Here is a 288,358-nt window from a genome sequence, read left to right on the forward strand (position 1 = left end):
GTGTCACTCATATTACTATATTCCTAGGTATGATGCCCCTCCAGCCATCTCCTCCCATCTATAGATATAGCAGTGTCACTATTACTACTATATTCCTAGGTATGATGCCCCTCCAGCCATCTCCTCCCATCTATAGATATAGCAGGGTCACTCATATTACTATATACCTAGGTATGATGCCCCTCCAGCCATCTATAGATATAGCAGTGTCACTATTACTACTATATTCCTAGGTATGATGCCCCTTCAGCCATCTCCTCCCATCTATAGATATAGCAGTGCCACTATTACTACTATATTTCTAGGTATGATTCCCCTCCAGCCATCTCCTCCCATCTATAGATATAGCAGTGCCACTATTACTACTATATTCCTAGGTATGATGCCCCTTCAGCCATCTCCCATCTATAGATATAGCAGTGCCACTATTACTACTATATTCCTATGTTTGATGCCCCTCCAGCCATCTCCTCCCATCTACAGATATAGCAGGGTCACTCATATTACTATATTCCTAGGTATGATGCCCCTCCAGCCATCTCCTCCCATCTATTGATATAGCAGTGTCACTCATATTACTATATACCTAGGTATGATGCCCCTCCAGCCATCTCCTCCCATCTATATATATATAGCAGTGTCACTCATATTACTATATTCCTAGGTATGATGCCCCTTCAGCCATCTCCTCCCATCTATAGATATAGCAGGGTCACTCATATTACTATATTCCTAGGTATGATGCCCCTCCAGCCATCTCCTCCCATCTATTGATATAGCAGTGTCACTCATATTACTATATACCTGCATAAGATGCTCCTCCAGCCATCTCTTCCATCTACAGATATAATGGCACCACTCATATGTCTATATTAATAGATAAGATGCCCCTTCACCCATCTCTTCAATCTACGTGTGGCAGTACTGTTTAATATGTCTATATTAATAGATAAGATTCCCCTTCACCCATCTTTTCCATCTATAGATTTAGTGGCACTGTTCATATTTCTATATTCATGGATAAGAAGCAGTTACCCACAGCTGTAGGAATACGTAGGTGATAGAGGACTCAGCAAGGCTGCATGATAGCGCTCTGCCCATTTATTGTTGACAAAATAAAACACAATAACAGAGAGCACTAAACCATTTCCTGATATCTGACAATAAGACAAAAAAAGGACCTGTAATAAACAAGTACTGGCTTCTTACATCAGAAATAACATACTGTACAGGATTAATACACTGAGAATAGGCACTGGAGCCCCTCCAAAGTCAGAGTCTATGCTGGGGGCTTCCCCTAACAGTGGAGGAGGCTAGGAATGTATGTTACATGCACAATAGTTACAGATTCATACATGAGTGATACCATGGAAGAACTACATTATAGACTGACTGAGGAATAGGTATATTGCAGCTGGCCTCTATGCTCTTTTGTGTATATGTTGGCCATGTACTACAGCCTTTATATTGTTCTGGACTTGGTAGTTTAATAAAAATAATAATTATAATAATAAGTTAAATTGTCACAGAAAGTCATTCCTGGAACAAAGACCTGACAAACACAGATGTTCTGAGACTTAAAATAAATCTATAAATGTGTGTGAAATACATATGAAAACAGACTGCAAATTGCATAAAAACAATGGAATGAGCAGAGAGGATTTGCTGCTGTAACATGAGAAACTGTAGTGTGTGCCCTGCAAGCTGGCACTTTATCTAGCTGGGGGAGAAGGTGCAGATCTATAGAACCATAGGAAAGGAAAAGAGACAGCTTTGTTATTGCATACATGGGAGATTACAAACTTAAATGTGTATAATATGTAGTCAGCTCAGCTTTGCTCACCTGTGTTATTATCTAGTAACAAGCTCGCAGATAGAAGTGCTTCCAAAAACACTTATACTGTAGGACATATTCAACTTCATGCCAGTCTCACTACCTCTATGAAATAAGTGCCTTGCGTCTATTGGGTGATATAACAAACTCCATATGACTGACTGTGGAAGTTCTTGCACTGAGATCCTGGCAGAGAAGAACCACATAAAGCAACTAACAGAGAAAACTGAAGGTATTATACTGAGTGGTCCCTGTAACTTCTGACACAAGTTTACATTTTGCAAGATTATGAAAACATGGAATGTCACGAGAGCCTGAGATAGAGTCCATGGTTCTGTAAAACAAAAGGCCATTGTCTCTAGTTTGTTCTGGCCACTGTATTACACAGACCGTTCCCCCACAATAAAATGCAGTGTCACTCTCCTTGTTGCAAAATCCAAAACATGTCATTTACATTAAAGTGTAACCCCCTATTCTTATTTACTAAACTACTCCTCATTTGACTCTATGATAAAAGACAAATTTTCTTCTTCTGAACGGAGCAAACTAACAATAGGACTTTGGCAACTACTGTCAAAAAACGGATTGCCCACTGCCAGACAGAGGGCCCAGGCAACTACTGTCACTAAACGGATTGCCCACTGCCAGACAGAGGGCCCAGGCAACTACGGTCACTAAACGGATTGCCCACTGCCAGACAGAGGGCCCAGGCAATCACAGACCAGGTAGGTAACCTGTGACAAGACTGTACATATAAAGATCCCGATTTGGAAATTTCAAAAATAAATTATCACCAGCAAAAATAAAAATAAAAGGGACGACGTATCATCGCCTCATAGACAGAGATGTAGGGGTATCACATCAAGTCACAATATTATCCAACTCCCAAACCTACCGAAATATAAAGGAAAAACTTCACTGTGAAGTATGTATAGGTAGGAATGGGATGGCTCTGTTAGGTTCTCAGTTCAGCTATAGCTAAAATACATATATATATAAAACAATAAAAGAAATGTTGCAGACAGCCTGGTAATATCACTGCTTAAGACCAAAAGCCATGTAATGTCTGTGCACAGTGGTTCATGGAGATAGATGTCCAATTAAATACAAATTGAAAACATTACTTTTATTATACCTTCGTATACACCAGCAGCTTACTAACTTACTTTCCATAGCTGTGGAGGATTTAAAATACAGGACACTGACAGTATCCTGATGAGTGTTTTCTGTCTGTCTCTAAGGGAAGGGAAAGTATTTTCTATTAAGGTAAATATACTGTTACAGTTAGCTGTAACTTTTGAAAGTAAGTAGCTAGGTATGTACTTGGATTTACTTTTCTGTACATGGAAGTATAATAAAAGCAATGCAAACAAGTAACCGTAAACATACAGTGTGAGCAGGCTATTACTTAACTAGCTACTACCCCATACATTGCAGACAAGAGCAAAGCTGTGCATGTCCTGACTGCACAGTATGAAATCTCCATGGTGCACATCCTTACCTGTAAAGGTAGCATCTGGCTAAGCCTGGTGCTCATCCTCACCACTAGGGACAGCATATAAGCATATATTTGTGCTTGGTGCACATCCCCACCTTTAGGGGTGGCATCTTGCAAACCCTAAAGCCAAGCTTGGTGCTCTTCCTCGGAGGCAACATATCTCTGCACTTGGTGCAAATCCTCACCAGTAGGGGCAGTATCTTGCTAAGCGTAAAGTAAATCATTACCTGTAGGGGTAGAATCTCCCTAAGCCTGGTACTCATCCTCACCAGTAGAGGCAGCACAATTTTGAGCTTGGTACACATTTTCACCAATATGGGCAGCATCTTGCTAAGCCTGGTGCTCATCCTTGCCATTAAGGCAGCATCTCTCTGCACTTCGTGCACATCCTTACCAATAGGGGCAGCATATTCCTGGTGCACATTCTCACCAGAGGTGTTGGTATCTCACTGCGCCTGGTGCACAACCTCACCATTAGGACCGGTACATCTCTCTTCCTGGTGCACATCCTCACCATTAGTGGTGGTATCTCTCTGTGCCAGGTGCACATCGTTATCATTTGGGGCACAGTCCCTCTGCTCCTGGTGCACATACTCACCAGTAGGGGCAGCATTTGTATATGTCTGGTGCACATCCTAGCCAGACAACGCTGTCCAATTAACATCATTATCATTCCCTTTAAATTTAAATAATGTGTACACCTGCTTTGTTTGCCTTCCTAGAAAAACCATTAAACAGAATTTTTCTAATCAAACACTTGGCTTTCTTACAACTTTCTGGAGAAATCTAAAAAATTTGGCACATTTCCTATTTTCTTTCCCTCCCTTTTAACATCCTAAAACATCACCAATGTCCAAGGCACTTACAAGGCACTTTTTTGCAACAAATATCGCCTACAGCAGCCAGTATTGGTTCAGCAAAGAAAATTACAAATATATTTACAAATTTGACATGAAATATTAAAAAAATATATAAATAGTAAAAGAAAAAAATAGTTCTATAATACTGTAACAATAAGGCACTTTTTCTTTTGTAAAGTATCCCGGGTTTCTTCATTTCCTTTAAAATGTGGAATGGAGGGAGTAGTGAAGATGATCTGCAAAGTCTTAAAACTCTACTGCCCCAAGGAGCATTACACAGCAAAGCCCAATATGACTTCTGAAAGTGGAAGTACTAGATCCGTCGCCAGGCATTCCGGAGAGCTGCATCTGCGCGTCTATAGGGCTGGTTTCGGAGGTCTGTAAAAAGGAAAGTAATCAGAGGTAAGATTAAGTATATCCATGGGTTACAAGAAAGCACTTTGGCAGAAGCAAGCAGAGGCAGTTAGTAATTGGAAAGTCAACACTACAGAGTAGTAGGAAGTCTAGGAGCATGGGGATAAATACACTGTGAACTCATCATGTGACTGCACATCATTCTACTCCTCAATAGTAAAGAAAGGACCTTTTCGACTTCTACACAGAGGTGTCTATGCTGTGTATGAGCGTTGAGGCTTTCTTGTAATACTTTGTACAAAGCTAACAAATCAGTGTTAAAATACATTGTTTAATGTAAGCTTTTCAAGCTGCAGGTATTACTTTCTTGACAAAAGCCCCAAAACAGATACAGTGCCTTAATGTAGGTTACAGGTCCACTTTAGGGTCTGTCAGCCACAGTACAAAACAAAATCCAATGTAGATGGGGCATCTGTTGCTTGGTAAATGGAGATCTTATGGTGTTACTAAACTATACCTGCAATGAGTGGCTTTGGCTGGCTAGGTGTTGTTGACCCGTAACAGGAATCGCTCCGTGTAAGATGCAGGAAGCAAAGGCTTGTTACAAGAGTCAGGCCTATCTTATTGCAGAAGCAGCACAGCCTGCATTAGGCAAGTTACTGAGGGCAGCTGTTTTTGGCAGTTTCTTACCCTTTGCTAGAGAAAGGAAACTAAGGATGAATCTTCCTTGTAACTAATCTGAGAGATAAAATGAAAAATTGATGTATATAATCATCAACAAACCATAACGTTCAAGAACAGCCTGCACCCTGGCCTGACCATGAAGAATGAAGGACACCATAATTACAGTTTCCACCAAAGTTACCATCACAGGGCTTGTCAGCTAAATCAGAGAATGGCAATGCGTCATCATAACGCTCTAGCTTAGAGAGTGGCCATGTGTCATCATAACGCTCTAGCTCAGAGAGTGGCCACACGTCATCATAAAGCTCTAGCTCAGAGAGTTGCCTCGCATCATAATAAAGCTCTAGCTCAGACAGTGGCAATGCACATTCACATCGCTCTAACTAGTGGCCACATTTCATCACTCCGCTCTAGATCAGAGTGGCCACGTGTCGTCACACTGCTCTAGGTTAGAGTGTTGCACCACGTCATCACACCACTCTAGATCAGAGAGTGGCCACATGTCATCACTCCACTCTTGCTCAGAGTGGTCACATGTCATTACATAGCTCTAGCTAATAGAGTTGCCAAGTATCACCACACCGCTCTAGCTCAGAGTAGACACGTTTCTTCACACTACTCTAGTTCATAGAGTGGCCATGCGTCGTCACACTGCTCTAGCTCAGAGAATGACCATGCGTCGTCACACTGCTCTAGCTCAGAGAATGGCCATGCATTGTCACACTGCTCTAGCTCAGAGAATGGCCATCATCACCACACTGCTCTAGCTCAGAGAATGGCCATGCGTCGTCACACTGCTCTAGCTCAGAGAATGGCCATGTGTCCTCACACTGCTCTAGCTCAGATAATGGCCATGTGTCGTCACACTGCTCTAGCTCAGAGAATGGCCATGCGTCGTCACACTGCTCTAAGAGAATGGCCATGCGTCATCACACTGCTCTAGCTCAGAGAATGGCCATGCATTGTCACACTGCTCTAGCTCAGAGAATGGCCATGAGTCGTCACACTGCTCTAGCTCAGAGAATGGCCATGCGTCGTCACACTGCTCTAAGAGAATGGCCATGCGTCATCATACTGCTCTAGCTCAGAGAATGGCCATGCATTGTCACACTGCTCTAGCTCAGAGAATGGCCATGAGTCGTCACACTGCTCTAGCTCAGAGAATGGCCATGCGTCATCACACTGCTCTATGAGAATGGCCAAGCGTCATCACACTGCTCTAGCTCAGAGAATGGCCATGAGTCGTCACACTGCTCTAGCTCAGAGAATGGCCATGCGTCGTCACACTGCTCTAAGAGAATGGCCATGCGTCATCACACTGCTCTATGAGAATGGCCAAGCGTCATCATACTGCTCTAGCTCAGAGAATGGCCATGAGTCGTCACACTGCTCTAGCTCAGAGAATGGCCATGCGTCGTCACACTGCTCTAAGAGAATGGCCATGCGTCATCATACTGCTCTAGCTCAGAGAATGGCCATGCATTGTCACACTGCTCTAGCTCAGAGAATGGCCATGAGTCGTCACACTGCTCTAGCTCAGAGAATGGCCATGCGTCATCACACTGCTCTATGAGAATGGCCAAGCGTCATCATACTGCTCTAGCTCAGAGAATGGCAATGCATTGTCACACTGCTCTAGCTCAGAGAATGGCCATGCATTGTCACACTGCTCTAGCTCAGAGAATGGCCATGTGTCATCACAACGCTCTCTCCAGCTGTCACCAGATAAACAGAAAAGGTGTAATATCTTATGGAAGCAAATTATACAGGGGAGATGGCTTCAGAGAATGACCAGTAACTAATACCACAGCACCCACCACTGAACGTCCCAAATCAATGCAACAAGATTATTTTTAATCATAATATTCATTTTTTGCTTTTCCCATTGCATCCAATGTAAGGTGGTTTGGGACACAGACCATAATTTTCTTATTTAATAACTTGAGTATTTTTAGGAAGTTCTTAGGTCTTGTAAGGTCATAAACTTACTATTAAATGACACTGAAACAATCATCTCCCCTGTGCTTGTCTGTAAAATAATACACACACATACATTTATAAAATGCCATATTCATTAAATATGACATATACATTAAAAAGCTAAATGCAGGTGAATGTATCTTCTTAGGTGAAGGCATTCAGGTACGATAGAGGGACATGCAGTCAGGTGCATTGCAGGCTATTAGCAAGTGACTATGAAGTTAAAGTGGGAGGTCTGGGCATGCATTCCAGCGTTCTCCATGAATAAGTCCATGGCTGAACATGGATGATAACACTGCATGCATGAGGAGAATGGAGGTACCTTTACATACTTTTTTAAAAGGCATTAGGCTTAACAATTTGAATCCTCAAAGAGGGATGTATCACAGAAGAACCGAGAGCCTCTCTTGGCTGTTCTGGCTGTGAAGGGGACACTCTTCAGAACTGCAGCCATCAATGTGAGTTGGGGAAACAGAGAGATACATACATGGTCAAATAAGGCAACTTATAAATGTCTCGAGGCAGGGAGATTAAGAAACCCCCAGTACAGAGGACTCCACACATGGGAGCAGAATGATGGACAACTCCTTTGGTTGGCAGAGACTGCTGTAACAAAATGTAAAGAAACTCACCTGTGATTATGTCCTCAATGGTTCCATCCTTTCCTTCATACACCGGTCGGTGGTCCTTGGCCTGCCGCCGCCGCAACTCCGCTATCAAATCTTGTTGCTGTCGCTTATTTTTCTGCATTGGGGACTAAGGAAATTATTGTACATGAAAACATGAGCAGAATATTTAGTATCTTATAAACAAAATACTTTTCTGACTAATAAAACAGTATTGTTTATTGCTTTGTACAGACTACATAAACGTTGAAATCAGTTATTTCCTATGGACATACAGTAATACAATGATATCCCTAGTAACCCAATAACAGGCAGATTTTACATCTTTGCTGCTTCTACCTAAGTGACCCAGACAGTGTGAGGGGAAAAATAAAATAAAATAGATGGGGAGGAATGGAAACATCAACAGGAAATTATCTTCAAAATGATCTGCAGAAAAACGGGATATACTGTATAATATAAGTGATAGATTAGGACAGAGAAAGAAGAAAAAGGAAGATACCAGACTTGGGACAGACGTTACTAGAAGGAAAGCCACTGAATTTGGGTATTTCCCTCAGGAGTAGGATAGCAATTTGTAAGGATTCAAGAATAGCCAGGTGACCTAATAGAACATGCGATCATAGGACCTCATTCAGTATGGATCGTAATTACTACCGCAGCTGCAAATCCATATGGAAGGCAGCTACTAAAATATGCTAAGCTTACCAAAGCTCAGCCGGCATAAAGACGCCCACTGCTGCTTCCTTATATACGTCCAATCTTGCTCTACGGCATAAACATTGGTACCATCGATGCACAGCAGCCACACAAGCAGCATTTACACCAGGTCTGACCAGCCGCAGACACTGCTCTCCTCGCACGCAGAGGGCTCTCTAGCTGCGTATGCAGTAGCTCATTTTCGCACGCCCGGGAAACGGCATTCAAACGGACAGGCACGCCTGTGTTTCTCTGACCACTCCCCCGTCACCACCCCCAAATGCTGATATCCTGTCACTCACTCTGTGATAGGGTCCTCTGTGCGTCCGTCATTGCAGTGCGATCGCTGCACACGCACAGTGCAACTTATAAGCATACGTGACAGCAAACAATCTCTCAATGTGCGTCCGAAGTTGCACTTACATTCGGTACTGAATCAGGCCCATAGTGCATTCCACCATAATGAGACAAGCTTACAATGTGCTTAAATAGTTATTTAGCCAATGGAGGAAATACCTTTGGATCCATCTTCTTTGCCTCTTGAGCTAACAACTTCTCTCTTAAAACCTCCTCCTGCTTCTTCTTCATCTCATTCTGCTGTTCAGCCTCCTATTCAGAGAGCGAGCACGTTGTAGGTAAGTCATGTGACATCACAACAAGGGTGCCCACCCCATATTACGCTAGTCTGGCTCTGAATATACAAAGCGCTGTGGTCTACAAAGCCCAAATGAACTATGAATATACTGTAGAAAGGAATGTGGTTAAAATACAGACGGAGGGGATTCTAGCGGTCAGAATGCCGGTGCTGGAATCCAGACACCAGTCAGAATCCCGGCGTCAGCATTCCGACCGCCAGAGCCCCGAAGGTAAGTAGTGGGGTTAGGGGTAGGGTAAGCGTTAGGCACTAGGGGAAGGGTTAGGGTTAGGCACTAAAGGGGGAGGGTTAGGTTTAGGGTGCGGGCAGGGGAAGGTTAGGTTTACGGACTAGGGGGGTTTTAGAGTAAAGCACCGGGGAGGGAGGGTTAGGGGAGGGGGAGGGTTAGAATACAGACAACAAAGTGTTGGTATTCTAACCCCGTTGGGATGCCAGCTTTGGGATTCTGACGGGTGGGATCCCGAATGCTGGCATCCCGTACCCATCCTTTGTAGATACTGTGAAGACATCTAATATGAAATAACTGACAGCGTATAAAGACATTTTGCATATATGCTGATAAAGGAAATGCTGGTTTGTCATATCTCAGCCGTTTGCTCTATGACGTTCGCGAACAATGAAAGCATATAGCACAGATAACATCACTATGCGCTCTGCCATGTATTCATGCACACTGCTACTGTAATACAGAATACATATTACAAATGGAGCAAAGTCTACTTTGAAATCCATTCAAACAGGGTTGTTTGTCACAGTAATGATTAAGCTGCAAACCTGGATCATCACACCAAGGTACCACCATGTGTCCTGATACAGTACATTCTGGCATGGGACTGCTGTCCTATAGTCTCTTCCATTGTAGTGTTTGTATACCCAGAAACATTCCTGCTTTTTATAAATCCTCTATTTAGTCTGAACTGTCTACACTGCTTATTCATTCCATTTGTTATATTTGTATAGACTGGAAAGCACATAGCACCTTGTGTACAGCTCAGGAAGAGTAACCTGGTCACCACTCACTCCTCTAACTACTTAGTGTTTCCAGCTTCTGTGGGGCAGAAATAGCATTAGTGCAGCGTATACTGTTATGTTCCTACTTGTGCATAAGGATCGGCTTATTCTCACTGCTGTCCCACTTACTGCATAGGCTGCAAATGATGCAGTTACAAGTGACCACACCCTAACAAAGAACCTTTTCCTGCTGGAACAATCGCAGGAAAGAGCCGTCTTCTGGGCTCGAGGACACAGATTAAACACACAGGTGCGTCTCAAGCGTTCAGCACGACAGTCCAGGACACAGGGTTCATTACTATACCTTGTATGATTTGATGAAACGGGCAAATACTGGAAAGAAGACAGAGGGCGGCGTTGTCTTTGGATTTTCTCCAAAGTAGTGCACCACAGCTGCGTATGCTTCCTGCGGAGTAGAGAGAGGAGATTTGGAGATACTGCTCCCTTCTAAGAGCTGACAGAACTTCCTGCATTCATAGTGAGGGGAAGGGTGGAGGGGAGGAATCACAGTGGGACGCGTCGCTATAAATATCCAGACAGAACATTCAAATAAAGCAGGAAAAAACAGCTGATAGAGGCAAACAATACATTCAATAGAAAAGGGATTTTGTCAGAAGTGAAGAAGGCAAAAGAAATGACACTTGGCCACACGTAGCTGGACTATGGCTACTCTGGCTGAAGCATTCTCAGTTGTAGCACTGGAATAAGGTTAATGCGTAGTGTCAGACTCATATAGGAAGACTGGTCTGAGTGACAAGGTTTTTTATCTTATAAAATGTATAATGTGATCAATTACTTAACCCGCACCCCATTAGGAGGTACCAAGGTGAGCATGTCCAGTATGATAACTGCAATACTGAGGCACCCATTGCCTACTCAGCGCTTCACCTCCACCTGCAAGTGACTCTCATATGCCAAGCTTTATTTCTGCCAACTGTCCTCTCTTTTATAGTGCTGATGCCATGACGTGAGGAGGTAAAGCAGAGTACAGACTACTACAATTATTGGGCTGATCACCAGATAGTTGTATAGGTGTGTATGCAGGAGTGTTAGCGATAAACGGCTTCAAACACTCCTGCAATGAGCTGCTTAAAACTGAAATGCCCGACTTCCTGATCCCCTAGAAGTACACACTGCTCTCAGTGCATACGGGATCCACACTGATCAGACAATTGCTCTCATCTGCACAGTCTGTACCAGGCCTAATGCAGTACAGAAGAGGCTGACAGATGTCCAGTTTTGCTATGAGCATGCACTGTGTCCACCAACTTCCATGCGCTCTCCTAGTTAAATGGTTGGTGGCAAATAACTTAGACATAATCCCTTTTTTGTTAATTTTATTTAACACTGTCAAATACAAAGATTATCACAGAGCGTTAGTAGATATCTTACACCGGCATCATATTCAGGTGGCAGTCCTATAGTATTAGTGACTTGGGCCCAAATGTACTAATATTATTATTACCAGCCTGCGATTTGCAGGAGTCGACAAGATTCCGGTGAGATAGTCCCTAGATTTGAAACAGCAATTAGTTTAATGGCAAAACCAACCTTGTTTCGCTTTTAAACTAATTGCCACTTTGAATCTAGTGACTATCTCGCCTAAATTGGTCTGGCTGCCGCAAATCATAGGTTAGTTCATTTGGCCCTTAAGGGTCTATTTACTAAGCAGTGTTAGGTGAAGTGAAAAGTGAAGAGTGATAAGGAGCCAGCCAATCAGCTCCCAACTGTCAGTTTTCAAACACAGCCTTTGAGATGGCAGTTAGGAGCTGATTGGCTGGCACCTTATCACTTTTCACTCTTCACTTCTCCTAACACTGCTTAGTAAATAGACCCCTTAGTGTTAAACAATACAAACATAAGTATATATTTATTTATTGTAGCAAATATCACACAAAGCTGGCCTACATGCCATAACAACACACATTGTACAGTACCTAGTTTTGTCTAAGCACTTCCAATTTACTGTATTTATCAATTGCTTCCATGTATTATTTATGCAATGGGTAACATTTAGTAATGACCAATCCTATTTTACAATAATGCTGTTACTAGGAACGTAAGAGCCCAGCTAACACCTGTCAATCACTAGTCAGTAACCCACAGGGTCAAGAGGAAAAGACCAAAAAGTATTTGTCACCAAAGTAACAGTTTTCGATTTATTAAAAAGTACAAGGTGCACAATTTGCTCCTATCCTTCATAACCAACATCTGGAGCCAATCCTCCGCTTATTATGTGATGTGCTTACCTCTGCGGTCCTCGCATCCTTCTGAAGATGGTCTAGTTTCCCTTCATTTGTGCTCACAAAGTTCCTCAGGACGCTGTTGTCATGGTGACTGCTCTCCTTCCGAATCAAATCCATCCCCTTCCCCAACTCCTTTACATCCAACAGGACAATTTCTAGAGATACTGCCGGCAGAAACATTGTCTGGTCAGGTCACATACAGCCCACAGGGGTATGGGGGCCTCAGTACATGATCCCAGGATTACAGTTTCCAATGTTATATAAGGCAGCAGCTCTTCACACCGTGATAAGAGGGACATGTGATGTGAGTGCTTGTTGTATAGCACATCTGGCATACATTACTCTCATGCAGAAAAGTAAATCATTACATTAATAAAACAGAACAGCGATATTTCACATGACAGTGCCTTCCTTGCCTACAGTGCCATCTTTGTCATTCACCCAAAATGCCAAGTTATGTCAAGAAAAGAGAAAAGGCAGTATTTCCATTTGCAGTACTAGTGGGTTAATGTAATCCGAGCTAAGTAATATTAAATAGTAAAGCACAACCTTTAGTTACAAGATTAAAATTCCCCTACATTATATAAAAACATTTAAAAATAATGTTATCAAGTTTTACTTGTTTTACTAACATTTACCTCATCAACTGGTGCAGATGTGAGATTACAGTCCATTCATGACAGACACCTGGGACAGCCAATCAGAGCACAGTAAGGAAGGTAGGCATGCTGACAACAGTGAGGTGACCATCATCCAAAGAGTCGTCCAGCTGGGAAGCGGAGAAACCTAGTGGCGTGGACGTGGCCGTTTCGTGTCTTTTGTATATTTTTAGGGAGTTATTTTTATTTCAACTAGAGGACACGATTTTGTTGAATATATATCAATATATGATGTAGGGGAGTGTGGGGGCAGAGGGAGCTTCTACTTAGATACACCCAGGGTCAGACTGATGTTCTCACCTGCTGCTGCTTTCTCCACAAAGTGTAGCTCGTTGTAGAAAGTGGCCACCTCAGGATACTTTTCCTTGGCAATCAATGCAATGTAGTTTAACAGTGTCAGCTTCCTGTCAGTTGACTTAGTGTCTTGGAGCTAGATAAAGACAGTTTATTATTAAAAAGGATAAATATTTCTCCCAGCAATGGACGCTCTGGTTGTACTGTAGGTGATGACATGCAACTGGACAAAAAGGTCACCTTCACCTTCTCTGGCGGTGACGGTGCACTTACCAAGTCCAAGCTCTGCAGTTTGAACCCGTACACAGACCCTCTTTTGCTGCTATTCATGTAATTGCCTAAGGCGAGGATAATCTGAAAGAAAGGAAATACAGAATATCAGTTTGTATAACATTTGGTACATGTCAATGTATACAAGTAGTTTTCTCCCCTCTACTACTCACCTCCAGCATTTGCTTCAGCTTCGGAGAGGACTTGACTGAGGCAGAGGCTGCAATGACTGCATTCAGTTGCTGGGAAGAAACCATTGAGAATCTGTTACTCTAATTTCATTTACGATTTATTACAGCTAAAATACAGCTTGTTCCTATAAGGTACCTACGATCGGGATGCCGGCTGATGAAATCCCGGCGCCGGAATCCGAACTGCGGACAGAAGACCGGCGCCGGAATCCCGACGTTGTGTGGAAACGCTGACGCCGGGATCCTGACATCTGGTATCCCGATAGTAAGTACAGCGGCACCCTTAGCTGTTAGCCACAGGAAGATTGGAGGGGGGGGGGTTAGGTTTAGGCAGCCTGGGAGGGGAGGGGAGGGGGGGGTTAGGCTGCGGGAGAGGGGAGGTTAGGCTGCGGGAAGGGGGGGGGGTTAGGTTTAGGCACTAAGGTGGAGGGTTAGGTTTAGGCACTAACCGCAAGAGTTAAGGTGTGGGGTAGGGAGGGTAGGGTAGGGAAAACGAGGGTTAGGGTTACATGGTGACAGGATAGCATACTAATACCCTTCACGCTGCCAAAATAACCAGGGTTATTGCTGGGTCGCGGCTCGGTGTGAAAGCGTCCCTGAAAAAATATCCAGGTTGAGTGACCTGGGAATCCAAGCTGGGTAGCGATCAGGGTTGGACACGGGAACGAACCAGTTCATGGTGCAGTGTGAACAGCACGACCCGGGTCATGCTTAAAATTAGCTGATTGGCGGCTGTGGAGCAGTCACCATCCACTTTTTATGACCTCACAAGTTTAGCAGGGCAGATCCAGGTTCAGTGTGAATGGGACCTATCCAGGAATAACCCATGTCAAAGATGCAGTGTAAACTGCGTTCAAAATCCTGGGTCGGTTCTGGGATTTTGGTGTGAAAGGTGTATTACTTATCCCGTCGGGATCCTCAGCATCGGGATGCCGCTGTTGGTATTTTGACAGCCGGCTGTTGGTGTTTTGACAGCTAAAGGGATATGATGAGGTAATGAAATAAAAAAGCATAATGGCTGATTTGGTTTGGTCCATTAATTGTTAAGATGTATATCAAAAGATGTGCTTAAAGGTCCAGTGGTCAGAAGCACAAAAGTATACTGTTTGGAAGGGTTGGGGTAAGGGAGGGCGACAGTGACAATATTACCAGTCACTATGTTGACCTCAATATACTGGCGCCAGGATCCCGACACAACTGATTTGCTACTTAGAGCATTTCACCTGCTTACCGCCACATTTATAGGTATAATACCTGCACAGGTGAAATTCTCTAAGTAGCATTTCAGTGGTGTCAGAATCCAGGGGCCAGCATACTGAGGGCAACATTGTCAATGTAGTCCTGATGACAGCAACCCTTGTGGAAGAGATGTTAGAGAGTTAATACCGGCGTTAGCAGCTGCAGGTTCTCACTGAAGTTGCCCATAAACGTCATAATGGACATCCTCTGGGAAAGACGTTCCACTTTACTGAAGAGCATCATAAAACGGTCTTCATCCGAGAGGTCTTCAAGAGGCTTTCGCTCCTTCTCATACTGTCTCAGCAACTTAACTTCTGCATCTGTAGGAAGGAAACGCACAAGGCACTCCACAAAATCCACCGGCAATGTCCGCAAGTCAAAACTGTAGAGAGAGAGTCAAGTGTTTTATGGTTCACAAGAGAAAACATGCTTTTCAGACAATATGAAAGATGTTTTCAGCAACCATTATAATAATTATTACTATAAATTACTATTATATATATATTAATCAGATATAGCAACCAAATGAATAAATAAAACAAGTATTTATATGCTATGGCTGACATCATAAGCTCTAGATTCGCCAGGCTGCTCTCTGTCTCAGGAAAAAGGCAACTTAAAATGGGGACCTTACATTTGAATGGCTTTACAGATCTCCTCTGTGGTCCTCCCGGCTTTTCTTAGAGTGATGGCTAGGTTCTTGGCTCGATTTGCCTCTAGAAGAGTAACTTTGCTGATAGACTTTTGGGAAGATTTACTCTTGGAGCAGGTCAGGTCAATGGCAGTTCCCTGTGCTTTGGTTTTAAACAGGTCTTCAAATTTATCCATCTCCAGATCCTACAGCGGACATGATAGATAACAAACAGGTCTTAAAAATATCAGCATACTTTCTAATCTACAAGCTATGTCTTCCAGAACTTTTGTCACAAAATTTTAGAATGAAAATGTTAGGAATAGAATAGGCTACATTTAATCAGGGAAATTACTTTACACAATTTACAAATGCTACTTCCATTTAGTCCTTGGGGAAAGGTTACCGCAGACCAGGGACAACACACTATTCCAAAGTCTCATAGACGATGAAAGCAGAAAGAGATCATACAATGCCTCCAAGATTGGGTGATCTAGTCTGTGGCAAGTCAACTGTTTTCCGGCAATAAAATGTGGTTGCAACTGCAAGACTGCAGTAACAGCATGACCCCTTGTTACCTGCAATATCCGCTCATCATCTAGATCGCTGAACACCGTGCCACTAATCTGGTTGGGCTTTAACGGCGTCCAATTAAACACGGGCAAGCGGAACTTTGTTTTTATCGGTTTCTTGATCCGGATTGCTGAAAACGGAGACAAATGGTACAGACAGAAGTTGAAGACTGTAGGGATCAGTAAGGCCTGTATAGCTCACTCACTGTACTGCCCACTCATCATAGCATGATGCTTACCGGATAACCCACTGGTGAGGATGACAGAAGGATAAGAGAATGGAAAAGGAGGTGGGGGAGGACATTTGTCTGTTGGAAGGAAACAAATGCTATTAATATACATTGAATAGGTACAGAGATTTATATTACATAAAAATCAACATGTTAAAATAGGAGTGAAAACCAAGTTGTGTTACTTTCTATAAATAACGTACATATACACTTGTCTGCAGACGTATGGCGCATACACACGGTCAGATTTCCCTGGTCGATTTGAACAATAACGATATATCGTCATCGTACAATTCGACCAGTTTCTGGCACCTTCAAACGACCAAACTATGGTCGATTCGCGGGCACGGATGGTCGATATCGACCATCGCCTGTGCATGCAGGCCAACCTGGTCGATATCGTTGATTGCGTGTTGTTATAGTCGATTGGGGGTTGGTGCATGTTGCTGGATGTTCGATATTGAACATCCAGCACATGCAGGACGATCAGACGATATCCGATCGTTGTTTGACAGGCCGTACACACGGGACGATCAAACGACGCCGTCTAGGATAACACTGATCCGCTGATAGCACATAAATAACTTGATGTTAATTTTGATTACGTTGCTTTCTCTTTTTGCTGATTGAGCAGTGGGCTTCTACTTCCTAAAATGTAATTACATACAGCTAAAACGGTTTTATTCCCACTTTTCTAAGATGTTACTTACTTTATAAATGAGGTGTCAGTTATGGTAACATTTACAGTTGTTATGCTGGAAGCAATTAAATGTCATGGACACATTTACCTTTCCAGTAAGTAGGATTCAAATGTACTTTTTATAACTTGTTTAATATACTACCCTTACTTGGCATGGGTGGAGGGGGTGGCGGTGGTGGTGGTGGAGGAGGGGGAGGGGGTGCTGCAGGTGCAGGAGCTGGAGCAGGTGGAGGCGGGGGTGGTGGGAAGTCTGCGACCAAGGAAATGTCTCCACAGGGGACCCCAACAGATGGCAGCGCAGTCCCAGCAGGCCCCAGCTTCTGCTGCTGGAAGGCATTGGCTTGCTCAAGCTGGCGGAGGTGCTGGAATGCTTCCTCCTTCTCTTTAATGATTTTCCTTAGTGTGTTCACCTGGTGACTTGTGTTCTCATACGTCTCCTGAAGACACAGAGAGAACAAAGCATTACCCTGGCATTCAACATGAAGAGTTCACCTAACCGCAAGTTCTGCTGCCTATGTTAAACAATATAAATATAATACACAATATAACAGTACAAACTACTGGCACAATGAGTTTTCCTACCATCTAAGGAGACTCAGACGCTCCAAGGGACGGCCCACTGAGGGAACTGCCTTAGTTTAAAAGTAGATTTGTAAATTAAATGGGATCTATCACAGGGGTAATCCCAAGATGTGCATGGGTGTGATTCCAACCTTACAGATAATCACATTAGATTAGATTTGTTACATAACCTATAGAGCGTAGCATTGCTATATGCAGAGTGTACATGTAATATACAAATGACAACTCAAGTATCGTGCCCTTTGGGAGAGTCCAACAAAACAGCTTTTGCTGAAAAAGGGAATTTTCGACTTCTGTACTCTACTGTAATTTAATGGCATAACAATAACACATATAAATTACACAAACAAACGTGGATAAACTGTAATGCTGCCCATCCACTAGGCAATTTTGACAGGCGATTGCACGATAACGTCGTTATCATGCAATCGCTTGCAAATCGTCCGCAAATCGGGTACTTTAAAGTCGGGTACTTTAAAGTCGGAAGCGACCAGCGATGCGTGTGTCCGCTGGACGTTTCCGACATCTATTATCGGGCAAACATGCTAGTCAACCTGACGATAACGTTAGGTTCAGCATGTTGCTAGATGATTGATGAGCTGAACGAGCTATCACAGACATAGAAAAGACAGCACGATTACAATGTCGTAATCGTGCTGTCGTTTCTATGGTCTGCTAGTGGATGGGCAGCTTAACTCCCTGGAAACCTATGTGACTGTTCTGTGAGGTAAGAGTCTCCCCAAGGCCAATAATCTAAATGTGACAGTATAGTGGTAACAGCACATAGCCAGGAATATGTATATGACTGTGTGAAAGCACACAGCAAGGAATCTATGTGTGACTGTATAGTGATATCATGTGTGACAGCACACAGCAAGGAATCTCTGTGTGACTATATAGTGATATCATGTGTGACAGCACACAACAAGGAATCTCTGTGTGACTGTATAGTGAGTGATATCATGTGTGACAGCACACAGCAAGGAATCTCTGTGTGACTGTATAGTGATATCAGGTCTGACAGCACACAGCAAGGAATCTCTGTGTGACTGTATAGTGATATCATGTGTGACAGCACACAGCAAGGAATCTCTGTGTTACTGTATAGTGATATCATGTGTGACAGCACACAGCAAGGAATCTCTGTGTGACTGTATAGTGAGTGATATCATGTGTGACAACACACAGCAAGGAATCTCTGTGTGACTGTATAGTGATATCATGTGTGACAGCACACAGCAAGGAATCTCTGTGTGACTGTATAGTGAGTGATATCATGTGTGACAACACACAGCAAGGAATCTCTGTGTGACTGTATAGTGATATCATGTGTGACAACAGCACACAGCAAGGAATCTCTGTGTTACTGTATACAGTGATATCATGTGTGACAGCACACAGCAAGGAATCTCTGAGTTACTGTATAGCGATATCATGTGTGACAGCACACAGCAAGGAATCTCTCTGTGACTGTATAGTGATATCATGTGTGACAGCACACAGCAAGGAATCTCTGTGTGACTGTATAGTGATATCATGTGTGACAACAGCACACAGCAAGGAATCTCTGTGTTACTGTATACAGTGATATCATGTGTGACAGCACACAGCAAGGAATCTCTGTGTTACTGTATAGTGATATCATGTGTGACAGCACACAGCAAGGAATCTCTCTGTGACTGTATAGTGATATCATGTGTGACAGCACACAGCAAGGAATCTCTCTGTGACTGTATAGTGATATCATGTGTGACAGCACACAGCAAGGAATCTCTGTGTGACTGTATAGTGATATCATGTGTGACAGCACACAGCAAGGAACCTCTGTGTTACTGTATAGTGATATTATGTGTGACAGCACACAGCAAGGAATCTCTGTGTTACTGTATAGTGATATCATGTGTGACAACACACAGCAAGGAATCTCTGTGTGACTGTATAGTGATATCATGTGTGACAGTACACAGCAAGGAATCTCTGTGTTACTGTATAGTGATATCATGTGTGACAGCACACAGCAAGGAATCTCTGTGACTGTATAGTGATATCATGTGTGACAGCACACAGCAAGGAATCTCTGTGTGACTGTATAGTGAGTGATATCATGTGTGACAGCACACAGCAAGGAATCTCTGTGTGACTGTATAGTGATATCATGTGTGACAACAGCACACAGCAAGGAATCTCTGTGTTACTGTATACAGTGATATCATGTGTGACAGCACACAGCAAGGAATCTCTGTGTTACTGTATAGCGATATCATGTGTGACAGCACACAGCAAGGAATCTCTCTGTGACTGTATAGTGATATCATGTGTGACAGCACACAGCAAGGAATCTCTGTGTGACTGTATAGTGAGTGATATCATGTGTGACAGCACACAGCAAGGAATCTCTGTGTTACTGTATAGTGATATCATGTGTGACAGCACACAGCAAGGAATCTCTGTGTTACTGTATAGTAATATCATGTGTGACAACACACAGCAAGGAATCTCTGTGTGACTGTATAGTGATATCATGTGTGACAGTACACAGCAAGGAATCTCTGTGTTACTGTATAGTGATATCATGTGTGACAGCACACAGCAAGGAATCTCTGTGACTGTATAGTGATATCATGTGTGACAGCACACAGCAAGGAATCTCTGTGTGACTGTATAGTGAGTGATATCATGTGTGACAGCACACAGCAAGGAATCTCTGTGTGACTGTATAGTGATATCATGTGTGACAACAGCACACAGCAAGGAATCTCTGTGTGACTGTATACAGTGATATCATGTGTGACAGCACACAGCAAGGAATCTCTGTGTTACTGTATAGCGATATCATGTGTGACAGCACACAGCAAGGAATCTCTCTGTGACAGTATAGTGATATCATGTGTGACAGCACACAGCAAGGAATCTCTGTGTGACTGTATAGTGAGTGATATCATGTGTGACAGCACACAGCAAAGAACCTCTGTGTTACTGTATAGTGATATCATGTGTGACAGCACACAGCAAGGAATCTCTGTGTTACTGTATAGTGATATCATGTGTGACAACACACAGCAAGGAATCTCTGTGTGACTGTATAGTGATATCATGTGTGACAGCACACAGCAAGGAATCTCTGTGTGACTGTATACTGATATCATGTGTGACAGCACACAGCAAGGAATCTCTGTGTGACTGTATAGTGATATCAGGTGTGACAGCACACAGCAAGGAATCTCTGTGTGACTGTATAGTGATATCATGTGTGACAGTACACAGCAAGGAATCTCTGTGTTACTGTATAGTGATATCATGTGTGACAGCACACAGCAAGGAATCTCTGTGACTGTATAGTGATATCATGTGTGACAGCACACAGCAAGGAATCTCTGTGTGACTGTATAGTGAGTGATATCATGTGTGACAGCACACAGCAAGGAATCTCTGTGTTACTGTATAGTGATATCATGTGTGACAGCACACAGCAAGGAATCTCTGTGTGACTGCATAGTGATATCATGTGTGACAGCACACAGCAAGGAATCTCTGTTACTGTATAGTGATATCATGTGTGACAACAGCACAAAGCAAGGAATCTGTGTGTGACTGTATAGTGATATCATGTGTGACAACAGCACAAAGCAAGGAATCTGTGTGTGACTGTATAGTGATATCATGTGTGACAGCACACAGCAAGGAATCTCTGTGACTGTATAGTGATATCATGTGTGACAGCACACAGCAAGGAATCTCTGTGTTACTGTATAGTGATATCATGTGTGACAGCACACAGCAAGGAATCTCTGTGTGACTGTATTGTGATTTCAGGTGTGACAGCACACAGCAAGGAATCTCTGTGTGACTGTATAGTGATATCATGTGTGACGGCACACAGCAAGGAATCTCTGTGTTACTGTATAGTGATATCATGTGTGACAGCACACAGCAAGGAATCTCTGTGTTACTGTATAGTGAACCTTCTCCTAGCTGGCCTCCCAGTCTCTCACCTCTCTCCACTACAATCTGTTCTTAATGCTGCTGCTCGGCTCATCTTCCCCTCCAGACGTTCTACATCTGCCTCCCCTCTCCTTCAAGCCCTACACTGGCTCCCCTTCCCCTTCAGATGCCAATTCAAGGTTCTTACATTCGCCTACAAAGCCCTCACCAAATCCTCTCCCGCATACATTTCTGACCTTCTCTCCCTTCACACTCCCGCCCGCCCACTTCGCTCAACTAATGCATGCCGCCTCTCTTGCCAACTGATTACTTCCTCCCACTCCCGCATCCGAGATTTTGCCCATGCTGCTCCCTACCTTTGGAATGCTCTCCCTCTCCCCATCAGACTCTCCACCTCTCTACAAATCTTCAAACGGGCTCTCAAGACCCACTACTTCATCAAGGCCTTCCAGCACTCATCCTAACCCACCTCATGCTCTTTCCTTCCTTTCTTCCCCTTCTGTGTCACGCTGTATGTCAGCCCCTCCCCTTAGAATGTAAGCTCTCATGAGCAGGGACCTCTTCCCTCATGTGCTTCTTTTTACATTTTCTTCTACTCTCTACTCCCCATAGGGCACCTAACACGGGACTGCCAACTCCTGGCAGCTTATTGTGAGTGCTTCAATCGCTATTGCAGCAATGTATATAAGTCGTGTCCTTGTCCTGCACTGTAATGTACTGTAAGTTACTTGTTTCTTGTTCACCTATTAGTTCTATGTACTATGTAAGGCGCTGCGGAACACTTGTGGCACCATATAAATAAAGGATAATAATAATAATAATAATAGTGATATCATGTGTGACAGCACACAGCAAGGAATCTCTGTGTGACTGTATAGTGAGTGATATCATGTGTGACAGCACACAGCAAGGAATCTCTGTGTTACTGTATAGTGATATCATGTGTGACAGCACATAGCAAGGAATCTCTGTGTGACTGTATAGTGATATCATGTGTGACAACAGCACAAAGCAAGGAATCTGTGTGTGACTGTATAGTGATATCATGTGTGACAGCACAAAGCAAGGAATCTGTGTGTGACTGTATAGTGATATCATGTGTGACAGCACACAGCAAGTAATCTCTGTGTTACTGTATAGTGATATCATGTGTGGCAGCACACAGCAAGGAATCTCTGTGTTACTGTATAGTGATATCATGTGTGACAACAGCACAAAGCAAGGAATCTGTGTGTGACTGTATAGTGATATCATGTGTGACAACACACAGCAAGTAATCTCTGTGTTACTGTATAGTGATATCATGTGTGACAGCACACAGCAAGGAATCTCTGTGTGACTGTATAGTGATATCATGTGTGACAACAGCACAAAGCAAGGAATCTGTGTGTGACTGTATAGTGATATCATGTGTGACAGCACACAGCAAGTAATCTCTGTGTTACTGTATAGTGATATCATGTGTGACAGCACACAGCAAGGAATCTCTGTGTTACTGTATAGTGATATCATGTGTGACAACAGCACAAAGCAAGGAATCTGTGTGTGACTGTATAGTGATATCATGTGTGACAGCACACAGCAAGGAATCTCTGTGTTACTGTATAGTGATATCATGTGTGACAACACACAGCAAGGAATCTCTGTGTGACTGTATAGTGATATCAGGTCTGACAGCACACAGCAAGGAATCTCTGTGTGACTGCATAGTGATATCAGGTCTGACAGCACACATCACTATACAGTCAACCAGATATTCCTTGCTGTGTGCTGTCACACATGATATCACTATACAGTCACACACACATTCCTTGCTTTGTGCTGTTGTCACACATGATATCACTATACAGTAACACAGAGATTCCTTGCTGTGTGCTGTCACACATGATATCACTATATAGCTAACCACAGCAGTGATGTACGCTACTCACCAGCGGCAATGTACGCTAACCACAGCAGTGATGTACGCTAACCACCGCAGTGAGGTACGCTAACCACAGCAGTGAGGTACGCTAACCACTGTGGTGATGTACGCTAACAACCAGCGGCGATGTACGCTAACAACCAGCGGCGATGTACGCTAACCACAGTGGCGATGTATACGCTAACCACAGCAGTGATGTACGCTAACCACAGCAGCGATGTACGCCAACCACCAGCGGCGATGTACGCTAACCACCAGCGGCGATGTATGCTAACCACAGTGGCGATGTATACGCTAACCACAGCGGTGATGTACGCTAACCACCGCGGTGATGTACGCTAACCACCGCGGTGATGTACGCTAACCACCGCGGTGATGTACGCTAACCACCGCGGTGATGTACGCTAACCACCGCAGTGATGTACGCCAACCACCAGCGGTGATGTACACTAACCACCAGCGGTGATGTACGCTAACCACAGCAGCGATGTACGCTAACCACAGCAGTGATGTACGCTAACCACCAGCGGTGATGTACGTTAATCACAGCAGTGATGTACGCTAACCACAGCGGCGATGTACGCTAATAATTCTCTATGTATCTCACCCTAATGATCTCCAGCTCCTTTTCTCGCTGTAATAGAGTTTTCTCCAGTTCTGCCACCCGCATCATGTTCTCATTCTCCAAATCTAGCAGCTTTTCAGTCATCTGGAGGAAAATCATAACTTCAATAATTAGGTCCTTATGCAGCGCAAAATGACAAAACCTACTGAAAGTTTTATCACTAGTCATTCTAAACACTCATATCACTAATCAGAACTGAAAGCAAGCCAGAGATTCATTTTCCCTTATACATTAAAAAATTCCCTTGGAAACTACCAAATATTGCAATGGGGAAGTTTTAACACAACCACAGTGAAACTGAAGAGGAGTGGTAGTCTTCATTTATTATAATTTATTATTTCTATACAAAGTTCTTGTAGTAAAAGTGTAAACACGGACTGTGTGCAATATAAAGAACATAAGCAGAGTACATTCCAACAAAATGAAGATAATGCACTGCTACAAAACGATTACCCTCTGTGTTTATTGTCCTCATAGAAACACCATACAAAGCACTATTACATGAAAATGCTGCTAAAGTATTAAAACCAGAATTGTCCACTTTGTGGGACCCCACTCCCGGAGATCCTGAAGGAGGAGGTTCCAGGGACAACTGCAGTGGGCATGGTGCTGTAAATAGCACCATCACCGAGTCGGACGCAGCACCATTCACAGCTGCAAATAGTGAGTATTAGCAAACGGCACATGCACAGAAGCGAATGCACAGAAGCGAATTTAAGGTTTGAGTACTGTATCTGCAGGTGATTCTGAGATGGTCGGATCTTGGTCCGGATTTCGCTTTGTCTGAAATGGGCGTTTCCGTGCGAGAACTGGGGGACGAGTGTCATGTCTGCGAAGTTACATTTCCGTGCACATACTGCGAAAGGAAGTCTGTTTTTGATGACTCTCTAACACAGGGAAGGTGGATCTGGTGATAATTATGCACTTTCTTGAACCCGTACGGAACTTCGCATTAGCATAAGGTAATAAAACTGGCTTCTGCGGCATCATGCAATTACAGCCACTTTGCCTCTGATTCAGAATCAGCTTCATAGCATTTGAGAGGCTGATCAACAAATACCTGCATTACATAGTTCAAAAGATCTATATTTAAAAGATTAATACCTATATAGTAGTATATTATGTGAGGTATTCAGTTAGCTTGTGCAATGTGGGACGATCTCCAACCGGCAAATACAGTGGAACCGCCTTCACCTCCTAAGATTGCAAACAGAAATTAGAGTAAAGACACTGCGGAAGCCTAGTTATGGATCACTGACCGCTTCTGGGCCCAATAGCTTTTGGGGCTCAACCCGACGGAACCTCACGGCTAATTGAATTCCCGCTATAGCTGGTTAGGTGCCTATCATTCACAGACACTACCAGTGGCATATCTGGGGGGAGGGGGGGTGGGTCGAGCGGGGTACGTGCCCTGGGCGCTGACGGACCCGGCGGTGCAGGGGGAGCACCGCTGTCTGCCGTCCAGGGCAGTACGGTCCGCGGTTCTACAGATGGACTCTCATTGGTTTCTGCACCCAGGGCCAGCGCTGGGCTGGAGCTCACTAATGAGCTCCGCCTTCCGTATCCCGCAGTGGGTGAAGAGAGAGACGTCATGACGTCTCTCCCATAGTGCCGAGCGGGACCGGGGGAGCAGACGGTGGCGGGTGCAGGAGCAGGGATTTGGCTAAGAATAATTATATTAATACAAACAAAAAATGTACAAACCCTATGGCGCTGCACTCCATGCTGCAGAGGTTAATTATAAGTCACCACCTGCTAAAAACAGAGCTTGCATCAGGGAGTGTCCCCACATTCCGTTAAGGACCACAGGTCGAGGTTTCTGAAGATAAAGATACCTTCATGTGCCAATACATCGCCCTTACAAGTAAGCATACATGTAAGAAACTCCACACAAGACTTATCCTCATTCACATCTGGGTGATTCTTACGGCAGTTGGGACCATACTAAGCCGGAAGATGATCTTCATAGATCACCATATTCTCCTCATATTCACATCCCCGGGTGGCTACATCATACAGTGACATTATAACACCATGGGTCTTACTCAATTAGCAGCGAAAATGGGCGTTTTTTCCGCCATTGGTGTAAACGGACGTTTTTTGCCAAAAACACAGCAAAATTTGCGCCAGAAAACAGGCGAAAAAAAAAAAACTGGAAAACAGTTCTCTCCATCCCAGACTAGGAGAAAAATAATGCAAAATCCCTATTTTTGGCTAAAAATGTGGGGATTTCTGTCTGGAAATTACTGTTCCACGTAAATTGGGGGTATGTTAAAAATGGGTGCAAGTATATTTTCGTGTCGCAAAAAGCAATTTTAAAAAAACACCTGCTGCTACCGCATGCGATGTTTAAAACACTTGGCGCACCCATACCACCCCCCAAAAAATCAGACCCAATACGTTAAAACCATTTTCAACAATTTTTTTTTTTCCACCCAAAATTTGCGCGGCCGTTTTTCGCAACTTACAAAAAAATTTACCTGTAATTTATCATTAGGGGGGGTGCTCAAATGGTTCTGAAACAAATCACAAAATTTTTAACCAAAAATAGGGATTTTGCATTTTTTTTCTCCAGGTCTTGTATGGAGAAAACATGCCTGTTGCAGTTTTTCACCAGTTTTTTTGGCGAAAATGTCACAAATTTTTTTGTCGAAAAACGTCCGTTTTCACCAATGGCGAAAAAAACGTCAGTTTTTTACGGCCCTATATTGTGTTTCCCATTTATTTTTTTATACCGGAGAATTACCATATACCGGAGGACGTGGGACAATTCCTTTGATGGACTTATTGTTGACTTGTTGGAACAATCCAGAGTGCAAGAATAATTATGTGTAAGGGGCACTACTACTGAAGGCACTGCATAAGTGGCATTACTGGGGGCACTACTATTGGGGGCACTACATAATGTGCACTGCAAAAGGGCTCTGCATAATGGGCACTACTACCGGGGGCACTGCATAATGTGCACTACAACAGGGGATACTGCATAAGGGGCACTACTACAGTGGTCATTGCATGAGGGGCACTACTAATGGGGGCATTGCATAAGAGGCACTACTACTGGGGGAATTAAGGTGCATATGGAATGGAAAGGAATGTTCCCAGAGTGATGAGAAACGGTGGTGTCATGTTAAAACGCCTCCATTTTTCAGAGGCCACGCCCCTTGAGGCATGTGACCACTCCCACTTTTTGGCATAGTTGGGAGGGGGGGCTCCGTTTTTCATCTTGCCCTGGGCTCCAAAGACCCTAGTTACGACACTGGACACTAGAATCTGATGTCAACATCTATAATACTGATGCCATATTGAGGGTTAGGTTAGAAAAATTGAGCAATCTCAAAATGGTTTTCAGTTGTTTATTAAAATTACATTTTGTGAACATCAGATGCTCTGAAACTAAATTATATTAAGAGCAGTTGTTTTTTTTTCTGAGACCACAAATGTTGATAATCAAAATTTAAATAATGAAACAAACAATATAAGTTACAAGCTATCTTCACCCAAAAGTGAAAATTGAGTTTTAGTAATTAGGGGCCTTACAATAAAGTACAAGAATTCAGTGGACAGATGATTCACACGTGAATAAGAAATTCACGGGGAATGTTTGACAACTGGAATGAAGGTTTGGGTTTGGTGGCATTGGCCTTTTGTAGTCATCTTCATTGGATTTTCAAAGACTAATGTTGTTACATATTCCCTTACAAGGATTAAGCAGAAACATATGACCCCCCTCCCAGGAGACCATAATTAAATGTTGTTGTATAAAGTGAAGTACACTGCCTCTCACATCTAATTTCACAGTCTGTCACTAACCAGATGCTGACAGGACAGTGGAGACAACTTTACTGAACCCCCACAAAACATCCATGATTATCCTGCACATACATTCTACAACAGACTGTAAAATAGATAGATACTGATCAATGCAGCTACTATACATGAAAGATTGTGGATCTGAGAACTAACTCACATGCAACCCGCATATGCTCAGAGAATGGTTGATATGTTGATAATTAAGCTGAGGAATAAATGTGACCATTACCCAAACATATAACAACAAGCTGGGAGCCAAACCAGATGTATCCAGTCACCTGCACCTTCCTATGCCAGTAGATAAATTAGAGTGCTTACTATTCATATACAGTAGCTGATGCTTTACACACTTTAGCAAGCCACGAGTATGTGTCCATAAATGTACTGCTTACTATACATCAATTCATTCATTTAACAGAGCAGCCATTAATGTAGAAAGCACAGAGAGGACTTGCTCCTTCATGTAGATGGCCCTCAGTACACTTTGGAGTCTATGTACTAAGCATTTGAGAGAGATAAAGTGGATAGAGATAAAGTACAAACCAATCAGCTCTTATCGGTCATTTTTCAAACAGAGCCTGTAAAGTGACAGGAGCTGATAGGTTGGAACTTTATCTCTCTCCAAGGCTTAGTACATAAACCCGTTTGACTCTTATATTGGATAAAATACATTATTATGGCAACGTCTCTGGATCAGTTGTACATGCAGACAAATCAGTTGGGATGATGCTAGGCCCAGGTCACTCGGTCCCCCCGCTGGAGTGGCTCGGTTTCCATACAACGGGCTGCTTCTTCTCTGATGTATTTTGGGAAGGACTCTCACTAAGCAACCCTGCTGATCTTTACAGACTTAATATATCCCGAGCGATAAGAAACATTACTGATAAGTTCAAAGATTGCGATCATCTTACCCTTTCTTATCTTGGAGCGGCTAATTTGATTTAGATGGTTACGTTCCCTAGACTACTGTATTTGCTACAGGCTTTGCCTCTTCTCCTTACTAAAAGAGACATTAAATTGATTACTGAACAAATTCGTACATTTATTTGGCATGGTGGGAGACCTTGTATTAGCCTTTTAAAATTATGTCAACACAGATAAAATGGGGCCATTAATTTTCCCAATATAGAGCGATATAGTTAAGCCGCCCAATTACGTTATTGAATAGACTGACTTCATGGGCAGGATTTCTATGCCAACAACTCACTGGAATCCTGATTTTTAGATAATCTCAATATTTCTTTCTTTCTACACTTACACAACAAGACATTAATCGAAACATTAACCCTCTTCTTTGGTTGACTAAACAAATTTGGCAAATCCTTCGACAACGTTTCAGTCTTAGGGGTCTATTCACTAATGCTGGGTACACACTGGCAGGTATATTGGTTGATCAATTGATCGGCCAATATATCGGGTGCCCGTCGGCCAGTGTGTACCAGCAATGTGTCTGTGAACGTCGTTCACAGACATATCACGTCGGCTGTGCTGCACAGCAGATGCCCAATATATCTGCAGATATATTGGGGCATCGTGCTGTGTGTACGGACGGTCAGCCGCCTGCCCGTACACTTGCAGCGGCAGCCACGGGGGGTGTAGCACGACACGCCCCCAGCCAGCAGGACCTACCCCCATCCAACACACAGATGATGGTTGTTCAGTGTGTACGAACAATCATCATCTGCAGATATATCTGTTTAGTGCGTACCCAGCTTAAGCCTTGGAGAGAGAACATGGAGAAAGAAAGGCCTCAGCCAATCAGCTCCTAACTGTCAGTTTACAGGCTGTGTTTGAAAAATTACAGGAGCTGATTGGCTGGGACTTCTCTTTCTCCGTTTTATCTCTCTCCAAGGCTTAGTGAATATACCCCTTAATGCCCACCTTTCGCTCCATCTTTTCTTTCTCCACAATTTAGAATTCCAGGATGGCATGGCTTCCTACCCTTTCACTATCTGGCAGGTCTTGGGAAGGGGGGGTAATTAGCTTTTTGTATCATCTTGTTAATAGAAAAAGGACCCTTTTGCTTACTGAAGCAGTGTATATCATTTGAAACTCTCCGCACCTTCCCTGCGCCATTTTTACAGGCCCAGCACTATGTTTCCACGGTAATTTGAGCAGTTACGGCAACAAAATGGGATAAACTTTTAATATGAGGGCCATGTCTAAAAAGGCTCTTATTAATCATATCTTCTTAAAGGGACCTTGTTGACCATGAGGTTTCCCGGACTGGAATGTGGCAATGGCTTACCCATACCCTTCTCGCTCTTTAGCCATGATATACTACATTACCTTACTATTTCCTGCAAGTCTGTCATCTAGTATGTATTAGGAGCTTTACTTAATGTGATCCACAGGGCCTACTTCTCTCCTCACAGACAATTTCTTTTTTTTTTTTAATAAATATTTTTATTGTTATTATACAGTTTAGACAGAGATTACATTTCTCAATATAACTTGTAATTATAACATTTCTATGACATAGTAATATAGAAAGAATTGAAATATATGTCCTACAATACAAACAGAATTTCCACCTAATAGTCAGCATCTTAGAATAATAGTATATATAACAAAGCATGAACCATATATTGATTGTGTTATGCAAAAAACACTCCCGCATCTCATAACAAGCTAGAAACACTATAGTTTACCCTCAGAATGGTGGATGGCCATTTTCCAGTATCTCTGTATTATACCATGTGGTCAAAATTACCACTTTACGTATATTTTCTCTGGTAGATGGGGAGAAATTGTTGATATAGGGGAGCCATATCTCAAAAAAATTTTTTGCACTATTTTCGATATCAAGTGAGCTTTCTACCCAGTCCATCTGATAAAGATACATTAATCTTGGTAACATAAGCTTTAAGGGAATACAATTAGAATCGATCCATTGTGACAGGATATTTTTTTAGCTGTTCCGGCAACTCTAGCTAATAGTAAGCGTTTTCCCCTTGATATTTTCGGTTGAGTTGCGGTAGAATAGTGGTTCCATAGCGCCCAAGCCATCGATATCTCAAAAGGGATATTTAATATATTATTTATATAAGACTGTACTTCTCTCCAAAATACCTGAACAATCTCACAGGACCACAAACAGTGCACTATGTCAGCATTAGGTGTTGAACATTTAAAACAGTTAGAATTATCTGATGTTCCTGTTAAATGTCTACGTTTTGGTGTATAATACGCTCTGTGCAATATTTTGTAATGCATCTCAGCATATGAAGAAGAAACTAATTGTTTGTTTAATGTAGTACAGGACGTAATAACATATTGAAGCGTCAAATCTGGAAACGTATCTTTCCATTTGGCCAGACCTGTATTAACTTTAGCAAGGTCCAACCGCCTTCGTACATAATCATAAAGCATTGATGTAGACCATGTTTTTCCCCTCTCACTCCTCACCACAGCATCTAAAACATTAACTTTATCCAATTGACCAAGCTGCGACAATGTTTTTAGAATATAACTTCTTACTTGGAAATATGCAAACACTGGAAAATTAATATTGGGATAACGCTCTTTAAGTGTAGATAAAGACAATACTGTAGAGCAGTCTTCATCTAAAAATTGATAGACCAAACTATGTCCTTGTAGATTCCAGTCCCTAAAAACTTTTGCAGATATATCATCTTGTAAATTAATACCAGTGAAAACTGGTTTAAACAAAGATCCCGTGTGTGAGAGATTAAGTCGTTTCCTTAATAGTCGCCAAGTGGAGCAAGGGGTATTCAAAAGAGGGTTACGTTTAATATCTGAAGTAATATGTAAGGGCAGAGTATGTAATAAACTGACCAAATTACACTCAAGGCTAAAAGCTTGGTCCAATTCCTTATACGCAAAATGACTGCTATTCCCTATCCAGTCTAGAACATATCTATAATTGGCTGCTATAGCATAATCTTGTGCACAGGGCAGATTCACCCCTCCAAGTGATAGTGGCTGTTGTAACTTTAATAAAGAAATTCTGGGGTGTTTGCCAGCCCAAATAAATTTAGCTAAAACTCCATTAATTATTTTAACATCATTTTTTGTTAGAAGAAAAGGAAGCATCTGGAGTGGATATAATAATCTGGGTAAGGAGCACAGACAATTTCTTAATAGCTTGGCTTCTTATCATAGATGTTCCAAATGTCACAGAGATGATCTGTATCACACCTTGTGGGAATGCCCAGTGATTAGGGGGTTTTGATTACAAGTGAAGTGTGACGCAGAGGGATCCCTGATTAATTACGTCCGTTCACTCTGCAGTGGGCGATTATGTGGGTTTCTGTCTAGGTCTCATCGCATCACTATAGGCAATAAAAAAAATAATAATAAAAAAAAAAACTTTCTGGGCACTTCGCTCTGCAACTAAAAAAACAAAACTATACTTCAGAACTGGATCCATCCAGGGCCTCGCGCATTTTCCCCATATAAAGAGAATCTCAATCACATCTTTAGGTTGGATTGGGTGGAGACCATGTTTGATAAGGAGAAGCGAGTAGGCTCCTTTTTTGATGTTTGGGAGAGACGCTGTCTCTTGCTTTGCAGAAAAGGATTCAGTGTAGGTTGTGTCTATCTGGTTGGTATGAGTTAAGGGTACTGGACGGAGACTCCCCTATTGATTTATGAGCTATATGGTGGTGCTGACTTCATTTCCTTTTACATTACCCCTTTCTTTTCCATACTGGTCATTATTTATTGTTTGTAACATTTAAAAATTAGCCTTGGCTAATTGTTTTACTGTTAACCACTGTGGTATTTTCCATATATAACCTGTATTTTGTGATTGTTGATTGCTATGTTACGTTTCAAAAATAAAAACATTAAAAAAAAAAAAAAGTAAAATGTGAAGACATGCAGCCATCCGACATAGGAGGACTGCATGTACTTACATGGGACAGATGTTCTTCCAGCTCCTCTACTTTCTCCAGTGCAACATTCTTAGTCTCAGCATCTTCCAGCAAGCCACCAACATCAAACACATTGTCCAGATAGGCCTGAATCTGCACCAGCAGCTTCTCACTCTCTGTGTGTTTAGACTTCTATAAAGAAAACCACAACATCAGAGCGGGAGAGATCGGCTATGAAGCTGAGAGCAGACTGCTGGGCTCTCCTCTTGCTAGGAGCCAGGAAAATTAACATTTCTAGTCCTTACCTCCAGGAAGTCTTCGAGGCCTAGTTTGGTGAACTCGTACTGTAGATGGACGCGGAAGTTCATGTCTTCCACAGAATGTACAACAATGTTAATGAATTGCATACATGCGACCTGTGGGGACAAGAGTCTATTTACTACCAGGACAGAACAGGCCATCAGAAAGAAAACTGGAAACCTCAATAAGAGACAACACTTACCATGAAATCAATGTTACTGTCCTCATTCCGGAAATATTCCATCAGCTTCTCAAAGCGATGCTTCTCCTTGCAGACCTGAAATAGCCCAGACAGCAATAGTATAACCAATAAGTGGTTATGTAGGAAGACATTTAGAGTTAAAGATAAATTAATAGATAAAAACTGACTTAAGAATTGGACATAGCACCAAAATATATCAGTAAATAGACTAGCAACATTTAAAATACAATTGTTATTATGATCCCTGGATCATAACACCTTCATCCATAAAAGAAGTCATGTTTCAGAAAATTGCTACATAACACCTTCATCCACTCACCTCTTCAATTAATAGGATAGTCTGTAGCAATACAGCGTACCAGTTTGACAATCATACGGAACTGCCCAGAGCAGCTTCTGTGTGCTCGCCCTAATAATGAGCCCCATTTCTCGGATATCAGGTTAATCTTGCATCATCTTACCTCTTTGAAGTTGTCAAATGCCGACAGAATGATTTCATGTCCTCCTCGGACCAGGCAGACAGCAGCCAGTAATTCCAGGACCAAAGCTTTAGTTCTATGTAATAAATAGTGTGCTTTACTTAAAAAAAATATGGATTTATAGAATTGTGCTAAATAACCATTGCATAAAACACAGAGGTGTACGCAATGGCACAGAATATCTCAGTGCAGGCTATAAAGACAGTGGCAAACGCAGGATTTCTAGAGGGGGGTTTTCCAAATGTTTGATTTTAGAGTAAGTGTGGCCAGTCCATGAAGAGAGTAGAATTAGCACTTAACCAGCTGTAATATGCGTCATACAAAGTATATTGTGTGTCATAATTCCAGCATGTACAGGACCAGCAATCACAGTATGCCATTAAATGCAGCAGTAGAGCCATCCTGCCTGAGCTGAATGGTTTTATTTTAGATGTGGGCACCATCCCAGAGTATTAGAACAAGTCCAGGAGTCTGGGAGCAGCAGAATAACCTAGCACTGCCCTGGACATATATATACATATTGGGCTCTATAGCAGCACATCCCTTAGTAACAGTGAATGTTTTCCTGATCTCCTAGTTGATGCACAGGTTATTTATTACTGGATGATACATGTTAAAAGATCCACAGGTGGTGCTAATTATTTCATTTGTGATACTGAGAAGTACATGCAGCACTAGTTAAATTCTATTATACTACTATTTCTATTGTGGTCATGGTGTGGGCTGGGGAGGGGGGTTTCCAGGCAGACGGAACCCCCCCCCTGCGTTTGCCTATGAAAGACAAGGGAGCAGCATAGGGCAAGCCTCCTAAGCATGGATGATCCAGCTGAAGCCTCCCAAAAAGAATCAATGGTACAGTACCTTTACTATTTCCTTACTAAGCATTCTATTTAGTACTGCTATGTAGCATGATGGGAACAGGATGTACTGACAGTATACAAAGTGTGGGACAGGTTACCTTGGATTCTTGTTGTTTAAGCTAAGAGCGATTTCATTGACTGCGTGAGGATGGGACATTACTAGATTGAAGCCATACTAGGAAAAAAAACAAAAACAAAATAAGTTATAAATCAGACTATATATTATTTAACAGTTTATTAGCATGCAGTAATATGCAAAGTTTAAAGCTATGATTGAGAGGTTCTTAAAGGGAACACTAAACCTGAACATAAATTCTTACACAACCTCTGTTAACTGGTGTCGTGATTGCTAGACTAATGTCAACCATACAACTAGACCTGAGCCAAATGTATCCTGCTCACACATTGTCACAGCGTAGCCGAACCCGGGTGTCACTTACCGGGTCCAGCGCGGCGTGGGACAGCGGGTCGGTAGATCCTGGACGCCCGCAGTCAACTGCTTTCTCCGCTCTCTTTCTTCAAACAGGCGGCCGTGGCTCCCATAGAGTTGCGCGGGAAATGGGGAAATCTGATTGGCACTATACCCACCTTGACCTATATAAGGTAGTTCCTGGGAGCACTTCAGTGCCAGAGTATAGGCTCCATTACCTTACTCCAGCGTTCCTGTGCATATCCTGTTACTTGTTCCTGATCTTGGCTTTGTTTGTGACTCTGATTTCGGCTGACCCCTGGTGCTGCATTTGATATCTGGTTCAGACCTTTCCTTTCCTCTGTGACCTGCATACGTTTGCTTCCTGGTACCGTCTTGTCCGATTGGTTCTGACCCGGCCTGTCGACTACGTTGACAGTCTTCTCCGCTCCATCCAGAGTTCGCCAGCACCTGTATAGGGGAACCTATTCTGAGGGCTGCGACCTGTGTGTCGAGGGCAGCCAAGTCCATACCTTATTGCAAGGGTCCCTGGTGAATACCGCCGGCACATTAGACTCCGTGCCTCAGAAATAGGTCACACCAATCCACAAATATGGGTTGCGTCCACTATCCACCCGAGAGTTAGTGACAGACTACTCTGGCCTAAAAAAGAAAATGGATGCTGCTGGTAATCCCTCGCCACGTGACTTATTGGAGAATTTGCTCGGTCGAGTGGAAAAGCAAGAACAAGATCAGGCACAATTCATGCAGTGCCTGCAGACGTTAATGCAACAGATTGGCAGTCAGCAATCTCCTCATGTACAGCCAGCGTCACCATCTACGATGTCTGTTCCAGCGGCTGGGGCATCCGCACCATTGCGAATTCCAAATCCCTCCAAACATGACAGAGAACCCAAAAGTTGTTGGGGTTTCCTGAATCAGTGCTCAATCCAATTTGAGAGCCAAGCGGCAAATTTTTACTCAGAAAGAACCAAAGTGGCCTACGTTATTTCCTTGCTGTCTGGAAAGGCTCTTGTCTGGGCTTCTCCACTATGGGAAAGGAATGATCCTGTGGTTAATGACCGCTCTAAATGTTTAAAGGTTTCAGAAAAGTTTTCGACGAGCCTGGCAGGGTATCGTCTGCTTCATCAGCTATCCTGCAATTAAAACAAGGAAGCCAGACTGCAGGTCAATACGCAGTGCAATGCCAAACCCTTGCCTCTGAATTGGGATGGAACAATGAAGGTAAGAGCAATTTCATTGACTGCGTGCGGCCTTTATGCAAGGACTTTCCGAGCAAATGAAAGACGTCTTAGCATCCAGAGAGTTGCCCACATCCTTGGACGATTTAATCTCCTTATGCATCCACATAGACCGGCGCCACAGAGAGAGAACTCGGGAGCGGGAACAATCTCGGCGCTTCAGCTTCAAGCTTGCACCTCATTTTACTGCCCCGGTAGAGTCTTCTGAGGAACCTATGCAGATTGGGAAATCACGTTTCCCAGCTGCGGAGAAAGAAAGAGATTCAAAAGTAAACTCTGCCTGTACTGCGGTGATCCAGATCATCTTCTCATTCATTGTCTTACATGTCCGGGAAACGACAAAGGCCTAACTGATCGAGGGGTGGTCGGCTTAGGTGCGCACCAGCACACCCCAACCGAGAAAGTTTTACCACAGTTTGCGATCAATGTGATCCTGCGGTTAGAAAAACCCATCAAAACACTTAAGGCCTTTCTGGATTCAGGAGCAGATGGTAATTTTATCACTATAAAAAGGTCCAGGAGTTCCGAATCCGTAGTGTGCCTTTACAGATCCCACTCTGTGTCATTGGGGTAGATGGGAATAAACTTCCTATGGCCACTATCAGTTCCAGGACTCCAGAGATTACCATGCAAGTTGGCGCTCTTCATAAAGAGTTAATTTCTTTCTACATAATTCCAATTATCCTGGGTCTTCCATGGTTACGCAAGCATGCTCCTACGTTAGACTAGAATAAGCCCCAAATTTTGTCATGGGGATCTCAGTGTTATCAGAGATGTTTACTAGTAATCAGACCGCCACATCGGGTCATCCAGAGTACGAACATTATCCCAGATGATTCTCTACCCACTCCATACCAGTCCTTCAAGGACGTATTTAGTAAAAATGCAGCAGAGACACTTCCTGCTCATCAGGAGTGGATTTCACCATAGAGATGTCTCTCCGTGGAAGAGTGTTTCCCCTGTCACTTCCTGAGACCCAGGCCATAAATGACTATATCAAGGAGAATCTCGAACGCAGGTTTATCCAAGAATCCAAATCACCTGCTTGTGTCTGTCTTTTCTTTGTCAAGAAGAAAGATGGAGGCTTGGGACATTACATTGATTACCGGGGTTTGAACGCCATTACTATCAAAGATCGGTATCCCCTACCACTAATATCTGAGCTCTTCGAATGAATAAAAGGTGCAAAAATCTTTACTAAATTAGATCTTCGTGGGGTATACAATCGGATTAGAATCCAAGTAGGGGATGAGTGGAAAACTGCATTTAACACTCGAGATGGGCACTACGAGTACTTGGTCAAGCCTTTTGGTTTAAGCGCACCTGCAGTTTTTCAGAAGTTCATGAATCAAATCTTTCGAGATCTGTTGTACCAGTATGCAGTATATCTTGATGACATCCTGATATTCTCCAAAGATTTGAAAGTCATTGCAAGCACGTCTGTGAAGTTTTATCGAAAATTCGCACTCATCAGCTCTAATGTATTTATATATAATTAGTAATTTGGAGTTGTGCACCTGTGATCTGTTTGTTTCTGTGCCTACAATAAAAGTCTCACACAGGTAGCACCTCCCATTATATATATATTCAGAGTGTGCAGTCCAGGAATCTTTCCTATATACTCCATTTAATGTGCTTTATTGCACACCTGAGGGAAAGGAAACGCCTTCAGTCTGGACTAGCATCCCTCCCTTATTGTATTAAAAGCATGGAGTGTGGTAATATATATGCACATTAGTATTAGGCACAATTCTAGGTAAGTCCTACAAGTTATATACTGTAGTGCAACTTTGGTTCATTTTTGGGGCATGGGTCCCCCTGGATTGCTTTGGTTGATCTGTTTCAGGGCACCGCATTATAACGCATTTTTCTTTTATTACACATTTTAACCCTTCACAGTTTATTATACATGTACTTCACCTTTTTATTTTCATTTCTTTATATGCAGCAGTGGCTGCTCTTAACTATCTCTTTTACACTTCACTTTTCCTATTATGGCTGTGCCCTGGGGCGGCTCATCTGGGATAGTTTGGGGGTGTCCTGCACTCTGGATTTAAACCCTAGTATGTTAGGGACCTACCCGACAGAGGTTACCTGGATATGGTGGATAGGCCCATAACCTTGGCTATTATTATGCTAAAAACCTCTATTAATTGCAAAATTGTATTGCAAATGTATTTATATATAATTAGTAATTTGGAGTTGTGCACCTGTGATCTGTTTGTTTCATCAGCTCTACTGCAAGTTAGAGAAATGCTCCTTTGACCAAACAGAGTTGAAGTTTTTGGGGTATATAATTTCGGGTTCGAGTCTCCAGATGGACCCTGAGAATATTTCCGCCATCGTCAGCTTGCCTCGTCCGACAGGACTAAATTCGATACGTTTTTTTTTGGTTTCTGCAATTTCTATCGGCAATTTATCAGAAACTATTCATCCATTGCAGCCCCTATCACTGCACTCACCAAGAAAGGCCAGGATACCAGAGTTTAGCAACAGGACGCAGAGGAAGCATTCGTCAAATTAAAGCAGTGTTTCATTTCAGCTCCCATTCTGAGACATCCCAATTGTGATCAACCTTTTTTCCTAGAGTTGGACGCATCTACAGTTGGTGTTGGGGCGATCTTGTCCCAGAAGGATGAAGAGGGTACATGGTACTCTTGCAGTTTCTTTACCTGTAAATTCTCAGCACCGGAGAAGAACTATGCAGTCGGGGATAAGGAGTTGCTAGCCATTAAACTGGCTTTGCAAGAGTGGAGATATCTGCTGGAGGGGGCAAAATTTTTGGTCACGGTTTTTACAGATCACAAGAATCTCACTTATCTCAAAACTGATCATTGCCTGAATTATCGTCAGTCTAGATGGTTGCTGTTTTTCGATCGTTTTAAACTGATTATTACCCATCATCCAGGTTGTAAAAACGTGAAAGCTGACTCTGTCTCGAGCATTTAGTTCCGCCGAGCAGAATGAAGTACGGGAGGACAAGCCAATTCTGAATCCTGCGTGTTTTTTTAAACAATAATTTTTAATGAATTTTCATTTTTGTTTTTGTAAAGACATAGAAAATAAAAAGGGAGGATACAGAAAAAAGAGAAAGGGGGAAAATATAATAAGGGGGAAAAACAGGCAATTGTCAATCAAAATATCACATATAACTAAAAATCAAAACAAAAAACAAAATCAGTGGATGACCTACACAAACAGTAAAAAACACTCCAGAACTCCCATTATACAGACCAAAATATAGAACACATCCAAACTTTGATATATCAATGTGTGGTTATTGAAAGACATGAATCCGTCATTATAAATTCCTGCCAGCTGAACCACTTAATCATTGGTGAGTTAGCAGAAGAAGAGTAAGAGCAATTTAAAGTTTCCATCCGGCAACTATAATTTATTTTGGACTTTATCAAAGATAGGGGGGAGGTTTATCATGCTTCCAGAACTGGGCAATAGCTGCCTTGGTAGCAATAAGTACGTGGCTAATAAAATATCTATGGTGGGTAGGAACATCATCCTGAAATAAATGTAAAAGAGCAGTAGAGGGGGTCAGAGATAGCCGCATACCCGTGACCTTCAGGATCAAATCTTCCACCTCCAAACAAAGGGGCGTATAATAGGGCAATTCCAGAAAATGTGGAATATCTCGCCTATTTGGCCACATGCACGCCAACACAAATTAGATTGAGCAGGCCAAATTTTGTGTAACCTATCGAGGGTCAAATAAATGCGGTAGAGCAATTTCACATACATTTAAATATACATCTAGACATTTTAAATACAGAAAAGAAAAGGGTAGCCCATTCATGTGAGTCCAGAAATATATTTAGGTGATATTCCCATTTAATAATGGCCGGAATCTTGTCCGGCTCTTCCGCTGTGAGTAGAAGAGAGTACCAAAAAGATATACCTCCTTTGCGTGAAATTGAAGATATGCGTGAAAATACATGGGGAGGAATCATTTTCGACGAGCCTGCTAAATGCGGAAAGGACTGTATCCAATGTCTGACTTGAAGAAATTTGTAGAAATCTTTACAGGGAATGGAAAAGCTAACCTGTAACTGGGCGAAGGAAAGAAGGTTATTATTCAAAAAGAAGTCTCGGAGAGTACGGATACCATTGAGGTACCAGGAAAGCAGGTTTAAATTTGTGATTAAAAATGATAAACCATGAATAGAGAGGTGGAGAGAAGGCAGGCTAAATTGTAGAAGGAGAGACAGGCTATCCCACGCTTTGAGAGAAGCTATTGTTGCCCTGGACATAGATTTGAAAGAGACTCTAAAATTGGTTGGAATCCAGAGTAAATCACAAAGGGGGAATTTGCCTAAAATATCACTCTCTAACCTGACCCAGGGTTTAGCGTTAAGAACGTTCGACCAATCACTAAGCTGATCAACCAAGCATGCCGTTTGATAGAGTGCTAGATTGGGGTAAATCCTGCGTATTTTGTTGCAGTTACTAAGATCAAGATCACCAGGGAAAACATTTGTAGCACCTGAGCGCAAACCAAATTACTTCAGTGGACTTCTCTGGTCATGCAGGAGTGGGGAAAAATGCTGGAGTTAATCCTCAGGAAGTAATGGTGGCAGTCTGTACGTCGCAATGTTAAAGACTTTGTGGCAGCCTGTATCACCTGTGCTCAACAGAAGGTGTCTCCTCAACTTCCCTTGGGTTCTTTATGTCCATTTTCAGTACCTGATCGTCCTTGGTCTCATATTTCCATGGACTTCATAACGGATCTACCTTCCTGCCAGGGTTTCAATACAATCTGGACAGTGGTGGACAGGTTCTCCAACGTTGCTCACTTTGTCCCATTGAAAGGGTTACTGTCGGCTCCGAAATTGGCTGACACATTTAAAAAGGAAATCTTCAAGCTACATGGATTTCCCAAAGACATTGTTTCAGACTGTGGGGCACAATTAACTTCTAGGTTCTGGAGATCCTTATGCAAGTGCATTGATATCAACCTAAGTTTTTCTTCTGCATACCACCCTCTGGGTAATGGTCAAATGGAGCGTGTAAATCAAGATCTAGAGAAATTCATTCGGATGTATGTCTCAGCCAAACAAGACGATAAGGTTTCTTTGTTGCCATGGGCTGAATTTGCTCACAATAATTTGTACCATGAGGCATCGGGGCACTCTTTGTTCTTCATTCAGTATGGGTTGCATCCTGTGATACCAGAGTTGCCAGCTCTTCAGTTAGTATCCCTTCCAGCTGTTGGTGGCACTGTGAGTTATTTCCTCTAGAATTGGAGAGAGGAGAGTCTCTGCCAAGTATAAATGGGTGGCAGACAAAAAGAGAAGGAAGGGTCCTGTATTGAACCCTGGTGATAAAGTCTGGTTGTCTACTAAACACTTGTGAAAGTTCCCACAATGTAGTTTGCTCCCAGATTCATTGGTCCTTTCCAGATTCTTCAGGTAATCAATCCGGTGGCTGTCCGTTTAAAACTTCCTGGTCAGATTCCCGATGTATTTCATATCTCTCTTCTCAAACCTCTGGTGCTCAATCAATATTCGAGACAATGTGATCCTCCCTCTGCGATTCCAGTGGATCACGAAGAGGAGTACAAAGTCGAACAGATTTTGGACTCCAGAATGTCCTGAGGTGCAGTTCAATTCCTGGTGGATTGGAAAGGATATGGTCCATAAGAATGTTGTTGGGTTAAGGCCTTGGATATTCATGCACCTCAACTCCTTCAAAAAGTTTAATCAAAAGTTCCCTGGCAAGCCATTTGTGGGGTGTTCGGTGCCCACCCCCAGAAGGGGGGATAATGTCACAGCGCAGTCGACGCTGGGATCCAGCCCGGTGTGGGACAGCGGGCGGAGAGATCCTGGACGCCCGCTGTCAGCTGCTCTCTCCCCTCTTCTCCTGCTGAAAGGCGGCCTCGGCTCCCATAGGGGTGCGCAAGCCGCTCTGTTTAAGATTTAAATAGAAAGGCGCAGGAAATTAAGGAATCTGATTGGCGCTATACTCACCTTGACCTATATAAGGAGCACTTCAGTGCCAGAGTATAGGCTCCATTACCTTACTCCAACGTTCTTGTGCATATCCTGTTACACGTTCCTGACCTTGGCTTTATTAGTGACTCTGATTTCGTCTTACCCCTGGTACTGCGTTTAATATCTGGTTCTGACCGTGGCTTTCCTCTGTGACCCGCATATGTCTGCTACCTGGTACCGTCTTGTCCGTTTGGTTCTGACCCGGCCTGTTGACTACATTGAAAGTCTTCTCCGCTCCATCCAGAGTTCACCAGCACATGTATTGGGGAACCTATTCTGAGGGCAGCGACCAGTGTGTCGGAGGCAGCCAAGTCCATACCATCTTGCGAGTGTCCCTTGTGAATACCGCCGGCACATTAGACTCCGCGCCTCAGAAATGGTCACACCAATCCCCAAATATGTGTTGCATTCACTATCCACCCGAGAGTTAGTGACACACATTACTCATACTACTGTAGAGATCAGCAATACATTTTATGATGTCCCTTTACCTGATAGTTCATGATGGCCCGGAGGCACATGATGCACACGTGTACGTCATCCTTCTGGCTGACCAATCGGGAGTTCTTCAAAGCCTTCTTTCCCGGTAATGTATTGTAGCTGCTATTAGGAGACATTAAGTTTAAAAGGTTAACGGAACTTTCTGGCTTTAGCACTAAGCTATTTAAATATCATTTCTTCTTCACAGATTCAAAACAACTGTACTAAACACAAAGTTTTGACTGGGAATAGACATAGCCTTCATTTAACAAGACCATATTTTAAATTTTTCAAGTACATCATTTTATTATGATGTTGGCATTAACACCCAATAAATGAAAAGGGTCATACAAGTGCCAGGATTATTTACCAATGCTCAGCAATTGCAAACTGTTTTTGGGGTTTTTTGGCCGGGTTTAATTCATCTACATATTAGCTTGATAATGATAGAACCCAAGCAGGTGTTATCTAATTATTTTTCACATAGATTAATCCTCCAACTTACTATTAATGTTGAATTAAACAGAATTGTATAGGAAGACCAAAATTGTCCAAGATACATTTAGAGTCCTAACGTAAACTTTTGAGGTATACAAATGCACCATAGCTAAAGCATCATTGAAATTATATGGCCCCCTTAGATTTGTAGGTGTTACTGACCCTGTAATATAATACCTTTTACATGGAGAGAACAGATGTGAGAAAAAAAAAAATGGCATGGCATCATGGCGAGCTGGATGCAGGGAGAACTGGCAAGGCGCTGGCACACAAATACATACCGGAGCACAGACTGGCGGGCAGAGCGAGCGAGGCCGTTGGTGAAAGGGGCAGGGAGGGCGTTGGGATTCTGCAGATCCTCGATGGATCTGCTCCAGGATTTGGACTTTTCAACCAAGCCTTCCTCCCCGTTTTCCATGCCCTCAAAATCAAACCTACATCAAAAAGGGATACAGAAGAAGCTTGAGCGGCCAAGGGACAGAGAGAGAGGACTGGGTAAAGCAAAGCCATGAGCAGCAGAGATGGTATTCAGCATGACAATGTGCAAGAACTGAAGCAGCCGGGACCAAAAAACACAGACAACTGCAAAGTCAGCTCCACATGGCAGACAGCGCGGGGTGGAAACTGTGATTTGGAACACATGCTGCTACTTCAGCACCAGGACACAGGAATTTACAGTGGATAAGAATCAGTGTTCAATGTGCAGAGATTTTCCTACTCAGTACAAAACCCAAAACTTGTGGTATTTAAGTCCTATGGTGGTTCTCCCATGTATATTTCAGCAAAACAACTTCACAGGCTGTACTTACATAACCGCACACTGTGCAAATGAGAGATACTCGACCAAAACATCCAGGCCCTTGTTGTCATTGTTTAAAAACTCCCGCACCCACCTGTAAAAGAAAACATGAGACTATAATATGAAAGGGAACCTCACATTGGTGAATTAATAACATTCCCTTTACTGTACAATTATTTTTGTCAATTCTGTAGCAGCTGACCAACCCTCCCTCATAACTGGAAGAAACCATACCTAGGCAACAAGACTATGTATTGGACTAAATACACTGTACGGACAGCAGAGAATAGCCAGAAGAATCATACAATGAGAGAACCTGTGCGCAAAACTAATAGCATATCATTGCTAACCATTTATTGATCACTATTCTCTAACACTAGGGGCTACAATGTCTTTTTTGAAGCAGTTGTGTCCACAGTGGTTTCAGATGCTGGATTTAAAAGGTGCAATAATATATAATATTACTGTCCTTTAAATTCAGTGGGCAAAACCACAAAGACACGGTGGCTTTGAAAAGAGTCATATAATAAATTTAGCCTTTGGCCTCTTTGTTAAATTACGAAACCTATTCATAAAAGGTAATTGTAATAGTACAACACGAATCCGGAACTGGGAAGGGAATGGTTCTCTCATGAAAAAAATAACAGACAAACCCATATGTCAACATGCTTTCACCTATCATTGAGAATGTGTTATTTCTATACACTATTATGTTAGCCCAGCACCAATTTACAAAATGACTAGCTTATTTAATAAAAAAAAAAACAAATAAAACATAAAAGTCAGATTTGATGCCATGCAACGCCAAGATTTGAAAGGTAGGTTTTATTGTAAATTCATTTAATGCAAACCTTACAGTCAAAATCTAAGGTTCCTACGTCACCTAACAGTTTAGATGTCAGACTCTCTATGAAATGATCGTATATATAAAATATATATCAGCGAAATGAAATCAGCTCTGAAAAGATGAGCAGTATCCCAAGGTCTCCATTCAGCGTGTAACTGCCTGTACAGTGTTGCTCTGTGCTCTGCCTTGTCATATAAGATCAGAACCCTGGCTATGCATGTAAGGAAAATAAACAATTGTGAGCACTTCTCCCCTCATAGACTGTTTGGTCTGAGAAGTAATATGTAGCAGCTTCAGTCAGAGGGTTAGTCAGCAGTTCAATAACAGACTGAAAGCAAAACACAATAATGATGTCAATATGCTTACCCTGATCTATGCAATGTATTCTCTTTCACTCTGCTTACGTTCATATATGGAGTGTAAAATGTGATTAAGTAACAACAATTACACTGGTGTCACACAAAAATGAAGCTTAATTAAATGAAATTTAGGAGTAAAAAAACCCCAACACCATTATTAGTATGTGTAGGGTAACAAGAGAATAATTAGCTTTGGGATAACGCCTCCATATTATGTGATGTCACCTTCTACCCATCACCAGCCAACTGCAGAGAGGTGCTATGTGGGCTGAATGCACACGTAACTCAGCCGATGAGATGACACATGGAGATGACTGATCACTAGCTTTTCTAATGACATACAGGGAATAGATTTGTTATCATACTGAATATTGAGTAACCACAAGCCCCCACATAAACACACATTACAAACTACAACTACTCTTCCTTCATGACTTAGGGGGGGAATTCAATTAGCCACAGTACTTTACCACGGCTAATTGATCCCATGGGCGCTATTCGATTAGCCCCGAAGCCGGCAGTCATCGAGAATTTTTTTACACCTGCCCGAGGCAGATAATCAGCCCCATTATGGTGTTCACAGCCGCGAAAGCACACAAGGTCCGTGACCTTTTCACCAATTTGATGTGTTTTCGTTCAATCAGAGATCATTTTTGGCAGGAAAAAAATGGGCTGTAATTAAATTGTGCATATAAAAATAAAATAGCGAAAAAGTCCCATGTCTCGCATGCGAAAAATTATCGGGGCTAATTGAATTCCCCGTTACTGACAGTACTAGATTAGTCACAGTTTGATGGCGAGTCCCTGACAATGTTATAATACTATGAGAACAAGTTTAGTTATGGTCCATGGGTATGTTGCATTACGTATATTATTATTAATAGAGGTTGAAGGCTTCAATAAAGGGCTTTAGACCCAATGAGATTATCCATTGAACTTGTTTTATATATATATATATATATATATATATATATAAAGAATAGAAAAAAGGGGAATTGGCAGCTACTCAAAGAGGGGTTCCAGTCAATAGACAGTAATTAGATAGACAATATCTAGCGAGACAACAGATGTTACTGGCAATAGGTCGACAGGTACAAAGGGTCGACAGAGTCAAAATGTTGACACAAAAATGGTCGACACGTTTTTGTTGACACCACAACACCCCCCTCCCCCTAAGACTAACCTTCACCCCTTAGTGCCTAACCTTAACACTCCCCATAGTGTCTAACCCAGTAACTCTAACCCTCCCCCTAACCCCAATAACCCTCCCCCTAACCCCAATACTTGCCGTTGGGATGCCGGCGGTCAGGAGACCAGTGTCAGGATTCTGACAGCTGTCAGGATTCCGGCGCTATCATTCTAAGCTCTGGAATACAGTCTGTTGGGATTCTAACTACATCCAGTTTTGATTGGCCACTTTTGCAGGAGCCTAAATGTAAAGGAGGGGGAAAGATTTGAGAGGATGAAGGCAGTGCTCTGCATTGCCTCAAAGTAAGTAGGCCGGATGGTCCAGGTGCTGTTATTACATCTATTTAGACATTCAAGTATGATGCAGGCTGTGTGCTCAATGGGTCTGACAGATTCTGTTGCTAACCACTCAGAGGATGCTGCTCTATCAGGCCTTACGTTGGTTGCCTGTAGATTATTGTACATTGTTGTGTGACTGGATCATACACCCCACTAAGCTCTTAGATCATTTACAAACTCTTATTATCCTATAGATTGTAACCTTAAAAGCAGGGCCCTGTCTTGTTTTATTATTGTGCTTTTTCCCAAGTGTAAAGCCATGCAGATTATGCAGTCACAATATAAATAAATGTTGATAAAGAATATATTGCACACCCACACATAATTATTGTTAAAGCTTTGACTTTGTGTTAGTGACTGAGTGGAGTACTGATGCTGTGACCCTTTTTCTCAGTGGATGCCAAGTAAAATAAGACAATAACTAGAAACTCCCGGCCCTCGCCTCTGAATAAAATTGTATATAAAATGATACTTATGTGATAAATGAAATGTGAATTGTTAGCAATGTGATAACATTGCAAAAGTACATCTAAGGCTCACTGTTACTCTGGACCTGGTAAAGCTCTCGGCTCAATCAGACTGGTGTATTGTACATAAATATTTTGTTATCGGTGAGAAACGTCAGCTTTATTAGGATGTAGGCCTTATTTCACACTGCCCTGGAAGCTGGGGTACATACAGGCTCTGGCACAGCTGCACAGGCTGTTACTATTGCTGCGGACTGACTTTTTCCTCTCCCAGGTCAGCAGCCCGCCTATTTCCTGTCTACAGTCCCCTCCACCACCTCCTGCTCATTTCCTGTCTGACTAAATGCTCTATTTCTGGGGATTCTTTCAGCTGACGTATGCAGAGATCTAAGCCCACCTAAATTGTGCCAAAAAGTAGTCTTTTTTTAAGTAGTTTTTGCTTCAGCTAACGGCCAGGTTACATTACTGTAGCTTGAAGTACGGTCACTTTTAATCTGCAAAGGCTGAGGTTAAAACGTGCTTCATAAAACAAGTATTCCAAGCAGCTCTTAAACAACTATTTATTGCCCATTAAGTCTCATTCTTCAATTGCTGTGAATATTGTACAAAAAGAAAAATGGAAAAGCCCCACTAAAAGTAATACAGTAGTAACAGCGAGTAGCCAGGCTTTAGATCACAAATCATACAATGCATGAACAAGTGCAGGCACTGGGAAACAGCAACTGGCACAGAGCCCTTAGGAAGAATAGACAGGAGGACAGGAACAATGCAACTTCCTGCAAATCAGGTTTCCTTCCCAGTCACCACCTATCAGGCCACTCCATAGAAGGTTAGGTCTAGAATTGGATGCTGCAAAGGACCTCTGATGTCACACCCACGTGACCCGTGACCAAAGGGGGAGGGGCAATGATCAGAATGGGCCGGCAAAAGTGGCCCCTCGCGGGCTCGACTCGCTCCAGGATAAGCGGCTCGCCACAAAAATAGATTCCCCCTCTATGCCCACGTGGATGATAACACTGGAGAGATCCGGCATTCTGCAGCGGTCACGTGGTTGCAACGTCAGAGAGGTCCCTTCTCCAACTAGGATCTAGCAGCAACCCTCCATAGAATGTACTGCCCACAAAAACACTTCTGCTCTGCTCCAATCACAGTGCAACAGCATTCCCCAATTACTGTATATGGCCACTAACTCAGCCAATGAGCATATGCTATAACCATGCCTACACTATTTATGTAAAATGTTACTTTGTTTCTGTAAAACATTTAACTTTCTTGCCTTGTTAACCCTGTTTTGTATCCTTAATATGTATAGCGCTATGGAAATTTTTGGCACCTTATAAATAAATGCTAACAATATTCATTATTCAGGTACAGAATAGGGCAGGTTAGCACTAGGGGGTAAATCGTGTCTAGCCGTAATTGCAATCCTGTGCGAGTTTCTTCCGATTTTGCAACACAGAAATTGACTAAAGGCAAACACGAGTGCAACCATCCCGGACAGAAATAGATGGCCATACACACCGATAGCAGTTAATAGACCATCGAACCAACACACAAGTACTTTCCATATACAGGAATACAACTGATTTACTAAGAATCATGTTTAAAAACAAGATAGAACACGGAGCAAAATAGAAGAAATTAATAGAAGTGCCTGTGAGCTGCGTATTCTGCCGAAGCACTGCACAGTACCAGCACCAGAAAGTACCAGCACCAGACCTCTGAGCCTATAATCAGCAGCAGAACTCTGAGGATTCTTTCAGTTGACGTATGCCCACCTAAATTGTGCCAAAGCCGGAGCAAAATCGAGGGAAAACCGACGTGGAATTCCCCCAATTTTCCTAAAACCAGCACCGGGCTGAACCAGCTGGGGTGATAATTACATAGTAGAGGGATACAGTGTGGGGTCCCCCTGTCAAAGCATTATCCAGACGCAAACTGGTCAGCTCAGGGCTGCAATCCTCAAAGTGGGGACCCAAAAATTAATATGGGGTCCGCCTCTTCCAAGGATCAACCACTCCACTTTAGCCATGTACCTGCATTGTAGGCATTATTGGTAGTACCAGAACAAGCTCAGAGGTCTGGTTATGTTTTTTTGGGGGGATGGGAGGGGGGGGTAACCCATGCCATTTTTCTTCCCCTGATTTTTAAATGCATCTTTAACCTGTAACACCCAAAAGCACTGCACAGATCACACGGATTGGTGCCTTGCTCAGTGTAGTCTACTTAGAAGGGGCAAATGCGACTGAACTCGCACATGATACAGCGCGATCAGTATCACCATCAGTTCAAAATAGACAGGCAAAATCTGTGTGTTTGAGCATGTAAAACACACGCAAGTGAACAGGGCCGGTTCTAGACCTTATGGAGCGCAGGGCGAAAGTTCCCAGTTGCGCCCCCATCCCCCCCCCCAAAAAAAGACCCCAAACCTTTTTTTAGATGGCGTTCCTCTGTGCGTGCGCTTCCGGAACGCCCCCAATTCATCACACTGTGGGGCATGCCCAGCACTTACTAGGAGCTGGGCTTCCCCCAAGCTCTCACCTCGTGGCGAATAATTACCATGTACAGTAATGCGCCTTACACAGTATGTCTTACACAGTAATGCCCTTTATAACACATTATGCCACACGCAGTAATGCACTGTATAACTCATTATGCCACACGCAGTAATGCCCTTTATAACACATTATGCCACATGCAGTATTGCCCTTTATAACACATTATGCCACACGCAGTAATGCCCTTTATAACACATTACGCCACACACAGTAATGGCCTTTATAACACTTTATGCAACATGCAGTAACGCCCTTTATAGCACATTATGCCACACGCAGTAATGCCCTGTATAATACATTATGCCATACGCAGTAATGCCCTGTATAATACATTGTGCAACACACAGTTTTCCCTTTATAATACATTATCCCCAATTGAAGTTATGCTACACAGTAGTCCCTTATTCTTGTTATGACACACAGTGGTGTCCCTTTTACACAATGCCCAAATTAGTGCCCCTTAAACACAAGGCCCACAGTAGTAGTGCCCCTAATATAATGCCCACAGTAGTAGTACCCCTTATACAATGTCCACAGCAGTGGTGCCCCTTACACAATGGCCGCCCAAGTGGTGCCCCCCATGCAGTGCCCTCATTATTAGTGCCAGCAGTGGTAATGCCCACAGTGTTAATGCCCCCAGTAGTAGTGCCCCCATTGGTAATGTCCCCTATAGTAGTGCCCCCATTGGTAATGCCCCCAATAGTAATGCCCCCTATTAGTAGTTCCCACAGTAGTAATGCCTCTATAACAGTGCCCAGTTGTAATGCCCACATTAGTAGTGCCCAAAGTAGTAATGCCCCCTATAGTAGTGCCCACAGTTGTAGTGCCCCCTATAGTAGTGCCTCCAGTAGTAATGCCCACTATAGTAATGCCTCCAGTAGTAATGCCCCCATTAGTAGTGTCCACTGTAGTAGTGCCTCCAGTAGTAATGCCACCTATATTAATGCCCCCATTAGAAGTGTCCATTGTAGTAATACCCCCTATTGTAGTGCCTCAAGTAGTAATGCCCCCTATATTAATGCCCCCATTAGTAGTGTCCACTGTTTTAATGCCCCCAGTAGTAATGTCCCCTATAGAAATGCCCCCTATAGCCATGCCCCCAGTGCTGGTGCTTCTGAAAAAAAAATACATTTAAAAAACAAACAACACTTACCTGAAGCCCCACTCCTGTGTCCGCTGCTGTCTGGTCCGACCGCGGCTCCACCACGGATCTATGGGAGGTACGTCATGACGTCCCTCCCATAGTGCTCTCTGCGGGAGCCGGAGCTCAGGTGTGAGCTCCGGCTTTCGACTGCCGCTGCAGGGAGGGAGCCAGGTGCCCGCTGATAACAAATATCAGTGGGCGCCCGGCAAATGAAGCCTCCCTGCGGTGGCTAGCGGGGGGAAGACCGTCGCTTTTTTTCTTTTTTGCAAGGATTTTTTTTTTTTCTCCTCAGTGACTCAGTGGCGCCCTCTAGGGGCCGGAGCTCCGGGCGATGGCCCTGTTAGCCCGCCCCTAGAACCGCCACTGCAAGTGAATTATGACCAGCTTGTATTTTTTTTATCACAACCAAACACGACTCTTAAGCCGGGTACAGACTAAACGACATTTCAAAACAAATTTGCCTGTAACGACCATTCGTTAAATCTTCAAGTCGTCCAGTGTGTACGCACTATGTCACTGACGATGCGCGCTCCCGCTTGTCGTCAGTGACCTCATCCGTTGGACCTACATGTTGACGGTAGGGATGTGCAGGCTCGGATAGGTTCGAGTTTGCACGTGGAGTTCGGATTTTTCCCTCCAAAAAAACGGAACTCAGAACGAGGCAAAACGTCATCTTACATGGACGAACATCATCATTCCTGGACAAAAGACCAGGAATGATGATGTTCGTCCATGTAAGATGACGTTTTGCCTCGTTCTGAGTTCCGTTTTTTTGGAGGGAAAAATCCGAACTCCACGTGCAAACTCGAACCTATCCGAGCCTGCACATCCCTAGTTGACGGGTGATATCGTCAGCGGAGGCCATGCTGCTGAATGCAGCTTGGCCCCAGCCGTCTTTCCATTGTTGCTGGCATCAGCAAGTGTGTATGAACTTGCCGATGCCAGCACCCTGCCGGGTCTCTTCGCTAGCAAGGTCGGCACACACTAGACCTCGTCTAGTGTGAACCCTAGTGACGTGTGGCGAGGTCAATGGCTGTGGAGGCACACATGGAGATGGGTGAGTGTTGGGAGCCTGTCTCACCCCCTACTTAGTAACTCCCCTCACTACACTAAGCTTCAGTGTCCATTGATTCTCCTACCTGCATTACTGGGTCTTCTCCTGCTGCTGAGCTCCGATCTCTAAATACTGCAGTGCACTTCCTGGTCACAAGACACATCCAAGGTGTCCACCAGTGCTCAAGGTACACCCCCATACTCAGAGGCATGTCTCTATTAGCTCTCTTTCTGTGCAGCTTACTGCCCATGGTGTGGCCCAGTCCCCAGCTCTGCAAGCAGTGTCTGACTTACATACCTTTGCAGCTTTATACAGGACAACACGCTGGGATATCCCATAGACGCGGCGGCCTCAAACATACATCAAACGGGTGAGCTCACTCCCATCCTATACAGATACTTTATTTTCTTTTTTCAATCTATGCCGGCATAAAGCAAGAATCCTCCAACTGCCATTTGGTACTATCATACTGCCATTAAGGACAGTTGCTCTGAATTATCTACCAAACTAGATAATATTTATCCAATCAGTTCTGTCTATGGGCCTGATTCAGAGCCGAACGCTCTGACCAGAGCGCTCACTCTGAATCAGTGCCCTCCTCCATGAAAATGGAGCGGCCTCCTGGCCGCTCGCATAGCTGTGGGTGACCACCCACAGCATATGCGAGCGTCCATGATGATGGTTGCGATGGTCTTGACCATCGGGCTTGCGACGGAGTCCCTGCGGTAGGGTCTCGCTGCCGCAAGCCCTGGAGTGATTTTGGCTCTATCAGAGCCAAAATCACTCCCACTGACATCACTAGTGATGTCAGTGGGGCCGGCTTCAGACGGTAGGCGTTCCCATGGGAACGCCTCCGTCTGGCAGGCACGCCCACCAAAGGGGGAGTGCTGTCAATCAACATCGACAGCACACCCCCTTTGGTGCGAGACCTGGAGCGATGGAGAGCCCATCGTGCGCATGCGCAGTGGGGGAACATCGACCCGCTTGCGAGCGTCCTGCGCTCGCGAGCGGGTCTGAATGACCCCCTATATTCAGTTCAAATCAACTGATTTTACATTCAATTTCTACTTTTTATTCACCACAACGAATACTTTATTTTTAATAATTACATTTTTTTTCCATATTTCATTGTATTATATTGGACTGTATATTATTTGTGTGTAAAATTACTTTTGCATTTATTAAAGAGATTTTCATTGCCCATATTATTTTATACATACTGTGATTTATATCATAAATTACATTTTCTAGTAGTTATTGACAAGCGCAGCCGATCATTCTTTTTTGTATACATTTGTTGAAGTATTTGCACAGCCTTCATATTTTGGCAGCAGCTTTTCTTTAACATCAAGTCCTTAGGGGAGCGCTAATACTCATCAGTCTCTCCTTTTTCCAAGGAGTGTCTGATATACAGAAGTGAGGCTGAGCTGTTGCTGCCTCAACTCTCGTCTCCCTGCAGTCCCAGGGAGCTCCACAAAGCTGGTGAGTGTTAACTATAAAAATTATTACAATAAACAAAGAAGATGTTTATAAGTTATAAATATCTTATTTGTATTATTCTAATCGTTTATATATCAAATCTCAGGAGTATGACAGGGGAGGCTTTGCCTCTCCTGCCTACACGTCCCTGGTGTACCCGGCATTAGTAAATTTACCCCATGGCCATTATGTACTTATCCAGTCATTAAGCTAGTCTGTAGAGACATCTCCCGAGAACAAAACTGCTTGATGTGTGCTAGGTGGACTAGCTAGTCACAATGGTGCAATACAAGTGTGCGTCACTAATGAGTGTCAAAATTTTTATATTTCCATTCTCCTGTAATCTCAGCAGCACCAGCTGTTTGATAAAAGGGATTCTAACCTTATATTTTTTAATTTACCATTGGCATTTATCTAAATGTAAACATTAAGTGATGATTGTATAAAAATAATATTATTATACAACTTTATCTAGTTTCTATGATGGTGCTGTCACCTTTAGCCCATAATCACTATTTTCTATGGTGCCAATTATATTGAAGTGTGATACTAGACTAGTTTGGGGATGCGGCAAGGGGTATGAGTGGCATCATTGGCTGTAGTGTATGACTCCACTGGAGAGTGACCGAAAATATAAGCAGACAACAGGCAGAAACTGGCACCTGACGGCCTACATTGTGGCAAAACAAACTTCCAGCATATACACCCCCCTGTACTAGGCACAATTAGACACAGAAAAATTGTGTGGTTAGTGTCCCTTTAAACCACAGTGAGACATGATTGTTGAGAACGCTGCACAATGACATGTTGAGAGAACATGCATTTCATCTACATCCAGTTACTGGGTGATAAACAGGAAGAAAAAAAAACTTTTCAGGCCAAGTTCTCACAACTAATTAAAGGGAGCTGGCCTGGGTACTTACCCTATGTGATTTGTCCGTAGCGATATTTCCAGTTCACGCAGTACTTTTGTAGACTCTTGGACTCGTCTTCTGAATTTCTAAAATGTATTATACAAAAATATCCTTTTAAAAACTGGTTTTAGTAGGTTGGGAGAGAGGACCCACTGCAGTTCTAATTGAGTGTTTGGGAATAACAATTTTGTGTAATTCTTGGTTCCATATTTATCTATCTAAATAGCTAAAGTTAGAGGACTTTTACAATCTTGCACAAAATGACTGTTTAATTCTCCTCTAACTTACCTAATAAAGCTGCACAGATTTTATTCCCTAGACATAGCAGCAATAACAACTGTTTAGGTGGGTAGTTTACATTACAACATGCTGTACCTGTATGCCAGTGTTCTATGTACCAGGTCATTCACAAACTACTACTGGTTCTCACAAGCTGCTGGTTCAACAATATTCCTTCTGTCAGAATGTGCTCTTTATGTCAACATTCAGAATGTCAACACCAGAATACTGACATAGGGGTATATTTACTAAAGTGCAGGTTTTTAGAAGTGTAGATGTTGCCCATAGCAACCAATCAGATTCTACATAACATTTATCTATCACCTTCTAGAAGATAATGGCTAGAATCGGATGGTTGCTATGGGCAACATCTCCACTTCGAAAAACCCACACTTTAGTAAATATACCCCATAGTCTGAATGTCGACATGGTGAAAATGTCTTCAGTGAATTTCGATGTTCCCAATGTCAACATGGACATAATGTGGACATGGTTAGTATGTTGACATTGTGAATGTTGACAGTCACAATGTTGACAGCACAGGTTTAGGGGTGTCTAGTTTTAGGGTTTAGTTGCGGTTAGGATTCTAACACTAGAAAATCTCTGTGTGGACATGCACAATGTTGAAATTATAACCACGTCGACATTCTGAATGTTGATATTCAGACCATGTCGACATTGTGGTGTCGACACAACATACCATACCCCTTCCATCATCACTTTATAAAATCATTAGAGCTTCATAGAAATGTCATTGCAAACCTAAGATTACCGCTGTTTGTCACAGCATCGTTCTCGCCATATAGATGGCGAGAGCGATGCGGTCCCTATGGATGGCAATGGGGACACGGCACTGCCCTTCCAGCTTCAGTGAAGCCTTGCATATGGACTCCGGCATATGCGCATTACACAGGAGCCCGTCACTGGCAGCATTAGGCTGCCAGCAGCCGAGTGGAGGACCTCACCAAAGAGGAGGACTTCGCTGGACCTTGCCAGAGGGGGTAAGTATTGATAAATACTAGTGGCATTTTCATTTGTATCACAGTGATACCAAACGAAAAATGACACTGGTATTTGTGTATAAATGGGGCCCTAAGGGCCTCATTTATCAACAAGTTTTATCATTCACAATGAGTGATAAAACTCGGTGCATGATAAATGGTGCTCCAGCCAATCAGCTCCCAACTGTCATCTATTTGAAAAATGACAGTTGGGAGCTGATATTATTCAAACAGATGACAGTTGGAAGCTGATTGGCTGGAGCACCATTTACCATACACAACGAGTTTTATCACTTGTTGTGAATGATAAAACTTGTTAATAAATGAGGCTTTTATGTAACAAACACTGAACACACATACATACCTACATACAAGCTGCTAGATACAAAAGGGCTATGGTTAACATTCAAAGTACTGTATTATACATAATAGCAGGAACTTCAGAGGAAGGCATTTTCCTCTACACACACCCTACCACGATAACATACTGTCTGACAGGAAATCATAGCTCACAGTGGGGAAGAGAACACCACAACAGGTATCCTAATTATGGTCATGGTATGGGGACAATAATGGACAGCTAGGTACGGCTACTCACACATATGTGGATTACCAAATTGGGCAAGATAAAGTCACCTGGCACTTGGACTAAAACAATAGTCAGATCAAATACAGGGTTAATGGTGCCTCCTTGTGGGGACAGATGGCAGTACATACAGGCTAGCAGCCTTCATTTTCTAACCAAATCAATATGGCCGATACAGATTAGTTGTACTTTTTTGTTTTATCCAGAGGTCATTTTCCATTAGCGAAGCCTTCATTCTCAAAGATCTGTAACTACTCCACCTAGTGGTGGATACAAACAGTGACAGAGGTAGATGAAACTTCGCAAAAGGTTTTGTAAACCAGTGAATCACATGAAAGCAAAAAAAAAAAAAAAAAAGGGTAAAACAGAATAATAATATTTCAACAATCACGAATTAGTATTACATGAAGAAATTTCTCACCTTTCGTGTAACACCCGGGTCTAAGAAGGATTGAAGTTTCTGGATGTAGGTATGTGGTGGATTTTTCACTTGAAACCGTTCCTAATTGTAATTAAAACATAAAATGATTACAATGGAAAAGGAAATGCTACAAAAGTGAAGAAGCGCACTGCTAAGAAATGTAGTGTGTATATGACATATGTATATGTACCAAGTGTAAATTATCTTAGAGGTCCCACAATAGTTTAGGAACCATATAAAAGACACCCAGTCACAGGTCATAAAATCCAAAGGTGACTTTTACATTCCCTATTCTTTACAACAGACAGATAAATTAATGTTTGCAATAGTGAGGACAATACTAAATACCAATTATAGATTTATCTGCAAAAGTTTTATATTAAAACCCCTATGTATTATAATGGAAATAATGTATTGCCTATTATAAAAATATTCTAGGTCACAAGGTGCCGGCAGAGTGCTGTTATAGGGTACTGAACTTAGAGGACACCTCAAATAATTACAATTATATTACAGTAGCGCCTATTATTCCTGATAACACCCAAGTTCTCATTTGAAACAAAGTTCTCATACCCACTGGTGTTTTTAACAGTAGTAGCAGCATGTAAATGGTAGGTGAATAGAGCCCCATAACCACAAGTAGTTACAGCAGGGAGCATCAGGGCTGTCAAGAGGAGACTGCAGCAGCAGCAGTCTCCGCTCTCTCACTGCCCGATGTGCCGCTGCACTGCTATACAGGTGCAGCCAGTGTAGTGCGCAGAGCAGTGGGGGCGATTTAGAAGTAGTAACCAAGGCAGGAAATCAGTTTCCTCTATTAATACACTTAAAAAGAGAACATAATGTATTTGCACCAGTTAAGTGGTGTAAAATACGTAAATTCACTCTGTGCATGCCCTGGACATAGGCCTCACGCAAACATGCCCATACTGATTTGTGTAAATCTGACACAGGTACCCGCTTGCGTCAGGTAGGATGGGGAGGGAAGGGGCAGAGTACAGTAAGGGTAAGTTTGTGTATTGGCTAACAGATGCAGAATGGCTCAGGGATGCATTAAGGTCTGTCCAAAACTAAAGGTCTGGTGCAAATACAGGATGATGATGGTTGCCATGACCAATCACAAACCGCAATCTCTTGATTAAAGTTCACCCTAAACAAAACTCTAGCTCAGTTAAGGAGAAGGTTAGTAATAGTTTTTTGGGTAGATGATAACGTTACTTTATAGTGTTATCTTAGTTTGTATGACTAGGTTGATGTATGGGAAAAATGACTTAATGTTGCTGCCAACACAGTGGGGGAGTATTTATGACAACAGGTGGTATGGACCACAGTACCCAATCAAATTAAAAATTAAGTATAGTGTCAAAATAATGTCCTTTGTGATGGAAACGGCAGGAGTTTCAGCTGCAGCCAGTTTGTGATCAAACATCATGCTGTTTCTGATAAGCGAGGTGCTTGTGCCGATTGCCAAACCATTTGCTACAATACAATACTGTATATTACCATATTCTGATTCCTATAGTCAGTGCATTAGGAAGAGCCCAAAGTTTTGGGGCTGCATCTCAGAGTCTCCTTTACATATCATCATTTCTAGGCTTCGTGTTTAACCTTAAAAATAAACAGAATTAGACCTCAGCCATACCTGATCACAGATGAGATCCCATTTTTTCTCGTTGTCGTACTGGCGCAGGAGTCGTGCCTTGTCTGGGGGGAGGTTCATGGAACTCTGGAAGAAGAATAAATGGGACTTAATGTTACAATAAATAATACAACAAGCTACACTGACTATTTCAGCGCAGAAAATAATAGACATGTCCTTATTGCAAAACACAATAAATTCTAAGTCTAATAATATCTGTACGTTATTGCTCAATGATTATCCAATTATTTTCTATCGATGGTCTAGATTACATGGCCACATATGAGTGTATAAGTAAAGCAGTAACCAGAAATGTGGAACAAACTAAACTATAGTAGTGCTTAGAGGAACTTTTTCCTGTCCACCACTCACACAGGCCATATTGTCATCAGTTTGCCTGGTAATGGCCTTTTCCATTCTGTCTTGTGCTCTGTGTGCCAATTAGTCTGTCCTGTGGGCTTTTGTGGAACATTTACCACAAGATGATTCCTGATATGTGATATGCTAGCTGTCATGGAATAATCTGTATTACAGTCATCTCTCCTACAGGAGTTCAAAAAATAATGACTCCTTTCATAAAGTGTGTTGTTTTGTTATTAATGCTTTGCGCTACCACTGGGAAAGACATTATATTACTTGTTTTAATTGCAGATCCTCCTGGATTTCTTTCTATTGTACATACATTTGTTGCTGCTTTAGAATCCCTGGCTTATAGCAACATTACTTATATGTAGTTCTGTGATAAAGGAGCATGTGATAATCACAAGAAGTTCACACAAAACTATGAATGTATTGTATGTATGCTGCAAATCCCAGGACACACGGACTCGCTGGATTAGAAATCTGCTTCCTGGCAAGCAAAATGGAACACCCAGCTCATCCCCAACTCACACGCCCCAAGCTCTGCTCAACATTTGGAAAGCAGCGGTTTTGTTTGTGCCTCGCCTCAGTTAAGAGACATTATTAGTGTTGTAGAGGGGGTTGCCTGACTGGAGCTGCTGCTAGTTATCAGGTTAATCAGCCCAGCCTCTGAATGGGACAAGAGAGGTTCCCACACTGAAATGTCCCACAGTGTGAATAGGGATGCTGCTGCTGGACATCTTATCAGCAAAACGTACTACACAGCAATTTCAGTCTAGATCAGGGCTGTCCAACTGGCCCTCTAAGGATTTTTGTGGCCTTCTATAACCCTGACAATTCCCAGAAACTACTATATGATGTTTCTAATAGTAATGGTTAATAGCCTTTAAGTACAGAGTGGTAAAATATCTGCAGTTCTTTTCATGTAAGTATCTGGACACACAGATCTAGATCAATCAGCGACACAGGCAACACTTATTAACCCCTTCTAGTCACTAACTAAAGATTGCCAACCCTGACAACTCAATTTAGCCACAAATCAAATGGGTGCTATCTGGGTGCTCAGGTCAATCGTCCATATCACCTCTGACTCCACTGCAAACTGTTTGTATGGTTGAAAGATGAGCATATGCAGGCCAAAGGCAGTCATCTTCCCCCAATGCTCAATTATAAACCTCTCAATTTCAAGAAGATCATAGGAGCGCGGCTATGTTCTGTTCATACACAGGGGAGATGTACTAAGACTTGGATAGTGATAAAGTGGAGATAGATATAATACCAACCAATCAGCTCCTGTCATTTTACAGGCTGTGGGGGTCTATGTACTAAGCCTTTGAGAGAGATAAAGTGGACGGAGAGAAAGTAACAACCAATCAGCTCCTGTTACTTTACAGGCTGTTTGAAAATAACAGTCAGGAGCTCATGGGTAGGTACTTTATCTCTGTCCACTTTATATCTCTCCTGGGCTTAATACATAGACCCCTGTGTTTACAAAATGGCAGTTAGGAGCGGATTGGTTAGTATCTAATAGCAAAGCTTAGTACATCTACCCCACACGCTGCAATACTGTGCCAATTGTCTGATAGCTGCGATACTGCAGCAAGTATCCTTGCTCTTTCTACACATATAAACAGGAGATGAACCAAATTCAGACTCCAGTGCTAGATCTCTGCAAATGGACATAGGGCCTGTTTTAGCATGGATCGCTATTGCAATCGCGGCTGCGTAATCACACGCAGTTCTGATGTGAAAATATGCTAATGTTTGCAACCGCTCAGCCAGCATAGAGACGCCCACTACCGCTTTCTCACATCCATAATGAACGTCGCAGTCCTTCTTATACATCGGGAACATCGAGTAACAGCGCCCCCTCACGCACAATTACAACAGACCTGACCTACCGCAGAAATTGCTAACCCCGTCGCACGCAGTGAGTACTCAAGCTGTGTATGCCGTTGCAGTGGCTAATTTATGCACGCCCATGCAACAGCATTCAAACATAACCATCACCCAATGCTGACGTTCCGTCATTCACGTCTTTCCATGAATGCGCGTGAGCGCAGTGCAATCAAAATGCTGTCGTTGCACACGAGCACCGAGTTGCATAAACATGCGCAGTACGCACCATCGGTCGATCTGCGTATGTGGTTGCAATTGTGATCCGTAATGAATCAGGCCCATAATCCAATTGGTTTTGTGAGAGCAGACTGTTTAGGCTAGAGTTCAGATTTTCTTACACAGTTTAAGGACATACATATAAATGAGAACTGCTGATGCAGATATGTAGAACAGATACATAATAATAAAAGAAATAGAAAAATCACAGTGTCATATTTAAGGGGATATCTGTGTACACCACCGAAAACAGCCAACCCAATAACGTAGGAATAATGAATTTCCCAAGCACACCTTATTCCTACCCAACGCCGGTGTGCTGTTACCCAGGAGCATCATTATGTGCATGCTGCTGCACCGCTGAGGTTACGCCACATTCTGCTCAGTAGAGATCAGTATTTATGAGACTAGGGGGGTCCAAGTCGCATCAGAGCCACATTTGGCAGGTCGCAAGCCAGCTCCGCTGGCCCCCTCATTATTACACATCTCAATATCTGGAGACCAGCGAGAGTCTATGCCGGAGGTATCAGGGCATAGAATCTCATAGGAGCGTCATCTGGCAGGCCGCAAGCCAGCTCAGTTTGTCCCTTTAATACACCACAGTGGTTGGATACCGGCGGTGAGTGACTGCATTGGAGCACAAGGCCGGTCGCAAGCCGGCTCTATCAATCAATTTACTTACATATTTATTAGCAAAGACTGCTTTCTGGCTGTTTTCTTACATTGCTCTGGACTGAGCTATACCAGTATGTGTAGCATATCATGTATGAACTTGCTCTGCTCATGCGCAGAAAATGGATGTACACATATGTAGACTTCAGTGATTCTGGCGTGTACATGTGCTTGGAGAGGAGGGACAAGGGATGTAAAGAGCTATGCCCAGGACATTGCTGACAGGTTCATGCCGTTGCTGACAGGTGTTTGCTTCATTGGTCAGGCATGTACTGTATAAAGTTTTCTTGCACGTGCAGAAGCAGTGTCACTTTGTTTGTGCTGCTGGGTACGAAGGTCACGGGCGCCCATTACTTATCTATCGCATGTTGCGACCAAATGCACAGAGATTAGACGCGTAAAGCGGCTCAACCCGTGCAAACTACTGGGTGCGCTGCCAAAATGGCAGTTTGGGCTCCCGACAGCCCGACTTTGGCCAGATTACTGCTCGCCGCCTCAAGAGGGTGCGAGCAAAAATAAGGGGCTCCCGCTGCCCTCGAGCCCAGCAGCACAAACATTTTTAGATAGGCGCTGCTGCTGCTGGAATCCCCCAATGTGGTTTAACAAAACTTCTTGTTTTCGCCCATACATGCATACACAAGATTCTAGAGCTAGTTAGGCTGTTTTAGGCTTTTTAAATGTATATTGATGTCTAATATCAAATGTATAGTTTGCAATTCAAAACAAATGGTTAAAAACATGGGTGCAAATGTATGCCAGGTGTAAACTGGGTGCATATTCTGCCGCTGAAGTTGAGGTGAGTACAGCTAAGCATATGGTCGGTGATATGCTATTTGTGTATGTGTGTTACTTATTAGGCCCACATCATTTAACAATTCCTACTGTTATTTTCAACCATTAATCATCAGGCCAGACAGACAATCGGAGGTCTGGAAACCAATATGATAACATTGGCTAAATAACACACTGTGCAGTGTGTAGCAGCGAGGGAGAATCGGAGGGTGGGAGTAAGAGGTAACGGTTATCAGAGAGGAGAGGGTTAGATCAGAGGAAGACCAAGTGCTTTTCTGTAGATAAACGGTTTACAGGCATGAAATATGATATTTTCATCATTTTCCACTCTCCTGAATGTGATGACAGAAACAAAGCTACAGTACTCACACCATTTAAAATAGAGGACAGTCATCTGATAGGGCACAGTAGTAACAGATTGTATAGAATTTCCAGTAAAATAGTCTGCTCGTGCACTGGGCATCTATCTATACATATAATCCATTGTCTGACTGTTTGAACGTGTATACAGGGGTTGATAAAGCCCTGGTCGCAGTCCCGATACGGTAACTATCGCCTGACGTTTTCAGGGCTGCGCATCCGACAGAGCAGCGGTGTGCATGTTCCGCGATGCTGCTGGTTCTGGTCACAATGTGGGGAAGCTACAGCCTGATTGACAGGTGGTGGCCGTTTGGCGATGGGTTTCAGAAAAAGGATGCGTGCTGCAGCAAGGGACTGCGTCACTGGCCTCGGCAGCTGAACATTCGGAGCAACTTTAGTTGCGCAGATGTACAAAGGTTCGGCTGATGGTAGAGTTGGTGAGCTGATGCTGTGTCTTTGGATGCAGGCTAGCGGATGTGAGTAGCTGGCAGTGGGTGTCTTTTTACAATAGATGTCTCCTGCCGTATTAACGTAACTTTGCAGATCCACTGCCGCCGTAGACGCAGCACCAATCACTCCTGTGTCCATCTCTGAATCAGGCCCACAAGTATGGTGGAAAATTAGTGTACTTGTTAAATATATGGGCACCACTTTCTTCATCCATTCGACCAATCCAAAGAGTATTTGGTGTAATTTGCGCACAAGCGGGCAGCTCAGGATAACTGAAAAGACAGGCTGGAGTAGTAACCCACACTACATGGGATGCCTTCAGTAATGTTTCATTTCCTGGCCCCCTGTAACCAGCTACAGAGATGCTAGTTCTGGTACCATGCATTGCAGAATCACCAGGACAGCAGCATTGCTCAAGTGCCTCCTAAATGTGGTGTCCGTATTATATATGCCAAGTTTACTAGCGGTTTGCAAAACTGCACTAAAATCCTATAAACATACAGAAAAAAAGAACAATCAATATAAAATGTATTTTCTTCATCTTGGAGAACATTGGCACAAATGTTATGCTCTTCATTTTTTCTTGTTTGTTTCAGTTTCCTTCCTTTGTGCAGAGCAGAACTACTCCCAACAGTGAAAACTCTGAAAGCCAATTTACAGCATCCCAGAAACATGGTTACAATGTCTGGCTCTGTTCCCCTGGCTGTCAAAAGTAGCTATTTACTTACAACAGACTGCTGATGTCTGTCTGGACAGTCAATCCTCGTCGGTATACAAAACTATACTACACAATAGATAGATCGATAGATGCTGATGGCGGAAAGACATATATATACTTAAATCTTACGCTGCAAAACTCTACAATGTGGGAAAAACAGATGATAAGAATACCATAACATTTTACATTTATCATGCTGCTCACCTGAACTAGTGACAGCAGTCATCTCAAGAAAACATAATATTCTATTCAGGAAAATGTATAGTATAAACACTCCGGCTGAGTGATGTTTTTCTGTAACAAGTCCCTAGGGGGCAGCAGGGGACATCAGGTTATGAACACTGGAAGGCATTAGCTCAGTATTCTAGTGTATATTGTGCTTTTAGCATTGGAGAAGAATTACTGGTAACTTTTATGTGCAGCAAAGGGTTATGAGATTATTGCACATATTTTCATATTTAGGGCACATTCTTTTTAACTGTGTAATACACAACTCTTTAACAAGCACCTTTACTGTGGGTAACTCACTCTTGCATGATATAGCTATGGTATATCCCCCTGATGGCACCAGGATTGGGGGCAGAGGTTTATGAAGGGGGAGGTGATATGGCTGCACTTACGTACACTCTTGCAAAACTGGAGCACATCTGTGTAAGCTCCCTGCAGGGCAAAGCACTCTCTCCCCAGCTCTAGCACATATACACACACATCCCTGCTGCTTGTCTCAAATTCCAGATTTCCAAACCCACCTTTAGATTCCCGCCCCCTTCAACCTCAGCCCTGAAAAGTGCCCCTCTTGCAGTAGCAAGCCTATGGACAATGAGTTATTTTCAGACAGCCCTCTAACAGGAGCCAGCTGGCTCATCACTGAGGGTGCAATGTTTTCTGGAATCACAAGCCCCTCTGTGCAGGTTTGGCTGCTGGTTCTTCCCTTCTCCTGATATTTTTGTGCCCCCCACACCCCCACACACGCTTGCAGCTCAGACTCTGTGAAAACTGCCAAGTGAATACGTTTAGTGGACAATGAAGATGTGCTACACTGTGCCACCAATTACTGGCATCATAGACAACTGAAGGAAATAAATGTTCTGCTTTATTTGTATGGATAGCTGGTTACTATTACAAACTGCTATCAAAAAGGCACATTGATCATATTTATTTATTACCAGTTCTTTATATAGCGCACACATATTCCCCAGCACTTTACAGAGAGAATATTTTGCCATTCACATCAGACCCTGTCCCAGTGGAGCTTACAATCTATATTCCCTACCACATGTAAACGCACACACATACACATACACGCTAGAGTTACTTTTTGCTGGGAGCCAATTAACCTACCAGTATATTTTGGATTGTGGGACGAAACCAAAGCACCCGGAAGAAACCCACACAGCACAGGGAGAATATACAAACTCCACACAGTTAGGGCCGAAGTGGGAATTGAACCCACGACCTCAGTGCTGTGATTAATGCACACATAATAGAACAACAAAAGTGTAAATATCAAATGGTTAAAAGTCCTAAATCCTGGAAACAAAATTGTCTTTTCCTCATTATTTAGGGCTTCTGTCTATTTATTAGTCCACTTCCTGGCCTATAGACGGTGGTAGCCAGGGTATCCTGGCATGGTCGACATTTACCATGTCGGCATTAATAATGACAACACTACAATGTCAACAGGTTTAACATGTCTACATGTTAGGGTTAAGCGCTGCCGAGTTAGGCTGCAAAGGTAAGGGGGTGTTAGGGTTAGGCAGTAGAGGGGAGGGGGGTATAGGGGTAGGGATTAGTGCAGGTATACTTAGCGGAATGCCAGGGCATCAGATCACTCCGTCGGACCTGATGACAACATGAATGGACCCAGAAGATGACACTGGAGACGCCACAGCTGCCGGGACCAGGCAAGTAACCGCTGTACCACCAGGGATCTTAGGTGGACATTCTATCATATCGACATGTCATCCATGAAGACATGATGGGGCCATTCAATAGTTTACACTAATAGGGTACCTTGCAGAGCAATTCAATGATTGCTTTGTTCAGGCGGGAATGCCGCGGGTGGACACATTTATGCTCGCACCCTCCTGAGATGGCGAGCAGATATGTGCAATAGGCTCTGGTTTGGGGCGCCCAAGTTGCAGTTTGGACGAGCTAACCAGGACGTTAGACAAGTTTAGCCATTTTACATGGCTTAACCCAGTCTATTTGGGCATAGCATGTGCAAAAAAGGCACAGATGCCCTGAAACAATTGAAGATTGCCCCGCGATCTCCCATAATTCTAGATAGGAGATTGGGGGCCCCATTTACAAACGAAGTATAACCCCTTTAGCACTCGCTAAAGGGGTTATACCTTCTTGCTGTATTTAGTAAATAGCGGTAATCTTAGATTACCGCTGTTTGTACAGCATCGCTCTCGCCATCTAAAAGATGGCGAGAGCGATGCGGGCCCCATTGCAGGCAATGGAGACCCGGCGGTGCCTTTCCGGCTTCAACGAAGCCTTCCAGGCACTGCCGGGTCTCTGTCATGCACAGACGGACCGTTGCGCATGCGCATGACCCTGGAGCCCCGTCGCTGGCAGCGTTAGGCTGCCAGCAGCCAAGAAGAGGACCTCGTCGAGGACGAGGATTCCGCTGGACTTCGCGTGACCTCGCCGGAGGGGTAAGTATTACTAAATACCAGTGGAATTTTCGTTTGTATCACTGTGATACTAAATGAAAATTGCCGCTGGTATTTCACTTCGCTTGTAAATGGGGCCCCTAGTGAGATAAAACAGTTGAATCACACCCGGTGAATGGTGACATGCTGCATGTTGACATTTCAACCATGTGGAAATTCTCATGTCTACCTAATGCTTGTCGAAATGAGAACTGCTGGCCCATAATACCAAACCCGGTAGCATTGCACCAGGAGACACCTGCAATACTTCCCAGTGCAAGGCACAGGGAGGCCCATTTATCATGGACAGTAGTGGTCCTCCAATTGCTAACAACATCTTAGAACTTTGTAAGCCAAAAGGTGACCACAGAAAAAATGCTGCCCTTTGCGATTGCTCCGGGCAGAGGGACTTCCGGGTTTAACACCCTTTGGCATCCTTCTGCGCATGCCTCCATAGGCTTCTATTGGGTAACGCCACCTGAATGTGGTAAAACCCCCGAAAAAGGCATCTGTCCATCGGCTGTGCAGCACAGCCAATGCAATATCGCCTGTACACACTGGCCGACCGCCAGCAGATATATTGGCCGATCAATTGATCTGTGTCACCAGACTGTGACTGTCACCAGGAAGCTGAGCATACGGTAGCTCAGGTGGATCATTGAGTTTGTTTTTATGATAAATAGCACAAATTAAGATTTTCTCTTTTCAAAGGGGGAAAAAAAAGAAAAAACAGTTTTAAATATATATCCTCCAGTATATCCTCCAGGAGTGTTTAGTTATTTTGAGCTTAAATTGTAAAAAAATATTTTGGATTAAGCTGCAACATATTTTAGATTGTATTTTTTATTAAAACTGATATGCAGCTTTACTTATGGCTGAATTAATTAATACTGGTTCAGACAACAATATAACTCCATCTATTGTGTTATCCATCCCCATGCTCAAAAATCATGTTGCAGATTGTTGTGAAGGACTTGAACGCTTGGGCTAGTTATAGGAGAAAGGTGTCACGCTGGGAGGCGGTTTTCTGGAAGCTGAGGCCTGAGGCTGCGGGAGGAAACGGAGGCGAGGGGCCTGAATGTACGACCTCCGCATCCACGGGTCTTGGTCGTTGGCGAGACCTAGTCAATGGTGCGGAATCTAACCCACGAGATGGTGTTCGCCAGTGACCACACCAATCGGGATATGGGCTTAAGCTGCACCTCGTAAACAGGTCGCGGTCCTTTGACTAGGTGACCAAAGCCCGCGGGAAAAAGGAGAGACGAACACTTGTGGCCCAAAGGGTCTGTGCCAGTAAGGGGCACGTAGGGACACTGTACTTGAGGTACAAGGAAGTGTGCACTGCGGACACACTCTACCGGGTTGCCGGTTAGAAAGAGTGCACCACGGTGCAATACTGTAACACGTAGGTAGGGACCACAGTGTCCAGTAACGAGGTGGGTAGTGGTACTGGAGCCAGCCAGAGATTATGACGCTGGAGAGGTGGGTACGTATAACTACACTCAGGCTGTGATGGTAAAGCACTGGTGAAATGAATAGTATACTGCACACAGGCGGCGGTGTTAACGCACTGGTGGAATGGAGGTATACTGCACACAGGCGAGGTGGTAACGCACTGATGAGATGAATGATATAGCTGCACACAGGCTGAGGTGGTAAAGCACTGATGAGATGAATGATATAGCTGTACACAGGCTGAGATGGTAAAGCACTGATGAGATGAATGATATAGCTGCTCACAGGCTGAGATGGTAAAGCACTGGTGAGATGAATGAAATAGCTGCTCACAGGCTGAGATGGTAAAGCACTGGTGAGATGAATGATATAGCTGCACACAGGCTGAGATGGTAAAGCACTGGTGAGATGAATGATATAGCTGCACACAGGCTGAGGTGGTAAAGCACTGATGAGATGAATGATATAGCTGCACACAGGCTGAGATGGTAAAGCACTGATGAGATGAATGATATAGCTGCACACAGGCTGAGATGGTAACGCACTGATGAGATGAATGATATAGCTGCACACAGGCTGAGATGGTAAAGCACTGATGAGATGAATGATATAGCTGCACACAGGCTGAGGTGGTAAAGTACTGATGAGATGAATGATATAGCTGCACACAGGCTGAGGTGGTAAAGCACTGATGAGATGAATGATATAGCTGCACACAGGCTGAGATGGTAAAGCACTGGTGAGATGAATGATATAGCTGCACACAGGCTGAGATGGTAAAGCACTGATGAGATGAATTAAATAGCTGCTCACAGGCTGAGATGGTAAAGCACTGATGAGATGAATTAAATAGCTGCTCATAGGCTGAGATGGTAAAGCACTGATGAGATGAATTAAATAGCTGCACACAGGCTGAGATGGTAACGCACTGATGAGATGAATGATATAGCTGCACACAGGCTGAGATGGTAAAGCACTGATGAGATGAATGATATAGCTGCACACAGGCTGAGGTGGTAAAGCACTGATGAGATGAATGATATAGCTGCACACAGGCGAGGTGGTAACGCACTGATGAGATGAATGATATAGCTGTACACAGGCTGAGGTGGTAAAGCACTGATGAGATGAATGATATAGTTGCACACAGGCTGAGATGGTAAAGCACTGATGAGATGAATTAAATAGCTGCTCACAGGCTGAGATGGTAAAGCACTGATGAGATGAATTAAATAGCTGCTCATAGGCTGAGATGGTAAAGCACTGATGAGATGAATTAAATAGCTGCACACAGGCTGAGATGGTAAAGCACTGATGAGATGAATTAAATAGCTGCTCACAGGCTGAGATGGTAAAGCACTGATGAGATGAATTAAATAGCTGCTCACAGGCTGAGATGGTAAAGCACTGATGAGATGAATTAAATAGCTGCACACAGGCTGAGATGGTAAAGCACTGATGAGATGAATTAAATAGCTGCACACAGGCTGAGATGGTAAAGCACTGGTGAGATGAATGATATAGCTGCACACAGGCTGAGATGGTAAAGCACTGGTGAGATGAATGATATAGCTGCTCACAGGCTGAGATGGTAAAGCACTGATGAGATGAATGAAATAGCTGCACACAGGCTGAGATGGTAAAGCACTGGTAAGATGAATGATATAGCTGCACACAGGCTGAGATGGTAACGCACTGATGAGATGAATGATATAGCTGCACACAGGCTGAGATGGTAAAGCACTGATGAGATGAATGATATAGCTGCACACAGGCTGAGATGGTAAAGCACTGATGAGATGAATGATATAGCTGCACACAGGCTTAGATGGTAAAGCACTGATGAGATGAATGGTATAGCTGCTCACAGGCTGAGATGGTAAAGCACTGGTGAGATGAATGATATAGCTGCACACAGGCTTAGATGGTAAAGCACTGGTGAGATGAATGATATAGCTGCACACAGGCTGAGATGGTAACGCACTGATGAGATGAATGATATAGCTGCACACAGGCTGAGATGGTAAAGCACTGATGAGATGAATGATATAGCTGCACACAGGCTGAGATGGTAAAGCACTGGTGAGATGAATGATATAGCTGCACACAGGCTGAGATGGTAAAGCACTGGTGAGATGAATGATATAGCTGCACACAGGCTGAGATGGTAACGCACTGATGAGATGAATGATATAGCTGCACACAGGCTGAGATGGTAAAGCACTGATGAGATGAATGATATAGCTGCACACAGGCTGAGATGGTAAAGCACTGATGAGATGAATGATATAGCTGCACACAGGCTTAGATGGTAAAGCACTGATGAGATGAATGGTATAGCTGCTCACAGGCTGAGATGGTAAAGCACTGGTGAGATGGATGATATAGCTGCACACAGGAATAGATCACTGGAAGCAAGGGAACCTGGAACGAGAGACCACTAGTAACACTAGCAGCGACAATGGTTGTTCAGGCAACTACCTGATACACAGGAGCCGGATATGCTGATCGGCCAGACTGTCAGGGAAGGAAGGATAGTCAGAGAAGGAAGTGTCATGGCGGCGCCCATGACAGGACCTCCGATTCCCGCACACCAGGCCGCCCGAGACACCAGCATCAGGGAGAATGCTCAGCACCTCCCACGTCGTCGCACCAGCCGCCCGACTCCCCGGGAAGTCAGAGGAAGCCGGCGGGACGGTAAGGGACGGCCGATCCCCGGCTGAACTCTGACAAAAGGGTTGTGCTAAATGTTTTGCTTTTCTTTTTAGCCGATTTAACAAAATGTATAGAAAATGGAGACCTGCTGAAACCACTATAGAGGATAAGAAATGCAAAATATAATTACTTCACATCAACCAAACAGTACTGCAAATGCATCTTAACCCGATTCTGCCTGAAAAGGTCACTGGTAATTTGATCTAGCCAATGAAATTGTAGATTTGTTCCTTGTGCAATAACAATTACCATTATGTGTAGCACTAAATGCATTACAACTTTACAGACACACTGAGAGATAGTAGTTAGCTTTACTACTCTACGCTGCCTCTTAGTGGATCCTACTGTGAAGAGATCTGTATCCTGGCTGTTGTGGTCAGGAGATGCTGGTCACCGATGAGAAGTCATCCGATCCCCAACTAATTATTCATTGCCCTACAATATAGGGAGCTAAGAGAACCATGTATTATTTTAGTATTAGCATTGCTACAGAAAGGGTCGGCACTGTAGTGTTGAATGGTTCTGAATGTCGACAATGTTGTGCATAATGTTGACATGCAACATGTCGATATTGAAAAAATGTTGATACTATGCATCTGTACATTATGAATATAGCAGCATTAGTGTTAGACTCTGGATAGGGTCCGATAGTATTGTGAACATTTATACAGTCGACATGCATAATGTTAGAACAATATTGACATTCTCGTGTCTACATGCTAATTGTGGACATTCGGATTGTCTAAAGCTGGGTACACACTGAGACGATGTCCAAATCGTAACATATCGTGCAGTGTGTACCCAGCTTAACTCGTACACTACACCCCAAGAAGCATTAACTGTTCACACTGTTTCCCCAAACATTTAAACATATAACTTTCAATATAGGAATGAACTCTTCCGTAACCGTCCAAAACCAAACAACCAGGCGCTAAACCTCCTAGATAGAGCTGTTCAACTACTTCTAATGCTTAATTAGCAACGCCCTACTGACAGCATGCCTCCACATATGGGGGAATACTGGATATCCCCCCAAAATCAGAAAGCCATACAAGTATATAGAAGAGATGTAAGGCGATAGTCAGTAATGGGGTGTCTTTTATTTAAACAACAGGTATTAATATCGAAATAGAATTAAATGTCACATTCAGAAATATACAGAAACCTAAAAAATCAACATGTACCACATATATAAATGCTGCATAGATATGTAGCTAAAATATAGCATCATTTAGTTCTACTCAGTAGAGATTGACATTTAAAATACATAACAAATAGTTAAAATATTTGCAACATCATAATGTTCAAGTGTAATTCCATTTGAAGAAGTTTTTTATAGTTTATATCCTTTTTTGTTGAAAAAAGTGCATACAGCATTATTTTGATACATTTGTAACAGTGTCCTCAAAAAATAATCTATAATTGATAGGTTGCTTTTGGACAGCTGTCCCAATAAGAGGATATATAAATTATTCCAGTTAGGAGATGATTAGGCTGTGGATTTTGTTAGGCGTGGGTTGCAGGGAGAGTATTTAAACATCATGCATAGATATCATATTGACGTCTCAAAAGACTATCCCCGATGGTGACTTTTTTTTTCTTTTAAATTAAAAATCTCCAGTAAGTCACCATTAAAGATTATTCCTTGAATATGAGGGAATCACTTGGAGTTCTATAAGACCATGGACAACCTTATGATGTCCAGAGCTACTAAATTTAGAGAGTTTAGCACAATTTGGAGTCCTTGACTTCTGTTTAAAGAATCCTCCTGCTACCTCAATAATGTTCATAGTGGTCATTAATCTACTTGGCAACCTAATTACTTCCCCTAATTCCTTCTCTGGTGGCTCCCTTTTTCCCCTCCCTTCCCTCTTTTCTGCTCTAAGGGGGAATTCAATTAGCAGCCCTAATTTACAGTGGGCTAATTGATCCCCCTAGGCTATTCAGTTAGCCCCACAGGCTGCACTTAAAACATAACAGGAGTTAAAAAGAGTCTCGGGTGAAAAGGGGTGGGAATTTAATAGCACCAGGCGTTAAAGCTCGAGGCTACCACCCTTTTCCACCCCCGTTAAATTAATGGGGCTAATTGAATTCGGCCCTTAGTTTCTTTGTTGCTTTATTCTTTGTCCTTATTTAATGCTATAATTACTAATATTCCTGATAATTGGTGCCTAAGCTGTGTTCTATTTTGTTCTCAGAATTCTGATTAATCTTTTTTTCTATACTTTATTGATATTGATGGTGCCTTGTTTTATGTGGGTGTTTGGCACCCTATGTCAATGACTTTGTAGATCTCAATAATTACTTTTATTGCAAAAAAGAATATGAAGGTCAATGGGGGAATCCAATTAGCCACGAGCGGTGAAAAACAGGGATTTTTTGCCGATTTTATCCCCATTTTTCTCCAGTGGTTTTTTCTCTCCCTCTCCCTATTATTTCGGACAAAATAATAGGACATTTATCCCGAAAACACATATGTCCGTGAGATTATCAGGGATCCTATGTGTTTTCGACCATTTGAGGGGTGAAAAAAAACTGCACTTTTCGCAAACAATGCTCGGGGCTAATTGGATACCCCAAGGTATGACAATATGCTACCAGCCTCCACAGATGTGAATGCTCTTAAAAGCACGCTTGTTCGTCAAAGTCTGCAAGTCTCCCACCTACTTCCACTTCCTCCTCTCCTCTACATTGTAATTCTCTGAGCAGGGCTTCCTCTTCTGTCCCCTCGTCTGTTCCCACCATGATAGCATGCCTCCTGCATGTCCTGTAAGACTTGTTTGTTACATAGAGTAATAGGTATGGTATGTATTATGTGTAGTATTATGTTTAATGTCTTGCTATTCTATAACAATATTTTGCCAGTTAGTCCTCTACATTTTTGCCATTTCTTCACTGTACGGCCCTGTGGAATGTTGTGGCGCCATCTTTACAAACAGTCTTATTAGTAATAAATTATTTTGTGTATCTGCAGAAGTGCTCCGGACACCAAGCGGTTACTGAAGAAATGTAAGGCGCTAGTCAGTAATGGGGTATCTGTTATTTAAACAACAGCTATTAATATAGTTAAAAATAATTTTAAAGCAAGGTAGTTTATTCAAAAAAGCCAGGTGTATTACAAGTAGTAATAGGTAATAATAGATTTGATGGCTTTATTGGTGTAATTATATAAATCAAGTTGAATATACATACTTGACATTGTATTAGTCAGTCAACAATGTTAGTTGAAGATAGTTTGACAATGCCTCAGTGGTTTTTAAAGTGTCATCAGGAGACACAACATATTCTTCCAGTTGGAGTTACAGGGTCGACTTTGCATAAGACATATATATCAGAGGTATCCATAGTACATCAGGCTTCCTTGGATAGAAGAATGATGGTGAAGGAAGGTCACTTTTAATTTGTCTTCACCTTCATTCTTGTCCATCACACAAGCAAGCCATCATTTCTTGTTATACACAACAGATATATTGCCATTTATTTGTGTCAACTGGAGTTTGTGTAGAGATATTGTAACGAATACTGTAGATGATGTTGTACAGGTAGAGTTTCCCATATCCAAATATTCCGAAATACGGAATAATTTTGGCATGACTGAGTTAATGAAACCTTTGATTTTTGATGGTTCAATGTACACAAAATTTTGTCTAAGGCACAAATTATTAAAAATATTGCATACATTTGCCTACAGGCTGTGTGTATAAGGTGTATATGAAACAAATACATTTCAGTTCTGTACACAAACTTTGCTTGAGCCACATAATTATTACAAATATTGTATAAAATTACCTGCAGGCTGTGTGTATAAGGTGTATATAACACATACATGCATTCTGTGTGTATATCGGGGTCCCATTCCCAAGATATTTCATGATGATATGCAAATATTCCAAAATATGGAATATTCCGTTATCCAAAATACGCCTGGTCCCAAGCATTTTGGATATGGGAGACTCAACCGTAGCATTAGAAAAGGTTTTCACAGATATTTTTGATGTACTTGAATCAACAGGTATAAAAGCATGATACTGTTGTGTTCCCTGAATAGTTACTGACTGGCTGAAACGCTCATTCAAAAATGTTTCAGACTCAAAATAGTCTTCTTGCGCTGTGAACGTCAAATTAATTCCAGATATATTTCCTACTGCCCATTCATAAAGTTGGAGAGGTGTGAGGATTTGGTTCTCATATGGATGTGGTAGGCTGGCTCTAGGCTGCCAGACTCTTGACTGAGCCGCCAACTGTATCACAGGGGCCTTTCCCATGCGCTGTGGCCGAATAATGCCACTCGGCCTCAACATCGAAGTCTAGTTTGTGAAGTTTTCCTTGCACAGCTTGCACAGGCATGCTACAAACTGTCCTGCAATACTGAGCATGATTCCTGACCATTGATTCATGAGAACAATGATTCATGAGCATGATTCATAAACAATGCATTAACATTATTGAAGATCATTATTTATTTCTTGCAAGCATTATTCATTGTTTATAGTTAATAAAGTCATATAGGAACTTTTATAATTAGGCCTACAATATTTGAATTTTTGTAAATTCTTTTAATTACTTTTTGGCAATCTCTACATGTGAGAATATATAATATCTATATTATATATTCTCACATGTAGATATTGACAGAAAGTAATTAAGAGAATTTCAATTTAATTCAAATATTGAGTGTTGGGCTAATTTTAGTTGTTCCATCATATAATTGGTTTAAAAGTATGCCCTGATTTTTTCAAACGTAGTGCCCACTCCTATTTAAAATTATTTTTAACTATGAACCCATTATCCTCCCTCTTTAAAATTTTGAAAAACATTTAACATTAGTATATACTATTTCCAGAAATGTTTTGAACTTTTTTGACGACGCACTTTAAGATAATCATGATCAAAAATTTCAGTTTGACTTTGGAAAAAGTTTTTCCTCACAAAGCCTATTGTGTTGTATGTCATAGGAAAGGGCATACAAAATTAACACAGTAAAATGACACCACTCCCACCTCTAGCTTAATTAGGAGAGCTGCGTTGGCTTGAAAATATGCTGGTTGTGCGTTTTTGACAGATTTTTGAAAACTTTACATATTTTGGAAACGGCATGAGATATGTAAATAAAAGTTTGTATTTTTCTTAGACTACATATATATTCTCCATATACCAAATTTGAACGAAATCTGAGCTGGTGAGGTAAAATTTAACAAAAAGTGTGTTTATTTGACACAGAATGGCCCATGTGTAAAAAAATCCCCATTTAAAGTGTAGCAACACTACCTTTTAGAGGTGTAACAATACTTTTAATAACTATTAAACAGCAATAAACACTACTTTATCCATGAAGGACACATATACCTGTTGAATTCCTGTGACCTACATGTAAAAAGCTTGACCATGAATGAATGTCTGGTGGCCAGGTAGCAGCAGTACGATTGGTTGGTAGGTTACCCCAAGACAGATCTGTAAAACCACCTTTCCCACAGAGTGGCTTGGTAAGCTCATCTCGTCACAGAGCTATTATTTAAAAAAAAAGTTTTGCTAGGATAGGTGGTTAGGTCCACTCTCCCAGAGAAACTCAGTTTTATTATTGACCCTTATTAATAAAGCATTAACATATAAAATTGCTTTATAAATCAATATTCACATCAGTCTTTGCCCCAGGGGAACTTACAGTCTGAATTCTCACATTTACCTATCGGTATGTTTTTCCCTGTTGGAGGAAACCAAGCAAACAGGAATTACCAACATAAACACGGGTAACACATGCAAACTCCAAACAGAAAGTGCCCTGGTCGCAATAGAAGCCATGTCCATGTGCATTTTACAGGTTTATGCTTTTGTCCAGGTCTTTATTGCCTGTATTTTTGGTGTTCAAAAGCTTAGATAATATCAAAACACAAATGAAAAGCATGAGTTCCCTGCATGGGTCAGAATTTGTACTCAACTAATAAAGGAATATTCCTAAAGTGATTTTTATACAGTGCATGTGGTTACCCACACTTCTTTTATTAAAGCCATTAAAGCATTCTTATGGGTATAAAGCAAAATCTCAGCCAGCTGCATGATAAGCAGTATGAGTAAAAAAAAAATCTCTGTAGAAAAAAATAATAAAGTTTGAACAATCAGATGGGTTAAAATATTGCAATCCTCCAGAAACACATCCTTCCGCCTCTATTCTCTTACACATGTGCAAAGTAATTATTATTCTCAAGTCCTCTGAGGCTCATGAATACAATGGAGCCATTTCCCTTTGCTGGTTTGTATACAGATGCGTATGTCAATGATTAAACAAAAACCACTGGAATGTTCAAATTCTAATTATATTTTTAAATAGTTTTTTTGTTTGCTTTTTTTTTTACTAACATACAGTACACATATTTACATACATACACAAACATCTGGCATAGACTGCACATGTAACATTACTGGCCATCATTTTTGTCATCAATGGCTGCAAACCTTCCCTGGCCAGATCCTAGGGCTCCGGGATTTGACTCCGCAACAGTATTCTGTCCACCTACGGACACCATAGGACTGCTTTACTATCCTTTCCTTGTTTACCAGTAACTGACTAGCATTAAACAGACAGCCGCTAATTGCTGATCGCTTCAGTAAAAATTTAGCAGCTAAATGCAATGTTAATAATGAATCGTTATAATTGTATTTCTTAAAATGGCCATATACAACTAGTTGACTGGTTGGAATGAAAATCTGGTAATGTGTGGGAGGAAATAATCAGCCATTTCCTCCCAAACACCAGAAAATGGGCAAAAACTGTAGTTCGGATTTAACCAACTTGTTAAATTAATTTTGTTCTTATACAGTAAAGGATTTTCATTCCAACCAGCTAACTAGTTGGATTGTTGACAGAAAGATGGCCAATATTTGTGCAGTCAGCGGCACACCTAGCTAAACTGTATTCCCCCCTATATGTTTCATCCTTCCTCCACCAGTCAGCAGGAAAATAGACATTTTGTCCATAAAAATATACATTATATATATACATACACACACATATATTTTTTATTATATATATATATATATATATATATATATATATATATATATATATATATAATTTCAATGGTTACAAATATTCCCTCGGCTCCTGAAAAGCTACTGGTGCCTAAATCAGGATAACCAGCTTCTGAAATCATTACAACACAAGGTCTTGGGAGAATGTCCCACCTAGGGGGTAACATATGTAGTGCCTTGCCTGGTACTTTTGTCAGTAGGATAAATAATCCTTGGAATTTATGATCCAAAATGGCTGAATTAACACTGTATTATGTTCATTGTTTTCTTCAACCTCTGTATTAAGTTCATGATTTCTGAAAATCACCTTGAGTCTTTGTGAAGAAAACTGCTATGTTAATGTATTTATAAATGTATTTATTAAGGGCCTGATTCAGAGCCGTTCGCTATTTGTGGTCGCTCGTTTAAAAACAAGGGGTGGCTATTCAAATGATCCGTACGCACATTGCAGTCTGTTCACACCTCTAAGTCTGAACGAGCGAGCAAAACATACGCTCGTTTATTTGTTAAAAACGCCCCCTGGCCGCTCGCATCCTACGTCATGTCCGCTATTTATTAGATTAATCGAGTACATCGACCAGCGTATGAACTGCTCGCTATTCTTGTGGTTGGTGTTTGCTACCACAAATTTGCGAGCAGTTCTGGCTATAAAATAACCCAGTGACGTGGTCAATGACGCTGCTGTTTTAAATATGCACACCCATAAAACGCCCGTTTTGACCTTTAAGCACGCCTGCGTTCGGATCTCCACTCCCCATTTTCAAACACCTTCTCCTGTTACCACCCACATACGCCTCATTCTGTCACTCAAAATAGCAGGCCCTCGCTATATTGCGTACCAACGATTTTCGGCCGCACTGACTGGTTCGCGCATGCGTACTAAAAACCGTACGCATGCGCAGATGTGCAAACATCGCTCGGAACGAGCGTACTGCCGCTAACGAGCGGCTCTGAATGAGGGCCTAAGTTTCTTATATAGTGCAGCATATTCCGTTGCACTTTACAAATGGAAACAACATTAATAGAACACTGGGTAGTAGCAGACAGACAAAGGCAAGAGGGCCCTGCTCGCAAGCTTACAATCCATAGGGAAATAGGCGTTGATACACAAGGATAGGTGATACATATTGCAAACTGGTCCAGCAAGATTGCAGAGGTTATTGGCGAGCTGTATGATCCAGTCACACAGGAAACGGCCTAGGGTTAGGAGGATGTGAAATTAGAAGAAAGTGAAAAAGTGATGTGTATACTATAAGAACGGAGTTAGATAGGGAAGTTACGAAGGTGACGTAGGTGGTTCTGGAATCTGATAAGCTTGTCTGAAGAGGTGTGTTTTCATGGAACGCTTGAAGACTAGCGTAAAGTCTTATTGTGCGTAGTAAGGCATTCCACAGGGTGGGTGCAGCCCGAAAAAAAAAGTCCTGTAACCGTGCATGGGAACAAGCAATGCGCGGGGATGAGAGACGCAGATCTTATGCAGAGTGAAGATGTCGGGTTAGAAGATATTTTGAGATAAGTGAAGAGATGTATGTTGGTGTGGTTTGGTTGAAAGATTAATGTGTGAGTGTAAGTGTTTTATATTGAATACGGTAGAATACTGGTAACCAATGGAGGGACTGACAGAGTGGTTCAGTAGACATTGGAAGGTTGGTGAGGAAGATCAACATCGCAGCTGCATTCAAAATGGATTGTAGTGGCAATAGTCTGTTTTTGGGAATACCAGTAAGGAGACTATTGCAATAGTCAATGCGGGAAATAGTGAGTGCATGGATTAGAGTTTTTGCAGTGTCTTGTGTAAGAGAAGGTCAAATTTTGGATATGTTTTTAGATGTATGTAACATGATTTTGAGACAGATTGAATGTGGGGAACAAAGGACAGTTCAGAGTCAAGGATGACACCTAGGCAGCAAGCATGTGGGGTGGGGTTGATTGTCAAGTTGTCAACAGTGATAGATAGATATATCAGGTTGGTAACTACTATTGGCCGGTGAAAATATAATTAATTCTGTATTGGATATATTAAGTTTGAGGAGGCGAGATGACATCCAAGATGAAATGGCAGAAAGACATTCAGTGACACGGACCAGCACAGATGGTGACAAATAAAACTATTATTATTAAATTAGGACTGTTGGGAGGTTATGTATCAAATATACCATCTACCAAACAACACAGTAAAGAAAACAGTCAAAGCCCTCACAAAAAAAAAAAAAAAAGTCATACAGATGAGTATTTCCTAACCCCGAAGGTCACAGTTGCATCAGTGTGTCAGTAAAAATAATTTGTTTAAAATGGACTTTTACTAAATTTATTGTAGGTTCCTCATAATCTCCCACAGCTGATGTCACAACTATCAGTTATCTGGGTTCACTTAGATAATTGTGAATTGTTTAAGTTCAGTCTGTGTGTGAAATACATTCTGGTACAAGAGTGTGTCCTGTAGATTGGCATGGAAACATTTGGCATTTAGAAGTATTAACCAGGCTTCTAAAAGTTGATAATTTTACCCACTTCTACCATGAAATTGACCCAGCAAAGGATCATCATAGACCTGGGAAGTGATAACCATAAAATTGGAACACAAAAACCACCCAAAACAAACTAGAAAGTGTAAGCACAGGAGTAGAGACGCTCGGGAAAATGAGCCAATCATTAACATACAACAAATTATTGAATGGAGTAATCATCTTATGTATACATTCTTCTTTCTAATGTATATTTTGTCTAGAGTTGTTTCCGTTCACAGGAAGTGAAAGGACTGTTGCAGTATTGGACAAATAACAGTGTGTTACTTTACAGTTTCCAATAAAGTATATTAACTTCTCTTATTGAAATTTATCCAGTAAAGCTGCCATCTCACTGTCACAAGCCACCGCACTGCGAATACTGTGCAAAGTGAACGCCGGATGAGCGTTCGCTGAAACTCCGCCTACCTCCTGTCCATCACTCGGGGACCCATCCGGATTGGCTCCGGTGTCTATATCCTTCTGGTGTGAACGCTGCTCCGATGCCAGTGATAGCGTTTCGCGTGTTTCCGGTTCTGGCATTGTCTCCTGTTATCCAGTTGAGTACCTTGTCCTCCTGCCTGTCCTGTATACCTGCCGTTTTTGTTATCTGGGCAGCACCGTTCGCACTTCAGCGTCAGCTGCTTGTGTCAACCCGGCGGCAAGGCCGCACTCCAGCATCCAAAGTATGCAAGTCAGCATACTCACGCCCGTGTCAACCCAATGGCACAGTCCGCACTCCAGCATCAGCCACTTGGATCAACCCAGCAGCACAGGTTGCACTTCAGCGTCCTCAGTACACAAGCCGCGTACCACCAGCAGTCTTCAGCTACAGCAGCCAGCCAAACACTTTCAATGCTGCTACACGGCCCAAAGGTCGCATCTCGTCTTAAGGCCCACAGGCCACAGCCAGCCAAGGTACCTCCAATCCTCAAGGCTGCTACACGGCCCAAAGGCCGCATCTCATCCTACGGCCCACGGGTCCATCGAGCAAGTCATCTCAGCTCTCAGAGCTGCTCCACGGCCACATCTCGCCAGCACCATATCAGCCCTCAAGGCTGTTGCGGGACAATTACCCTAAAGAGTCACACCTGTGGCATAACACTCACCCAGCTCTTCACTATTCACTTTCCAAATATCCCACCATCAATAATCTTATACAAATGAGGACTTATTCATGGAAAACTTTTGCCTAGCACAAAATGTATTATTACAGTGATTTTCACCTAGTCTACGTACCGACACACAGCACTCAAATGTAAGTATAGCAAGGGGATTTGGGAAAGAAATAAGCACTGGAGGAATAGTGAAAAAAAAAAACTTCTATGCGCACCTCATGAGAAAAAGAAATATGAAATTTAAAATAAAAACAAATTACAGAATAGGATATCAAAACACATTTACATGTCATAGATAAGCAAAGCAGAAGTTAAGGATAAAAAGTTATAAGCTCAGACAATTGCAACTTTCCTCACCTCAGATTTTAGGAATACTTACCTACTTCTCCCCTTTGGGAGATGCAAATCACATCACCATGCAGAGTGGGCAGGGGGACACAGTGTCGCAGTTAGCTGAGTATTGCATTATCACACCCACCTATTTCACTAGGAAGAGGGCAGGAAGTAAGAACATGACCTGCTCTCATTAAATTCTGGAGTCGCTCGGTTGTTCCGGGAAGGTAGGCAAATATGATTTAAAGGATATGTAACATAATAAACTCACCAGCAAATTCAGCAGGACCTCTCCTGTCTCTAATGGTTCTTAATATGAGATCCCTCTGGCTATTTTCGAACTATTGGAGGGGTTATCAAAACCTTTGGATGGATCTTCTAATCCGGTGAGGCTCGTATGGGAAGATCTTTAGTAACTACACTTACAGTTTGAAGAAAGCCTGAGAGGATCTCATTCGTGGGATAGCACAATATTGTGCTATTATTACTTACTGGATGAGAGAAGGGCAGCTTATGTGAGAGATTAGTACTAAACTTATCTCCCCTAAAATTTAGCTAGAATGGAATTCTCCCTTATGTCTCAGTAGTAAGTGAACCCAGCCTGGACAATCCCTTCCCTCCCATTATGCCTACCCCCATTCCTGGTCCTCTTCTGCCCCAACGCTATGGTGCACATGTGCATGTCAGACCTAGTGTGTGCGGCCAGCACAGTGGGAGCTGCGGTGCGCACTGTACACATTAGCTGTGACGTGCATATGTACCACAGCTAAAATAAGGTCATCATGCAAATGTTTGCATGATTACCTAATTTCGATCAGGGTCTAATTTTATAATGATAGATTCATTATTAGGGCCAAATGTAATAGCCAGGGATTTACGGGAGCCTGAGCAATTCCAGCAAGATAGTCACTACATTTAAATCGGTAAAACCAAGTTGGGCAGCACAGATGGTGTAATGGTTAGCATTACTGCCTCATAGCACTTAGGTCTTGGGTTCAATTCCCACCACCACCCTTACTGTATTGAGTTTGTATACTCTCCTCATATTTGCGTGTGTTTCAATTTTGAAGTTTTGAAATATACTTGTGACGAACGTACTGTAGGCCATTGTTATGTTGTGAGCAGGCGCAAACGCTTTATATGTGTAACTATATAATGGCCTGCAATCTATATGGCAATGTAAATGCTTTGTAAAGATTTGTGACTTGAAACATATGAACAATATCACAGCACGTATAAAGTGGCAGGCTGTCCTTTGCTAAGTACATCTGACATTTATCAGCATTTTTCATACATTGATGACAGATGAGACTCATCCCATTTGTAAGGAAATAATTCATCACACTTTTCTAACAAGGTTACAGGGAAAGATTATCCTTTAAATTCCTTTGGGGCAATTCAATTGATATTTTAGGAGCGCTAATTAATTAGTTAATTAATGAGCGCCCAATGTAGCAGATAAATTGCTTATCGCGCTCAATTAAATCGTGTTTCTGCTCATCAGCGCCGGAGGGTGGGAGAAGAAATGCCTGCACCTATCCGCATTGCTCTACAGAAAAGTAGATTGGTTCAAAACACAGAAGAAATCCAGCACCAATCTTCCACAATAAACTCACTCAACTGATTGATGGTGATAGAAAACTTTGAGGTATCGTTCTAGAATATCCCATAAATGCTCGATTGGGGTTAGAGCTGATGACTGAGAAGGCCACAACATACATGTAACATCAGTGTCATGTTTATTAAACCACTGAGCGACCACACATGCTCTGCAGATGGTGGCTTTCGGATCCTGGATGACATCGTTTCAGGATATCCCATAAATGCTTGCTCTAGTCGAGATCTGGTGACTGAAAAGGCCATAACATATGGGTAATAGCAATGCCACCCTGGAAGATACCCATCCCATCAGGAATAAAAGTGCTACAACATGCTGTACAATTAGCATGGACTTTCCTTCTAAGGGAACGATTGCACTGAAACTATATCAGGGAAAGAAGTACCATATTACAGAATCACCAGAAACCTCCACTGTTGAAAACAAGCCCTAAAGGCTGCAAAATTCTGCAGGTTGGCACCACAAGTGCTTACATGCAAAAAGTTGCCACTGAAGCCTAAAAAGTAGAGATTCTCCAGGCAAGCAGTTTATCTGCTCATGTGCAGTCTTTTAACAGTTTACCACACTTTAATGTCATGACCTGTAAGATCTGCAAACATCTGACCAGTGTTGGGGAGCAGCTACATTTTCCGGGGTCCATTGCCAAATTGCTAGTTAAATATAAACTACTGACAAAATATTACAAACATGGTCTTCCAACTAGCAGAGGCCATGGGATATGCTGATATTCTAACTTCGGCTCTTCCAAACCTCTCTAGCAGCTGAGGGTGAAAACCAAAGGCAGGAGGCAGGTAGTAGAATCACAAACTGTAAGGTAATATAGCAGCTTTAAAGCTAGCAAACAAAGGTCCAGATTCAGAGATGGACGGTAATGCATACGCAACTGCATACTCTCACGGATCGCAGCTGCTAAAATAAGCTAATGCTTTCCAAAATACAACTGGAGCATAGGGACGCCCACTGCTGCCTTGTCATATCTGTACAACGTGCATCAGCGTAAACATCAGTCACATCAAGGAATAGCATGCAGCCATGCTTCATCTGCGACAGGTCTGACCAGCCTCAGACTCTGCAGCTCTCCTGACATGCAGTAAGCTCTCATGCTGCTAAAGAGATCGCAATGCCTAATTTATGCACAACTATGAAACGGCGTTTAAACCGTCAGACTCGCCTGCGTTTTTCTAACCATTCCCCGTTACCATCTCCAAACGCTGACTACCTGTCACTCACTTTGCGAGTGTTTACTCTGTGCATGCATAATCGCAATGCAATGGCTGCGCGTGTGCAGTATAGCGTTCGCGCATGCACATTAGCAAGCACTCGCTCGATCTGCGCAAAAATCGCCATTGCGTCTGTATCTGCATCAGGCTGAAAATGTTTTGAGGATTAAATAAATGCGAAAATGTATATATTAGCACTTCATAAAAATACAAGGTTTTCGATCACTAAATTTTACACCTTAAACAACTTAAAACATTTTAAATAATCTAATGCCTTAAATAGCAGTTTATAATTCAGGTAAAACGGCACATATATCATCAGCTGGCATTTCTGTGACAGTAGTAGAATATATGTTAGAAGTTCCGCAATTGAAAGGATCTCATCTTAAGTACAACTGGTGACTAGAGATAGATGCACATTGCTAGTCTGTGATTGGACAGTTTTCAGACCGTTAAAGGACATTGCTGTAGGATCAGAATGCATGTCAAAATATGACAGGACGCGAGACCCTTACAAAATCTGTACATAACCTTATTCCCCTACCTCCCCTCACACAGCACATACCTGGAATGTTTGTGTATACATTGCTGAATTACAGGAATACTCTCATATACCACAAAATGTGTCAGAAACTGGAAGTTGCTGTTAGAAGGTGTCAAAATTTCATAATTAATAGTCCAAATGTAACTCACTTCCATATATAAACGGGATCAGTATGAAATACCCGACGCCGGAAGACCGGCAGCAGTGACTATCCTGACAGCTCCAAAAGGTAAGTATTTACTAACACTACTCCCCCCCTAACCCTCTTTAGGGTTGCCTAACCCTAACCTCCCTCCCTAGTGCCTAACCCTAACCCCCTCTAAGGGCCTGAATCTAACCCCCCCTTCCCCACAGCATAAACCTAAGTCTCCCAGGGGGGGTGCCTAACCTCTAACCAACCCCCCGGGGGTGCCTAACCCTAACCCCGCTTTCCCTTAGCCTAACCCTAAGTCCCCCCGGGAGTCCTAAAAGCTAACCCGCGCCCCCGGGGCTGTCCTTGTCCGGCTTAACTTCGTTCGGTATGCCGGGTGTCAGGGCTCCCGATGTAGGTCTAATGGTAGGCGTCGGGATTTCGACTCCATTCATTAGTGCCTTGCCGGGATTTGACAGTCGGGAAGCCGGCGGTCGGCATTTCGACCATCGGCTTCCTGACTGCATCCCATATAAACTCTACAGGAGGAATACAATTATTTTCTTGCGCCCATAAGTATTGTGCAATCAACAGGTGATATTTAATGGTTTTGCCAATGGGCGCGAGTGCCACAGGTGCCCATTACTTATCACGTATTTAGTGCTCAAACACACAGGGTTTACACGCACAACAGCTAAACCTATGCAAAGTAATGAGCGCCTAAAAGCCTGACTTTTTGCAGATTTCTGCTTGCCACTTCAGGAGGGTGTGAGCAGAAACAATGAACGCCTGCGGCACTCGCTTCCATTAGCTTAAACAATTGAATACTGTAGCTCCCATTCACTTTAGACGGGAGATCAGGCGCCCAAAAACAATTCAATTCCCAGCTACAAAAGATTTTCCTTTGCTAACAAAATTACCATAAATACGGGTGGTGGAAGAAGAAGAAGAAGAAGAAGAAGAAGAAGAAGAGAAAAAAACCTGTGTAATACAATATAAATAATTTCATTACAAAGCAGCTAGACATACTTCTGAAGTAGTTGTGGGTGTAATTCCAAGATAAAATACGTTAAGAACTTTTTCCAATGGACACTTTTGTCCTTTCTTATCCAGACCATGAATGAAAAGCAGGAATTTTGGAATATCCAGTGTTTACAACCGTCAGCTACCACCAACTGCGAGCTCTCTTGCTAAAGATTGGACGGTCTTCTTCCCTTATGAGTTGGTAATATAACCAACTGCTAACTGGAAATTACCCAGATATACCTCACTTCTCTATAGCACCTATTATCTTTTGAAGTTTCCATTTGCGGCTGGCCCGCCCTATATTATTATTGGTACCAACTTTTTATATGTTCATTATGCATAATGTTTGTAATTGTGTTACCATTGTTATTTCCATAGTAAATATTATATATTTTTTAATGTACTTTTATCAAGCGGGATGTAGTCTGGAAGCAGACTGTCTAAATGCCGACTGCCGGCTTCCAGACTCTCTAATCCCGGCGTGGTACTAATGACAGGCGTCGAAAACTCGACACATGTCATTAACCATACGCCGGAAGACTGGTGCCTGGCATACCGAACGAAGGCCAAGCCGGGTGCGGACAGCTGTGGGGGGTGGAGCGTTAGGTTTAGGGCTCCCAGGGGGACTTAGGGTTAGGCACCCCCCGGGAGGGTTAGGTTTAGGCTAGGTGAAGGGGAGGTTAGGGTTAGGCACCCCCCCGGGGGACTTAAGTTTAGACAGCGGGGAAGGGGGGGTTAGGTTTAGGCACTTAGAGGGGGGATTAAGGTTAGGCACTTAGAGGGGGGTGAGGTTAGGGTTAGGCACCCCTAAGGGAGGGTTAAGGGTTAGAATTAGGTTAGCGATACCTTAGGCACGATCGGGATCTTCACCCTTGCCGGGCTACCTACTACACCCTATCAAGTTATATGCAAATTTTTAGGTGTATATATCAGAACATTAGCAGATAGCAGAACATTGCCCAGAGCATCACACTGCCTTCGCCAGCTTGCCTTCTTCCCAGTACCATCTCTTCCCCAGGTAGACTACGCACCCGGCCGTCCACATGATGTAAAACAAAACATGATTCATCAAACAGAGCAGCCTCCTTCCATTGCTCCATGGTCCAATACAAACGCTCACGTGCCCATTGTAGGCATTTTCAGCACTGGTCAGGGGTCATCATGGGCACTCTGACTGGTCTGTGACTACACAGCAAGCTGCGATGCAGTGTGGTCTGACACCTTTCTATTAAAGCCAGCATTAACTTTTTCAGCAATTTGTGCTACAGTAGCTCTTCTGCGGGATAGAACCAGACATGCTAGGCTTTGCTACCCATGCGCATCAATGAGCCTTGGATGCCCATGACCCGGTCACCGCTTAGCTGGTTGTCCCTTCCTCGAACCACTTTTATACCTACATGCACACATTTCCAAAATTATTATATATTCTATATGAGTTTCTCTATGATATCCGTAATAATATACATGAGAGGATGACTGATGTAAATTATATGTGCAGGATAGCTCTATAGTGACCACTTTTTGGGCTCTATTTACTACAATCCGCATATTGAATGCGGACTGTAGTGTGATATTACCGAGTGAATTCGCATTGCGAATTCAGGCAATATCACAGGGATTTACTACAAATCCCTTGCAGGGACAGAGCTTGCGATAAAGCTCTGTCCCCGCGAATCCCATCCGCACTCTAGTCGCGTTATTTTCGGAAAAAATACCGCGACTAAGAGCCCGCGCATGCGCCGACCCACCGTCGTTGCTACCCCCACTGACGCTAAGCCCCGCCCCCGCGATCGCAGACCCCCGCAACCCCCCTTCCCCCCGTGCGACCCCCCCTCCCTTCATTACACTTACCTGCATCCTCCTGGCCTCCGGTGATCTTCTCCGGGCTTCCCGATCAGGTGATCTCCCATACTGCACTGGGGCCCGATCACCTGATGACCGGGCAGCAGTGCACTGTGGGAGACCAGCTGACCGGAGAGGAGCCATCACCGGAGGCCCGATCACCGGTCCCTGGATTCAGGTAAGTAAAAAAAAAAAAAAAAGTTTCATTTTTTTTTTTCTTTTTTTTTACAGTAATCAGCTTGCGGTCTGTTTAGACCACATAGCTAATTACTGGTACCGGCTCCCGACTCTGCTCTCCCCGTTAGAGCAGGCCAGGAGTCCAGTAACCGGGGGAGACCCTGGATAACGCCACCTCCAGGTGGCGTTATTATCACAGGGCTTCCCCTGGTATTTTTTTACAATTTATTTTTAGTAACTATGGTCGGATCACATTTCCCATTACAATTATGGGAAATGCGATTTGCTTTACTAAAAATAAGTGATACTAGGGGTTGGAGTAGAATTTTACTAATTCTACTCCAATTGCCCTGTAATAACTACAGGTGATACTAAAATAATGTGAAAAGGGTGTGAAAACACCCTTTTTCACTTTATTTTAGTAAAAATAATGTTAATAAATAGAGCCCTTTGTGAGATGTTTGTGGAGTAGAAAACAAAATTATATAACCCTCTACTGTAGAGTGAAATAACAATAATATTCTTTGTGGATCTCAAAGACCTGTATCACAACTGATAGGACCATTGAACACCCAAGTAACACCCATAACAGTTTACACAAAGCAATAAGTATGTAACCTATATAACATTAGATGTTGCATGAACTTGAAAGATGTTCTACAAATTTCTCCCTCTGCAATTACTTCTGCCCTGTACACTGTACAGATATAAATTATGAAGATGATAACATGTTATAGAACGGTTCACAAATGCCCGGCTTATTACGCTAGTAGAGTACATTAATCACAACAGAGAACTTAAACAAAGATCAGGCAAGTATGCAGAAATATTTCAACAGCTATAGTTAAACAACCAAGTGAACCCTGGCATGATGAATAGGCCTATAAAACTATATTTAAGTTGTATATTAAAGACAACTAAAATAAACAATGCAATGGCCTATAGGTGGGTTCTATGTTCCTGACGTTTATGTGACCCACTCAGTCCTTTCGCAGTTCCTAGTGTTCGGGAAGTTGCAGACAACTCATGCCATGTCCAACACTAGTAATGAGTATGAGACAAATTATACACTTGTTCATAGATAAAAGACTTACTGCAGCCACACCCAAGTATCCCATGACCATTAAAAACTTTACCAAAGACTGCTCTGGTTTGGTTTTGTTTTTTCCACCTATTCAAAAGAAAAGAGGATAAACTTTCCTCCGTCAGTCACTCTTTGCCAGCAATGACGCCTCTCAAATCAGAGAAGCAGAGAACAGCCTACAGCAGAGGAAACAGGAAATCCATTATATTGTGACCTACAATTATTAGGCAGCATATGACTTTCCCAGATCTATGGACTATAGTGTAAAATAAATAGCTACTGTTGGATAAGGGAAGACAACAAAAATATATTTACATATATATCTAAACTGACTAAAGCGCATACACACTGGACGATGTGTCCAGTGTGCAAAATCGGCAGCGGCGGGCCCGACATCGGTAAGTGCATACACACTCGCCGATGCCGGCAACGACGAATGACGGCGAGGGGGGGTGGGCCATGCGGTATCGCTAAAGATATCCCCAGTTTGAGCTGCATGTTCAGACGACTGGGGATATCCTTAACGACCCTCGGGAGCGCGCATCGTCCATCGTTTACTGCATACACACTGAACGATATATCGTTCAACGATATTGTTATCATTCACAGTTGTATCGTCCAATGTGTATGCAGCTTAAGGGCCTGATTCAGCGTTGTACTCAAACTTCCGATGTTTGAAGAGGATCTGTACCTCGCACATGCAGATCTCCTTTTGCAGGCTCACTCACGGTGCCTGGAAAGGGAGGTGGAGCGGGCGACAGCATCAAGTAGCATTCCAAAAAACGGGGTCGTGACGGCCCCATTTTCTGGGCATGCTGATGCCAGTGGAGCGTCCTTGTGGACAGCTTTTAAATATGATTTAGTCCAACTAAAAACAATTTCAGCAACGGAAACAGACTTAAGCAGCTTTAACAGCATCATACTCATCTGTGACCCACAGTGAGACAGATGAGTGTATAGCTGGGTACACACTTAAAAGACAGAGTGGCCAACAGAGTGGCCGATTGGTAACTGTGTATAACTTACCTAAGTGGCCACTCAACATGTCTGGCCAGACAGCACTTGTGGCCAGTCATTTAAAATTTGCCCACCCACTTGTGATGTCAGTGTCGGTGGGTCCCTGCAACCAGTGTCAGGGAGATCAGCAGGTCGTCCATACACACATGCACCGATATATCTGCATTATACTGTATATCGTCATTGGCTGTGCTGTGCTGCAGGGCCAACATCGTTCACAGACATGTCAGGTGTACACAACCGCAGATCCGCTACCAATATATTGTCCGATCGAACAATATATCTATTAGTGTGCACCTAGTATTAGATGGTGCGAAAGCTGCTTAAGTGTGTGCTATATGTGCTGTATTGCTTGGTCTGTTAATTATTTTTGCATGAATATTAGGTGTGTGGGTTGCTGAATTTGTGTTTGGCTGGTCGATTTATGGATTTTTATTTACCAATCACATCACTGTTCCTATAACTCTGCAACAGTTGAATGCATTGTATAAGTTTGGTGCATCATACTTGGAGTTCCAATATTTTTCAAATCTCAGGGCACCCAAATTTCTTAAGGTTTGCTCAGGATCTTCCAATATGAGGTAAAAGCAGTTATGGGACCGTTTAATTTGTTGTCTGAATTATGGAAAAGGAACACAAAGTTAGAGAATGTGGTTTGCACCCATAGATTTATTCACATGTATAACACGATTTGCCCATGACTAGAATAATAAGTATTATCATCCTGCCAGGATTTCCTCTTTGTGAACATTCCTGGTTTAAAAATAAATTGCATGCAAAAATATTTTTTGTATTAACCAGACAATCTTTGGGTTGTTAGATTTATTTTTAGTTACATCTATATATTGGGGGCGATTCAATAGCGTTTGGGGTGCCAAAACATAATGGGCGCCAATCGAAGCAATTCAACCGTTCCTCCGTTACCGCGTGGGCATGCCCAGAAGCACCATGAAAAGTGCTAAACCCGGCTAAAGTACTGCTTTGGGCGCCCAAAGTGCCGACTTATCGCACATTTCTGCTCGCCACATCGGGAAGCTGCGAGCAGAAATGTGTGTAGCTGCAGCTATTCATTCCTGAACAGAGCAACAATTGAACTGGGCATCCCAAAAGAAATAGCCACGGTAAAAACAAATGTAATCGCCCCTTGTATGAAATATCTGAAACTCCGGTCAAACAGTTCACTAGGCATGAAGTGTCCAAATCATTCTAGTAATCGGATTCGACAATCAATACCAATACTATTTGTAACTAAAGGCTTGATTTAGAGCTAGATGCAAATCATGTAGTGACTGTGATTTTGTACGCAACGGACTTATAGGATAATGACTTAGCTGAACCCTTGTGCACTTCCTCCGGCATCTCGCATCCGCCGCTGATGGACAAAAGCAGAAACATCGGTTGCACATGGATCTTCTGAGTAAGCCTATGCTGTCTCATACAGAGAAGCCTGGGCCTCTCCAGTTGCAAACAAATTTGCAGAGGCTTACCACAGCATGCCCTGAAACCGGACCCGACACGCATGCGTTTTTCTAACCACCCCGTTACCTCCTCCAAACGCTGATTACCTTTCACTCACTTTACAAATAATCCCTCAGTGCGACCACCATCGATAATGCATCGCCGAGCATGCGCAGAGGCAAATCACTCCAACATGGACATTGCGCCCATCTCTGAATCAGGACCTAATTTCCTGTTATCTTTTAATTCAAATGGCAGTTCATTGCCTCTTTACACTACAAGAACCCATTTTTGAATATCCTCCTATATTATTTTTGCACTGGTACGTAAGCAGAGAATGGAGGACCTAAAACAAGGCTGTATAATAAGAAATCCCCTACTTTCCTCATCCTAATAATTTACAGTGTATCAACAATGGCTCGTTAGCTATTATAGTGCAGAAAACTGAATTCAACTACAAACTAAAGTACAGAGCAGTAAACTGAATGGAGATTGTGCTTATCTGACATTCAGCTCATAGACATGCAGTCAGCCGGGCCTGACATCACTTAAAGAGTGGGAGCAACGGCACAGAAACAATGAGAATCTTACAGGCCTCACTCTAATCCTCAAACTGCATCACTGCGTAGAGTAGGTCTAATGTCCTGTGATTCAGACTGTACACTTTAAAACATGAACTTGATCTAAACAATAGCTCAGGGACAGGATGCATCCCGCCACCCTTCACATGCATGCCGGCGTTAGCAATGCTGGTATGCATGACGAACATCGCAAAGGACAGCTCTCCTGGTAACCCCTGACCCAGAAGCCCCTCTGGCGTCCATCTGCACATGCGCAGATGGACGCACACGCCGTGGGTGGTGCTGGGAGGGATCCGATTGGATGATGTTACCCACCACAACCAATCCCCGGAGAGCATCTCCGGGGATTGGTGCGTATGAGAAATGCGGTCAAACCCGCATTTTCGGGGTTTGACCGCATTTTTTGCTTTGCTGCATCCCGCCCCAGGGGGCCTATTTATCATTGTATATTTGAGGCTATAGCCCCGAAAGCACCCGTTTGAGGGTTAACTGCAAATATTACGTTTTCCTCAGATGTATGAAGGAGGGTCCGCAGCAGGCATCTTCAATACCTGATGCGATCCCTCCATTCCTGCTGGCAGCCGCATCCCCCATAAAAGTTTCTGCAATGCTGCCAAGTTTACCAACATATGGATCCGGATATCGGCCCCCACAGCTAACGCCATCAGCCGCTGTAGCCTATGGGCAACACTTCACATAATTAGCCAGGAGAGGGTTCCTCCAGAATCCTCCCTGCAAATGGTGGGCGTGCATGTGCAGTCAGCGCGACTGTGCATGCGCTTTAGCCCTGGCAGATCTCCGGGCACATCACAAGGATGGGCTCCTTTCCGGATCCCCTGTCCAGAGTCGGCTCCAGGGGTAGCCGTGCCCTGTGCAGGATGGGTATTATACGCCCTCTAGCGCCCTCATGGCACGCCTCCCATGTAACATCAGCATCCTTTCAGCTACTCCGGGATCCGGCACCGCCGCACAGCTCTGGCGGTGGGGGTGCCCAACATCCTGACCACCCGTGGGTCACTTCGGCCCACGGGTGGAACAGCGGGTCAGTGCCCGAAAAGTGGGACTGTCCCGCTGAAGTCGGGATGTTGGGAGGGGTGCGCCCTCTGTGGGGTGGCGCCCCTGTTCGACCGCACTGGTCAAACATGCCTCGAGCCGGCCCTGCCCCTGTCCCTGCATGTGCCGTATGTTATATTCCGGAGATAGGATCGGATCTTGCAATGCAATCACGGGTGGTAATGTCTTGCCCAGATCGCATTGCAATTGCGATCATTAATAAATGGGACCATTACTCTCTTACAGCTTATCACTCACAACAAAGTGGTACTATTTCCAGAACTGTGTATGGCTCTGTGTGGGGGAATCCTCAAACCTCAGGGGGTAAGGTGATAATGCTGTTTTATACACACACCACCTTTTTATATATAGAAAAATCACATTGGTCTATATTACAATAATGACATTATAATAAAGCTTCACATGACATTAATTAAGGCAGATATAAAGCGTCGTCATCATCATTACAACACAGAAGCTGGTTAAATATATGCATAAACACTCCAAATGGAAATTTTAGTATATTTTAATAATGGTACTGCAAATGCCGTAGTCCATGCGACTAGCATGGCATATTGAGGCTAGATGTATCAGGATAAAGCTGTATCAAAGGGGCCCCATTTATTAAGGATCGCATTTTGCAATGCGATCAGGGTATGCAGTACCGCCCATGATCGCATTGCAAAATGCGATCATACCGGCCGAATGTATGACCCGGCACATGCAGGGAAACGGGCTCCGAAAAGAGCCCGTCCCTGCGATGTGGCCGGAGCGCATTCCGGGCTGCTGCGCATGCGCAGTCCCGCGGACTGCACATGAGCGGCGCCCATTGCCGGCGGAGGGATCTGGAATACGGGTAAGTGCCCATAGGACACAGCGGCTAACGCTATCTTCAGATGGCGTTAGCTGCTGGGGTCAATATTGTATATTGTATATTGATACATTTGGCAGCATCGCATCCCCCATAGAAACCTATGGGGGAGGCGGCTGCCGGCTGCAATGGAGGGAGCGCAGCAGGTATCGGAGATACCTGCTGCGGTCCCTCCTTCATACATTCGGGGGATACTTAGTATTTGAGGTAAACCCCCGAAAACGTGTTTTCGGGGAATTTACCTCAAATGCAGTTTTATAAATGGGCCCCTGAAACACTAAATAGAAAACAAAGAGAAGGTGATTATCTTATAAGTGTGGTTTTTTTGGATCAAGGACACTGAGAAAACACATTAACCATTATCTATAGATTGTAAGCTTGCAAGCAGGGCCCTCTTACCTCTATGTCTGTCTGTTATTACCCTGTTTTGTTCTATCAATGTTTCCAATTGTAAAGCGCAACGGAATATGCTGCGCTATATAAGAAACTGTTAATAAATAAATAAAATAAATAAATAATCAAAGCAGTTTAAAAAAACATTTCATTTTGAGCATGACTAGTGCAAGGTAGAGCAAATAAATAGATAAAAAGAATATATAAGTGGCCAGTGTGCCAAGTGCTTATCTTATTTGGTCATTTTTTAGGCAAGTTCATGTGAGACAAGAATATGGAGCTCCCAACGCGTTACGTCTGATCCATAGACTTCTTCAAGGGAAATGCCACTTATATATATATATATTCGTTTTATCTATTTATTTGCTTTACCTTGCACTAGTCATGCTCAAAATGAAATAGCTTTTTAAACTGCATTGATCATTGTGCTTGTGATTTGATATTGTATATCCTTCATTTATTATTTTTTATTTTTCTTAAAATCTACATTTATTCATTCAAATGTTGTAATCTAAATACATTTTGTACCTTTTTATATAAATGACACCTCTTTCCCTGGTATATACCTAGTAACGAGTTATTATATATTTATTATAATAGACCATATGAGAGTTATTGCTTAATTGGTTTAGCATCTATACACTAGTTCACTTTATATATGTCATTTTGCACAGACGCGCTGACACTTTATATATATATTATTCAATTGTTGAAATTTTAGTCTATTTATTTATCACTTAATTGGATAACAGTCTCAATATTACCACATAATGGGGTTATGTGAAAAATATTCACATCTTTGGTTTGATCATTAACTAGACAGATACCAAATAACATTTAAGCACTGAAGGTGCTGCACATCAAGTTCACTGTCAAATATAATATATATATATATATATATATATATATATATATATATATATATATATATACACACACACATACACACACACATATATATATATATATATATACATATACACACTCATATATATGTATATATACACACACACACACACATATATATACATACACACACTATGAAAGAGCTACTTACATACAAACAATATCAGTGTAAACATTTCAGTAGCTTATCAGAACGAAAGAGATTTCAGATAAGTTGTAATAGTAGAGAAATACATTATTTTCTGTTTAGTGCCTAACCCTAACACCCCCCCTCCCAGTGGTGCCTAACCCTAACCCTCCCCCCCTAGGGGTGCCTAGCCCTGGTATACAATCGGGAAACCGGCTGCCTTAATACCGACAGCCGGCTTCCCGACTATCATATCCCGGCGAGGGTGAAATGCCGGCCGTCTAGATGTAGACGCCTGACATTTCCCCAACGCCAGGAGACCGGCGCCCAGCATCCCGATCGAAGGGATGCCGGGCACCGCGAGCGGACAGCCGCGGGGGGAGGGGTAGGGTTAGATTTAGGGCACTCGGGGGGGACTTAGGGTTAGGCACCCCCCTGGGAGGGTTAGGGTTAGGCTAGGGGGAGGGAGGGTTAGGCACCCCTTGGGGGGGACTTAGGTTTAGGCAGCGGGGAAGGGGGGGGATTAGGGTTAGGCACCCCTAAGGAGGGTTAGTTTATACTTACCTTAGCGATGATCGGGACTTCCAGCGCTGTCGGGCTTCCGCTGCCGGGAACTCTGCTTTTGTCGGCCAGGCGCCTCCGGGAATCATACCGATTCCCTAGCCCTAACCCTCCCCCCTCCAAAACCTAACCCTGCTGCCTAAACCTAACACTCTCTCTCCGCCCCCGCCCCGCCCCCCACAGCTAATGCTAAGGGCGGCCTGGACTTACCTCGTTCGGGCTGCCGTCCTTCTGGCATCGGCATTAAGATAGGTGTTGGTATTTTGACCCCTTTCTTAAGTCCTGTGTCAGACTTTCGGTGTCAGGATTCAGACTGGGGGACGGATCTGATAACTACATCCTGAATATAGACCTAGCCTAATCATCTCATTACTTTGATGTAAACTACAATTTAATTTCCATTTAGTATTATATTGTTTAGGAAAGGACAAAGTCAGATCCAATAACAACCATGAAATGCACCCTGGCAATCTGCACATGGTGTATACCGGGGCCTGACAAATACCGCCAGAAATTTTAGTCCATGCGACTGGACTCTACAGTGTCAGAGTCTTCCCACAGACATTTGATAAATGATAAAGACTATCACATTCTTATCTAATCAGCATAATTAAAGCCGCACAGCCTCACTATTGAGTACTAGTTTTGGTTGAGAATCAGTCGGTGATGAAAGGAAGAGCTGTTAAAACTCCATGCTACATGACAATCACATGTAGTAATAGTTACATAGAAACACAGAATTTGTCGGCAGATAAGAACCACTTGGCCCATCTAGTCTGCCCCTTTTCTTGTATCCTTTAGGCAACTTCAACCCTATGTGCTCCTTACGTCTCTCTTAAGGATATTCTTATGCCTATCCCAAGCGTGTTTAAATTGTTCCACCGTTTTAGCTTCAACCACATCTGATGGGAGGCTATTCCACTTATCCACTACCCTTTCTGTGAAGTAATTTTTCCTCAAATTTCCCCTGAGCCTACCTCCCTCCAGTCTCAGTGCATGTCCTCGTGTTCTTGTACATCTCTTCCTTTGAAGAATGCTTCCCTCCTGTACCTTGTTAAAACCCTTTATGTATTTGAAAGTTTCTATCATGTCCCCCCTTTACCTTCTCTGTTCCAAACTATACATATTAAGATCTTTTAGCCTTTCTGGGTAAGTTCTGTGATGTAGGCCATGCACCATTTTAGTTGCCCTTCCTTGTACAGTCTCTTATGTATTTATATCCTTCTGGAGATATGGCCTCCAGAACTGAACACAGTATTCTAGATTTATTAATTACCAGTTATTTATATAGCGCACACATATTCCGCAGCACTTTTACAGAGAATATTTGGCCATTCACATCAGTCCCTGCCCCAGAGGAGCTTACAATCTATGGGCCTGATTCAGAGCCGCTCGTTCACTCCGAGCGATGTTCGCACAACTGCATGCGCCAGTCAGTGCGATCGGAAATTGAGCGCTCGCCAAATAGCGAGTGCCTGCTAATTTGAGTGACAGGATGAGGCGTTTGTGGGTGGTAACAGGGGAAGGTGCTTGAAAACGGGGAGTGGAGATCCGAACGCAGGCATGTCAAACGGTCAAAACGGGCGTTTTAAGGGTGTGCATAATTAACAAAACAGCGTCATCGACCACGTCACTTATTTGTCTCTTAGCCTGAACTGTTCGCATGATTGCGGTAGGAAAATACAAGCACTGCGAGCAGTTCAGATGCCTTTCGATGTACTCGATTAATCAAATAAATAGCGGAGATGACGTACGATGCGAGCGGCCAGGGGGCGTCTTTGCAAAATAGCGAGCGCATGTTTTGTTCGCTCGCTCAGACATAGAGGCGTCAACAGACCGCAACGAGCGAGCGCTCAATTTAAATAGCCGGCCCCTTTTTCTGACCGAGCGAGTGCAAATAGCGTCCGGCTCTGAATCAGGCCCTATGTTCCTTATAACATGCTCACACACATACACACTAGGGTTAATTTGTGTTGGGAGCCAATTAACCTACCAGTATATTTTTGGAGTGTGGGAGGAAACCGGAGTACCCGGAGGAAACCCACGCAAGCACAGGGAGAATATACAAACTCCACACGAGACCGTACCAATGATCTATACAGGGGCATCATCACTTCTTTGTTCGTGCTACTGATTCCTCTCCCTATGCAACCAAGCATCTGACTTGCCTTCCTCATTGCTTTGGTGCATTGCTTGCCTGCCTTTAATTCATTTGAAATGGTGACTCCTAAATCCCTTTCCTCCTCTGTATTTTCCAGTATAGTGTCCTTAATACTATATTTAGCCTTTAGGTTACTGAGGCCCAAGTTCATGATTTTGCATTTTTTTACATTAAACTGTAGTTGCCATGTTCTTGCCCATTCCTCTATTCTACCTAGATCCTCAGTCATTTGTTTTACCCCTCCTGGTGTGTCTACCCTGTTGCATACTTCTGTGTCATCTGCAAAAAGGCATACTTTCCCTTTAATATTATTTGCAATATCACCAACATAGATATTAAAAAGCACTGGCCCAAGTACAGATCCCTGGGGTACTCCACTGGTAACCTTTCCCTCCTGTGAATACACTCCATTTACTACAACTCTCTGTTTCCTATCCTGCAACCAAGATCTTATCCATTCAACAGTCATAGAATCCAATCCCAAGCTTTCCAGTTAGTTTATCATTCTGCAATGCGGGACAGTGTCAAAAGCCTTACTAAAGTCTAGATAAGCTACATCTATGACCCCCCCTTTATCTATTACTTTTGTCACCCAGTCAATAATGTCAATAAGATTTGTTTGGCATGATCTCCCCTGAGTAAATCCATGCTGTTTGGGATCCTGTAAATTGTTGGATTTGAGATATTCCACCACTCTTTCTTTTAATAGTGTTTCCATTATTTTTCCCACTACTAATGTAAGGCTCACTGGTCTGTAGTTACTGGCTTCTTCTTTGCTTCCACTTTTGTACAGTGGTATTACATCTGCTCTTTTCCAGTCCTCTGGAATCACTCCTGATACTAGCGACTGGTTGAATAATTCTGTTAATGGTGTTACCAGGACCCCTTTAAGCTCTTCTTGTATCCTTGGATGTATCCCATCTGGCCCCATTGATTTATCCACTTTCAGTTTTGAGAGTTCTGTTAGGACCTTCTCCTCTGTAAATGCAATTTCATGTACTTCATTTGTATGAATGCCCCTGCAACTTAACTGTGGCCCCTTCCCCTCTTTTTCTGTAGTGAATACTGGAAAAAAACAATATTTAGATGATCTGCTAATTCTTTGTCTTCCTCGATCATGCACTTACTCTCTGTCTTAAGTCTTATTATTCCTCCATTTGACTTCCTCCTTTCACTTACAGTCAGGTGAATAAATATTGGGACATTGACAGAATTTTCATATTTTAAAAAGTGGGAGGCACATATAGAAACCGTTGTAATTCCTACACCGTTCACCTGATTTGGATGTAATTACCCTCAAATTAAATCTGAAAGTCTGCAGTTAAAGCACATCTTGTTTGTTTCATTTCAAAGCCATTGTGGTGGTGAATAGAGGCCAAAATATGAAGATTCTGTCAATGTTCCAATATTTATGCACCTGACTGTATATACTTAACAAAAAGTTTTGCTCCCTTTATCCTACTGACTGGGCCATTTTCTCCTCAACTTCTGCCTTTGCACTCCTAATCACCTTCTTAGCCTCCTTCCTTCTAGCAAGATACACCTGTTTGTCGTTATTATTTTGGGTCTGCTTATATATCCTAAAAGCCATCTTTTTTAATTTCACACTAGTTGATACCTGATTTGTAAACTACACTGGCTTCTTTTTCGTGGTGCTTTTCCTAACCCTTTTAATATAAAGATCTGTAGCCTTTAGTATTGCATTTTTTATTTTTTCCCACCTCTCCTGCACCCCTTCCAAGTTCCTCCAATCTGCCACTGACACAGTAACACATTTCTCCATCTCTGCAAAGTCAGCCTTCCTAAAATCTAACACTTTTGTTTGTGTATGGCATGAAATGGACCCTGTCTTTCAACTAAACCATACGGCTTGGTGATCACTGGATCCTAGGTTTTCACCCATATTTACATCCGATATTCTGTCACAATTTGTGAGTATCAAATCCAGAATAGCATTTTTGCGAGTGGGCTCCCTCACTAATTGTTTAAGAGACGCTCCCTGAAGGGAATTTAGAAAGTTGTCACTTCTAGAGGAACTTGCAGCAGACACCTCCCAGTTTACATCAGGTAAATTAAGTTAGTTGAATGAGGACCTAATGGGATTGGATGGGGAAATTTGAGCACTGCTGACAAACGGCTAAATCAGCACTGGATAGTGGGTACTGGATGCTCCCACTCTCCCTTCTCATACTAACAGCTACGGTCATCATAGCTATTCAATATAATTCAGCTGTGATGGATAGAAGAGGAATCTAGACCACCACACTCAATTGAGCTTTGAACTCCAATACAGCTGGTGAATAATTGATCTTCCATTTGGATTGATTTAATTGTCTTTCCCCTATATTATTAATAACTGGAGGCACTATGGTGTGGCATACCATTACAGTGTGGCATATTATCATTTTAGGGTCCAACTGTGTATAGGGGGGCTATTGTGTGACATAGTATGAATTTGGGGGCTTATTATGCGCCATACTATGAATTTGTGGTCAGGGACAGGCATGTAGCAGAGTTTGATGGGTACTGAGGAGGCATGTGTGGTGCTCTGATAGTTTGAGGACATCTAATATGCATTGAAGAGGCATGTGTGGTGATCTATACAAGTTTTCATATAAATTTGGTCAGAAACAATGGTCCTAAACTTTTAACCTGGCTCCTAGATTTTACAAAAATAGTTTGCCCTTAGTGTATTATGGACCAGCTGATCTCCATAAGGAAAAATATTCCCTATAATAAGGTGCACTCTAGAAGCATTTCAATGCCACAGAACGCACTTCAGATCGCTGTAACACGTGTGCAGACAACATTCCCATTTGTAACAACCCTTACAAGCACTATACAAGTTTAGGGTCCTTTAAGATCTACTGTAATACCATTTGAAACATGACACCCTTTGCAAAAAAATAATAATTTCCACAATAAAAAAAACAAACAAAAAAACAACTTAATTTTAAAGTTAGGTTTCCCATTAATAAGTATGTGGGTTACTTATACTTATTACAGCCACTAACAAAATGAAGAAAGAAAGTACTTTGGGAAGCAGATTTCTGCAGCACAAACAGAAGTCACATACAGCCTAGACTAATCTTCAGTCCCCAGTTACCACACCACTAAAACATATACCAACAATAGAATAAAAACAAGCCTACAGCAACGCATTTAGATGCCTTGTTCATACAACTTACTGAGCCCATGTTTCATGGTGTCTTTCACCCACCATGACAATGGATAACAGGTGCAAGAAAACATACACAAGTGGAAACACAAGCATTTTCATTAGTATTTAACACATTACTGGTTTGTGTCTAATACGTAATGCTGTTGTATACGCCTGTTTCCTGTTAGATCTCCTCAAAAACAGATAGTTTCAATGTTCCCTTAATTGTAAACAAAATATTATTTTCGTCCATGTTCAAATTTTCATTGCTGCAAAAATTGTCAATTAACATAATGATCAAAACATCTGTAGCATTTTCACTGTGATTCTCACTGTGCAAGGTTTCACTTGGAAAGTGAGTGAGAGACATGTTACAGACACAAAATTGTAAACAGTAGTGTGTAATAGTGCACACTTTCTAGCACAGGTAACATCACAACTACATATAAAGCTTCATACACCATGTGTGTAAAGCTTTGGGCTATAAATATGGTATTAAACAATGCCTGGCAAACTGTAAACATAAACATATACACGGATGAGCACCACGAGAAATTGCAATACACAAACCCACACACTACGCTGTACTTTGTTATCTGGAAGTAAGGAGCCAGAGAGACCATGATTGTATCTATGCACTTCACCCACAAAAGCAAACATGAGACAAAAAATAAAATAGTCACCTGTCAGAACAAGACAATGGCGCCGAAGCAGATTTGAACAAACGTCAGTCATGAGGTTCGATAATCACACTGTGCATACACCGGAGCCGAGCGTCCACAACTATGGACGATTCAGAGCCGCAAGCAGATTAGTCGCATTTCTACTTGTGACTGAAGTAGCTGGGAGGTAAAGGGGCAGATTGAACGTAGGCAAAGTTAGTAAGGGAGTATCGGCAGAACTGTGGGCTATGCAGAGTTATGCTTATGCATACTGTGACAGGGCATTATACAAAGGAAAAGATCATCCATTTATAATAATTCAACTATCGCTCAAATGTTAACTGGATATATGAACTGTTTTTTTAAAATGTGAGGTAATTGAGGCCAGGTAATCTGAATGACCGTTTGTTATGTTCTTTTGATATATCGTCAATATTCAGCCCACACAGATCAATAGCAGTTTTAATTATACTCAGGAGGCCTACGGTGGCCTGTTTTAGTATCATTATTATGTATATAAACTATAGTATCCTGTGAGCAGGATAAATCAATTACCTGGGCAGGACATTGTTATACACAGCATTTCATCCATGTCTGCATATAGATGACTAGAGGATGCTTACCTTGCTCCCAACACCGCAAGATGTATTTAAAATAGCCAACTAATCAAGAGGTGTGACTGTTCATAGGCAGAGATCAAAAACCTTACCATATATTTCTGTTTTTGACATAAAATATGTTTCTATAAGAGCTAGGAGTTCCTAAAATGATAGAAAAATACCTGAATTCTGCACACTGGACTGGTGAGAAACAGGGGCATCTAGTACACACGGTTTGGGAGAAATTAGGTATCTAACCAATCACACACCCCAGGGAAGTCATATTTATATTAATTTTATAGCTTAAATAATAGCATTTAATGTGGACATACCATATTTCATGTAGCTATTGCACAGGGGAAATTATGTATTGCTATTTGTACTTAGGTTAAAAGATACATGGGCAGTCCTGGTATGTTTCCCAGGGTTATTTAACAAGCCAGCCAGTCATCAGGAACCTGGTCATGACATCACATGACAAAACGTATGGGAACAATTTGTTCTATGTCAGAACTGGATAATAATTTTAAATTGAAGTCTGGACCTGTATGTCCTGCAGTGCCCCCCCCCCCCCCATCCAAAATAAGCTGCACTTAATTCTGTGTAAGTTTCCTTATTATTTGAAACTGCAACACGTTTTATCTATGTAACCAGTAGCCCTTTTTATTCATACAATTTCTGTATCTAAGCACTGTTCTTCCTTTTGTAAATAAAGTGTTCCTTTATTAGTCTATTCTGATATATGCTCTAGAAACCAGTTTATGTGGACGCTATTAAATCGCTAAGGTTATGCTATAACATTTATTTCTAGAAGCAGAGGGGAGACCAAGTGAGTGCTAGTTTGTGTCACCGAGCCTGCGCAATAGTGATAGAGTGTTAGGGGACCTGTGGCTCCTGAGCATTTTCCACATGTGGTGGTAGTAAAGTGACATGTATGGTATACAGATGGAATGATAGTATATTCATTGTGAGTATTATGGGCCTGATTCAGAGATGTACGCTAATGCCATTGCAGCTGCATTTCTGTATGCAGCTGTGCGAAAATATGCAAATGTTGCAGGCGCTAAGGAATGTATTGAGACACCCACCGATGCTGTCGCCAATCCATGCAACTGCGCACAAATATGCAGCTACCGTCGCAGATCATTCGATGATCGGCCATCTGAGTAGCCCTATGGTCGCTTAGAATGGCCGTCTGAACTGAGATGCCAGAACCGCTTTATCGGTGTGCAGGATAGTAGATGCAGGCTACAACAAACGGCTGAGACACGTCTGCATTTTTTTGCCGTGCAGTGTATTTTCCTCAGACTAGTAAGGTTCCCTTCTAATCATATCTGCGCACACCTGAGAGCTGCACAAGCTGAAACACTACAGTTACAGTGGTGTACATCATACAATACAGCCTGTCCCTCTTACATAGCCACCCAGGTGATGTGCAGATTGCTTTCAGGTTTCCAGGATTTCAATTTATTTTCCTTAAACCCTAAAATAGCCTCAACAGCAACACAATTCATTAAATTAAGAAAAGAAAAAAAAAAAAAAAAAAAAAAAACACTGCCCCCAGCAATTATTAACCACAACACAGCATAATTACTAAATCTGCCTACAAGACATAAGAAAACAAAGAACACTTATCTCTACCTACTCTGGGATTATGAAATTGTGCCTCAATTTACACAGAATAAGAATTTAGAATATAGAATGTTCTGCTGGCTATGTCCTATGCTGGCAGCACTTTCCCAATGTCACTGTATTAAATTGCCACTTATCCTTTATTTGTAATCTATTCTAAAACAAGCAAGGTGTGCAGTTGGAATGAACAAAAATATAATGGCAATACCGTGGTCTGATCCCCTCACTACATTTATAAATACGGACTGGACAGTGTGGCAGTCAGATCACCAATTACAAGAAAGGACATCAGGACTCATTTTTACAGTTTTATACTGGCCAACATTCTAAAATAACTTCTTTCATACAGACTTATGCTGCGACATATGGCGCTTAGGATCTGGGACAGTGTCCTCTGTTTGAGGCTCTGGAATTTCCTTTTCTCAATCCACAACTTCCTTTCCAAGATGAAGAAAACATTCAAGTCTCTACAACTAGACCTGTCCCTCAGGTCTAGAATGGTTTCTAAGTAGCGGTGACACTATCTAGGCACAGGAAGCAGCTGGACACTTCATTGGCGGGACTGTACTAGGTTAGAAAATGGTCAAAACCTGACAATAAAATAGTTTCATTTATTCACCATTGGGGCAGTTCTATTAAAAATGAAACCCGCTATAAATGGTGAGAAAACGCCAGTAACGGATAACTTAATTGCTCCCTCTAGTGTTATTTATAACCAAAGTATCCATTTCAGTGGGATCTAACAGACATAAAGTGCAGTGTTCACAATGGGTAAAGCGCATATAGGGGCATATTCAACTGTTTGAGAGAATTAGCTCCTGTTTAAAGTGGCCGGGAGCTATTCAATTGTTTTGGGCGACCAGCCTAGAGGCCGCAAGGATTTCTTATTGCACAATCCGCATAAAGAAACGGTATGGGGCTGGTCGCGTGTGCCGGGCACACCTTAACTGCAGCGCGCCGGGCACTTAGAGAAGACGCTTGACGTGGCATTAGTGCGCGCAAATGTGCCAGTCAAGAAAACAATTGAATTAGTCCCCGGCCCCACTTTAGACAGGAGTTAATTCTCTCAAGCAATTGAATCAACCCCATAGACCACAAACAAAATAAAGCAGCCATAGACAACTTTGTTTACCAGTAATTTTTTTGTGGTGGTACTCAGGTTTTTAGTACCGGGGTCTTTTCTTTGGTCTAATTTTTAATTCTCAAGCTAGTTAGAGAAACATGAAGAAATCAGCTAAATCATTTCAGAAATGAATAAAACACGAGGGTGGTTCAATAAGGTAATAAGACCTCTCACGTGTGTAATGTTCTCTCTTTCATTCTAATTTCCCACCAGGCCAGAGAAGGTAGACCACCGCTTCCCCTCACGGCCATTAGACTGCGCCTCATATCAGTCATACTGTCCCAGCATCAGTTAAAGATGGCGGGTTTGGGTTTGGTGCACTGCCTTTGATAATGGCAGGACAGACATTCAAGATGGGCAGTGATGCAGCCGGCCAAGTACATCCACCACAGATGACAATTTGTGCCGCATTGAAGGATTCAGGGAGGACATACACATTCGATACATGCTGACAAAATGAACAGCTCAGTGGGTACTGTGCACAACATCATTCATGAGCAACTGGGGTACAGAAAAAAGTGTTCACAGTGGGTACCGAAGCAACTCACAGAAGTTCAGAAAACCAATAGGATGGGATTGTCTCTCGTGCACTTAACGCGGTACCATGAGGAGGGAGCGCAGTTCCTGCAGCGTATTACAGGAGATGAAACGAATGTGCATCATGTGACACTGGAGACGAAGCAAGCATCCATGACATGTAAAACCATCAAACCCACCCCAAGGGCGTGCTACTTGTTCATTTCCTCACCAAGGGAGATACTGTGAATGCTGTCCGCTATTGTGACACATTGAGTCGGTTGTGGAGGGCAATTAGTTGAAAACGACCTGAGTTGCTGCAAACAGGCGTCTTCTTGCTACACGATAAAGCCAGGCCACACTCAGCCAACCTCACGCGCCGTTGTTATGGCGCTACCATCGGGAGGTACTGGACCATCCTCCCTAAATCCCTGACCTGGCACCTACTGATTTCCATCTCTGGACCATTGAAGAAGCACCTGGGTCGAAGGCAATTCGCAATCATCCATCGTCCTGCATCCATCTCTGAATCAGGCCCTAAAACATACAATTCTCTACCTCTTCTACTGGGAAAATAAAATATGCTTTTGTCTGCATCTTTTAGAAAAAAATTTAACAGTCTAGATGCCTGAGCAATGAGGAAAGCACCTATCAGAGGTCCACAATCAGCCAATGACAGGCAGCTTATTAGAGCTGACGACTGTCATCATTTGCACCTCTCCCTGGCCACCTTGGTAAAAGGCAAATTACACAAACAGGTCCTTATTGTATTCAGTCTATATTAGAGTGATCCCTCAGTACACCTGCACTGCCATTTCAGGAACATGAGGGGCAGAGATGCCAAAACCATAATGTCTGCATAGCGGGCATGTGCATGCATCTGTATCCTGAGAATGCTCAGAGCGATTTCACGCATTGTAGAATAAACAAAACGGCATGGCGCTCAGTCTGCATCTATCTCCTATTATTTAGGAGAGATAAAGATATAATGGAGAAAAGATAATATGTACCCCACAAATTGGAACTTAACCAGCCCACTGCTACTGAATGTTACATGCTCCACAGCAGGTAAATTACACACTGGAGAAAGTCAGAGAGGGGTATTCAATATGAAACGTTAACTTCACTGTCGAAGTTAACGTTTCATATCTGAGTTTTTTCCTGCGTTAAAGTCTGGTGCGCGCTCCCGCTTATCCCCGTATTCAATATAAAATTAACGAAAACTGGAAACTCCAAAGTTGGATTTGCGTAAAGTTACAAATTTTTCCTTAAAATAATTGTAACACCCCCCTAAAGTTGTAAAAACATGGGGGAACACTATGGGTACCCCCGTTTTAGCCTTTAATTGAAAGTCGGGGATTTAAATAGCCGCAGCAGGTGTTTTTTTCCCGACATTGAAGAAGTGATGCAGAAGAGCACTTAGGTTATTTTTTTCGGTTTTTTAAGTGGTCCCATCAAATTTGGGGTACATGAAAATGGGTACTAGCATATTTTGATGTCCCTAAAGTAAGTTTTTAAAAATTCTGCATTTGTGCACCTGCCACTATAATTCTATTCTAGAAAACACCTGCCGAATACTTGCAGAATAGCCCTGAACCTATTTCCCTTTGTTAAACAATTTTTTCCCATTTTTTTTTTTTCACCCCAATTTTTAAATACATTTTTGGGGGTGTCCCTATTTTTTTAAAAAACTTTTTTTGACACAGTTCTTTTTTAAATGTCATTCCCAGGGGTGCAGGCTATTTTTTTTAAGCCTGCACCCCTAAACCCCAATTCTGCACTTTTTTTCGACACCTATTCAATGGTGAAAAGTTATCCCCATTTTTTATCAAAGACTTTTCAAAACTGCGATAAGTCTTTGAAATTGAATACGGTGTAAAAGCAAAACCTGCGATAATGACGTCATACCTCCGATATTAACGCAAAAACTATGTTATCGCACCCATATTGAACACCCCAGAGTGTATCTTAGCTAGTTATTACTTTAAAGTGCTATAAGAGCTACACTTGGTGAGATGATTTTGGAAACAAGATAGAATGCTATTTAACTGCAAGTAGATAAACACTCAGTGAAGTATCAAGCAAGTGTTAAGTCTTATGGTGCATATACACGGTCAGATAAAAAGGACAATACAAACAATAATGATATCGTTTGATGGTTTATACATCGTCCTTTTTTAAGCCCCCTCCAACAACCATCGATGCGCGGGCACGGATGGTCGATATCGACCATCGCCCGTGCATGCAGGCCAACCTGGTCGATATCGACCAGGTTAGCCTGTTTACTATAGTGACTCGTTCTAGTAGTTTGGGGGTTGGTGCATGTGCTGGATGTTCGATATTGAACATCCAACACATGCATGACGATCAGACAATGATATCTGATCGTCCCGTGTGTATGGGCCATTACCCCTACAGCTCCTGCAGGACCTCGGTGATTGGAAGAGACCTAGCAAGGTTAATGCATCAAGGTCTACAGATCCACATTGCCTAGGATAATCCCACCTGTCCTATGGCTATCACTCCACTCTATTCTGATTTTCCTTACTACATTCCAAATCACTACAATAACTAGTTTACATTTTTTTATATATAAGTTCACAACTATAATTAAATAATACTAGGTCACCTGCAAGTCTCTGGTCCTCTAATGAACACTCATATTTTTAGGAATGTTAAACAAGCATCTTTTTCTTTTTTTTTTTAGACTAATAAATTGGGCATTAATATATACACAGATCATACAATATCACAAATACCTCTCATATAAAAAAGCAAATATGGAAACAATGACTTCTTATGCGGAAAATGTTTTATTGCTGAGGATGCACTACAGTACATTTGCCCTACTGAGGTTATGGTCCTGCAAAAAGGACAGGTGGCTTTCCTCCGCCTGAGCACTTTGGACTGCATGATAACTGCTCAAAAGACCTATCCCATTACTTTCTATGGGGTTTAGCAGACCCATTACTTACAAAGGGTAAATCATTTTAATTGAACTAATACATTTAATGACTGTTGCAGTCATGGGATATATTTGACAGATGTAACACCACTTTTTGTCAATTTACTCATACACCTTTCAGATCCAAATCCCGACTTTAAACCAGCTCTGACCCTGGTGACAGAAAACGGGTGGAGCCAGGGTTTTTTGCACTTTCCCCCGTTCACATCTGGGCGAGGACTCAGTGTATTCCCAGGTCGCAGGGCCGGCTCCAGGTGTTGCTGCGTCCTGTGCAGAGAGGAACTGCGACGCCCCTCACCCTGCGTGCCCACGTCCGAAAAGGGTGTGTGGCTTAATTACCCTAGGCCGCGCACACCAAGTGGCGCTATTTGGGGGCGTGCCCATACGGCACATCTCCCATTTAACGTCAGGCTGGGGGGCGAGCCCAGCACTCCTTCAGTAGCTGGGCTGCCCCAGCCCTCTCACTGCACAGAATGGATGTAGTGCGCATGCACGCAGCATCCATTCCTCTTCACCGGGGCTGGCTCAGCTGTGGGACACTTCGGCCTGCGGGTGGAACAGCAGGGCAGTGCCCAAAAGACGGGACTGTCCCACTGAAAATCTGGATGGTTGGGAGGGGTGCCCCCTCTATGGGGTGGCGCCCCTGTTCGATTGCACTAGTCGAACATGCCTCAAGCCGGCCCAGTCTGGTCGGCACCCTTCACATTGGACCAGGGTCTTCCAGTGACCCGGGTTTTCCATCTCTCAGTGGGTGCTTGGAGATGATGTAATCTCCAAGCACCCACTGTATTCTCCAATCAAGTCACTTTAGGCATGACCTCATCAAGACCCAGGTCATACCTTTCAAACTTGAGCCGGGGCACTGACTAGGGTTGCAAGTCCTGGGAAAAACTCTGGTCGGTTGCTGGGTCGGGGACCAGGGAATATCAACATGGGTTATTCCTTTGAGACATAAACTGGACCCGGGTCAATGCGCGTGCACAGCAAAAGACCCGGGTTTTTGTCTTATGTCTGAAAGGGGCATCAGTCACTTTACAGCAAGTACAGTGAGGTACACCCCAAGCAGTAATACTCCACTAAATTTATGTTAACAATGGCTTAATGCTGGCAAAGAAAATCAAGATTAGGCTGTAAAAAACACGAATAAAAATAGGTTTTTAAATCGTACAGAAAATACTTTTGTCAGAGCCAAAAAACATGGAGGTTGGTTAAAGTGCAATAAATATTGAAAAGAATCAAAAACAGAACCAAAGTATTCCCACCTTTCATAAAAGTGGTTTCACATAAATGTTGCTCTAACTCGCATCTTAGTCATGTCATTGTCAAACTTTTTTTTTTATTTTTAAGTCATATTTCTTAGATAAAACTACTAATAAGGCAAAACTTTCCTTTTAACGTCTCTAAAAATAGATGAAAATCGGACTGCAATGTATAACACATACAAAAATCAGTCTTAGAAATTGGAAAAAGAGTTGGAAAAAGACTGTTCATTGTAAGCAAGTCATCAAGCAATTCTTCCATGAATACAGAAAGCCACAAAAATGTGCTTCTTTCCCTGGACATCACAACACACGTCTCCTAAATGCTCATAATGCATTACACAAGTAGGGCAGACTGACTGCTTTTCCACTCAGACAATATAATCACAAAGATCTAGATCTGAAACTATGGGTGTGGTATGGCATCCCGACGGATCAAATCCTGGCGGACGAAATGCAGACAGTGAAAGACAAGAGTTAAAATGCCGAACGGGGCTCGTAAGTACTCTAAACCTCTCCTCTCCCTATCATAACCCTCCCTAAGTGGTGCCTAACCCCAAGACCCCCGGGGTGGCGCCTAACCCTAAGACTCCCGGGGGTGAAGCCTAACCCTAAGACTCCCGGGGGTGAAGCCTAACCCTAAGACTCCTGGGGGTGAAGCCTAACCCTAAGACTCCCGGGGGTGGAGCCTAACCCTAAGACTCCCGGGGGTGGAGCCTACCCCCCCCCCTCCGCGGCTAAGTGCTAGCGTTCCCCACTAAAGTACGATCGGGATAATGGCTAGTCGGGCTTTCGGCGCCCGGATTCTGTTAGGCGTTGGGATTTAGACGTCGGTATCTAGACGCCTTTCGGTCTTTAGCCTTCGGAATTAAGTCCGGCGGTATGGTGACTACATCCCGAAACTACTGCATGTCCACTTTGTGCATTAGGTGGGTCATTTATAGCAAACAAAACCAGCTTATAAAAAGGACAGCAACTGCAGAATCTCTCAGAGAGGCAATCCATTTTCTGCAGGATGATTGTAACGAAGTAGTAATTAAAACTGAAATGCACATTTCTCAGTAGCCTCGCATAATCGTAGGGGACAATTGATTTGTGTTTTGGTTTTTTTTGGTGGCGATAATTAATGGGTGCCCGACGTAGCAATTAAATAGTTAATTATCACACTTGTCGCATCCCAAAAATCAGGCATGTTTACGCGATTACCAAATCGTGCGGCTGCGGCACGTGCACGAGAAACCTAAAGTGCATGATAGAGTAGAGGTGGACTCTACAGTGACAGAAAAGTGTTTTTTCCAATTCACTTCTAGAGAGTCTTCATACAATATTGCAAAGCAGAACTTTTGTGACCTCTTTGACATGGTCCTAGGCTGAGAAGCGCTTGCTCAGCCTATCACACTTAAAGCTTGCTGTTTTGTGAGTTTTGCCTGTTTTATTAATTCCAAATTTAAACTTAGGCTGCATGAAGCTTAAGTCCATCACTTAAACTATTTTTCGTTATTAAATATGCACTATAAACCCAAATGTTATATTGAATGGTTTGTCTAATATTTACCCTTCCAGCAGTGCCTTATACACATACAGTAGTCTCCTGAACAGTGTATCTAATGAACAATCACACATAGGCCCATCACAAACACAGGGAGACTTGTTTCCAACCATCAACAGGTATCAGTTTTATCAGGCACACTCTTCAAAATGAATTGTCCATCGTCACAAAGAACTGACAATTAGACCCCATCACATCAGTCAGTGAACCGCTGAACTACATGCATAGAAGTCATAGGGACCTCTCACATGCCTATAACCCATGCTAACGCGTGCTCCCTACAGCTCCTGATGACCATACACAACTTGCTAGTAGATATCAATAATTTTATATATAAAAACTTCACTGGTCTGTCAGTCTGTCTGGTTATGCATTTGGACACCCCTGCACGGATTGGGATGAAACCACGCGAGGTGGTCCAGTTGGATCCTGGTCGGGATTTAGGTGGGTTAGGGTCCCGGTTGGACCTACCGTTGGTGTATTCTGGGCAGAACTTTGACCCAGGGAGCCTGTTCTGGGCCTTCCACTGGATGGATTTGGATGAGAGCTTCTAAGAGGGGTGGCAATTGGTCTGGGATGCCTAATGAAGCGGTTGGGGTCCTAGTCGGACTGCACTGCGGAGTGCGCCGGGTAGAACTTTGACCCAGGGAGCCTTGCCTGGACCTTCCACAGGATGGATTTGGATGACATCACATAATAAAACTTAGATTTAAACCTGGTCAAAGTCGGGTACTTCAATTAGTGTACTATAGAATCCAAGCTGAATTAAACAGGTTAAATCAGAGGAAACACAGAAGGGAGAATTCTTCCGATTATATGAGCATACACGCACAGGTGAGAAGTGAGATATGAAAACAGAGATAGGCAAATATGTGAAAAATGGAGGCACTGGGCCAAAGTAAAAAGAAATGTATACCTTACAGAAAGGGATACTGCATTAAAGCTGCCTTTGCTCCTGGACCCAACTCCCTCATGAATTCCTGGAGATGAAGGAGTTTCTTTGATTTATAATTGTTTTCTGTCACTTAAAATGCTGTTAGGAGAATGTCAGCATTATTATTTTATATCTAGAATTTGCAACCTGAGAGTTCTCCCATCTGGCAGTAGGAGCTTCCGCGTGAATCACAGCCAAAACAAGTTATTCTTATGATGCAAAAAAACCCCCAGCAACTTCTTGTATACATGGGAGTCTTATTCACAAAACCCTGCAATTGGTGCCCTGTCTCTCAGTCTAGAGAACTTATTTTTAGAGCAGTTTTTGTTTTTTTCTGCTATCAGGTATGGAATTTTCCACTGGGCAGCTACTGTGGGATAGGTCATATAAATGGGCAAAATAAATAAAAATATGGACAAATAAAAATAAACATTATAAACTATATCTGAGTGGTATCGCGCAAAACTCTTCAAGCTCACACATATAATTAACTTTTTACCAGCACAAGGTTTACACACCAAGGGGACTTGATCCGCCTGGTCCAATTCAAAACATCAAAAGAAAATAATTTGTATTATGACCTACTGCAGTGGTTCTCAAACTTGGTCCTCAGGACCCCACACAGGTCACGTTTTCTAGGTCACCCAGCAGTTGCACAGGTGTATTCATTACTCACTGATACATTTTAAAAGATCCACAGGTGAAACTAATTATTTTACTTGTGATTCTGTGAGACCTGGAAAACATGCACTGTTTGGGGTCCTGAGGACTGAGTTTGAGAACCTATGATCTACTGAATCAGACTAGCTGGACTGCTCATCTTCAGATAAGCCAGGAGTGCCCAGCTCCCATAATCAGACAAGTATCCCAAAGCTGGCACCCCTCCAATCTTGTATATCATCACAGCAAGACAGAAGGTAGAGAGTTGTGCAACAACACATTCAACAAATGATGACATCATTACATTCATATAAATATTACAGATTGTATTGGAAGACATTTATACTTCTAAACTGAGTTCCATTACCTATATAATAGATATTACTTTCCATCCTGTGACCTCGAGCTTTTAAAATCGGTCAGTCCTAGCAGACCTCTAATATTCCTATGACATACACAGTGTGAAGTACATTTAATCTAGGGGTGTGCGCCGGCCACTTTTCGTGTTTTGGTTTTGGATCTGAATCTTTCTTTGTGTTTTGGATCTGGATTGGTTTTTGCCAAAACCACCCTTCCGTGTTTTGGGTTCTGGGTTTTGTGTTTTGGATCTGTATTTTTTGAAAAAAAGCATAAAAACAGCTAAAATCACAGAATTTGTAGGTTTTTCTGCTCCTAAGCTATTATTAACCTTAATAACCTTAATTTCCACTCATTTCCAGTCTATTCTGAACACCTCACACCTCACAATAGTGTTTTTATGTCCAAAAGGTTGCACCGAGGTAGCTGGATGACTATGCTAAGCGACACGAGTGGGCGGCACAAACACGTGACCCATCTAGGCGTGATACTGCAGTGGCAGACAGGATGGCAGTTTGAAAAACTAGGCCCCAAACAGTACATAATGCAAAGAAAAAAAAGAGGTGCAAGATGGAATTGTCCTTGGGCCCTCCCACCCACCCTTATGTTGTATAAACAGGACATGCACACTTTAACAAACCAATCATTTCAGCGCCAGGGTCTGCCACACAACTGTGGCTGAAATGATTGGTTCGTTTGGGCCCCCACAAAACAAGCTGGCAATTAATCTGTCCCTGCACAAACTGGCTCTACGGAGGCAAGATGTCATCCTCATCCTCCTCATCCACCGATTCCTCACCCTCTTCAGTGTGTACATCCTCATCCTCACAGAGTATTAACTCGTCCCCACTGGAATCCACCACCACAGGTCCCTCTGTACGTTCTGGAGGCTGGTCTCCCTGGAAGAGTTGATAATTCATTTAGAGGAACATCATCTTCTCCACATTCTGTGGAAGCAACCTCCTACGCCTTTCGCTGACAAGGTTCCCGGCTGCACTAAACACTCTTTCGGAGTACACACTGGAGGGGGGGCAACTCAGGTAAAATAGAGCCAGTTTGTACAGGGGCCTCCAAATTGCCTCTTTTTCCTGCCAGTACAGGTATGGACTGTCTGACATGCCTACTTGGATGCTGTCACCGATGTAATCCTCCACCATTCTGTCAATGGTGACAGTATCATATGCAGTGACAGTAGACATGTCAGAAATTGTTGCCAGGTCCTTCAGTCCGGACCAGATGTCCAAACTTGGTCCTGCCTGCCCTGCATCACCGCCAGCGGGTTGCTTAGGATAGCTAAGTTTTTTCCTGGCAGCCCCACTTGCGGGAGAAAATGAAGAAGGAGCTGTTGACGTGTCACGTTCCACTTCAGCTGACTGCGTGTTCACCAGCAGGTCTTTGCACCTCTGCAGGCTTGTGTCAGCCGGAAAGAGAGACACCACATAGGCTTTAAACCTAGGATCGAGCACGGTGGCCAAAATGTAGTGGTCTGATTTCAACAGATTGACCACCCTGGAATCCTGGCAAAGCGAATGAAGGGCTTCATCCACAAGTCCCACATGCCGAGCGGAATCGCTCCGTCTTAGCTCCTCCTTCACTTTCTCCAGCTGCTTCTGCAAAAGCCTGATGAGGGGAATGACCTGACTCAAGCTGGCAGTGTCTGAACTGACTTCACGTGTGGCAAGTTCGAAGGGCTGGAGAACCTTGCACAACACGGAAATCATTCTCCACTGCGCTTGAGTCAGGTGCATACCCCCTCCTTTGCCTATGTCATAGGTGGATGTATAGGCTTGAATGGCCTTTTGCTGCTCCTCCATCCTCTGAAGCATATAGAGGGTTGAGTTCCACCGCGTCACAACCTCTTGCTTCAGGTGATGGCGGGGCAGGTTCAAGAGTGTTTGCTGGCGCTCCAGTCTTCGGCACGCAGTCGCTGAATGGCGAAAGTGGCCTGAAATTTTTCGGGCCACCCAAAGCGTCTCCTGCACGCCCCTGTCGCTTTTCAGAAAATTCTGCACCACCAAGTTTATTGTGTGAGCAAAACATGGGACGTGCTGGAATTTGCCCAGATGTAATGCCCGCACAATATTGGTAGCGTTGTCAGATATCACAAATCCCCAGGAGAGTCTAAGTGGGGTAAGCCACTGGGCGATGATTTCCCTCAGTTTCTCTAAGAGGTTGTCGGCGGTGTCGGCGGTGTGCCTCTTACTGAAACCGGTGATACACAGCGTAGCCTGCGTTGGAACGAGCTGGCGTTTCTGAGATGCTGCGACTGGTGACGCTGCTGCTGTTGCTGCGTAAGGTGATACATCTACCCAGTGGGCTGTCACAGTCATATAGTCCTTAGTCTGCCCTGTTCCACTTGTCCACATGTCCGTGGTTAAGTGGACATTGGGTACAATGGCATTTTTCAGGACACTGAGGACACTTTTTCTGACGCTTCTGTACAGTCTCAGTATCACCTGCCTAGTGAAGTGGAATCTAGACGGGATTTGGAACCGGGGACACACTACCTCCAGCAATTGTCTAAATCCCACTGCACTAATGGCGGATACCGGACGCACGTCTAACACCAACATAGCAGTCAAGGCCTCAGTTATACATTTTGCTTCAGGATGACTGCTGTCGTACTTCATCCTCCTCGCTAAGGACTGTTGGAGGGTCAATTGTTTAATAAAAGTAGTGGTGTTCCTACTTCCTCTCTGGGATGATGAACGACTCCCAGCAGCAGCAACAGCAGCAGCGGCAGCAGGAGGCGTAGCAATGCAGGATCCTCCGGAGGAATCCGGGATAGGAGAGTCAGTCATGCCAGTGACATGGCCTGCAGGACTACTTCCGATCCTGACTAAGGAGGAAATTGACGAGGAGGGAGTTGACGGTGTGGTTTGCAGGCGCTTGGATACAACAGGACAACGGGATTTAGGTGTCCCTGGACTGCTTACGGTCTTAGCCAAAGTTTCTGAACTTGACAGTAACTTATTATGAACGCGCTGCAGGTGCCGTATAAGGGAGGATGGTCCTAGGTGGTTAACGTCCCTACCCCTACTTATTCCACCTCTACATAAGGTACATATGGCAAGACAGTTGTTGTCCGGATTTGGATAGAAATATTGCCAGACCAAAGAGGTGGAATGTTTGGTCTTCTGCCCAGGCATGACCGTGATGGGCTTTTTCATCCCACGGACAACAACTGTCTCCCCCGGAGCCCGATTTAAACAAACCACATCACCATCAGAATCCTCCTCGCCAACTTCCTCCTCAGCGCCAGCTACACCAGTATCCTCATCCTGTTGTACTTCAACAGTGACATCTTCAATTTGCATATCAACAAGTGGACTGTGGGTGCTCCTTTCAGCACTTGCAGGGGGCGTGCAAATGGTGGAGAGCCACCTCTTCCCGTCCAGTGCTGGGAAGGTCAGGCATCGCAACCACCACCACACTTGGACTCTCCTTGGGGATTTGTGATATCTTTTTAGAAAGCACAGTTCTTCGCTGTGCTTTTGCCAGCTTAACTCGTTTGATTTTTTTAGTGGGAGGAGGGCTTCCATCGTCATGTGAAGCTGAACCACTAGTCATGAACATACTAGGGATCGATATTGGCAAGTTTACGTTTCTCTTCAGCTGATTTAAATGTTTTTTTCAAGGTCATTTTCCTGAACTTTGTCATTTGGGATTGTATGTGCCCTCTATTATGACATTGGGCATCGGCCTTGGCAGACGACGTTGATGGCATGTTATCGTCTATGTCATGACTAGTGGCAGCAGCTTCAGCACTAGGAGGAAGTGGTTCTTGATCTTTCTCTATTTTATTTTTATCGGAGAAAGTTTGGTCCTCCATTTATGTTATATCGATTTGATATATACGTGCGGCTAAACACAGAAAATATTTCTTTATTTTTGCTGGAGAGTAGTGCACTTTGTGGGTTACACCAGCCTTTAAGAAATGACCCAGCCGGCTCTTTACTTATGGGACACAGGCGCACGCTTGGCGCTGCTCCTTTGTTGATGCACGTGCGGCTACTGCGCACACAATTCACAAACACAGAAAATATATATTTTTTTGGTTTGGACTGGAGTGTACTTTGGGGGTTACAGCACCCTTTAATGGTCAAGCCAGCCGGCCCTTTACTTATGACACAGGCGCACGCTTGGCACTACTTTGTTGATGCACGTGCGGCTACTGCGCACACAATTCACAAACACACAAAAAAATATGAGATATGGTAAGAACTTACCCTTGTTATCTCTATTTCTACGAAGTCCATAGGGTTCCACAGGATACCTTGGGGTATAGGTGTGACGTCAGTCGCAGGGCACCAAAGAGTTAAGCTTTCAGCCTCCCAGGATGCACTAGGTCCCCCTCCTATACCCCGCCCCCGAGCCAAGGCACCTCAGTTAGTTACCAAGCCATAGGCCGGAGGAGGAGAAGGAAGAGAGAGAACAAAGATCTGGACACATACAAGAATCACATTCTCACCAGAGGGAGACGGAAAACCGGTGACCAGAGCAAAGCCCATCTGCAGCACAGGTGCGACAGGGCGGGAGTCCTGTGGAACCCTATGGACTTCGTAGAAATAGAGATAACAAGGGTAAGTTCTTACCATATCTCATATTTTCTACTTCAGGGTCCATAGGGTATCCACAGGATACCTTGGGGATGTCCCAAAGCAGTATCCTTTAAGGGTGGGGACGCTCCTGTGCAGAAAGGAGAATCCGCCGCCCGAAGGAAGCATCCTGAGAGGCGAAGGTGTCAAACCTGTAATACCTCACGAAGGTATGGACAGAAGACCACGTAGCAGCCTTGCAGATCTGAACTGCCGAGGCACCACGTCGAGCTGCCCACGAAGGACCCACAGACCTAGTGGAATGAGCCTTCAGAGAAGGAGGGACCGGTAGGCCTTCATGAAGATAAGCTTCAGAAATAGCCATACGGATCCAGGCTGCCAAAGTTTGCTTTGAAGCAGGCCAACCCTTTTTACGGAAGCCAAAGAGGACAAACAAAGCGTCCGACTTCCTAAACGAAGAAGTGCGGTCAACATAAGTCCTTAAGGCCCGCACAACATCCAAAGAGGCCTCACCCACGGAAAGACCCGGTGAGTTAAAGGCCGGAACAACTATTTCCTCGTTAATATGAAACTGGGAAACAACTTTGGGAAGAAACTCGGGCCGAGTGCGGAGCACTGCCCTGTTCCCATAAAAAACCAAGAAAGGGGGTCTACAAGAAAGAGCCCCTAACTCAGAAACACGTCTGGCCGAAGCAATGGCCAGAAGGAAAACAGTCTTAGCTGTTAGCCATTTAAGATCCACTGAGCCCAGTGGTTCAAACGGCGGTCCTTGGAGAGCCCTCAGGACCACAGCCAAATCCCAAGGCGCCACAGGTGGAACAAAGGGCGGCTGAATGCGGAGAACACCCTGCATAAAGGTGCGCACATCCGGGATTGTAGCAATCCTACGGTGAAACCAGACAGATAGGGCCGAAACCTGTACCTTCAAAGAAGCAAGGCGAAGCCCATGATCTAGTCCCGCTTGCAGGAAGGCGAGAATCCGAGACAGACGAAACTCCCGCGGTGCATAACCTCTCGGTCGACACCACTGGAAGAACGTATGCCACACGCGATGGTATATCCTCGCGGAAGACGGTTTCCGAGCTCGTAACATGGTCCGCACCACAGAGCTGGAAAACCCCCGGGACCTCAGCATGGCCGTCTCAACAGCCACGCCATCAAAGACAGCCGAGTCAGGTCCGGGTGAAGGCAAGGACCCTGAGACAGAAGGTCCGGTCGTAGCGGCAACCGCAGAGGAATGTCCACGGACAGACCCTGAAGGTCTGAGAACCAGTGCCGTCTGGGCCACGCGGGAGCTATCAACAGGAGCGTCCCTCCTTCCTGTTTGAATTTCCGGATTACCCGTGGAAGAAGGGAGACCGGAGGGAACAGGTATGCGAACCGGAACGTCCACCGGACGGACAGAGCATCCACCAGAGACGCCCCTTCGTCTCTTGTGCGAGACCCGTACACCGGCAACTTGTTGTTGTGCCGGGACGCCATGAGGTCGATTTCTGGAAGACCCCACCTGTCCACCAGTAGTTGAAAAACGTCCGGGTGCAGGGACCATTCCCCCGGATGAACGTCCTGGCGACTTAGAAAGTCCGCCTCCCAATTGAGCACTCCCGGGATGAAGACCGCTGATATGGCCGGAAGATTGCGCTCCGCCCAAACCAGGATCCGAGAGACCTCTACGAGAGCCGCCCGACTGCGAGTTCCTCCTTGCCTGTTTATGTAGGCCACGGTGGTAGCGTTGTCCGACTGGACCTGCACCGGGCGACCCTGGAGAAACCGCTGTGCCTGCTGGAGAGCATTGAAGACCGCACGGAGTTCCAAGATATTTATTGGAAGCTCCGCTTCTGTCGGCGTCCACCTGCCCTGGAACAAGTGTGGACCCGAAACTGCTCCCCAGCCCCGAAGACTGGCGTCCGTTGTCAACAGGACCCAATTTGGAACCCAGAACGGACGTCCCTTGTTGAGGTGGGTCGTCTGTAACCACCACGTAAGGGACAGGCGAACCTCCTGGGTGAGCACAATCGTCTGGGACTTCAGAGACTGAGTCAGCCCGTTCCACTTGGACAGGATCAGGTGCTGCAGAGGTCTGGAGTGAAACTGGGCGTATTCCACCATGTCGAACACCGACACCATGGAGCCCAGTAACCTCATCGCCGAGTGTAAGGACACCCGGCGGCTGTGCAGACAACTGCGCACCCTTGACTGTAAAGCAGAGATCTTGTCCTCCGTCACGAAGATCCTTTGCTGTCCCGAGTCCAATAAGGCTCCAAGATGCAGAATCCTCCGAGACGGGATTAGAGTGGACTTCTGCCAGTTGATTAGCCAGCCGTGCCGTTGCAGCAGTGCAATGGTCAGGTCCAAGTGGCGTAACAGGAGCTCTGGAGATCCTGCCACCAATAACAGGTCGTCCAAATACGGCAACATGCGGACTCCCTGCAGCCGCAGAGAAGCCGCCATGACCGCCATCACCTTGGTGAAAACACGTGGTGCTGTTGCCAGGCCAAAAGGTAACGCCCGAAACTGGAAGTGGTCGCTGCTGATTGCAAACCTGAGGAACTGTTGATGGCGCCAAAGAATAGGGACATGCAGGTAAGCGTCCTGTATGTCCAATGACACCAAGTAGTCCCCAGGTTCCAGCGCCAGAATGATGGACCGTAGGGTCTCCATCCGAAACTTCGGGACCCGCAAAGACTTGTTGAGTGCTTTGAGGTTGAGAATCGGACGATATGACCCATTGGGTTTCTGTACCAAAAATAGCTTTGAATAGAAACCCTGGCCCCTCTGGGAGAATGGAACCGCCACTATAACTCCAGCCTGGAGCATAGTGTGCAATACCTTCCGCAGCTCCGTAGCCTTGTTCCGGTCTGATGGGAGACCCGTGGTGAAGAAGCGAGCCGGGGGTCTGTGCCGGAAGGAGAGGGCGTATCCGTGGGAAACCACCTCCAGCACCCAAGTGTCTGTCGTAGTGGTCGACCAACACTGGGCGAACTGTAGCAGGCGGCCTCCCACCCTGGGATCCCCCAAAGGGAGGCCCGGACCGTCAGGCCGCAGGCTTGTCATCTGGCTTGGGGGCCGGACGTCTGGTACTCCATGCCTGCTTCCGGGGCTTGACCGATTTCTTAGGGCCAGCCTGTCGAGGAAACGACTGTGGTTTGGGCCTGCCCTGGGCCCTAGATGACCGAAAGGACGATGGTCCCGAACCAGAAGGAGCAGCGGCCGACGGGAGACAGGCAGATTTGGCTGCCGCCAGCGTGGCCACAATCTTATCCAGATCCGGACCGAAGAGAACTTCTCCGGTAAACGGCAACGCTTCCAGACCTTTCTTGGAATCTGCGTCCGCCTTCCAGGATCGCAGCCACAAGGTGCGACGAGCAGCTACCGCTGCTGAAGAAATTCTAGACACCAGAGTACTAATGTCTAGAGCCGCCTCGTTGATGTAGGTGGCCGAATCACGGAGATTGCCAATCAACTCCGCCTGATCGGCCGGACAGTCGGATTCAAAAGAAGCCTCTAATGAATCCGCCCAGCGCTCCATCGCTCTGGCAACCCAGCAAATGGCCATAGCCGGCCGTGCTGCCCCCCCTGCAAGGGAATAAGCGGACTTCAGGCAGATTTCTACCTTGCGGTCCGTAGCATCCTTAAGGGAGGACATGGATGGCATCGGCAATGTGGCACTACGGACAAGACGGGTCACGTGAGAATCCACCTGTGGAGGGGATTCCCACTTCGCAAAATAATTATCCGCGAACGGATAAGCCACCGCCAGGCGTCTCTGCGGCTGGTATCTTTTGCCAGGTTGTTTCCACGCCTCCTCTAAATGGTCCACCAACTGACCCGAAAGAGGAAAGACTGTGGCATCGCCCTTCACATCTTTGAAAAAGGCATACTTAGATTTAGCCGCTGGGGGAACTTCGTCCTCAATCACCAAGGCTGTGCGGACCGCCCGAATAAGTCCAGGAATATATACTTTGGACTTAGCATCAGCGTCCTTAGTATGGAGAGGTTCCTGATCGTAAGGATCTAGAATCTCCCCATCATCAGACGTCCCTTCGTCATCCTCATAAGGAGCGGACAGAGACGCCACCGGCCTTTTATGAGACCGCATCACAGACTCCCCTTGCAACACATCCGACAAGTGCTGTACAGAACTCGTCAGGGAGTTAACCCACGCTGGCTCCTGAGAACCCGGGAGCGGGGAAATAGGGAGACTGTGGGGTACCACCAATTGTCGTGGGAACCCCTGCATGGGTGACGACACCAGACTGCTGGGACAAACCCATCGGAGTAAACGCGGGCTGCGGAGCTAACTGGCCCACTAAAGCTGTTAACGCCTGAGCGAAACAAGCCCAGGGCGGCTCCTGTACCGGTGCTGTAACCGTAATAGGCCGCGCCATGGACAAACACTGCCGGCAAAGGCCCTCCGCGCTACCCTCCCCCTCCGCTAACGGTACTTTGCACGTGGTACACTGTAGCCGGAGGGGAAAATCACTTTCAGACATGATGGCACCACGTATGTGACCTCTCTCACCAATTAAGTATTAAATAGGCGAGAGACCACCCTGCAGCACCGCACCGCAAGGGCTTTAGCAGAAAGAACAGGGACAGTAATAAAGCTGACAGTTTAGAGAAGAAAAGATTACAGGCAGCAGCGCTAGCACAGTCACATACAATGCAGAAAAATAACAATTCCTGCACTAACAGCGCTGATCACTCAACTACACAGACACAGGGCCTGGTAGGACACAGCGCTGCATACACAGACCTGACCACAGCGGAGGAGAGGTATGCGGGGGGACCCAGACCACGATGCTTCCTTCCAGCGCTTCCAGCAGCGTTCACCATGCGTTCTGGAGAAGATGGCCGCCGAGGAGCAGAGAGGAGGCTGGCCTGGGGGAGGAGCGCTGCCACAGGACCAGTCGGCAGCATGCAGAGAGAGCTGTGTGCAGCGGGGGAGGCGCCGGCTGTGAGACAGGGAAGGCGCGCTCCCCTGGCATGCATTTAACCCCTGGGACGCCGCAGCGCTACCGCTCTGCTGCGGTCCGCTGTCCCAGGGGGTAGTGGAAGCGCAGGTTGGTCGCCTGGCTCCACGCTGCAGCCAGTCCCCAGGGAGCCCCCTGCCTGGGGACTTAGGACCATGTGATCAGCGGGGACCCACCGCGGGACCCCGCTGCTTACCTCTGTCCCCCTTGAATCCGGCCATGGTCCGGAGCATCTGGGGTCACCGCTAGCTGTGACCCCAGACGCCCACCAGCATCCCCGGATCAGTACCGGCGTTCTGGTACCGGCGGGGTGTAGGGAAGACAGCATGGACGTCAGGACTGACTGTCCATGCTGTTCATCCAGTTGTGCAGCCACAGCTGCATGAAGAATAAGCTTCAGGGGCTCTTCTAGCCCCCACTCCAACAGGTGCACCCGACTCCGGCCGGGCACCAAACTAAACTGAGGTGCCTTGGCTCGGGGGCGGGGTATAGGAGGGGGACCTAGTGCATCCTGGGAGGCTGAAAGCTTAACTCTTTGGTGCCCTGCGACTGACGTCACACCTATACCCCAAGGTATCCTGTGGATACCCTATGGACCCTGAAGTAGAAAATATTATTTTTTTAGCACTTGGGGGGAGCACCCCTGATGGACAGAGCACCCCCTGGACAACACTACAGCACCCCTTTAGGACTGGGACACTGCACAGGACTTTGGAGTGGACACAGCCCCTATGGAGAACTGACTGCACAACACAGTCCAGCCAGCCCCTATGGACTTTGAAGTAGTGGACACAGCCCCTATTAACAACAGCAGCACAGCACAACACAGCCAGCCCCTATGGACTTTGAAGTAGTGGACAACAGCAGCACAGCGCAGCACAGCACAGCACAACACTACTCTGCACTACACTACACAGCCCAGCCAGCCCTAACTCCCACCCTCCCTCTTCACTGTCCACAGCCGAGTGAGAAAATGGCGCCGACGCGGGTACCTTATATAGGTTCCAAAACCCGCGAGACTCGGAAGGCGGGATGATGACGTTTTGCCTCGATTTCAGATCCGAGTCAGGCGGGAAAAGTCGAGCCTGACTCGGATCTGCCTCGGATCGGGGGGGCTCGGATTTCAGAAATCCGAACCCGCTCACCCCTAATTTATTCTATAATGAGATGTAATCCCTTTTGTTCCCATGTTGAGCTGGTAGAGGCAGGAAAATACAGCAACATGAGAGAAAGTTTCCGATGTTAATCATTCTCCAATGAATTTTGTTACACAATGATACATTAGACATAAGCCTATTTCTCTAAAGAAAGTCTACTAGCAATAGACTTAATGCAGAGATAATACAAACTGTAGTCTAGAGACCAATGAAGAATCATTTTTAATTGCCTCTTACTAATCCTGAAGATGACAGCTATGGTGTTTAAATGGTTACAGTCACTAGCAGCCCTTAAGGGACCTGGGAAGTTCATATTCATAAAACAGATATGATCATATGTCACAAACTAGTCACGGGATACAGAGAAATACTCGTTTCCATATTCAAACTCCATGACCGAGAGCAGGGATGACAGAAAGAAATTCATGTGACATGAATCAATGCACTTCTACTTCCTAAACCAAGGCTGAGTGTTGGAAAAAAAATGCTAGTGACGGAAGTGAGGAGGCAGAGGGCTGTGAGGCTGACTGTTCAGGAAACCCCCTCCGAAACATGCTGATTGGAGATAAATCCATAAAAAAAGTGATGTAAAACAATTAGAGATTCTATCAGTAGTTCACCCCTATCCCATTCTGAGACGCAAACCTCTTCCAACTGCAGATATGAATAGCCCACTCTCGCCCTTAGCTCATCACAGGGAGAACAGAAAAGCACAGATAATAGAGGTGGGGCCACCACTACAATTTTTATTCCAGGGTATTAGATACTGAAGTCCATAACCCCCAATTTTAGCCCATCCTCAGACAGTGCAAGATAAAAAAAAGTTGATTTGTAAACTGGAAATACTTTAATTTCTATTTTCATGACAATGATAATTTAGTTTTGGTGGACATGCCCTGCATAATTATACAGTGCAGTACTATCATTTTTAGCAACTGTGAGCTGCAATTATCCTCTGTTCAGAATAACCCTAGCTAGATATAATCTATATATCCAACTATATCCTTATGTAAATACATACACAAAGAAAGGAAATGACCGGGCTTTCGCAATTTAGACAATGCAGTGCATTTACCTGCCGTCATAATATAGATCTGATGTCAGGACATAAAGTGTAATATAGTTCAGATTAGAGTCTCTTACACTCCACCAGCAAACACTCAGGGGGGGATACAATTGTTAGCGCCTCCGGCTGCTACTAATGAGTGCCCGATGGAGCAATTCAGTTGTTGTTCCGTTCGGGCACCGAAAGCCACAGTAGCACAGATTCCTGCTCACACCCTCCTGAGGAGATGAACAGAAATGTGCAAAAAGAGGTTTGGGCATTCAAACTGCTGTTTGAGTGCGCTAACCAGAACTTTAGATGGGTTTAGCCATTTTACGTGTCTAAACCTGGTCTAAATGGGTGCAACAAGTGCAACAGTTAATGGGCGCCCAAAACAACTGTCCGAAGGGCGCACAACAAATTAATAATTATCACGGTGCTAAAACAATTGAATCAGCCCCTCAGTATTATTTTATCATCCCTGTATTTAGTAGAGCAGAAGTAAGAACCCATCTATTCTTTAGGACATTTTATGATTTCGATACAATGATGCCTTGCAAAGGGTAGGACATTTTTTAGGCAGTAAGTGAACAGTCAGTTCTTGAATTTTATGCTTTGAAAGCAGGAAAAACGGACAAGCGTAAAGCTGGGTACACACTAAACAATGTGTGTACCCAGCAAAGCGACCAGCGCCCCTCCCCCCCCGCCGATAGGCTGACATATCGGGTGCCCGGTACACACTAGATGATCCGGTGCCCCACCACCCGATAATTCGGACCCTGCCACATCCCGCTGCATGGGGTCGTCAGTTGCATAATCAGGTTGGCCTGCATGTAGGGGCGACCTGACAACGCGGCTGACAACCCCACGGGAGTAGTGCGTATACACTTAACAATTTTAATGATTTGACGTTCTAATCCGTCAGAATCTGGCAATTCATTTAAAAAAACGCTGTGTACGCACCTTAATGATTTGAGCGACTTTGACAAGGGCCAAATCGTGATGGCTAGACGACTGGGTCAGAGCATCTCCAAAACGGCAGGTCTTGTGGGATGTTCTCATTATGCAGTGGTTAGTATCTACCAAGAGTGATCCAAGTAAAGGCCGGATGCATGTGTATCATTTACCTGGGGAAGAGATAGCACCAGGATGCACTATGGGAAGAAGGCAAGCCAGCGGAGGCAGTGTGACGCTCTGGGCAATGTTCTGCTGGGAAACCTTGGGTCCTGTCATTCATGTGGATATTACTATGACAAGTACTACCTACTTAGACATTTTTGCAGACCAAGTACACTCCTTGATGGCAATGGTATTCCCTGATGGCAATGATCTCTTTCAGCAGGATAATGCCCACTGCCACACTGCAAACACTGTTCAGGAATGGTTTGAGGGACATAACAAAGAGTGCCGATAAGGCCTCCAGAATCTCCAGATTTCAATCTGATCGAGCATTTGTGGGATGCGCTGGAATAAGTCAGAGCCATGGAGGCCCCACCTTGCAACATACAGGACCTGCTGCTAACATCTTGGTACCAGATACCACTGACACCTTCAGAGGTCTTGTGGAGTTCATGCCTCAACAGGTCATAGTTGTTTTGGCAGCACGAGGGGAACCTACACAATATTAGGCAGGTGATTCCAATGTTTTGGCTGATTGATGTATTTATTATAAATCACATATTTATTATACACACACACAGACACACACAGACACACTTTTCTTTTGTAATTTTCTGAGATGCACGAGTTTGCTCTTTTTATTTTCCATTTCTATACAGATTTTATTTTAGATAGAACTTCCAATATTTTTCACCACTAGTGATACAGAATAAAGGGGGAATTAAATTCAAAGCGTTGTACCCCCGGGCATCGAGGAACACATATCACCCATTCATGGAATGGCCGGCATCCTACCTCTATGGGTTGCGGGGTTAAACTTGTTATGCCATCGGACACGATGTGCCGTTCTGGTTTGCTCGTAGAATTTAACTCCTCCCATTGAATCCAATGGTTTTTACCGTGGCTACTTCTTTTAGGTGCCCGACGAAGCACATTTCTGCTCACCAGGTGAGAAGTCGGCACTTTGGGCGCCCAAAGTAGTACTTTACACGAGTTTGGCTGCTCTGTGAGGCTAAACCCGGAATTCCTGGGCGCTTACACAAGGCACTTGCGCCCTAACTAAGAAGCAATTGAATAAGTACAGAATTAATTCTAAAGCTGCCATACCTTATGCAAACACACATATAATCTACAGGTCAACTACAAAGCAGTGATTGTAATGTGGTCTGAGGCTCAAGGGGTTATCACAATGGCAGTGCCCTAAACCTATTCTAGTTTATATAGGTTATTATCTGCATATTATAATAATAAAGAAAAGTTTATACAATTTAATTCAATTTACTAAATGGTATGTTGTGTTTTTGCCAGGGGGTTTTCATCTACCAGATTTAGTGAACTCAAAACCGCAGACGAACTATCGGAAAAACATTAACATGGGAGGTGCCACTAAACACATTGCCTTCCCGATTTTATATACATGTGAATAATATAGAAACCACCAAATTTATTAAAACCATAAAAAAAATGTTCAACGTGATACCTAAAAAACAAGTTTGTGCTATCTGGACAATCAGCAGATGAGGAAGTTCAATACACTTATAATTACTGATTAAGAAAGCAAATAACATTAGTAAAGTGTCTTATTAGGGCATTATTATTATTTTATTAATATACTAGAGGGAAAAATTAATGATTTATTTTTAGGATAGGGGCAACAAATATTATTGTATGGCTCTATAAATGGCGCCCACATAATAAAATAATAATTGTTTCCCCCTCATAAATCCATTGTTTTCGCCTCCTCTTAACATTTAATTAATATTGCCCCTTTAATATCATTAATAAATAATATTGCACTCTTTAAAGAGAATATATAATTTTGCCCTTGCGTACATTAATAAAATTATATTGCCGTCAGAAGAGATTTAATAAAGGTCATTTGCTTTCTTAAACAATACATATGATTGCCCTTATTATAAGTGTACTGAACTCCCTCATCTGCTGATTGGCCAGATAGAGAGGAAGTTATTTTCTGCCGTTTTGCAGGTGATGCACGGTAGTGTACAAATGGCAAAACCGGCCATCATCGCCAGTTGTCTGAGAATCACGGTCCAGATGGCTGAATAGTATATACACAAGGCTTTAGAGGTGAAAACACATTAACAACGATTTTAAACCCCTAGGAAAACCGTCCTTTAGTAAATTTCCTCCTTTATGTACATGTGTTAGTGAGATGTGCAGGTTGCATTAGGGTCTATGTGACATTACCATAGCTCTATGTATAACAGGTTTTTGCATAATACTTACCTGCATTTCTCAGTCCTTTATAGTTCTATATCGGTTTCTTAGAGTGGGCCTAACCCTGTCCCTGACTATACTAGCCTGTAAGCTCCCCTGACCTTGACTAATCTATCACTCTCCTGCTGTCTGCCCTGACCTCAGCTTGTCAGCTTGTAGCTGCTCTGTATGTTTCATCAGCTGCCTACAGATGATACTTGGGGCTGTGACCTGTGGGATCCCACTGCAAAGTCCACATTTCTTTAGGGACATCTGGTGGATACCGGAGTGTCCATTAGACTTTGTACTCTGAATGGAAGTGGTAGTAGTTATTAGTATCAGATTATTAGAATCCTAACACATAAATAAGTTTAAAATAAACATATTTATGGTTAAAGAAATAAAAGGGGTGTTTTTTTTCTTGAAGGGGGGGGGGGGCTGTCAGGAGAACAAAATAAATTTGAGCATAATCACTCATCTTCCAGGTTTTAATAAGAAATTCCCTATATGATTCAGCAATTAATGAACTACTGAGGAATCCCCACAAGTGCTTAGCTTCCTCCTTGTGGTTTTAAAGAAAACTCCAAATGAGACAGATGATAGACAAGCATTATCATAAATGTAGTTATATATGCAGGGTAATCAGCCTATAATACCAACAGTTTGCCAGCACTGTGTGGTAAGATTAGGAGGAGAGTTCATCTGTTTCTGGCTTTACCACAGACTTTAAAAATATCTGATCCTGGACAGACCATTACACTGAGAGTTACACTTGTGATTACACCTGTACATAAAGATGACAATAAATTGGTAACTATTATTTCCTACAACTTTCCACCTTTGTTTGTGCTGGGCAGTAAGTACACGCCTTCCGTACTCAGATGGAGATCATCCTATATCACTTACATATGAGATGCAGCATCCCAGGTCCCTTTTGTTATACGTCATAGCAGATACTCCAAGAGTAACACCTATTCAGGAGTTTGTAGTGCTCGGTTCCGGGCAACTGGTTAGACAGGGTTCAGGGAAATGATTTTCTTTGCTTTAAGTAACCAATTAAGGTGGATTTGTGCAATTTATTATCCATTGTTCTATGTCCTTTCGGGTATTGAATGAACATCTTTTGTTGTACCCTGCACCTCAGTTTTCCCAAGTGGACCTAGAGTGCATGGATTTGCAGAGCACGATGATGTACACAGGCCAAGAGAGCAGAGTATGAGTGTTCCCTGCCAAGTACAAAGTGCACTTAGTCTTGTGGAGCAAAAAATATTTTATTTTATGGTTTAAGATTTTTGAAAAGAGATAAAGAGGTGGAGATGATGCATATTTAACGGCATTTCTTGCTGTGCAGAGGGGCACATAGACATTGGCACTTGAAGTTTACTTGGGGGTCTACCATACAGTATATAGTCAGGATGCCAGTGGCCGGAATGCCGACCGCCAGAATCCTGACAATGAGACAAGCCCGGCATGAAACTAATGACAGGTGTCTAAATACCGCCGCCTATCATTAGTCCCACGCCGAAATCCTGGCATACCGAACGTAGGTAAGCCGGCCGGCAGGAGCCGTTAGCCGCGGTGGGGGGGGGGGGTTGAATTAGGCAGCCCCCCGGGAGTGTTAGGCTAGGGGAAGGGGGGTTATGGACCCCCCCGGAAGGGTAAGGTTTAGGGTGCGGGGTGGAGGGGTTAGAGTTAGGCACCACGGGGGTGGGGGGAATTTAGGGTTAGGCACCACCCCCAGTGTCTTAGGGTTAGGCACCCCCAAGGGAGGGTTAGGGTTTGGGAGGGGTTAACTTTGCTTACCAGCCGATGTCAGGGTTTTCTGCTGTCGGGCTTCTAGTGTCGGGATTTGAACCGGCAGCATTTAAGCTGTTGGTATTTCATACGCAACCCCTACCACAGAGCTGAGCAGTACGCCAGTTGGCATGGCGTATTTGGTACATCTATGCACTACACATGCCTTGAACGTGAATGCAAGAAAATGCACAATTGCAAAGTTGGCACGGATTATGGTCGCATCGAGCCTTGTGATAGGCGAAACGGAGGTGGAAAAGGGTGTGGCCAAGTAAGCAAAGTTCAGTATGGTCTTGATCACGCAAACGCTTGCTACTAAATTGCCTCCATGTTGCTACCAGCTCTGCATAAGGCCCTTTGTGTCTGCATCTTTATTGCTAGTGCTGGGTATAGACTGTCCAATTATCGGCCTTATCAGCCGATTATCATCTGGCCGACCAACTGACCGATTTGGTAAGTATTCGGCTGTGCATGCACACTTACCAATCGGCCGGCTAATAAGTCTGGCCGCAGGATCCAGTTGTGACGTCGTTGTCTCTGGTTCCTGCAGCCAGCATTTGGGTCGGTTGGTCACCCATACACACAGGCAAATGTGCACTTTATATCTTTCAGCTATATTGCATCTGCCGTGCTGCACAGCCTATGCGATATATATCTGTGAACAACGTGGTTCACAGATATATCGTGTGTAGACACTGGTCGACGGTTGGGACAATATATTGTTCATCAACTCTACGAACGATATATCGTCCAGTGTGCACCCAGCATAAGTCAACTTATTTGTTTACTGTTAATATGCCAGGCTTATTTATTATGGAAAAGATCATTTAAAAGTTACCAGCTAGTGACATGAGCGATGTGTCAATTCTCTCTCATCTGTTGCGAATACAATTTGTTTTAGGACACTATACACAAAACATCATCGCTCTGGCTAAAGTTACATTAGCTGAGCAGTGTAAGAAGGGAGACACAGGGTACATACAACACAGCTAGCCTTTATGTGTAGTGTAAGATAGGTCTTTTATTACACATTTTACTCTAGATCCCCTATTGTATATTCTGACACCATCCATTACCTGATAAATGTTCGGAAAATGACACACGATTAGGTGTAAGAAGTCATCAGCCAGATGTTCATAAACATGTTTACTGAATAACCAGAACAAATAGAACGTCCTGTCACCCACAGACTAATGAAAGGTAATATCTGACTGATTGCTCTAGGTTACAGCACATCACACTATTTAATTAAATATACTTGAATGCCTTGATGTTTACACTGTAAAAAGACACCCAGGAAGAAAATCTGGAATTACTTGAGAATAGAATACTTACTATACATGCAGTTGCAAATAATCGCTCAAATACGTAATGCATGCCGATTGCGTACAGCTCTGAATCAGGTCCTAAATAACTTTAAATGACTAAATATATTAATGGACATCTCTGTCAGAATTATCCTGACAAGCCTATTATAGCCTTTGGATAATCTGAGATAGCTCTTTCGGCAGTCCCCTGCCATCGCTATAAAGTCTGATATAGATTTAAAGTGTAAAGCTGGGCACACACTAGACGATCTCTTGAACGATTTGGCCGATTCGGAACGACAAATTGTTCAGTGTGTACGCACGATGCCAGACGCGCTCCCATGGGCCGTCTATCACATCCTCAGATCTTTTGTACGTACAGAAAGAACTGAGGATGTCGCTAGTGACGCCATGCTGCATGGCCCCCGCTACCCCAGACCCCGACCCCAAGTGTGTATGCACTTATCATTGCTGGCACCTCCGCTGGGTCCCACCGCTCACGGGATCATGCTGGGTACACATAGTCTAAGCGAGTGTGTAGTACCCATCTTTAGGCTGATATTGTAGAAGAGACAACTCATACCATGAATAATAGTTACTGTTAGATAGCTTCCAACTTTCAGTAAGCAATTGTGTATAGGCAGAACATTAATAGTGCCAGACTCCTCATACACAGGTAAAATAAGTGACATCTCATTATCCAGAGAAGCTGCTCTGCTCTATAAGAAATAGCTCTCTCTATTGGCGCTGCTGTATAACACGCCCCCTCTGTAAAGTTATGTACAAATTCCTCAAATCCCAAAAGAGACTTCAGTGCCGAACAAGGGGAAAGAAAAGGAGAGAGAGAGAGAGAGAGAGAGAGAGAGAGAGAGAGAGAGAGAGAGAGAGAGAGAGAGAGAGAGAGATTATATATATATATATAACTATAATGCAAGCTCCAGACAAACCCTATGGGGAGCCTGAGAAAAATATAATCCAGACAACTTCTAGTTAGTCAAGGAAATATAATGCCAGCAAGACCATACACAGGAGTACTAAAGCAAGCAGACAGAACAAGTATACTGCAGTCCTATCAAATACTGCAGGAACACATCAACAACTCTCAAAGTAGTTTTTATAGTGTAGGAGGGAATTAAAACAAAAATGTGCAGAGCTGTTCTAATGCAAAGACAATATCTGAGTAGTACTACATGTATTTTGACCATAATAATGCCACACAATCTCAAGTTGCCCATTATTACTGAATAAACATATGTACTAGGAAACTGTGAATGCTAGCTCCTCACCATGGGTTAAACTTAACCCATGGTGAGGAGCTCCTGCACCAGAATTAAACTTAATATGTCATAGAGGACCACACTTTTAAACAGCCTCGAACCAAATGATGCAATTCTGATGGCAACTTTGCCCCAATTTAACCCTGAGGGCTACATGTTGCCTTGCCCTTCACATTATGGAAGATCACACTTTCCACCCTCACCCCCCGGCACATTGAACCCTCACCCCCGGACGCAGTACGCTCTGAGCCCTCACCTTTGGGTGCAGTGGACCCTTTGCCATATCCCTTGGACACAGCAAACCCTTAGCCCTCAAATTTGGGGGCAGTGCACCCTCAGTCCTTACCCACGGGCACATCACACCCTTAGCCCTCACGCTCAAGTAGAGAAAACCATCAGCCATCACTCTTGGGTACATTGCACCCTAAGCCTTCATCCTTGGGCACATGGTACCCTCAACCATCACCCTGAGGCACATGCCACCCGCAGCCTTCACCCTCAGGCACATGCCACCCACAGACTTCACCCTCGGGCAAATGCCACACACAGACTTCACCCTCGGGCAAATGCCACACACAGACTTCACCCTCGGGCACATGCCACCCTCATCCTGTACTCTGAACCCATGGGCAGATACCACCATCACTGAGCCACATAACACTCATCTAAAGACAATTTTTCGAGCACAGTCCACATAAGGGTGTTACATTTTGGTGCAGACAATACAAAACTTTATTCTTGGGTAGAGAATGAAGAGTACAGTCTGCAGAAATCCCTGATTCCCTAAGCCACTCCTCTATATGCCCACATTTCATAGTATACTGCAGTCTGCCCATATTCTCACAATACCCCATCATCCTGAGACCCAGACCACAACATCACTCCATCGAGTGCATACTCACGCTAATTCCAAACTCTGGAACACAATGCCCTCCAATGCACGGTGTGGAGCACACTTCTTTACAACCCTGATCCCTCTACAGCAGGGCGAAACCAAAGTAACTTTTACACTCACCAAGACCAGTGCAAATCTCTCCTCCAGTTCTCCCGGCTCTGGCATCGGGACTTTTAGCGGCAATAGAGGGGTCCCCGGAGTTCCCCCCGCGCTCTCCACGTTCCCCATCCTCGGGGCCCCGGTGCACCGCAACCCAAAAGCCGGGTGTCCCCCCTCCTCCCGTGCGCGCCCCCGCTACTCCAGCAGAGAAGCCCCAGCTCCCATCCTTTGTACTAGCGAGTTATACGCCTCGCAGTCCGCACTACGCTCAGCTCCATTCACCCCGGCCGCACACTCCAAGACACGCCCCTCACAGCCTCGACTATTGGTCTACTGGCAGATACAGCATCTTTTCATTGGACGACCTAATGACTCAGGAATTCCAGTCAGATATCGCCCTCTGCTGCTTTGATTTAGCATCACATGATCACAGTTACCGGACATTTATTAAATAGTATCAGGAAGGCTGCAACAGTTGTTTCACTACAGCGCAGACACCTATTAATATTCATATTCTTAAGATAAACAGAAGTTCATAACTGTATCATACTTTTTTCACTTTAATTAAACTATGGTGTCGCTCAAATTATGTTAGTTGGTTTATTACTCTCATCATAATAAAGAAGCAAAAAAAAATAAAGAAGACCACTTTTGTCTTCTATTACCCCATAAGACCGGAGAAATACACGTAGGGTCTATAAACCCTGGAAATTCCCAGGTGTTTGGGGCATACTCAATTTGGAGCGAAAAGTCAGTTGCCGGACTTTTCGCCATCATCGGAGGATATCAGGTTGAAAACTTACCGTGCGCGTCCCCGCGTATCCCCATATTCAATTCCAAATCAGCAAAAACGGGACCCGGCGAAAACTAAATCGACGAAAAGTCCTGTTGTTTTAGGGGAAATCATCCTGACACCCCCAAAAAGATGCTCTGACATGGGGGTTCACTATGAGTATCTCAGAATAGCCCTGCTAAAGGTATTTGGGGGTCTTTAAATGGTCTCAATAGGAGCTATTTAGTGTCTTTGGGAGAGTGGTGAAGAATAGCATTTAACAACATCAAATTTGGGGTACATGAAAATGGGTGAGTCAAGCATTAAAAAAGTGCACCTTCAGCAAGCACCTACAATAAAAAAAAAAACACCTCCCCCATATTTGCAGACCCCTCCATAGGCTATTTCACTAGTTTTTGATTTGTACCCCCACTTTGAATTTTTTTGCCCACATTTTCAGTGTTTTTTTGGGGTGTCCTTTGTGGCTTTTTAAGCTTTTTTTTTTTTACGCAGTTTGCGTCAAGTGGGGTGTACAAAGGGTACATAGTGGTTTCCGTACCTCTGTACCCCAAAACCCCAATTCTGCACTTTTTTTTGCCGGGTATTCATAGGCTAAACTTTTTCGCCTATTACATTTCATTGCATTTTCGCACCGGCAAAAAGACGCTACAATTGAATACAGGGATAAGTGAAATCAGCAAAAATTATGTCATCTGCGAAAAAGTTTCGCAGAGAACGGCTTTTTGCTCCAAATTGAATACAGCCCTTAGTCTCAGACCCCCATTCACACTACACCAAAACCCAGGATATTCCAGGGTCGGATACGTTCTCATTGACCCTGGGTCTGCCCTGGAATTTGGTGTGGATTTAAAGGGGACATTTTTTTTTTGTCCACAGTAATGAACCCATAAAAATTTGCATTGTTAGAGTAAAGGCCACAAAGTTTGTTTGTTTACAATGTTTTTTTTATTGAAAACCAATAAATGTTTACTTTACAATATAAGAAAATTATGACTATAGCTTTAAAAAGTTTTGGTCTATACAAAGACAAAATTTTCACATAAAAAAGTTAAACATATAATAATACATACTTAAATTAATTTGCTCCCCAGCCATGTGGTCCGGGTGCCTGTAATTGATGTCATCTGCAGGTGCACGGAACAGCCAATGAGAAAGTTTTCTTATAACCCGGGTCTAAAAACCTGGGTTGGATGCATTCACACTAGAGCCTACCCTGGTTTCAACTGGGAAAAACCATGGACCAGAGCAGGGTCATGGACCCAGGACTTCCACCCAGGTCATTTCTGTTCCCACATAGCAAAAATCCAGGTTGATGCACTTTCATGTATAAATACCTGGGTTTTTGCTGTATGTCTGAAAGGTGTATTAGCGATAGCTATGAATGCATTTTGGGTTAGTTAATGCCACAGCACACTGCCTAACCCAAATTAATTGAAGGTTCAAGGACTATTTGTATGAGTTTGTTTTTGCTCAGACACCATTATGATTTAAAATAAAAACAACTGAATTAGACATTACAAGTTAATGATTCAATAAATACATTGATATAGAGCCTTATTTACCAGTGTGAATTCTGCAGCTCCAAAACAAGGGGTAATGGTAACGGCCAGGTCCCCCCAATGTATAAACATTAAACAAATTAAAATGAGCACTGATAGTCACACTGTAAAAGGATAATATTTTTTTAAAATACAAATGTTCTATTACAAATTAAAATGACATTATACTGACACCCAATATTTAAGTAATAAAAGTACTCTTTAGTCACACCCATTTAGTGTACTTTCTCAGATATAACCATTGTGATTACACATCAGGAAAAGGGGGAGATTTACTTAAGTGCAGTTTTACCAAAACTGCATGTTTTTGAGTCTTAATGTGTGTTTTATGAATCATTCAGTTTACTAAAGGCCAAACCACACAACAAGGCATGGTTTTTACCACCCCTGTGTCTCAGACTGCAATCTAAATTTTTATAGAAGGTGCTAAAAAGCGTCAGTTTACCAAACTGCATAGCAAACTACCAATTATTAGGGGGGGGGGGGGAATGCAATGTTTACAGATGAGATAGCTACAAATAAAACTCTCCTTTATATTCTGTAAGAGCCCAGTTTATGCAGCATTTGGCCTGTTCATCTATATGAGGGACAGAAACAAATATTTGTTACCCTCACTTAGTGCCACTTGTTGGGTACCAGGGTAATATGGTACAAATGTACTACAATGCTTGCTTCACTGAAGGTGCAGGTTTCCGCCCTTTCAGTGTGGTTTCAGCGTAGGATTGCTACACTTCCTGATGTCCACACTTTTATGGAAGGTGTACTTCACATACAACATCCCTTTGTTCCACCTGTGGCTCCTTGGTTTGTTCCACCTGTGTCTCCTTGGGACTTGGCTGTGGTCCTTAGGGCTCTCCAATGACCGCCTTTTGAACCACTGGGCTCAGTGGATTTAAAATGGCTCATAGCTAACACTGTCTTTCTTCTGGCCATTCCCACGGCCAGAAGAGTATCAGATTTGGGGGCTCTTTTATGTCACCCCCCATTCCTAATTTTTCATAGGGACAGGGCAGTGCTGCGCACTCACCCTGGGTTCCTACCTAAGGTGGTATCTAGTTTCCACATCAATGAGGAAATTATAGTACTGGCCTTTAATTTCCCAGACCTATCTGCTGATGAGGCCTCCTTGGATGTGGTATGGGCTCTTAGGATTTATGTTGACCGTACCAGTTCATTTAGGATATCGGACTCTCTGTTTGTCCCCTATGGTTTCCGTAAGAAGGTTTGGCCTGCTACTAAGCAAACCTTGGCAGGATGGATTTGATGGCGATTTCTGAGGCTTACATTCACGAGGGCCTGTCTGTACCATCCTCTCTTAAAGCTCACCCTACTCAGTCTGTGGGTCCTTCATGGGCAGCTCGCCGTGGTGCCTCTGCAGTTCAGCTGTGCAAGGCAGCCACGTGGTCTTCTGTCCATACCGTTGTGAGTTATTATGCATTTGATACCTTCGCCTCTCAGGATGCTTCCTTCGGGCGGCGGATTCTCCTTCTGGCACAGGAGCGTCCCCACCCTTAAAGGATACTGCTTTGAGACATCCCCAAGGTATCCTGTGGATACCCTATGGACCCTGATGTAGAAAATAAGAGATATGGTAAGAACTTACCCTTGTTATCTCTATTTCTACGAAGTCCATAGGGTTCCAAAAGACTCCCGCCCTGTCGCACCTGTACTGCAGATGGGCTTTGATCTGGTCACAGGTTTTTCTGTTTCCTTCTGGTGAGAATGTGATTCTTGTGTGTTCCAGACTTTCTTCTCTCTCTTTGTTCTCCTCCTCCGGCCTATGGCTTGTTACGAAACTGAGATACCTTGGCTCGGGGGTGGGGTATAGGAGAGGGACCCCAGTGTATCCTGGGAGGATGAAAATTTAACTCTGTGGTGTCCGATGCCTGACGTCATCATCAATACCCCAAGGTATCCTGTGGAACCCTATGGACTTAGTAGAAATAGAGATAACAAGGGTAAGTTGTTACCATATCTCTTAATATTTAAGCAGTTAAGCGATTATTGGCCAACTGTGCATGTGCTATGGTAGCACTGTGCGGGTGCCAAGATACGTTAGCGATGCCACTCACTGGGCCTAATTCAGCAGTGCAGCAGTAGTGGGGAGCAGAGAGTGGGCAATGGGTAGCAAGTAAAATGGCCACTGGAGGGCTGCTGCTCATGCCAAGCAACAGCAGCTCCTCCCATGGGCCTTTGCGAAGTCCAGGACCAGCAGGCTGCACTGACAACTGCAGGGACAGACTGTGGACGCAGCTGCATTCTCATCTTCCACTTCATAGTGAGCCGGGCAGAGTAAGTTTTGTAAGAATGTAGTTTTGACTAAGGGGCCTAGTCAGCAACACTAAAATAACGGTTTTAAGGACATTTTACTTAATTACCTATGCTAGGAGAGTGGTGCTGGGCGAGGTGTGCTGACATACTGTGCTGGGAGAAGAGTGCTGGGTGAGGGGTGCTGTGCTGGGAGAAGGGTGCTGACATGCTGTGCTGGGAGAAGAGTGCTGGGTGAGGGGTGCTGTGCTGGGAGAAGGGTGCTGACATGCTGTGCTGGGAGAAGGGTGCTGGGCAGGGGTGCTGACATGCTATGCTGGGAGAGGGGTGCTGGGCAGGGGTGCTGACATGCTGTGCTGGGAGTGAGGTGCTGGGTGAGGGGTGCTGACATGCTTTGCTGGGAAAGGGGTGCTGTGCGCTGACATGCTGTGCTGGGAGAAGAATGCTGGGTGAGGGGCCCTGTGCTGGGTGAGGGGTGCTGACATGCTGTGCTGGGAGAGGAGTGCTAGGTGAGGGGTGCTGACATGCTGTGCTGGGAGAAGAGTGCTGGGTGAGGGGTGCTGACATGCTGTGCTGGGAGAAGAGTGCTGGGTGAGGGGTGCTGTGCAGGGAGAAGGGTGCTAACATGCTGTGCTGAGTGAGGGGTGCTGACATGCTGTGCTGGGAGATGGGTGTTGGGCATGGGATGCTGACATGCTGTTCTGGGAAAGGGGTGCTTGGTGAAGGGTGCTGACATGGCGTACTGGGAGATGGGTGCTGACATGCTGTGCTGGGAGAGGGTTACTGGGTGAGGGATGCTGTGCTGGGAGAAGGGTGCTGACATGGAGTGCTGGGGGATGGATACTGGGTATGGGGTGCTGACATGCTGTTCTGGCAAAGGGGTGCTGTGTGAAGGGTGCTGACATGGTGTGCTGGGAGATGGGTGCTGACTTGCTGTGCTGGGAGAGAAGTGCTAGGTGGGTGCTGACATGCTGTGCTGGAGAAGAATGCTGTGCGAGGGGTGCTGTGCTGGGAGAGAAGTTCTAGGTGAGGGGTGCTGACATGCTGTGCTGGGTGAAGAGTGCTGGGTGGGCGGTGCTGTGCTGGGAGAGGAGTGCTGGGTGAGGACATGCTGTGCTGGGAGAGGAGTGCTAGGTGAGGGGTGCTGACATGCTGTGCTGGGAGAAGATTGCTGGGTGAGGGGTGCTGTGCTGAGAGTAGAGTGCTGGGTGAGGGGTACTGTGCAGGGAGAAGGGTGCTAACATGCTTTGCTGAGTGAGGGGTGCTGACATGCTGGAAGAGGAGTGCTGGGCAAGGGATGCTGACATGCTGTGCTGGGAGATGGGTGTTGGGTATGGGATGCCGACATGCTGTTCTGGGAAAGGTGCTGACATGGTGTGCTGGGAGATGGGTGCTGACATGCTGTGCTGGGAGAGGGTTGCTGGGTGATGGATGCTGTGCTGGGAGAAGGGTGCTGACATGGTGTACTGGGAGATGGATACTGGGTATGGGGTGCTGACATTCTGTCCTGAGTGAGGGGTGCTGGGTGAGGGGTGCTGTGCTGGGAGAGAAGCGCTGGGTGACAGGTGTTGACATACTATGTTGGGAGAGGGGTGCTGGGTGAGGGGTGCTCTGCTGAATGAGAGGTGCTGTGCTGGGAGAGGGGTGCTGTGCTGTGATAGGTGAGGGATGTTGTGCTGTGAGGGTGCTGTGCTGCGAGGGGAGAATGTGCCCTATAGAATGTCATGAGAGAAGATAGCAGGAGGCTCTGTAATGGAGGACGACTGAAGAGGCACCTGACACACAGAGAGGAACATCAAGAACCTGAAAAGGAGTGCCCTGGAGAAGGCAGAAGAAACATAGAGTAGAAAAAAAAGTAAGTGTTTTATAATAAATGTTTTACACAAGAAAGAAAATGCTGGGCTGGAGAGACATAAGGGGTAATGAGGCTGCATGGGATGTGGGCACAGCACAATGGGGGAAGGGAAGCACAGCACAGTGATACCATGCCCACTTCCGTGTTGCCACAACCCTTTTCAGGATACCACATGGGGGGGGGGCACCAGCCAAAATCTTGCCTAGGGCACTAATTTGGTTAGGGTCGGTTCTGTCTGAGAGCCATATACTCAGCATCGGTAGTAGACAAGGCAACAGTACAGCCATGGCCAAAAGTTTTGAGAATGACACAAGTATTGGTTTTTACAAAGTTTGCTGCTTCAGTGTTTTTAGACCTTTTTGTCAGATGTTACTATGGTATACTGAAGTAAAATTACAAGAATTTCATAAGTGTCAAAGGCTTTTATCGACAATTACATTAAGTTTATGCAAAAAGTCAATATTTGCAGTGTTGATCCTTCTTTTTCAAGACCTCTGCAATTCGCCCTGGCATGCTGTCAATCAACTTCTGGGTCACATACTGACTGATAGTCGCCCATTCTTGCCTAATCAGTGCTTGGAGTTTGTCAGAATTAGTGGGTTTTTTTGTTTGTCCACCCGCCTCTTGAGGATTGACCACAAGTTCTCAATGGGATTATGGTCTGGGGAGTTTTCTGGCCATGGACCCAAAATTTAGATGTTTTGTTCCCCGAGCCACATAGTTATCACTTTGCCTTATGGCAAGGTGCTCCATTATGCTGGAAAAGGCATTGCTCGTCACCAAACTGTTTTTGGGTGGTTGTGAGAAGTTGCTCTCGGAGGATGTTTTGTACCATTCTTTATTCATGGCTGTGTTCTTAGGCAAAATTGTGGGTGAGCCCACTCCCTTGGCTGAGAAGCAACCACACACATGAATGGTCTCAGGATGCTTTATTGTTGGTATTGGTCGAATTGCAGAGGCTTCGAAAAAGAAGGCTCAACACTGCAAATATTGACTCTTTGCATAAACTTAATGTAATTGTCAATAAAAGCCTTTGACACTTATGAAATGCTTGTAATTTTACTTCAGTATACCCAGTGGCGGAACTTTTGAGTGGTGGGCCCAGGTGCAAAAATTTGCTTTGGGCCCCCCTCCTCCGCCCTACTCCAAGTTCAAAATGCAGTGGGTGACAGAGAGAGTTAGAGGGTGACAAGGAGAGGCAAGAGGTAGACAAAGAGAGGCAAGAAGGTGACAAGGAGAGGGTGACATGGAGAAGCAGTGGGTGACAGGGATAGATAACAGGCAGTGAGTGACAGGGAAAGGGTGATAGGGAGAGGTGACAGGCCGTGGGTTACAGAGAGCAGCAATGGGTGACAGAGAGAGGTGACAGGGAGAGGCAAGAGGCAGTGGGTGACAGGGGAGAGGGTGAGAGGCGACAGGGAGAAGTAGTGGGAGACAGAAAGGGGGAGAGGGTGACAGGGATAGTTGACAGGCAATGGGTGAAAGGGAAGGGGATAGGCAGTGGGTGACAGGAAGAGCGTGATAGGTAGAGGTGACAGGCAGTAGTGACAGGGAAAAGCAGTGGGTAAGAGGGAGAGGGTGACAGGCAGTGGCTGACAGGGAGAGGGTGATAGGGAGAGGTGACAGGCAGTGGGAGACAGGGTGTCACGACCAGGGTTTTGTGGCGTGGAGGTTTGCGGTCCTTACCGGTGAGGGCGCTGTGGCGCGGTCCTTCTGGTCAGGGAGCTGGCACGTGGAGACTGGCATTGCGTGTACGCAGAGGTTTGCCAATGTTGGGCCATCCTGGCAAGGGTAAGTCTAGTGGCGTCTTCACGTCACAGCTGTCTGGATTCTCCTTTCAGCCATCATCACAGCATTACCGGATTCTCCTTTCAGTCATCATCACAGCATTACCGGATTTCCCTTTCAGCCATCATCACAGCATTTGCGGATATCCCTCTCAGCTACTATTCAGCATACCATGATATCCACTTCACTCTTACAGTCTATCTGGATTTATCTCATTCATCTCTGTCACTGATCTGGACATTTGTTTATGCCCACTCCTGCCACATATATTAGTTTGTTTATTACTGGACTTTAGTTTATCTTAGTGTTCATGTCTACCAACATTCACATTAAACAACCCACCTTTCAGTTTAAACCTGTTCCGGTGTCTACTCCTGTTCAGGGCCGGCCCACCTGTTACGGGTAGAGCGCCAGCCAGCAGAAGGCGCTGTGGGCGGCGGTCCCCAGCGCCACAGTCCTTCCCGCACCCTAGCGCCGCCTCCACACTCCTCCTCCTCTCCCCACCCCCTCTTCGCCGCCGCCTCCACCGCCACACTCCCCCCACCCCCCCTGGCCGTGACAGCTGGAGCTCACGCCTGAGCTCCGGCTCCCCCCACGGGCACTATGGGATAGACGTCATGATGTCTCTCCCATAGTTCCGATGAGTGGCGGACGCCGGAGCTCACACCTGACCTCCGGCATCTGGGTTCTCCCCGCGGGCACTATGGGAGAGACATCATGATGGCTCCCCCATAGTTCTGAGGAGCGGCGGACGGCAGCAGACGTAGGATCGGGGCTAAAGGTAAGTATTGTGGGGGGGGGTTTGTGTATGTGGGCGTGGCACACTAACGGGGCATTACTACTCAGGGCACACTAACAGGGGGCATTACTACTGGGGGCACTCTAACGGGGCATTACTACTGGGGACAAACTAACAGGGGCATTCTAACTAGGGGCACACTAACAGGGGGCATTACTACTGGGGGCACACTAACAGGGGGCATTACTACTAGGGGCACACTAACAGGGGGCATTACTACTGGGGGCACACTAACGGGGGCATTACTACTGGGGGCACACTAACAGGGGGCATTACTACAGGGGGAATTACTAGTGGGGGCACACTAACAGGGGCATTACTACTGGGGCACACTGACAGGGGCATTACTACTGGGGGCACACTTAGGAGGGGGCATTACTACTGGGGGCACACTAACAGGGGCATTACTACTGGGGAACTATATAAAGGGCAATACTGGGGGTACTGCAACTTGGGCCACTATTTAAAGGGCACTGCATAAGGGGTACCACTATTGGGGGCACTGCATGGGGGGGACTATACTGGGGACACTATATAAGGGGCATTGCACAGGGGGGACCACTACTGGGGGCACTGCATTGGGGGGATCACTACTGGGGGCACTACTGAAGTCCAGCATAAGGGGAACCTCTCCTGGGGCACAAGGGGCACTGCATAGTGGGGACTACTACTGGGGCACAAGGGGTACTGAACAGGGGGGACAACTACTCGGGGCACTGTATAAAGGGCACTGCATAGGGGGGATCACTATTGGCGGTACTACCAGAGTCCAGCATAAGGAGGACCTCTCCTGGGGCACAAGGAGCAGTGCATAGGGAGGCAGGGAGGACCACTACATAGGGCACTGCATAGGGAGGACTACTTCTGTGAGCACTATATAAGGGGCAGTACTGGGGGACTGCATAAGGGGGACCACTCCTAGGGCACAAGGGGTACTGCACAGGGGGAACAACTACTGGGGGCACTGTATAAGGGGCACTGTATAGGGGGGATCACTACTGGGGGCCTGCAGTAGGGTGACCACTACTGGGGGTAATGTATAAGGGGCACTACTTGGGGCCTGCATAAGAGGGACCACTACTGGGGGACATTGCACACTGGGGGTACTGTATAAGGGGCACTACTGGGAGGACTGCATTGAGGTGTATATGGAATGGAAAGCACTGTTCCCAGAGTGACAAGAAAGGGGTGTGTGTCGTGTCATAGCTATGGCTTTTTCCATGAGACCACAGCCCCTTAATTTGTTTGGGCATGCGCAACAATATGCCTGGGGGCGCCAAAAAATATACTCGCTTACCAAAACATTTGGGCTAGGGCCGGCCCTGCTCCTGTTACCGCCCCCGGTCCACAACAAACACAGGGGGTCATTCAGAGTTGGTCGCAAGCGCTGAGCGCTCGCAACCAACTCGGTGTTGCCCCACTGGGCATGCGCACGACGGAGCCGGCTCCGACGTGTGCATGCGCGAGACCCGGCTAGCGACGCATGCTCCATCGCTAGGGGTCTCGCACCAAAGGGGGCGAGCTGTTGATGGTGAGTGACAGCTCGCCCCGTTTGGGAGGTGGGCAGGGGGATTGTCTGCCCAAACGGAGACGTTCCCGCCGGAACGGTTGCCGTTTGGGGGCGGCCCCACTGACATCATTGCTGATGTCAGTGGGGAGCTTCCTGCTCGATCAGAGCAGGAAGCTCCCTGGGGCTTATGAGTGCCCAGACCCAACCTTAGGGTCTGGTCGTACGCCCCGATGGTCGCGATGGTCTTGCCATCGCGACCATCACCCATGTCAGTCGCTAGAACTGTGGGTGTTAACCCACAGCTTAGCGATCGACAAGGAGGCGGTCGTTCAGGATGCAAGCGGCCGCCCTGATTCAGTGTGACCGCTTGCAACTAACGACCGCCTCAGAATGAGGTCCACAGTCTCTAACACAGGGATAGGGAGAGGATGACAGGCAGTGGGTGACAGGGAGAGGGGAGAGGCAGTGGGGGACAGGCAGTGTGTGATAGGGAGATGCATTGGGTGCCTGACACATTATAACACGCTGTAGTACTCCCCACATTATGTCACACTGTAGTGCCCCACACATTATGTTACACTGTAGTACCCCCACATTTTGCCACCTGTAGTGCCCACATATAATGCTACACTGTAGTCCCCACATATTTTGCCGCCTGTAGTGCCCACACATTATGCCAAGGATGGCTGGACTGGGGGGGTGGACAGGCCTGGGAGGGCTGTCTTGACTAGTGGAGGGCACAGGGCTGGCAAGAATGGCTCGACTAGGGGGGGCACAGGGCTGGGAAGAATTTATTTAATAGACATACTTGTCCCTCTGGGAATGTATGAACATTGTAATGTTCCGGTGGATCCATGTAAATCCTCTACTAGCTCACTGTTTAAAAAGACTGACCAATGTCCAGTTGGTACAGCAGCAAATCATACACAGTAGCTATAACAATGACCATATGCAATGTACTATGGGTCTGATTCAGAGATAGATGCTAATGAGATGCTAATCTGGACTAGGGGGGCACAGGGCTGGGAAGGGTGGCCGGACTGGGGGGGGCACAGGGCTGGGACGGGTGACTGGACTAGCGGGGCACAGGACAGGCAAGGATGGTAGGACTAGAGGGGGGAACAGGACAGGCAAGAATGGATGGACTAGGAGGGTTGTGCAGGGAAGGTTTTTTTGCTGGACTGGGGGCGAAGCGCAGGGAAGCTTAGCTGGGCTAGAAAAGGGGTGCAGGGAAGGGTCAGTATGCTGACCTGTAACTGGCAGCCAATCAGACATGGAGAAAACCAGGCCCGGATGTCAGCAGTGTGTATTGCACCAGCAGCCAGGGAGAAGAAACTGGGAGAGGGGGCAGGCCTGGGAAGGCTGGCTTGACTAGGGGAGGGCACAGGGCTGGGAAGAATGGCTGGACTTCATGGGACACAGGGCTGGGAAAGATGTCTGGACTAGGGGGGCACAGGGCTGGGAGGGGTGGCCGGACTTGTGGGGGTACAGGGCAGGGAAGGCTGGCTGGACTAGTGGGGGCACAGGGCTGGGACGGGTGGCTGAACTAGGGAGGACACAGGACAGGCAAGGATGGCTAGACTGGAGGGGGGGACAGGACAGGCAAGGATGGTTGGACTAGAGGGGGGCGACAGGACAGGCAAAGATGCCTGGACTAGGAGGATTGCGCAGGGAAGACTGGCTTGCTGGACTGGGGGAGAAGCGCAAAGAAGGCTGGCTGGACTGGAAATGGGGTGCAGGGAAAGGTCAGTATACTTACCTGTTACTGGCATGGAGAAAACCGGGACCGGATGTCAGCAGTGTGGATTGCACTGGCAGCCAGGGAGAAGAAACAGCGCAGACAGCATTTCGAATATGGCGCCAGCTGCGAGCCAGTCACAGCTCACGGACTGGCAGCCAATCAGGAGCGGCTGCTGGTGATTGGCTGCTCGCGGACCGGCAGCCAATCAGGAGCGCCCACTCCTGATTGGCTGCTGTTCCGCGAGCTTTAATTGGCTTGCGGCTGGCAACTTATTTGAAATGCTGTCTGCTCTTTTTTTTCTCCCTGGCTGCCGGTATATTAATGATTAATCCACACCACTGACATCCGGGCCCCCTCTCTCACCGGGTCCGGGACTACAGGCCCGGCAGTCCCTCCCTGATGGTGGCCCTGAATATACCCCCTAAGTATAAACAGTGATCCGTTTTAGGATATACAAAGTCAAGTTCTAGCAGTACACTCTCTAGTTTAATGTTGCTGCAGCAGTCACTTTGTTTTGGCCCATACATTAATTTATTTAATAGACATACTTGTGGATCCATGTAAATCCTCTACTAGCTCACTGTTTAAAAAGACTGACCAATGTCCAGTTGGTACAGCAGCAAATCATACACAGTAGCTATAACAATGACCATATGCAATGTACTATGGGTCTGATTCAGAGATAGATGCTAATGAGATCGCAGCTACATTTTCATACGCAACGCAGCTGTGAAAATATGCTAATGTTTGCAAAGATCACCCGAGCATAAAGACGCCCACTGCTGCCTTCTTACATGCGTGCAAAGACGCATACCTGCGTAAATATCGGTAACATCGATGTACATTAGTGGCCATTTTGCCCTTGCGCAGGTCTGACCCTTTGCAGCCTTGGGAGCTCATCTGAAATGCAGAGCTGTGCATGCACTCATAGTGGATAATTTATGCACGCCTATGACACGGTGTTCAAATGGACAGACTCGCCTGCGTTTATCAGACCACCCCCCGTCACCACCCCAAACACTGACAGCCTATCATTCACTTTGCAATGGATTCCTCTGTGCATCCGTAATTGCACTGCGATCGCTGCGCACATGCAGTGCGGCTTATACGCATATGCGATGGCAAACAATTGTTCGATCTGCGTGCGTAATTGCCTTTGCATTCATTTCTGAATCAGGCCCTATATCTTGCAAAATGCGAGAAGATTTTCCCATAGCCAATGCTTGATTTCTGGGTGTGACCCTTGGCAACAAGTCGGGCTTTGCTGCAAGCAAGACTTCCATCAATGTTTAGCTTCTTGCAGAAGACCCACTTGTTTTAGACTGTTTTACGCTCACTTGGCCTGCCAACAATACGACACTTATCATTGTAATTTAAAGCTGCAAGATCCTTGTCTATTGCTGACTTCCACTCTTTCCAGTCGCTACTTGACTTTGCATCTAGTATGGTCAGGCCCGCTGAGAGCCGCGGCGGGCCCGGGTAATAGGGGGCGTGCAAAAAGATTTGCGGCGCCGCGAGCTGGGGAGGGGGGCACTCTGGCCCCCTCAGCCCTGCTCAAAGCCAGGGGGTGGCGCGATCAGTGTGAACGCTCCCCCCCACAGGCATAGGAGACTGCTGTGGCTGCTGCTCAGCAGCCACGAGCAGTCTCCACTGCAGCTCAGCACACGCTGTGTGCTGAGCTGCTGTGAGGGAGGGGGAGCGGCGGCGGACCCGGGCCTCCGCCGGGCCCCTCAGGAAGCCCGGGCCCCAGTAATCTGTACCTGCTCCCCCCCCCCTCTCGGCGTCCCTGAGTATGGTGTGAGGTTTACAGCAGACAAAGGGCCTAATTCAGACCCGCTCACTAGGATGCGTTCGCACGCAGCCAGCTGATTGTTTGCATTCTGCGCATGCGTACGCATTGCAATGTGCGTGCGTGAACCAGTGAAAGTGATCGGGAAGCGTTCACTCGCTGCACATAGACTGTCCGGCTGAATGAGTGACAGGAGAAGCCGTTTGTGGGTGGTGACAGGGCTGGCCACTAGAAACGGGGGAGTGGAGGTGCGAAAGCAGGTGTGCCTGAGCGTCTTAACGTCGTTTCAGAGGTGTGCATAATTAAGAGGTAGCGTCATGGTACATGTCACATGGTTGAAAATCACACTGAATCACTCGCAGTGCTTGCGGTAGGATATGGTCTGCCTGTGCGATTGGGCGTACGCATACACAAAGTGGCCGCTCGCTAAAACATGGTGGGCGTGCTTATGCCTTGACGAGCGATCGCTTCCCGTGGTGTCACTTTGACAAATTTGCATACGCATCCAGCGAGCGTACGCAGATAGCGAACGGGTCTGAATCAGGCCCACAGAACATGACATGGTCAGTAGTACTCACATTAATATACTGTAGGTGCTGAGAAGGGAGCTTCCCATAGGTGTTCCCACTCCAGTGAAAGCTCCTCGGGGCAGTAATTGCAGTAATAAGCTATGCACCCTGTGGAATTTCACTCTTGCATATATATTTTTGTCAATTTAAGTAAAATGATCAGAATATATAATACAATCTCCTCTATTCACTAATAACAATGATTCAAAGGAGATAAAAGTCACATCCTGGGGGCTATAGATAAATAAATCAGTGCCAAAGGAGCTACCCCTTAATGTCAGACAGTGCCTCACGGAAGCATTCCATTCCCCCCAATAGTACTTCAATACCAAGTGTGATACTGCCACTGTTTGCTCTTTTTCTCTCACTTCAGTATTCCCCCGCAGGTTGCTCATACCCCACTGGCACAGTTCAGTACAGGGGTGGGGGCGTGCTATGGCATGCACTTTCTCCGTCGCCATGGTTCCACGCTACTCCTCTGCCTGGAAGTTGCTGTAATAAACATAATCATCTGAGGATTAGAGGGTCTCCAGGAGTGCTTGACAAAGGTACAGCTGGAAGACCAACGAGAATCTTGCATTATAGATTGTAGTGACAACTTATTTTTGCAGCAGAAGTGACGGCATCGGAAGGACCCTTAAAAAGATAGGTATCTATTCCCGAGAGCTTCATGATGGTAACTATCCATTCTTACATAGTTTGAGGTCTAGTAGGGTGGAGGGGTTTATGGAAGGCGATGAAGATTTTGGTGATATCACCACGCTGGGAAGCTGTGAGATCCAGGTAAGCAGACAGTCAAGCAACTAAGCAAACATCAGTGTCTGACTGCTCGGTAACTAGGTCAGATTTAATTAATTGCTGTTCAAAGAACTGGGATTTTTTTTTTTTGTAACCATTGAGAATGATGGGGAACCCCATGGGAGTCTGAGTTATCAAAGGACCAGATATGTCTAAAAAGCTGACTTTGAATCCCCTTGCAGCAAAAGCGAAGGCTAAAAGGGAAGATAACTTTCTAGACAACCAGAAAACATCAGAAGTGAAATTTATAGTAGCCAAAAGAAGAATTTGATGTCCCATGTGCTAGAGTATCGTGAACAACACAGCCTAGACAAGAAAGCACCTTTAAACAGATGGAGGTAAAGTTCATTATCAGTCAGGCTTGGGACCAATAAGGCTAAAGCAGAGTGGAAGAATGTTTGGCGGCCAAAGCTAAGCCTGCTTCAAACTTGGCAGCCAAGAAATCTAATGCCAGATTGAGAGTAGAACAAGATGATGGGTGCATTTGTGTAGCTATCCAGGTACAATATTCATTAATGATGGCACGGTATCTGAATCTTGTTCTTAGTCTCAGAGAGGCATTAAATAGGTTCATTGAAGCATCTGAAAGGTTTGAGTTGGTTAGCAATCAGGCTATATCGCCATTCACATGGACTGTGGGAGCTCCTGGAGAAGGCGCAAAGTAGTCTTTGGATAAGCCTAGGGAAATCTTGGGCCCTTTGCATAGCTGATTGATAAAGGGATTCCAAATCCTGGAGGACCAAACCAGGTAAACTAGGATGAGGCGAGAAACATTGTCTAGCCTGACTTTGTGAAAGACCCTCAACAGTATGGCTGGAGGAGGAAAGACATAAGGAAGGGGAAGATCTGTCCATGGGAAACACATGGCGGAAGGCTCCTTGGGTACAAACTGTGGAGATGAGAGTTGGAACCTGGATGTTGGACAGGATTGTAAACAGGTCCAACCCTGGAAGGCCAAATGTTCACACAATGGTCAGTAATACCACCGGTTTGAGGCTCACTTTGTCTAGAGTGAGGCGCTTTTGGCTTAAGGAGTATGCTAAATCTTTTATTTCTCCTGGTATGTAAAGATAGGAGCATTTTACTCTTCACTGCCAAAATCCAAATCTATATCACTATCGGCAGAGGAAAAAAGGACTAGGGCCTCTCATACTGTTTAGAAAGAAACAGCCATCTTGTTGTCTAGGCAAATCTGTATGGAAACTTTGGCCGCCCTCAACTCTAGGATGTGTGGCATCTGGCTTCCTAGATGCACCATGTACCTCTGACTACTCTATTTTGTGTGAAGGCTTACCATCCCATGAGGGAAGCATCTGAGGAGATTATGATGTCTGGTGGAGAGTTGAAGAGAGGTCTGGGAGAAGGTAAAGGAAGTGTCGACCAGGAGAGGCCAACTATATTTTGTCTGATGTAGAGAAACCCTTTCCAATGAAGGTCAACAGGAGTAACTGAGACTGCATAAAAGAGGAACCTGAAGAAACCCAGGGCTCTCATTCGCCTTATGAGCTTGGTCAAGTCTCTTATTGAGAGTTGGCTGTGGAGAGAACAAGCAACGAGTGTCTGCACCTCTGTCCATTTCTCAGTTGGGGCTGCTATTGAGAATGAAATGGAATCGTTTAGGAACCCCAATAACTTTATTGCCTGGCATGGCAGGACGACAGATTTGGGGTGGTTTATGGAGAAGCCTAGGTTAAGGGAGAGGGATATACGAGATCCAAATGAGAGAGTAATGCCTCTCAGTCTTTGTGAACTACTAGAAGCTCATCCAGATAAGGCAACGGGGAGTTGGAAAGCCAGAAAACCATGTTCACTGGTAAAGAGTGACTCTCCAGAGGAACCTCAGGAACCTTCTGCAATTCTGATCTGGAATAATTTTTTTGAGGACTATCTTGATGCAGAAATCATTTTTGGAGAGGAGGAAGAGGTCCTCTGGTAGACCTTCCATTCTGAATGTGTGTCTGTTTATGAATAGATTTAAAGCTTTAACGTTCAAAACAGGTATGTAAGAGCCAACTTGCTTTTGTACTGAAAAGAGGTGGCTGGTCCAACCAGTTTTGGTTACCTCTGCTAATTCTATCTTGCTCTGGGATAGCACTAGGGACAATAATTTGTCCAGTAGAGGACGGCAATGTTTGGAGCAGAGGAACTTCTGGTGTGGAAAATGGGTAAGGGTAATGACAACCACTTTTCTATAATCTTTAAAAGCCACCTGTCTTTGGCAATCTGCCTCTAGATTGCAATTGCTTGAGAGAGGCCAAGGTGGTAAGTTACCTGAATAGGACTTACCACAACCTCTATTTCTTCTGGACCACAACCTCTATTTCTTCTTCCTGGTGGAGGACTGTGCGCCTCTGTGGTGTCGGGTTCAACCAATTTATCCTCTTTGGGAAAGGGCCTTCTTCAGGACAGGTGACCCCTAAGAGTTGAAAAAATGTTTGGCCTTATAATGAATCTTGTTAATGACCGCTAAATAGGTCTGCATCTATTAGGTTAGGGACATATACAGTCCTAGGGGCTAGGTTAGTAAGACCTGCTCTAGCCAGTGGGTTCTACTAGTGTTTGATATGAAATCAAAGGTTTGGATGATCATTAAAGTGGCTCTACTTATGACTTTAAGGAAAGCGGACTTGGAGGCCACTAAGGAGCCACTATACACTCCTTCTTTATTGGCCTTGTCTAGGACAAATAGGAGGGGGACAGCTGCATCAAAAACCTTAAGCTATATTTTTCTTGTCTGTAGTGTCAGTCTCGGTCCTATTCCCAATGAGTGTACTAAATGCTGGATCCAGGGCCATAACTAAGGTGGTGCGGCTGATGCGCCCACACAGAGCGCACATGCCCTGTATGCGGAACTGGCCGCCTCCACCCATGATTAGTGTAACTACCTCCACTACTGCCCGTACAATGTATAATAGTAGCGGTGTGCCTGGCTCTTTATCTGCCGGGCACACCTCTACTAATCCACATTACAGCTACCTGCCCCTGTGGTCCGCCCTCTCCCTATCTATCTCCGGTATCACATTCTTCAGGGAGGGATTGGGAGAGACATCATGACATCTCTCCCAGTCCAGTCCCACAGTGCCCTGCAGTGAGGAGCCAGAAACTGCAGCTTCCCCCCAGCTCCCACGGTGACCTGCTGATGCTGCAGAGCTGGATTAAGGTAGTGGGGACGTGGGGTGGCATAGGGGGCGAGTACTAGCAGATTCCTCGTGGCCCCTCCCTGGTGAGTGCGGTGACAAGCACCTTAATAGGCTTTATTCAGTTACTCACCTCCGGCAGTGACGCCGGTGAGGTGATGAACGGCAATGCACTACTAAGTAGATGCTGAGGAGCGGGAGGCGTAACTCTGGAGCTGGCCTGTCTCACAATGCTAGGACTCTGAGAGCACTCAGCCAAACACATCCCACCAGTCAGCCCTCAGCAGATGTCAGTGAGAAATACTGTAAGGGTATGGGGTGGGGGGGGATCATTAAATATACAAGTTTTTGTGGCCCTGGGGTGAGAGGGGATCAATAAATATATAAGGAATTGGGGTGAGGGGGTAGAGGATCATTAAATATATTATATAGAGAGTTAACATTATATATATATATATATATATATATATATATATATCCTACGCTGCTGCCTCATAGAGGTTGCACATCCGGTGCTGACAACTGGGAGAGACCCCCTATCTTATGTGCTCCGGGCCCCCCAAAGGCTTAATATGGCACTGGATGCTGAGTTACATGTTATAAAAATGTGCTGCTTTTAGGAGAGAGACCCAGGTGGAGGGGGGATTTGTACTGTGGGCATAATGTGTAAGGAGCATTGCTACTGTGTGGCATAATCTGTAAGGGGCATTACTAATGGTTGGTCATACTGTGTAATGGGCAGTACTACTGTGTGGCATAATCTGTAAGGGATATTACTAATGTGTGGTCAGAATGTAATGGTCATTACTAATGTGTGGTCATACTGTGTAATGGACAGTACTACTGTGTGGCATAATCTGTAAGGGGCATTACTACTGGTTGGTCATACTGTGTAATGGGCAGTACTACTGTGTGGTGTAATCTGTAAAGGGCATTACTACTGGTTGGTCATATTGTGTAATGGGCAGTACTACTGTGTGGAATAATCTGCAAGGGGTATTACTAATGTGTGGTCATAATGTAAGGGGCATTACTAATGTGTGGTCATACTGTGTAATGGGCATTACTACTGTGTGGTGTAATGTGTAAGAGGCATTACTACTGTGTGGTCCTACTGTGTGATGGGCATTACTAATGTGTGGTCCTACTGTGTAATGGCCATTACTACTATGTGGCGTAATCTGTAAGGAACATTATTACTGTATGGTCATAATATGTAATGGAATAAGAGGCACTTGTCACGACCCAAGTTTCGCGGCGTGGAGGTTTACGGTCCTTACCGGTGAGGGCACTGTGGCGCAGTCCTTCTGGCAGGGGAGCTGGCGTGTGGAGATTGGCATTGCATGTACGCAGAGGTCTGCGAGCGTTGGGCCTTCCTAACAGGGGTAAGATTAGTGGCGTCTCTGTGTCACGGCTGTCTGGGCGCCACCATGTTGTCTTTGGCCATGTGACATAGCAGGCCAATCGTCTGTGGGTCACCTGCTCTCTGGCCTATCACGTTCTGTTGCTTGGTACTTAAGGGTGTTTGGAGCGCCCTGTAGTTTGCCAGTGCAACGTGTTTCACAGCGCCAGCTGTGAGAGAGTTCCTGCTGTGTCATCCAGATTAGTGGGTAGCTCACGGATGACTAGATCATCTTTCAGTCGATCAGAAAGCCCATGCCAAAAAGCTGAGGTGAGGGCTTCCGTATTCCACTTGAGCTCTGATACTAGAATCTGAAACTGTATGGCATACTGGCTGACAGGACGTGTTCCTTGTTTTAGTGTCATGATACTGGATGAGGTCGATATGGTATGCCCAGGCTCATCGAAAATCCTCCTGAATGATGACACAAAGTTGGTATAGTTGTCCAGCAAAGAATCTGAATGCTCCCAGAGTGGGGAAGCCCAATCCAAGGCTGAGTCAGACAACAGTGACATGATGTAGGCCACTTTAGTTCTTGCAGTGGGAAAATTATCAGGCTGTAAGGTGAAATGTATATCACACTGATTCAGGAATCCCCGACAAAGCTTGGGGTTGCCATCAGATTTACTTGGCATAGGAAGTTGCAACTGAGGGGATGTCCTGTACCCCGTATTTTCAGACACAGAAGCGGATGTAACTACTGTTACATTAGGGGAGGGCAGAGAGGTTTGCATGTTATACTGCTGTTTAGTCATTTCTTGCAGGAACTGGGCCATTTGGGAATATCTTCCAGGTTTTCCAAACGGCCTGCAATACACTGGAATAAATCCGCTCCAGACTCCTGTCCAGTGGCCGAGTCCATTGGGCCAGTGCAAACTGTGAGGTTCTGGTTTTGTTGTGGGCCCGGGGTGGTAATAGGAGCAGACACTGAAGCAGATTTAAAAATAAACGTGAAGTTTTTAATGAGTGGCTTAACAGACATGAATGTAATAAAACAAAACGTCCGGGTATAGCAGAACAGTGCAACTGTAGTGAGGCAATGGGAAAAGTCCAGGTAGTGATAACAGAAGGCAGTCCAGTATTCCAGGTCTTGTGAGGCTGCAATGAATTGTGACTGAAGAAATAATGTCCAGAGGAAAGTGCGAGTGGAGGCAAGGTGCAGGGTAACAGCTAACACAGGTACTCAGGCAATAGGAGGCAGTGGGAGAAGGCAGTGGAAGTCCAGCGCGGTAAGGACCAGGTTAGGTGAAGCAGGCTTAGGCAAAGATCCAACAGGCAGGCGGACAAGCTCAGGAACTCTCTCTCAGCTTGCGCTGGGAAACACTTTGCACTGGCAATGCAAGGGAGTTCTGAACTACCTTTTATACCCAGCGCCCAGCCGTAAGTGGTCAGAGAGTGAGCATATGACACGCCACGATTGGGGAACTAGGCACATGGCCGAAAGCAAGATGGCGGTGCCCATGCCGGAGCGGAATGGAAGCACCGCCAGGCCTAACCAGCACAGAGTGACAATATGCCCACACAGGACCGCGCACAGCCAATGCTCCCCACCAGGCACCAGCACCACCACCAGACGCCAAGAAACCCTGGTGGTGACAGTATCCCCCCCTTTATGGGTGGCCTCAGGACACTCACCAGGCTTTTCAGGATGAGTAGTATGGAACTTCCTGATGAGTGCGGGAGCATGGATGTCCCGGGCATTCGTCCAGCAGCGTTCTTCCGGGCCTTAACCCCTCCAATCCAGGAGGTATTGTAAACGACCCCTACAGACACGGGAATCCAGGACCTGGGAGACCTCAAAATCGACGCCTCTTTCGGTCTGGACACGAGGCGGAACAAGGAGAATCTTACAGAACTTGTTCAGGATCAGAGGTTTGAGTAGGGAAATATGGAAAGAATTTGGGACTTTCAAATATGAAGGCAGCTGAAGGCGATATGCCACAGGATTGATTATTTCAATAATAGAGAAGGGTCCGATGAAACATGGACCAAATTTCATAGAGGGTACTCTGAGCCGTAGGTTCTGGGTAGACAACCACACCTGATCTCCAACTTGCATGCAGGGCACCTTCCTCCATTTCTTATCTGCCTGAAGCTTGTAAAGAGAGGACGCCTTCTCTAAATCGGCACGTACCTGAGCCCAATTTGACGCAAAGCTCCGTACAGTATCATCCACGGCTGGAACATCAAAGACAGGTAGGCTTTGGAACTCAGGGACTTGGGGATGGAGACCATATACAATCTGGAACGTGGTTTGTTTTGAGGAAGAATGATATGAGGCATTGTGTGCAAATTCAGCCCAGGGCAATAATTCCCACCAATTGTCTTGAGAGGATGACATGAAGATCCTTAAGAAGGTTTCAAGGTCTTGGTTAATCCTTTCTGTAGATCCATTACTTTACGGGTGGTAAGCTGTGGAGAAATTCAATTTAACTTGCAGAACAGAACATAGAGCTCTCCAGAACCTTGCCACGAACTGAGCTCCATGATCAGAGACTATTTCTGTAGGAAGACCGTGGAGACAGAATATATGTTGGACGAACAGGAATGATGATGTTTGTCCATGCAAGATGACGTTTAGCCTCTTTCTGAGTTCCGTGTTTTTGGAGGGAAAAATCCGAACTCGGCGTGCAAACTCGAACCTATCCGAGCCTGCACATCCCTAGTCCAGAGGAAGGTGCAAGTGGAGGCAAGGTGCAGGGTAACAGCTGACACAGGTACTCAGGCAATGGGAGAGGCAATAGGAGGAGGCAGTGGGAGAAGGCAGTGGAAGTCCAGTGGGGTAAGGAGCAGGTTAGGTGAAGCAGGCTTAGGCAGAGATCCAACAGGCAGACGGACAAGCTCAGGAACTCTTTCTCAGCTTGTGCTGGGAAACCCGTTGCACTGGCAATGCAAGGGAGCTCTGAACTCCCTTTTATACCCAGCGTCCAGCCATGAGTGGTCAGAGAGTGGGCATGTGACACATCAGGATTGGGAAACTAGGTCACATGGCCGAAAGCAAGATGGCGGCGCCCATATCGGAGCGGAACGGATGCCAGGCCTAACCAGCACAGAGTGACAAAATGCCCACACAGGACCGCGCACAGCCAATGCTCCCCGCCAAGCATCAGCACCACCACCAGACACCCCCTGCCACAACATCGGAACAGTTTACACCCGCCGACCATCATGCCGAGAAACCCTGGTCGTGACACCTGCACTCCTAACCCTGAGACCTGTGCTCCGATGCTTGCCCTAGCTCCTTGTCTGCCTTTGGCTCCCTGCAGCCTGCACCGCTCTACCTTGCCTTGCACTCTGCTGGAGATCGCCCTGCACTTTCCACCAGACCCACTCGTGCCTGAACTTGTCTCCCCAGTTAACCCATTCCTGTACAGCCAACATTACAGCATTTCCGGATATCCCTCAAGCCATTACTCTGCATACCCGGATTTCCATTTCACCTTTACAGTCTATCTGGATTCACCTTATTCATCTCTGTCACCGTGCTGGACATTTATTTTTTCTCACTCACTACAGTTTCCTCCTGCTACAGTTATTAGTTTGTTATTACTGGACTTTAGTAATCTTATTGTTCATTCCTACCAACATCCACATTAAACAACTTACTTTTCAGTTTAAACATGTTCAGGTGTTTACTCCTGTTTCCACCCCGGGTCCACAACAAACACAGACTTTTAGTGCATACATACGGAACAATCTGTACCACCAACGACTTGAAAGATATCTTTCAAAGATATCGTTCATAGATCGTTCAAAGGCCCTCATTCAGACCTGGACACAAGTGGCCGTTCGTACGTTCGGCATACGTACACACATATGTAAATTCAAGCACTCGCTCGTATTTTCGTACGCAGCTAAACATCCTCCCCAAACTCTACCGACCCCTCCTCTAACTAACGAGCGTGCCAAATAGCGAGCGTACATCCCCAATGTGGCTTGAAGGGAACGCACGCACAAGTACAAACCGGAAGTGGGTCTGTCAGATTCCGATTACCTGCTCCTTTATTCGGCCTACCTCCCTCAATCGTATCCTGCCAATCAATGTATCAATTAGCTTAATTGGTGTTTTTTTTTTTTTTGGACAATGCAATAAACGTTACTCTTGTCCGTGTTTGTGTTTACCCGCAGAATACGTACGGCTTAAACATTCGCTTTTCTTTGTCAAAATACATGTTAGAGCCAATTAAACATTTTTTTGTTTTGTTTTTAACCACGCATATTTTCCTGGGTTCATTTCTTTATTTAAATTAGCTTACGCATGTCACTGCATCAAGCCTATCATAACTCTCCAGAGATTTCTGGCCCTGTCGAACACCTGACTCATACACTAACCAATAGAATTGTTCCTGTTAATCACCCAAATACATTAGCCAATCAAATATATTTTCGGGGCTTTATTAAAAATTATTTTTAGCAAATACACCATTGCCATCATGAGAGCCTCGGCATTCACCAGGCGCGAGCTGCTGGTGTTAACCGAGGTCATGGACAGGCGGATCACCAGCCAGCCTCCACCCATCACCAATAGAGAAAAGCGTTCCGCATATGCGGAGGTACGTGGCCGCCTGCGTTCCTTCGGCTCACGCCGCCAGATCGGCCAGCTGGAGCGCAGGTGGTCCGACCTACAACGGTGGACGCCCCGCTTGCTGGCATGCTTTCGCATGCAGATCGCGGAAAGTAAGTTTTTGTGACTGTGGTTTTCATGTTTATCTTTGTACTCATATGTGCATGGCCATGTTTTCATGTATGGCCTATTTATTCTTTGTATTCATATGTGCATGGCCATGTTTTCATGTATGGCCTATTTATTCATTGTATTCATATGTGCATGGCCATGTTTTCATGTATGGCCTATTTATTCATTGTACTCATATGTGCATGGCCATGTTTTCATGTATGGCCTATTTATTCATTGTACTCATATCTGCATGGCCATGTTTTCATGTATGGCCTATTTATTCATTGTACTCATATGTGCATGGCCATGTTTTCATGTATGGCCTATTTATTCATTGTACTCATATGTGCATGGCCATGTTTTCATGTATGTCCTATTTATTCATTGTACTCATATCTGCATGGCCATGTTTTCATGTATGGCCTATTTATTCATTGTACTCATATCTGCATGGCCATGTTTACATATTTGTGTTGTCAAAAATTAGTGTTTAACTAGGTCTGGGTTGAAAATAACCACAATTTGTTTCCCATCTTTTAGGGGCAGAGCGAAGACTACGGCGTCATCGGCGTCAAAGACGGCGCTCTCGGCCCCTCTCCCCAACCCCAAGCCAAACCTCAACACCCCAAAATTTCCATATTTCCCCCTCCTCCCCAGCCTGCACAGACCCTGTGGAGGATGTTTCGGGGCTCCTTCCCCTCCAGCCCAATTCCCCCTCTCCTCCAACCACCCCTCTTGTAACTACCCCCTCCCCTGAATCCCAAATCACCCCGCCAACCTCGTTGGGGAATGTCGGCACCTCTGAGGAGGACGTGGGAGTGGCTTCTGGAGCGGGCGTTATTTTGAACGGTATGTTTTTTTTTTTTTTTAGTTTTTAGAAAAAACTGTTTGTATGTAATCCTGTGTCTGTGCCTTTTTTTGTGTGGTTTTTGAGAATTTGTTGTAGATTTCTGTTTGTCTTTACCTTTTACTGCTGATTTCCCCATACACATATCACTCCTGTCAGAATCTGATTTTTTTAATTGTAGTTTTTGGGGGGGCCATTTTTGGGGCCTTGGTATTTTTGGGGTAATTCTGCTTTTGGTCACAATATTGTCATTTTTGGTTAGCTTTGTTTGGCTTGTTTTTTAATGTGGTTTCATTATTGATGTATTAAGCCCCACACTTTTCTAACCCACAGAGGAACAGAGGCGTATGGCGGACTTAGCCGGATGTGTGGAACAGATGCGTGCCTACGTCATCGGGCTGCTGGTGGTCCTTGACCATATGTCGGTCATCCTGCGTCCATAATTTTTTGTTTTCAGTTAAAAATAGTTTTCTAAATTAAAAAATTAATCTTAACGTTCTGTCTCATTCCTTGTTTCCAAATCTGAGATTGTTTACACTGACATAAGTAGACTCTTCCAGCAAGTATTTGCAATTATTGTCACTAAGATTGTGTGTTGTATTTGGTAGGAAAACAGGCACAAGAAACACCTAACAGTAACATTCTGATTGGCCTTTTTTTGTGTTTGACAATTTATATATTACTACATTTTACAGGTTCCAATTTGGGGGGCAACCTGCTTAGGCCGAGATTACAAAGCCAACTGATTGTACAGGATTCCTTTTGGTGTTGGTTTTGACCCCGAAAACATCTTAAATTTTAGCTCAACTTGCGTCATTACAGGATTACCCCTTAGTAAATTTTAACGTGGGTGAACCTGGTTACACTTGCTTGTAATGGGCAATAAAATGACCAAAATTACACTCTCATTTATTCACAACATAACTAAAATAACAAAGTGTTCACTCACAAACAATACACACAGTGATAAACAAAAATACAACCCATACAACAACATTTGAAAAGAAAAAAGAAAAATCAAGAACTGGTTGACGAAGGACCATGCCAACATGATTCCACAAATGTTGCGTTGCAATATGGGTTCCAGAATATATTTCCAATGTGTCCCCGTGAAGGATTTTTTAGGGTAGCAGGAAGTAGTCATCGTTGGAGTCCCAAAGATTATGAAATCAAACAGAAGATGGTGAAAAAAAAAGAAAATAATTAGATGTTCTCAAAAATTCCTTACCACATTGTGTCTAAACACTGTTGTGTTGCCAATAATTACCTAAAATATCTGGCCACCACATCATCGCGTATGGCCCCCCCACATACTGACCTCCGACCAACCTCGGGGGGGGCATCCTCAGGTAAGGCATCCTCTGGCTGCATTGGGACACCACTCCTTATGGCGATGTTGTGAAATATCCCACACAGGACCACAATTTTCGAAACCATATCCGGCAAATACATGAGCTCGCCACCAGAGCCGTGGAGGCATCTGAATCGGCCTTTTAAAAGGCCGATACAGCGCTCCACCACTTGCCTGGTGGCTGTAAGTGCGGCATTAAAATTACTTTGTGGCCCTGGTGTGGGAGCCAAATAAGGAGTGAGCAGCCAGGGCGTGCAAGGGTAGCCACTGTCTCCTGTGAAAAGAAGTGACAACATCAGGATCACTGTGTATCAAGCTTAACATTGTTATGTACTAAAGCTCTCCACTTACCCAGAAGCCACGCATCACCAGCTTGTAGGTTGTTTAATTTGTGCCATATCCCTGATTGCCGGATGACGAATGAGTCATGTGCACTTCCGGGTAATTTTGCATTCAGGGACAGGATCTGGAGGGAGGCATCACATACCACCATTACATTCAGGGAGTGATAGTGTTTACGGTTGCGAAATATGGCCTCCAGACGTGCTGGAGGCTGAAGTGGTATGTGAGTACCATCCACAACCCCTATGATGTGTGGGAAGCCAGCTATTTGGTAAAAATTGGCCTTGGCCACACTAAGGGCACCCATATCCAAAGGCATTCTAATAAAATGATGGAGGTGCTTGAAAAGTGCCTCCATCACTGCCCTCAGGATCCGGGAAAAGGAGGATTGGGAGATTCCCGCCACTATTCCCACCATTTTTTGAAACGATCCTGAGGCACAGAAATGTAACACCGCCATAAATTGCGTAAGTGGTGGTATTGCTGTAAGACTGTCAATTTGCCGCTCAAGATCACTCTCTATTAATGAGAGAGTGTCTATGATGATTTTGGGCGGAAGATGGTAGCGTCTTAACACCTCATCATCGGGCATTCCAAAAAGGGTGACACGTGTTCGATATATCTGGGGCCTTGCACGCCTACGATGCCTACGCCTGGGACGAGATTGAGGTTGGTCGGCTTCCGGGAGCATGGCCAGAACAATCCGACCAAGATCAACCTGAAATGGCAAGATTTGAATGTAAGGCTTTTTTTCCCAAAACAAAAAAGAATTTTACTTAGCTTGATGATACAATCCATTGATGCGTACATGCCGGGGTATTGTCATGATTGGCCCAAACTATAAATAATCACAAAATAAAAATGCAACAATTTAGGGTGGGCATTTTGGATTCTAAATTGGGTGCAAGACAAAACATAAAAGGGGAGAAACACACATTTGGGCAAATAGCAAAATGACAGTGCGCAGACTACCTCAATTTGGGCCCAAATGTATTAAACAAATGCTAAAGGGAAAACACAACCAATTTAACGGGTCTAAATAAGCATTTAAAAATGCGTTAATTAGTTCGCAAATACAAGTCACAATAGAAACAGATAAAAATGCGCTAATTAGTTCGCAAATACAAGTCACAATAGAAACAGATAAAAATGCGCTAATTAGTTCGCAAATACAAGTCACAATAGAAACAGATAAAAATGCGCTAAGTAGTTCGCAAATACAAGTCCAAAAATACGCAGATAGAAAAACACGAATTATTTCATACATTTCTGACTAACAAAACCAAAGGTTAAAAGTGTAAGGTCAAACAAAGTTGCGTAAATACAAACATGAACATTTAATAACCAAGTGAAAAAAAAAACTTACCAATAGATAATATATAAGTCTTCGGATCAAAAGGTCGTTGGGGCAGAGCCAAAAGAAACCTAACAAAGGTGAAAATTGGAAACATTAACGAGCCAAAATTCAGGAAAAGAAGGAGACACAAATTGAACACAAGTTAGACGGCCAAAAACTTACCAAATAAATACACGCCAAAAAAAAAAACCACCAGAAAAAAAGCGAACGTAAAAAAAATAAAGAAAAATACAGACCAAAAACAACTCCCACCAACGCCAAATCCAAAACCCGCCAACAATCCACTCCAACCAACGTAACCTCCAACAACCAACAACCGCCACCTCGACTCGAGACGCCCCAAGCCATAAATAGTGTTTAGTTTCCCACACAAATTAAGGAGGGATCATAGGAACGCACAATCAATGATGCGGCCGAAAAATAAGGACGCATGTATAAATACGTCACGAGCCAAAAAAAACGTTCTGGTGTATTTCTTGTTTGGACTACAGACCAGGGAAACAATGGGCAACAGTCTGCCGGTAAGTATTTCAGGCATTTCAAAACAATGATTAATTTGAAACATAATACAGTGCAAGTTGTGAAGCTTAAAATTCTCAACATTTAAACAAATAGGTGAGGAGGATGACATGGAAGAGGCTGCTGGGCCCAGTATTCCGGGCAAAGCTGGCAAAAAGAAAAGGCAGCCACAATTCACAAGAAAGGAGATGGAGGTTTTGGTTCAGAAGTGTGTGGACATCCTGCCACAGGCAGACAGGAATATGAGTGCAAGCCAGAAGTGGAGAATGTGGGAGGAGGTAGCCGTTGCTGTCAATAGGGTGGGTGATTATGTCCGTCTAGCCCGGGATGTCAAACGGCGGTAAGTAAAAACTTGACCCCCCTAAAACCAAAACCCATTTAAAACAAAAGGATAATGGTTCCAATTTCACCCACAGATGGGCCGACTTCAAATATCGCCTGAAGCAAAAACTGGCGGACAGGGCTAGGCATGCAAGGGGTACAGGTGGGGGACCCACCCGTGTCATTGGAGTTGAATGATTTAGAAGAGCTGGCACAGGGGTGTGTGCAGGCTGTGGAGGTGTTTGGCGTGTCCAACATGGATACGGACATGCCAGTCTTTGCGGCTCCTCATGTTGTCCAAGGTAAATATTGTGATGTCACCAACTCTGAAATGTTATTGTGCCAATATGTAGATTCTAATGTGACTCTTTTCTCATTTTTCCAACAGAGACACAGGCGGATGAGTCTGCTCCAGAGGGGAGCCTTGGCTGCAGAATTTCTGCTGGCTCTGCAGGGGAGGAACCAGTACATCCGGCTGAGGACCCTGCAGAAGCCAGTCCAGGGCAATCCCCCTCGCAGGCAGTGTCCCTCCTCACAGAACTCAATTTTAAATCGGGTTTCCATACGGAGATTCTGCAGAGGATGGACGCCAGTCTGGTACGGGTGGCTGAGGCCCTGGAGCAAAATGCGGCGGCCAACGTGACCATTGGTCAGGCCCTGGCGGAAAATACCAGGGCCAACATCCGCATCGCCAATGCCCTGGAGCAGCTCGTTCGCCAGCACATGGTGGAAGCGACCTCCCTTCCTGCCGGAACATCAGGATCCTCCACCTCTGGCACAACATCAGCCAATCCTCCAAATGTGCCTAGCCCTGTGCCTAGTCCAGAGGCCACAACATCTGCCTCTGGACGGGCCAGCCCGATGACATCCCGGACCCGGTCTGGCACCCTCCCTCCCCCTGCCAAATGGGGGAAAAAACGTTGACAGCACTGGCTACTTTTCCCACACTCCTTCTGTGCTTGCCCCATATTCCTTTCTGGCCAAAACTTCCCTCTCCTTTCTTGTGAATTGTTTTTAATTTTTTGCTTTAAGTTTCCATACCTTTTATGTTTGCACAATTAAAATGTTTTTTTGGAAGAACACTGCAAAAAATGTTTGGGCCAAAAATGTGCATGAAAATGTTTTTATTTTACAATAAATTTGCAAAAAATGTTCGACATTGTATTCTGACATTATTGTAGAAATGGTTTACATTTAATCCTGGCCCACAAGGCAAAAGCGAGCTCCCCCAAAATTTTCACGGAATAAAAAAAAAGGTCTCTTTGAGGAACGTTTTAAAATTTAGATAAGGATGCAAATTCTCCAGGCAAAAGCAAAATGGAAAAAAACACACAAACATGATGACATTATTGTTACAATAGCCCAAAAACCAAATATCAACCCAAAACAAAACACCCACAAATGTACGCTAATTGATTGTGTAATCCTGACATTAGCAGCTATGATTTCCACCTGCGTACGGTTTTGTGCTAACCCAAAAAACTGATTTCAACACACATTCCAAGCCAGTTTTCAATACAACACTAATTGTTTTTCTGACAAGCCGTGATTAATCGATGCAACATCATGGAGTGCCGGGACGGAGGAGAAGGCCATCGCCAATGTGGTCGAGTAATCCAGACCCTAAGCTGTGCGAGCATTTTGAACGGAAAGAGGATCATCCAGTGACGTATGAGTTGGTACGAACACATTTGACTTTCGCATCTGATAATGTATGTACGCACCAAAAACGCCTCGCCACGCCTGCGTTTTTCCATCTCCACCCCCGTCAACGCCCAAAAACGGCCTGTTCTGTCAATCACATTTGACATGTCACTTCCTGTACGCTATTTGACGAACGAGACAAAAAAAGCTCGCAATATGCCGTACGCACATGCGCAGTGTTACACCGATGCATGCGCGCTTTCTCAACATCGGAACGCAACGAGCGTACTGCTGTTAACGAGCGGCTCTGAATCAGGCCCAATGATCTTTCAAAGATCTTTCAAAGATATCTGTCAGTGAGTTGTCCTGCCACATCTCTGAACAGGGAAAATTGACGATATTGTCCAAGTTGGCCTGCATGCATGGACGATGAATGATATCATTATCGTCCATGCAGGAACGGGCATCATTGGTCGTTGGTCTATCCTTAACTGCCTAAAAATGAACGATATATCATTCAACGATATCGTTATCGTTCAGGAAAATCATCCCGTGTGTATGCAGCATAACAGTTTGCACTGGCCTAATAGATTCGGCCACTGGACAGGAGTCCAGAACAGATTTAATTCATGGCACGGCTTCTCGCCTGGAAGGATTGGGAACCATGCAACAGCAATTAGCAAAGTATGTGCAGGAAATGGCATCATTCAGGAGAATTTTTGATGAGCCCGGAAGAACCACTTCTGCTTCTTCCAGTATTATGAATCTGAAAGAAGGTAGCCATCCTGTCAGTCAGTACATCATTCAGTTCCAGACATTGGCATCATAGCTCAGATTGAACGAAGAAGCCCTAACATCGGCTTCTGGCACGGACTATCGGATAGTATAAAGGATGATCTAGCCACTCGTGATTTATCCTCTAGCCTTAATGATCTCATTTCTCTCTGCAACAAAGTGGATATACGCTTTAGAGAGCGCCAAGCTGAGAAGCACAGAGCTGATCGTTTTAGGCCTCATCCTCTACCTCCTCCTACCCGTTCTACTCCCTCCTTTACAGATGAAGAACCCATGCAGGTTAATCATACCCGTCTTTCTAAAGAAGAACGACAGACTTATTCAAAAGAACCTTTGTCTATACTGTGGAGACACGGGTCACCTGGTGGCTTCCTGTACCCGCTAGTCGGGAATGCCCATTCCTAGCTAGTCCCGGGGACACTCAGGACCTGATTCAGACCCGCTCGTAAGCGTCCACATGCTCGCTCTGAGCGATGGTAGCACAACTGCGCATGCGTATGGTTCGCAATGCGCATGTGCAAACCAGTCATTACGGTCGGAAATTGTGTGCTCGTAAAACACAGAGGGGCTGCTATTTTGAGTGACAGAATGTGCCATTTGTGGGTTGTAACGAGGAAGGTGCTTGAAAACGGGGGAGTGGTTGTACAAACGCAGGCGTGCCCAACGGTCAAAAGGGCGTTTAATGGGAGTGCATAATTAGCAAAGGAGCGTCATCGATCACGTCACTTGGTTGTCTTTTAGCCTGAACTGCTTGCAGTGATTGCGGGAAGTAAATCCTACCTCAAGCGATGCGAGCAGTTTAGATGCCGTTCGATGTTCCCGATTAATCTAATAAAAACAGGAGATGACGTGATTTGCAAACGGCAAAGGGGCGTCTTGAAAAAATAGTGAGCGCAATTAGCGGACGCTCGCACAGACATAGAGGCGTCCTCACACCGCTAAGAGCGAGAGCTCAATTTAAATATCCGGCCCCTTTTTGAGAGCGAGCGGCCGCAAATAGCGTCCGTGTCTAAAACAGGCCCTCAGTTAGGAGTATTACTTCCGTCCCCAAAGCAGAATGATTCTGTCTTGTCCATAGCTCTGGACATTAAGTCTAGTCCCGTGTTCATATCTGCCCTCCTGGATTCTGGGGCAGCAGAAAATTTCATGTCCCTTCGTTTGGCAGATAGATTACAAATTCCTTGCGTCACCTTGGATCATGCTATCTCCTTGACCTCTATTGATGGTAGACTTATTTCAAATGGGACTGTGTCTAAAACAGGGGTCAGTGACTTTTTACCTTTTACCCCAAAATATATTTAGATATGCCGACGTTACCCCCTTGATTTGAAAGGAAGGAAATCATATGGTAGTGCTCCCATATAATGCCCTGTAGTAGTGCCCGCATATAATGCCCCTGTAGTAGTGCCTCCATATAGTGCCCCTGTAGTAGTGCCCCCATATAGTGCCCCTGTAGTAGTGCCCCATATATTGCCCCCATATAATGCCCCTGTAGTAGTGCCCCCATATAGTGCCCCTGTGGTAATGCCCCCATATAATGCCCCTGTAGTGCTGCTTGTACAAAAAAAAAACCCAAAAAACACTTACCTTAATCCCCGCTCCTGCATCCGCCGCCGTCCTGTCTGCCAGGCTGCTCCTTGGAACTATGGGAGAGAAGTCATTACGTCTCTCCCATAGTGCGCATGGAGAGAGGCGGAAGCTGAAGTTCAGAAGAGAACTCCAGCCTCCGACTAACGCGACGCTGCAGGGAAGGAGCCGGGCGCCCCCTGGTAATAACATCTCAGCGGGCATCCGGCTTAGAGCCTCCCTGCGGCACAGCCGGGCATGCATATGAATCATTCTATATTATAGAATGATTCATATGCATGCCCGGCTGTCCGTCCATTACCCCCAGGAATTTCATTTTTACCTGATGTGAGGTAATTAACCCCTGTTCCCTGACCACTGGTCTAAAAGAACTTAACCTATACTAGTTCGTATTGGAGTCCTTCATGTTGAACATATCAGCTTCTTAATCATACCCAAGGCTTCCCATGAGATTATATTCGGACACCCTTGCTGCATAAGCACAACCCCCAAATTGATTGGAGTAATATGCAGGTTCAGTCATGGAGTAAGAAATGCCAAGGGTCTTGCCTCCTGAAGATCCAACTTGTGACAGAGATTCAGGCATTGGAGATTCCATCTATACCTAAAGAATATCAATCTTTCACCAATGTTTTCTCCAAGAAACAGACTAACATCTTATCTCCCCATAGGGAATGGGATTGTCCCATCGATTTGTTACCTGGGAAGATGCCTCCCCATGGTCGGACCTATCTGTTGTCTTTACCAGAAACCGACACCATGTCAGAATACATCCAAGAGAATTTAAAAAAGGGATTTATCCGACAATTTACTTCACCTGCTGGAGCAGGATTCTTCTTTGTTTCTATAAAAGATGGAGGTTTGAGACGGTGTATGTTAGATCTTCGAGGTGCATACAATCTCATCCGTATCTGAGCAGGTGATGAGTGGAAAACAGCATTCAACACAAGGGACGGCCATTTTGAATATTTGGTGATGCCGTTAGGGCTGTGTAACGCACCTGCTGTTTTTCAAGGTTTTGTTAGTGAGCTCTTTAGGGATCTCTTATATGTCTCAGTTGTCGTCTATTTAGATGACATTTTGATTTTTTCATCATGTCCTGAAGAACACCGCAATCATGTCAAAGAAGTCCTGTCTTGTCTGAGAAAGAATCAACTGTATTGTAAGCTGGAGAAATGTGTGCTCGGTGTACCAAGTATTCAATTTCTTGGATATATCATTTCCGAATCAGGGTTGGAAATGGACCCCAAGAAAGTCCAAGCAATCTTGGATTCTCCCCTGCTGAAAGAAACTATGCCATAGGCGAGCAGGAGCTATTAGCTGTCAAGTTGGCTTTAGAGGAATGGCGGTACCTCCTAAAGGGCGCAAAGTTACCTTTCACCATTTTTACAGACCACAGAAATCTTCTTTTCCTGAAAAACATCCAATGTGTAAGTCCTCGTCTGGCCCAATGGGCAATATTTTTTGCCCGCTTTCATTTTACCCTTACGTATCATTCTGGGCTCTCAACCTGAAGGCCGATGCCTTGTCACTGTCCACTGAGAATGGTCCAGAGACACTGCAGAGTACTCCCGTGCTGGAGTCAAAGGTTTTTGCCACAATACAACTACAACCACCTGTTGGGAAGACATTTGTGGCCCCAGAGTTGAGAAAACAATTGCTGACATGGGCTCACTCGTCTCGTTTTGCCGGTCACTCAGGCATTCGCAAGACCTTCGAGTACCTGAAAAGATCCTATTGGTGGCCATCGATGAAGACTGAGGTAACCGAGTTTATCTCGTCCTGTACCCTGTGTGCTCAGCATAATTCTCTTCGACAGTCTCGAGACGGTGAATTGGTGCCCCTTCCTGTGCCATCTTGTCCGTGGACACATCTGTCCATGGATTTTGTGACGGACTTGCCAAGTTCTAATGGCTATACCACCATCTGGGTGGGAGTAGATCGTTTCTCTAAGATGGTACACTACATTCCGTTAAAAAAGTTACCGTCGGCTCCTGATTTGGCTTATATATTTGTACACCATATATTTTGTCTACATGGACTTCCTTCAGAAATCGTCTCAGACCCGGGGATCCAATTTGTGGTAAAACTCTGGAGAGCCCTCTGTTCTGTCCTACAAGTGAAACTCAACTTCTCCACGGCCTATCACCCACAAAGTAATGGGTCCACAGAGAGGGTGAATCAGGATCTCACCTCTCACCTTTATGAGAATCTTTATGTCTTCATCCCAGGACAACTGGTCTGAGTCCCTTCCCTGGGCCGAATTTGCGCACAACACATCATATCATTCGTCTACTAACCAAACTCCTTTCTACATTGTAAATGGATTTGATCCTAGGGTCCTTGAGTTCCGTAGTTTGACCACCTTCGATGTGCCAGCTGTGGATGCCACTGTACGGAACTTTGGTTCACTTTCATCTCAAGTGCGGGCTGCTCTAATTAAAACTTCCCTGCGGTACAAAGATCAGGCAGATAGAAAGCAAAGAAAAGTTCATCAGATGCGGGTCGGGGATCAAGTATGGCTTTCTACCCGCAATCTTTGCCTCAAAGTACCGTCTATGAAGTTTGCTCCCTGTTTTAGTGGATCATACTCCATTACATAGATAATAAATTCAGTCTCTTAACGTCTTCAGATCCCATTTTATTTAAAGATTCCAAAATCCTTTCATATATCTTTTCTCAAGCCACTACTTCTCAAAGCCTAGAAAGTATCCTGAGGCCACCCATAAGGAGGGGGGTACTGACACGACCCAGGGGAAATGTGCCAGCTGTAGGCAGGAGATGGTGGCTTGCTACACCCCAAGGAACTATTCCAGCTACGGAAAATACCAGGAAAGTAGATGTTTTTACCTGAGCGGGCATCTCTGTGGGAAACATTGTCCAAGTGTTTCTTTCAGAAGTACTTTTTCCTCATCATATTATTGGGAAATTCAGGAGGAGAGCAAGACTGAACACTGGTAGGGGAGGGGGGGGGGGCACTCCTATGAACTGTCCCTGCTTCCCTCAGAACTGACAGGGACAAAAAAATACAACCTCCCCTGATGAGGAATTATCATATCAGATAACAGACTCTTTTTAGGATGTCTGGACCTGCTGCTGAGAGATGAGGACAAATGCATGGTGTCTGTCACAGAGACAGACACAGAATCCTTCATCTCTGCAGAGCTGAAGTGTAAACTAAGCTAAGGGGGGGTGGGGGTCAGGAATCAACGCACACATGGACTCACTCCCTAGAGCTGTGGTAAAGGTAAGTGAAAGTTTTTTCACTTTACCTTTCTAGCGCCGTCGAGAAGCTTGACCACCTAACCCACCAGCTGTTGCTTGGTGGCAAGCCTTCAGATGAACAAATCAGGGGCTAGATGTATCAAGCCTTCGAGTGATAAAGTGGAGAGAAAGTACCATCCAATCAGCTCCTAATACTCAGTTTACAGACTGTGGCCCTGATTCAGAGCCGGATGCTCTGACAAAGCGCTCGCTCTGAATCAGGGCCGTCCTTCTTCATTTTTAGAGCGGCCTCCTGGCCGCTCGTATATCTGTGGGTGACCACCCACAGCTATAGAGAGCGGCCAGGAAGATGGTCGCGATGGCGCAAGCCCTAGAGTGCTTTCGGCAATTGTGATGTCAGTGGGGCCGGCCCCAGAGGGTAGGTGTTCCCATGGGAACGCCTACATCTGGGCAGCCACGCCCCCGGCACGCCCACCAAAGGAGGCGTGCTGTCACTCAACATTGACAGCACGCTCCCTTTGGTGCGAGACCCGGAGAGACGGTTTGCTCGTCGCTATCTGGGTCTCGCGCATGCGCACGACGGAGCCGCCTCCGTCGTGCGCATGCGCACTGGGCCAACATCGACCCGCTTGCGAGCGCTCAGCAGAGCCGGTCCTAGGCATAGGCATTCTAAGAAAATGCCTATGGCATCAGGAATGCCTAGGGGCATTCCATGGCTCTGCAGTTGTCCCCCCGCCACTACCGCGATCGCGTGACAGACTGACAGCCACAGACAGGTGAGAATGAGCTTCTGAATAGAAGCTCATTCCAGCTACAGGGGACAAGGAAGATAGCCGCGGCCGTAGGAGGGCATACTGCGCATGCCCAACCACGGTCACTCCTCCCATGGTCCTTTGCGGAGCCGTGAGTGACTGTCAACTCACGGCTACGCCTCCATATTTACCATCCGCCACCAAGCGCACACGCCGCACATCAGACCAGGACACTGCACACCACTGCAGTGCAGTACAGCCCGAGCCCCGAAGCCAGCTGCTCCCACTCCAGCCATGCGGACTATTGTCTTCTCGGGGTAAAATATCGCAGTATTGCACACAGTATTGTAGATAGAGAGTGGTGCAGACTATATATATATAATATATATATATACAGTCAGGTGAATAAATATTGGGACATTGACAGAATTTTCATATTTTGGCCTCTATTCACCACCACATTGGCTTTGAAATTAAACAAACAAGATGTGCTTTAACTGCAGACTTTCAGATTTAATTTGAGGGTTTTAAATCCAAATCAGGTGAATGGTGTAGGAATTACAACGGTTTCTATATGTGCCTCCCACTTTTTAAGGGGCCAAAAGTAATGGGACTATCAACTCAAAAGCTATTTCATGGACAGGTGTGGGCTATTCCCTCGTTATTTCATTATCAATTAAGCAGGTAAAAGGTCTGGAGTTGATTCTAGGTGTGACATTTGCATTTGGAATCAGTTGCTGTCGACTCTCAATATGAGATCCAAAGAGCTGTCACTATCAGTGAAGCAAGCCATCATTAGGCTGAAAAATTAAAACAAACCCATCAGAGAGATAGCAAAAACATTAGGTGTGGCCAAATCAACTGTTTGGAACATTCTTAAAAAGAAAGAACACATCGGAGAGCTCAGCAACACCAAAAGATCCGGAAGACCACAAAAAACAACTGTGGTGGATGACAGAAGAATTATATATATATATATATATATATATATATATAATTATATATATTATAGTGTGTGTATGTATATATATATATATATATATATATATATATATGTGTGTCTTCATATCTCATCCGCTGAGATGCCTTCGCATATCCCGTACACACAATATGTCTGTGAACAATGTAGTTCACAGACATATCGCGTCAGCTGTGCAGCACAGCCATTGGCAGATATATCTGCTCATCGTGCCATGTGTACGGGCATTCAGCCAATCGCTGTAGTGGTCGGCGGGAAGGGTGCCCCAGGTGATGGTTGTTCATTGTGTATGAACAACCATAATCTGCAGATCAGTTGATCTGCATATATATCTGTCAGGTGTGTACCCATTTTAAAATTGGTGGTGGGATTATTTTATAGGGGGCACCAGACAAAATCTTGCCTAGGGCACCAAATTGGCTAGGGCCGGCCCTGGCGCTCAGCGTTCACGAGCGGGTCTGAATTAGGCCCTGTGTTTGAAAAATGACAGTAAGGAGCTGATTGGTTGGTAGTACTTGATCCGTCTTCACTTTATCTCTCTCCAAGGCTTAGTACATATACCCCTTTATCTATCTCCACTTTATCTCTCTCCAATGCTTCCTACATCTACTCCCAGGTTACATATCCACCTCAGATGTTTCAGTATTCAGCCATTTCACCATTATACTATTTGTTTATTCTAGAAGCATTAACCAAAAAACAAGCAGCTGAAAAACAAAAATAATTACCAATATAGCAGCTGACAGCTGTCATGCCCTCCTCATAACATATGTTATGTAATATCTTTATAAGCTCCATGATTTGCTACAGTATGTTTGTATTAATCACTTTCCCACTTGAATTGAGAGGTTTTTTTTCCCTGAGAACTTTTTCTATATGCTGTATTCGTCCCTGATGGTATCAGACCTCCACAAAGGAGGCCACAGTTTAGATACAGCTGCCAAGCAGCAGAATATTACTGGACAGCAGGGTTGCCAGTCATTACAAATTTTCTCTACAGACAGTACTTAGAAAACTACTGACGACCAGACTTTGTGATAGGGAAAAAAGTTGCAAAACTAAAAATACAGTTAAGGCGTGTATCCACTACCCGACAGTGAAAAGACTGAATGATAACGATATCGTTAACGTTCAGTCGTTCACTACACTGCAGGGTGCCCACACTGAACGATATGTCGTTCAGTGCAGGCACAATCAATTATCTGCAAACATGCTGAACCTGACGATATTGTCAGGTTGACCAGCATGTTTGCACGATGATAGATGTCTAAAAGACCAAATTTTCAAACGATTTTCAAACGATTATCGAACGATATCGGTATCGTTATCGTTCAATTGCTCATTTTAATCGTCTAGTGGATAGGCACCTTTGTATAGTGTGTTCCAGGAACAGAAAAACAGGCGGATTCAAAACCTACTCCCTGTCTTCCTATTGTAGTGCATGTTATATGGAATATGCTGTGTTATTTATTTTATGTGTCATTTTTAGAATCTTTAACTTAACTGACATTTAGCAGCTGCACTGGAAACCTGACTTGTCATATATAACCTGTCAGTACCACAAAAAAAATATTCTAATGAGTGGTGTCCAACAATGGGCAGCATAAAGAAAGGTGGTTTGTGTCACAGGATGATCAGTGCCACTTCAGTATAGCCCACTAGTATAGTACAGAATGTAGTTTATATCCTGGCTGTAGGTACTCAGAATACCGGCGTCGGAATCCCGACACCAGTTAGAATCCCAGCTCCAGCATCCCAACCGGCGGCATCCCAATGGTAAGTATTGGGGTTATGGGGAGTCTTAGGGCTTGGTTGCCGACTTTCTGGCTGCCCCTTCCAGGAGGGAGCAGCCATATTGGCAGGGCAGGGGGGGCATAACCGGCACAAGGGGGTGTGACCGGACAGATGACTCCCATTCGTGGGGGGGTGGGGCCAATCGTGTCATTTTTGGCCCCGCCTCCGCTACACAATGCCGATATTACGGGCATTGTGAAGCAGGGGGCGGGGCCAAAATGACGTGATTCAGCGTGTATCGCGTCACCGTCTCCCCCGCTGCAGGGGTTTCACAGGTAATTGTGCGGGGGGCATCAGCCGCCGGGAGGCTTTTCTACTTTTCCGGGGGGCCAGGAGCAGCACACGATTTTTGGGAGGCTCCCATTCGAATCGGGAGGGTAGGCAAGTATGGGTTAGGGTTAGGCACTAGGAGGCTGGGTTAGGTTTAGGCTGCAGAGGGGAGATTTAGGCTGTGGGGAGGGCAAGTTAATTTTAGGGGTAGGGTTAGGATACTTACTATCAGGGGTCGGTATCCTAACCCTGTCGGGATGCCAGCGTCAGGATTCTGGATACCGGGATCTTGTTAAACAAGAGAAAGTTATCACATTAATTCTACTATTGTTTGCTACACTGAAAACATTAAAAATGCTTTTTATTTGCAGAGTTTCAACAAAAGAAGTGGTTTGGGAAGCATTTTCAGTCATACTGGTCCAGTCATACTTGCAACCAGTGCTTAAAGTGGACTGGAGAAGTGGTGGAACTCACCGCCCCCCCTCGGTGCAATGTCAATAACAGGGAGAGCGCGCACCGCAGTTGCGCACCAAAAAAGGGGCATGGTCTCAAAAGAAAGGGGTGTGGTCATATAATAGTATTCCCGATACAAATTATGCCACACAGTAGCACATTCTTGATTCACATTACACCACATAGTAGTGTTTCTTATTCACGTATGACACACAGCAGTGCCCCTTTTACAAAATGCCCACATTTGTGCCCTTTATACACAATGCTCACAGTAGCAGTGCCCCTGATACAATGCCCACATTAGTAGTGCCCCTTATACAATGCCCATAGCAGTAGTGCCCCATACATATAATGCCCACTGTAGTAGTGCCCCTTACACATAATGTCCACTGCAGTGGTGCCCATTATGCAGTGCCCTCAGTAGTGGTGCTCCTTATTCAGTGCCCCCAGTAGTGGTAGTGCCCCTTATGCAGTGCCCACAGTGGTAGTGCCCTTTATGCAGAGCCCACAATAGTGGTGGTGCCCCTTATGCAAAGCCCACAGTAGTGGTAGTGCCCCTTATGCAATGTCCCCAGTAGTGGTAGTGCCCCTTTTGCAGTGCCCACAGTGGTAGTGTCACTTATGCAGAGCCCACAGTGATAGTGCCCTTTATACAAAGCCCACAATAGTGGTAGTGCCCCTTATGCAAAGCCCACAGTAGTGGTAGTGCCCCTTATGCAGTGTCCCCAGTAGTGGTAGTGCCCCTTTTGCAGTGCCCACAGTGGTAATGCCACATATGCAGAGCCCACAGTAGCGGTAGTGCCCCTTATGCAGTGCCCTCTGTAGTGGTGCCCCTTATGCAGTGCCCCCAGTAGTGGTAGTGCCCATTATGCAGTGCCCACAGTGGTAGTGCCCCTTATGCAGAGCCCACAGTAGTTGTAGTGCCCCTTATGCAGTGCCCTCAGTAGTGGTGCCCCTTATGCAGTGCCCCCAGTAGTGGTAGTGCCCCTTATGCAGAGCCCACAGTAGTGGTAGTGCCCCTTATGCAGTGCCCTCTGTAATGGTGCCCCCAGTAGTGGTGTCCCTTATGCAGTGCCCTCAGTAGTGGTGCCCCTTACGCAGAGCGCCCAGTAGTGGTAGTGCCCCTTATGCAGAGCCCACAGTAGTTGTAGTGATCCTTATCCAGTGCCCTCGGTAGTGCCCTGCATGCAGTGCCCACTGTGGTAGTGCCCCTTATGCAGTGTCCACAGTGGTAGTGCCTCTTATGCAGAGCCCACAGTAGTGGTGCCCCTTATGCAGAGCCCCCAGAAGTGGTGCTCCTTATGCAGTGCCCCCTATGCAATGCCCCCATTAGTTATCCCCCTGTATTAGTGCCCCGAGTAGTAATGCCCCCTGTAGTAGTGCCCCCAGTAGTAGTGCCCCCAATAGTAATGCCCCTCTTTAGTAATGCCCCCAGTAGTAGTGCGCCTGAGTAATGCCCCCAATAGTAATGCCCCCAGTAGTAGTGCCCCTAGTAATGCCCCCAATAGTAATGTCACCTGAGTAATGCCCACAGTAGTAGTGCAGCAGTAGTAGTGCCCCCTGAGTAATGCCCCCTGTAGTTGTGCCCCCTGAGTAGTGCCCCCTATAATAATGTCTCCTATTGTGAAGCCGCTTACACACAAAAAAAAAAATCAAATACTTACCTTAAGCCCCGCTCCCGTGTCTGCTGCCATCTGGTGCCCCTGGTCCGCCTGGCTGCTCCTCATTCTGAACTATGGGAGAGACGTTATGATGCCTCTCCCATAGTGCACTGCACACAGCAGGACCCGGAAGCCGGAGCTCATGAGTGAGCTCCAGCCTCCGGCTGGCACTGTGGGGAGGGAGCAGGCGCCCGTTGGTGACAAAATCTCAGGGGGCGCCCGGCAAATGGAGCCTCCCTGTGGCGCCGGGGTTAGGTGGGTCAGAGGTGGCGGAACTGGTTCCGTCTCCAAATAGAAGTGACGGAATGCAGTTCCGTCCCATTCCAGCCCACTTTAACCCCTGCTTGCAACTGCAATCACATGCACTTGTTTTACCAGTGTTATTGTTTGGTTTTGTTGTCCAAGGATTAGAGTTTATACTAGCATATTCCACCAGGTGGCGAAGGTCTGCATGGATTCAAGTTATATGTATTCATAATACAAATGACAAGACTTCGGCACACATATACAATTGTCTAAAGGCTCATGCACACTAGACGATGTACTGTACTGTATGAAAGATTTCGCTTGAACTGTCTGTAGTGCAGGACAAACGATATTGGGTGTACACACTAAAAGATATATTTAAAGATATCTTTCAGTGAAGTCATCCTGCCACATCTCTAAACAGGCAATGGTTGACGATATCGTCAGATTGGCCTGCATGTGTGGACAACAAAAGACATTGTTAATGACCAGTGGGAGCACGCATCATTGGTCGTTCACTTCATACACACTGAACGATATGAACGATATATATCGTTGAACAATATCGTTATCGCCAATATCGTTCATAAAAATCATTTAGTGTGTATGCGGCTTCTGAATTATTCATATGACCCCGTATTCTTGTTACTGTGAACACGGTTTTGTCGGGGGAGCTGCCTAATGACAACTTGTATAAATTCAAAATGTACAGGAGAAAGATGTTGTCTTAAGGTGGTGCACATTAAATTAAAACTTCACTTTTAAAAAATTCATACAAAAAAGTGTCCAAATGTCCATATATGAGGTTATGGTAATGCAGGACCCTGGCTTGCTGCTAGCTGATATCCTTCCTTGTAAGCAGCGCCGGCGCTACCACTAGGCAAGCTAGTGGGCGCTTCTGAGTCTGCCTAACTACGGAGGGTTAGGCACGCAGGGTTAGGTACGCAGGGGGTGCGGTTGCTATGGGGCCCGGCGCTTAAGGGGGCCGCGGCCCAGCGATCGCACCCCCTGCACCCTCCATTTGTCGGACGCCCGCTGAGATTGTGTTACCAGCGGGCGCCCCGCTCCTTCTCTACCCCCCTCCTGGCGCCAGCAGCAGCCGGAGGACAGAGGGCCTAATTCAGACCCGCTCGTGAGCGCAGTGCACTCGCAAGCGGGTCGATGTTGCCCAAGTGCGCATGCGCACGACAGAGGCGGGTCCGTCGTGCGCATGCGCGAGACCCGAATAATGACGGCCAAGCCGTCGTTATGGGTCTCGCACCAAAGGGGGCGTGCTGTCGATGGTGATTGACAGCACACCCCCTTTGGTGGGCGTGCCAGGGGCGTGGCTGCCCAGACGGAGGCGTTCCCATGGGAACACCTACCGTCTGGGGCCGGCCCCACTGACATCACTAGTGATGTCAGTGGGAGTGCTTTTGGCTCTGATAGAGCCAAAAGCACTCCAGGGCTTGCGGCAGCGAGACCCTACCACAAGGATCTCGTCGCAAGCCCAATGGTCACGATGGTATTGACCATCGCGACCATCATTTTGGCCACTCGCTATAGCTGTGGGTGGAAGCATTACTACTGTGGAAGCTGTGGAAGCATTACTACTGGGGAGACTACAGTGGCCCTTACTACTGGGGCACTACAAGGGCATTACAACTGGGGGCACTACAGGGGCCCTTACTACTGGGGGCACTACAAGGGCATTACAACTGGGGGCACTACAGGGGCCCTTACTACTGGGGGCACTGCAGGGGGAATCATCCATTTAATTCAGGTCATGTGAATATTATTAGGGTGCTGTGTATGTGTCTGTGAGCTGGGTGGAGGGTTTGGGGGAAAACAGGGGCGGCATTGTGAACCTTTGCCTAGGGAGCCCTGAAACTTTGCACCGACCCTGCTTGTAAGGGTGCAACAACACCACTTGCCGGAATTTTATGCATAAGCACTGTAGCACATTGGTGCTCAACTCACCCACTATGTAGCTCACGCAGGATTTTTAAAGGGGGGTTTCCACACACACACATATTGTGATAGGATCACTGGTAAAGTGGTCTGTGGCAGGGACATTTATCCCAGATTCCTGTCCTATGTGTTTAAAATCCCCAGGAGAAAGTCTGCAGTGTAGCAGGCTTGAGTTTCGGCTTTTTGAAAAGCCGGTTTGGGACCTGGGGGTTGTGGGTGAGAGGAGAGGGAGGGCTCCACCCACGGCCACTCCAGGTTTTGGTTCTCGCAGCCTGGTAACAGGCTTGTTAGTTTTCCACCTGAGAGTGGCCAATATAAGCCTAGTGTGTTTAGGGCTGATTGTCTCACCTGGGAGAGCAGACAGGGAGTTTGCTCAGAGACACTTGAAAACCTAACTGTAAGTGTTGTGCTGTGCTTTTGTTGCTGGTGAGGACATTAGGCCCTGCCAGGTTCTAGTAGTGAGGGAACAACGTGTGAAGTTAGTGCCCCGACAGGGCTAGGATTTACGTTTATGTTTTCTTTGTGTTATTTCTGATATTGCACAATAAAGACTGGCGCCGACCAGCTTGTACTTGCATCCAGTCTGGCGTACTGTTTCCCAGCTGCTGTGTGTGAAAGGAAGGAGTCCTCTACCCAGGAGAGGGACCCCCTAACCTAACTGTGTCACAATATATACTGTAAATATATATATATATATATATATATATATATAGATAGTAGTCCGGCACTCGCAATCAGTTGTATGTTTATTGCTGGGGTGCTTTCCAGGGTGGCCTTTTCAGCTTCCCATGTATATAGTTATGTTGTCATCACGCGATGAAACAGAAACACTCTCCAGACTTGATTAGCAGTTGCAATATTAATCAGTTTTATTAGGCATACCACTGATATAGCTAATTTAAGTGAATAAATAGCAGACGCTATCACTTATATGAACCTCATATATACACCAGTTACAGCTAATATGTATCCTACACTAACATGTACCACAAATTTGGCACATATAGAAGTCCAGAATAATGATCAATATGTGTTAATTGTTGATGTAATTATTTGTATTGAGTCCATATAAGAGGACCAGTTAGACCATAAGCTGACGTTATTGTATCTACCCACAATTTAGGTAACAATACTGATGTTAAGAATACTGATGCCGTGATAAAGGTTCAACAAGAACCGAAACGTCGGCAAATTAATTTGGTATGCCTAATAAAACTGATTAATATTGCAACTGCTAATCAAGTCTGGAGAGTGTTTCCGTTTCATTGCGTGATAACAACATAACTATATACATGGGAAGGTAAAAGGCCACCCTGGAAAGCACCCTAGCAATAAACATACAACTGATTGCGAGTGCCGGACTACTATCTATATATTTAGCGCACAGTAAGATTTCTGTGAAGTATTCCAGACACCCACCATATAAAGATAACTATTTAAGTACTGGAGTACATACTGTGACACAGTTAGGTTAGGGGGTCCCTCTCCTGGGTAGAGGACTCCTTCCTTACACACACACACAGCAGCAGGGAAGCAGCACACCAGTCTGGATGCAAGTACAAGCTGGTCGGCGCCAGTCTTTATTGTACAATGTCAGAAATATAAAGAAAACATAAATATAAATCCTAGCCCTGTCGGGGCACTAACTTCACAGGTAGTTCCCTCACTACCAGAACCTGGCAGGGCCTAATGCCCTCGCCAGCAACAAAGCACAGCACAGTACTTACAGATAGGTTTTCAAGTGTCTCTGAGCAAACTCCCTGTTTGCTCTCCCAGGTGAGACACTCAGTCCTATCCAAACTAGGCTTATATTGGCCACTCTCAGGTGGAAACCCTAACAAGCCTGTTACCAGGCTAAGAGAACCAAAACCTGGAGTGGCCGTGGGTGGAGCCCTCCCTCTCCTCTCACCCACAACCCCCAGGTCCCAAACCGGCTTTCCAAAAAGCCGAGACTCAAGCCTGCTACACTGCAGACTTTCTCCTGGGGATTTAAAACACATAAGACAGGAATCTGGGACAAATGTCCCTGCCACAGACCACTTTACCAGTGATCCTATCACATATCCCCCCCCCTTTGTTTCAACCTGTGGGGCGGAACAACTGAAGCCCCCAAACAATGAACGCGTGACAACGCGTCTGCATTTGCCAGCTGGCTTCCTGGCCTGTGTTCCACTGAAAATTTAAAAGTTTGTAACGCCAAGAACCACCTCGTAATTCTCGCATTACTGTCCTTATTTTCGGACATCCACTTCAAAGGGCATGGTCAGTGGTCAATTTGAACTTTCTTCCAACCAAGTAGTACCTGAGAGCCTCTAACGCCCACTTTATGGCCAACGTCTCCTTCTCCACTGTGGAATCGGGTAGGCATCGAATTTTGAAACACTGTTCAACTTTCGGAAGTCATTGCAGAAACGCACACTCCCGTCGGGCTTTGGAATCAACACAATGGGACTTGACCATTCACTATGTGATTCTTCAATAACCCCTAACTCTAGCATATTTTTAATTTCTTTCGACACCGATTCTCTTTGTGCTTCTGGTAACCTATAGGGCTTTAGATTAACTTTAACCCCTGGGTCAGTGATGATGTCATGTTTAATGATCGAGGTTTTCCCAGGTACGTCAGAGAACAGCACCCTATTTCTAATCAGAAACTCCTTGACCTCTTGTTGTTGAATTGCCGACAGGGTTTTTGCCACTGTCACTTCGGGAACTAAGGGTCCTGGATTTACTGGAGGGTCTCGGACGGCCGACAGTACCGTTCTATCTTTCCAGGGGTTTAACAGATTTATATGGTATATCTGTTCCGGCTTTCTTTTCCCCGGCTGGTAAACTTTGTAATTGACCTGCCCCACTCTTTCTAAGATTTCAAAGGGCCCTTGCCATTTAGCCAAAAGTTTATTTTCCACAGTGGGAACCAATACTAACACTTTGTCCCCAGGAGCAAAGCTGCGTAACCGAGCATTGCGGTTGTATACCCTCTGCTGTGCCTGTTGAGCCTGTTCCAGGTGCTCTCTCACTATCGGCACTACCGCAGCAATTCTCTCCTGCATTTGAGAAACATACTCAATCACCGTTTTGTAAGGACTAGACTGCCCCTCCCATGTCTCTTTGGCAATGTCTAGTAACCCCCTTGGGTGTCTCCCATACAACAAGTCGAAGGGTGAAAACCCGGTGGAGGACTGGGGAACTTCTCTTATGGCCAACAATAAATACGGCAATAAGTAGTCCCAATCCCTACCATCCTTGTTGACCACTTTCCTAAGCATGTGTTTAAAACGTCTTGTTAAACCTCTCGACCAGCCCATCGGTTTGGGGGTGATAAACCGAAGTTCTTAACTGTTCGATTTTGAACAGGCGGCATAACTCTTTCATGACTTTGGACATAAACGGTGTACCCTGGTCAGTTAGTATCTCCTTAGGTATACCCAGCCTGCTAAAGACATGAACTAGCTCTCTGGCAATGGTCTTGGTTGACGTATTGCGCAACGGGATCGCTTCCGGGTACCTGGTAGCGTAATCCATTATGACCAGAATATACTGGTGTCCCCTGGCAGACTTCATTAAGGGTCCAACCAAATCCATCGCTATTCTTTCAAACGGCACCTCTATGATAGGCAATGGAACTAGTGGACCCTTAAAATGTGGCCTGGGAGCATGATACTGACACTCAGGGCAGGATGCGCAAAAGTCAGATACCTCTTTATGAAGCCCGGGCCAGAAAAACCTCTGCATTATTCGCTCAGTGGTTTTCTCTACCCCTAGATGGCCTGCCGTTATATGACCATGGGCCAGATCCAACACTGTTCTTCTGTAGGCTTTGGGAACTATTAGTTGTTCCACAACATCTTCCCCCTTCTTAGTCACCTGATATAACAAATCCTGACACATTGCCATGTGGGGATAGGACAAAGGACTATCAGGGTCTACGGGTTTACCATCAACTACTTTTACATTCTCCCTGGCTTTTACCAAAGTAGGGTCATTCAACTGCTCCACGGCAAAGACCTCTCTTCTGACCTCTAAATCAGGCAGATGATCACCTGGCCCAACAACACTTCCCACCTCAATGGGAGGCACATCAGTTGGCGGGCCACCGTCACGTTCCGCATTCTCTAGTTCGCCAACCATAGTAGAAAAAGGGAATAACTCTGACTCAGAAGAAACTCCCTCCTCCACTACATCGACAACCTTCTCAAGTGGATCGGGGTTGTTCACCTCTGGAACAAAACGGCTTTCCCACAACTTCCAGAAGTGAGCAAAGTCTCTCCCCAATATTGCATCGTACACCAGACCATGCACCAAACCCACAGAAACTATAGCAAAGCCACATGGTGTCTCGATGTTCACCTCGGCCGTAACATAATATCGAGTATCCCCATGTATGCAGGTCACACCAACAGTTTTCCCTGTATGCCTCAAGGGGTTCACCAGCTCAGCTTTTATAAGTGTCACCAAGCTACCAGAGTCTAACAGTGCCTCTACTCGGTTGCCATCTACAATGAGTACACACATGTGCTTATCAGTCTCAGCCTGCCGGTCAGCCGTACAGGCTATCTGTGCAAAGAAAGACCCCCTGCGGTAGACATGAGCAGTATCACATTGCATAGGTTCAGTTGTAAGTGCACAATTAGCGGCAATATGGCCGAAGCCACCACATCGGAAACACTGAGTCATATTAATGTCTAGTCGTTTACGGGGCAAGAACCTTCCCGGCATGGCATGCCTGTCTCCAGGTTCTACTCCCTCAGTCTTAGGTACATTCCACCGCCCAGCACCCTTCTCCCCTGGAACAGTCTTACCAGTGTCTGTGGGAGTTCGCCGAAGCACCATCGGGGCTCGGTGGGGCATACTCATCAGCTCCTCAGCCGCCACGTACCTCTCCACCAGCTCGACCAACTGGTCCGCGGACTTAGGGTCTGCATGGCTCACCCACTTGCGCAGAGTCACAGGTAATGATCGCAGGTACCGGTCCATCATGACCCTTTCCACGATCTGTGGTCCCGTCAGCATCTCGGGCTGTAGCCATTTTGAGGACAGATGGACGAGGTCATGCATCTGTGAACGTGGAGGCTTGTCCTTATGGAACTCCCAGCGGTGGACCCGTTGGGCATGAACAAAGGTGGTGACTCCCAAGCGAGTTAGGATCTCCTGTTTTAGTTTTTTTATAGTCCTTGGCATCAGCCAGGCATAAGTCGAAATATGCTTTTTGTGGCTCCCCAGACAAAAAAGGTGCCACCAGACTTGCCCACTGCTCCTGGGGCCAACTCTCCCTTTCGGGCCGTTTTTTCAAATGCGGCAAGATAGGCCTCCACATCATCGCCCGAAGTCATCTTTTGGAGGAAGTGACTGGCTCGTATGGAGTGAGTGGTGGTGGGAGGACCAGTATTAACATCTCTGGGCCGGGCGACCAGGTGCTGTACCACCTCTCTTATGGCCTGGCTGTTTTCCGCTAAGGCCTGGCGGGTTTCCTCGATGGCGACCTGTTGTTGCCTCTGGGCTGTCTCCAAGGCCAAAAGTTGCACCCTGGTGGATTCCTGCTGAGCCCTGGGTAGATTCCTGCTGAAGTTTGTTTGTCTCCTGCTGAGCTGCTGTAGCTTGGAGCAAGGCTTTAATAATGTCCTCCATTTTGTCCTGGGGTGTAGGTTGGAAGCTGAACCTTGCCTCTCTGGGCATTGGCTGATGGCTCCTCTATGGGACTCCAAGGACACAGTGTTATTTCCACACTTACAAATTGGGTGTCTGTCCCTTTAATTTTTAAACAGAAAGTTTTCCTCTTGCTGCAACTTCAGTGTGTGTGAATGCGCGCATTCTCCACCATATTGTGACACAGTTAGGGTAGGGGGTCCCTCTCCTGGGTAGAGGACTCCTTCCTTACACACACACACACGGCAGCAGGGAAGCAGCACACCAGTCTGGATGCAAGTACAAGCTGGTCGGTGCCAGAATTTATTGTACAATGTCAGAAATATAAAGAAAACATAAATATAAATCCTAGCCCTGTCGGGGCACTAACTTCACAGGTAGTTCCCTCACTACCAGAACCTGGCAGGGCCTAATGCCCTCGCCAGCAACAAAGCACAGCACAGTACTTACAGATAGGTTTTCCAAGTGTCTCTGAGCAAACTCCCTGTCTGCTCTCCCAGGTGAGACACTCAGCCCTATCCAAACTAGGCTTATATTGGCCACTCTCAAGTGGAAACCCTAACAAGCCTGTTACCAGGCTAAGAGAACCAAAACCTGGAGTGGCCGTGGGTGGAGCCCTCCCTCTCCTCTCACCCACAACCCCCAGGTCCCAAACCGGCTTTTCAAAAAGCCGAGACTCAAGCCTGCTACACTGCAGACTTTCTCCTGGGGATTTAAAACACATAAGACAGGGGTCTGGGACAAATGTACCTGCCACAGACCACTTTACCAGTGATCCTATCACAATACGTAACGCAGCACCAGCACAAGGAACAATAACCCTAAATCCATTCAATCCAATAAAGTACTGGCCACACATGAACATGGCAGAAGGAGGTGCAGCACTATTTGATGAAGTATTATTATCCCAAGCAGAACAAGGAGCATGGTCATTTACCGACGAAGAGGCGGAAAGAGGGCCTGATTCAGAGCCGCTCGTAAGCAGCCGCTCGTTCGCTCCGAGCAATGTTCGCACATCTGCGCATGTGTATGGGTCGTAATGCGCATGCGCTAACCAGTCAGTGCGGTCAGAAATCGTGTGTTTGCAAAATAGCGAGTGCCTGCTAATTTGAGTGACAGGATGAGGCGTTTGTGGGTGGTAACAGGGGAAGGTGCTTGAAAACGGGGAGTGGAGATCCGAATGCAGGCGTGCCAAACGTCAAAACGGGCATTTTAAGGGTGTGCATAATTAACAAAGCAGCGTCATCAGCCACGTCACTTGGTTGTCTCTTAGCCTGAACTGTTCGCATGATTGCGGTAGGAAAATCCAACCACAAGCACTGCAAGCAGTTCAGACGCCTTTCGATGTACTCGATTAATCTAATAAATAGCGGAGATGACGTATGATGCGAACGGCCAGGGGGCGTCTTTACAAAATAGCAAGCGCATATTTCGTTCGCTCGCTCAGACATAGAGATGTCAACAGACCGCAAAGAGCGAGCGCTCTATTTAAATATCCGGCCCCTTTTTCTGAACGAGCAAGCGCAAATAGTGTCCGGCTCTGAATCAGGCCCAGAGTCCTATTCGACAAACTGGATTTTTCGACACTACCAGCTGAAACATCTATAGATGTATTTCATCAACTACTTAGAATGAGGAGGAGAGAAGTAGACCTTATACTGCATGGGCAATTCCTATCGGAGTACCATAGGAATAAACAGATACCAAGAGGCTTCAGAATTAACAACATGCCTACCATTGGCAGGAATAGTCCTGTCTTTTGTAGCAGATGGTGTAGTATTTTAAATAAATGCTCCCTTGACCTGATAGTCCTTGTAGTTGAAGAGGTGGGACAGGAACTAAAAAAAGTAAAATCTGAATTGGAACAATTTCCAGTAGCCGGTATCAATATCTTGAAAGACGATAAAACAGCGAACTGGCTTGAGCGTCTACACACCCAAGTGGATAGCTACAGAAGAGAGCTTATCGCATTTAACAGAAACTTGCAACAGTAACCACAGATTACAAGAACCATACAGTATACAGGTGGCTACTTGGAGATACATCAGGACCTGGAAGATACCAAAGACCAAATAGACTACCTCAAAGGAGGCATAAGCAGATGTACCCATTGGATACGGGATCCTCAGGGACCACCTCAGATACAGATAATATGGATACAAGACCACCACCTGGTTTTTTAGAAAGAGGCTGTCACAATTGGTGTCTGCGAGTTACCTGTCTCAGGTGGTGATCTTGTTTCAACGGAGGCCGGCATGACTGGAACCACAGATGATGTATTATAAGAAGTGGGTAGCAGTGAGAACTGCCTTTGGTGATGAGTGACTGGAACTGGAAACTTGAGACGTTGCAATGTAACCAGAAGGAACTTGGAGGGACCGGACTGGGAGTGGCAGGTAGGCTGACTGAGCTGGTCGGGTTACTAGTAGATGGGCTTGCAGACGGATGGTAGCGTGGAAGTTACGTGGAGCGGCTGGATAGCCGTGGGTAAACGCTGGTATCTGGGTAGCTACGTGGAGTGGCCGGTTAGCCGTGGGTAGACGCTGATAGCTGGGTGGCTACGTGGAGCGGCTGGATAGCCGTGGGTAGACGCTGGTAGCTGGGTGGCTACGTGGAGCGGCTGGATAGCCGTAGGTAGACGCTGGTAGCTGGGTGGCTACGTTGATAGAACTGATGAGCTTGAAACTTGACTCTGGACTGGAATAACGTGACAATGACTGAAGGGAAATCTGGTAATGCTGAGACGAGAGTTAAACAGGGTGATCCGGAAATGCGGGGACAAGGTTGGAACTCAGGTGCAGGCTGGATTGGATAATTGGGAATAACAGGTTTCAGGAAGGAATGGGTAGGTTTGGGAATTTTAGGTTCAGGGAGGGAGTAGGTAGGTAAAAGGGGCAGGAGTTGATCCACAGCAGGAAGCAAGGCAGGGTGACACGATGCAGGTTTACAGAGTGCCAGGGACCAACCAGGAGTAGGACTAGCAGCAGAGCACAGGCCAGGTATTGCTGTAACAGGACGACTGGATGCCAGGTATTACTGTAGCAGGTTTTCGGGATGCACCAGGGGTTGCTGCCAGCAGGTTAACTGGATTGCCAGGTATAGCTGTAACAGGTTTCAGGGATACACTTGAAATGCAGAAACAGCATGAACCATACACCACTGGAAGACGAGATGTTCAGGCCCAGAATGCTATCAGGGGAGGAAACATATACCCTGGGTCTGGCAGCAATTGGTGGATATGGACAGGTGGTCTGGCAGTAGCATTCTGAGTGGTGGAAGGCACAACATGCAGAGGGAGTATTCATCTCTGCAGCTCTGAGAATCAGAACCACACCTGCGACTCCAAGCAGGGCTAGCAGTGCTCACAGAGAGGAGACACCAGGTGCAATAATCACTGTGACAGGAATGCATAGAGAAGTCAGAGCAGATCCCCCAGGAGAACTACAAACACAGATCAATGGGACAGCTGACAGGGGTAAGTCTCAAGGCAAAAGGTGACAACTAGACAGGGTCGTGACAGAGGCCAGACGAGAGACGAAAATCCAGTAAGTGTACCAAACGTAGACCCCACCCGAGGAGAGGCAGTTATGCATGTAAGAGAAGAGGAAGAGGCAGGAGACTATAAATGTAGTCTTCAACCTCTCAGACTACCAACTAACAGAACAAGAATACACACTCCTCTCGGAAGGCCTAACGTTCGTGCCGACTAATAGACATGACACTTTCAAGTGGACAATAGACCACTATAAATTTGGTAGAAAACTTCAATTGAAGGAACATTTCAAAGATACCAACATAGAGACCAGGACCCAAAACCATTTAAAAAACCATCCAAATTTGACCCACCCTCCAACAATGCAAGCATAAAAACATATTTACGACTCATTACCCAGGAGGTTACTGAAAAGAAATCACCTAAATACTACAATAATCTAACTAATAGTGAGAGACAAGCATTGAACAACCTTTGGAGGAATGAGCATGTGGTTATAAGACCTGCTGACAAAGGTGGAGCAGTAGTGGTCCAGAATTGGAAGGACTATGATGAAGAGATAATGAAACAACTAAGCGATACAAACACCTATAGAAGGATTGGATACAACCCAATGGCAGAGATACAATCAAAAGTTGAGGTCACATTAAAACAAGCATTGGCTGCCAGATGGCTTGATGAAAATACATATGCCTATCTAATGCCAAGTAACCCAAGATGCCCCATCATATATACCACCCCTAAGATCCACAAAACCCTTGATAAACCACCGGGCAGACCCATTATATCAGCACAAGGATCAATACTACAGCCCCTGGCGGTCTATGTAGACTTGCAATCCCTTGTTCAACAAAAGGTGAGCTACATCAAGGACACGGGAGATCTCATAACAAAACTTGACAGTATCAACATTGAAGGTGAGGTATTACTAGCAACAATGGACGTGTGCTCACTTTATACTATCATCCCACATTCAGAAGGGCTCATAGCTGTGGAACAAGCACTGCAAGCAACTCAAACGCACAAAGCACCCACCAAGTATCTAATCGATTTGGCGGAATTAGTTCTCCGTAATAATCACTTCAAGTACAAAGAAGGGTACTACCTCCAAAGCTCAGGCACGGCAATGGGGTCAAATCTTGCACCCGCTTACGCTAACTTATACATGGCCAAGTATGAAAATGAAGAGATACTGCCCAAATATGGTGAACATATAATACTACGAACATATAATACTACTTATGAGATTCATAGACAACATTTTCCTGTTATGGAGTAGGTCAGAAACTACCTTCATTGGTATGGTCACACAGCTCAATAAACTTGAACATCCTGTAAAATTTACGTATCACATAGATACAAACAAAGTCGACTTCCTGGATATATCACTTTATTGTGTGTGGAACAAACTAGGCACTACCCTCTATCGCAAACCAACAGATAGAAACCTGTTTTTAATGTCTTCAAGTCATCACCCACCTGCATTGAAAAATAGTTTACCCATCTCCCAGTACCTTAGAGTACTACGCAACAATTCAGAGATAAAGAACACGAACACGCAACTTTCAGAGATGACAGTAAGACTCCAGGAAAGAGGATATTCCAAGTCCCTCCTGGACAAATGCTTGGATAAAGCTAAGTACAAAATTAACAATCCCACAAAGAAACAAAAAAGTGAAGGGCGACTCCTCTATGTGACTGAATATAGCAACACAACCCCACAGATTGAAAAAGCTGTTAAATGTTATTGGCCCATCATCAAAACAGATCAAACACTACCATTTTGGGATATACAAGCACCGATGATGGCATACAAGAGGGGACCAAACCTTAAACAACTCCTGTTACGGCCTACACTTAACCCGGAAGCGGAGGAATCCATCATCAGAACCATGCAAAGAAAACCAGGGAGCTTTTGCTGTGGGGGTTGTACCACCTGCAGTTCCATGATTACAGGCCCCTCAGTGGCTCATCCCCATACAGGGAAAGCAATACAAATCAAATGGAAATTACACTGCAGGTTGGACCACCTTATCTACATACTAATTTGCCCTTGTGGCCTATATTATTTAAGATTAACCTCAAGGGTTTCAGAGAGAGGATGGCGAACCACAGAGCATCTATCAGAGCAGCACTAGTTTCTGGACAATCCGATAAACCGGTAGCACACCACTTCATGCTCAGGGGACATCAAGTATCATGTCTCAAGTGTAAATTAATAGACTGGGTACCTCCGTCTGAATTTGGAGGTGATAGATTATCCAACCTCAAAAAAAGAGAAAGCTATTGGATCCATAAATTGGACACTGTCGCTCCACGTGGTCTCAACGAGTATTGCCCACTAAATATATTTCTCTGAATGTGCTAGTGTGACACCCATGAAACGGACACCCCTAGGACTGTGAGGGGTTAATACCACTTTGGGCAAGGAAGGAGTTAATACATGTCTCCCCAGCACGTGTGAAGCAAGGGGACAGCTGGTGCTGATTGGATGAGCCTGTCCTGTCTCTCAAGCGGGGGGTGTGGTCAGGTGCCCGCGAAGAAGATGGTGAAATATAGAGGGCGTGCCAGGAGCTGAGGAGAAGTGTGGCGTGCAGCACGAGGACAGCGGGCAGAGACCGCCAAGCTGCAAAGCTCTAGTGGAGTGTGGAGCAGCGGAGCCGGGAGCGTGGACGCCGGGGACCCGCGGAAGATAGACCGGGTCAGGTGAGCCACAGCAACGAAGAGCAGCACACCATTAAGGCGTCCAGCGCAGCAGCAAGAGCCGCTCGTGGAGGTACACAGCCACAGTGGCAACACGCAGTACAGGGTAATCATCCCCCCTGCCCCATACCACAGCAGCAGCCATCATAGGGTAACTTCAAAGCACCCTCATTTCAGTTATACTACTTATAAGAGAAGTCACTGTCCTATTGTGATTTATAACTTTTTCTGCCAACCACAAGATGGCCGCAGGCCAACAGCAACAATTGCTTTGAGTTGCCATGCTGCCAACCACAAGATGGCCACCGATTTACTGCAGTATAGACATACAGCTCCAGCAGTGGAAAAGTTACATAGCCTTGCACCAGAGGTAGCTACAGGAGTGGTGAGTGGAAGATTGATTGCACCACAGGCAGAGCTACACTGACACTCAGTAGTACTGGACTTTCTCATACCTTGTTGCAAATAGCAGAACCTCAGTGTTACTTTCACTTTCAGTAATATAGGAGTTATCTGCTTCACTGACCAAGCTCACCAATATTTACCCTGCATGTTTTCCGGATCACACCAAGACTGTCCTATTTCACAGCACAGTGATTCTTTGATACTTGAAAGCTGGAATACACTACTGAAAGGAGATAATATAGCCCTTCAACCTGGGATAGAACTGCGGGACACTTTACAGTAACAGTTGTTTAGGAATATTGAATAACCTGATTGCCTGAGAATTTAATGTGCTTATAGAGAGAAAAGTGGAATTAACATTCAGTGACTGAATTGCTGTACTGTGTACAGGACTTCCATATACACAATGGCGATTCTTCCCTCCCAGATTTAATACTAACAAATGCTACACTAAGTGGGACTAGTACCATGGTCAACTTAAACTGATCTATAAGAGCTCCACCAGCTGCAGCAGCGAAGACGGGTAGGAATACAGTGTTTTGTGTTTAAGGTCATCTGGACATTGAAACTGTTAGTTTAGTACTGACATCATTGCTGAATTGTTTTCTTGTAGTGTGCAACCGTTTGAGATAAGAATGTATGCTCAATACTGAATTCAACTGTGAATAGTAACGTAAAAGTTGCCTTACATTGTATGGTCATACTGCCGAAGTATTATTACACCAATGCGTATGGTGCCGTGCAAATGCCATTGTTTTTATGTGTAATCTCATTATTGATGTTTTTTCCCACTGATGCAATACAAAGGCTGCTTCATTGAGTGAGGTGTGTTATTTATGCAAGTGCCCTGCCGACTGTCTAATAAACCTGTGTTCACAAAATAAAAACCACAAGCTGCCTCGTCACCCCTTCATGTGCTTCCATTACTCTCACCTCTCCGTAAGTCGAGTGAAGATTGAACCACAACACACAAGGTAAACTCTTTACTTACCACGTAAAGTCAAGGTTACCACACTAGTATCTGTGTTTATTGTATCATGTTAAGTATTTATGTGATGTAATCACTTAGCCCACTGTGACGTTATGGATGAAGTTAATTCATGGTGCTACAAATGGCTAGTGGTCCTCCCCTATATGCTGATATTAGTGATGTCATGTGATATACACTAAGATGTATATGTCAATTATGAGGCATAATATTATTGACAAGCACAGATCCTTATTAGTGTAATGTGTAATAAACAGTGTTGTTTAATGTCATGAGTACAAGTGCAAGTATATGAGTTCTTCCTGTATATATGTGTACACACATCGCTTTCCAGTTTAAGAATCCACCCACCAATAACAGCCAACACATAGAGAGAGCACAACATTGTTTATTATCCCTATATAGCGACCAGGCATGCCACACTTCCTGTGGACATATCAGTATGCCCCATTTCCGGTGGCTATAACAACATTCCCCACTTCCGGTTATCGCGATCGCATGCCCCACATCCGGAGCCTATTAAGAGCTATTACAGACATAGGGGAACATACCCGGCAATTCAGCAGCACTTATACTAGGCCCATACAAACTTAGCATCCTCCGCTGAATAGTATCAGCAACTGGTTACAGTACATTAAGTGCGTCCGTGCACTTCCGGTTGCGGCTAGCCGCGACTGACGCACTTCTGGGTGTGCTGTATAAATACCTCCAGCTGAGCCCCAACATAGAGATCCTACAGCACGGCATACCATAGCACAGAAGAACAGGAAGTAGGTAAGACTTGACAGCAGTAGGCTCTACCAGCGGTAGGAGCTAACAGCTGTTATTATACTGCTACCAATACTCACTATGTGGCTGTGCACATATCTTACAGTGTACATGAACATAAAGCATGATTTCCCTCTATGTGGTTACAGCATATATGTACACATCAGCCATTAAGGTAAATGGCATTAGATTAAAATGTCTAATCTAACTATATTGAGGAAGCCACCTAAAAAGCACACCACTTATATTGATGTATGTGTGTAAAGAGTTAAAATACCTACTATATTGAAACTACATTCACATGACAGATATAGCTAATTTAAGTGAATGAATAGCAGATGCTATTACTTATATGAACCTCATATATATACACCAGTTATACAACTAATATGTATCCTACACTGATATGTACCACAAATTTGGCACATATAGAAGTCCAGAATAATGATCAATATGTGTTAATTGTTGATGTAATTATTTGTATTGAGTCCATATAAGAGGACCAGTTAGACCATAAGCTGACGTTAAAATATTCGAATGCTCGAATAAGCTTGAGAAGATATAAGCACACTATTTTTTATTTTGGTACAGTACTAGTTAGAGCTGGTTTTTGTTGATAGTTTGTAATTGGTTGAGGTCAGTTGCCAATCATAATTTTGGTTAGCCTATTAGCTGCCCCGTCGAGGCGGGGTTTAGCATTTGTATTTTAAGGCTGGAGGAGGAGTCAACTGCCTCTTGCCATTTTGAGATCAGAGTGATAAGTACCAGTCTAAGCATTTTATTCATCTTACAGCTTTCTCTATCTATATTTTCTTTCCCTTTCACACAGCTTTTGTCTCTTTCCTCCTATTCTTTTTCACCCTCTTTTTTTCTTTTCTTCCCACCCCCTTTTTTTTTTTTTTTTCCTCATTACTGTCTGCTCTAACCTACCCCCCCTTATTAACTGAAAATGCCCTGTCCCCGCCGTAATGCCCCCCCTCCCCACCGCCTTGCTGAAGCGGCCAGACCATTAACGGTCGCCGCAGCCTCTTCCCTTGCCCAGGGTGCGCGCCTGACTTCAGTGCGCGCGGGCTCCCTCCCGCCGCTGCGGCCGCTTCTCTCCCACCCGCCCCTTCGCCATCCGGCCTCCGGGCTTGGTTGGCGAGGAGTGCGGAGAGCGCACCCAGCACCCCCGCTAGATCGCTCCGCCGGGCATTGGCGGGACCGCCCGCCCGGCTTCCCCGGCAGCTCCACAGGCACAGCTATCCCCGGCGGCCATTTTGGACCACGCAGGGCCCCGTCTCCCGCCCGCCGCTGCGGCTGCAGTGGCAGGCGAGTTTTACATAATAAACCCGCCAGGCCCGGCGGTTACACCAGGGACTCCCCGATGTAATTTGTCCCAGGTGGCTGGAGGGGCTGTGCGCCGGGCCTCCCCGGCCGACAGCCACGCCCCCTCGCCTCCGGCGGCCATTTTAGATGCTGAGGAGGTTTTAACTTCCTCAGATTCCCCCCTCTCTGTCTCAGGGACTGGAGGTTTGGGGTTTGCCACAGCGCCTAGGGCGCAGGGCTATCATAGCATCCAAGGTAGCGGGCCCGCAGATTTATTGCACCAACCCCCTTTCATCCACTTCCCTAGGCCGTTTGCGCAGCAGGATAGAGCTACCCCTTATGGGGGCTCTTGGCCCAGATTGCTGGCTCCAATGTCGCCCCCCCCACCCGCTGCGGCCTGCGCAAATGCAGGGCAGCAGTTCTTGAATTATGGGCCTGGCCCCGCCCCCATCCCTCCATTTGGTTTTTCACCTTACTTTAGCCAAGGTTTATACCAGCAGTCAATCCCAAACCCGTTCATGGGTCCGAGCCGGCAATTTTATGCCACCTCATACGCGCAAGCGCCGGGGTTTTTTCCCCTGCAGTTCATCTCCGCCCCAGGCAATTTTGCACCCATGCACCAACAGGTTCATTTTAATCCTGGGCAGCACGCAAGCCAGCAGCTGGTGCGTCAATCCCCCCTTCCACAAGCCCCTCCCCCACCCCGCCATCTACCCCAGCGGTGCGTCCACCTTCCCCTACTCTAGTCCCACCCCTACCTCCTTCCCCAGCATTTCCTCCACCTGCGCAGCCCCCATTATCTCCCCCGCCATGGAGCGCCTGTTGCTGTATGTCCACCATCGGCTCCCGTTGCTAATGCAAATGTCTCGAGCCCGCAGGTTACATTAATTCAGCCATGGGCATCCGGGTCATCTTCAAGGGATGTCGTCACTGATGTAAGCGTGGTGGGCGCGCCGCACAACGAGAGTCAAGCCTCCTCCTCTAGGCATGCACCCGAGGTCCTGTCGGCGTCTGGATCAGGTGAGATGAGTATTGCAGTTCCTTCAATTGCGCAGCTATCACACTCTGATGAGTCTTCAGACTCCTCTAGTTCTGGGGAGAGGCCGCGCAAGCTCATTAAATACTTTGTGCAGCAGTTGAAGGGTAAGGGCAAGAGTCCCAAAAAGCGGGTAGTATAGCGGCCAGCTCGGCTCCAGACGCTTCGGGGATGCGGTCCATTACTCAAACATGGCAATATTAAGGGGAGTTAGGTCCAAAATCAGAGAGCGAATTCGTAAAGGTCGTTATGTTGACATGTTCGCCATCACTCATGACGCTAAAAAGGCGTTAGACGCAGCAAAAAAGGGGGGTGTGGCAGCTGAGGAGGCCAGGAGGAGCTATCAGAATTGGCTGACTGGTATATATGTGTTTGCTGCCTGTTATATCGAGACACGCCCAGCTGAGTTTCTGAATGTGCTGAAGTACCTGCATTTAGTGCAGGGTATGCAGGTCGCAGCTAGGCATAATGTTTGGAGGCAGTATGATGAACTGTTTAGAAAAAAACAGGATGGCCAGAAAATTTTTAGTTTTGGGTTGAAAGACGTGGAGGTGTGGCTGGAGGTGACGCAGCAGGCCTGATCAGCTGTCGAGCCTACGGTGGGACGTAATCATCCCTTTCCAGCCCGCCCCGGATATAATACCGGAGGCAAGGGAAAGTGCTGCGCGTTTAATAACGCCCAGTGTAGCAGAGAGTTAAATGGGGTTCGCATTTGGCTCGCTTCGTCTGTAGCCAATCGCGAGCTTCAATTGTTCAGGGGCATTAGGTTTTGGAGCATTTTTTGGCGGGGAGTGGTGCGCTGCAGCTTGGCCCGAGTCGTGGCATTTGGAGGGTATGACACGTAATTTACTCATGTTGGTGCTATTTCCAATTGTGGTGGCGGTGGAGCTCTGGGCTTCAAAGTTTAGCAATCGGAGAATACTATTTTGGTGCAATAACTTGGGGGTGGTCCAAGCCATTAACAATCAGAGTGCTCAGGCTGCTTAGGCATTTAGTTTTTGTCTGTCTGTTGAGAAACATTGATTTTAAGGCCAGGCACGTTCCTGGTGTGGAGAATGAGATAGCGGATGCCTTGTCTCGGTTCCAGTGGGGGAGGTTTAGGTCATTGGCACTGGCTGCCAGGATTCATGGTTTGCCTTGTCCTGACTTTGTCTGGCAGATCATGAATCCGGCATGGAAGGACTCGCTTTGAGGGCACTCGCGCCAGGTAGGTTGAGGTCTTATTCCGCAGCTTGGAATGAATGGCAGGTTTTTCTTGCAAATTCCGAGAAGGGTAAGGAGCTGCATGTCAGTATGTCTGAATTTGTGTGGCAGGGGCATGAGTGGTCGTTCAAAAGCTTCTATGTCTGGCGCCTTAGCTGGCATTTCATACTTCTCGCGAATGTACGGTTTGAATGATCCTACGAAGTCATTCATCATTACTAAAGCAATGAGAGGCTGGGCGAGGGAACAGGCGACTCCGGACGATTCCCCTAGGCCAATAGATGTGTGTATGTTGAGGGATTTAGTTTTGGCAGTCTCAGGAGTAGGTGAATTCGAGGCAAATTTGTTTAGTTTGGCTTTGTGCTGGCATTTTTTGGCGCTTTACCGGTTGGGGAGTTAGTGGCAAAAAATAAAGCGTCAGTCAACTCAGGGTTGCTTCTGTGTAATGTTGTAGTTAAAGAAAGTGCCATACTGTTAAAAATACAGAAATCAAAAACGGATCAGATGGGCCGGGGGCATTGGATTTCTGTTCCCTCGCACCCTGAGCTGAGCATCTGCCCGGTCACTCTAGCCAACAAATATAATCAGCAGCGTCCAAAAGGGGGAGCTCAATGGCTTATTCATGAAGATCTTTCCCCCCTATCTAAGTTCCAGTTTGCAAGCGTTTTCGATAGATGCTTGATAGCTTTGGATGTGCCGACTGAAGAGTTCGGCACCCATTCGTTTAGGATTGGGGCGGCAACTTGCGCTGCCGCATCAGGTTCTTCTGCGGAGGCAATCAAGCACTTGGGTAGATGGAAGTCTTCAGCTTATAAGGGTTATATAAGGGGCGATAAGTTACAGAAGTAGTGGCGCTCCTGGCGAGTTTGTTATTAAGGAAACCCAGTGCCTTATGCTACCCGCCGCTAGGGGGGATTGGAGTTGTTTTCACCTTTGCCCTCAAAGAAAGAGGTTTGGTGTTGTTCATCTCCATCTGGGTCACCTAAGCAACTCAGTTTTTCCCCTTCCATGTTTTCATTCTGGTTTTAAGTTTTGTTCAATGGTTAATTCAAAATTATTAATGTTATGTTATACGGCTTTTTCCCATCACAGGTTTTTTGAAGAAAGATTGCCGGGTGTGGATTGTTGGGCATTCTTTTGTTTACTGGTCCATTGGATAGGGTTGAGAGGTTTTAGGTGGAGCAGACTTTTGGACCTGCAATGGCAGTCAGAGAGCAAGTGGGGGATCCCTGACTGTCTGGTCGTGCACTTGGGTGGTAATGACCTTGGCACGTGTAAAGGAGTTTAATTGATCATTGCCATTAAGCGAGATTTGAAATTGGTAGCAGAACGTTGGCCACTGGTTAAACTTTGCTGGTCTGAGATGATTCCGAGGAGGTTCTGGCGAGGTACACAAGGTGGGGCGGCTCTAGACAGAGTTAGAAGGAAGCTGAATGCTGCAGTCTCTCGGTTTGTGGTTGGCTTGGGCGGGTGTGCTATCAAGCACCCTCGTCTTCGATATGAGGAGGCACATTTATATAGGCCAGATGGAGTGCACCTCACTGAGGAAGGTTTAGGATTTTTTGTCTCTGACATTATAGCCTCATTGGAATAGTTAGTAGGGGCTGTGTTTTTTCTTTGGTGGCGTTACGTGGCCATTTCTTTTTGTCCACGTTGTTGGCGGAAAGCAGTGCTCCTCGGCGGCTCAATTTAGCGCAGCAGAGCTTGGCTAGCATTCCCCCTTTGAGAAAAGCGAGTCGGTTGCTACCTTAAGGGAGAACCAGGTCTTCATCCTAGGGAGGGGCCAGCACTATGCTAGTTAAGGAAAACTCCACCCCATTTTGGTAAAGCGATCAATTAATTATGAGCTGTGGACCGAGGTAGCACTGCTTTTTCGCCACCAGGTCTAATTAACAATTCATATTTCATATAATAAATTTGGCTGTGACCTCTTTTACCAATTCTATACAGTTGTCTGTGTCTTATTTATTAGTTAAGTTATAGCTTGAGTGTTGTGTAAAATAATAAAACTATGGGTGACTTATTGTATCTACCCACAATTTAATTAACAATACTGATGTTAAGAATACTGATGCCGTGATAAAGGTTCAACAAGAACCGAAACGTCGGCAAATTAATTTGATATGCCTAATAAAACTAATTATTATTGCAACTGCTAATCAAGTCTGGAGAGTGTTTCCGTTTCATCGCGTGATGACAACATATATATATATCTATATACACACACGTTTATTACCAGTTATTTATATAGCGCACATATTCCACAGCGCTTTACAGAAGATATCTTACCATTCACATCTGTCCCTGCCCCAGTGGAGCTTCTAATCTATGGACCTGATTTAGAGCCGCTCACAAGATGCGATCGCTTGCTTGCCAAAAGGGGCCGGGTATGCAAATCAACCGCTTGCTCTTTGCGCTGTAAGGACGCCCTCTATGTCTTCCTGAGCGACGGCAGTTAGCGCACGCCGGACTATAAAACCTCCCACCTGTCACTCGCAGCACACGTCGTGAACATCGAGGGCCATCGGAGCTGCTCGCAGCGCTTGGGGTTGACCTAACCTACCACAAGCACTGTGAGCAGTTCAGGCTAAAAAACAACCAAGTCACGTGTGCAATGACGCTACTTTGCTAATTATGCACACCCATTAAACGCCGTTCTGAATGTCAAACACTCCTGCATTCGCACAACCACTCCCCCATTCACAAGCACCTTCCCCTGTTACCACCCACAAACGGCGCAATCTGTCACTCAAAGTAGTGTCCTGTCTGTGTACTACGAGCGCTCGATTGTACATCGCAGACGCTAGTTTGCGTATGCGCACTGGGAATTAGACGCATGCGCAGACAGGTGACAATCGCTCTGAGCGAGCGCAGCTTAGCGAGCGGCTCTGACACAGGTCCTATATTCCATACCACATGCTCACACACACACTATGATCAATTTTGTGGGGAGCCAATTTTTGGAGTGTGGGAGGAAACCGGAGTACCCGGAGGAAACCCACGCAAGCACAGGGAGAATATACAAACTCCACACAGTTAGGGCCGTAGTGGGAATCGAACGCATGACCTCAGTGCTGTGAGGCAATATATATAGTGCTTAAAGTGGTCCTAGAGAACTGGTGGAACTCACCCCCCTCCTCTGAGTTTTTGTAAGAAAAGGGACAGCCTACGGCGCGCTGCAAAAAGGGGTGTGGTCACACAATAGTATTCCCAATTCAAATTACGCCACACAGTAGCACAATTTTGATTCACCCCTGATTCACATTACACCACATATTAGTGTCCCTTATTCATGCTGGCCGCTCCTCGGAACTATAGGAAGTGGTTCCGTCTCCAAATAGAAGTGACGGAACGCAGTTCCTCCCCGTTAAGGCCCATTTTAACCCGTGTGTGTGTGTGTGTATATATATATATATGTATATATATATATATACACACACACACACACACACACACACACGTCAGGTGCATAAATATTGGGACATTGACAGAATTTTCATATTTTGGCCTCTATTCACCACCACAATGGCTTTGAAATGAAACAAACAGATGTGCTTTAACTGCAGACTTTCAGATTTAATTAGAGGGTAATTGCATCCAAATCTGGTGAACGGTGTAGGAATTACAACGGTTTCTATATGTGCCTCCCACTTTTTAAGGGGCCAAAAGTAATGGGACTATCAACTCAAAAGCTATTTCATGGACTGGTGTGGGCTATTCCCTCGTTATTTCATTATAAGCAGGTAAAAGGTCTGGAGTTGATTCTAGATGTGACATTTGCATTTGGAATCAGTTGCTGTCGACTCTCAATATGAGATCCAAAGAGCTGTCACTATCAGTGAAGCAAGCCATCATTAGGCTGAAAAATCAAAACAAACCCATCAGAGAGATAGCAAAAACATTAGGTGTGGCCAAATCAACTGTTTGGAACATTCTTAAAAAGAAAGAACACACCGGAGAGAGCTCAGCAACACCAAAAGACCCGGAAGATCATGGAAAACAACTGTGGTGGATGACAGAAGAATTATTTCCCTGGTGAAGAAAAACCCCTTCACAACAGTTGGCCAAATCAAGAACACTCTCCAGGAGGTAGGTGTATATGTGTCAAAGTCAACAATCAAGAGAAGACTTCACATATAGAAACCGTTGTAATTCCTACACCGTTCACCTGATTTTGGATGTAATTACCCTCAAATTAAATCTGAAAGTCTGCAGTTAAAGCATATCTTGTTTGTTTCATTTAAAAGCCATTGTGATGGTGAATAGAGGCCAAAATATGAAAATTCTGTCAATGTCCCAATATTTATGCACCTCACTGTATATACACACACCTTACACACACACACACACGCACATCTACTGTATGTCACATACATTACACACACACTTACTTTGCAGCAGCTGCGGGTTGTAGACCTGATAAGGATGGGACCTGGCAGGCTGGCACCATGTCATTAGGCCCCTCCCCCTAGCGACAAAATGCAGCGATTTGCGGATCAATCGGGAGTGGGCTAGGCTAAATGATGGAATTCTAATGGTATCATGTCATGTTGGCTCCGCCTCCTCTCGATTGACTAGTGAATCGCAGCATTTTGCTACGAGGGGACGGAGCTTAAGAATATGATGCCTGCTCTCCAGTCTGTCAGGGTAGGTTTCTGGGTACTCAGAAACCCCCCTGCGTGCGCTGGTGGGGCCCATTCATCAATAATCACATACTTCACTGCGATCTGGGCACAATATTAGAGCATACTTGCCAACTCTCCCTGATTGTCAGGGAGACTCCCTGAAATAGTAGCAATCTCACTGACTCCCTGAAGAGTCTAGCAATCTACCCGATTGCACCTTACCCCCATTATGAAGCTGTTATATAGTAAAAAAACAAAGATATATACATTCAAATGTGATCATTAGAATAATTTCCCTGCGTTGGTTATAAGGCACAATGGCCCTGATTCAGACCTGCTCGCATTCGCTGGCCACTCGCTGGGTTTGTGGGCGTTTTTTATTTATTTTTTCTCCGGCCGCTCACAAAGCTGTGGGAGACCACCCACAGCTTGTGTGAGCGGCCAGGAGACCATCGCGATAATTGCGACCATCAGCCTTGTGACGAGACCCTGCGGTAGGGTCTAGGATGCCGCAAGGCCGAGTGGACTCCCTGCTCTAATAGAGCAGGAAGTCCACTACTGACATCAGTAGTGCTGACATCAGTAGTGGTGTCAGTTTGCCCTCCTAACAAACGCCAGGCGTTCCTAAGGGAGCACCTGCGTTTTTCCAGCCACCCCCCCTACCCGCCCACAAAACGGGGCGAGCTGTCACTCACCATCGACAGCCGCCCCGTCTTGTCGCTCAGCAGGGCTCGCACATGCCAGACGCGGCGCATGCACAGTGTGCAAACATCGGGCCGCTTGCGAGCGGCTCTGAATGAACTCCAATGATCTCTATGGCTACATGCATTTTCTGATAAGTATCAGTGTGTTTTCATCAACATGTAGATCTTACTAACTGCTTTGGGGCTCATTTACATTTGTATGCAAATCAATTTTATGGCACGCCTCTCAGCTGTATCAGTACACGCACACTTTTATGCTACGCTCATAGGTGGTGCTTTCCCAATCTTCCTGAACTGCTTTTCCAAAGGTAGACAAGTATGTATTTGAGCACATTAATGCATTGCAGTATGCAATATGCATTAATGCAATAATACCGAAGAGACAGCTCAACTGGGTGGGCATTCAAATTGCCTGCCCAGTTGAGCTGTCAGTCACCGCCACGTCCCTGAAGAATGTGTACTGGTGATCGGCGGGTCGCCCCTGTACACAGGGCTGACGCTAGGCTGCGCTTCGCCCAGCGCTGTCCTGTGTTGCCGCCACTTCCCTCCTCCGCTCCCTCCCCGTGAGCTTAAATATGTACTATAGCGCTGGGAGGGAGGTGGGCGTTTCCTGCGCCCTCCGGAAACAGTAGCGCTTCAGGCGACGGACCGGCTTGCCCGTGCCTGGAGCCGCTACTGCCTGTACACACCAGCAGATGACTGATTACTATATCTTTTAGATATATCGGCCATCTGCTGTGCTGCACAACCAGCAATGAACTATAGATATATTGCCCGTTCAATGGAACGGACGATATATCTATCAGTGTGTACCTAGCTTTAAGGCTGTACCATTGACCCTGTTTGCAGCCTCACACATATTTTTCATTTATTTCACAATAGCATCCTATATATTTTCCAATTAATGATATTACAATGGCCTGGGGGGCATGGATGTGACAGTATATTACAAAGGGCTTGGTGGGGACATTATACTGGGCTGGAAGACAAGAGGAGCAAATACAGGATTTGCAAGAAGGGTTTATGTGCTTTAACTATATCTAGACAGACAGAAGAAGAACAATGCATGGAAGTCTGCTGCCTCTGAGTGACTTGGTAAGTAGGGATGGCCATCGGCGTATAGGCCATCACCACACCGATGGCCGATTATTATTGAGTCTGTCTGTCACTGTGTAATTAGTGACGTATTCGCGACACAACCGTCGCCGTGTGTGAAGCTCAGCTGATGATGGAAGCAGAGCTCCGCCTCTCATATGACGTCCCGCAAGGCTCCTCCCACTTCCCAGCAGCATAGTTATGGTGGTGAGGGGGCGGGTTCCCTGACGCTCCTATCGGGTGGTGTGACACGTACGGCGGAAGCGAAGGGACAAACGGAGTTCAGCGAGATCGACGGCTGTGTGGTGTAGAGACAGGTGAGCGAGACGGCAGGCAGTGTGGGTACGGGAGGCGCACGGTAGGTAGGTAACTATGCTAACCCGTAAACTGGGCGGCAGCCGCCTTTAATACAATAACGACCCCGTCTGCTTCCACACACAACTTCGTCCACGGGAACGGAGGCCTGCACCGCACATCCGCATTACAGCGCATTGTTCACAGTACAGCTCACCATACTACAGTTATTCTGCCGTATGTACGCACGTTATAGGTCTCCTGCCGTTTGTACACACAGTATGGGTCTCCTGCCGTATGTACGCACAGTATGGGTCTCCTGCCGTATGTACGCACAGTATGGGGCTCCGGCCGTATGTGCGCACAGTATGGGTCTCCTGCCGTATGTGCGCACAGTATGGGTCTCCTGCCGTATGTGCGCACAGTATGGGTCTCCTGCCGTATGTGCGCACAGTATGGGTCTCCTGCCGTATGTGCGCACAGTATGGGTCTCCTGCCGTATGTGCGCACAGTATGGGTCTCCTGCCGTATGTGCGCACAGTATGGGTCTCCTGCCGTATGTGCGCACAGTATGGGTCTCCTGCCGTATGTGCGCACAGTATGGGTCTCCTGCCGTATGTGCGCACAGTATGGGTCTCCTGCCGTATGTGCGCACAGTATGGGTCTCCTGCCGTATGTGCGCACAGTATGGGTCTCCTGCCGTATGTGCGCACAGTATGGGTCTCCGGCCGTATGTGCGCACAGTATGGGGCTCCGGCCGTATGTGCGCACGTTATAGGTCTCCGGCCGTATGTGCGCACGTTATAGGTCTCCTGCCGTATGTGCGCACAGTGTGGGTCTCCTGCCGTATGTGCGCACAGTGTGGGTCTCCTGCCGTATGTGCGCACAGTGTGGGTCTCCTGCCGTATGTGCGCACAGTGTGGGTCTCCTGCCGTATGTGCGCACAGTGTGGGTCTCCTGCCGTATGTGCGCACAGTGTGGGTCTCCTGCCGTATGTGCGCACAGTGTGGGTCTCCTGCCGTATGTGCGCACAGTGTGGGTCTCCTGCCGTATGTGCGCACAGTGTGGGTCTCCTGCCGTATGTGCGCACAGTGTGGGTCTCCTGCCGTATGTGCGCACAGTGTGGGTCTCCGGCCGTATGTGCGCACAGTGTGGGTCTCCGGCCGTATGTGCGCACAGTGTGGGTCTCCGGCCGTATGTGCGCACAGTGTGGGTCTCCGGCCGTATGTGCGCACAGGCAGGTGTCCTATGTGCTCATAGACTAATACAGGGATAGCAGCCTTGTGGCCCCCTGATTACGTTACTGTAGCTGTCACCACATATATTAGGCACAGTAGAGGGGGCGATGCGATACTTTCCAGCGCTATCACATTAGCCGCCAAGCAGATTTGTCAAGCATGTCTGTCCAGGAGAGTTCATGGCCACGCTGCAACCCATTAGTATATTGACTCTGTGACTGCCAGCTACATACAGCACAAGAAAAATAGTAACTTTATCTAGGAAAATTATGCTCCACACAGTTAAAAACAAATTGTATTTGTGATCATAATAAGACCTGTTGGAGAAACTGTACCAACAAATAATTTCCAAATTGAGTGAATTGACTATTTGATATGTGATAACTTGTGATTAAGGTGCAGATCTTATACATTCTTGGTTACGACCACAGGCTACAATTTTTGGTGCTTCTTTTAATTGCAAGTCTTAACATCTGGCAGATTGTTATAAAGGTTTTGGTAGTATGCACATATTTTTCAGCATATGTCCTCAATGCATTTTCCTAAATTGACTGGAAGACAGTAATCAACTCAAAGAAATATTGTTGCATCATGTGATCACTGTAACAAATGCCATTCACATCACAAGTACTAGTCAGGTTCATTATCTCCCTCTGTCGTTTGGTAAAACTTCTGTGTGTTAAAACTGCTTTGCCCATTGTAATGCTGATAGCTAGTTTTAAAGGGTTTTTCAAGTTAAATTAAAACTTTTCCTTACCATGACATTCCTTTTATATCACTTCCTCACCCCTGTTTAATGGCACTTTAGATTATTTTTCTTTTAACTATACTTGCTAATCATCTCTTTGTATATGACCCTGTATCTTCTCTGCTCATCATGGTAGTTTAAGTATCTTGCCCAGCAAAAACACCTGTGCTGTTTTTTATTTTTAAAAGATCCATGTTTTTATGCAGAATGGGTGAAGGGTTTTTTTGGGCTGAAGTTAATGCTCGAGACAAACTGTACACAGACCATTTTCTAAGAGTTTTATGTATATGTTTATTATTTTTTGGCTAGATATGTGGAGAGTTGGATCATACTAGGAAAGTATCAACTATGACCCTGCTACTCCATAACATTAGATTAATGTAATTGTGGGAGCTACTTGAGGATTGATAGACATTTCTCAACATGGTTACAGGATGCTGATGGTCAGAATACTGACAGTGGCATCCTGACAGTCAGAATCCCGACAGATTTTTGTAAGCATTACAACACTAACCCACCCTTCCAGCAGCCTAACCCGCTGCATACACACACACCGATTTTTTTGAACAATTATCGTTAAACGATATCGTTTAATAAAATCGTTCACTTTCTGAGTCAAACGATGAACGATTATTGTTCATGCGCGTTCATGTTTGTAGTTCAGTCAGACTTTTCAACTGAACGATTTTCAGTAAGGGAATATGCAAAAATCGTTTGTAGTTAAAATCGTTCATTACACTTTAGAAAATCCGACAGAAAATCATTGGTAACAAAATCGTTGAGTGTGTATGCAGTTTTATACTTACCTCCGCAATCTGTTGGTATTCTGATAGTCGGAATGCAGCAGTTGGTATTGTGACTGTCTGCATCCTGATTGTCGGAATGCTGACTACATCCCAGAGTCTCCTCTATTCTAAAGCGGCCAATACACTGTGCGATATGCACCTTGCGACGCGACGGGGGATCCGATAGCCGATATGCCGGCACCCCCCTCCCCCACCCGCATAGCGCTGCATGGGATCGTACATCGCTTCCCCAGATCAAATTAACATGCAATAAGATCTGGAGGTGCAATGTACGACCCCACGGGAGCGCGCTCTGTCCGATATCCTGTCCATACATGGTACGATATAGCAGCGATATTATACCAATCCGTCGGATCGGCTGCTATATCGCACAGTGTATGGGCACCTTAACATTATCTACCGTAAACCTAAACAGACTTCTACATATCAACTCACACTTTGTTTCACTTTTATTAGTCATTTCAGTGTTTCACTCAGTACTTGTCTGCTGCATTCTTTGTTTGCGATTCGAGGCTATTCTTTAGCAAGCACCTAATTTTTCTTGAACAGCAAGTTATCCCACATATTTCTTACATACATAACTGCACATTATATATGAAAACATCCACAGATATAGTGCATATCTCTGCTCTCCATTTGCACTGATTACATTCCTGTACAGAACCAGTCAAACTTCACCCCTTCTGCAGTATAAGTGCTATATAGATGTATGCAGTACTGAGAGAACAGACTGTAACAGGCATAGTTTTGAGCATAATTCACAGGTCAACCCTTGGACACAAACTGGGAGACTGCGAGAAACCTCTCATCACACATACCTGATGGATTCTGGTATTGATTTTTTTTAAATGGAGCACAGACTAAAGATTTAGGGGTAAATTCACTAAAGTGAGAGTTTTTGGAAGTGGAGCTGTTGCCCATAGCAGCCAATCAGATTCTACTTAACATTTAAATAGCACCTTCTAGAAAATAATAGCTAGAATCTGATTGGTTGCTATGGGCAACATCTCCATTTCTAAAAACTCTCACTTTAGTAAATGTACCCCTTAGAGCCTGATTCAGAGATGAACGCAATGGCTGATTGAGCGATTGTTTGTCATTGCGCATGTGTATAAGCTGCAATGCACGTGCGCAGCGATCGCACTATTAGGGACGCACAGAGGTATCCATTGCAAAGTGAGTGACAGACTGTCAGCGTTTGGGGGTGGTAATGGGGAGTGGTCATAAAAACGCAGGCCTGTCTGACCGCTGTTGCATGGGCGTGCATAAATTAGCCCTTGTGATCTCCTATGCAGCTCTACATGTCAGGAGAACTGCCAAATCTGTTATGCAGGTAAGCGGTGTCGTATCCCTATGCTCTGGTAAACTTTGGAACTATTAGCGTATTTTCGCAGTTGCAGTCAGTGTGGAATCGCAGCTGCTATGGCATTAGCGTCCATCTCTAAATCAGGCCCTTAGCGTTTTGATGTTGGAAAAGAAAAATCACTTTGCATGACATTGATGGACAGGTAGTCCAGTATAATAGTATTTGTCATAATTTTATTTACTTTTGACCTGAATTATCGAACCAATTGGAATGATATAGCAAGTGTTTATACTTCTAAAACGGCCCATACACGATGCGATAAAGCAGCCGATCCGACGGATTGGTGCGATTTGGCTGCTATAATGCACCATGTATGGGCCTGATGTCTGACCGAGCGCGCACCCTTTGGGTCGTACATTGCACCCCCTGATCTTAGTGCAGGATCAGTCGATCAGGGGATGCGATGTGCGATCCCATGCAGCTCTATGCGTGTGAAGGAGGGGGAGCTGGCATATCGGGACGTAGGCCACCCGATCGCATCGTGTGGGGAGCGCCCGATATGTCTGATCCCCCGTCGTCCCGCACGGTGCTGTCGCATCGTGTATGGCCCGCGTTACTGATTGCATATGTAGTCAGAACACACCTCAAATGGGAATCCTGAAACCACATCACTATATTTAGTTTCATTTTAATTTCTTTTTCTCTGTCATATTGTTATTGTTCTCTCCTCCCCAATCTGTAACTGTCTTTAGATGTCATGATAGTTACACCATTCTTGTGGCACAGTGAGATAAAAACCAAATGCAGCGTTGGTGTATTACAGTTATTCTGAATGCTCAACTTAGTCATAATAGATGAGAGATTCTATTTGTGACAGGCGATTACCTTAAAGTATGTATATGATACGGATAAGGTTTCAAGGAGGACCTTTCACTTTTTGGATTAAACAATCTTTACATAGTGCCTTTTTGTGCTAAATTCAAACAGAATATTTCTCTGCTAGGCATGGTGATTGTGTCTGGTCCAAGGCGGCTTCCTCAAGAGGCATTCGGGAGCAAGCCTAATGCTTTATACTACCTGACTTTCAAGCTGGGTCAGGAGATGTGCATACAGCAATCACTGTTTTTTTAATGCTTGTAAATACAGCTAGCATGTCTGTGCCACACAAGGAGGGAGGGTCTTGCATATCAATTTCATTCCTCAGCTATGTGTGTGCAATCATTGGAAATCAAGGGAAATCATTATCCGTATTAATGACTGGCAGGACTTTACATACAGAGCAGTTTATATTCTCTGTGGAAAAGGCCCAAGCCTGCGATTTGCTTGCAACAGACTGCAATAATTGCACCATCTAGATCAAGAGGTCCCATGGGCTCTCTGAAGTGTGTAAGTCACTCAGTGGAAACTTGAGCATGATTATTGCAAAGAAGTAACCTTATCAGGACAGGTGTGCAATATCTGCTCTCCCTTCAATGTTGTTTAAGAAAACACACCCATATTATTTCCTAATTTGAAGCTAAATCATTGTTTTTCTCATTGAAGCATGGAAATTGTTCCATAAACTTGTTTCTTTGTCTCGGCAGGTGTTTGTGTAGAAGGCATCTAAAGACCTTTCCGCCATGGATTTTCTTGACCGGAATATTAACTTCAATGCTCTTTTGAAGTTCTCACATATGTAAGTATGCAGTACCATTTGTGTTTGGTTATATTATGTCGACATGTTTTATCTGATGGTGCCTCTTCAGGAAAGAGAACCTGTTGAAGTCTTTAAATTATTAACTGTGTAATTAATTCATGACATTTAATAACAAGCAGTGGTTTGGATATTAAACTGTTTTGGTGTTTCTTAAATCCTCTTACTACAGGGTGCAGATTATTACATGGCATGATGTGTATTTAGTGTGTTTCTTAACTTATGTTAGTAGTGTGACATTCCAAATATGTAGGGCTAGTAGGGTGGAGATTCTGAAGGTTTCAGTTCTTCTGTTACATGCAGCCTACTACACTGTTCAGGAGAACTTTCGATTCTTTATATATGTTAGTAGTTTTGCAATTGATTCAGGAATGTCACTTTATACCCGTATAGATACTTCTCAGGAGTAGTTTCCTAAAGAGTTGTTTGCATGGAATATTTTTCTGTAAAGGGTGTTGCTTTTGCTGGTGGATGTAAATACAGTTTAAAAAAATAATAATTCTTATAGTGTATAAAGCACTGTTGTCTGTCAGCTGTGGTTTTTGATGGACTTTTAAACGCTGGTGATACATGAGACAATACTTAGTGGTCAAATATGTAAAGATTGGCATTACTGGGGCCTATCAACGTGGCTATAAGGTGACAGCGCATATAGAGGGGTATTCAATAGGAAAGGTTAACTTCCCTGGCGAAGTTAACGTTTCATATCGGAGTTTTTTTCTGCGTAAAGGTATGGTGCGCGCTCCCGCTTATCCCCGTATTCAAAATAAAATTAACGAAAACGGGAAACTCCGAAGTTGGATTTGCGTAAAGTTACGAATTTTTCCTTAAAATAATTGCAAGACCCCCCTAAAGTTGTAAAAACATGGGGGATCACTATGGGTACCCCCGTTTTAGCCTTTAATTGTAAGTCGGGGATTTAAATAGCCGCAGCAGGTATTTTTTTTCCCGACATTGAATAAGTGATGCAGAAGAGCACTTAGGTTATTTTTTTCGTTTTTTTTAAGTGGTCCCATCAAATTTGGGGTACATGAAAATGGGTACTAGCATATTTTGATGTCCCTAAAGTAAGTTTTTAAAAATTCTGCATTTGTGCACCTGCCGCTATAATTCTATTCTAGAAAACATCTGCCGCATACTTGCAGAATATCCCTGAACCTATTTCCCTATTCTTAAACAATTTTTTCCCATTTTTTTTTTTCACCCCAATTTTTAAATACATTTTTGGGGGTGTTCCTATTTTTTTTTTTGAACTTTTTTTGACAGTTCTTTTTTAAATGTCATTCCCAGGGGTGCAGGCTATTTTTTTTTTTTTTTTAAGCCTGCACCCCTAAACCCCAATTCTGCACTTTTTTTTGACACCTATTCAATGGTGAAAACTTATCCCCGTTTTTTAGCAAAGACTTTTCAAAACTGCGATAAGTCTTTGAAATTGAATACGGTGTAAAACTAAAACCAGTGATATTAACGCAAAAAATGATGTTATCGCACCCATATTGAATACCCCTAATAGAGTGATAGTATGACTGCATTTGCCAGCGTTCTCTAGAACTATTGGATTACTATTAGGCATAGTAGTTTTGATGCATCCATGTACTGCAATTTCAAGTTGGCTATCTGATATCTGCTGCTATACTGCAGTGTGTACAGTTAGTCTAAACACACCAGGGCAAAGTCAAATAAACATTGACCTGTCTTAAGTGTACACTATTATCTAAACTAACGTACATTCTAGCATTGTACAATTTTATAGTGTGACCTATTTGGTTTATGTTACTGTTCAGTAGGCATCCTCCACTTTGTTGGAAATATATAAAAAATGTATATCTGAAAACACATTGCAATTAGACTGAATAATTGTGGTCTGAATTGATCCGTGAGCAGTATGAGCCATACATGTGGAAGCCAAGTTGCAAAAATGTGCTCTGATTTCTGTGGTGGGATTGGCTGGTCAGGAACTCGGACAAAGACCCTGTACACACTGGCATGGAAGCCATCTGCCAGACAGTTTGTTATAACTTGTTTGTTTATTTTCTCCATACTATCATATTGTGATAAGTTTGGATTTGTTTTGTTTTAGAACAGTAAAGTGTCAAGAGTAAAATAAAACCCACTGTTCCCTCTGGTGCTGTTTTCCCATTTTTAGTCTCCATGTGGGACATACATTGTTGCATCGTAATCTATGTTGACAATATTTTACAGTTGCCCTAATATTCTATAGTACTTAGTGCTTGTAATTAGAAACATACTTTCCATTCACGTTATGTTGAATACAGAACTTAGGGGGTTATTCAATTAGCATGGCTAAAGTAGCGCTGCTAATTGATCGCGGCAGGGCTATCCAATTAGCCTCGAAGTGCCGCCCGACGCCGGCACTTGTCTTGTATATTTTGCGGGACCTGATGTGTGGCGAAAACACATAGGTCGGGCAAGCTTATCGCGGGTCCTATGTGTTTTTTCGCCCGAAATAATAGGATAGGGTGAAAAAAACAAAAAATCTGGGGATAATCGGCGAAGAATCCCAGTTAGAATTGAACCCCACCGCCTTTGTTTGTATATACTGATTGATCACAACCAGCTCATTTGGGTCTTGACAAGTTATTTTTTCGTCGTTTGCAAATTTAAAAATCAACTATATTGATTATTGTACCTCTACAGTAATTTATTTGGTATCTTTTTATGTTTCAGTTCTCCATCCACACAGCAGCACTTGAAACGGGTGTACACCAGCTTTGCTTTCTGTATGCTGGTAGCTGCTGCTGGAGCCTATGTTAATGTGGCCCTTAAATTTCTGCAGGTAAGTAATATCAGTAGATTACTTCTAGGATGTTACACATATAGGGGTGTGCAAATTATATGTAATTATTAAAGACCAGTAAACATTCACTTAAACTACTTTATCTAAATACCGTTCCCCTGGCTGAGCAAGCCTTCCCAAACAATGGCATTTCTCCAGTCCCTCAAATCTCTTGCTCACCCATCTTCAGCTCAATCAGCATGTGATAATCTTCTCTGTCCACCCTTCGGGGTATAGAATCAGTGGTGGGGACGGGGGATGTAACAAGCATCAGTACTGCAAAGCTCCTCTTATGGCGTCTTGCAGCGATACTCTAGTCTTTACAATGGGTGATGACTGAATACTGTCGAACACGTGGCAGGCTGTGAGTGACCCAGCATCTGACTGATGCCCTGCACAGCAGGGGGAGAAGGGCTCATGGGTGACATTTTGGGAAGTGACATTTTACTAAAGTAAGATGTAACCACTCACCAGTGCTTTAGTGTCCCTCTGGTACTGGATGGTAACATGATGGTGATGATGTGATATACTAGTCAGTTAAGCTGTATAAATCCTAACTGTTACATGCAGACCAATATTTATAATGCTTTGCTGCTACCAAGTTAAATGATCATGCTACAGAATATATTGTATATTTTCAATCTGTGTGATATTAACTCTTATTGTATCCAGTTTTTTTAACCTATCTCTGTATCTTCCAATACAGGGCAGCCTCTTGTCCTTTATAGGTTCACTGGCCATGATGCTCTGGCTCATGTTTACCCCTTACAGTTATGAGAATGAGAAGAAACGCCTGGGAATCCTAGTTGGCTTCGCCTTTTTCTGTGGTGAGTTTTTAAATATGTATATATTTACCAACACAAGGCGATTATTTCTAAGATATAGCAGCACTAGAGCTTCTGCACCAGATTGCCAGAATGCATGGCAGCAAATGGTTTCCCTGCTCTACACTGTGTTATAAGACTGAGAAACTGGATATGTTAATCTTAGTAATAAGAGAAAACTAATTGCTCTCATATCTGCATTGATTTAGTTAATCCGTGTTAAGTATTACTTTATAGAAAGGGCGTAAGCTTAACTTTACCTTATGGTTAACTATGATATCATGGCTTAATTTCTGTATTATTCCAACATCCTCTACCCTAAAATAAAACTAGGTACTTAGAGAATTAAAGAGAGGGCCATTATTTTAGGCTGCATTCTCCTAGTATATTGTCAGCTATTTCATTATAAATCGGTGATCTATTTGATGCTCCTAGTGAGCTCTTAAATTGCATTCTCAAAAAAAAAAAAAAATAGTTTCGGGCTACAACATGGCTGTCCCCATTGTTGTAGGTTTTATAGCTGCATTACCAACTAAAGTGTTAAACATTAATTGTTCACCACTTAAAAATGAATGAGGCTGGGTATGTGAATGAGAGGACCAATGAGAAGCTTGTCCTGCCACTTCCAAAGGCCTGGATTTCCGCCTGACTTACCATTAAGCCAAGGGACATAGAGCAAACCCCTGGGCTTTTCTGTAGTGGGGGAACATTGTAGTGCAACTTTAAGTTATTACTGACCTGCTGCATTGGTGTATATTCAAGTTACTAAATATGTATTTCAGCGCAATGCATTCAAAACTATCCAGATTGCGAATTGAAGTACAAGCATTATATGAATAGAGAATAGCAGAGTAGTAATAATAATTCCTAATGAAAAGTGTACTATAGAGTAATTACATATATTCATGATGTGTGAGGCCTGCTGCATAATTTGCAGGGATTACATCCAGCAAATGTTGCTAGCAGGATTTTATAATTTAATAGCTTGTGATTTTAAGAATGCTTACTTACTACATGCAAATTACCTTCATCTCGTTTAAAAATAATTAACATTTCTTTTGTCCTCCAGGTGTTGGATTGGGTCCGGCTATGAATTTTTGCATAGCTATTAACCCCAGGTATTTACATTTACACTCTTATTTTTAGAGCTCTGGCGACGCATCTATCTGTACAGTGTGCGAACTCCACATCATGTCCCTAAAGCAATAACATAGTTGCCAAATGCTTTAGAAATCATTAGAAGGGACTGAACTAAATTAGGAAATAACGTTTTATGAAGTTAGATTCAAAGTAAATAATATAGCATACAGACAATGAGGAGAAGAGCGGGAGATGTCTTAGTGTCTGGGGGTTAAAATAATCTCTAAAACATTAATAAATTTAGTCCTCTGTAAACTATTGAGACATATTTTCTAATTTAATAAAACTTCTTCTACGGTATCTCCTAATTGTGTCTGATGAAACTCTCACTGGCTTCCATACAGCATCATCCCTACTGCTTTCCTGGGTACAGCATTGATCTTCGCCTGCTTCTCCCTCAGTGCCCTTTATGCACAAAGACGCAGTTTCCTTCTCCTGGGAGGTGAGTGCTATCCCTGACTCTGTGTCACTACGTCATGATCTCCCTTTCACAGGGGCACACTAGTTAGCATTGCTGTCTTTTAGTGCTGGGGCCTTTGGTTTGAGTTGTAAGCTGGGTGCACACCTAAACACCGTTGCGATCCAGCATTGCGATGTAACGGTACATCTCGTCACCGTCCACACTACACGATCTGGTGTATGACGGCACAAAGTATCATTACATGCTGCATGTAACAACACCGCGTCAGCCATGGACTCATCCCATTTGATGTGCAACACACCAGATGGGACGATTCAATGAACAACGGATGGGGCATACATACTATACAGTTGTGTCCACATTACATCTAGCCTCCTTGCGCGTTAAACAGACCTTCTAGTCATGCCATGCTGTGGTGTGACTTTGTAGCACCGAGTATCTTTTTGCGCGACTTTTTACATTCAAATGCGTCTTACTTGCTTTGAGATGTGAATAGAACCAGCTGATTAAAATATGTGACATGCCTATGTTCTGTGGGCAACTGCGGGTGTATCTGCATGCAAAATGCTATGATACAGTATCAGCGGCTGTGACACTGTAACGTGTCACAGATGTATGTGTCCACATACATCTATCCTCTGTGCGACTTGTAGCACATAGAGGATAGATGTATGTGGACAGATTTGTACAATGTGTATGATGTCTTTCCAACCTGTGTCCGAACAATGTGTCGGACAATAGATTGTATAGTGTGTGTACCCAGCCTTACTTGTACTGGGTTTGGCTCTCCCTTTATTAGTGTGGGTTTCCCCTCGTTGCCTGGTATTGCTCCATAGTCAATACATTTGCTGGTATGTAAATAGTGTCTTATTTAATTGGACCTAATGTGAGTGTGCGCACATCTCAGACAGAGATGTCATATTGGCATCTCCACCAGGTTTGGGACGGATGAACATGATTAAACATTTAATGTTTCTATTGCGCCCTGTTAATATATTGGCAATATATAAAGATTATTTTTCATCCTGTAAATATTACAATGTTCTTTCTTCCCCAGGTTTGCTGTCTACTATCCTGAGCGTCCTTGTTTTCTCTTCACTGATAAACATGTTTGCTGGATCTGAATTTCTCTCTAAAGTAAGTTTCTATGGTGTAGAGAAAGGTTATAGCTCTTTGGTAATATGGGACCACAGCTGAGTAAAAGCATTATGATGTGCCCGGCTAAACATTCATCTGTTATGACCAGTAAAGAAGGATAAACCATTGTGTTCAATTTAGGACAACTTCTCCCCATTTGAACTCGCGGGTAGCACTTTGTGAATTGTTCCTTATATGCGATTGACATTCTGTTTCTGTCTGCATTTTCCATATCCAGTGCACTGTGACAAAGGTATGCAGTCTGGACATTGAACACAATCCATATTTATCTTTCAGACAAACCTGTACCTTGGACTGCTGGTCATGTGTGGCTTTGTCTTGTTTGACACCCAGCTTATTATTGAAAAAGCTGAGAATGGGGACAAGGATTATGTGTGGTGAGTATGGGCCTCATTATTCTTGGGCAAAGCTTTTGGTAGGCTAATTGTAATAAAGTGTCTAAAGTAGTTTAGATTATACCTTCTAAAATTATTTTCCCATTTTGTTTGCTTACTGAAGGCACTGCGTAGATCTGTTCCTGGATTTCATCACCATCTTTAGGAAGCTCATGGTAATCTTGGCTATGAATGAGAAGGTATATTTTATATACATATTACAATTTATCACCTTTTAATATGCTTTGTACATACCTCTGAATACCTTTATACTATGAAGCGTGCGTGCGTGCCTCATTTATCAATTAGGTTTATTATTCACAATGAGTGATAACATTTGTTGCGTATGATAAATGGTGCTCCAGCCAATCGGCTCCCAACTGTCATTTTTCAAACAGATGGCAGTTGGGAGCTGATTGGCTGGCGCATCATTATCATACACAATAAGTTTTATCACTCATTGTAAATGATAAAGCTCATTGATAAATGAGGCCTAGAGAAGAGTGTGTGTGTGTATATAAATCTGTGTGTTTGTGTCTGCACGAGCAACAATTAAAGTGGATAGCAATAAAATGCTATATTCCAAACCTCGTGAATCACATTAGTCATTTTCTTTCCTATATTAATTTTAGACCATATCTATTCTAATTTTATTCCTCACAAATTAGGTTGTTTTTTTTTTTTTTATTGGGTTTTTAAAAGTACCTGTTTGTAATGGCATTTCAGTGATGGCCATTTGGCTGTCACCCTTCTGTTTTGCATGCTACATTTGACTGTCGTGTCGCACAAAACGTTGAGCTAGGCAAAGAACAGTGCACCATGTACATGACAACATAAAGCACCATGTGTATGATGTTTTGTGTGATTGATTTTTTTTTTTCATTCCTGTTTTTAGGACAAGAAAAAAGAGAGAAAGTAAAGCAGACAACATCCAGGATTGCTGATATTGGTTTTTGATTTCCCTTTTTTCCCCCTCTAATTGGCTTTGTGTTCCATTGTATGAATAACCTCTTGGGGAATTTCTTTTCTTCTTTTTTTTGTACATTTTGTATCTTTTTCCCCCTTTATCCCAGTGTTTGTTGATTACATGAAACTTTGTCTCCGCTTCATGTCATTTTTATTGCTGTGATGCACAAACTCGGGTCTTCTGGATTTCTAAAATGTTCACATCAGTCACCATGGCAAAAGTCACTACCCTGAAAATGTGAGCGGTTTGCATCGGAATTTGTGCATCACTGCTTTACCTAAACTAACTTTTGGCATACTGAATACACAAGTTGGAGATAGGGGGATTCTATTCCTCCTACAGTAATCCTTAAAGTTTTACTAGTACAGGCAAATTAGATTTTTTTTTTTCTTCCCCAGCAGTACCACAGATGTTTAAGGAAACCATTTTGACTTTCGGGAGTCATCTACTGTCTAAAAATGTCTCTTAACCTGTTGCTCTACTAGCTGTGCATCACCACTGTCACTAACATTCCCTAAACTGAGAACTTGGTGCTCCCACAAAGATGAATGGACAAGTGGAGGTCTTCTCACCTTCCTATGTGTATGTTCCTGATTTATAACTCAATTGCTCGTAAGACTTGTGTCTATATCCCCACTTTCTTCCAAGTCTTGTGTTGACTCAACAGTTGCCATTACCATAAAGGAACTAACCGAGTGATTAAGTACTTGATAACTGTTAGCACTATAGACTTGTAAAGCCCTCATCCCCTTGATGTAATTTTCATCCTGGCGTTGTCAGTTTGCCAGGATGAAGTACCTTATGTTGAAGAGCTCAAGATAAATTCTTTGTGTTCTTGCTTCATGAGTAAGAAGCCAAAACTGAATTAAACCCCTGAACAAAAAGTATTGATAAACTTAATTATTTATAGACTTATTTTTCGCATTTTAATAAAGACAATTTCTTTGCTTTATAAGAGTAAAAATATATTGTAAAGTCTTCTGCAGCTGTAAATTCTTCACCCTTTTGTGTCTATAACCTAATTATAGTTTAAAAAAAAAAAAAAAAAACAATAAAAAATATGAATCCATTTTAGTTTCCATTAATCAGATCCTTCCTGCTTAGCTTTCAGTAGAAGTTTGACCCCATTATCCAGTCTCTTCTAACTTGTTGATCAGCAGTTTGAATATCGGAGACTTTGCGCAAGAGGTTGGATTAAAGTGTTACTGTCCTCTGCTGTCCCTACTTTCTGTTCACCCTCCCCCTGCATGCTTTAGGGATACGGCAAGCTGCTTTAGAAACAGTGCCAAGATGAATTACCTTCAGGATAAATTTAAAAAATTCTATGTTAAAATGTATAACATGTTTTTCATAACTTTAATTTTTGTGCAGTGATTTTCTGAATCCAGACATAATTGACTGTCAACACAGTGAAACTTTTTGATTGAAATACAAAAATATGAATTAATTTGTACAAGTTCTTAAAGTACTAAAAATAAAAATAACAAAATTAATTTTAGTTGTGTCCTGTTTGAGTGAAATAGTATTGTTGCAATGAAAGTATAAGATGAATTCTTTGTCATGTTGCTTTTGGCAGAACATTTGATACTGCTACAGTTGCAATGCACATAGTAGGCAGTGTAACCACTGCGAATCTGCTTCATAAACTTTCAATGTCCCCTGTAGGCTTTCAAGTTTGGTACCTAATACACTATGCTGCAGGGAGGCTTTGAGAACTTGATTTTGAACATTCTGTAAAAAGCGAGAACAAAGTGCATGGTTCTTTCTTTTTAATAGGCATTGTATTTCCAGTATCTCATTACAAACCTGTGGTCATTAATAAGGATTTATTATTATTATTATTATTATTATCCTTTATTTATATGGCGCCACAAGGGTTCCGCAGCGCCTTACAAAGTACATAAACAGTTGAACAGAACAAGAAAACAGTGACATACAGTACAAGACATTGCAGGACAAGTATATAGTATATAAACATTGGAGTGTAGAGTAGTGAACAATACAAGTAAAGGAAGGAAAAACATGAGGGAAGAGTGCCCTGCTTGTGAGAGCTTACATTCTAAAGGGGAGGGTGTGACACAGATGGGGTAGACAATGAGCATGGGACAGAGGGTTACGATGACAGATGGGTGGATTCCTATTTTACAGTATGTGAGGAAGTCATTTGGAGTAAGATTAACACCACTGACATTCTACTTTACGTGACAGTTATTGTAGGTGTCTGTGGAAAGCCACGGTTATTATTTAAGTTTACATAAATTTTAATGGGTAGCTGGAGCCACTTCATAAAGGGCTATTTAAAGAGTTTGGGCAAGGTGTGAAACCAGCAGTCTCAGGTAAATGTGGAAATTGGTGAAAGTAGTTGTAAAGAGATGTTCAGATGTAAAATAATAAGTTGTGATCGAGTGTGGATTCCATAAGGCACATTTATTGAGTTGGAGGGTGATGGGAGACATGTGATGTTAGTTAGGATATTTATTACATAGTAAGTCTGCTGTATGTGTGTATGGCCTGGATTTTGGTAATTTGTCACCAGCTAATAAAAGCAGAAGAGAGAAGTTAATTTAGTTGTAGGAGGTGTGTAAAAGTTTTTTATAGTGACACAATGAGGCTGTAATAGTCAATGGGGTAGATGTATTATAGCGGCACTTAACGTGCCGCTATTATGCTTCCCGCTTCGCCTCTTTACCGAGGCGAAGCAGGAAGCACTACCGATGAGATGTATAAACATCTCATCGTCCGGAGAGGGGGAGCGTTAACTCCCCCCTCCGGCGCTACCCCTTAGAGACAGCAGCGCATCGGCCTAGTGCTGATGCGCTGTGTCTCTGTCCCGGCCGGCTCCACTGAGCATGCGCGGGATCTCGCAAGTATCGCGAGATCCCCACGTGGAGCCGGCAGACGCAGCAGCAGGGACAGTGCTGTCCCTGCTGTGGGGATAGGCTAGCGCCAGGCTGTAGCTGTCGGTAACGACAGCTACAGCCGGCCGAACGGTCATGCGTTATGACCGTTTGTACATGGCCCTGCCGTTGACGCTGCTATCTTATAGATAGCGCCGGTAATGACGGGCGCACAGCGCCCCTGTCATTTACCGCCCAGACACCCGATCATACATCGGGGAGAAGCGGTATCAGCGCACATAACGTGCGCTGGTACCGTTTCTGGGCTTCGTACATCTCCCCCAATGTATGATGAAAAGAAAGTGCATGCCTTTTTAGAAGAGGTGAGTGAATCATTACGGCTGCAATGAGCACAGAGAGGCGAGATGCAAGGAAAGTTAAGGATGTTATAACATTAGAGGAAATACAAAAGAGTGTTTTGATAAAAATAAATGTGTAGTACATGGTGAGTTTAGGTAACTTGCTTTTAGACAAATTTTAAATAAATCAGTTTTTAATCTGAAATTACCTTAGATGTTGGTCAATGTTTGTTCAACTGTTTGATTAACAGTTATGTTGGTACACTTTGTGATTTAACACCTTTGTGTTAAACCTTTGGATTTTAAAAAGTATGTTACCCATTCCCATCTAGCAAGCAACATATTGCTCTTACATTTCTGCATAATGGAATTTATTTCTGTTAGCAAAGATTTAGATGTAATGACTTGATTGTATTTTGTATTACCTGGGTGGGGGATGTTGTTCAGTGATGCCTAGTTTATGGTAGGATACTGCTTGTGTTTACACAAACCCAGTGCCAAATTTCTTCATTGATTAGTTAGCATTTGTGGTCAGCTGTAGCATGTCTCAAGCAGACTTTCTTTAAGTTTAGAATCAGTATAGAGGCAGCCGTGGAAGTCGATGGCAGCCGTGTATTATAAGCACTAAGTGTGTTATAACACAAAGTGTAATTATATAACAGTTAAAAAAAACAGTTGAACAAACATTGAACAACATCTACAACAAGGTAATTACAATATCATTCTTTACCAGTAGTTTGTGTGTTGTACATTATTGAATGTATTGCAAAAATGTATCAGAAACTTCTATTAATGATCTCACTCCATGGAATCATCTCTAAGACTACTACATCCTTTACTCTCCCTGCAGCTCATCCTTTTGTACATATTGCTGCCTCAGTACTTTCCTCTTCTCTTACAAACACATATGAGCTTTTAACTTATCTAAACACATTGACAATAACATCCACAACCTCTCGCCATAACAAACATTCAGTCAAATCCCACAAATATATTTATATCTCGCTCCTGTTGCTTCTATTAGCTGGTGACATATCTCCAAATCCAGGCCCAACCCACATGCCACACCCACAACGAACTATAAATCCAGCTAACCTCATAAACATTGCATGCCTCCCTTCACCATCCAAGTCACTAATATGTACCTTATGGAATGCACGCTCTGTCTGCAACAAACTAACATCCATCCATGACCTCTTTATTTCAACCAACCTCAACCTTCTGGCAATAACAGAAACATGGCTAACACAATCAGACACTGTCTCCCCTGCTGCACTTTCACATGGTAACCTACACTTCTCACACACCTCCAGGCCTGGCAATTGTAAAGGAGGTGGGGTAGGAAAATTACTCTCCCAATCTTTCACATTCACAGTTCTCCCACAGGTACCTTCACTCACATTTACATCATTTGAAGTACATTCTATCAGGACTTTCACCCCTTTCTCTCTGCGAGTTGCTGTTATCTATCGCCCGCCTGGGCCACCCCAACAATTTCTGGAACACTTTTCTGCCTGGCTCCCTCACTTTCTATCCTCAGACATCTCCACCATCATTATGGGTGATTTCAATATCCCCATTGACAGTCCACAATCTCCTCATGCCTCCAAACTACTCTCTCTAACCTCCTTTCTTGGCCTCTCTCCTCTCCTCTACTCATAAGGAGGGCCACTGCCTTGATCTTGTATTTACCAGACTATGCTCAGTTTCTGATTTCACTAATGCTCCTTTCCCTCTCTCAGATCACAATCTTATCACCTGCACACTTTCCTCCATTACATCAACCTCAATGTCAGTGAAATCAACCAAACCTCCTAAAACCCGCAGAAATATTAATGTGATTAACTTTCAACAACTATCTACCTCTCTACAACAACGACTCTCACCAATTTCTGCACTCACTTCTCCTGAGACTGCTGCATCACAGCTAAACCAGATTTTAGTAAAAGCCCTCGATGAAGTAGCTCCAGCTACCCATCACACTCCGCGTAGACTCAGACGTCAACCGTGGCATTCTAACTTAACAAGGCATCTACAAAAACTCTCACGTAAAGTAGAACGTCAGTGGCGAACGTCTCGCACTCCAAGTGACTTCCTTACATATAAGTCTATCTACAACTCTTATCGTACTGCTCTGGACACTGCCAAGCAAATATATTTCCAATCTCTTATCTCTGCTCAAGCCTCTAACCCCAAGCGACTTTTTAATACATTTAAACTGCTTCTTACCCCTCCCTCACCCAAGCCACCTGCTACTATCTGTGCACAAGATCTTGCTTCCTATTTCAAGGACAAGATTGATAATATCCGAAATTAAATGTTATTCTCTTCCTCAGCTAGTGACCTACTCAATTCCCTACCTGAACCCTCTGGCACATTCTCTTCATTTGACCCCACAAATGAAGATGAAGTATCTACACTCTTCTCATCCTCCTACTCTATTACCTCTCCTCTAGATCCTATACCCTCACAAATTAGTAAAGCTCTGTCTCCTGTGCTCATCCCAACCCTAACTAAAATCTGTAATCTCTCTCTTTCTACTGGCATCTTTCCATCACTGTTCAAGCATGCAGTGATTACTCCCATTCTGAAAAAACAAAATTCTGACCCTAACACTCTCTCTAATTACCGTCCTATCTCCCAGCTCCCATGCCCCTCCAAGCTACTGGAGAGACTTGTCTACACCCGCCTCACACACTTTCTTAACACCCACAACTTATTGGACCCACTTCAGTCTGGCTTCCGTTCCCAGCACTCCACAGAGACAGCACTGACTAAGGTAGTAAATGATTTGGTCACTGCCAAGGCTAAAGGCCATTACTCACTTCTAATTCTTCTAGATCTCTCTGCTGCTTTTGACACTGTTGACCACTCTCTTCTTGTACAAACATTACAATCCCTAGGTCTTAAGGACACTGCTCTTTCTTGGTTCTCTTCCTACCTATCTGATCGCTCTTTTTCTGTTCGTTTTTCTGATTCTGCCTCCTCTTCGCTACCTCTATCAGTTGGAGTACCGCAAGGCTCTGTCTTAGGTCCTTTGCTATTCTCAATCTATACCACCTCTCTTGGCAAACTAATCCGCTCTTTTGGATTTCAGTACCATCTGTATGCGGATGATACTCAAATCTACCTATCCTCCCCAGATTTATCACCATCTGTATTGGTCCGTGTCACTGAATGTATTTCTGCCATTTCATCTTGGATGTCATCTCGCTACCTGAAACTTAATATTTCTAAAACAGAATTAATTATATTTCCACCGGCCAATAACAGTTACCAATCTGATCTCTTTATCACTGTTGATAACTCAACAATCCACCCCACAAGCTCGCTGCCTTGGTGTCATCCTTGATTCTGAATTGTCCTTTGTTCCCCACATTCAATCTGTCTCAAAATCATGTTACATACATCTAAAAAACATATACAAAATTCAACCATATCTCACACAAGACACTGCAAAAACTAATCCATGCACTCATTATTTCCCGCATTGACTATTGCAATAGTCTCCTTACTGGTCTTCCCAAAAACAGGCTATCGCCATTACAATCCATTATGAATGCAGTTGCGAGGCTTATCTTCCTTGCCAAACGTTCATCGTCTGCTGCCCCGCTCTGTCAGTCCCTCCATTGGTTGCCGGTTTTCTACCGTATTCAATACAAAATACTGTTACTTACACATAAGGCCATTAACCGAATTACACCAACATACATCTCTTCACTCATCTCAAAATATCTCCCAACCCGACCTCTCCGCTCAGCACAAGAACTGCGTCTCTCATCCCCACGCATTACTTGCTCCCATTTACGGTTACAGGACTTTCTTCGGGCTGCACCCACTCTATGGAATGCCTTACCACACACAATAAGACTTACCTCTACTCTTCAATCCTTCAAGCGTTCCCTGAAAACTCACCTCTTCAGACAAGCTTATCAGATTCCAGAACCGACCACATAACCTTCATAGCTTCCATGTCTTATCACATCTCCTCTCACAGTCCACACATAACCTCACATATTGTCTTTCTTTCAAATACTCCTGACATTTTGCCGACATTCCTGTGTGACTGGATCATGCAGCCCACCAAGAAACTCTGCATTCTGGCCAGACCAAATTGCAATATATATAGCACCTATCCTTGTGTATCAATGCCTGTTTCCCTATAGATTGTAAGCTTGCAAGCAGGGCCCTCTTACCTCTATGTCTGTCTGTTATTACCCTGTTTTGTTCTATCAATGTTTCCAATTGTAAAGCGCAACGGAATATGCTGCGCTATATAAGAAACTGTTAATAAATAAAATAATTTAACCCCAACTGCCAAACCAGGCACAGCTGCCCCTATTCTGAATATAAAGGAATGGTATCCTTGATTAAGACAGGCTACATCTGAGTCAATTGGTCTGCTGATCAAAGGGAGATAACTTGCTCTGAGTTGGAGCAAAGGCCAGGCCAGATAAATACCATAAACTATGCTTCACTGAACAATCTATGCAGGAGAGATGATTTTACATACATTTAAAGCCACACATGAATACATGAAGGTCTATGCAGGGAATAGATGCAGGAGAGATAATTTCATCTCCTCTTACTGCTATAACAGCCATCAATTTTCTGTGGACGTTTTTCATTAGACTTTGGAACATGGCTGTGGGGATTTGCATCCATTCAGCCACAAGAGAATTGGTAATCTCAGGCACTGATGATGGTCGATGAGGCCTGGCTTAGTCAGCACCAGCCTCCCGGTGACAACGTCTGTCAATCACCGGGAGGGCAGGAGGAAACAGGCTGCTAAAAGGGGGCGTGGCCTCGAGGCAGGTAGGAAAAAGCGTCCTTAGGGAGAAGGAGGTCGGCCATCTTAGGCTGGGGCCGCGGGACAGGAGGAGGGAGATCCCGTGCTTCCCTGGCATTCAGGGGAGGGTGCATGGAGGCTGCCATGAGCCACATGTTATATGTACAGGGGAATGCCCCTGTAATACAGTAAGGGCCACCCTGCGAGAAGCCCTTAGGCAATAAGGAGCCTTAGAGAGGCCCCTGGATACAGACAAGGGGGGGAGTCACCCCTCCCCACAGTCCTGCAAGGGAGCTGCAGATAAAGAGCAGTCCCACTGATATTGAACCCCTTCTGAGAAGAGGATTGGGGAGTGCTGCAGAGGTAGCAGCTGGAAGCAGAGTGCCTGTTGAGTGAGGAAGTCACCGCAGAGGATCTCAGGGGAAGTGCTGCCTGATGCTAGAGGGGAGTCCTATGGAAGAATCCTGTGTAACCATGTGCTGAAGTAGAGAAGCCCAGCAGCGAAAGGGTTAACAGTATGCATTAAGTTGCCAGCACGTCAGATGAAAGGTCCCTGGTTAGTGGGTCTTGTATTAGAGGCAGAGTCCTGGGATATACAGGATGTCAGTATGCCTGAATAAGGTGTATGCGGGGTGATGGAAGGAGGGTGTGTCCCTGTGTAATGGTATATACTACACGTTAGCAGTCTCTCGTGAGGATAGAGATGAGTGTGATGAACTTTGAATCTGGAGTCCCCTGTATGCTGTATGAAGTATTTGTTGGACTGACATGCGTAGAACTACTGAGCCCAGCAACACCGGTTATGTGCTACTATTTTACTGCTGTGTCGTGTAAGATTGTGCTGGAGGTGTTCGTTTGGAGTGGAACATAACTAATCATCTGTAACCATTAAGCTTAAAATACAGCATTTACCATCTGCTGCAAGTGTTGTGCTGGAGGAAGTTGGTGAAGTAGAGATTGTAACCGTTACGCTACTGTGCTGGAGGAAATAATGGAATGTAAATAAAGTTTTCCTGTTCTTGCATCATGTGATGGTCTGGTGCCCAACATTTCTTTACTGCACTGCACCTGTTGTCCACATGTGTTCCCTCCATCAGGTACTTTGTGCTAAGCACCCGGGTTCGGGGGCCCTGCTGGTCATGGCTGCAATACCCACGCCATAGCCGAAACAAAGGAGAGTCACCGTGAAGAGGTGAGAGACAGTATTCAGGTACTCCATGCATGTGTACCACACTACCAGTAGGGTTTCACAGTCAATCCTAAAGCCTCATCCTTAAAGCCGCATATCCACTTGCTGATTGGATGATTATGCGTGCTCCCGCTGGTCGTTTCCGAAATCAATCGTCGCCTGAACATGGTGGTCAATCTGCCATTAACAACAGATTGGTCATGTTCAGGGATGAGGGAGGGTGCCTGCACTGAACGACGTATCGTTCAGTGTAGGCACTACAGGGGATGAGGAATGACTGTACGATTACAATGTTGTAGATCTTGAAACGACAGTACGATTCCAAGTGGATAAGCACCTTTATAGACATTCTGTGTCTGTACACAGGGACATTTGCTAGCTGCTTTGTAATGTCGAAATGTGGTTAATTTTTTTTTTTTTTTTGTAGTTGACTTTTTTTTCACTTGGTAAGAAAAAAAAAAAAAAAGTGTACCCGAGTTTAAGCATGTTTGGTACTCCGGGGTGATGGCTCTGGGTTTCTTTCAGTGTATGAATGAAGCATACACGTTTCAAAAGATAACAAGTATGTCACAATCTCTTAAAAAAAAATAAAATGGCATTAATACAGTACATATAGGGGAAGACTGTAAGAGGCAATCGGTTGATTATATTCTTCAAGGAAGTTTTTAACAGTACAAAATGTAAAGACAATTTTGCGAATCTAATAGTGCAGGTTTTACTTTTTGTCTATCAAAAAGTGCTGCTTAATACCACCTGGGTGCACCTTCACCCAACAATCCAAGTCCAAACACAATAATATGGTATGGAGCTACCAATAATTAAGGTATAGAGCAGCCATTTTCAATGTGTGCCGTCCAGAGATGCCCGCAGTTGATCTCCTAACTTCGGGCCGGGGCAGCGATGGGCTCTTGCGGGTGGCTCAGCCGATGCCCGGGCCATGACCAATGGGGACGCGCCATGTGACATCATAGGTCACGCACGCCGCTTTGCCGTCCCTCCCACAGTGCTCACTGCTGCTGAGCAGTTAGTGTGACAGGCTGCTGCACACGGCTGAGGGACAGGGAGCTCCTTTCTCTGCCACAGGCAGGTAGGGGGTCAGTGTTTATTATTTTGTTTTCTATGGGGGCCAGTGTAACTGTTGTTTTATATGTGGGCAATGTATATTATTTTGCACTCTGTGGGAACATATTTTTATGTGGGGGCCAATGTGTATTATTTTGCCTTCTGTGGGGGCCAGTGTGATTTGTTTTTTTTAAATGGGGACCAATGTGTTTTTGTTTTCTGTGGAGGCCAATGTATGTAGGGTTAACTCCTTAATGGTATTGGAACCTCCTTCCTGGGATGAATCAGGGTGTTCTCAGAATTTTAGCTGCTCTTCCAAAGTCCAAGCCTTTAACATCAGCCACCAACAGCAACGCGTTTCGACTATTGGATTCTGATTCATGGTGCCTTGAAAAAGGCTCCAGTAGTATTTGTGGTGGTGGCTGTAGTTATAATTCTGAGAACACCCTAATACACCAGGTTCTCAAACTCTGTCCTCAATACTCCAAATAGTGCATGTTTTCCAGGTCTCCTCACAGAATCAAAAATGAAATAATTAGCTCCACCTGTGGATCTTTTAAAATGTGTCAGTGAGTAATTACTAAACCTGTGCAGCTGCTGGGTGACCTGGAAAAAGTGGCCTGTATGGGGTCCTGAGGACTGAGTTTAAGAACCACTGCCCTAATATAGACATACCTCCCAACATGACCCATTCCAGGAGGGACAGAATTCTCTGTCCTGGACTTCCTTTTAATTTGATTGCCATGAACTGTGGTGAAACTCCTTTCTTATCAATTAACTAGTTCAACACTGAAGACAGCAATCGTAAATTAAGAGGGATGTCCAGGAACAGAGCGTTTTGTCCCTCCTCGCGAATGGCTTATGTTGGGAAGTGTATATAATATATACATATACTTACTGATTTGTTACTATTTACCACGTTTTATTATTATTAAATAGGGAGCTGGATCTATAAATGGTACATACATTTGGCTCCTTACCATAATTAAGGATTACAGTAATTCTAGCCTCCTCAGCTCGAGGCAACAACGGCTTACCTTTCATTATGTTCCATAAACTACTTAAATGGGGAAGCAGGATGCATTTAGCAGTTTTATAATACAGGCTGGGGCTTTCCTGGCTCTTGTTCTCGTATTGCATCATCTACTTCTTCAGAAGATATTTCCCTGCACAAATGCTCTACCATGAACCAAGCTAGCATAGGCTGGCGACACCCCAACAAAAATTTGTTCATTTATTTTATTTAATGTTAAGATGGGTTTTTTGAGTTAAGAGAATGACAGAATTAATTTTTTTTTGGTAATAGGAATGTTATATTTGCTGTGTCATATATAATAGCTCCTCTGTTATCCTTAATAGATAGTATATGCCTATGTTTATGGGGCAATAGTTTGTTTGCCTTATTTCCCTTTTTAGAATATCTCTGGTTCAGCTATCTTAAGGTCTTCCCTGTGTTGGCTTATATAAGAATATTTAATTCCCCTCTCAATTTTCACAAGTCTATCCAAGTCCTAGTTACTAAATGTGTTTTATGTATACTTTGCAATTGTGAAAGTTGGTTTGTCAGATGATGCATTTTTTTGAGTTACCATGGAATAATACAGGTGGTGAGGTAAGTATGAACTAATCTAACCTAACCCTAACCCTCCTTAGGGGTGCCTAACCCTACCCCCCCTGTGCCTAACCCTAACCCCCCCTTCCCCACTGCCTAACCCTAAGTCCCCCGGGGGGGGTGCCTAACCCTAAGTCCCCCCCGGGTGCCCTAACCCTCCCCTCGCGGCGCCCGGCATCCACTCGATCGGGATGCCGGGCGTTTGTCTCCCGGCGTCGGGGAAATGAGCGGCGTCTAGATATAGACGCCAGCCATTTATCCCACGGCGGGATAAAGCAGTCGGGAAACCGGCTGCCGGGATTCCAGCAGCCGGCTTCCCGATTGTATACCGTATACTTACCCTCTCTTCTTGTAGCCTAACCCTCCCCCCTTAGTGCCTAATTCCCCCCCAAAAAAAAACTAAAGCTAGCCCCGCTATGCTACCTAAACCTAACACTCCCCCTGTGGCTAACAGCTAAGACACCCAGACTTACCTCGTTTGGGTTGGCATCTTGTCTATATTCTGGCGTCTGTATATCTATTCACAGCCATTTTGATCTGGCTTTAGACTGGCTAGCCGCAGAAGTTTCACATTCGCAAAGAGATTTGAGACTTAATTCGGGTTCTAATTGAATCACATGAGGGTAGGCAGCTATAGAATAAGACTAAAGGGAAAACCCCCCTGCAGCTCTGACACTCCACTCACTCACCACCAGGGTACTCGGCATTAGGTCTGAGGAGCTGTGCGGATCTCTGGTTGGAGCTGATCACATACTCCTCTCACATCCTAGAGACCATCAGCCTGAGCTTCATGTTAGTCTGCTGTCTCAGCCTTAAGCTGAGTACACACCATATGATGGCACAAAGCGATGTAACGATACATTGTGCAATGTGTATGGTGCGCACAAACAAGTGTACAACTGCGAATAAAAACAGAATAGTCACCCCAGCGCACAGGAATACAATCAATAGAGATGCAATAGGAATTATTAAAAATTAGTCCTGCGTGGATAATTAACCACTAAATAAATGGCAACTAAGATATCTATGAACGATAACGTTCAATGATATATCGTTCATTTTTATGCAGTTAACAACCAACGATGCGAGTTAATGCATGAACGATAACGATATCTATGATCGTCTGTACATGCAGGCCAACTTGCACGATATTGTCAACTTTGCCTGTTCAGAGATGTGGCAGGATGACTTCACTGAAAGATATTGTCCAAGCCGTTGGTGATACAGATCGTTCCATGTGTACCCAGCATTACAGTCTAGGTTTTAGTGCTATCCATGATTGAGCACAGATGGTTAATTCAAAAACAGTCGAGCCATGTAACCGCTTTGGCGATCATTTACAGTTGAGTGGAATACATTTTAATACATGCTCCTCAGATGGAGCGCATACACGCCCTGTTCAGCACTTGTATTACAACCAACCTTCACAGATTATCTGTGGCATTGACATATAGGAAGACAGAAGTAAATAAATACAAACTCTTATTACATATGGAAGAATTATGAGGATTCATGATGTTGTAAATAGAAAACAGCCTAAGCCACGTAGCACGCTCCAGAACAGGTTAAGCAACTTTGTCAACAGTAACTAAGAATATTACCATGCTAATTGCTGTAGTTGCATCATACTTGCATGCCTATGAGCTCTAAACAACCTGCATATGTTAATACAATACACAACAGCACACAGACACGTTTCCTGTCACCTTTCAAAGGATTCCTATTATAATGATGGACAGCACACCATATTTTAAAGACTCAAATGCTTTGCTAATTGTTCCTAAGCTGCATCCTATGTCCTAAAGAGTGCAGCCATTAGACTAGAAATACTTAACTTGATTATTTTTATGTATTTGTAACACTTTTTATTGAAGCATCACATTAAGGGGTCTATTTACTAAGCAGTGTTAGGAGACAGAGTGAAAAGTGATAAGGTGCCAGCCAATCGGCTCCCAACTGTCATTTTTCAAACGCAGCCTGTGAGATGACAGCTGGGAGCTGATTGGATGGCACCTTATCACTTTCTTATCACTTTTCACTCTGTCTCCTAACACTGCTTAGTAAATAGACACCTAAAAAACATTAATCAGTTACAATGCTTCAAATGTACTGTATATGAGAACTAATCCATGTCCATAATTGCTTACAACAAACTTAAAATATTATCAAGAGCCTTCCTCGTTTGCCCAATATAATCATCTATTTGACTGTCCATAACAAGTAGTTCAATACCAGGTTCAGGCCCACATCCCGATAACCCCATTATATAAGATTGGAAGAGTCTTGAGAGCAAACAGGTCAAACTAAAAATGCGCGTTCTAGATCATGGGCCTTGCTGGCATAGTCAGCATCACCCGCAAACGAATTGACCCCTAAGTGTGCATTTGCAGAGGCATAAAATGTTACCTGTTCTTTTTTTTTTCTTTATACAAACTATTATTTTTTGTTCTTTAATAAAATTAATATGACGCTAATACCCTTTTTCCACCAAAATTCCGGGTCTGACCTGGAGTTGGAACAGAGTTCCTATCAGACCCGGAATTTACCCGATGCCAACTCGGGATATTCCCGAGTCGGCGCCACTCACACCGGAGTCGGGTCTGCATAGACCCGGCTTTCTCGGCGTGAAAGTGGACGCTTGGAGATGACGTCATCTCCAAGCGCCACTGAAGCCGGACCAATCGGCCGGGTTGCAGTGCACTCCTGGTCATTGTGACCCGGAGTGCGCTGTTCTCTCAGCAGGGTTTCACGGGCTATGCCCGTGTTAAACCCTGCTATTTACCTGGGTTGGATTGCCGGGTCACTCGACCCGGCGATCCAACTCTCTCCCCTTTTACACCAGGGAGCTGCCCGGGTTAACCCTGCAATAACCCGGGTTTTAGCTCCGGTGTAAAAGGGGTATTAGTAGCCATATCATCCAGCAGATTCTGTACTCCTACTCTGTTAGTAAACATTATTATATGTATAAGTACAATTGTAAACATTATTATATGTATAAGAGTAAACATTATTATATGTATAAGTACAATTGTACAGTATTTAAAGCTCAAAACATTTATTTATTGGGATGAGATTGATCTTCTTTGTCAGAAGTGCACGCAGCGGGTGTTTCTGAGTACCCAGAACCCCCCTCATGACAGACTCTAGAGCAGGCACCATGTTCTTAAGCCCCACCCACCTCACTGCAAAATGCTGCAATTGGAAGGAGGCGGACCCAATATGACGCAATTCCATTAGAATCACATAATTTGGCTATTTTTTTGTAGTTTGTATATGTAAATAATACTGTGTGTGTGTGTGTAAACCCCCCTGTAAAAATCCTGTGTTTGCCCGTTTGTGATGACATTACGCATTTCTTTATTGATAAATAACTGCAGTTATATTAAATAATTAATTTTGTTTACTTGTATAAGTAATCAGGGCCGCCATCAGGGGTGGACTGTTGGGACTGGAGGCCTGGGCAGAGAGGGGGGCCCTGGGTGGAAGGGGTACGGATTTGTGCCGAACTGCAACGACATTGCATACATGACATGTTAATACAGCGCTGGCCTGCAGCATTACATTATGAATATGGTGGTGGCCGCCAGCCAATCAGAGCTCGCAGGTCCGCGAGCTGTGATTGGCCCATGGCTGACGCCTTAATTGCAATGCCGCTGGTGCTGTTTCCACAGCCGCGCCACTCAGATCACTGCTGTCTCTGAGCGCGAACCAGCCCCCTGCTTGGCCGCTGCAGCAGAGGATAGCTATAATCAGGTTAGTGCAGTTCAGTGTACTGCCTGGAGACAGGCTGCACTCTGTGACAAGGGACCACCAATAGAAAGCAGAGAGCAAGCCTCCTGAGGACTGGAGAGGACAGGGGAGCTATTTGCATGTAACCTGGTGGAAAAATCTTGTAGTTTAATATATTGTACATTATCCACAGCTTCTCCCACATCTGCTCTCCCATCCCACAGGGAGGCATGCCTATTTTGTCTGTACCGGGCCCCACAATGTCTGATGGCAGGCCTTGTAAGTAATAAACACATTTGTGTGACTAAGATAAATACATAAGTGAATGCTCTAGATAATTTTTATGTTCCAAAGGTGGGTACACACTATATGATTGTGTATCCGATAGTACGACATGATGTAATAATACATCACACATTCCGTACACATCCACAGTAGATGGGATAATCCAATGAAAGCAGGGCTGGCTCCAGGGTTCTGAGCACCCTGTGCTGGATCTTGAGAGAGCGCTCTAACCTCACGCGTGCATCACGCTTCGCCGCGTGTGACCACATGGCATGCCTCCAAATAACATCAGGCTGGGGGTAAAGCCCAGCACTCCATCACTGGCTGGGCTTCCCCCAGCCCTCTCCCGTCAGTGAATGGTTGCCGCGCGCATGCTCTGATTGGGGGTCTGCTGGGGGTCCCCAGCCTCCCGATTTGACCACCCGTGGGCCATTTCTGCCCGCGGGTGGAACAGCGGGACAGTACTGTCCCGCTGAAATCTGCATGCTGGGGATGGGTGCCGCCCTCTATGGGTGGCGCCCCTATGCGACCGCACTGGTCGAACACCCCTAGAGCCGGCCCTGAATGACAGACCCGCATGCACGCATGACTGAGCGTACACACTATATGATCCGTACAATATTTTGTTCTGATCCGCATCTCAACAATATATTGTGCGAGGAATTGCATAGTGTGTATTCAGCTATATGATGGTACGTTTGCTAATCATTTCTAGCCATGATGGCACATAGGCAAACCTTTGATATTCACATGAAGTATTATACTTTGTGGTAAACATGCAGACATCTTAGGTGGCTGCATTGAAAAGAAAGTTTAAATGTTGCAGATAGAAAATCAATTTGGTCGCTTGGTGATGCAAGTAGGTACCAAAGTGTCACAAGGCAATCTGTACATCAGCCAGCACATCACTTCTGATTCTGACACTGCCGTCCTGAATCATCAGATATACCTACTAGAACATACTAGAATTGTAATATTTTTTATAATACTGTTTAAGGCAAAGTGCTCTATTTATTAAAATTATTTTTACTAAAATAAAGTGAAAAAGGCTGTTTTCACACTCTTTTCACATTATTTTCATATCACCTAGAGTTATCACAGGGCAATTGGAGTAGAATTCGTAAAATTCTACTCCAGCCCCTAAGTATCACTTATTTTTAGTAAGCAGATCGCATTTCCCATAATTGTAATGGGAAATGTGATCCGACCAAAGTTACTAAAAATAAATTGTAAAAAAATACCGGGGAAAGCCCTGTGATAATACCACCTGGAGGTGGCGTTATCCAGGGTTTCCCCCGGTTACCGGGCTCCTACTCTGCTCTAAAAGGCAGAGCAGAGCCTGGAGTCTGTCCCAGTGATCAGCTGTGTGGTTTAAACAGACCGCAAGCTGATACACTGCAAATAAAAAAAATAGTAAAAAAAAAAAAATTCACTTACCTGACTCCAGGGACCGGTGGTCGGGGCTCCGGTGATGACTCCCCTCCGGTCAGCTAGTCTACCATGCTGCACTGCGGCCCGGTCATCAGGTGATCGGGTCCCAGTGCAGTATGGGATATCAGCTGACTGGAGGCATGGAAGACATCACCGGAGCACCGATGACTGCAGGTAAGTGCTACTAAGTGAGGGGGGGGCTTAGCACTGGGGGGGTAGCATCGACGGTCGGTGCATGTGCGGGGCACTAGTCATGGTACTTTTTGGCGAAAATATCGTGACTAGAGTGCGGAGGGGATTCGCAGGGACAGAGCTTTCTCGCAAGCTCTGTCCCTGCAAGGGATTTGTAGTAAATCCCTGTGATATTGCCTGAATTCGCAATGCGAACTCAGCCGATAATATCACACTACAATCTGCATTACAAATGCGGATTGTAGTAAATAGACCCCAAAATGGTTGTAACTTATTGTTATTGTGTCCCAAGTTAATCAAGCAACTGTGATGGTTTAAAGTTACAATCGCATATAGAAGTTGTATCTCTTTATATTTTTTATTTTTTTTTAAACAGTACACTTGTAAATCTTTAACATGAATCTGAAAGATAATTTTTCCCGGAGGTCCTAATATAACACTGCTCAATTAGCAAAATCATAAGGTGCACAAACCTTTTAACTTTCCCGATTTCAACCGGCCGGTCCCAATTTGAGAGCTCTGTCCTGCCATTCAGGCCCGGGACTACATTGGTCAATGGTAGGAAGTATGAAAGGTTTGGGCAGCGAACCTGAGGACGCTCCTGGCAGTGCTGCACCGGTGCTGGCGGCCCGCCCCCTCTGCGGGTCTGAGACAGGGCCTGATTCATTAAAGATCGTTATCGCTATTGCGATAACGCAGGCAGATGGCAATTGTTGCGTAATGCGCATGCATTGCAGTGCGCAAAGTCAACACTGCGATCGCAGAGACCACGTAGAGTCATCGTAGAGTGATTGACAGGGGTGGTGACGAGTGGTTGGAGAAACGCAGGCGTATGCACCAGGTTTGAACGCCGTTGCATGAACGTGCATAAATTAGCCACTGTGGTGGAATACGCAGCTTGAGTACTCACTATGTGCGACGAGGTTAGCAATTTCTGAGTAAGGTCAGACCTGTTGTAATTGTGCATGAGGGGACGATGTTACTCGATGTATACACAGGACTGCAAGGTATTACGGATGTGAGATAACGGTAGTGGGTGTCTCTATGCTCGCTGTGCGACGGCATTGCAATAGCATTCATTAGCATATTTTCACAGCAGACCTGCGTGTGTAATCGCAGTTGCGATTGCAGTAGCGATCCGTAGTGAATCAGGCTCACAGAGCTCAGAAGCCCTGTTACGGCACTGGCAATCACTTTGTAGAATGTACTAGATCACAGGTTCTCAAACTCGGTCCTCAGCAGTGGCGGATCCGGGGGGGGGGGGGGGCGATTGGAGTAATCGGAGCGATCACCCCCCCTAGCACAGTTTGTCCTTTATCATCTCTCTCCTCTGCATAATTCAGAGGAGAGAGATGATGAAGGCTGTGCTGTGATCGGAGCTGTGTAAGTGTGTTCCCTTCTCCCAGTCAGGGGGATGTGTCAGTGACAGGCTGTCACCCGGGAGCCGGGGAGGAAGAGATCACAGCCGGCTCCTCACACCCTCAGATCAGCTGTTTAGACCACCCCAGTGATCAGCTGTGTGGTCTAAACAGACCACACGCTGATCACTGCTAAAAAAAAAAAACAACATACCTCTGTCCGGGGACCGAAGATCGGGGCTCCGGTGATGTCCTCCCTCCAGTCAGCTGGTCTCCCGACTCCTGCACTGTGACCCTTGTAAGCTGCTGCATTAAACAGCTGACCGGGTCACAGTGTATGATGGGAGAGCAGCTGACCGAAGCCTGGAGGGTGAACATCACCGGAGCAGTAGCGGTACGTGAAAGTAAAGGGGGGGGGGTTGCCGCGAGAGGGGTGCGGGGGCCTACTTAAACATAGTAAAAATCAATGTGGACAACAAAAAAGGTGCTGTGTCCAAAAGGGGAGGTGCCAGTACAGGAGAGAAGAGGAGTCGGAATTAATCATTAACTCGCCCTCCCCCCTAATAGAACAGTCTAGATTCGCCCCTGTTCCTCAGGACCCCCAAACAATCCATGTGTCCAAGGTCTCCTCACAGAATCACAAGTGAAATTATTACTCCACCTGTGGATCTTTTAAAATGTGTCGGTGAGCAATAAATACACCTGTGCACCTGCTGGGTGACCTGGAAAATGTGACCTGTGTGGGGTCCTCAGGACCGAGTTTGAGAAACACTGTACTAGATAAATGACAGCTAGAATCTGATTAGTTGCTATATGTAACTTCTTAACTTCGTCCTCTTTAGAAGGTTTGATACATATACCCCCAAATCAAAATTGTAAGGAAAAATTATCGACTTCATGTGTCTCATAACCAGAGTGATTTGTGTGTAAAATACACCTCCTCTTCAGGAAGATAATGGCCCTCATTCAGAGCCACTCGCTATTTGCGGTCGTTCGTTCTAAAACAAGGGGTGGCTATTCAAATGAACCGTTCGCTGTTTGCGGTCTGTTCACGCCTCTAGGTCTGAACGAGCGTACAAAACTTGTGGTCGTTTTTTGGGAAACTACGTCCCCTGGCCGCTCGCATCCTATGTCATGTCCGCTATTTATTAGATTAATCGAGTACATCGAACAGGGTATAAACTGCTCGCTATTCTTGGGGTTGGTGTTTGCTACCACAATTTTGCGAGCAGTTCTGGCTCAAAAATAACCCAGTGACGTGGTCAATGACGCTACTGTTTTAAATATGCACACCCATAAAACGCCCGTTTTGACCTTTAAGCACGCCTGCGATCGGATCTCCACTCCCGTTTTCAAGCACCTTCCCCTGTTACCACCCACATACGCCTCTTTCTGTCACTCAAATTATCAGGCACTCGCTATTTTGCGAGCACATGAATTTCGGCCGCACTGAGTGGTTCGCGCATGCGTATTACGATCCGTACGCATGCGCAGTTGGGCAAACATCGCTCGGAGCGAACGAGCAGCGACTTGTGTCCGGCTCTGAATCAGGGCCAATGGGTTATAATGTAATAGGTTGTGATCTGCCGATGCCGCTGGGATTTATGCGAGTCTCCCCGTATTTTTAAAGTGACAATAATTTAAAGGCTAAACCAAGCTCGTTTATTCTTTAAAATGATTGTCGCTTTAAAAATACGGGGAGGTTCGCATAGATCCCCGCAGCCTCGGAAGATCGCAACCTATGACATTATAGCCCATTATCTTTAATATACTGAAATTGGCATTCCTCCTAGACTTAACTAAGGTATTATACTATCTGGAACATCTACTGGTCTGTCTGCTGAATGGATGTCAGCTTTCTTGGAAATTCTGTTCCAAAGTTCTGGTCTGGTAGTACATTTGGTTGCTCGCCTTCCCTGGGTTCCAGGCCCTGCTGGCATCTAAGGCCTTTGGCCTCTATTTAAAAACAAAACTGAAAGCAGCATACAAACATTGCCACTTTTTGCTTTCCTTTTATCTCCATATTTAAAGGAATCAGTATGATTTCCAGACAGCGGCAGCCCGACAGAGGAGGTAATCCCGATCGTCCTTAAGGTAAGTATAAACTAACCTAATTCTACCCCCTAATCCTAACCCTCCTTTAGGGGTGCCTAACTCTACCCCCCCCTAAGTGCCTAACCCTAACCCCCCTCTAAGTTCCTAAATCTACCCCCCCTTCCCCGCAGCCTAACCCTAAAGGTGGCCATACACAGTGCGATGCACCGTGTAGGGCGACTGCCGATCCGTCAGCAGACGGATCGTGCTGTCACCGCTGGCAATCGTGCGTTCCCCGCAGACCGCACAATATGCCGGCTTTCCTCTCCTTCATCTGAATGGGATCGTACATCGCATCCCAGATCAGATGGTTTTGCAGGAAGACCTGGGGATGCGATGTATGACCCCGCGTGAACGCGCAGCACGATATCAGGTATGATATCGTGCCCATACACGGCACGATATAGCACCTTTATTGTGACGATCTGTCGGATCGGCACGTATATCGTGTCGTGTATGGGGGCCTTAAGTCTCCCGGGGTGGTGCCTAACCCTAACCTCCCCTGGCAGTGCTTAACCCTAACCCCTTCTTCCCCTAGCCTAACCCTAAGTCCCCCCCAGGAGCCCCTAACCTAACCCTCTCCCCCCCCGTGGCTGTCCACGCCCGGCTTACCTTCGATCGGTAAGCCGGGTGTCGGGCTCCCGGCGTAGGTCTAATGACAGGCATCAAGATTTCGACGCCTGTCATTTGTACCTTGCCGGGATTAAGCAGTCGGGAAGCCAGTGGTCGGCATTGCGTCCGCCGGCTTCCCGACTGCTTCCCATTTTTTTTGGGGTGCTGGGACAGACCTAGTGATAAAGGTCTGTCCCAATGAAGAGATAAAGAAGCACAGTGCCATCTTTTGCATTTGCGAAAAGACAGCATGTACCCTCTGCACATGCACCTCCTGGCCGAAGTGTGCCGCGGGGGGCACAATGCAGAATGGGAGAAAACAAGAAGAGAACTGTCTCTTCCTGATAATCTCCCCTGAGGATGCACATAACGCCATCCTGAGTGCCAGTGAAGCTGTAATGGGAGGGAGAGGGCGGGATATCCCTGCAGCCCTCTACTGAGTTTGCACTAGACACACTCACAGCCGAAGTTTTTTATACAACAGATATTAACACACGTTTCCATGTAATTAATCATATTATATAATATTATATAGATGATAGATAAAGTATTAAAAATGTTAGCTTGCCTAGTTTATATTAAGGAGCATTTTCAATTAGGTGCGAAAAGCCGTTTTCGCCAAAATAGCTTTGTGACGTCATTTTGCTAGGTGAAAACGTATCCCCTTATTCAATTCCAAAGACTTTTCGCCGGTGCGGAAAGTCAATGCATTGGAATAGACGAAAAAGATTTGCCAATGAAAGCTGTCGAAAAAAAAGTGCAGAATTGGGGTTTTGTGGTGCAAACTTCCTTCACCCTTGGGACAGCCCCCCAAAGGTAAACTGTGTAAAAAAAAGTTTAATAAAAACTTAAGCCCACCCCAAAAAAGGTACTTTCAATTTGGGGGCGAAAAAAACACAAAGTTGGGGGACAAACTTAAAAACTAGCGAAATAAACTCCAGGGGGTCCCCAAGTATGCGCCAGGTGTTTTTAAGATTGCAGGTGCATGTGGAAGGTGGATTTTGTCCTTTTTAAAAACTTTACTTTAGCAACTTTAAAGTATGCTAGAACCCATTTTCATGTACCCCAAATTTGCTGAGACGAGTTATTTTGCAGAAAAAATATTGCCTAATGCCATTATTCACCACATCTTCAAAGACGCTAATAGCAAGCTTTTGGAGAACCCCCCCCCCAGATTAGCTTTATTAGGGGTACTAGAACACCCCTATAGTGATCCCCTATGTTAGTGCAGCTTTTTGGGGGTACAGACTTTTCCCCATTTTTTACAGGACTTTTTGCCGGTTCGGAATTCGCTGGGTGCCGTTTTCGCCACTTTCTAATTGAGTACAGGGATAAGCGGTGACGGGCACGATACTGTTTCACATGGAAAACCAGCGAAGATGGCGATAAGTCCGTCATGCAAAAAGTACTCAACTTTTTGCAGCTAGTTGAATATGCCCCATAGACACCTGCTCCTAAAAAGTGCAGAAGTCTCTCTGAAACAGCTGTCACAGGAAAGTAACAGAGCTTGGCAACTTGTGACTTTACCTAGGGCACTTTCTCTTGGCAGCTGCCATGAAATCTGACCTTTACTGGAGCTTTGCCTGCTTAATAAATAACTGCACATCCTGCACTTTGACTTGTAAGGGATCCAGACATTTTAGTAACATATTTACATTGCACAAAACCTGAAGTAACTTAACTAGTTTATCTCCAAAATGTATTGTGGGAAGACTACACTCAAGCTATATGGCTAAAAGCTATATTTGTGAGATCTATACCATAATATATAAGGGAGTTGATGTATTGAGCTGCATTGATTTTGCCAGCCTGTTTTTAAAACGGTAATATTGTTGAGGGAAGACACGCCAGGTTTAGCCTTTAATAACGACTGGCAAAAGTGTAAAAATCAGCTATTTTGAAATTTCATTGCTCAATACATTTATCTAAAAAATAAATACTATTAGCTTTTGTTCAATTTTTCATTATAACTTTGGACACATTGATGAGAAAATTATAATATGTAATCAGGAAAATGTATTCAGCACTTTAAATCCATTCTGGAATGCTGACGAGTTGTAAATAATACACTCACACACGTATTGTTCAGAACAGGAACACTACCAATGTGCCAGTCTTTGTGGCTAGAACCATTTTTGGTCAGGCTGGATTCAGCTGTTTTCTGTGTAATGACTACATACAATTTGTATCTCATTGTCATTCTACCTTTTGAATACATCACTTATCCAGGATTGAAAAACAGGCATTTGGAGTTGGACCCATATAATACCAGTTTTCAAGCTTAGCTCTACTAGGTGTAGGCTGTATTAATCTGTATTTAATTCAGGATAGTCCTACTTCCATGTGCTGTACATTAATTGCTCAGAGCCTTTCAACTCTGAAAACACTGGTTATATACTAATTTAATCCTTTGAAGCACTACCTATTAATATAAGAATAATATATTAATAGGTATTATTCCTTCCAAAATGGAAGGAATAATATATTCCTTCCATTTTGATTTCCCTTTAAAGGCCAAGAACCACCTTGGGGGCGTTTGTGGCTGCGATTACACTTGCAGGTCTACTGCGAAAATATGCTAATGAATGCAATCGCAAAGCAGTTGCACAGCCAGCATAGAGACGCCCACTACCACTATCTCACAACGGTAATACCTTGCAGTCCTGCGGATACATATGGAACATCGAGTAACATCGCCCCTCACGCACATTTACAACAGGTCTGACTTTAGTCAGAAATTGCTAACCTCATTGCACGCAGTGAGTACTGTAGCTGCGTATGCCATCGCAGTGGCTAATTTATGCTAATTTATGCACGCCCATGCAACGATGTTCAAACGAACAGGGACGTCTGGGTTTCTACAACCACTCCCCCGTCACCACCCCCAAACGCTGACGTTCCGTCCCTAGATGGCTTTGTATCTGCGTAGGTAATCGCAAAGCTAACTCGCGCAAGTGTACTGCAGTGCATGCGCAGTATGCACAATCGGCTGATCTGCGTACGATATTGCAGTTGCGATCCGAGATGAATCAGGCCCTATATTCTATGTACGTAATCTCTATCAATCAGATTTATTAACATTATTTTTACTAAAATAATGTGAAAACGGGTGTTTTCATACTCTTCAAAATTCTACTCCAAACCTTAATTAACACATAGAGGCGTCACCTGAACCGGTGACACCTGGTGCGCACTCTGGATACCCACGGCGTGCCTGGCCGAAAAAAGGGTGGATTGCCTAAATAAAGGGTTGTGGTCTAGCAGGGCATCCCGATAACATCACTCCGGGGGCAGCCCAGCATCACCGGAGATGCTGGGCTGCCCCCGGAGACTGGGCAGTCTGCACTGTCTGTTCCTCTTCTATGACAGGAGCCGGGTGCTGCAGGAGAATGTCACACTGCAGCATCCGGCTCCTGTCACTGCAGAGGAGCCAGCATTTTGGTCTCACCCCCCTCCGACACCACTGTTATCACATATTTTTAGCAAGCATATTTGATTTCAAAATACCAGGGAAAGCCCTGCGATAACGCTACCTGGAGATGGCGTTATCCAGGGTTTCCCGGGTTCTCAGACTCCTGCTCTGCTCTAACAGGCAGAGCAGAGCCGGGAGCTGGCCCCTGAGATCAGCATTGTGGTCTAAATAGACACAAGCTGATCGTTGTAAAAAAAAATGTGTATATATGTATATATATATATATATATATATATATATAAATATATAGTTTAAAAAAAAATAAAACACCTGCATCCAGAAGTCGGTGCATTGGTGAGGTCCTCTGGGGCTCCAGTCAGTGTGTTTCCCGGCTCCTGCACTGTGACCCTGGTCAGCTGCTGCATAAAGCAGCTGACTGGGGTCACAGTGCAGGAGCCGGGAAACCTGCTGACCGGAGCCCCAGGAGACATTTGTGGCGGTATCCGGCGGCCAGGGTTATAGTGGAGTGGAATGGGGTGGAGCCGAGTTCCATCCACCACGTCCCTGCACAGAAGTCCCACAGGCAGAGAGCCACTCTGTCCGCCTCCTCCTCTGCCCACCATCCCCCTCTCCTGTCACTCAATTTGTGGGGCCAAGCTGCTGGTGGGAGAGGAGACACGGGTTGGCAGCTACTGCTAGAGGGACATGGGATAAGCTATTGGTGGGAGAGGAGACACGGGCAGGGGCTGCTGGTGGGGGACATAGATGCAGAGTGTAGACACAGGAATTGCACTGGTGAGATGCGTGGGGGCTGATGCTTGTGAAACACAGGAAGATGGTGCTGAAGAAAAGGTAGGGGGATGGAGGATAAAGCTGATGAGATGCAGGGGATGATGCTGGTTAGAGGCAAGGGGGATAATGCTGGTAAGATACAGGAAGGATGATATAGAACTTTTGTTTTTCTTTTTAAGTGACCTAATATTGTAGACTCAGCTGATGACAGGAGTGCTAATAAAAAGCATCCAAAATGTATTCTACCCTGTCGTAGCCCCCAAAGCTTCTGGGGGCCTAGGCGGCCCCAAGACACCGGCTATTCACTTTACATTTTCCTATACACAACAGTGTTTTGGCCTCTCAGACTAGCTCCACCTAGCTAGTGTGTGTGGGGTGGGGGGAGTCGGTGTCGGAGGAGAGGAGTCCCACCACCTCTCCAGGACAACTTTAAGCCCTGCTGGCGGCAGTACATGCGCTAACACGTTCTCCCTGTATTTTTTCAGAAAAATACAGAGAGAAGTGTGCGGATGGGATTCGCTGGGACCGAGCTTTATCGCAAGCATGCTGATGTTAGTACATCCATGTGATATTTCCTAAATTCTCACTGCGAATTTAGGCCCTCATTCAGAGCCGTACGCTCTGAGCAGAGCGCACGCTCTGAATGAGGGCCGTCCTCCATAATTATGGAGCGTCCTCCTGGACGCTCGTATAGCTGTGGGTCACCACCCACAGCCTGTACGAGCGTGCAGGTTGATGGCCGCGATGGTCTTGACCATCGCGACCATCGCCACTGCGAGCCGGAGCCTGCGGTTGAGTTTTTCAACCGCAAGGCCCGGAGTGATTTTGGCTCTATCAGAGCCAAAATCACTCCCACTGACATCACTAGTGATGTCAGTGGGCCGGCTTCTGACGGTAGGCGTTCCGTTGGGAACGCCCCCGTCAGGGAGGCACGCCCCCGGCACGCCACCAAACGGGGCGTGCTGTCAATCAACATCGACAGCACGCCCCCTTTGATCAGACACAACGAGCGAAGGAAAGTCCTTCGCTCGTCGCGTCTGGCGCATGCGCATGACGGAGCTCCCGCCGTCGTGCGCATGCGCAGTGCACAACATCAACCCACTTGCGAGCGGACAGCCGCTTGCGAGTGGGTCTGAATCAGGCCCTTAGTCAGAATTATCACTCTACAACCACATTTTAAATTCGGACTGTAGTAAATAGGGGCCTAAGTTACAGTGAAATCAGCGGGCAAAAGTAATTTAACAATTGAAAAGCATCAATAGTTTTAGCCCAGTGGCATAATGAGCAAGGCTGGATTTACAATGGTCCAGATGGAGCTGCAACTTCAGGCACCTATGAAAATAGGCCCAAGCTGTCCAGGCTGCTCTCTGTAAAAGCTTTTTGGGTCTGTGATGGAGCAGCACGAGTCAAGACTTCCCACTGTTTCTGTGGACAGGAATGGGAGGAGAAGTCGGGGCAGGGGGGGTGGGGCTGCACAGGACTATGCATGCATTTGCATGTGTGGTGCCAGTGCTGCAATCAGAGTAGGGATGGCCATCGGTATGCTTGCCATCGATGGCAGTTTTAGCTGGAACGATCAATGATTTGAAACTACCATCGATGGTTTCTGCCATCACATACCCACATCCACAGAAGAGGCTTTTTACTGCACCGAAGTCAGAAACTGAATCAGCGGGCAAAAATTTCCACTGCACATGTATGACGCCACCGCTGACGACTGGCTGCACTGCTTTGTGTGTGCTATGCTCAGGCTGCTCAGCAAGTCAGTCAAGTCAGTGAGGCGGACCAGTCCACGTCCCACCCATCCCGGTACACAAGGAAGTTGGCAAGAACGGTGTAAATGACAGACTGTATATAATTAAGCTGCAGCCAGCTGCGCAGGGATACTGACAGTCTAGTAGCTCTGCGCTGCAGTGTCAACGTGAAAAGACCATCGGCCCCATGGCTACTATTGATAGCGGCAAACTATCTGCATTAAAACCATCGGACACTAGGTATAGACAGTCGATGGTTTGTAATGGTCGATGGCCATCCCTACATTAGAAGGAGAGGAGGAGTGGCAGCAGACAGTATGAGGATAAGAGGAGCAGTTTGTGATATGATGCTGGGTACACACTATGCGATATATCATTCATACAGCCGAAAAATTATACATCTTCAAGTGTGTCGGCTCATGTGTACACACACTGTGGGGGTCATTCAGACCCGGTCGTTAGCGCCGATGCGCTCGGACCGGGTCGATGGCCCCCCACAGCATGCGCACGACAGCGCCGTCGTGCGCATGCGTGAGACCCGCTACGACCGACAGCGCCGGTCGTGGCGGGTCTCGATCCAAAGGGGGCGAGCTGTCGATGTTGATTGACAGCTCGCCCCGTTTGGAAGGCGGGCCGGGGGGGTGGCAGCCCAAACGGGGGCGTTTGGGAACGCCTACCGTTTGGGGGCGGCCCCACTGACATCACTAGTGATGTCAGTGGAGAGCTTCCGGCTCAGACAGAGCCAAAAGCTCTCCGGGGCTTACGACAAGGGAGACCCTACCCTAGGGTCTCGTCGTAAGCCCGATGGTCGCGATGGTCTTGACCATCGTCTTAGGCGGTCGTAAGGCTGTGGGTGTCATATATATTGCGCTGACCGTGCATCATGGCAGATGCTGTATATCTTGCAGATATATTGTGCACATCTACCGGTGTGTACAGGCGATCCACCAACCGACCCGTACACTGGCTGCAGCAACCAACGACACAGACATCACAACGGGTGGGGCAAATTTATATACCAGATATATCAAGCTGCCAACTGGTAAGTGTGTATGCTTACAAAATTGGTTGCTCCTTATGCAGGCTGGCCGATGGGTCACTTAAATGTGTACCCAGCATAAGGGAAGCATAAGGGAAGCATGAGGGAAGCAGTTTGAGGTGTGCGAGGACAGGGCCATAACTAGGGGGGGGCTGGAGGTGCACGTGCACCAGGTGCGCCGCTGCACCTGGCGTCAGTGACCTCCAGCCCGGCACCACAGGGAGACTCTAAGGCGGGCGCCCGCTGACATTTTATTACCAGCGGGCGCCCGGCTCTTCTCTGCAGCGCCGCGCTAGCCGGAGGCTGGAGTTCTCGGAGGCTGGAGTTCTCGGAGGCTGGAGTTCTCTCCTGAACTCCAGCTTCCGGCTCTCCCCACAGGCACGTACAGGGGCATTATCAGGGGGCACTACAGGGGCATTAACAGGGGGCTCTACATGGGCACTACCAGGGAGCACTACAGGGGAATTGCCAGGGGGCTCTACAGAGGCATTAGCAGGGGGCTGTACATGGGCACTACAGGGGCATTACTAAATGGGCACTACAGGGGCATAACTAGGGGTATTACTACATGGGCACTACAGGGGCATTACCAGGAAGCTCTACAGGGGCATTACTATATGGGGACTACAGGGGCATTACTATGGGGGTATTACCATATGGGCACTACAGGGGCATTACTATGGGAACATTACCAGATGGCCACTAGTACAGGGACATTACCTCAGCGGGCATTACTATAGGTGCACTACTGAGGTGGTAGGGGTATTAATATGGGGGCACACTGCTGTGGGGAAATTACCAGGGGGAGGGGGGAGCCAAATTACTGTCTTGCCCGGGGTGACAAAAACACTAGTTTCGGCCCTGGTAAGGAGCAGTGAGATGCATGATGGGAGCATTGTGAGGGGAGCAGTGTGAAGTGTGATGGGAGCTGTTTGAATTGTGAGTGCAGCAGTTTGAGGTATTGGGGAGCACTGTGAGGCATGAGGGTAGCAGTGTGAGGTGTAAGGGGGACAGTGACCGGTGATGGATCAGTATGAGCAGTAGGGATCATGGAGTTGCAGGGGGGGAGCAGCGAAGTGTGATGGGGCAGTGTGAGCTGTGGGAAGGGCAGTAAGATATGCAAATAATGGCAGTGAGAACTATGTAGGGGTAATGAGAGATCTGTGGAAGGGGCAATCAAGGAGAAATGCAGGGAGGGGGCAATCAGGGGTGTATCTACCCATTGGCCAGGATGGCACTTGCCAGGGGCGCCGACCAACGGGGGGCGCCACCCGGCAGTGCCACCAGTAGCCAAGGGAAGTCCCTCGGCCCTACAAGTGTAGGGCAGACCGCAGTGAGAGCGGTCTGCCCTACACAGTTTACAAACATGCAGCCGCCAGCGTGTTGCACTGAAATAGGGGGTGGCCGCTACTGGGGGCAATTTATGGGGGGGTGCCCACTACAGGGGGCTCTGTATAGGGGTGGCCACTACTGGGGGCACTCTATAGGGGAGGCCACTACTGGGGGCACTCTATAGGGGTGGCTACTACTGGGGGCCCTGAAATAAGAGGTGGCCGCTACTGGGGGCACTTTATGGGGGGGTGCCTGCTACTGGGGGCTCTGTATATAAGTGGCCACTACTGGGGGCACTCTATAGGGTTGGCCACTACTGTGGGCACTGAAATAGGGGGTGGCCACTACTGGGGGCACTCTATAGGGTTGGCCACTACTGTGGGCACTGAAATAGGGGGTGGCCACTACTGGGGGCACTGAAATAGGGGGTGGCCGCTACTGGGGCACTTTATGATGGGGGGTGCCTGCTACTGGGGGCACTGTATAGGGGTGGCCACTACTGGGGGCACTGTATAGGGGTGGCCACTACTGGGGGTAATTTAGGGGGGTGGCCACTACTGGGGGTTATTTCGGGGAGTGGCCACTACTGGCTGCACTGTGTAGGGGGGACTACTACTGGGGGCACTGTATAGGGGGGCTACTACGGCGGGCAATGCAGCATAGGGGGATTGCTACTGGAGGGTTACTACTGGGGGCACTGCATAGGGGGGGCAGTCCATTACATTGCCAGGGGCGCTTGGATCCCTAACACCCCTTGGGGCAATCATGGAGATACGCAGGAACATGGCAATGCAAGATGATATGTTTGGAGGGAGAGGGCAATGAGAGAGGTATGGCAGAAGGCAGCAGTGAGAGAGCTATGGAGGGGCTATGAAAGAAATGGAGGAATACGGCAGTGAGAGCTATGGAGGGGCAGCAAGTGATACATATGGCGGAGGGTAGCAGTGAGAGAGCTATGAAGTGGCAGCGAGAGCTATAGAGGAAGGCAGCAATGAGAGACATATAAGAGAGACATATTAAGGGGCAATACGAGAGATCCATGCATACTAATGTTCTGTGTTGACTGGCAGCTGCAGATTTACGAGGGTGGAAGCTAAATTATTTGGCACCTTTTAACTGCAGGTGTTTATTACAGTTAGAATGTTGATACGGATGTTCGGTCGACAACCAATATGTCAACATACAATTAGGTCAACCTGGTTAAATTTATGACACATGCAAAACACTGAGAAGTTACATATCAGCACGAATTGTGTCATCTCCCCCCCCATGGGTGCGGGAGGGTGTGTATGGGGGTCAGGGGGTAGGTGGCCAGCCAGGAGACCAGGTGGCCGGAAGCGCCACTTGATTTTCGGGACCTTCCTGGCTATTCCGGGAGAGTAGGCATTTATAGGCTGCACCATTTCTGTGGAATGCCCTCCCAAGCGCAATAAGGCTGCTGCCATTGATTTTAGCGTGAGGGCAGCTGGTGTGGGTGTGTGGTGGGGTTGTTTGTTGCGTCTGCCGGGAGGGTGCGGGGTGCTTAGGGCCAGCGGGCGGCAGCAGGGGGGGAGGGGTGAAATAGTGCCTTGTGGGAGAGTAAATTTTATCCAGCAGGTTATACTCTTACCCGTGCTGGCTTCTACTAGCCTGGAGAGCTGCCTGGTGAGCTGTAAAATATACAGGAAGCTGGCACAGCAGTAAGCAGAGTACAGTCTGACAGCTCATACCAAAAGCTAAGTTGTGCTATCAAAATGGAGTGCTCAGTCCTAACACAATCACAACTCTACTGAGGTGCCGACTAGAAAAAGCATGCCTGGGAGGGAGATGGCATCGCACTCTGCACAAAGTAATCTGTCCCAATTGAATGTGGTTCCCTGTAAACCCTGGGCCTGATTCAGACCCGCTCGACAGCGCACAGCGCTCACAAGCGGGTCGATGGACCCCCACTGTGCATGCGCACGCCGGAGCCGGCTGCGGCGTGCGCATGTGCGAGGCCCGGCCAGCGACGGGCGCTCCGTCACTACGGGTCTCGCACCAAAGCGAGGCAGCTGTCGATTGTGATTGACAGCTTGCCCTGTTTTGGAGGCGGGCAGGAGGGGGTGGCTGGCCAAATGGAGGTGTTCCCGAAGGAACGCCTGCCGTTTGGGGGCAGCCCCACTGACATCACGAGTGATGTCAGTGGGTGAGCTTCCGGCTCTAATAGAGCTGGGGCTTGCAGGAACGAGACCCTACCACAAAGGTCTCGTCGCAAGCCCTGATGGTTGCGATAGTCACGACCATCGCGGCCATCACCTGGCCGCTTGCTAAAGCTGTGGGTGGTCATCCACAGCTTAGCGAGCGGCCAGGAGGCCGTCTTTAAAAAAATAGGGATGCCCTGATTCAGAGCGAGTGCTCTCAAAGAGCGTCCAGCTCTGAATCAGGCCCCCTGTCCCTAATGCCTTCACTGCACTCGCCGCGGGGATACTTACAGACCCTCCAACATGAACCGTTCCATTAGGTACAAAATGTTCTGCTCCTGGACTTCCTTCTTAATTTATGATTGCAGCCACCTGTGTAGAAACACCCTTCTCATAAATTAACTAGTTCAACACTGGTTACTGCAATCATAAATTAAGTGGGAAGTTCCGGAGCAGAACATTTTGTATTTGATGGAATGGAGAGTAGGTACTTATCACCAGAACAATTTAGCATTGCTCCGATGCAGTGACAGCTGCTCCGAAAATCAGCTGTTCCTGTGATTAGTAACACTGCTACTTCATAGCAGCGTTACTCACCACCTCCATTGCTGGCTTCTGTGTGACCGGAGGTCACGTATGCGCAAAGCCACTGGGTACACATTGAGGAGGCGGTGGAGGGATCCGCTCGGATCCCTCTGCAAAACCCCGAAGAAGGGTTCCGAAAACGAGCACCACCTGCAGATGATGTTTGTTCTCGCAAACAAAGTCCGGAATTTGCTGAATATTAGGTGGCCCTATCAGACCCCTAATAATGAATGGTCCCTTACATACAATATGCAGAAACTAGCATTTCCACATGTGTAAAGGGGACTTTCTGGTAGTGCAGGTAAGCAGGCATAATATTGTAGGACATAAATACTGCAGTCCTACTAGAAACTTCTCCATTTACCAAGGACAGGCAGCCAAATAAGCTGGATGGCAAAATTGTTAGTTGGTTCATATCATACTTGCCGACCTCCTGGCTGTCTCCTACAGGAGGAGGCAGCCAGGTTGGCACTGCGGGTCGGCAGGGCTAAGCGGAGGTGAGCAAGTCTGGGGCAGGGCTCTGTGGATGTGGGAGAATCTGGGGCATAAAAACGTGATCATCCCCACCCCCCGCTATGCAATATTGAAATTACTGGCAATGTAAAGCAGGGGGTGGAGCCACAATGAATTGCGAATCAATGCGAATTGCGTCATTGGCCGCTTGTGCTGCCCACTACATTGGGGAAGTGAGCTGCAGTGGCCAGTGGTCCCAGGCTCTGGGACACTTGTCCACCTTTCCAGACACACACACACAACACTATACTTACCTGAATCCCCGCTCCTGCACAGGGCCAGATTAACAATGGGGCCGATGGAGCTTAAAAAGTGGGAGGCACATTTAGAAACTGTTGTAATTCCTACACCGTTCACCTGATTTGGATGTAATTACCCTCAAATTAAATCTGAAAGTCTGCAGTGAAATCACATCTTGTTTGTTTCATTTCAAAGCCATTGTGGTGGTGAATAGAGGCCAAAATGTGAAAATTCTGTCAATGTTCCAATATTTATGGACCTGACTGTATATATATATATATATATATTATATATAGCTTATAGAAAAAGTAAATATCATGGAAAGTGATACTTTTGTATTTGCTGTCTTTTTTCCTGAAAAAAGTTTAATATTGTTTCTCCTTTTAAGTTCAGTTGCACAGTATGCACTAGTCCTTTATAATTTGGCAAGGTGTAATCGAGTATTAATTTGTAAAGGTGCCCACACACCTACCGACTTTTCATCCAATTTGGCCGATTTCGACGAATCGTGACGACAGATCATGTAAAAAATGGCCAAATCGTGAGTTTCTTCTCTTGATCACGATGCCGATGCTCGTCCCCGCTCGTCGTACCTCTCATCTTCAGATCTGCCGTGCTGTAGGGCAGATTAGCCAATCTGGGACACAATGCACTGGCTGCAAGATAGATCTTAAGTCAGATTGGACATTTTTAACTCCAAATCGTGACCACGACTGCCTGGGGAGAGTTCAGGGGAAATCGTGTACATCGGCTAATTGGGAGCAAGTCGGTATGTGTGTGGGCACCTTTACTTGAAAGGGCTCTTGCTTTTGTGGACTCCAAATCAATCAGGTATTAGTCTTGTGTACAGCAAAGGCAAGTTGCAATATAAAGAAACAAATGTTTCCTTGTGGTGTGCGCACAAAGCCACAGAACCAGAGATTCTGCTAGCACAGAATAATAAGCACTGGGAAACACTGCCAAAGGAGCCAGACGAGGCCGCAACACTCACAAGATCGGCACAAGCCCGCAAACACCTGCCAGCAACCACGAACGGGACAAGGTAGGAGGTGCGTGCACCAAATAATGTCACATAAGGGACGTGGCCTATGCTAATGAGGCCATGCCCCCAATTTCTTCGCCACGTGTGATAGCAGGGCGCAGCATACCAGATCGGCACAGGGTGCTCAGACCCCTGGAGCCGGCCCTAACTTCCACTATATACAGATGAAATGTGACATTGTGCAGTTTATGTGCAATAATTTACTTAATACTTAAATTCGAGTAAGTGTGTTGTACTATTCATCTAAATTACACATAAAAGACATCATTTGATCCAATCATATTTTAGTATAATGGGTTTTTTCTACATTTTTACATTCGTGGTAGACAATATCTACAGTAAAATGAAATGGTTGAATAAGTGACCTATACCATGATAACGTGTTGGGCTGGCTCACTAGTAGCTGACTTCATTCTAAACTACAAGACTGGTATTCTCATATTCTCAATAAACATTATAAATCCATGTTTTTATGAAAAGGAGAGGTATGATAGTGTGCAGGAAATATGTAGCTATGTAACATGACTCCTAATTTTGATGAACTTGCATGTCCTTGTATAAGCAGCAGAGGGAGTACTTACTGCATTCAAGAGTCCTTTATTAAATTAGAATTATAAAACATTGACAATAAAGCTCTACTTAGCATAAAATAATCTTCAGGAGTACCTTTAGCCCCACACCACTTATCTGTAACCATAGCATGTGACACAACTGTACTTACTGAGCCACATAAAAATTCCATATAAAATGTAACTACATGTTACTTTAAGTATGTACTACAGAAACAGAGACAGAGTGCAATGAACTTGTGCTTTTTTTTTTAAACATCACTAGCTACTTAAGCTGCATACACACACAACGATTTGTTTGAATGATTATCGTTAAACGATATCGTATAACGATAATCGTTTGAAAAAATCGTTCACTTTCTGAGTCAAACGATGAACGATTATCTTTAATGCGCGTTCACATTTGTAGTTTGTAGCTTGTAGTACAGTCAGACTTGTCAATTCAACGATTTTCATTAAGTTAATATGCAAAAATCGTTTGTAGTTCAAAAAAATCGTTCATTACTCTGACAGATAATCTGACAGATAATCTTTCATAAAATCGTTCGTAAAATCGTTGGCAACAAAATCGTTGTGTGTGTATGCAGCTTAACTGGTTCTCAACTCAAGTTATCTACCCCCAACAGGTCATGTTTTATGGATTTCTTTAATCATGCACAGGTGAGTTAATCTATTTAGCTGGGTCAGTAATTATCCAATCTGCTTCCACAGACAGAAATCCTGAAAACATGACCTGTTGGGGATACTTAAGGGCTGAGGTTGAGAACCACAGAGATACATAATTATGATAAGCCCCTTTTACACATGCGACCCAGGAAATGCCAGGTCTATCAATCCGACAAGCTCTCAGCCCGACCCTGGTAAGGAGCAGGGTCGTGGACCTAATTTCTACAAAATCAGGTGAAAATGTTAATTAAGTTTTGGGGCCATTCATCATAAAAATAAAGCAGGATATATCACAGATATCTCCTGCTTACCTCCCTCTCCCGATCTGGCCCGGCGTCCCCATACACTAGTATGGGGACCTAAATTCATCAAGCTCCGAAAATACAATATTCCCGCACACCCACGCCTTCCCTTTGGGAAAGAGTCCCAGGTTGCAAACAGGGATTCTTTCAGATTCCTTCACCCCTGTCAGGCTCCTTTCGTTCTGTGTGCCTGCGTGAACTCTAGTTCATGCAGGCGCACTAGCACTGCAGAGTCAGACTCAGCAGTGCTAAGTTTCGCTTCTCCAAAAGGAGCAGTGAAAAAGTTTGGTTAGACAGCTGACTTTCAGATCAGCGGTCTTCGCGCTGTGTCAGTGAGTAATGAACACACCTGTGCACCTGCTGGGTGACCTGGAAAAAGTGAACTGTGTGGGGTCCCGAGGACCGAGTTTGAGAACCACTGCTCTAGACCCAAGTTGGTGTGTGTGCACCGGCAAAAATCAGTTTTTTTAGGCTATGTGTGAAAGGGGTATCAGAAATCCAACAGAGATCTCAGTAGCATGTTGTTCAAACAATTAAGATAAAACAAAACTCCCCACAAAAACAAGCGTTCCCACTGGATTTTTGTTTGTGTTAGAAATGTCAGTAACATCAATAAAAAAATATTGATGAAAGGGAAAAAAAAAGTCAATTACTAGGGGGCCTATGGATTAACTTGCTGTACCATTTTTTTTATTAAAATATCCCCTATGTAATAAACTGAAACGGCAGAGACAGCAGTAGCGATAACTGCTGTTTCTAAGAGTTACTTCTCCAGCATTTGTGAAAGACTCCTCTGGGGGAATCTGTGTCAGTTTCCACTGCCAGACGGAGGCTTTTCCACTTTTTGGAGCTTGGTACATAGGAATCAGATCATAGTACCCATTGATGTTAATGGGAACTGCGATCTGCAGCGCTAATTAGCCTTCTGCAGGTGATTTCTGTGTTCCTGCATTAGGCTGTTAATCCCAGAGCCGTAACTAGACTTTCTGGTGCCCTATGCCAGAAAGAGTATTGCCCCCCCCCCCCCCACCCCTATTTTTTAAATAGGGAGATAACACCAGAAAAAGGGCCATGGCGTTGTGGGGAAGGGTCAGGGGCGAGATAGGGGAGGCCAGGAGATGCTGGGGATAAAAGAAGAAGAGGAAGCTACAAGTGAGAATAATAATAAACAGGAAAACCGACAGGCCCAAACAACGCCCCCTGCCCTGCAGTGCCCTGTGCCATGGCACTGGTCGCACTACCCTAGTTACGGCCCTGGTTAGTACATAGCAACAATTCGTACAATTATGCAGAAACTGCAGTTTCTACATAATTTTGTAGGGAAAAAAAAAAGAAACAGTTGATAAATAGGCCCCTAACATTTTAAGGGCACTGTAGGCTTCTTGCACGTTTTAACATTGGACAAGATGTGCTATAAAGGCTTTATTCAGAGACACAAAATTAATGCATCAGAAAAAAGTTGGATTTTTGTGACCTATTCAGAGAAGGTCGCATACACAGTATACTCGCCAACTCTCCCTGATTGTCAGGGAGACTCCCCGATATAGGGCTGTATTCAATTAGTTTTGCGTACACGATAAAGTTTTGCCTGCCAAACTTTTTGCCTACATTGTTTATTTTAGCCGCGTAAACTTATCACACGCGTACCCGCGATTTGCCCTATTCAATTCCAAAAGACGTGAAAATGCAACCCGGTGACTGCAAAACAGGCGAAAAGTGCTGACAGAATTGGGGAAATCAACCTGACACCCCCTAAAAGATGCACTAACATTGGGGATCAATGTACATGCCCCCAAATAGGCCTATTAAAGCTATTTGGGGTACTTAAGGTATGTCAATTTCTTCTAATTAGCGTCTTTGCAGAAGTGGTGAAGAATAGCATTAAGCAGTTTTTTTGGGTGAAAATAAGTAGCCCTGTCAAATTTGGGGTACTTGACAATGGGAGCAAGCATGGTTTAAAGTCGCTAAAGTAAAGAGTAAAAAAATAAAAAATAAACTAGAAATGAGCGGGTTCGGTTCCCAGAGAACCGAACCCACCCGAATTTAGCATATCCGAGTCGGATCCAAGCAGGCTCGGAGATTCCCGCCTTACTCGGTTCTCAAAACCGAGGCAAAACCATAGAGACGGAAATCTCGCGGTTTGCAAGCTTTCGTCTCTATGATCAATGTAGTTTATAGGGTCCACGCGACAGACGCCATTTCACTCCCGCTGTGGAGACTGTACAGGGAGGGTGGGTAGTGTAGGGCTGGGAGAGGTGCTGGTGCTATCTGCTGTGTCCTGGGCTGGTGACTGCTGATTCATTCTGGTCTCTGGTCACGGTGCTGTCACTATCACTGTGCTGTCTCCTGAGTCCTGATCCATTCCGGTCTCTGGTCACGGTGCTGTCACTATCACTGTGCTGTCTGCTGATCCATTCTGGTCTCTGGTCACGGTGCTGTCACTGTCACTGTGCTGTCTCCTGAGTCCTGAGCCATTCCGGTCTCTAGTCACGGTGCTGTCACTATCACTGTGCTGTCTGCTGATCCATTCTGGTCACGGTGCTGTCTGCTGATACATCAGGGCTGTCTGCTGTGTCCTGGGCTTGTGCTGTGTTCATCTCTGGGCCCAAGTTCTGGACTCCAAAAAAAAAAAAAATCAAATTGTCTTTATTATATTTTTCTGTGTGTGCATGCGTGGGTGTTAGGCTTAACCGCAGTAGCGCACAAGATCCAGCGACTCCAGTCGCGCTCAAAAACAAAAACAAAATATTAAAAGTGTCTTATATATTTTTTTCTTCTTTGTGTGCATGTGTGGGTGTTAGACTGAACCACAGTAGCGCACAAGATCCAGCGACTCCAGTCATGCTCAATCAAAAAAAAAACAATTAAAGTGTCTTATATATTTTATTTCTTCTGTGTGTGCTCATGGGTGTTGGGCTGAACCACAGTAGCACACATGAGCCAGCCAGCAACGCAAGTTGCAACCTTGTGCTGCCCGACTACAGTCGTGCTCCAAAAATACCTCTGGGGCCAAGATCTTCTGGAGCTGACAAAAATTAAAAATCATCATTTGTCTTTTTTTCTAATATTTTTGTGTGTGCGCACGACTGCACGTGTGTGAATTTTGTAACCGCACCTTGGCTACAGTATTGGTGATTGTGACACTGCTTCTAGACTGCAGAAAAAATATGGAGGGCTGTCACATGACAGGGAGCAAGGCCAAGAACCACGTTGTAGCTGCCACCAGCAGTGCAAGGCCGTCAACTTCCTAGACCTCTAGGAAGGCCCATGCCCCAGGGCTAAAGTCACGCCATCGATATGGTAAAGCAAGTTTTACTGAAATTAAGAAAAAAAAATTTAAAGGATATTTGCCTTTAGATAAACAAAAAATTGGCAATATGCCATTCATTACACGAAGTGGCAAGGAAAGGATAAGGGCTTGGCCTTCTTTCTTTATGAAGACTGCTGATAGCCCTTCTGTTTGTAGTAGTAGTGGTGGTGGTCCAATTAAAAATGTGAAAGTTGTTAAGACAGCTCCGGGAAAACCAACTTTGTGCCCTGAGAAATCGAAATCACAAATCCCCGAGGAGAGTGCAAGTGTGTCGGCGGTTGCCATGTGTGAGCCTGACCTAAATAGTAGTGTACTGGAGGATCCCCCAAGTTCCAACATTTGTGTGCCATCTGTAAATGTGGGGAAGGGCAGTCAACATCTTGCACATGTAGTCATTGAGGATGTTTCTGTGGAATTGCACATGGAGGAGGAGGATATTTTGGTGGATGAAGGCGCTAAGGATGATGAGGATGTTGATGATGAAGATGTTGGTGATGATGATGTTGATGCCGAGGATGCCCTTTATGTAAGTAAGGCAAAAGCTGTTGCCCATGGTTTGAAAAAGCCAAAGCCCATTGTTGTCAGGCCGGGACAAAAGACAAAAAAATCTACTTCTCACGTGTGGAATTATTTCCATACGATCCTGACAACAGTTGTCAAGCCAGATGTGCCCGTTGCCATTCAAGAGGGAGAGACCTAAACCACCTAGGAACCTCCTCCTTGTTACGTCACTTGGAGCGCATTCATCAAATATCAAAGTGTATGTCGCCAAGTTCCAAAACTCAAAACGTAACAAGTCCAGTGTCACCTACCTGCTCCCTCTCTGTGGGATCCAAGCGCCTTCGATCTCCAACACCAACACCTGCATCATCACCTACCACCTCATTCGTGGTCGGAAGTAATTTAAAAAAACAATTGACTATTAAACAGTCCTTTGATAGAGGAAGTAAGTATAACAGCTGTCACCCAGTTTCACAGCGGATCACTGACGCCATGACGGCTATGCTAGTATTAGATGGTGAAATAATAAAAAATGAGGATGATAGTGTGGAGGAAGAGCAAAAGGAGGATAAGGTGGAAATTTGTGTCCTATCTGACGCTAATGTGGATGTTGATGATAAGGATGTGGTTTGCGTAAATCAGCCACCAGTGGCAGCAGTTCTTGCTAACGATAAAAAGAAAGCCAGAAAAGCAACGTCTTGAGTGTGGAATTATTTTAATCTAAATTCTGACAACAGTTGTGAAGGCATCTGTTCCATTTGTAAAGCCAAAGTTAGCAGAGGAAGGGACGTTAACCATCTAGGCACCTCCACACTGTTACGTCATTAGCAGCAAGTTCATGCAATTTGTTTAACAAAATTATAATTTGTAAATTAATAACAAGCAGTCCAGTATCAGCTACCAGCAGTTTGGTCCATAACATGTAATCACCACCACCAACATCCTCATCATCAACCTCCCCCTTAATAATTGAAGGTAGTCCTTCCAAAAAATGTTTTGTGGGGGCCCAAACAAACCAAGGAGTTCAGCCACGAAAGTGTCAGTCCCAGTGGCTAAAGTGCTTGGATTGTTAAACTGTGCATGTCCTTTTTAATATCCAACATAAGAGTGGGTGGGAGGGACAATTCCATCTTGCATCTCTTTCCTTTACATTTGGCACAATTTGGGGCATTGCCGACTGACATTATTATAGTTTATTAAACTGCCATCCTGTCTGCCACTGCTGTGTGGCAATGTTTCATAGATCTGTGATATTTTTTCAAACTGCCGTGCATTTGTGCTGCTGCTCTGTTGCTTACTTTAGCCAGCCAGCTCGCTGCAGCCTTTGGCCTATATTGGTGAAAAATAGTGAAATCAATATTGTGAGCTGTGAGGTGGTTAATAATGCCTAGAAATGCCTGAAAATCATGGTTATTAAGGTTAATAATACTGTAGGAACAAAAACAGGCCCAAATTATGTGCTTTTAGCTGTTTTTATGATTTTTTAAGAAAAAATCCAGATCCAAAACCAAAACACGGAGGAAAAAAATCCAAAACCAGATTCAGATCCAAAACCAGGGGAGATCCAGATCCAACACCAAAACACAGGGGTCGGCGCACATCTCTAAAAAAAACGCACCTTAAGCAAGCACCTGCAATCAAAAAAAACACCTCACCCATATTTGCAGACCCGCCAAAAGTTTATTTCGCTAGTTTTTAAGTTTGTACTCCCACTTTGCACTTTTTCGCTGCTATTTTCAAAGTGCATTTTTGGGGTGTACCTCAATTTTTTAAAGTTTTTTTTATGCAGTTATTATCCTTTGGGGGGCTGTCCCAAGGGTGCTGAGTGGTTTCCCCACCTTTGCACCCCAAAATAGCGATTCTGCACTTTTTCTCCCCACCTATTCAGAGGCGAATCTTTTTCGCCTATTACATTGCATTGCGTTTTCGCATACACGAAAAGTGTTTGCAATTGAATAAGGAGATAAGTTTCAGCCTGGCGAAAAGTCGCAATCGTCAATACTTTTTCGTGGATTCTGACTTTTCGCGGCTAATTGCATACGGCCCATTGTAACAATCTCCCTGATTGAACCTTAGACCCGTTATGTAGTTGTTATATACTTGGAAAAATAGAAGAAATCAGAGTTATATACATTCAAATGGTATAATCAGTGCCATTTCTCTGCATTGGTTATAAGGCACAATGAGGGAGATGTATGAAGCCCCAAAGCGGCATCAGCGCACGTTATATGCACTGATTCCGCTTCTCCCCGATGTAAGATCGGGGGGTTTGGCGGTAAATGACAGGGCTGCTATAGTGGCGCCGATAGCCTGGGCCATGTATAAACGATCAGTTCTCCTGGCTGTTCCGCCCGCTGCAGCAGTTGATTTGTCATTTGGGAGGCTGTCCCAAGGGTTCTGGGTCATTTCCCCACGTTTGCACCCCAAAATAATGATTTGGCACATTTTTTCACCTGCTATGCATAGGAGATACTTTTCCGCCTATTACAATGCATTGACTTTCCACTTAGGCGAAATACTGAATATGAAAACAGGCGGAAAGTCCGAAACCTGCGCTAACTTATCTCCAAATGGCACTTTTCGCCTCTAACTGAATCCGGCCCCAATTCTGAGTAGGCTGCAAATGTGATTTATTTAATTTTTGCGAACACATATGGCGATTCTGTTTACCTGCAACTCTGATCAAGGACCATGATCCACATTGTCTATTGCTAGTCTTAAGTTACTTATGTTAAAAATAAAATACATGACTAGGAAAAGTAACTGGGTCATTTCTCAGTGTGAAAACTTATTATCACAGATCTTGTTGCTACCTACCTGTCTTTAATTGAGAAGCACATTTATTTTTAGTTACGGTAAATTGATTTAAATGTATACAGATTTCCATTACTAGGTGTTACCTCCAATGAGGATTCTCTCCTCCAGAGGGTTATTAAATGTCTTCCTATATATAAGTTGCCAATAATTGGTTATTCAATTATACTGTGGAGTCTAATTTGACATCTTAACAGGCCCCCTCTACAGACCCCCTTCCTCCAACCTGTCCCCTTCTATCAGCCACCAGAAAAGTCAAAGGATTGTGCATCTGCCCCCCACCCCCCCACACCCTCCCGCTGTTTCCTATCATGAACTGAACATCTTCACCCCGCTGTCTTCAATCTTAATCACAGAGGCTTCTGGCCCCCCATTTATTATGCCAGGACACGGCTCTGAAAAGATCCCATCCCGGCAAAGGCTGAAGAGTGATTGTTACGTATTCTATAGATTGTAATCTTGCGAGCAGGGCCCTTTTACCTTTTACCTTTACTACCCAATGTTGTTTCCATTTGTAAAGCGCAACGGAATATGCTGCGCTATACAAGAAACTGTTAATAATAATAATAAAATTCACTTTACTTCTGGGTTTAGACCCGGCTGAGATACTGAATAAGTTTTCGGGGCTCATAGGACTGACACATGGATGATTCAGGGTTTCTTTCATAAGTGAATCTTCAGTATTTGACATGCTTCAAAAGAAGCAGCAGAGAGCACATGAAAAAAGTGTTAAGCGATTCATCTAGATTATTTGTCAACACCAAAATAACCACAGTTGGAACTAGTTTCTATACAGAATTTCTTTTAACCACTTACCTGGCGCCTTCAGATGTGATGCGACCGGAACCAGCTGTCCCGTAGCTGGCAAGGTCACATCACATAAGACGTGACACCCCGCCCTGAGCTTCGGCTGCATATACTGTGCAGGGTGCCCATCTGGAGCATCCACAGAACGCTCCACGGATGCTGCAGCAGCAATCCAGACAATCTGCTAAGACAGGGTTCCAGACACCCTACTAGCCAGGAGGAAGGGCCGTGGAGTGGGGATGGTGCAGCAACGGTCGCCCATAACTAGTTATGGCCCTGTATCTATCTATCTATGGAGAGGCTTGTGATGGAGGCAGAGACGCTTTAAGAGAGTGTGCCCATGTGCAGGCTCCGATCGGGCCGCCTCCTCTCTGGCGGCACAGTAGACTCTGGCATTGTGCCAGAGTCTACTGCTCATGCGTAGGTCTCCGGGAACACTGCAGCCAGCGCCAGACCGATGGAGAGGTGAGTATAATTAATTGGGTGCAGGGTGTGTGGGGCCCGTGTGTACCGCACACCTTGCATCCATAAATATGCCCATGGATGGTGGGCACTCCTGACTAGAAGATCAAATAGCTGGGTCCCTGTATTGGACCCTTAATCAAACGGTTTAACCGTAAAAAAAACTGCTTAATAAAGGCATACCTCTCAACTTTTAGGTCCCCCAAAGAGGGACAGTTCACGGCCGAAAAGGCGCGTGGCTTTAAGGAAAGGGGAGAAGCATCAGGAAACCTGGGCGGAGCCTTGCAGCTTCCCCCCCGCTTACGTCACTATGGGCAGCCCCCAGGGTCTCCGTATACTGGTGCGGCATCTGATCTCCTCCTGCACACCCGCTATTCTGCATAGCAGAGCAGCTGTTTGTGCTCCCCCCAACCCCCCTCCCCCCCCACTGCAGGACACTGCGGCCCACGGTTGGGACAGTGGGACAGTCCCAGATAAACGGTTTGGAGGTATGTAAAGGTCTAATACAGATCTCAAGCGTTGATTTATATGTGCAAATAAACTGCTATAGTTTATCTAAATTTTGTGTGTAATGATCTCACTTTCATTCTAATTTATTCACAGTTATTCACAGTTTAAGGAATAATTTTTCTGTTGTTATGTTTTCTCTTTTTTTAAAGAGCGTATAAAGGATATTCTATCCAGCGCCGGTTGGCCATCTCATATATTATTTGTTTAAACAATGTGGTGCGTAGTGTGATCAGATTTTTGTGTCTAAAGGGCACATCAGCAGCTGAAATTCATCACCAACTTGTGGAGGTGTACGGTGATAACATCATGTCACGGAAACAGGGTTGGGTTTGGTGCACTGCCTTTAATTACAGCAGGGCAGACGTTCAAGATGAGCAGCGATCCGGCTACCGATCTGAACATCTCAGTGGGTACTGTTGTTTTGAATTTCTTTGAAGTTGGGGACGATACGTGTTTCCATTCCATGGATGCTTGCTTTATTTCCAGTGATATGGTCAAGGGCTATTGTGAGAAGCGGAGGCAGATCATTGTTTGTAACAAGGCCACAAGGACAAGGTTAGATTAACAATGGGGCAGATTGGACAAAAACCTGTGGACTCCACAAAACAATAGCCACCCAGCTGACCATTAAACTTAAATAGTATTCTATTTACCTCACAAAATGATGACATTTTTCTACTTTAATGTATTTTGGGAGACATTGGGGCTGATAGTGTAAGGGTGTACATGCTTACATGGCACTGGTCACATGAAGATAGCACTGGTCTCACCTACTCTGCTTTTCACAATAGGCCCTTGACCATATTCAGCCCTGGGCCTCTGTGGACATTAATCGAGCCCTGCACAAAGAGTTCCCCTCCGTATGAATTGCTGATAGTTGCACATTTTAAGCTACTTGGCAGTAGTAAATCCAGGAGTGCTTAAACATCCATTAAGTATTGTATATGGAAAGTCGATTGATAGAAGGACAGAGCCAAGCTCGACTAAATAGCAGCGGATTTTATAAATGTGCCCCTCCCCCTAGTCAAAGCTAAAGCTGCTGTTTTGCGGCCAGCTCCCCCCAAGTGATTGCATAATCTGTCCCCCCCCCCCACTGCAGTACTGCGCTTGCGCCCACCAGGGGAGTAGGGAGGGCGGTTCCACCAGAGCATGAACTCCAATGCCAAAACCGCCAGAGGGCGCCACGTTGGCTGAAGTCAGACTCCGGTAGCAGCTGTCAAACAGCTGACAGCCTGCTGGGTCCATGTTCTGCTGTGTTGTTTAGCCTGCCGGGTGCTGTGTTTATGCGTGTGATGTCATGACATCACACGCAGTAGCATATGATGTCAGTGTCACACACAGGGAGATAGAAGCTGGGTCGCACCCGGAAATAAAAGAAGAAAAGAAAAGATATGCGTACTGGGTGTGTGTCTGTGCCTGCCAGCTATTAAAATTATATATTTAAATATATATAAATATAATATATTTAATGTGATAGCTTGTGGTTGATTAGCTCGGCAGAGGGTGAATTGGTGCAGTGTTTAGGTGTTTAATGAGGGTTCACACATGGCATTCCAGTAAAATAAAGGAAATGGTGCTTTACTTCAGCATGATAATCAGGAAACAAGAATAGAAAATAACAGACAACCTAGCCCTTTCTTAGGGCACTAGCTCACTTCTTGAACCCTCTCTATCACTCAGCGCTCGCAAGCGGGTCTGAATCAGGCCCTGTGTTTCTTCCCTTTTTTGTTATTTTATTTTGTGAAATTGTGAGTAACTGGTGTGACCTTTTAAAATTATTATCATATTTGTAACATAAGCTTTGAAGATATTCTTGGAATTAAATACTTAAAATTTGAGTTCTGGTTCTGTGTTCTTAGGCCCAAGGCCTCGTGTGGCCCATGTTACCTATTTTACTAAGTTTTCATAATTGTATGTGCAAGTAATGGCAAAGGCTTACCTTGTGTTTAGCACTAAAGTCTTCCTTTGCTGGTGGCAGTGACTGTATTTGAGTAACCACACATGCTGGAAGTAACCAGTAAAGTCATGGGCGGCGATTCTCAGAATGGTATAACTGGAGGGATGGCCCGCAGGACCATGACAGCGAGCCTGCGAGGGTACAAGTTTCTAAAGTGACAGCTCTTTAAGGGCATGGAACCACACTACCTCCCTCACTCCACATCACGTCCAGGTACATTAACTGAATGGGATTTATACACAACCCTGGTGTGACAGGGAGCTGAAGTGACTGGGACTGGTGTGCCATGGGTCAGGAGGATGGAGTGATGGAGCAGGAGGCTGAAAAGACTGGGCATGAGTCTGGTTGAATCTTTGTTGTATGATGATGACATTGGTTACATTCCTACACAAACAGGCATCATCCGGACCATGTGATTTCCTACATGAAGAGTAAGTACTGACTGAAGACACTGTCTGCCCAGGGAGGATCAATTTCTTTAGATGTTCCTAATTGTAGAGAAACGGTATATGTTTAAGATGCCAGAGGTCACTATACCGACTGCCGGCATCTAGACTACAGAATCCCGACGTGGGTTAACTAACCTATGCCGGGAGACCAGCGCCCAGCATCCCGATCGAAGGGATGCCTGGCGCCGAGCGCGGACAGCCGTGGGGGGGGGGGAGGGTTGGGTTTATTGTTCCCGGGGGGGACTTAGGGTTAGGCACCCCCCGGGAGGTTAGGGTTAGGCTAGGGGGAGGGAGGGTTAGGCACATCCCCGGGGGACTTAGGTTTAGGCAGCGTGGAAAGGGGGGGGGTTATGTTTAGGCACTTAGAGGATTGGGTTAGGGTTAGGCATGGGGGGGAGGTTAGGGTTAGGCACCCTAAACGAGGGTTAGGGGGTACAGTTAGGTTAGTTCATACTTACCTTTCTGACGATCGGGATTTCCTTCGACGTCGGGCTGGCACTGCCGGGATTTGAACTGCCGGCCATGCGGCCGGCGCTATTTCATACAGATTCCTATAGAAACCACCAAATAGGTAAGATGTATATTTATTACGTACACACAAAACTGGATTCTATTAGTGTAATTACTTAGTGGGTTGGAATACATCTAACCCACTATACCCCACTTCAATGCTTCCCCTAATGTTGATTTTTATTTCCCTTTAATTTAACTCCACATGCTGGACACGCCTCCTACCTGACACTCTTGGGGGGGGGGGGATGCCGTAACACGCACATGCTCCGGACTCCCTTGCCACAAGCTACACCTCTGGCGCTGACGTCTCCCCATAGGCTAAAATGGCTAATACCATCTGATGATTGCATTAGCTAGTGGGGTCAAGCTCTGGAATGGTATGCATTCTTGAGCTTGGTAAATTCAGAAATTGAGCAGCACACAATTAAGCAGCAGCTAACCCATGGGGCTGCTATTGTGATCTAAGAGGGGTATTTAATATTTGCAAAATGCTAGCTGAGTAGCTCCGCCTCCCAGCTCTCTGCTCGAACCCGCATGCTGAGAGGCCACGCCCATATGAGGCATGACAACTCCCCCATGAGGCGTGGCTTCGCCCCTTTTTGTGGTCACACACAGACAGATGCCAGGGTCGAACTACAGCCCCAATGCGTTCCTGCGGTACATTCATAAAGCCCCTTGCTCTGAATACTTACCCCAGTATTGTGACTAGTTAAAAAGAAACAAAACACTGTGATTAGTTTCAATCAATCTGATTAGCTGGAGCATACTAACACTAAAATTAGTACAAGCAAGAATTGGGTAACAGGGTCCGGGAGGAGGCAGCCATAACTGTACAGCATGGGGGCGTGGAGCTAATTTAGGGGCGGATCGGGGGTGTGACTCCGCAATCGTGTCTTCGCCCCCACCAAGATTACCGGCATTGTGTGGCCAAGGGGCGGGGTCATGGTGACGCAATTCAGCGCGGATGCCGGAGAAGGGGGTGCCTGGGCATGTGGCCACCTTACCAGGGGGGGCGGGAGCACAACACAATTTTCGGGAGGCTCCCGACCTTCCCGGGAGAGTAGGCAAGTACGGTTTTAACCAATGTATAATTAACATACCACTTAGACATCATATATTTGTCATAGGTCCCATCAGTATTGCAATTTATTGCGTCCCTGTTGGAAGTTAAAGGTTTAGTGGTCTTTGTGCAATTAACTCTAGACAAATGTTTCACAAAGTGGTTAAAGCAGATAAAAGGGCACAAAATAAACATGCTATTACAGCTAAAGCAGATGAGTGCCTACAAATGTTAGATCATACTTACCTACCCTCCTGATTCACTCGGGAGCCTCCCAAAAATCGTGTGCCACTGCCGGCGCCCCGGAAAGGTAGGCAAGCCTCCCGATGGCCGCTGACCCCTCCTGACCCCCCCCCCTCCCTTGCAGTTACAAGAGAAACCCCTGCAGTGGAGGTGGCCAATGATGCGATTCACGTCATTTTAGCTCTTCCCCCTGCTTCACAATACCCGCCGTAATCTCTGCATTGAGTAGCGGGGTCGGGGCCATGCTCCGCCCACAAATGCCGATCTGGTTGCTCCCTCCCGGAAGGGGCAGCCAGAATGTCGGCAAGCATGCTTTAAATAGGGGCTTATATAGTTACAGAACTCTGTAGCCTTATGTCTTTTACAGTGCAGCAATTTGTTGTATCAGAAAGTGTGTCTAGAGGAAGCTGGACCACACTTTGGGTATATGGTAGAAAAGGAAGAAACTCAGGAAATGAGCGTGACAGCAAATGAGTCTGAGCGCCCCAGCTTGTGATTTGCAGTGGAAACCTTTTTGGTATTGCTACTTGCTAGGGTATAAAATGTTAGTTACCACTGCAATTAGTTAATGTACAGTAGGTAAATATAGTGCGTCTGGAGGATGATAGTAAACATGGGCCAAGAATAGTGATCTGCAGTCATCTTTCTGATCACGAAATGAGGTATATTTAAACAGTGCCTTAGGCTGGGTACGCATTACATTGTCTAATGTGTACCCACGATTGCGCGCTCCTGCGGGTTGCATGCCATATCTTGTGATTGGTTGTTGTGCGCATGTCTAATCACATGATATTGTATACGGGGCTGTACAGTGTTATGAAGGATGGAACAAGGTATCACACTGGGGGTCCCTACAGAAAGCTACATTATCAGTGTGGGGAGCACTGTGGCATAATTAGAACTGGGGATTCTTTGAGGTGTAATGTGAACTGGGGGTGCTACAGTGTTCAACACATTTTGCGGAGCTGGGAGTATGTACACATTATGTTTTTTAATAACATCACCAGTATGTAATTGTGACAATTTAATTGGTAGGGACCCACACAAGTTAATTGCCCTGGGGTCCTCCCCAAACCTTAATCCAGCACTTGTGGTTATTATTATTTTGTACCACAACAGTACAAAATAAGTTACGACAGCATGTGCAATAATTATTTCCCCTGCGCTACATAACTGGGTCAGCGCAAGCCGGTAAGGCTGCTCATTTGCAGTGAAAATTTTCCAGAGATCGCTATACTGCACGTGTGCAGCTCTACAGATCTGACATTGCACATATGCTTGCTGCAAAAACTGTGATATGACTAGCCTTTCTCAGTGTTGTAAATTACCCTTACTATCTCATGATTTTTCAGCAGTAACCCGTTTAGTACAATAGTGATGACCCCTTTTTTTTGCAGAAAAAGGGGTTATTGCTGATTGGTAAAAATAAATCTTGCTAACCTGCCTTATATTCACTTTGATCAGGTTAAGCTGGCCATGCACCCTGGGCCAGATGGGACTAAATACCCTCCAACATAACCCCTTCCATTAGGTACAAAACACTCTGCTCCTGGACTTCCCACCTAATGTATGATTGCAGTCACCTGTATTGAACTAGGTAATTGATGAGACAGGTGTTTCAACACAGGTGGCTACAATCATACATTAGGTGGGAAGTCCAGGAGCAGAGCATTTTGTATCTAATGGAACGGGTCATGTTGGAGGGTCTGGGACTACAGCTCCTGGCCTCCACATAAAAATAGGCCCATCATCATGACAGTATGATGATGACCAGCATCCAACTGGCCACATGGTCAGCCATAAATCATATGTATTAAGATTGCATAATTTTGTGAGAAAAAAATGAAATACAATGTATTTTTTATTTTTGTGTGTTTAGGGAGATGTTGGGTCTGATAGTGTAGGGGTGTGTAATACCCTCCTATGACAGGTATTCTGGGGTCTATTTGCTAAGCAGTGTTAGGAGACAGAGTGAAAAGTGATAAGAAAGTGATAAGGAGCCAGCCAATCAGCTCCCAACTGTCATTTTTCAAACACAGCCTGTGAGATGACAGTTGGGAGTTGATTGGCTGGCACCTTATCACTTTTCACTCTGTCTCCTAACACTGCTTAGTAAATAGACCCCTATGTCTGAAACTGTACAGCTCATGTGTATGTCATTACACAGACAGACCACAATTCCCAGCAGTCTCTGCAGCTTGGGAGGTCAGGAGGAGGTCACATGAGCAGTGTCAGGTGGTCAGGCAAGTGACAGTTGGAGGTGAGCAGCAGTTGGGCAGAGCTATGCTGTGAGGAGACGCACTGAGGGCGGCCTTTCCACGGAGTCCTGAGGTAGCTGTCAAGGAGAATGGAGTAGTGCTGTGTAGGTGACCTAGCAGACAGTCTCCCCTCCTCAAATGGTGGTCCATCCTCCCCTGAAGGCGGGCAGTGGGTGACCGGACCAGATCCTCTGGAGAAGCAATTAAAAGACCCTGGCCTGATTCAGAGCCGGACGCTCTGACTAGAGCGCTCGCTCTGAATCAGGGCCCTCCTACATGAAAATGGAGCAGCCTTATGGACGCTCGCATAGCTGTGGGTTACCACCCACAGCTATAGCGAGCGTCCATGATGATGATTGCGATGGTCAAGACCATCGCGACCATCGGGTTTGCGACGGAGACCCTGCGGTAGGGTCTCGCTGCCGCAAGCCCTGGAGTGATTTTGGCTCTATCAGAGCCAAAATCACTCCCACTGACATGGCCGGCTTCAGACGGTAGGCGTTCCCATGGGTACGCCTCCGTCTGGCAGCCACGCCCCTGGCACGCCCACCAAAGGGGGCGTGCTGTCAATCAACATCGACAGCACGCCCCCTTTGGTGCGAGACCCGGAGCGACGGAGAGCCTGTCGCTAGCCGGATCTCGCGCATGCGCATGACGGAGCTCCCTCCATCGTGCGCATGCTCAGTGGGGCAACATCGACCTGCGCTCGCGAGCAAGTCTGAATGACCCCCCCTGTCTGTAGCCCAGGTCCTGTGAAGGGAGTGCAGATCTGCATGAGAGAGCTGAGTAGGTAACTGCAGCACACAGACACCATAGACTGTCATACTGCCTACAGCTTACGTCAGGGTGCAGCTCCTACATCACAGAGGTGGCTGATTGGCATCCCTGCTAGACCTTTGAAACTGCATTCTATAAGTACTATATAGTGACTATTTGGTGAATGAAGAAACACTGCAATTAGCCCAGGGAGTAGCTCCAGGGAGTAGTAAGGGAGTGCACAGTATCTGACCGCACACCTGTAAGATAGAGAGGCATGACAGGATCATTTCCACACCAGTACAAGGAGATAACAATTATCACCTGAGAAGAAAACCTCAATTAAAATCCTTCAGTTGTTAGGTTATACACAGGGAACTGCTCTGATTTAATAGAAATTACCAACACCAGCTCCACCATTATTCTTCCCTGTCAAATCGTAGGGACTTTTAAGATGGCCACACATCTAAAGATTATCTGTCCAACCAGCCAACTAGTTGATTGGTTGAAAATCTGGTAAGGTATGAAAGCAAATGACAATCAGCAATTTGCTCCCAAACGCTGGAAAATGGACAAAAACTGGTTGAACAAATTGTTTAGATCAAACATTTAACAAACTCGTTTGACGACCATTTTCATCTGTTTTCTGGCATTTAGGAGCAAATTGCTGGTCATCATTTACTCCCATATGTTACCAGATTTTCATTCCAACCAATCAACAAGTTGGCTGGTTGGATGTAAGTTGGTCTAGTGTGTGGCCAGCTTAACATTTCGCCTGTTTCCTTACTAACAAACCCAGGAGAAATAACAGGCGATAAACTGTATGTGCACCAATGGATGAGACTTGGCCAAAAAGGGATGTAGTCGGCATCCCGCTGTGCGGGATGCTGACGGTCTAAATACCAACTCCGAAATCCCAACCGGTCGGGATCCCGGCACCAGTATCCCGACGGTAAGTATCGGGGTGTTGGGGGAGGTTAGGATTAGGGTGCGGGGTAAAGGTTAGGTACTAGGGGGAGGGTTAGGGTTAGACACCGTGGAGAGAATGGTAGGATTAGGGTGCAGGGAGGGTAAGGCTAGGGTTAAGACCCCCATACATCAGAGATTGATTGCAGCAATCATGCAATTTGCAATCGATTGAAAAAGGGAAAGATTTTTATACACAATCGATTGCAAATTGCATGATTGCTGCAATCAATCTCTGATGTATGGGGGCCTTTAGGCACTAGGGGGAGGGTTACACAGGCAAACACAGGAGGGTTTCCGTCTGCCTGGAAACCCCCCTCCCCAGCCTACACCATTACTACAATAGAAATAGTAAAATAATAGAATTTTACTAGTGCTGCATGTTCTTGGAATGGTGCCCACATCTAAAATAAAAACATTCAGCTCAGACAGGATGGACCCACTGCTGCACCTAATGGCTTACTGTGATTGCTGGTCCTGTATATGCTGGAATTATGACACACAATATACTTTTTATGACGCATATTAAAGCTGGTAAATTGCCAATTCTACCCTCTTCATGGACTGGCCACACTCATTCTAATATCGAGCATTTGGAAACCCCCCTCTAGAAATCCTGTGTTTGCCACTGGGTTAGGGTTAGACACTGGGCAAGGGGGCAGATGTATGACGCTCTGGAAAGTGATAAAGTGGAGAGTGATAAACGACCAACCACTCAGCTCCTAACTGTCATGTTACAGGCTGTAAAAACAAAAATAGTAGGTGGCGTCCATGAACACAATTCACAGATTGTAATATTAATTATTCTTTAATATAAGCTCATATACCTGAGTTTAAATAAACATGCAAAAACATGAATAAAACTTCCGGGAGTATAAAAATCACAGTGTCTATTAGGATCAAATGTATCTAATCCTACAATGTAAAAATAATGAACAAATACAATAAAACAATGAATTCTCCGATATTTCTCAGCTGGTGAATATAGATCTCAGTTCCAATACATCCACATAAGCAAATATTGAGCCTGGTGTTCAAAATGCCCAATTAGCATCAGTGGCATTCAATTGCTGTGACGGGCAGCTCCGGCAAGGTGAGCCCGATGGTAGTGTACGGTAAAGCTGGAGCCCCGTACGTAGCCCTCCTAGCGTTTCACTATCCAGGGGGCTGTGCGGGTCACATGGGGCGTCAGCTGCTGTGAACATACAAGCCGGAGGAGTCTGTGGCAGTATGTCCAAGGGGTATTGGTGGTCAGCGGCTGGGCTCAGCTCACAAAAGAAGTCCATTTCCTCAACGCGTTTCTCAGCACCAGGGCTGCTTTTTCAAGAGGCGGGACGGACACAAGGGAAGTGAGTACAGTGGAGCATTGAATGTTCTTCACAGCGCATCTTAACACAGCTCTGTATCGGAATCATATATCAAAGCACATTGTGGAACACTGCCAACCATTTAGTTATCTGGGCCGTTCACCTAAACAATCTATTGCTGCAATAGTAGCTTTCTCTCAGCTTTCAGACACACTGTTGCTAATTGGGGATTTTCAACACCAGGATCACTATTTGCTTATGTGGATGTATTGGAACTGAGATTTATATTCACCAGCTGAGAAATATTGGAGAATTAATTGTTTTATTGTATTTGTTCATTATTTTTACATTGTAGGATTAGATACATTTGATCCTAATAGATACTGTGTATATATTTTTATACTCCCGGGAGTTTTATTCATGTTTTTGCATGTTTATTTACACTCAGGTATATGAGCTTATATTAAAGAATAATTAATATTACAATCCTTGAATTGTGTTCATGGGCGCCGCCTACTATTTTTGTTTTTAATCTCTGTTTCTGTTGGAAGTTTGGCAATACTTCCAGTAGGTGTGCTGCCATTTTACACAAGGAGAGGAGTTAATCACACACCATCACTGGCGCTGGGGAAAATATCTTTATGTTACAGGCTGCGTTTGAAAAAATGACAGTTGGAAGCCGATTGGTTGGTCGTTTAAAACTCTACACTTTATCACTTCCCAGAGCTTCATACATCTGCCCCAGGGAGTGTTACCTATCCTCCAACATGACCCATTCCATTAAGTACACAATTCTCTGCTCCTGGACTTCCCACCTAATGTATGATTGCAGTTTCCTGTGTTAAACTTGGTAATTAATGAGACAGGTGTTTCAACACAGGTGGCTGCAATCAGGGCCATAACTAGGGTAGTGCGACCATGGCACAGGGCACCGCAGGCCTGGGGGCGCTGTTTGGGCCTGTCAATTTTCCTGTTTATTTCATTCTCACTTGTAGCTTAAGGCCCCCATACATCAGAGATTGATTGCAGCAATCGTGCAATTTGCAATCGATTATGTTTAAAAATCTTTCCCTTTTTCAATCGATTGCAGATTGCAGAATTGCTACAATCGATTGAAAAAGGAAAAGATTTTTATACACAATCGATTGCAAATTGCACGATTGCTGCAATCAATCTCTGATGTATGGGGGCCTTCACTCTTCATTTATCCCCAGCATCTCCTGGCCTCCCCTATATCTTCCCCGACCCTTCTCCAGGAGACCATGGTCCTTTTTAAGGTGCACTATTTTATGTCCCCATTTAAAAAAATGGGGAGAGGGGGGAGCCAATGCTCTATCTGGCACAGGGCACCAAAATGAAACCTTTATATCAGAATTGATTTGATGAATATTGTAATGTTTTATGTCACAATGGGGTAGATGTATTATAGTGGCACGTTAAGTGCTGCTATAACGCTTCCTGCTTCGCCTCTTTACCGAGGCGAAGCAGGAAGCACTACCGGTGAGATGTGTGAACATCTCACCGGCCGGAGAGGAGGAGCGTTAACTCCCCCCTCTGGCGCTACCCGCTACAGACCACATCGCATCAGCCTAGTGCTGATGCGATGTGTGTCAGGCCCGGCCGGCTCCAATGAGCATGCGCAGGATCTCGCAAGTATCGCGAGATCCCCGCGTGCAGCCATGGAGCCGGTAGCCGCCACAGCAAGGACAGCGCTGTCCCTGCTGTGGGTACAGCTAACGCCAGGCTTGTAGCTGTCTATAACGACAGCTACAGCCGGCCGAACGGTCAGACGATCTGACCGTTCGTACATAGCCCAGGCTGTCGGCGCTGCTATCTTGTAGATAGCAGCACCGATAATGACATCTACCCCAATATGTTCATGTGATTTGTTGCAAATGGAATTTATTATGAATGATACAATGTTTGGACTTATACAGAAAAAAAACTAACCTATTCCACCAAAACAGCACAAGAGTTCCAGTAGAATAACATGTTACTTTGTTTGTGAGTGTAAATTGCTGGTTAATGTTATTGGCTTGCAATGATATATCTTGTTAAGAAGCTGTTATTGTAATGGCAGTTATCTGACCCTAGTTAAGAAACTATTTTTGAAATAAAGTGAAACTTATTTGGAAACACCTGTTGCAACCTTTAATGTCTGGACAACCCTCCATACCCCCATATCGCACCAACAGAAGCATAAGAACCTGCATAAAGTGGTAAGGTTGAAGAGCTTTACATCACACCCCCATATCACCCATTTAGCGGGTTGTTTCAGGTGTACATGCCCACATGGCACTACCCACACCCACACAGTGCTGGTAACAGCTCCTTTCTCTTCTCACAACAGGCCCTCAATCATTTTCAACCCCAGGCCCAGTTGGGCCCTTAATCCAGCCCTGCATACACCAGACCAACTTTCCTTCAACTAGTTGGTTGGAATGAAAACCCGGTAATGTATGGGGGCAAATAACAATCAGCAATTTGCTCCCAAATGCCAGAAAACAAAGTTGGTTAAATCTGTTTGAATGAAAAACATATCTGAACAGCAGCTTTTGTCCGTTTTCCGGTGTTCGGGAGCAAATGGCTGAGTGTCATCTGCTCCCATGCATTACCGGATTTTCATTCCAACCAAACAACTAGTTGGATGGTTGGAGTAAAGTTGGTCTGGTGTATGCATCTTTAGAATCAGTTGCTGTGGTTGATTTGGGTCACATGCTGCAATACTTGGTCAGTTGCTTGATACTAGCTGCAGTCAGTGTGTGGTGAGAGCATTAGCACTGGTTCCTTTGGCCCTAATTGTCAATATTATATTATTCCCTGCATGCGATATTTGATACATCCTTGTGAGGATTCAAATATCTCATTGCGATATTGGGCGAATTTATCACATCCCATCCGCATCTGAGATGCGGATTGTGATAAATAGGCCCCCTAGTCACAGACATAAGGTTACTTACTGCTTATGCCGGTTTCCTATTAACAACGTACATTCTTGAGAAAACAGCTGGCTTTTAAAAAGATTTATGCCCGACAGTCATTATCCAGCTATCCAGTTAGAGCCCATTTGTTGCGAGAAAAATTATCCATATGTCTAAAAAAATCAAAGGGTCCATGAAACCTGTGTGTTTTTCGTGATCACAGCAATGAAAACTGGGCTAATTCAGGGGATTATGTGGCACCTGCCTGAGGCAGGTAAAACACAATCCCAGCTAAGTGCCGACTTCCGTGGCTAATTAGATAGCTCCCGCCGGATCAATTGGCCACCGCAAATCACTGCAGCTAATAGGATCCTGGCCATCTGCTACCTAGTGCATATTTACCTACTTTTAGTATTCCCGTGTCTTGCGAAAATGTATCATTTAGCCACACCCCTGCATACAAAGCCGCGATTCACGGTAATTATGCCGTAATTCCTGGCGATCATCTTCCCATCCTGCCCACTTCATTAGCAAGTGGACGGGATTCGGAAGATGCGTATATTCTTAGGGGGTGCCCCGAAATTTCGGGAACCTCCTGACACTTCTGGGAGAGTAGGTAAGTAGGACCTAGTGTAAGCTCACTTCTGTGATGTGCTGTATTCACTAGGGTGATAATGGGACCATGTGAATTGTCAGCTTTATATCTACCCTGTACTATGTAGATGAAAGGTTATGTTATTTGTTTTCTGAAAGATACCGTAAAGACTCTTTGTCATGGAGACCTGATTTTTCACATGCAGCCTCTGCAATCTCACCCATGGGATCAGTTTGGTGAGCTGGCACTGCTTCAAGAGAAGGTTTATTTTTAAACAGGCCCTCTGATGGCAGTCAGACTTATTTACATTACATCCTGCTCGCAGTGCTCACTTGACTAGTGATGTGTGTGGGAATGTAGCTTGCAGCCTTTGCTCTGAAATAGAGAAACATGTATTTCTCTAGTTTTGTCATGTACTTGCAGGAGAGTCCTTGGTGGCTGCTTGTATGTATATCTTATTTACTGCTGGTACACACATGACTTAACTCTCAATAAATGACTGTTATTTATTCAGATGAGAAAATTGCTAGTATGCCGTTAGAGGTTAATTGAACAACATGACTGATATAACGGTTTCCAAATAATTGTACAGTAAGCAGAGTACTCACTCCCTTTGTCTTATGCTATGTTCCAGTGCTGCTAAATACTGTATGGTGCCACTTTATAAATATATTAATGCAGAAGATGTGTTCTTTAAATGAGAAATATATATTTCTTAGGCAAGGAAATGCAATGGTCATTCCAATTTGCCTTCATCACAGAACACACGATATATGGCCTGATTCAGCAGAGCATGGAATTGCAAAGCCGCACACAAGAGGCTTTACAATTCCGTCCTGCTAAAATGCAAATTCAGCAGGAGGTGTCTGACACCTCCTTACTACATCTGCGAGCCCAGCACTGCCACCGAGGTTGTAGATTGGGATCACCATCGCGACCATGTTGCCCCTTTGGCTGGCCTGCAAGACCCTACAAGTATGGGAAGTGCAATGTGCTTACTAAAATAATGTGAATTTATGGGCGTGGAGTAGTTTTTTACGAAAACTGCTCCAAAAGACTTTAATACATTTAAGTGATACTAAAATAATGTGAAACAGGTGTAAAATCACCCGTTTTCACATTATTTTTTTCAGAAAAAATAATATTGATAAAAATGCCGTTGGAGAGACATAAGGTATGTAAAGTGACTGTCATTGCTTAGTTAGGACTTCATAAACTTTACAGGAAATTTTTATTGTGCATGTTGTACAATTTCGAAGACAGTAGATTAAATGTCTGATATGTAAAGGCCCATACACACTAGACGATATTGTGAGCAATTTGGCCGATTTGAACGCATCAGAACGACAAATCATTCATATCGTCCAGTATGTACGTTCTATTACGATCACGATGGGCACTCGTTGGTTGTATTTTCAGATGTTTTGTACATGCAGGAATATCTTTCAATCTTGTTTACGATTCCCCTGTTATCATGCAGTGAAAGAGTTTCTTTGGCTGTGGCATTACATCCCCGCTAGAAAGAGTCCAGTGCTGGTTATGGAAAATACAGGGGACCCCTACTCATTTTGTCCCCTGTATTTACAAAACGAGGACCGGCTCGCTGAGCTCAGTGCTGGTTGTGCTAAATACAGGGGACCCCTACGTCTTTTGTCCCCTGTATTTTCACAACCAGGCTCTGAAAAGTCTGGGGCTGGTTGTGCTTTCAGGGGGGGGCCCCACTTCATTTTTTCTTTTTTCTTTTACACTTTAAAAAGTATTTACACAGATGCTTGCATGGATCTCACTGATCTGTGCATGCATCTGTGGTGTCATAGTACAGCCCATTATATAAATTTGGCCAGAAATCTTTAAGATGGTCGTCAGTTGTTTGGTATTGCAAACGATATATTGTTAAAGATCTAACGATTTGGAAATCATTAACGATGAATAATATATAGTTTGGTCATTAATAAAATAGCACAGTGTGTGTATGCACTATATTGTTAGTCCAGGAGTTCCGGGGACTTCGTTTTCAGGGGATATAGTTGATGACCTTGCATTATTTGCAAGTCCTCTAATGTGAACCCAGCTTAATGTATACTGTTTATCTGAGATTATTGTTGAATAATTCCACAATTTCATACATTTTATTCAATGCAGACCCTTTCAAGCATCCTGTGGCATAATAAAAGGACAGTTTCCATTAAAAATCAAAATAATAAAAAAAATTCCCTTGCAGCTAGACACAACAAAGCAACCTTGTGGCTGCCTGACTGACAGTGAAAAGTAGCACAGGCTCAGATCCAAAGGCCTATGTATCAGGCATATTTGCAGCATATACCCTGAAAACACCCATTTTTGGGGGTTACTTGCAAATATTAACTATCCCCTGAATGTATGTAGGGAGGACTGCGACAGATATTGCAGATATTTGCTGTGTTTTTGTTTGCGAAAGCAGCCCCATAGGTTTCTAAGGGAGCTGCTTAATTGCTGAATTTACCAAGCTCCAGAATGCTGATACCATCTTCAGATAGAGTTAGCCATTTTAGCCTATAGGCTACGTTCCCCACATTTTTTCATAAGATCCCTCCCAACAGCAGAGGTTTAAAGCAGGAAGCAATGTGATAGCATATGTGTAGCCATAAGTGGATGGGAAGCAGTTAGAGAGAGGTTCTCACACTAGTTAAAATTACATCCATACCCGTAGTAATCTGCAAGAAGCAAAGAAGAATCTGTTGAAGTATGGCGTGTGCTACTGCACTACCTCCATGATGCTCCTTTAGGGAAGCATCTAACCTTTACCAAAATGGCCACCGTTAGGTCTTCTGCACATGTGTAGTGCCATCTTGTCACTGTGTAGGAGCACCACAGTGGGGACACAGATGTGTCCTTTTAGCTCCTGAGGGATACCTGCTACCAGAGCATATCGCTACCTTATATATACATACCACTACCCACGTACATCACCGGCTGGTGACTTGTATGTTCCACTCAAGCTCTGCTCCATCCAGATAGAGTGTACAGTATGTGAGTATGGCTGTACAAACACACTGCTGTACAATAAACCATAATGCTGGTTATTCCTGACCTGTTTAGTGCATTTAGAGATTCTGCAAGTGTATGCTATTTACTCTGCTTACCACCATCAAATAGTACACACATATCAACAGGTTATGGGCCCAGGCACTCAAGCCCTAGGAACACAAGCCCCAAGCACCTAACTGCTCAACAAACACACAGATGCCATAGACCCATTTCCAGCACAAAGGAATAGCACAGATAGCTTTCAGCACAGTGTGTCAGCACAGACTGTTAACCAGTGAAACTGTTTAAGTATGTCAGTACGCAGCATATATAGAGGAGCTGCATCCATGATGAGTTTCATTAATTGAAAGATGCTGAAAATTACACCACATGGACACAATTCTAATGGAAATACAAGTAAAGCGTGAAAGGTTGTGGAAAGTTACAGGTGATCCAGGTGGCAGTTCAAATCCAGATGATATAGAAAGAGCAATGGGAACAATAGGCTTAAATGTTGAACAGCACATGTATTCTATCATACATGGGAAAAAGTCAGCTAAAGATATGCGGACAGCACTGCAGGCAGTGTATGAGGATGGGGATCTGATGAGAAGAATTGATCTAAGGCATGTATTGTATAATACCAAGTTAAGTGAATAAATTAATATGAGTGATTACATTGACAAAATTATGTCCATATCCCAGCAGTACATGTCTGTAGGAGTCCAAGTAGATTATGAAGAGATTACTCAGGCGATGATACAGAACTTAATGCCTGACTGTAACTTTCTCTTAGTAGCAATAAAAGCAAACACAGTTTAACTGTCAAAACAAAGCTGCTACAGTTCCAGGAACGTGTACCAGTTGGATTCAATGCTGATAAAAGTGTAGTACATACTAAGGGCTAAATGTGATAGGGTGAGAGTTTAGAAAATGTGAGAGTTTAGCAGTAAACTCTCACATTGGTTGAGTTTCATCTTCAAAATGAGAAAACATCTGGAGTTTAAATTGTGAAAGTTTTTTTTTTTTGGTCTAAAAACATGCGAGTTTGCATGTTCTTGGACTCTAATACATTGGCAGAGTTTACAAAGTGTGAGAGGTAACTGCTAAACTCTCACATTTTCTAAACTCTCACCCTATTACATTTGGCCCTAAAAGTGTAGGTCACAAAGCATCTGAATGTAAAATAAAAAATGTGAATTCAATGCAAAATAAAAAGTGCAACAGCAAAGATGAGTCAGCTTTGAGTGTCACAGACAGCCGAAGAAAAGATTGTTGGTAAATTGACTGAGGTTCCACTAGACATTTCACCTGCAATGAAGAGTGGTTCACTACGTTAACCATGTAATGTTCCTATAACAATTAAAGGAATAGGAAATCAAGTGTTTACAGCTACAAAAGTTGGGACAGTCCCTTCTCACTTATAAACAGGGATTAAAACCAAAGTCACCGAAATACAAGATGCTTTTTATTTACCAGATATAGGAACAAATCTCATAACCATCAGTGTCTTAGAGTCCAGTTTGTAAAAGGAAAATGCATTGTACAGAACAAAAGAGGGACTGTAATAGTAACAAGTACCTGGTGCCATCAATTATATGTCCCTGATACATAACAGTGTTATGTGACGATGACGTCTCACTCTCAGTCCATGGAGCTCTGGCACAGAAGATTGGGTCACCTTGGATATGACAGTTTCCAGAAACTGCTAAATGGGATGTCTACAGGAATATCCATGACTGATACAGAAAAGCCCATGTGTGAAAGCTGTATACCAGGAAAACAAAGCCGTCCATTTCCAGAATCAGAAAAAAGAGATGAGGCACCCCTAAAGTTAGTGCATACAGGTGTGTGTGTGGTACGATGGAAGTTAAATTGATAAGTGGTTAAGTGATGAGTGAAAAGTTATGAAGAAAACTGCATACTACAAGAGACTAGTATAAAATCAAACCAGTCAAACACTGAAAGTCTTAAGGTCTGACAATGGAGGTGAATACCTAAACAAATATGTGGCGTTCCTCCTAAAGAAGCATTGCAATGAACATCAATTGACCATCGCATACATGCCAGAACAGAATTGTGTAAGTGGGCGTGCAAATCATACATTAGCGGAGAGAGACAAATTTATGTTAAAATATGCAGGCTTGGACAAATTCTTTTGGGTGGAAGAAGTGTCCACAGCAGTTTACCTGTAGAGTCATGCTTCAACAATTGCTTTAAAAGACAAGACACCAATAGTGTAGTCTAGAAGAAAACCAGTTGTTAAACATGTAGGGGTAAATTTTTAGAAGTGAGTTTTAAAAGTGATGTTGCCCATAGCAACCAATCAGATTCTAGCTATTATCTTCTAGAAGGTGCTAGTTAAATGTTAAGTAGAATCTGATTGGTTGCTATGGGCAACTCACTTCTAAAAACTCTCACTTTAGTAAATTTACCCCATAGAATTTTGGGGTGTACTGCACATGTGCATATCCCCAGAGATGAAGACATAAACTGTATTCAAAGTCCATGAAGTGCATCATACTTGGATATTGCCAAGAGATCAAAGGGTACACACTCCGGAATCCAAATACTAGAAGGCTTATCAATTCAAGAGATGCTATATTGCAAGACACAGCACTAACTAAAAAAAATCTGGAGTTGAAAATGCAGAACAAGTACGTGTCACTGGATATGGCAGCAGCTTGAGACAAATCTGAACTAGACGCTACCAGCATGGACATCCAACCACAGGAAAAGAACTTCTGCAAGAAGAAATAGTGGAAAAACTACCAGGAAGATGATATGAGGTATTTTCAAATATTTCATTCTATGAACCCCAAGATATCCAAATGGCAAAACCCCTGATTCAGAGAAGTATGCTAATAGCATTGCAGCTGCGTCTGTGTACACAGGGCCTGATTCAGAGATGTGCGCAATGCTGATTTTTACGCAGATCGAGCGATTGTTTGCCCTTGCGCATACCTATAAGCCGCGCTGCACATGCACAGTGATTGTTTTGTGAGTACGCCCACACAGAGGATCCATTCGCAAAGTGAGTGACAGGTAGTCAGTGTTTGGGGGAGGTAACAGGAGGTGGCGTGTCTGACCGCTTAAATGCCATTTCATGGGCGTGCAGAGATTAGCCATTGCAATGTCTTATGCAGCATAAGAGCTCACTGTATGTCATGAGAACTGCAGTGTCTGTGGCTGGTCAGACACCGCAGTATGCTATATGTCTGCCTGATCTGCATAGATGTTACTGATGTTTACGCTGTTGCATTAGCATATTTTAGAGACTGAAATCTGTGAGAGAATGCAGTTTTGATTGTATTAGCGTACATCTCTGAATCAGGCCCACAGCAGCTATATGAAAACATGAAAATACAGCAGCCGCCGGGAGATGTATTGTATTGAGACGCCCACCTGCACCTATGCAAATCCAAGCATCAGCATAAAGTCACAGCATCGGTCGCAGATCCTGAGTAAGTCTATGGTCCCACAGAATGGTCGTGGGAAGTGAGATGCCGGAGCCATGTTATATGTGATCGCAGATGCAGGCAGTGTCTGTGGGTATACACAGCACCAGAGGATGGAGTGAAGAGCCTGCAGTGTAGATCAGTGCCGTATTTAGACTAATTTACGGTGTACGTACAGTGCATCCGGAAAGTATTCACAAAGCTTCACTTTGTCCACATTTTGTTATGTTATAACCTTATTCCAAAATGGAATAAATTCATTTTTGTTCTCAAAATTCTACACACAATACCCCATCATGACAACATGTAAAAAGTTTTTGTTTTTTTTTAAGATTTTTGCAAATTTAATAAAAAAAAAAAAAAAAAATAAGGGGTAAATTTACTAAGCCGAGAGTTTGCAAACTCTGGAGAGTTTGGCCATTTTTTCGTACTTGCCAGCCAGGCCTGGTTTCTAGAATTACGGGCAACAAAATGTGTAAGGTTCCACCGTACTTTAGAAACCAACACCAGGCTGCAGGGCCAGTCCTGGTTTTAAATATAGGGGGGAAAAATTGCATAGGGTACCTCCTATATTTAAAACCAGCACCGGACCCAAAACGGCCAGGCTGTAATGCCACAGCCCGGAGACCTTTTCACCGGGGCTCCGGGGCCAAAGCAATATCAGCCCAAGTCGGTCAGGCCAAGCCGGGGATCTCAGGGGAGGTGGGGACCCCCCCCCCCCCAAGAACGGCCCCCCGAAACTCCAGGCTTGGACTGAAGCCCGGGGCTCTTCCCCGTACCCCTGGAGTGTTGGGTACGGGGGTAATAAAGTGGGAAATATAAGTAAACTATTGTATTTTACAATGGGACTACAGGTGCCAGCATGCCTGCCCTTTGGCACTTGTGGAACTACAAGTGCCAGCAGATGGACAGCACCTGTACCCCCACTGTAAAATAGTTAAAGAAAGATAAAACACACACACGTGACTAGTAAAGCTTTATTACATACACCTACCCATCAACACATACTTACCTATACCAGATGTTTCTGTCCTCTTCTCTCATGTAGAATCCATAATGACTGGCTCTGCAAAAAAGAATCTATACTCACCTATATCCTGGTGCTGGTCTCCGCAGCATCCCCGGGACTTGGCAAAACAAAATAACTACTTACCCGACCAGATGGACCCACTATCTGTATGTGTGTTGCCACTTGCCACACATACAGATAGCTCGCGAATGCCAGCTAACGGGTCCCATTGTGGGAACTGTCAGTAGCCGGAGCCAATCAGCGAGTGCTCTACAGTTAGCGGCCACTGATTGGCTGGAGGGACGTGCAAACCCCAGGCAGTCCCGTCAGCTGGCATTCGCGAGCTATCTGTATGTGTGGCAACACACATACAGATAATGGGTCTGTCAGGTCGGGTAAGTCGTTTTTTTGTTTTGCCAAGTCCCGGGGATGCTACGGAGGCCAGCGCCAGGATGAAGGTGAGTATGCAATCTTTTATGCAGGGCCATTCATTAAGGATTCTACTGGAGAAGAGGACAGAAACATCTGGCAGCAGGTAAGTGTGTCTTACCCCTAAGAAATCACATGTACATAAGTATTCATGGCCTTTGCCATGAAGCTCAAAATTGAGCTCAGGTGCATCCTGTTTCAACTGATCATCCTTGAGATGTTCCTACAGCTTAATTGGAGTCCACCTGTGGTAAATTCAGTTGATTGGACATGATTTTGAAAGGCATACACCTAAGGTCCCACACTTGACAGTGCATGTCAGAGCACAAACCAAGCATGAAGTCCAAGGAATTGTCTATGGACCTCTGAGACAGGATTGTCTCGAGGAACAAATCTGGGGAAGGGTACAGAAAAATATCAGCTGCTTTGAAGGTCCCAATGAGCACAGTGGCCTCCATTATCTGTAAATGGAAGAAGTTCGGAACCACCAGGACTCTTCGTAGAGTTGGCCGGCCATCTAAACTGAGCGATCGGGGGAGAAGGGCCCTAGTCAGGGAGGTGACCAGGAACCCGATGGTCACTCTGTCATAGCTACAGCATTCCTCTGTGGAGAGAGGAGAACCTTCCAGAAGGACAACCATCTCTGCAGCAATCCACCAATCAGGCCTGTATATTAGAGTGGCCAGACGGAAGCCACTCCTTAGTAAAAAGCACATGGCAGCCCACCTGGAGTTTGCAGGAACTGAGAGACTAGTCAGGATAGAGGGAAAGATGAATGCAGCAAAGTACAGAGACATCCTGGATGAAAACCTGCTCCAGAGCGCTGTTGACCTTAGACTGGGGCGAAGGTTCAGCTTTCAGCAGAACAACGACCCTAAGCACACAGGCAAGATATCAACTCTGTGAATGTCCTTGAATGGCCCAGCCAGAGCCCAGACTTGAATCCAATTGAACATCTCTGGAGAGATCTAAAAATAGCTGTGCACCGTGTTGGATAGGAAACTTCCTATCCAACCTGATGGAGCTTGAGAGGTGCTGGAAAGAGGAATGGGCGAAACTGCCCAAAGATAGGTGTGCCAAGCTTGTGGCATCATATTCAAAAAGACTTGAGGCTGTAATTGCTGCAAAACATGCATCAACAAAGTATTGAGCAAAGGCTGTGAATATTTATGTACGTGTGATTTTATTTATTTATTTTTTTTTTATTAAATTTGCCAAAATCGCAAAAAACTTTTTACACGTTGTCATTATGAGGTATTGTGTGTAGACTGTTGAGGACAACAATGAATTTATTCCATTTTGGAATAAGCTGTAACAAAACAAAATGTGGAAAAAGTGAAGCGTTGTGAATACTTTCCAGATGCACTGTGGGCCTGATTCAGAGCTGAACGCTCTGACCAGAGTGCTCGCTCTGAATCAGGGCCGTCCCAGCTAAATTTGGAGTGGCCTCCTGGCCGCTCGCATAGCTGTGGGTGACCACCCACAGCTTATGCGAGCGGCCAAAAAGATGGTCGCGATGGTCAAAGACCATCGCGACCATCGGGCTTGCGACGAGACCCTGCGGTAGGGTCTCGCTTCCGCAAGCCCAGGAGTGATTTTGGCTCTATCAGAGCCAAAATCACTCCCACTGACATCATTACTGATGTCAGTGGGGCCGGACTCAGACGGGTAGGCGTTCCCTTGGCCTCCGTCTGGCAGTCACGCCCCCGGCACGCCCACCAAAGGGGGCATGCTGTCAATCAACATCGACAGCACGCCCCCTGTGGTGCGAGACCCGGAGCGACGGAGAGCCCGTCGCTATCCGGTTCTCGCGCATGCGCACGACGGAGCTCCCTCCGTCGTGCGCATGCGCAGTGGGGCAACATCGACCCGTTTGCGAGCATCCTTTGCTCGCGAACGGGTCTGAATGACCCCCTGTGTCAGGAGTGTTACTAAAAATGCTCTGTCTTAAAGTGGCGCTGTAATCTTCCTCTTCACATTATATTATATTATATATATAATATATAAATAAAAACAGCTTACACAGGATTTAGGACCACTACAGTAAAATATACCACAGCCTATGACAGGGTGCTGACACAGACACACACAGACACACACACACCTCTATCACTAAAAACATGAATGCAGCAGGCAAATAAATACAGCCAGCATGATTTATTAAAGACCCCCCTCCCCTCAGTAGTGTCCCTTATGCAGTGCCCCCAGTAGTGGTCTCCCAATAATGCCCCATATACAGTGCCCTCAGTAGTTCCCCTTATACAGTGCCCCCAGTAGTGGTCCCCCTATGCAGTTCCAGCAGTAGTGCCCCTTTTACAGTGCCCCCCTATGTAGTGCCCCAAGTAGTACCTCTTATACTGTGCCCCCAGTAGTGTCCCATATGCAGTGCCCCCAGTAGTGTCCCCCCTTATAGTGCCCCTTATACAGTGCACTCAGTAGTCCCCCTTATACAGTGCCCCCCAGTAGTGGTCCCTCCTATGCAGTACCACCAGTAGTGCCCCCAGTAGTAGTCCCCCCAGTAGTGGCCTCCCTATGCATGTACTCTTTATACAGTGCCCCAGTAGTAGTCCCCCCTAGCAGTACCCCTTACATATATAGGACAAGACTCAAAAAAATAAAAAAAAATTCCACGTACCTGAATCCCTGTGCCTGCCGCTGTCCGCTCCTCCATCCTCCTGGCCAACTCTGCACTGTGGGAGAGACGTCATGACGTCTCTCCCATCACCCACTGCTGGAGCCGGAAGGTGGAGCTCATGAGTGAGCTCCAGCCCGGCTCTGGCAGTGACCACAGCAGCCAATGAGAGTCTGTCTGACTCTCATTGGCTGCTAAAACAAACACACCACCGCCGGGTAGTACGAGTGTACTACCCGGCCTGTGGCAGTGTGCTTGTTACTGTGTAGTGCGGCCCGCACTCACCGTGGTCCACACTACACTTCTGATCGGCGGGCAGGGGGGAATTCTGGTTACTCAGAAACTCCCCTTCGTGCGCATATGGGCACTGCTGCCACTGTCTCCCCTCCCCTGCGCTTGCCGTGCACACAACACAGGCATCCCCGGGCCATCGCCCTGATAATTGTAGCGCGTATGGCCAGCTTTAGTTTGATTTAAGGCACTTATTTAAGCCTCACTGCATATCAACACTACTCACTCTCTTCGTCTTGAAAGAGCTAGTATGAGAAAAAAATGAGGGGGCACAGCGTGTGCTGGGCTGCTGTGACTTAAGAGGGAGGGGGAGCGGTGGCGAACCAGGGCCCCTGCAGCAAGCCCGGGCAATTTGTACCCACTCCCCCCCCTCTCAACATTCCTACTTCTGTGTCCTCTAAGGTCGGCCAGACAGGTAATGACTCAGTGGCGCACTTGTATCAAACATTTCTATGTTGTACATGCAACAGGTTATATAACTCTGCTTGATAATAATATTTTACTGCAACACACATCATTTGATAACTGTGACATATAATAATGATTTTCTGTGCCGTAGGGCAAAAAAAAAAAAGTATGTTTTACTGCATCGCAAAACAATATATACAGTAATGCTAATATAGAATAATGCTCCCTGTGACACATAACAGTGGATAACCATTAAACCATAATTGCCTACCCTCCCGATTTGGCTGGGAGCCTCCCGAAAACCGAGCGCCGCTCCCGGCCCCCCGGAAAGGCAGGCAAGCCTCCCGACAGCTGCCGACCCCTCTTGCTCCCCCCCCCAGCATTGTGTAGCAGTGGAGGGGCCAAAATGATGCAATCATGGGGCCACGCCCTCTCCCTGCTCCACCCACAAACGTCAGCCATGCCCCCAATTTTGCCGACATGGCTGCTCCCTCCCGGAAGGAGACATTACAGGGGCTCACTACTGAGAGCACTACAGGGGGCTTACTACTGGGTGCTCTACAGGGGCCTTACTACTGGGGGCATCACTGGGTCCTTACTACTGAGGCATCATATGGGGGCACTACAGTGGCATTACGACTGGGGGCATCATATGGGGGCACTACAGGGGCCTTACTACTGGAGGCACTGCATAGGGGGACCATTACTGGGAGGCACTACATAGGCGGAAACTGCATAGGGGGACCTCTACTGAGGGCACAGCATAGGGGGACCACTACTCGGGGCATTGTATAAAAGGAACTGCATAGGGGCGCGGCAGCAGCTGGCGCTGACATAGGAGCTGGAGGGGTGGTAAATTTTAATTTGGGGGTGAGGGGGGCACCAACATTTATCTTGCCTCCAGGCATCTGGGATAAAGTTACGCCACTGAGCTGATTGGCTAGTACCTTATCACCGTTCACTTTATCGCCTAACACAGCTTAGTTAATAGACCCCTTAGTGCAAGAAACAGTGAGATCAAGGATCACACAAATAAGATGCCATCAGTTCATAATATAGTGTATGTATATGTATTAATTATTGAGATAATGAAAGGTGGTGGTGAATGTTTGAATAAATTTATAGGATACATCAGCTGTGAAACTACATGACCACCATACAAATATTTTTAGTATTATATAAACTGCAATAATTAACTTTTGCAGTTTAACAAAAGAAATTAAAAACTCTGCATCCTCAATACAATTATAGATCTAGAGGTAAATGCGTTGAGTTGCGGGTTTTCAAAATCAAATAATCAATGTTATTAAAGGAAACATCCGCATGGTTTTGCCTTTACTACCATTGAAATTTTAAAAGCAAACGGCAACATCGCCAAGTTCCCAAGGGGCCCGGCACACCTTGCCTCCTATTCGGTCAATGTCAGATCAACCAATAGGCTGATCAGTTTGGGCTAGGAATGGATTCAGTGCCACTGCAACGACAGAGGCTGCATCTCCCAGCAGAACCTACTACCACCAGGCAAGCAATACAACTGGGAAGGAGATGGTCTTTGGAGAGAAGTGCAAACAGCACACCAACAAGTAATAAAAGATAAAGAAAGATGAAATTCTGGAGGCTGTAGAGCAGTGGCTGCCAGTGTGTGTACCTTCACACAGCCCGCCCTCCACAGCAGGAGCAGTGTGACCACAGTGTGGCACAGAGAGGTAAGGGAAGACAAAAGCTGTGTGACAATGTATAATAAGCCACAGAAAAGTAATCAAACTGTGCATGGTTTCCCTAGGTAAAGAGAGCTGCCTGGCTGTATAATGGGGAAAGGCATGGGGGCGGCCTGTATACATTTTACTATGGGGCCCACATAGGCCTAGCTACACCCCTGGATACAAAGATCCTAGCTCTGTATCCCACAACCAGAAGACTCAATTATTATAAATGTGCAGAGGACAGTTATGTGCAATGGGAGTGCTTTTACTCTGTAATAATCCTCTACATCACAGGTTCTCAAACTCGGTCCTCAGGACCCCAAACAGTGCATGTTTTCCAGGTCTCCTCACAGAATCACAAGTGAGATAATTAGCTCCACCTGTGGATCTTTTGAAACATGCCAGTAAGTAATTAATACACCTGTGCACCTGCTGGGTGACCTGGAAAATGTGACCTGCGTGGGTCCTGAGGACTGAGTTTGAGAACCATTGCTCTACATATTATGTATTACCTCTACAGACACCCCCCACCCCAACAACACACAGTCCTGTCCAAAATACTATTATTTATGTATATACATAAATAAATTTGCCACCTTACATGTTTTGTCACCCCCTCCCTCCTTACTCCATCATGCCATCTTAAATGAGCTTGGTTCTATCTGCCTACCATCCTTATATAGTTATTTAATTTCGGCCAGGTACTCTCTTCCCTTCAAATATTTTATTTGTGTCTGTTCCTCCATACCCTTTTCTTCTATGTATTTTTTCATATTTTCTTTTTTTTTATTCAGTGTTATCAACAGAGATCAGAGGAGTTAATTTAATTAAGGCTAACCTTGGTGTTATCAATTTTTCTATCAATTCATCCTTGTGATTGGCAGCTGGTCTGCCAAAGACCGGAAGAGTGTGTGTACGGTGACACAAACTTTTCAGCAGATTGTTTCAGCAAATGTATATCTGAGATCTGCTGCAACATTGGACAGGTATATAGGCATATATTGGGTGTTGAATCTGTGACCAGGTCTCCAGTAGACTTGAGTTAACAGCCTGTTCTGGAGTTGAATCCCCAGAGGATTGGACAAGTGTGTGCCC

At 44.9% G+C, this 288,358-nt stretch overlaps 2 protein-coding genes across 8 annotated transcripts; one reads left to right on the plus strand and one right to left on the minus strand.

The window, feature by feature from the left end:
- Positions 1-1,083: 1,083 nt before the first annotated feature.
- On the minus strand, positions 1,084-134,621 carry FMNL3 (formin like 3). Of its 4 annotated transcripts, XR_015869804.1 has the most exons (28): positions 134,447-134,621; positions 58,524-58,607; positions 56,885-56,965; positions 54,607-54,683; positions 44,259-44,342; positions 43,731-43,883; positions 42,963-43,074; positions 34,897-34,973; positions 33,921-34,014; positions 33,460-33,534; positions 33,263-33,373; positions 33,000-33,149; positions 24,289-24,390; positions 17,382-17,670; positions 16,543-16,611; positions 16,310-16,434; positions 15,735-15,937; positions 15,248-15,482; positions 13,844-13,912; positions 13,674-13,754; positions 13,407-13,536; positions 12,451-12,611; positions 10,506-10,607; positions 9,052-9,144; positions 7,843-7,966; positions 7,543-7,654; positions 5,237-5,284; positions 4,497-4,570 (listed from the first exon to the last, which is right to left on the minus strand). XR_015869804.1 is itself a non-coding variant. In XM_088447015.1 (27 exons), the coding sequence occupies exons 1-26, from the start codon at positions 134,552-134,554 to the stop codon at positions 7,563-7,565; spliced, it is 3,081 nt and encodes a 1,026-aa protein (XP_088303141.1). In that variant the 5' UTR covers positions 134,555-134,621; the 3' UTR covers positions 1,084-4,570; positions 7,543-7,562. The 4 variants fall into 4 exon arrangements, 3 of the variants coding, with proteins under 3 accessions (XP_088303141.1, XP_088303332.1, XP_088303256.1); XM_088447015.1 differs by lacking the exon at positions 5,237-5,284 and having other exon boundaries at positions 1,084-4,570; XM_088447206.1 differs by lacking the exons at positions 5,237-5,284; positions 43,731-43,883 and having other exon boundaries at positions 1,084-4,570.
- A 58,506-nt stretch (positions 134,622-193,127) lies between these two features.
- TMBIM6 (transmembrane BAX inhibitor motif containing 6) lies at positions 193,128-218,437 on the plus strand. 4 transcript variants are annotated; one of them, XM_088447448.1, is made up of 11 exons: positions 193,128-193,213; positions 195,394-195,535; positions 209,154-209,245; positions 211,952-212,060; positions 212,767-212,887; positions 213,954-214,002; positions 214,369-214,466; positions 215,503-215,582; positions 215,880-215,980; positions 216,102-216,177; positions 216,873-218,437. In XM_088447448.1, the coding sequence occupies exons 3-11, from the start codon at positions 209,190-209,192 to the stop codon at positions 216,894-216,896; spliced, it is 714 nt and encodes a 237-aa protein (XP_088303574.1). In that variant the 5' UTR covers positions 193,128-193,213; positions 195,394-195,535; positions 209,154-209,189; the 3' UTR covers positions 216,897-218,437. The 4 variants fall into 4 exon arrangements, with proteins under 4 accessions (XP_088303574.1, XP_088303511.1, XP_088303657.1 ...); XM_088447385.1 differs by lacking the exons at positions 193,128-193,213; positions 195,394-195,535 and adding an exon at positions 203,383-203,540; XM_088447531.1 differs by lacking the exons at positions 193,128-193,213; positions 195,394-195,535 and adding an exon at positions 203,383-203,536.
- The last annotated feature ends 69,921 nt before the right edge of the window (positions 218,438-288,358 follow it).

The sequence above is a fragment of the Taudactylus pleione genome, unplaced genomic scaffold (assembly GCF_031769625.1).
Source record: "Taudactylus pleione unplaced genomic scaffold, aTauple2 ptg000005l, whole genome shotgun sequence".
Taxonomy (NCBI): domain Eukaryota; kingdom Metazoa; phylum Chordata; class Amphibia; order Anura; family Myobatrachidae; genus Taudactylus; species Taudactylus pleione.

Bases quoted from the DNA above. Each gene is read 5' to 3' on its own strand.
- FMNL3 (XM_088447015.1), bottom strand. From the start codon at position 134,554: ATGGGGAACGTGGAGAGCGCGGGGGGAACTCCGGGGACCCCTCTATTG. The intron at 33,374-33,459 runs GTAAGTGTTGTC...TTGTCCCCACAG, and splicing joins ACAGTAACATTGATTTCATG to GTCGCATGTATGCAATTCAT. The intron at 13,755-13,843 runs GTGAGTAGTAGA...CCTTTCTTTCAG, and splicing joins AGCTGAAGCAAATGCTGGAG to ATTATCCTCGCCTTAGGCAA.
- TMBIM6 (XM_088447448.1), top strand. From the start codon at position 209,190: ATGGATTTTCTTGACCGGAATATTAACTTCAATGCTCTTTTGAAGTTC. The intron at 209,246-211,951 runs GTAAGTATGCAG...TTTATGTTTCAG, and splicing joins CTTTTGAAGTTCTCACATAT to TTCTCCATCCACACAGCAGC. The intron at 215,583-215,879 runs GTAAGTTTCTAT...TTTATCTTTCAG, and splicing joins GATCTGAATTTCTCTCTAAA to ACAAACCTGTACCTTGGACT.